We start from the raw sequence: 288,358 nt of genomic DNA, 5'->3' as shown, positions 1-288,358 counted from the left end.
TATTTGGCTCAGCAGAACTGAAATGCTTTTACACGCTCACTCACATAAGCTCAGCGATTCTCTGCGCGATCAACCTCTCACATGTTTAAGCTTGCTGCGGGAGATTTCACTTGTCATGTTTGCATAGTAAGCTAACGATTAATAAGACGATGTCAGAGGAATTGGTGCACAAATTATCATCACTCACAGATCAGTGCTGTCGCTCTATACACAGTTCGCACGATTGCAAAGTGAAAGCAAAAAAACAAGCGCAAATTCAAACGCGACTTCAATATGTCACATATTGACAGTGGCTCACCGATGCCAATGACATAATTACCCAGCTACATTTCTGAAAGAATGCAAAAGCATTGACATATATTTTTCCTACAATAGCCCGACGGGCAGGGAAGAGATAGATTTTGGTAGCCCGACTGAAAAAATCGCTAGCTCCGGGACGTCGGGCTAGCGATATTGCAAGCCCTGTATCTGATTGAGGAATCACTCATCTTTGGAAAAGAGAGTTTATTACAGAGAAATGGCTCTTTCCAAAATAAAAGCTATACTATCCGCTTCTTCTGGGCTATATTCTCAGCAGCATAAGGAGAATCATGTGCTAACAGCTGTCTAAATGACTCGGCTAAAGTTAGTAGCATGCTTGTTGTTTTTGTCTTTGCACTAGGATGATGTCGGCGTAAATGTGCAGTCATATTCGTTGTGTTCCCACTAGTGCTTTCAGGTTAATCTCGTTGAAATGACCTTAACGCCACAACACGGCAAATCTCCGTTAACGAGCTACCGCCGATCGCTCCGTGCATGGGGCTACACGGCAAACACGTTAACGAGCTAACTGCGCTAACACACTAGTTCACACCAATGTAATTGAGCATTGCATGGCACATCCAACATACTGTTTTACTTTAGTCCATGACTCGCTTACCTTCACGGTCATACGTCACATGAAAACCAAAATAATTCCAAACGCCAGATCTGAATGTTGCAAGTAGAGCTTAACTTCTGTCTCGCTAGCTTGCCCTGCGCTCTTCCTTCTGACTATGCTGTCTGTGTTGAGCGCTCAGTGGATCTGCGCTCGACAGTGCAGCCTAGGCGGAGTAGTCGAACACAGATTCACTGAGCGCTCAACACAGACAGCATCGTCAGAAGGAAAATTGATAAAATAAATTACAAATGTTGTATTGTTCGATACATATGCGTACCGAACCGAAAGCACTGTATCGAACGGTTCAATATCGATACGAATATCGTTGCACCCCTAATAAATATGTTGTTTTTCTTAAATAAATAAAAGAAAAGTTGTGCCAATCAGAGCATGTTGGTGTACATTGTGTGGCTCCAACCATGTAAAAACGACACAAGTTCTCAATCAATTGTCTCTGTATGCAACAAAAAAAAATAAGTCATGCATTTGGTTTCCTCTTTGCACAAATGGGATTAATATATATCGAGCTGCATATCTGAATGAACCACTATTGTCAATGAAAACCTTTATCAGCTTTCCATCCAACCAGTTTTAAGCCTGGGGAAAATAAAGGCAGTCTTTCAAACATAGTTGCTGGGTGTATCATTTCAATTAAGCTATATTTTTATTTACAGTTTAACAACGGTGATCTCAAAGGGATTCATGTTGTAGGTTAAATAACCAGTATTATTAGAAAGCCCCAGACAATCCATCATCCTCATGTGAGCAAGCACTTGGCAAAGGTGGGGGAGAAGTCCCAATTAAAAGGAAGACACCTCCACCAGACACAGGCTCAGAGAAGGGCAACCAACTGCTGTGACCAGTTGGGGAGTGGAGAGAACAGCAAGACGGTAAAGAGGAGCACAGGGAGACAGCTAATTACAGGACAACAAAACCAACTAGATGAAAGATTAAACAAAAAGTTAATGACATAGTGTGTCAACATTATCGTAGGGTCGTTACCTTACAAAATAAAGCACCTTGAGGCAGCTGTTGTTGTAATTTGGATTATATGAATAAAATTTAATAAAACTTAATTAAACTGACACAGAATAGTGGTGTTGGCAGCCACTAATGTATGTATGCAGTATGTATGAATCAATACAGTATTATATTGCACAGAATTATATACAATACTGTATAAATGGAGTATTGTGCTTAACAAATTAATGTAAGCTTTATCCCACAGCTGTGCTAAAGTAACAGCATTGGTCTCATAATGGATGATCCCCATTAATTAAAGCTTTTTAACTGAAGTTTTGTTTTGTTTTTTGCTAAAATAAAATTATTATTGTTACCCCTGACATTTCAAATTAAAATTTATAAAGCAAGTTATCATTATAAATTTTTCATTAGGTTGCAAAATGACAGTTATTTACTCCTGAATTGCATTCGTCAATTTATACAATGACAGGTGGTCTTATAAATTTGTTCAGCACTGTATGTGTGCAGTGACAATAAAAAAGGTTTTCTGTGTGGAGTCCTGAGAACACTTTCCTTTTCACATGACTGCATTATAAAGTGTCACAAAGTCTTAGACTGAGGCCACTGTTTTAACTCTGTTAATATTTGGTTGTGCAAGGATTTCCTCCGTCCTGAAGGACAGCAACACTGAGGATTAAAGTGGATATATTGACTGATATCTGTGAAGAAACCTCAAATCACATCAGCAGTGGAGGGCAGAGACCAAAACCAGAATGTGTTCAAAACCAGCTGCAGAAATGTGACATCTTTTGTTACTGTCACTCTTCACACAGATCTTTTCAATGTGTCTGTCAGTTCATATTGGTGTCAGATATTGGTTGGAGCCAGAAATAGATATAAAGAGAAATGTAATAGACAAAGAAAATCAGATATAAGGAGCAATTGAGAGCTAAACACTGAAGAGGCCTAGTTTACACCGCAAAAATGATGTTACTAACAACACTGATGCGATTATAATTCTTTACCTCTCAATGTTTGCGTCTACATCTAATCTGCAGTCAAATGCTACAGGATGTGGTCTCTATAGGCTGGTGAGCCTTTCATTATTGATTACCTACTGTAGGCGTCATCCCATAAATCCACCATCAAAACAGCAGGTTGGACTTGTTTTGCACAATGCTATGATTGCTCTGTCATTCACTACAGAACAATGAGATCTCCCTGTCTCTTATACACTACCAAAGACCTGCAGCATTTCAGGGCATTACTGCATGTATGCCATTGATCTTTCAAATACCCTGGGATGTGTATGCTAGCGTGCTGATCATTCCTTTGTAAATTATTGATCAGTGACACGTGGGTTTGTGTCTCATTATGTGCTGCCTGCACGTCATCTCGCTTGTACAAGACCTCTAAATGCACAGTGGTTCATATTTATCATTGATATTTCTTCCTATTTGGCTGTCCTAAACACAGTAGATGTGTGGATACTCTCTATAGTTATGCAAATTGATTCTAGTCCTGTATGTCTTTGAAATATGTAAATACCTTTTCCTGTCTTCTGTGGTCTCGGGGTGATAAACACAAACATACAGCACATTTGATCTGTGTAAATATGAGACTGATGATATATTTGGCAAGATAACACTGCACTGTACTGATGCAGTGTAATGCATGGCATTCGAAACAGGACTCGACAAGCTTTTGAAATATTTTAGTTTTGCTAATGCATGTTTAAAATCTCAATAACAGCATGATTATCAGAAATAATGAGTATAAATGATTTCCAAAAAGTCATTCTCAAAACTTGACACTTGGGTAAATTGGTTTTAATTGACAGTATTCCCGGCAGAGAGAAGGAAGCCACGTCTGAAAATGTCTGCCACTGAAAGCTGCTGGAAACCTTTCAGCTTTACTGCAGCGTTCGCCTCAGCCCCATGCTGCTGCCATCCCCTACTCTCACTGAGAGTCTTACAGATATGGAGATGGGCAGAATTTATCATGAAATGGTTTCAAATGGGCCTGTTCTAGAGAAGTTTCATTTTGTGTTCATTTTTCAAACAGATATAGCCTTGAAATGGGTATATTTCTCATCTCGTGACCACTGATTATTATGGTAACTTTGTGCTCCGCATCTATGAATTCAAAACTTTTACTTTGATCATTCAACTGAAAACCCCCCAAAAAGCCACTTCAGAGAGGAATATGCCGATACTATATTTCTGTGTGTCTACCTACCTTTTAATCTAAAAGCTTCTTAATTTTGTCGCAAGTTTACACAGGTTTTGGCAGTATTGTGGGATGACCGTGGTTCAGGGGGTTGGGAAACTCATCTTGTAACCGGAAGGTTGCCGGTTTGATCCCCCAGCTCTCTCTGTCCTGGTCGTTGTGTCCTTGGGCAAGACACTTCACCCTACCGCCTACTGGTGTTGGCCAGAGGGGCCGATGGCGCGATATGGCAGCCTCGCTTCTGTCAGTCTGCCCCAGGGCAGCTGTGGCTACAGCTGTGGTTTGCCTGCACCAGTGTGTGAATGCGAGAGTGAATGAATAGTGGAATTGTGAAGTGCTTTGGGTGGCTAGAAAAGCGCTATATAAATCCAATCCATTATTATTGTGTTCTCCAAAGGCAACCTGGGAACCCATTTGCTAGTCTGCTGAGTAAACCTCTGTCTGCGTTGGCGTTTTCAGGACCCTAAGTGGATATTCAGAAAGATTTCCATGTATCATCACTGCTTATAAATGTAGATACAGCTTTTAAAAAGCTATCCAGTGTTATGCAAATTTTAAAATACTGCGAATAATAATAATAGTAACTGTGCCACCACTGCTTGACCTCCTTTGGTCTTTAAGTTCTTCTTCTGGTTAAGGTTTCAGATTTGCTGCATAAATCTTTTTGTAAATCAGACAGTGTCTCTTAAGAGGGGATTTCAACATTTTCTTGGTCAGGGTGGAGTCATTTGATGTCATCTGATTCTCTCTGCTCTGTTCTCTGCACATAATTGGACGTATTTATCTATGCAAAGGATTTTAACTTGTTTTCTTGCGGCTTAAAGAGCACCACAGATCCTCTGAGACAGCCTCCTCTGACATGTATGTTTGCTGATTAGAGCTTTTGGTTCTTTATTTAGACAATTTAGTATTTGCGATAAAGCTCTCTCGCTCTCTCCCGCTCCCCCATCCCTCTCTTCTCTCAGTGAACAAATCTTCCGATGTTGTCCTCACTTTCGGTCTGCCTGATTGTGTTTTGGACACAACTGATAAAGCTTAAACAAAGGGTTTTAGAGTGTCATGCACCACCCACTTTGAAAACCTTCAGTCTAGATTCTGTGAAAACTCCTATTTTGCTTAAAATAACAATCTGACTTCTGACACTTCCACTTAGTTCTGATGCCAGGTTTCCTGCTATCACAGTGCTCCTTAGAAAGCAATGTTCTGTTGGAAATCAGAGGCACAGGTGGCCAATGGGTTCAAGTTGATTTACTTGAAACAAGCCTCTGATAAGTAGTAACAATTGGCCTGGCTGTTATCGTAATGCTGCTGCAACTGAAGGGATACTACTCAAGAAAACCAGACTTTGCACGAAGCAGCAAATATGGTCAATGCACAGATTTGCTTTGGGTTGGTTGCTAAACCAAAAAAAACATATCCTGAAATATTTTTTCATATTGGAGGTCATAAGTTCTTTTAAATGATTTAAACTTTTATATTTATGACAAGTTTTATATATATTTATCAGACTTTTTCGAGCACACCAGTCCTGTACACAGTGGACTGAGCCCTGCATGTGACTGAGCCACATGCAGGGCCGTACACTGTTATTCAATTCAGTTCAATTCAATTCATTTTTATTTATATAGCACCAACTCACAACAACAGTTGCCCCAAGACACTTTACATATCTCTGTATTATATATAAGAAACCTCCGACAGACCAGTTAGAGGTGATGGGAGGAAGACAGGACAAAAGAGAGCAAGAGATTACACAGTAAACCTGAGAGTGGAGTACACGCGCGCACACACACACACACACGCACACACACACACACACACACACACACACACACACACACACACACGCCCACATTTTACTATTGAATTGTATTATTTTATTACATTTTCTTGCTGAATTCTTTACTTTTGTTAAACAACAACAAAAAACCCAAACAGCTGCCTTATAAGATTACAACCTACATGCTGTATGTAGATATTATGGAACAGATGTACTAAACTTAAACTAATGAGCTTCTCGCCTCACTTCAGCAAATCTCTACTGCCACCTGTTTCTTATATTAGTGAGGGAGTTTTCACGAGAACAACCAACTTTTACACATAGTCTAGGTCAAAGTCAACGCTATATTCAAAGTATTCATTGTATAAGTGACACTTCTACTGTTCTACTGCTTATGAATTCAACTTTTCATATACAAAGAAAGAAAGCGTTGTTCCTTCTTTCAAAAGTTACATTGTCCTGATAATGATAGCAAAAACAAACAACTTCAGCTTGAGGCAATTTAGGACTGTGTCCCTGTTTTGCCCGTAATTTGTTGCCATTTCCCACAGCAACAAATATAAATCAGATACTGGAACACTACTGAGCAGCAGTTGTAATGCTTTCTTTACAGATCAAAAAAGCAAGCAACCAATTTGTAAAGAAACTGATATACTTCTAATGCGGAAAGAAATGCAACTCCTTTCTTCTTCTTTGTTTGCCGTATTTCTTCAGCTCCTCCACAGACAGCTGAAAGAGTTCAAATAACAAGCAAGTGTTGAACACTGAGTTCTTTCAGCACAAGGGTAATCGCATCCTTTTTTTTATTATAATATTTGCTATCCTCTTGAACCTGAAGTTTTTCAGGTTAAAATTTAATTCATCCTCTTTCTGGTTTCCTTCCGGTCGCTGTGGCCCAGAGTCCGGTACAGCGTCACAAAACAGGTCTATAATGACACCTCTGCAACTAAATTAACCACCTGCGTGAAAAATAATTTACATAGTACATGGCAGATAGTCATGTTTGTAATTTGGTTCATGAACGTTTCTTAAATTGTGGCTAACATTTAGACTGCTGCTGAATTGGTTAAGAGTCTGTATTATATTAGATGTGTGTGTGTTCAGCTTGTTTTGAATGTGCTGCACAGGGATGGATAAAACATTCTGCCCTGACTGCGACAAGGCTACACTGATACCTCTTCTGCACTGCTATCAATACAGCTTTCATTCCTTCATCTGTCAGCGGAGAGGCTATACTGCCTTAATCATCCCGTCCCAGCTTCGACTGCACACTTTTAATTACCAATCTGAGGATTGGCATTTGCGCTTTCTGTGAAGCAGTTGTCTTCAAAGATGCAATTACTGAGACAACCAGCTTCTTCAACATCATTAAGATGCATAGATGCTGCAGAGACAACTAAGCTTGTTAGCTCTATCACCAGACTCCCATTTGTTAACATTATAGACATGAAATGAACTTTGAAATGCTGGTTAGCAAACTTGTCAACAGTTCAAACAAAAGTAGCTGAAACTTTTTCTTTTTTTTTCCTAAAGAGGAATTGTGCAGTTATCCTGAAACTTCCCGTCCTCAGTATCTGACTCGTTTCTCCCGTTCTTCTTCAGCTCTGATGTGAGCTGGATTGTGGAGGGATTTATTTTCATTGCCGACTTTGTCTCAAGCGATCAGTCTGAAAACTGTGCTGACATCTGGACACTCAGCACTCTCTGTGTTTGCAGGAGACCACAGACAATATGTCTCTTTGCTGCATTTTGCTGGAGACTGAGTGTACATTGTCACAGATTACTGGCATTACATCCATTTTGCAGCATTTTCCAAAACTGCTGCAAGGCTGTGGAAAATGTAAACAAAGACATTTAAATGTTAAACTTAGTTGAAAATACTAACTGCACGACATTAACATATTGAAGCTTGGAAATATTGTGGAAAAACAGCATCCCTTTTTTTGTAATTCAAATCAGAAGCACATTTCACATGTTTACGACTATGTTGCATCACCTTTTCTTTTAAAAGCGAGGTGTTTTCGAGCTGAGGGCACCACTTTCGGCAGTTTTGCAAGTAAAAATGTTTTCTCATTTTTGACTTGCATCCTGATGTTGGATTTCAGAAGCTCAGCAATGTTTTCAATGTCTGGCCAGTCAGCCAGATTAGCAGCCAGACTCTTTTACTGTGGAAACATGTGGCTGTCATATGTGCAGAATAGAACTTGGCATTTTCTTGCTGAAAAGAGCAAGGCTTTCCCTGAAAAAGAAGCTGTCTGCATGGCCACATATATTGCTCCAAAACCTTTATTTACAATATATTCAAAAGTGTATTTGTGTACACCTGCTTCTCTTTGAATTCGTCTGTTTTCAGTCGCGACAGAGATGTATAAAATCAAACCAAATAAAACAGAGCCATGCAGTCTGCCTTTATGAATATTTGTTTTTTTTTTAAATGGGTCTTCTAAAGAGTTCACACAATAACAAGTTATTTTATAAAATTCCTTTTCTCCTAGATAAATCATTGCAAAGTGAAATCATCCAAGTGGCAGAACACCTACAGTTACAGAGTGAGGCTCAGCAAGTGCTCAGGCACATGCTGAGTTCAAGTTGACTCAATAATTGCAGACAAACCTCTTCTGGCATTAACATCAGTACAAAAACTGTACAACAGGAGCTTCATGGCATGGTTTTCCAACCAAGCAGCTGCTGAAAGCGTGATGTGCAGGTGACCCAGTACTTTTGGCCTCTCCTCTTTAAGGTAAAGAGATAGAGAGAATAAAGGAATTCCAATTCTGAATGGAAAACTGTCCTATGGTTTACCTCAAGCTATCTGAAATGACTCAGACCCCTGAGAAGGTGATGGCATCAGTTTTATTTTAGATCATATTTGATATGATCTCTTTATGCTACTGTAAATGAGTTTTACTTGCATGTTATAGTGTCCAAGCTTTTTGAGAAACAATGTTTAAAAGAGATACTTCATTATATCAAAAACAGACCTGCTCACAATGCCCAAAAAGTCACCTAAATAAGCCTTATTGAAAGTTTAGACTGGCTATTTGGGAGCTCTGTTGAAGGTAACCTCATTCCCAGGTCCCCACTGAAAAGTTGCACCAACCATATGGTGAATATAAACAAGCGAAATATCTTTTGTAATCATTGGGGAGCAAGCAGCTCATCCGAGCTACGTTCATTAGCCCCACATGACCCCTGAAGGTGAATTGGAACAGCGAGGAAGACACAAAGAGAAGGTGCAATTTGTGTGTTGCATTGTTGCATCCGTGATTATTACAGAATTGAATAATTGTTTCTCTAATTATAGACGTTGTGAAACCACAGTTAAGGCCACAGTCTGTTCCTCTCTCCTTGGAGAAAACGGAGTAATTGAGTGTAGCTCACAACAGATTAATGACATGGTGTTTGCAACTTGGCATCCAGTACTTATTATTATTGGCAAAGGAGGGCTGCTACGTATTGTGTGTAAACACAGATATGATTTGATGAAATGATCCCAGTTTTCCCACTTCACCGCTCAGTCTCTGGAGAAAAGTTGGCTCGTTTGAAACTGTTTCTTGCTTATCCTGTGGGCTAATCATCCTAAGAAAATTAAATTGATAAGGCAGGCTGTCCCACAGAAGTGACCCCAATTAACGTTGTCATCATCTGTGTCTGAAGAGTGCTCGACCTTTGGTGACCGCACACGTCCCAAAATCTGCCGCGTCTCCTGTTCTTTCTTCCTTCAAGGGACTGCCTCTGATTTACCTGCTACGGTCTTTCTGTCAGCGCTTCTGTCAGCTGTTCGTTGCATTGATATTTCAACTCATCTAGGACCATCCAGGTGAGCAGCCCAGACACGTTTATATATTTTCTGCTAAATAGACAGCTTAACTCACAGTTCTTTGTTTTTAGATCCGGCTGCCATTAATTAGCCTTGAAAAGCGCTCAGAAAAAATGGTGGTAGAATAAACTGCTGCTCCTCTAACACTCTGAGGAAGCCTGCCATCTTTGAACTGTCACTCCATCCTACACAAGATGTTTGTTTTTTGCCTTTTAGACTCCCCCACTCTTTTCAGGAGACATACACAGACACACACACACACACACACACACACACACACATAGGTGCCTGTATCTAGAATTAACGTTAACACTCTTTGCTCCTCTAGGAGACTTGTTTTCCCACATTGGCTCAGAGCTGTGTTTTTTAACAAGGTTCACACAGGAAACACATCTGTAACCAGCATGTGAAAATCTTTATTTGGATAACCGGAATGTCAGAGATAGACAGAAGTAATTGCACAGTAGTGACTAACCGTGAGTGTGCACTGTTTTCCAAGCATGCATGCATGCATGCACCCATCTCCAGTATGCTCTCATGCCTGCACAAGCATCAGGACAAGCCTTAGAGGCCACTGTATCAGATTCATGAGTTTCGTTTGGTTGATTGAAGATGGAAACGCAGCCCAGCTTCCACAAGCTCCTGATTGACAGATGTTCCTCTGAGGCATCTGTCTCCCGAGTGCTGCTGCTCAGTGGCCAGGGGAGCCCAGTGGCTTGACTTGATGATGATAGATGATGCCAGTGGGACACGCCCACCTCATGGATCAAACATAAAGGAATGTGACATTGAAAAATAGCCTGACTGAAAAGTTTCATTTGATCGAATGGTCCTGGATTAGTCTCATCATCTCTCTCACGGGGAGAAGGCCTGAGAATTTTTCTACATGACCGAGCTCGGCAGCTTCACAGAAAATAGCAAGGCAAAGATCTGGGATGCAAAAAGGCTGGAAATAACTCCTCGTGTCTTATTAACCTGAGGAGAGCGTCCACAGGCTATCATTTTTAGCTTAAGATTTCAGCGTTCTGAGTCCTATCTTGTTCATATTTGCCAGGGCTGGTGAAATAAATATGCTCCTCTCCCCGAGATATTTGTAATACTAACACAACTGAAGCCAGCTCACTGGTTTACAGTTAAAAGCAGCTCAGACTTGACTGTATTCCTCCAGGCTATAGGAGAGCAGCCATCTGCAAGGGTAGTAAATGCTATTGAAGCACCACTGAGCAAATACATCCATGTCGGGGCTATTTTATTCAAGGAAATAGAGTCCGTGCTCCACCGACTATCCACCGATATACATGGTGGATTTGTGAAAGCAAAACCAGATAAAGTAACAATGAAGTGTGCTTTGTTCATGCTGTTCTGTGTGTTTACTCTGAAATTTTAGTCAACTCTTTCAGATCTGTGACATTTCTGTTAGACTTGGTTATAATAATAGTGGTGCCTTTCAAAACATACAAGGTTGCTATATAACACAAAATTAACAACAAGATCAGGATTAATAGTACAACAGGTAGAAAATTTAAAATACAGGATTAAATAGAAAACATGAGGCTTATAAAACCAGTCTGATATAATCAGGTGGGTTTTGAGCTGCGATTTAAACCATGTATTAGAGTCTGGTTGACAGAGGTGAACTGGTAATGAGATCCAGAGATGAGGTAGAGAGCAGCTGAAAGTGTGACACCCGTGGCACCAAGTCTGAAACAAGGAGCTGTCAGGAAAGCGTGCACAGAGCATGAAGGAGATCTGAGAGATATAGGAGGGGGCAAGTCATGATTATGTTATATACTATATATACTAGGTAGCTGTGATCTTCTTGCCCTCGGGCAGCACTGCAATGCAAACAGGCATGATTCTGTCATGGAGATCACTGCGTGGTCTCAGGAGCAGTGTCTCTGAGCACAGCTCACCGTGCCATCCACAAACACAGGATGAAGTTTTATCATGCAAAGAAGCAGCAATAAATGAGCATTAAACACAGAAATACAGTATGGTATGGGAGTGCATCTGTGTCACAACTAGAATGTGCACAACTAGAAAAGGCAGTATCAATGCTGAAAGGTAAATACAGGTTTTAGAGCAACATGTGCTCCCATCCAGATACTGTCATTTTCAGGGAAGGCCTTGCATATTTCAACAAGACAGTGTTAAAACCAGGGGCGATTTTAGCCCATTTTTGGGGGGCTAAAAATGGGCTAAAATCAGCACCCCCAAAATGAATCAAAGCACCCCCAAAGATTTCTTACTTTTTTTGACAATATTTTCTTTTCGTGTGACACACTGCTAAAAATATAAAAAGCATACAGAACTTGGTTGAGACGTAACATTTTAACAACAAAAGTATAGATCCCCCCCCCTTCCCAAAATGGTTTGTTCCAGCTCGCCGTTCTCCTACTCTGGCTCTAGAGCCGTTGCTGCCAGAGCGATGGTGGCTGAGACGCAGCGGAGCGGAGGTGTTAGTGCCTGGCTTAAAACAGGACATGTTAGCTGCATTTAACCTTCAGTTACTCTTTATATAGTTAGGTAGGAGTCAGACCATGTTTCTTTTTTACTGAAAAACATTACACCAGGTAACCTGGGTGTAAAAAAACTTGTTTTCCGGCGATGTTTGCTACCCTACAATCCGTTCTACACTGTTGCCCTGTTGCTCCCATTGAAATGTATACAGCCTATTTAAAACTTAAAACTTAAAATTGTCCGTAGCCTATTGTTGTTACTACTGTCCTGTTTTAAATCAACCCGTTCTCACTCCCAAAGCGTAACATTTTACGCTAGGTGACAAACTGACCGAATGCCCAACTCCTGTTGTGTGTGTGTTTTGTACAGAGAGACAGCCAGGTTCATAATGGATATGAGGAAGTTTGTTTTGTTTTGTTTTGTTTTTTTTAAAAAGGAGCCACATTCAGGTAAAATTTGATTTTAAAAGTGTAAGAACAAATGATCCGTCAATCAAGAATAATGTTGGATCAGTGTTTCAATATTTATATATTTTATTAGATGTTCATGTGGTTTGGTTATTTGCCTTTTGGTTGAAAGTACACTGAGAGAGGACTTTTTTATTAGTGATCTTAATAATATATTTTCATATTAATGTAATTTTTCATCTAATTGAATACAATCTATTTGTGTATGATTGTCAGTCCAAAGAGGGAGAGAAGAAAGAGGGGAACGTGAGGAGAAAATACAAGGGCAGGAAGAACCAGGTAAGAAAACAGAGAGGGAACAGTGACAGGCACAACAGAACTGACAAAGAGAAAAAACCTGGAAGTTGTGTCCTCCCTATATTAAAGCTGCTGTACAGAATCTGCAAAACAAATTGGGTTGAAACATTTTTGACCCTCTTTAACAACATTTCAACATAACATTATAATTGATTGGGGAGATTAAAATTAATAATATATTTTTATGTGGTTCAGCCACAACTCTACTAAAACCTCAGCCAGTAATAGGTAGGCCAACTGTCTGCATGACTGCCGCAATGCATGCACCACATTTGCACACTATCAGAAAGAGCCAAACAGCCCTGGTGGAGTGAGGAGCTGTAAAGAGAAGCAGATGCTCTGTTTATATTCTAAAAATGTTTTAAGCTTGTTTCAAAGATTCTGTACTGCAGCTTTAAATGTTTTCCAAAAGCACACATACGCTTATCAGTGTTTCTCAAACTTTTTACAGTACACCTGAAAAAATGTCAAGCTCTCCCAAGTACCACTATGAAAGCATGAAACTCCTAAATCTTACAACACAAAATTAGTATCTGCAGTAAAGATTTTTATTTGTAATAATTTATTCTGTTTTGGGAGTTTTTTTTATGTATCTGTATTATATTATACATACACATTAAAAGTGAATCTCTGTCCAAAAAATGCACTCAGTTTACTTTTTACTATGAGCATCATTCATTATTAATAAACCAGTAATTAAGGTTAGGATATGTATTTTTTTTATTCCAATCCATTCTTCTTTTGCAGCATTTAAATAACCTTTATCAGATTTGATGGTTTTGTTACAGACTTTTCAAAAAAGTGTTTTGCTTTTCTTTCACAAATGTGGTATTAAATTGTGTTAAAATGTACAAAACGGTGATGTCATGTTTTGAGACGAGGACCCAGGCACAGAGAGACCTGATGAATTTAAGAATCATATGATTTATCTTGCCTGGCTGGGCAGCTCTCTGGGTGCTCAGCACCTCCAAAGCTCTAATCCTAGAATTGCCCCTGGTTAAAACACATATTGTATCTACTACAACAGCATTGTGGGGAAAAGTCCAGGTGCTGAACTTCTCCAGTACCAACATTTCACCAGTTAAAACATTTGGAGCATCATGAGATTAAAAAATACAACAAAGCAGACATTGTTGAGCAGCTAGAATCCACTATCAGGTGAGAACAGGGAACATTCCTGTCCCAAAAGTCCAGCAGCTGCTCTCCTCAGTTCCTTAGATGTATATGGCCTGTTGTTAAAAATAGAGGAGATGCTCAAGGTGGTAAACAAGAGCCTATCCCAATATTTTTTTTGAGATTTCTTGTTGCTATATTTTTCGTCTCAGTTTAAACAAGTGTTCTCTATGTTCTATGGTAGATATAATATGGGTTTGTCATATTTGCATATTATTGGATTCTGTTTTTTAATTCCATATAGTTTCCATCCATCCATCCATCAACAGTTTCCCAACATTTTTTGGTGTTGGGGCTCTACTTTTGCTGATCAGGTGCTTGCTTGCCTTTCAGTGTGACCAGCTTTGGTCATTGGTGAGCATAACAGGGCTGCGCCCTCCATTGTCCAGTTGAGTTTGAACAAACAGGTCAATGGGACAGAAGTGCAGCAACTCATACAACTTAAATTACTCCCACCACCAACTTCTCCTGAAAATGGCAGTTATAATGCTTTACTTATAACATTTATCTTACTAGTACATAAAATGTCTTACTTCATTGATAATTTAGTGAGCCTGTGGCTAGTTAGAATGATGTTACCAATATTATCCTGAAGAAACATGATGAAGACATTTACGTTGTGTTGTGTGTGACAGCTCCATGATAGCTATGTGCCTGACCTGAAGCTGAAACAATGGTAAATGAAGCTGGTAAAAGCAAAAGTGAGATGATGGACCAGAAGCTTGCAACACAGAACTCACACAAAGGTTGAACTGCTATTCCACCCCAAGTAGGAGGGAGCCCTTTAGCAATAAGTCCATCGTGCTTCAGAGGCTCAATAACTCCACACATGAACTCACTCATTGTGTAATGTCTCTTTCTAAACAACAACTATCAGTGAATTTACACCGGAATATTAACAGGAACGGTCATAAGAGTTACGTAGCCAAAACAAATGCAAATACACAGTTTAATCATCTTAATTGCCAACACATGTTCCCGAGGCATGATGGGAGATAACTAGCTGCTCCCAACACGCCACAATGTTTTGTATGTATGAGGGTTTTTTTCAATTTAAATTAATTTTTTCACTTCCATTCTTTCCACATCCAGAAAGTAAAGTCTTTGATTCTTCAGAGAATATACAGTGGGGCAAAAAAGTATTTAGTCAGCCACCGATTGTGCAAGTTCCCCCACTTAAAATGATGACAGAGGTCAGTAATTTGCACCAGAGGTACACTTCAACTGTGAGAGACAGAATGTGAAAAAAAATCCATGAATCCACATGGTAGGATTGTAAAGAATTTATTCGTAAATCAGGGGGAAAATAAGTATTTGGTCAATAACAAAAATACAGCTCAATACTTTGTAACATAACCTTTGTTGGCAATAACAGAGGTCAAACGTTTACTATAGGTCTTTACCAGGTTTGCACACACAGTAGCTGGTATTTTGGCCCATTCCTCCATGCAGATCTTCTCGAGAGCAGTGATGTTTTGGGGCTGTCGCCGAGCAACACGGACTTTCAACTCCCGCCACAGATTTTCTATGGGGTTGAGGTCTGGAGACTGGCTAGGCCACTCCAGGACTTTCAAATGCCACTCCTTTGTTGGTGTGTTTTGGATCATTGTCATGTTGGAAGACCCAGCCTCGTTTCATCTTCAAAGTTCTCACTGATGGAAGGAGGTTTTGGCTCAAAATCTCACGATACATGGCCCCATTCATTCTGTCCTTAACACGGATCAGTCGTCCTGTCCCCTTGGCAGAAAAACAGCCCCATAGCATGATGTTTCCACCCCCATGCTTCACAGTAGGTATGGTGTTCTTGGGATGCAACTCAGTATTCTTCTTCCTCCAAACACGACGAGTTGAGTTTATACCAAAAAGTTCTACTTTGGTTTCATCTGACCACATGACATTCTCCCAATCCTCTGCTGTATCATCCATGTGCTCTCTGGCAAACTTCAGACGGGCCTGGACATGCACTGGCTTCAGCAGCGGAACACGTCTGGCACTGCGGGATTTGATTCCCTGCCGTTGTAGTGTGTTACTGATGGTGACCTTTGTTACTTTGGTCCCAGCTCTCTGCAGCTCATTCACCAGGTCCCCCCGTGTGGTTCTGGGATCTTTGCTCACCGTTCTCATGATCATTTTGACCCCACGGGATGAGATCTTGCGTGGAGCCCCAGATCGAGGGAGATTATCAGTGGTCTTGTATGTCTTCCATTTTCTGATGATTGCTCCCACAGTTGATTTTTTTCACACCAAGCTGCTTGCCTATTGTAGATTCACTCTTCCCAGTCTGGTGCAGGTCTACAATACTTTTCCTGGTGTCCTTCGAAAGCTCTTTGGTCTTGGCCATGGCGGAGTTTGGAGTCTGACTGTTTGAGGCTGTGGACAGGTGTCTTTTATACAGATGATGAGTTCAAACAGGTGCCATTCATACAGGTAACGAGTGGGGGACAGAAAAGCTTCTTGCAGAAGACGTTACAGGTCTGTGAGAGCCAGAGATTTTCCTTGTTTGAGGTGACCAAATACTTATTTTCCACCCTGATTTACGAATAAATTCTTTACAAATCCTACCATGTGGATTCATGGATTTTTTTTTCACATTCTGTCTCTCACAGTTGAAAGTGTACCTCTGGTGCAAATTACTGACCTCTGTCATCAGTTTAAGTGGGGGAACTTGCACAATCGGTGGCTGACTAAATACTTTTTTGCCCCACTGTAACTATGAAAATTATGAAAATGCGGATTCGTTGTGTAAAGTGTAAATAAAACTCGAGATTATGATGGTATTAGCAATGATTGTTAAAGACACCTATCAATCCCATTGATTGATTACCTTACAATATAAAGCGTCTTGATGCAACTGTTGTCGTGATTTGGTGCCATATAAATAAAAGTGAATTGAGAAGTTATCGTGATTGTAGATTCTTATTGCTTTGTCTACTTTGTTTGTATGTTTTACTCCTTAACTGAGTTTGGCTCTGATAGAAATTTGATTTCCTAATCAAATAAAGGCAAAGAAGTAGGAATTTTATCTTTTCCTGTTCAGTATTTCTCTGTGAATAGCATTGTCTTAAAAAAGTAAATGTTGGAAATGCTAAAGCTTTAATGTAAATGCAATCTGAATGTGTCAGTGAATGTCAACCACCTTGTTACACAAAACTTCACACCGCAGTGCCGCTTAATCATAAGACTCTTTCATGTTGTCATCAACATTTTTCACACGTGTAAGGCAGCATATTTACTTTTAAAGCCTTCTCTTCAATTAGCTCTCTGTCCTGTTCAGACTTGGTTAGCACACAACAAATGAAGCTGTAACACTGAGAAACATCTCTTGCCTGCTGATTGAAACCCCCTAGTTTACTCACATCACCCCAAATGTAGCTTTTGAGCATAGACTCTGAAAGAAAAGGTTCTCATTGTAGAAGGATGCTCAGTGTTCCTGCACATCCAGCAGCAGAAACTGATGAAGTTCTGGTGACATTCGGAACATATCAAACTTTAGAATATTGGACAATAACTACATCAGCTTTACCTTTAACCATCTCTGTCTGTTGGGACACCTGGAGTGTGTTCAATGTCCTACCAAGCTGAGTTAATATCTATTTGCATGATATTTCAATGCATTTATACGCTTGTTTATTTATTCATTTATCCAATTTTGATCGTTAATCATGCACAAAATGCACCAACTTCCCTGTCAAGGTTTATGTTCTTCAAATGACTTGCCATGCTTAACTTCAGTATATTTTCAGAGACTCAAAAACATGTCTGGCAGTTGAGGCCAAAACAATTTATAGATGGCCCTTCAGTACAAGAACACTCAAGCTGCAATGGAGAAATGACACACTGATGTTGGTAGCATTATGTAAATGCTTCATGTTAAAACTAATGCCACCAATTGATTTTTAACTTTAAACACAAGTATGTTGTTTTGAATTTAATTAACAACACAATATTTCAATACAACAAAATGCAGTAAATTAAATCCAACGTAAAAAGTTCATTTAAAATGAAGAGCACTTTAATTTAAAGAGGATTGTCCTAATAGGCTCTCTGTACTTCTGAGTTTGCACATGTGCAGTGTGGAAGTTTGATCATCCGCCATTTTCAACTGAGACTTGCATATGCTTAGCATCCTGGATAGAATCCATCGCCATCTGAGGATTATTTGGTAAGTACAACAATTTAAGGATGACAAATTTGATTAATGTATACTAACTGATACACATCTGACACTTTCGGGAATACTTTTGCATTTTTTTAAACAAATGATGCCTGGCAAATTTTTTAACACTCTAGCTTGTATACCTCTCTCACATGTTAGAAGTATGAAAACATTTAACAAATATTATTGAACCTGCTTCGGTGTAATTTTCCAAAATCTTTTGCGATTCTTGTTAAGGTGAGACTTGCCTACTAAGACCAACAGTTTTAAAATTACTCCCAACATCTACCGCACCTGCTCCCTGACATCAGTAATGACCACTGGGAGCGCCAGCGATCCTGTAGTTTGAAGAATGAAATGAATGTGTAGTGTATTTTAGAAATGTGCATCAATTAAGTTGCTACATTGTTTGAAAGAATTCGACTCCATGTTGATTTCTGGTTTAGTGTCAAACGCAGGGATTTAAGCGATTAACACTTTGATTTGTAAAGTATAAGACATGCGTTCATCTGTTGTCATTGAAGTGCAGAATAATGTGTAATACTGTTATATATAATGCATTTAACTCCTTGTATCAGTTTCCATTGGTTATCATCGCTACCGAAGACAGGAAATCATCAAAGACATGCCATTCATTGCAGAGGTCAACAACAGTTGGCCTGCCCTGTTTTCAGAGACTGAGGTAATTCTAACTAACTTTGTTATTGCAAGTCATTTTCATAAGAACCTGTATTTGAAGAAGAACAAAGTACTGTAAATTGTTAATTTTAAAAGATACAAAATGTTTGACTGAAAGTTGTAACATTCTTGCATGTGGCCTCTAATAAAATTAATAGAGAATACTCTCTAGTTGTAATTTGTAATATGTTTCAGGTTGTTGCGAAGTTCACCCGCATCACCATGGTCCCTTTGTTGTCGACTTTCATGGCCAAGCTGGATCACTACGCTGACCACCTTCTTAGAGTGTTCAAAAAGAAGGGGGGAACAGCTAAACGCAATATCAACTTAATCATGGCAGCCATGGATGAGGTATGTATTTTAGTTGACCTTGATTGAGCTCTGAAATTATTTGAATGCTTCTTAAACTTCTGTCTGTCATTAATCAGAATTTTTTTTCAACTGAATATGTGTATATCTGAATATTTTGTAGATACATGTGAATCAGTGACATGCAGTCAAGTGAGGCACCTTAATGAGAAGTAAAATACTAACAAAAGAGAAATTCAATTTGTACACTAGATTTTAAATTTGCTTTCTGTGTGATTTCAATATTTTTATGGTCAAAATTGCTGTCATTGCGGATTTTCTGTTCAAATACAAGGTAAAACGCTGAGAGGAGGCAATGATGGTGCTGTGTCTCACCGCGGACACACACATGCGCAATCCCACTGCTGTTTCTCTAAATCGCCAACGTACATGTTTGATTACACATGTAATACAGATGATGACTTGATGTAGACTACCTAATTTATTTGACGAATGTGTGTTACATGTTTAATGTTATTGGTCATAAATGTACTGCAAAAATGCATGGAGTGAGGCTGATGGAGGGCAGTGCTGAACCCTAAAGGCAACACGTATAAGAGGTACACGTATATGGATTCACAGTGTAATCACATTACACTGAGAGCGCCATTGACACAGTGGATAAAGCAGTGCACTTATGGAACATCAGTAAATTTCACAAAGGACAAATTGACACCAAATCAGTCCTAAGCAATGAGACGCACCAGTTTTATTTCAATGCATCTCCTATTTATAAATTAATAAATTGATGTAAAATTAATGATTTTTCTATAATTGTTTCCAAGTCATTTGACCAATTTATTTACTACACACAAAAATGAGACACACCAAACCTAAATAAATTGTAATGCATCTTCTGTAGGGCTGGGCACTTATTGCATCGCTTATCAATATTGTGATAACACACATCCTATGTGATTAAAATGATAGACTGCTTTCAGACCTCTAAAAAGTTTATGATAATTTAGTTGAGACTATTACTTCCATTAATGTCAAACTTATCATCAGTTCAACAAGATAAATAACTGCTGGTTTGTCTAAATAGCACATTTGCTAAGTTTAATTTGCAGTATTTGTATTTGTGAGGCTGCATTAAAAGATTTATAGGCAAAAATACTATTATGATCTTTTATTGTAACTCTTATTGTTAAGAAGCTTGGAGAGAAAAGCGTCTGGACTTCTTTAAGTTGCTTGAAGACGTTTCATCTCTCATCCGAGAAGCTTCTTCACTGAAAAAGCTTCACTTCACTTTTCTTTCCAAGCTCCTTAAACTACGATGACCTGGATGACTGTGAACCTTCACAGACTTATTGTTATCCACAAAATGTCATGATAGGATTTTAAGTCCATATTGCCGAGTTCTAATCTTCTATTTAATTTTAATATTTTTAGGGGCACAATTATTAAATATATTGTTGAACAATCTAGAATTGATTAAAGCAAAAATGAAAGCTTTCACGTAATGTCAAAATTGAAAAGCTTAGATTTTTGAGTTCATATATTTGTTTATCTGACTCAGAGGAGTCAGTGCCTTACCAATCATGAACCTCACTGCACGTCACTGATGTGAGTTATGAAACATTGCTTAATCACTTATCTGGATTATGTGTTAATATTTTTGACTTTGGTTTGTAAAGAGGTTGAAAGGAACCAAAATAGGAAACTTCTCTCATATTGAGTTCTTATCTCCACCAGAATCCCAGCGTTGACGTTCGACGGGAATGCATTCTGAAAGCTGTCTGTGTCTACTTAAATGAAAAGCCAGATGACTTGTTCAAGGAATTCTTGGTAAGTTAAAAAAGGAAACGATCAGTTATTTTCCTTTTTTAAATTTGGGATTGGAAATGGAAGGTGGACTTACTTGTCCATATGTATATGTATGCAATTAACTTATCTTTTTCTTTTATTTTTATTTAAAGGATGTGGATCTTGGTGCAAGCAGAGAAACGGAGCAGCTGACTTTGGGAGTCTATGTTGTCAGACATGAAGGAGCAAACTCTGCAGATACACCTGAGGACATTGGTGTCATCATAGAAGGATGCACTGTGCTGCAAGCTCTTAGTGATGTTGCAAAGCCCTCCTGCTTGGACTAATCTATAATCTAAATCTGAGCTACCCAAAGCACCTGAAATACACATTTGAATTTCTTCAGAAGGTGCTGATGGAGTTGGATGGGAACAACCTATCCATGAAGGTGCAGGTTCTGAAAAACAAACTGCTTGAGTGAAACAGCCTGCACTGAACTATAGAGGACACTGAACTTTAAGGTTCTCGAACCCTTCTCCTTGCACTTCATAAACTGTTCAGTTTGAATTGCCACAAGAACTTCTGCAAGGCCTTTCACTTTTCTGCGTTCTTTGTTCTTGAACCTTTACCAACATCCAACTACACTGAAAAAGACTGCTCCTAACTTTGGACTTCAGTTTAAGTTTTGAAGCAAAGGTTATTTTTCTAAATATGGACAAAAATGACACAAAAGTAATTTCTACCTGCTGTTTGCAGGGCTGTATTGTGGGCTTTTCATTGTAGCCCAATCAAGTTTAAATTAAGTCATGTTAATGTTAAAAATGTTGGAATCACAACACTTTCCAGTTTTAATCATTTCAGTTTAACATGACATTCTGTATCTTGTCTTCCTGCACTTAAAATGCACTTGAATATATGTAAAGATTGTTTAGGGAAAAAGATCTAGAAGCATTTGAATTGCTCAAAGTGTGCTTCAACAAGTTTTACACAAAGTGTTATTAAAGTTAGGTTAACTGGATAAACTTGTGTTCGATTTATTTAATTTACAAACTTAAATAGAGTAAATTGCAATTCTGTTAAAGTGATTTAATCCTATAGTTTCAGTAGAGCGTGTTTTGGGTGAGTAGATTTATCAGATTTACTTAAAATTTCTTGTTCAAATTAAATATATCATACATTTTATATTTCACTAACCCAGTTGTGTGGAACCGGTTGACATAACTGGGTGGAGTAAATGCAACATGTTATTTCTCAAAGTAAGTACAGCTTGTTTTGGTTGAGTAGGTTTTATTTAGTCTTCTCAATTTAAATCAACAAGGTTAGTTATATCAACATTATGATATTCAGCTAATACAACATGATTCTTTTGATTTGCATTTAATTATCCAAATGTTATCAGATGTACTTAAAATTTTCATTTTCATGTTTATGTTTTTTAATTTTTTTGGGCTGTGATGTGTGTATTTGGGTTCGTGTGTGTGTGTGTGTGTGTGTGTGTGTGTGTGTGTGTGTGTGTGTGTGTAATGAAGGATGTAAATAGATTAAAACAACTGTAATAGTCAGTTAAGGTTACAAATATTAAAAATCCATAAACTGTTAAGTTTGAAGTCCCAAAAACAAATTTTATTGACCTGAAACTGACAATAAATAACAATTTCCATCTTTTTTATTCTTCCAGTTTAGGGTCCTGGTTGGGTTGGAACTTATCTCAGCTGTCATAGGGTGCGAGCTGGAGTTAACCCAGGATGGGACACCAATGTCACACAGAGTCAGTCAGCCATTTATACTTGCATCCACACCTACAGTCAACTTACAGTCTGCAGCGAACCTAACATCAATGTCTTTGGACTGTGGGAGGAAGCCACACAAACAGGTGCCAGTAGATCTGAACCCGGGACCTTTTTGGTGTTGGTGTGTGCCAACAGTACTAAGAACTGATTTATTTTAATATGTAAAAAAAAAAGTGTTAACCATGTTTGATATTGTGTTTTGGTTTTTTGCTTATATCATCTAGAGGTGCATTCACGGTTTCTACTTTCTGACAGAGTTTAGAAAATCTATGATAACTGATATTTAACTGAGTACACTCTTCAATATGACCGTTGTCCCTCTGCATGGTGGAAAAGCCAGACGATTCTGACTGATAAAACTTGGCTGTAAAACTATAAAATAGTATGGGACGAATAAAGTTCTATAAATCGGGGCCATGGAGGCTGCACTAATGTGAGTGCTCTACTTGAAAAAAATAAATAAACCCAATCAGATTAGTGACAAGTGCTTTAATTTCTGTGACCACTCAAACAAGTGCAAAGGCCTCTATAAAATAAATAAACAAATAAAATTAAAAGTAAGGATTTTTTACCTTTATTTTCCTCACGCATACATAACTGTAACATAAAACTTTCTTACAAACATGAATATCAGGATACACTCTTTGGCCAGATAAGACCAAGTTAAATGTGTTCTGTCCAGATGGGGTCCAGCAGAGTTATGTGAGCCTGTCCAGCTTGACCACAGTGAATTCATAGACCCCACACTGAAGCACACAGGTGGGAGTGTGATCATAAAGGGCTGTGTGATTGCAAAAGGAGTTGGGGAGATGACAGTTATAGATGGCACCATATATTCTATGATTACATTCCATAGCACACTGGTGAAGATTATTTAATATTTTCAACAACAAAAAAAAAGAAAAGAAAAGGGGAAAAAAGAAAGAAAAGAAAGAACAATAACTATGTTCTGGAAAAGTGTCACCTGACTTGAATCTAATAAAATAATTTGAGCCTATTTCAAAGAAAAAGGTGCACAAAAATACCTCAAGTAAAGAGCAACTGAAAAAAATGAATTTGGAAATATGAATGGCAGTGTGTCAACCACGCTGTTATTTTACACAAGTATTGCACCAACGGTAGTTGTTTTACATACAGCAGGGTTTACTGCCGATTCATGGTTGCGCCTGAAGTGTGACCCTGTTGCCCACAGTGTTTTACACCATTTCATGAAAACCTGTTGTTCAACCTGGAACTCATAGCAAAAACTCCTTAAAGCAGATTTCTGACTGAACGTGCCATACACCTGGTATGACAAAACACATGACTGGCCAACGTTTCCTTTGGAAGCAGATTAGGCTCCTGCATTGTTTTCTTTGAGGAGGTGCAGGGGTGCAACTCCATTTGAATCCACTGAACAATCAGGGTCCAAAGGTGCTTTCCACATGAATAACAAACCTGGTACCCCCATGCTTAAAGTTTATTTAAATATTACTATGCTACTTTCCATTTCTACCCGATAAAATTTATGATGAAGATATTACACTTTGTATTCAGCATCATTTATTTCAAAGGTTTTGCTTACTTTGCATATTTTTGAATCTAAATCTAATATTAAATGATGTCATTATATGAGGGCAATCCCAAAAGTAAGGCCTCCTATATGTTTAGAAATACAAACAACCGTTTCTTTTCTATAGTATTTGCATCACTTTAAAGGCACGAACTTCGCACTTGGCGGTAGCGTTCAACGGGAGCTCAATTTTCATAGGGCTGCCAAGCCAAGATTGAGCATCCCAGTGAAGCTGCACATACTTGTTTGGGAGTGGAGGAAGCACCAGTCACAACAATGTGGCCAACAGCTGTAAGAACAGTTTCCCTATGTCACCATAGATTTGGAGACCTTACTTTTGGGATCGCCCACGTAGATAAAGACAGAAACCCTAATGTATTTCATTAATGTAATAGCAACCATCCCCACCTGCAACATTGCAGTGATATACACATTAATGAATCAGTAAATATGATCCAGTAATAGGATCCTAATGAGAAACCTTACTTTAGTTACATTGAATAAATGTAAATGTAAGTAAAGGGTCAAAATAGTCAAACAAGCATTTCACTGCTTTGCAAAACAGTTTCTCAGAATAGAAACATGTTCAGATTTATCATGTGACGGCACGTAAGCCCAAAATTTGTGCTTTCTATGCAAATTTTCTACACTGTAGTTAATTCTGATCAAATATTCTGATTTCATAATAATATTCTGAAAAGTTGTTAATTTACATTTTATGTAATCAGTCAAGCCAGAACGGTATCACTCAGCCCAGCTTTCACTGATACTGGACAGGCTTTTAGTCACATTTGTTGGAAACTATATTGCTTAAATTAATTTACCTAAATCCATAACCTTAAACCTTAACTATTAGAACCATATTACTGCATGTGGTACATACACTGTACATAGAGCACTAAATAAAGAAAAAATACACCTCTGATAGTTACTTGGAAATTTGACTGAATTAGTCCAGAAGGGCTCCAACAAGAGAAAGATGTTGTTTGAACTTTGAAAATGATATGTCTTACATAATTAATATCTTCCCACCAACAATATTGCAGAAATATAGTTTAGAGTCTGGGCTGGTGGGTTATGTAGTGTTTCCCGACACTGACTCAGGAACACTTACGACTAATATGTTTGACATAGTTGAAATTTCACAATCTTGAGCCGAGGAGGGATAAAGTGCAGTAGTGATAATGCCACAAGAGCTTTTTCTTCAATAGCAATACTTAAGCTTGCAATATATCAAAGCAACCATTCTTAAGATGTAAGCCATCTAATCAGCTATTCACTTTTAATGTATTTGTTCAGTGACGTCTTATTTATTGCACAGCATATATCCGATGCAGAAGCAAACAGTGTGAAGGTTAAGCACGAGGAAAGAAAGGGAACTAACTTTGTACTAATTGAACTCACTCTGCTCTACTTTTGTTAGACTTACGGGGGTGACCGTGGTTCAAGTGGTTGGGAAGCTCATGTGTAACCGGAAGGTTGCTGGTTTGATCCCCCAGCTCTCTCTCTTCTGGTCATTGTGTCCTTGGGCAAGACACTTTACCCTACCGCCTACCAGAGATGGGCAGTAACGCGTTAGTGTAATCCGATTACTTTTTTTTGAAGTAACGAGTAAAGTAAGGGATTACTATTGCAAAAACGGTAATTACATTACCGTTACTTTCCCGTAAGAAAGCTGCGTTACTAAAACCGTGATTTTTTTTGCGAGAATGTCTCATGACAATGAATCAGTAATTAGTTACTGATTACTTTTTTCAAGTAACTTGAACAACACTGGTGTTGGCCAGAGAGGCCGATGGCGCGATATGGCAGCCTTGCTTCTGTCAGTCTGCCCCTGGGCAGCTGTGGCTACAACTGTGGTTTGCCTGCACCAGTGTGTGAATGTGAGAGTGAATGAATAGTGGAATTGTGAAGCGCTTTGGGTGCCTCGAAAAGCGCTATATAAATGCAATCCATTATTATTATTCTTGTACAGTCTTTCTGGTGACCTAGTTAGGGCAACTGAGGCTCATGCTTGCTTCCACATTAATGTCATGACATGGCAACCAACTTGAATTAGGACAAAACATAATGGATCACGTTACCGTTGGGTGTATTGACGTTAATGTGAGATTAAAATATACTTCATTTATACAAACTACTGTGTACACAGTTACTCCTGATATAGGAATTTAGAGGGTAAGGATGGTGCCTCTGATCAAGGGGGACTGATTAACTGATCATCCGCAAGCGTGGCTATAAAGGCACAAACGTTTTGATAGTTTGCAGGTCTGGAGTGTTCAGTGATTCAGTTGTTTGTTAACATGATACTATGAGGGGCCGTACAAGCCAAAATTCATTCTTTCACTCTCACACACATACATTCTTCTTTCACATACATATACTTTCACTCACACACATAGATTTATTTTAATTTTTATAGATACTTTTATTCTCATGTTTACACATATTTAACACACACATTGCAATATTGTGCTCTCTTATACATGTATTTTAATGTACATATTTACACATTTGCACTCTAACATATATGCATTTTCATTTATGCATTCCTACATTTTGCTCTCATTTACATGCATTCAATATGCATTTAATCTCACAAATAATATATGCATGTAAGAAGAGAATGCATACATGTCTGAAGAAAATATATGTATGCAAGAGAATAATATATGTGAATGAAAGAATATAGTGGAAACGGAAGGAGTTTAATGGAAACGGAAGGCTGGGTGTCTGTACCGCTGTGATTGGCTGAGAAGCACGCGCGGGTCACTTTCAAGGGTCTGATAGCATGAAGGGGGGAGAAGAAACTCGAGTTCTTCAGCAAGCTATCGGGGTGTTAAGAAATATTTTATCATCTCCTGAAACGGTCACATCGTTGTCCTCGTTACTTGATCGAGAAATAAACTCTCCGAAAACGTTAGAGCACTTATGGAAATATGTGATGTCTTGATGAATCGAGCAGGTACTAAAAGACGTCAGCATTGGAACAGACAGAAAAGTGCATCACACTTAGTGAAAGCCAAAGTGTATCAGCACAATATTAAGACATATCCGATGGAAGACTGTTGATTTGGGCTTATTTTGCAGCTACAGGACTTGGAGATCTTGCAGTGACTGAATAAACCAGGAACTTCTCTGTATACCGAAGTATACTACAGTCAAACATGAGGCCATTTGTCTGAGAGCTAAAGCTGGGCAGAAACTGTGCCATGCAACAGGACAAAGATCTGAAGAAAAACAGCAAAATCGAGGTATTTCAATGAGCCAGTCAAAGGCCTTTCTAGTGTGTTGGCACCTTAAACGAGGTATGCATAAAAAAAATCTCAATAAACTGGAACAACATTGTAAAGCAGTGTGGGGCTAAATTCCTCCAAGACTATGTGAGAGACTGATACAGTCATATAGAAAACTATCGCTTCAGATTATTGCTGCTACAGGTTTTTCTACAAGCTACTGAATCAAAGGGTGCACTTTACTTTTTATAGAACTGCACAGTCCACTATACTCTGCTGCCACTGTTATCATGCATGTTCTTGTTATACTTTCAGATGTAGACCGATTTATCCTAAGTTCTTAAGGCAGCATAAATCTTAAAGGTTTACCAAAAGAGAGAGAGAGATGGGCATCCTCCACCTGTCCATTTTTCATCGAGGCCTGTGGAAACATTATTATTAGACACAGAAAGAAGCAGCAAAACAACTTTGGTTGCAAAGGTATAAAAAAGCACCACTGAGAATAGCAGGGTTCATAAAAGTACAATTCACATTAGCCTAACAAGATCCTCTGTGATGACCACCTCTGTGCAATACATCTTTACTTCAGTCTCACACACTCGCATGGTTGCTGTTATTCTTCTCGCATAAAGTGAAACAGCAAATTAATAGGAAATGCATGCAACTGCCCTCATTATGTCATTAAAATCCCACACTCTGAGTGTTCCTCTGGCATTCTCCAGGGTATCTATCTGTTTTATGGGGGCTTCTCTCTATCTTGCCTTCCTGCACAGGGAACCATCACCGTGGTTTGTGAGTTACATAGTCTATTGTCTGACGTACACCCAGGGAGCCATCACGCCCTCCCAGCCTTGCCTCGTGCGGTATGAGAGGCAAATACTGGGCCGAGGGAGCAGGGGGGTAATCTCTGGAATGTGGATCTGGAAGAATTACACACTTCTAAAATCACAGGATGTAGCGAGACATTTTCATTCACCTTAACACCTCACAGAGCTTCGAAGCTCTATGTTGCTGAGGCATGTGTTTCTTTGCCCAGTGATTGCATTAAGTGCCGTCGTGAGCCGTGTTTACCCTTTGCCTTTGAGAACGCCTCGTAGGTGGTGTCTGCATCTCTCATGCCAATAGACGAGTGGTGGATGGAGGGTGTGGTAGAGCCTCTGCCTGAATGAAAGAACAAGCCAGGGAGGTTTATAAATAAAATTGACAGCAGGCACCTTAGCGAACCATGACTTGAATGTTTAAAAAGTGGCAGCATTTTTGTGAGAGGCTAGGGAAATCTCTCGCTCAAAAGCGCAGCAAAGTACACCTCGCTCTTCACTAGGTATAAATATGAAATAGGCTGCTCCCTTTGAAAGGGAACTCTGTGGAATTACGTGATGTTGCTGTAGTTTGTGCCAAAGGTGCAGTGGGTGCTGAAGGAAAAAGGTTGTGTACATTTGAAGGTAAACAAACTGCAGAAGATATGATGACTTTGAGATTAATTTCATTAGCTTAAATGACAAACAGAGCGTCAGCGGAGAGGCTCTCAGGAGAATAGTGGCTGCTGTGACTGAAAAAAAGGAGGAAACTGCATAAAAAAATCAAAGCTTAATGAATCCTCAGCTGCAGTGTTTTCTCCAGTCTTTTCAGCTTTCATTTTTTCTTCTGTGCCGTGATAGATCGCCTTATTTCAAACAGATAGCACCGATGTCAGAGACTTTTGATGCACAGTATGTAGGATGGCCTCAAATTACTCGTGTAAATCAATACTTATAAAATCCTGTTATCACCTCGAGACCCCGTGTGCAATGTTTGTGCGGACGTGCGCGTGTTTTATTAAAAGGCGGCGTGAGTCTGCTGCTGGGGCACATTGGAACACAGGGATTTATTTTGGAGATGACAGACCGGGCCGCTTCTTTTCATCACCAACAACGCCCGAGGTCACCGGGTGAGTGTGGCTGGGGGACCATCTTATAACCACAGATTTTTTAGAATTATGTTGAGAATTTCCAGGGTCGTTTTTATGTCAAACACGTGTGCTTCTGCCAGGCTGTGACACCTGCAAAGTAATAAAATCTCCTGCAGTGGAATGTTCCTCTCCGGAGACGGCTTAGCGTTAGGTGCTTAGATATGATTGCAGTTGGGAAAATTGTAGAGTAGGTGTAATACATAACAGATACTAGATCCTGGTCTATTAATTCACTTTATTGATTTTAGGAATAGTATAATTACATTTCACATCAAGATAAAAATTACTATTGTCAACTTTAAAAGTATTTATTGCAAAGTAATGCTTCTCTTATACCACTCCTAATCAGTGTTGTATATGGTTTTTCCACAGTCTTAATCTACAGTGTCTTGAAATTCTCAAATCCAGGTGTAAGTAGAATCATAAGAATGTAGTACAAGCTTATATATGCATACACAAAAATAGTGCAGTGATTAACACAGCCATGTCACAACAAAAAAGGTCCTTGGTACAAATCCGCTGGTCGGCTGAGGCCTTTGTTCCCCTTGTATCTGTGTGGCGTTCTCACCCTGTGCAGAGATAAGCATCTTTGGTTAATGGGTGATTCTTAATTGGCTATATGTGTGAATAGTTGTCTCTCACTATCCCACACCCCCAACCACAGATGTTGCACACCTTACCCACCTTCCCCGTGACCTTAACAGAAGAAAATGGGAGGATTGATACAGAGTGTATTATACTCTGTATATAGACTGTTCCGCACATATCCCAGTGTGAGAGAAAGGTACACTGGCTCAGGCTAATATCCATGGAAAATCCCCCTGGGTTTTTACATCTAGAATGATAACATCATATTATGTGAAGTAAAGTGCGTCAGATTTCACTCTTTAAAGAAACAATGTACAGAGTTTGTGTCCGAGCAAACTGTAGAATATTTATCTCTCGAATGCAGTAAAGTAAAAGTACACAGTTCCCAAAGTGAGGAAAATAAAAGAGCCTACGTTTGCATGTTGCAAACTGCCGTCTTATCTTCCAAGAATGTTCAAGTATAGCTGTGAATAATAGCTGTAAACAAAACAGCAAAGAAACAAAAAGAGGAAAAAGTCAGAAATACATTTTTTTTGTCTTAATCCTGCAGGGGCTAACTTATCAGCTATATACATTCCTCTGCATATAGCTGATAAGTTAAGTTAGCATTTGTGCTTTAAGGTAATAACTGAAGAAGTTTCTGATGAGCACAGTTTGAGTCATTCAGATCTTCGTCGTCTGAATGGTGATAGATGGACAGGCAGAGAAGAAAGTTTGCCGAGCAGTTGGAAGGAACATTAATCCCCTTTACTGTGATTGGGATCAAATAAAGAACTGATGAACGGATGATGTTAACACTGCAGGATGTGTACATTGATACCCTGGGAAAAAAAAGTTGACATTATGTACTATTGCTATTAGAGGCAAATTCTACGGTGTGTAGAATCCAAACCCACAGCAGAAATAAAAGCTTTACATTGAGAGTCATCCCCAAGTTTGTCGGCTATCAGGGTTCATTCAAATTCAAGCACTTTTTAAGCACTTTCAAGGTCCCTTTTCAAGCTTTTCCAGCACATGCGCCCCCCCCTAAAAAAAGAATGCATGTTTCAATTCGCATCACCTCAGTAAGACCATGTGAAAATTAAAACAAATCATCCTAGGTGAACTTAAACACCTTTGTTCACCTTTTGTTAAGAAATAGAAAAACGAACCACACAAAAATACTGCAAAAGGAAACGGTAGCCTTATATACATAGTGTATAAACTCACTTAAAAATTAAGATGTGACAATGTGAACAAATCAACCTGTTAGAGATATTCTTCTCCTGTTGACCCCCCCCCCCCCCCCAAAGAAAAAAAAAGAAATAAGTCTTCTCATCAGATATTGATACTTTATTCCTGTGTGACAAAAAATAGGAGACAGATGTTTGTTTGTTTTTTAAGTTAATTCCCAATAAAACTGTTTTATTGCTAACTACATTGCTGTCTTTATTATTGCTGAAATCCTAAATGATCACTTTTAAAGTGTTTGTGCTAATAACATCATGTACAGTCAGACTGCAGAACAGCACTGACTGGGAGGCTTTGAACAGATCACATAGTTCAATTCAACATATAAGACTAAGAATGCACAAGCATCTACTTAAAATCTATTGACTTTATCATCTGTGATATTATTATGTACAATTCCAATGTATTTTGTTCATCTCCCTTAAATAAACAGGCAGCCTTAAAGTGTGAAATATTCATATACAAACACACATATAAATGTGTGTACTGCTCCACAGGCCTCAGTGTGAGCTTGAAGACATTTATGAGTTTTGTTTTGTTTTTTGAGGTTTTTTTTAGAAGTTTATTTATTTATTTATGCGTTTTAAGTAGTTTAATGTGCAGGTGCTGACGATAAACACATTTTGAATGAAAGCCGGGGAACTTTGGTAGCACAGAAACAAGTGGCTATTCTTTGTGACCATATGGATCGCTCCCTCATATTACCATTATTTCAAATACTCCAAAAAGCTGGGGTCCAGGTTATAATTGGCCGTTTTTGGCTACTTTTGATTTGGCCTCTATATTTCACCTTTAAAAACTGTTTATCTTGCCAATCTGTTATTTTCTCATTTTGACAAACTGTATCAGCACAATTTATCTAAATTCAGACAAAATTTAAATCATGAGTAGAAAGTGATATTTTTGACTGTAAAAACCACAAGCATGTTTAACGAATCATTTTCATAACTTGAAATGCAAATAGAAATTGTACATTTTTAAAAATTCAAATTCAAATTTTATTTGTCACACACACACAACCATACACAGTATGACATGGGGGTGAAATGCTTGTAGCTTGAACCATGCTTGAACCAAGATGGCGCCGCGTATGGATGCCCTGGTGCTTCAGTGCGTCACTTTTGTTTTATTTTTGTGCATTTCTTCTGTGTCTGGGCACTCCTCTGGATACTCTTACACCAGAGAAGAGCTCCTTAACTGCAGGACTACAACGCCTGTGGATTTATTTCCAATATTTGTCGCATCTGCGGCAGATTTACTGCAGACTCTGATCAGGAAAGTGAGACGTCGAAAGAGAGGTAAGCGAGCCGGCGTACTCGTGCGTTTGAGGAGACGCGGACTGAGAACGGCTCTTCCTGGGATCTTCCTTTCTAATGTACGCTCACTCGGGAATAAGATAGACGAACTGGCCCTGATGAGAAGCATGAACAGAGACTTTGCCTCCTCCTGTGTCTTATGTTTTACGGAGTCGTGGCTCAGTGAGGACATCCCGGACTGCGCGCTCAAGCTGGAGGGCTTTCATCTGCTGCGCGCGGACCGGCAGGCCGCTCTCTCCGGTAAAACCAAAGGTGGAGGTGTCTGCTTCTACATCAATAGTGGCTGGTGCACAGATGTAACAGTGATTGCTCAGCACTGCTCTCCCTCTCTGGAATATCTTTTTATTCACTGCAAACCGTTTTATTCTCCGCGGGAGTTTGCTTCATTCATCCTGGCCGCTGTTTACATCCCGCCAGACGCGGATGCGCAGGCAGCTCAGTGCGCACTCGCAGAGCAGATTCTCCACATGGAGCGGACATTCCCGGACTCTCTCATCATTGCTCTTGGGGACTTTAACAAAGCCAATCTGAGCCATGAGCTTCCCAAATACAAGCAGTATATTAAATGCCCGACCAGAGAGGAGAGGACATTGGACCACTGCTACAGCACGATCAGCGGGGCCTATCGTGCGGTGCCGCGTGCTTCACTTGGACTTTCTGATCACGTCATGATCCACCTGATCCCCGCGTACAGACAGAGGCTGAAGCTCTCCAAACCTGTCGTGAGGACTAAAAAACTGTGGAGCAACGAGGCTGTGGAGGAGCTTCGCACGTGTTTGGAGACCACAGACTGGGACACAATGAAGGCTGCTTCTAACAGCTTGGACGAGTTTACGGACACTGTCACCTCCTATATCCACTTCTGTGAGGACAGCATTGTGCCATCACGCACCAGGGTGAGTTATAACAATGACAAACCCTGGTTTACTCCTAAACTCAAAAAGCTGTGGCTGGAAAAGAGAAAGGCGTTCAGAAGCGGAGACAGGGACTGCTACAGAGAGGCCAAGTACAGGTTCACTAAAGAAGTGGACATTGCTAAACACCAGCACTCTGAGAAGATGCAGCAGCAGATCTCAGAGAATGACTCGGCCTCTGTGTGGAAAGGTTTTAGGAATATCACCAACTACAAGCCTAAAACCCCCCACTCCACTGACGACTTGCTCTTAGCCAACACCCTAAACGACTTCTACTGTCGTTTTGACGAGCCATCAGGCAGCCTTCACACCTCCAACGACCCCAACAATAGAGACACTTTGGACACTCATTCCCCCACCTCTCCCCCCTCCATAGAACCATCACCACCTTCAAACTGTTCACCTGCAACACCCGCCTCCTCACCCCACACAAAAGAGGATCTCACACCACCTCCTCCGACCACAACTCTTCATATTCATGAAGCAGATGTGAGGAAGCAGTTTAAGAACCTGAATGCTCGGAAAGCTCCCGGCCCAGACGGTGTGTCTCCTGCCACCCTCAGACATTGTGCAAACGAGCTGGCCCCGGTGTTTTCTGGCATTTTCAACTCCTCACTGCAGGCATGTCATGTGCCTGCCTGCTTCAAGTCCTCCACCATAATCCCTATCCCCAAGAAACCTAGGATCACTGGACTAAATGACTACAGACCCGTGGCTCTGACATCTGTGGTCATGAAGTCATTTGAGCGCCTAGTTCTCTCCCATCTCAAGACCCTCACGGCCCCCCTCCTGGACCCCCTGCAGTTTGCATATAGAGCCAACAGGTCTGTAGACGACGCCATCAACATGGCCCTACACTTCATCCTGCAGCATCTGGACTCCCCAGGAACCTACGCCAGGATCCTGTTTGTGGACTTCAGCTCTGCCTTCAACACCATCCTTCCAGACCATCTCCGAGGCAAGCTTTCCCAGATGAATGTGCCTGATCCCATCTGCCGGTGGATCACCGACTTCCTGACGGACAGGAAGCAGCATGTGAGGCTGGGAAAGAATGTCTCGGACTCCCGGACCATCAGCACCGGCTCCCCTCAGGGCTGTGTTCTTTCTCCTCTGCTCTTCTCCCTGTACACCAACTGCTGCACCTCCACCCACCACTCTGTCAAGCTAATCAAGTTCGCAGATGACACCACCGTTATTGGGCTCATCTCGGACGGGGATGAGTCTGCCTATAGGAGGGAGGTTGAACGTCTGGTGACCTGGTGCAGCCACAACAACCTGGTGCTGAATGCCCAGAAGACAGTGGAGATTATTGTGGACTTCAGGAAGCACACAGCCCCACTCCCCCCCATCATCCTGACTGACACCCCCATCACCTCTGTGGACTCATTCCGCTTCCTGGGTACCACCATCACCCAGGACCTGAAGTGGGAGCCCACCATCACCTCCGTCATCAAGAAAGCCCAGCAGAGGATGTACTTCCTGAGGCAGCTGAAGAAATTCAACCTGCCAACACGGACGATGATGCAATTCTACACTGCAATCATCGAGTCCATCCTCACCTCCTCCATCACTGTGTGGTACGCTGGAGCCACTATCAGGGACAAACAGAGACTGCAGCGTGTTGTGCGCTCTGCTGAGAAGGTGATTGGCTGCAGACTCCCATCTCTGCAGGACCTGTACACCTCCAGGACACTGCGGCGTGCAGCTCGGATCTCAGCTGACCCTTCTCACCCTGGACACAGTCTGTTTGACCTGCTCCCCTCAGGCAGGAGGCTCCGGTCCATTCGCACCAGAACCTCTCGCCATAAGAACAGTTTCTTCCCCTCTGCTGTTGGACACATGAACAATAACCACATGACTGTCCCCGCCACTAACACATGACCCTACGCTGTGTCACTGCATCATTTCATGTTTGGCACCGATCACCACCTGCACTCATGTATATATCTTTCTACGTAGCACTCATAAGTCTTATTCTCATGTATATATCTCATGTATATCTCATGCACATATCTTTCTTTCTACATAGCACTTTAATTCTTATTGTTTGCACTGAAGCACCGCAGCAATTTCCTAATGTTGTAAACCTCAACATCTGGCAATAAACCCCATTCTGATTCTGATTCTGATTCTGATTCTAGCTGTACAATGCCCGACCATTAAATAACAGAAGAAAAGTTTTACAATATTTACAATTTACAGTTTACTACAAAATTTACAAATTAACTTAGGAATTTACAGTAAAGAATGTGCAAATAGCAGAAGAGATTATAAAGATTATAAAGATTAGAAATTATAGGAATATAAGATTATAGGAAATGTGTGGTGGTGACGTGTGTGAGAGTCCAGTCTTATAGTGACGTGTGTGGGAGAGTCCAGTCCTACACCTGGTTCAGGGCCCGAATAGCCTGGGGGAAGAAGCTCCTCCTCATTCTCTCTGTTTTGGCCTTAAGGGAGCGGAAGCGCTTCCCAGACCTCAACAGTGAGAAGAGTCCATTGTTGGGATGGGAGAGGTCCATCATAATCTTCCTAGCTTTGGACTTGCACCGCTTGGTGTAGATGGACAGCAGGTCAGGGAGCTCTGATTGAATGATGCATTCGGCTGAGCGCACCACTCTTTGCAGATCTCGTCTGTCCTGCTTGGTGCTGTTCCCAAACCAGGTGCAGATGTTTGCCGTCAGGACGCTCTCGATGGTGCAGGAGTAGAAGTTCTTGAGCACCTTCAGTGGCAGATGGAAGTCTCTAAGTCTTCTGAGGAAGAAGAGACGCTGACGGGCTTTCTTAACCAAAAATATGCACAAGTTTCGCAAACAACAAAGTTATATGGTACTATTTACCTAAAAATGCAGCCAAGGCTCAGACGTTTTTCATATAACCGTTTAAAACTATTTACAGAACAATCAGGTGCTCTGCATCAAATAAGAAGGCACAAAAATTATTTATGCAACTCCAAAATATAGTTTGTGTCACTATAACACAGATGAGAACAGTACAGGGATAAACCTGCAGGTCTGACAGCATCTGTGTCACTCAGCGTTTACACTGCAATCTGCCTTTGGTGGCTTTTTTGCAGCAACTGTCACATTCACTAGTAGAACTGACACACAACACAAAACAACGACTACACTACACACTAACTACACAAAACAACACACTAACTTCAGACTCCAAACACGGTAAACATCACAAATTTCTCATGCATCAAAACTGTCTCTCTCTCTCTTTCGCTCACTCCTAAAACTTCCCCCTCTTCCCAAACAACCAAATGCCACATGCTGCCATATCATTTTTTTGATTGGTCGACATGGCACATTTTTCCACCAATAGGGAAGGAGTGTTTTTTCTTTTTTCACCAATGACTGTTGTTTTTCACTCACAAGCACAGCGTGTTTGCTAGCGCTCTCCTTAGAAAACGCCGTTTTTGCCGTTTCTTCCCGGAGCAAACGCCACTGTTTTATTAAAAACAAAAAACACCGGTTTTACGTGGCCTATCAACACAATTTAAACACTGGTATATAGTTTGAAGTCCGCACGTTCGACCCAAGTTGAAATGGAGACTCTGGGTCCGTCGACCCCAGAGGGTTAACCAGAAAGCCTTAAGTTAGCTAGTTATGTATCGGGCTAATGTTTAAAGCTTTCACTTGAGTAAATTAACTCATATCACTGCTAAGTTCACAGCATATTCCATAATAGCGCTGCCATACTGCATCACACTCAGTGCATTTCAATCATTTCTCCAGCGAGTTTGATAGCTAGCAAAATAATAATCATAATTTTTTAAAAATAGCATGTGTAACGCAACGTACACGTACTGGAAAATTATTTACTAGGACTCACCTATAATGCGACTGGAGAGCGCAAACTCCGCCATTGTTGTTTCCCATCAAACACTCATTAAAACAGCAACCTACAGGTATGTTAGCGCACTCATCCCCGACTGTCCGAGGGAGGGGCGGGGTCACACGTTGAAACAGACAGAGGCGCAAGGCAGCCAGGCGGGGAAAATTTGCCTCTACATTTTGCGACTCATTTTATTTCTCTATCTGATAAGAAAACTGTTCAATCAGATAGTTATTTGTGGTGAATGAAATACAGTTACACTTTCAAGCATTTTTAAACACCACATCTGAAATTCAAGCATTTTTCAAACCTTGAAAAGACAACATTAAAATCCAAGCATTTTCAAGGATTTCAAGCACCCGTACGAACCCTGGACTGTGATTAAATAAAAAGTTTTGCATCACTGAAAAAAAATCAGGATAATTAAAATGAAAATAACTGAACAAGTGAAATAAATTCTCAGTCGAGCCGCTGCTTATTAGGTTAATACAGGACACTTATAATTACTTCTAAAAATAATTAGTTCAAGAGAAGCAACTTCAAACATGTACATGTTATTCTCTGAAGATATTAAATAATATAACATATATAAATGAAAACTCTTTGTGAGACTCTGTGTCTATACAAATCTGTACTGTGATATTTTATTTAATTATCAGGGATTTGAGAGCAACATTCAAAACTGACCTGACATGCAAAACTCTCACATTTCTCACTTCCAGAATGCAGAGGAGGAAGGAGGCTTAGAAATCCAGCCAGGCAATAGCAATGGTGTTCATTCTCTCTGTTGAAGACACTTCAGTATTACTCTCAGACTTACATCCCACTTGTTCTCCTCGGAAACCAGAGGTCAAAACAGTCTTCCATTTACATTTTTCTTCGCCTTTTGTTACCACCAAATGATTGGTACATAGTGTCTCAGCCCACTTAACATACTTCTAGCCAGAGGGACATGCTCCAATAATTTTTCAGTAGGAAATGGGTGAATCTTGTGCATTCCAGCCACCTCTGCTTTGCTTTTTTAGGGAGCCTTTCTGTGTTAAAAAAAAAAAAAGGGGGGGGACATTAGAAATGCGAGCTAAGTGCATCCACTTTGGGATTACACTTAAAGGCAATTGAAAACCTAAAAATGCGGGCGACTTTGGGTCATTTATTTGATTGACACGAAATAGCGACGTATGCCGTGTAGTCTTTCAGGAAAAATGAAATTCCATCCATGTTTGCAAGTTTGAGAATATAGTTTTAGGGGACGTAACAGCGGAAGAAAGCACTTCAGTTAAACAGAGTCAATAACTTGCACAACTGCTATGGCACCTTAGGGTAATATCACACCACCTGAAAAAACATAAGTGGATATTTATTGAGTAGCTGTCACCAGCTCCTATTTCCATTGAAAGTATAATGGAAAGCGCATTAAAAAAACATCAAAATACCCTGAAGATATTGTCCAAAACTGCCTGCCTGTTACAAATCAAAAGCTTCTACTGAACTTTAAAGTCACTTTTTTTGTAATGGATTTGACCTTAATGACTGAAAAAAATAAAAATCTGAATGTCATGCGCACAACAGCGTCATCTCCGCAGAAACCCGATCTCTCCGGGGAGGTGATTAGGTGAGAGTTGAGAGAAGAGTCGCTCACCTGGTTCCCAGTTGGAGGAAAACTTACACTGGCCATAATGAATAGAGCTGGACGGGATATTTGAATGTCATCTCTCCCTCCTGAGACACATCCAATTTGGCACTGCGTAATAATAATGTCAGGAAAGAGCCATGAACTTGGGCTGTGTTATCACAAGGAAAGCAGCACAGGGTTATTACACATCTCTGGAGCAAAAAAAAAGAACAGAAAAGAAAAGAACGAGTTAAAAGATGAAAGACTTTTTCTAACTGCCCAGAAAGCTGTTTCAAAAGCTGCAGTTTTTCCTCTTGTTTTCAACATTATCTTTAAATAATCACGTGGACCCTGTTTTGAGAGTCCATAAAAATGTGAGAAAACATCATTTCCTTGCAGGGAGGCACTTTGTGCACCTCTGTGGCTTCTTATTTGGCTCAGCTCACTGTCAGGCAGGGGCTCATTGGCAGTCAGGAATTCTGTTGTCAAAGATATCATTATGAATCCGCTTTTGAGTCCTGACAAGTCCTCCATTATGGATTGCAACCCCCTGCTGCTGAGAAGTATCTGGCCCTGTCACCTGAGGCCAATCTCCAATCCAGTTGACTTTCTGGTCTGTGTCGCAGTGAAGCTTTGACCTATTAGTGGCTTTTCTACACATATACCGCATGTACAGAATGAGGGAAGGCTCTCTAGCAATATGACAACTTGATGGAGGTTTTTTTCCCCGCTGAATACAAAAACACAATTATATGTGTCTGCTTCTGGATTTTGAACAAGAGGATTATACTGACTTTAAAAATACACTTATGATGTAAAGCTGTATCATCTGGGAGTAAATGCATTAAAAGCTCTAAAGCATGGACTTGAGATATGAAGCTGCACATGGATGAAGTTATTTCATCTTTTAACAAGCTGCAAAAAAGAGCGAGGGGGCAGCAGTGATTTCCTGAATCTCTTACTGTACATTTGTTGGGCTTGCTGGCAGGTCAGAGCAGCATGATCTATAGCCTGGCTGCCTCAAAGAGGGTGTTATTGCACTTATCCTGCAAAGGATCCTTTTTTCTAAAGGAAGAACTTAAATAATCAACCCCTCTGTTATGCTGTGAGGGTGATGAAGACCTGCAAATGAATTGTCAGATCATGTTCCTATGAGCAGGCACACAGTGTCTTATATAGCTGTCACTCTGGGACTTTAACACAGAGATCCGAGCCGATGCATTCACATTCACACTTGTCTTCCAACTGTGAAAATAATCTTGTCTTTTTTACAGATGTGTAGCAGTGTCAGCACCAGACCAGTGTAAATTAATACGCTGGATACACTCGAACAAATACAAATCTTTTCAAGTTCAAACTATAAACATTAAATATTATAGACGAAGAGTAATGTCAGAGATTCCTTGTTTTCTCTTTTGTTATGGATTCTTATTCTGGCAACCTACACACCAGTCAAATCAAATCTTTCTTCTATAACAGACTAAATGTGGAGGTTGCTTGCAAACAGTGTTGGGTAAGTTACTTTAAATTAGTAACTTAGTTACATTACTAGTTACTTCTATCAAAAGTAACTCAGTTACTTCAAGTTAATCGTTACTTTCAAAGTAGCAAGTTACTAGGGAAAGTAACTTTGGTTTTACTCAGAATTCTCTTGTTAATGTGTTGCTTCCATAACTTTGCCAGTCTTCTAGCTTGCTTACTTGTCACAAGTGCACTGTGCCACCTACCAATAGAAAGGAAAAGATATGTACACAAGAGAAATCCCACGCCTGGACCGTTGTTGACCACCGCCATGATTCTAGCCTACGTCACAGTGTGATGTGCGCTTTTTACATCCAACACGAAAACTGCAGTCGTGGTGCTTTTGATTGTACTCAGAACTCGGAAATTCTGCCTTCCGAATAGGAAAGATGTAGGTAACACCAGACTGCAGATGAGCTGCATACAGAGCTGGACTGGGACAAAAATTCGTCCCGGGCATTTTGACTAGAGACCAGCCCGCCATTATTGGAAAAATCATAAAGCCTTTGAATGAAAACAAACGCTGTTGTGACAGTGATGTACACCGTTTTCATATGTATCGATCTATCAATCGTTTGTTGTAAGCGAGACATTTTAAATGAGAAAGAAAAGTATTTCTTTGTGCCCCCCTCTCCCTGTTAATGCCCTACCTGGCAAAACTTTGCTAGACCCGCCCCTGCACAGTTACCAGCTGTCAGCTACGTTAAAAAAAAGGATCCTGGTGTTATTTGTCTCTCAGAAACAGTTCATAACTTCCCTTCAACTCATTCATGTCACCTAAAAGGTAAACCTGTTTCTCCATCACCTGTTCAGCTCTGATGATTCAGTAAGGACATCTCCTGGTTTCATCCTCATGTTTCCCTCTCACCACATATACAAACCGACATCATGACCAGCAGCTTTATAGCTGTGGCTCCAGCAAACATCAGCTGATACTAGAAATTAATATTAAATAAATTCTAACAACAGCTGATCAAGCTTAAACGTGCTGCTGTTGTTTAACGTGACCTCCACTGGTTTCTTCTTTCTGGCGCAAAGTGGGCGATAAACAAACGAGAGAGAAAAGCCGATCAGCTGATCATTGATCAGTTAAATGATTGAAGTAGCAACAGGAGAGGGAGGGGGGAGAATGAGAGGAGAAGAGACAGCTGTGCAGCAAAGACACAGAATAACTGGAGCTTTGTGTCGTTTCCATTCTAGCTGAAGTCCGGGACAAACTGTGTTCCTTTTCACCTCAGTACGAAACGAGTAATATTTTCTCTGAATACGGGACGATTCCGTTTTTTTTTTTTAAATAACCTTATGAACAAGATAAAGTTCAACATCAGTAACATCATGGCACCCACCCAGCTGTATAGAAACTCCGTCATGCTAGCTAGTACCCAGTACGAAAAAGTCAGCATAACGAAAAAAAACTCCAGCTAAACTTGGTTTATATCTGACCCAGAGAGACTGCAGGTCATAACTTCTTCCTGAAGTTCAGTTTACCTGACACTCGGACCGGCGGCCACCTCGGGTCTCTGCTCCTCCTGCCTCCCTTTTCCCTCATCCACCTGCTGGCCTCCACCACTTGCTAATGTTACTGGCATAATACCTAGTTACCGTGCTCGTTACCACAATAATAACGTAGTTACTGTAATGCGTTACTAAATAACGCATTATTCCCAACACTGCTTGCAAACAGTAGTGGATTAGTTTTGTTATGACTACCAACTGATCTATTCGTGCTGCAAATACATTTGGCTAATTGGACAAACATGTAGCAGCTTCAGGCCTCCGATTAGGCACTGGCTTTAAGCTTGAGTTTGCATTTCTCCCCCTGACATGTCAGCGCCACCCATATGGAAAAGAAATAGTAAAAACTTATATGATTTACTCATGAAAGTGGCCACTTTCTCATTACTTTCATATATTGTTTTAGTAAGTATCCAAAACATACAAGTTTCATTATATAATTTTTCAAGGGATCTTATACCTGTTTTCACTCTTGTATGCTTTTCATACAAGTTTAACACAAGACAGATACAAACTTGATAAGATTTATATATATCTTTTCCATATGGGCAATGCTGCCCTGCATCACTGCTTGCTGTTTCAGCCGCTCCATGACAGTGTATCTACCTCTGGATGCTCCATGTGGATGAATTAATTTTTGTGTAGCATATTTGTAGGGAGTGATGATCTTGTAGCCTACACGCCAAACTCTAACAGAATTCCGCTCCTATGATAAATTAATCGTTTCAAACTTGAAACATTTGAATTTCTGTAACCGTGTTTGCTTTTCTCAGTTAGCAAGCTCAGGCGAAAATAAAATTAATGTTTGTAGCTGGAATTTAATAGATAACCATGCTTTTGGAAATGGAGTATTGATAAAGCTTTAAACGTGACATAAAAACATACAACACTGATCCCATTGTATTTACAAAGGTGGTGATGGAGATGCTAATAAAAGTTTTGCATGTGTTCATGTTATCATTCTGTTTGTGGACATGATAGCTGGAAAAGTTTTGACTGAACCCTTGTAGGGATGTAGAGTGTGGTCATGTTAACGATCCATTACATTTTGGCTTACATTCACCAAGGTCTTCAAGGTCAACTTCATGAATAATCTATGGAAAATTGACAAAAAGCCTTATAACTTAAAAACTTTGAGTCCTGCAAGTGTAGTATGTATTATCATGCTACAGAAAGTACTGCATTCAAATATCATATCACATTTGACCTCTTACCCCATCTTTATCATCTCATCTGTCTTTCCTTAAAGTTGATCCCAAAATATGTTATATGTTTACATCTGCCTAGTTAGTTAGAGATGCAGTGGTCCCACGTTTATCCCGGGAGTTACGTTCTCAAAATAACCCCTCATAGGTGAAATCAGCAAAGTAGCCAGCTTTATTTTTTACAATTATTATAGATGTTTTAAGGCTGTAAAACCCCTCACTACACTTTATGCACTTTTCTCAGACAGGCATGAACATTTTCACACTTTTCTCTCTCTTTAAACGCTCTCTAAGTTCAAACCTTTGTAGAAAAATAAATATGGAATGAAACCAAAGATCAAACTCTGTTTTCAGGTCCAGAACATGGAAATAGAGCAGCTGCCAGAGAATTCAATATTAATGATTCAATGGTAAGGAAGTAGAGGAAGCAAGAAAAATGAGTTGAGTTATCTGACTGTTTTGTTTTGCTTAATGCGCCTGATAATCCAGAAAATATGGTAACTTCTACCGTCCTTTAGCATGTCCAGAAGTCCAACTTTTTGTGCCATGGTTAGCATCTTCCTCTGCCTTTTGGGTGCTACCGCAGGTGCCTTTGACGGTGCGAAATGTTTTGTTGACATAGTTGTGTTTGTTGGGGAGAAAACTTACAGACATACAGTAGAGCACTTCAGAGTCACACTGCTAGCGTTCAAAGATTTATGTAAATTTGAAAAGCTGGATGCATTCTGTACTGTACAGGAGACACGGCAGGAGATTGATTGACAATGGTCTACAGCCGATCAGGACGCAGAACACAATGCGCTGTTAAAAAAAAAAGAAAAAGAAAAAAAAAGACAGCTGTGCTAGGCAGTGAGAAAGGTGAACCGCGTTATAGCGAGGGACCACTGTATATCGGTTATTTGTAAGTCAATACTAATTATTCCTACATAATGTTCATGTAATCAAAGTAAACATCTGTCATGGTACCTTTTCAAACTTCTTTAACTACATTTGAAAAAAACAAAGAAAACAAAATGAATATCTAGGAAATACAGTGCTATTCCTTTAAAAGTAAACACTGCCTATGGCCCAAGCTGCCTTGACGAAGTTTTGCACACTTGGAGTGCTTCTTCTTCTTCTTTTGTTTTTTTTTTAACAGTCACTTTTTGGGCATTTTTATGTCATGTTATGCCATTGTTAGATAGTTGACCAGTGAAGACCAGAGATGGGCAGTAACTCAAAGTAAGGTCAGTACTTCCACGCTTTAAACGCTGCACGCTCATACTCTCTCCCGCAATCGATATGTGATCCATTGTTGATCTGCACACAGCTGTTGTCACGAACGTCGCACTCGCTTACGTCACTGTCATGAGACATTCTTGCAAAAAAATCACGGTTTTAGTAACACAGTAACGCAGCGTTCCTATGGGAAAGTAACGGTAATGTAATTACCGTTTTTGCAATAGTAATCCCTTACTTTACTCGTTACAGTAACGCGTTACTGCCCCTCTCTGTTTCCAACTGAATTCAACTCAATTTTGCCTCAGTCAGAAATATTATAATTATGATCATTTATCTTAGTTATCTACTGTCAAGGAACCCTCGAAACCTTGTAAATATTTAATTCCTAATTATTTGACTGTTGACTCTTGGCCTGGTCTATTGAACAGCAGAAATTAGGCTTTCTTGTCGGAGGTTATTTTCTTGTGGGAAACTGGTCTTGAAGTACACTGAGGAAGAGCTGTGCAGGAAATGTGATTTTATCGTGGTGGAAGCAAAACTGCCAAAGTAAGAGGGCACAGTTTTGACCATCTTTTGCTGCAGGTTCAGGTTCAATTATTTTTTAATTAATCGTTAAGATTCTTGTCCACCCTGCAACCCCACCATTGTTGCACCTTCATTTTTCAGCATGACAATGATCTCAAAGTATGGCTGTTTCATAGAGCTGGGCGATAGAACGATAACGATATGTATCGCGATATAACTTTTACTCGATAGAGAAATTAAGCTATCGCGATAGACCTCGCCGCTCTTGTCCTCTTAAAAAAAAAAAAAAAAAGGTCAGCCAATCCAAATTAAGTAGCGCAGAGCCGAACCAATCACAGCCGCAGCGTCACGTCGCGTGACTTGTTACGTACAGCACAAGTGCCAAGCCGCACGTGTGTTTGTTTGGGAAGCAGCCAGCAGGTAATGGAGGAAATGAGTGTGCCGACTAGAAAAATCAACCGAGCGTGACCGAAGAGAAAACAGATGATGGTTCCAATGCCGGAGAGATTGTCGAACGGAAGAGCCAAAGAAGTTCCATAGTGTGAAGGTATTTCGGCTATTTCAAGTCTGACAAAAACAGAGTAGCGTGCACTGTAAATTGTGCCGAAAGCAAGTCTGGAAATACAATGAACTGGTGCATGCGTCACACTGTGTGCCACGTTATTGTTTCGGTGAAATGAATTGCTACAATACTGTTACTGTTAATTCTACTCTCTGCAGTGTTTAAATGCTTACATATACTACACAGTCTGTCCCTCTGTCCCTCCACACATACGACTCGGTTCTGCTTCTATGCCCCAGCTTTGTTTACTTTTTCCCACCGAGGCTTCTAGACTTCTGATTGGCCAACATTTCTGCACGGTTAGGAATCTAGCGCCACCTGCTGCTTTGGCATGTTCATAGCAGCGTTTTCCTTCATTTCTGCCTTTATGTGTGGACGGGATTATTTTTTAAAACGGAAACGGAAAATCTCCGTTTTCAAAAATACCCGTGTACGTGTGGACGTAGCCTCAGTCTCTGACTGGAAGCGCTAATTCGTCATTCGGCTTTTGTCAGACTAAAGTAACTGTTAAAACTGTTTGAAAAGCTCAGCTATACAACAAGGAGAGATTGAGAATTTCCTTTTAGTTCTCAGTTTATTTGATATTGACAAAAGTTAGTCAGTTTTGTCTGTTCTTCTGTAAAACAAACTAAGATTTATTTTTAGAATTAATATTTTGTTTCTAAGTGGAATTGACAATTTAGTCTGTTTCGTTTGTTCTATTTTGAAACTTAAACGCTTTAGCGGCTGCCTTTTGTGTAGTTTGCAATATTTGGCTTTATTTATCTGAAAAAGTCTCATGTTCCTTAAGTACATCTATCCTGTTGAACTTATTATGGGAAATAAATATTTAAATAAAAACAAGCTGCTGATTTTTTCACATTTTACTTGTGAGCAACAGCACATTTAAATCTTACAAATATAGTTATTTGGCTTATATCGTGATAGATATCGTTATCGCCTGAAATGAAAAAAACATATCGTGATATGAAAAAATCTCATATCGCCCAGCTCTACTGTTTCATGATGATTTTTCCCAGTGAATCCTGAAAGACTTAAACAACACAGATTAATCCAGTAACCCTACATTGTCCATCCATCCGATTATTATTTTTTTTTTTGGAACGATATACACAATGAAAGGTGGCGGATTGGCCAGATGCCGGCCGATGTGTAAAAATAACTCAGTTGTTTGGTCGTGGCTATGGAGGAGCTTCCACAGAGGCAACAGGTGGATGAGGGAAAGGGGAGGCAGGAGGAGGAGAGACCCGAGTCGGACGCCGGTCCGAGTGTCAGGTGAACTGAACTTCAGGTGAGAAGTTATGATCTGCAGTCTATCTGAGTCAGACATAAACCAAGTTTAGGTGGAGTTTATTTTCGTTGTGCTACTCGTACTGTGTACTAGCTAGCTTGATGGAGTTTCTGTACAGCTGGGTGGGTGCAATGATGTTACTGATAGTGAACTTTATCTTATTCATAAGGTTAGTTAGTAGAGTTGCCAACCGTCCCGTAAAAAAGGGCATCGTCCCGCGTTCAGAGAAAATATTACGCGTTTCGTATTGAGCTGAAAAGAAACACAGTTTGTCCTGTACTTCAGTTAGAATGAAAAAAGACACAAAGCTCCAGTTATTCTGTGTCTTTACGCTGTCAGCTGTCACTTCTCCTCTCATTCTCTCCCCTCCCTCTCCTGTTGCTACTTCAATCATGAAACTGATCAATGATCAGCTGATCGGCTTTTCTCTCTGGTTTGTTTATCGCCCACTTTGCGCCAGAAAGAGGAAACCAGTGGAGGTCACGTTAAACAACAGCAGCACGTTTAAGCTTGATCAGCTGTTGTTAGAATTGATTTAATATTACTTTCTAGTATCAGCTGATGTTTGCTGGAGCCACAGCTGTAAAGCTGCTGGTCATGATGTCAGTTTGGTTATCTGGTGAGAGGGAAACATGAAGATGAAACCAGGAGATGTCCTTACTGAATCATCAGAGCTGAACAGGTGATGGAGAAACAGGTTTACCTTTTAGGTGACATGAATGAGTTGAAGGGAAGTTATGAACTGTTTCTGAGAGACAAATAACACCAGGATCCTTTTTTACGTAGCTGACAGCTGGTAACTGTGCAGGGGCGGATCTAGCAAAGTTTTGCCAGGGGGCCAGGTAGGGCATTAACAGGGAGAGGGGGGCACAAAGTACTTTTCTTTCTTATTCTCATTTAAAATATCTAGTTTTTATTAAATAATTATCTGAATCTTACAATTAAAGTTTTTATCTGACGTAAAATGTATAGAAATCATACATATACCAACAAGACAGCATACATCACTGTCACCACAGTGTTTGTTTTCATTCAAAGGCTTTATGGCTTTAATACCTGTTGGGCTGGTCTCTAGTCAAAATGCCCGGGCCGATTTTTTTGGCCCAGTCCAGCCCTGATGCCATCACATCGAATCCAGGTTACAGACCATACTACTCCCTGTCAACATATTCAATATATGATCAGATCTTTCCCCAACAGATACACAGGTAATTTAGCCTACAAGGAGGAATCTAAGAGGGATTTCTTATTTACTGGCTCATTGAAGTGGAAAAAATGTTGACTATGTGTTTATTCCTCCTTTCAATTTGGGCATATTCTGCATGTTTTCAAATATCTCCACAATAGTCAAAGCATCTATTAGTGGGACTTATCCAACACAGTCACAGCCTGACCTTAAGATATGCATTTACTCAGCACTGACTCACTGCTTTTAGTATTGCAATACTTTGAGGGAAGTGCAAATGAAAACCATGTAGGGTTCAACTGAACCCATTGTTTGGCTCTGTAAGCTTAAAATCATTGCAGCCTTTGTCTGATTGTAGCTTGTTTGATATCACACTTTCAGCAATGTGTTATAGGATTTAATGTATTACTGAGTAAATATACAGAATCATCATGCCAAAGCCTGAGTGTGAGGATGTAAACTTGGGCAAAAGTCACAGCAAATCACAAACACTAAATATTATAGAAAGATATTGACAATCATTCTGGTCTGTCATTAATTTGTAGTTGGTATAAGCTTTGACATATTTTCTTTGGGTTACGAGAAATTGTCTACTCTCAAAAGTAAAAACAGTACTTTATTCCAAGGCAAATCTGAGCTCACATCAATTGAAATACCTCACTGTGCAGATATACACATTAACATACATGAACATGAAAACAGTATGATAGGTAACAGTTAAAGCTGGATGTTAAGTTTGTTTGAATTTCAAGGTGGACAATAATTTTCCCTATTTTCACATTCAGAGAGGATATGATGATTAATTTGGTCAGTGCAATTTTTGTTCCAGAAAGAAATAATGACCAAGAGCACGACAAAAGACCAAATGGTCAACCCAGAGTCAGCAAATGTGAAAAAATACTCTGCAATCACTAAGCAACCACCGATGATTCCGGTCACGAGGAGGTCGCCATCCTACTTTTACAACAGTGTGACTGAACCATTAGGGAAAGGGAAATGTATTTAGGTGACAGCAGTGGAGATCAGGGGTACAGGAACTACACGTAGGGCATCAGTGGCTGCAACATAGGCTGGATCCATCCTCTCATGTTGTTTATGGCATGAGAGGATGGATGACATGGCACCTCATCAGTAGATGGGCACATTATCATAATAAAGGGATAGACATAATCAGAAACTATTGCCTACAGTATTTCATCACCAGCAGCAGCCAGACCCGTGGCTGCAACATAGGCTGGATCCATCCTCTCATGTTGTTTATGGCATGGAAGTTACTTCCTTCTTTGCACAACCAGCCTCTGCTAAACTGATGACACCTGTGCATCCCCTAAGCTGGCGGGCGGGCACATGCACAGATTAAAGTAGGATTTGGTAGAGAGGGGAAACCCTAAGGTCAGGTGTAGCGGTGCAGCATAGGAAAAAAGAATTACTCATAATCAGTGTTGGGCAAGTTACTTTGAAAAAGTAATTAATTATACATACTAGTTACTTCTTCAAAAAAATAACTGAGTTAGTAACTGAGTTACAAGATTCTAAAAGTAATTAGTTACTTGAAAAGTAACTATTGTGTGAAGTGTTTAACCCTCTGGGGTCCAGGTTATAATTGGCCATTTTTCACTACTTTTGATGTTTCCTCTACATTTAACCTTTAAAATCGATTTACTTTGCCTTGTTTGGTATCATCCTTTTCAGCACAACCTCACGTGCCTGAATTTGCAGTTATGTTTTCATTTTGACATACTGTATTAACACAATTCATCTAAAATCAGACAAAAAACATAAAATCCAAGTAGAAAAAGTTATTTCTGTAACAACCACAAACATGTTTATTGAATCATATTTCATAACTTTCATAACTTTAAATGCAGTTAAATGCAATTGTCAATTTTAAAATCCAATGCACAAGTTTTGCAAACAACAAAGTTATTTGCAGCCATTTACCTTTTACCCTTTTTTAAAATAACCATTTCAAACTATTTACATAACGAGCAGCTGTTCTGCATTCAATAAGATGCCACACAAATTATTTATGCCACTCCAAAAAAATAATTTCTGTCCACTATAAAGGAGAACATCACAGCCTGATACCTGCAGGTCTGACAGCAGCAGGTGTATCACTCCTGTTTCTACCTGGAGACAGCAGTCGCCTCATTGTTCTGACACACAACACAAAACTATCCACAACACTACACACTAACAACACAAGACAACACATTAACTACACACTCCAAACACGCTAAACGTCACAAATCTCTCACATCTCAAAACTTGCTCTCTCTGTTTTTCTGCTGTCTTTCTTTCTCTGTCTCTCTCGCTGTCATTCCTAAAACTTCCCCCTCTTCCTAAACAACCAAATGTCATGTTGCCATATCATTTTTGATTGGTCGACATGGTGCATTTTTCCACCAACATGAATGGGCTGTTTTTTGTTTGGCCATAAGCAGAGAGTGCTTGCTGCGCTGTCCTTAGACAGTAAACGTGACGAAAAACTGGTATATATCACATTGTTGCTTTGTCATCTTAAAGTGGTCATGTGATTGGCTTACCACAACCACTTTATTCTTCCTCAGCCAAACAGCAGCACTCATACGATTGTTTTGCCCCCTAGCTCCAGGTGTTGTGCCAAAAAGTGATTGCCATAAGGGGGCGCGCAGCTGCTAAAAGTTGTAGCGCCCAGATTACTTACAGCAACTGATATAAGATGCGGCTGAACACAGCTTCAACTGTCTGTTTGTTGAAAAATAGTAACGCGACCGCACCGCACTTTCTTGTTAGTGACGGTAACGGCCATTACTTGTAACGCCGTTATTCCCATCACTGCTCATAATAACTTGTTTTCTGAGCTCCAGAGAGTTAGCACTGTTGCCTCACAGCAAGAAGGTTCTGAGTTCACTTCCACCATCAGGCCGGGGTCTTTCTCTGTTTGTGCACCAATGTAAAATCATGTCTGCTGCCCTTGATGTAACGTTACAAGAAACAACAACCTCTTCTGCACTAATCCAACATAGTGCAGTACTGCAAACTTTAGCCTACTCTAAACAAAAAGTTAGTATATTTCAATTTGTTTAGCAAGAAAGTTTCACAATAAAAACACACAAGGATCAAATGTCTGATTTAAATTTTGAATTTAAAACTTTAAAATGAATCAGAACACTATGTAAGCTTTAGATTTCCAGTTTATGAATGTCGCTCGTTGAGAAGCCCTTACCTTTGAAAGTAATCTCACATTGTACACCTTTGTCTTGTCTTTCTGGCATCTTTTCCCATCTCTCAGAGCACGTTAACATTTTCTCTACATACAGCGCACCTACTTTAACTGGTAAACCAAACTGTGACAAACGGCTCAGAAACAGTTCTGTTATTTGTTGAGCCGTTTAAAAAGCAGAATTTGAAATGACCTGCCACTAAAAGCCTGACTTCACTCATGCTTTCCCCTCTTCTGTAGCGCTATGTAGATCCTTAAGTAAGACGACCTTGACTTTTACATCTGAAAATGTTACATGTGAACGCATCGCAGGGATGAGAAGAACAAGGATGTGTTGAGGCTGTAAGAATGCCATGGGGTGCACTTGTTTTCTTATTACTAAGCAGTTAACCTTGTGTTGTAACTCTAAGCAATGCTATGCTTCAGCACGTGAAAAAATGAAATCATGCAACACTAATTTGTATTAACCAGCCTATCAGATTTAATTACTCATCAACCAAATGTGCTGGAGCACTATTCCAGATCATTCCAGCCCTCTCTAACCCTTGGCTATGAGGTATGGATTTTATTAACAAAACTAAGTTAAGTTACTCTTTGTTTCTCATTTTTGAAACTTATTTTTGCCATATTTAACCCTTTTTCCAAGCTGAACCTTCTGCACTATAAAATTTTATAGAATAACCTGTTTGACTAACATCTGGTATCACCAGCAAATATTTTGACATGTAGGTATCTTTATAATTCTCACATTTTTTTACTTGTTTTTTTTAATGGAGCTTTGCTTCAAATCACAAGCATACTTTGTTTCTTCACTGTGATGCTTTTAATATCAGCAGTATATCATACACACTCACCGCACATTTGTTCGGTACACCCTGTTAATACAAGGTTGGACTTGAATTTAGAGCTTCTTTAGCTCTTCATGTCATAGATTCAGTAAGGTGTTGGAAACATTCCTTGCAGATTTTGTTGTCTGCACATGTGAATCTCTCATTTCACCACATCCCAAAGATGCTCTATTGAGCATCTGAGCTTTGTGACATGGCACCTCATCAGTAGATGGGCACATTATCATAATAAAGGGATGGACGTAATCAGAAACTATTCCCTACAGTATTTCATCACCAGCAGCAGCCAGACCCGTGGCTGCAACATAGGCTGGATCCATCCTCTCATGTTGTTTATGGCATGGTCTGGCCCTGTAATCTGAATGACTATCAGCCTTTAGTTGTCCAGTTTTAGCACGCCTGTGTGTCTTTCCTGTTCTTTGCCAGCAGCAGTGGCAGCCAGTGTGGTCTTCTGCTGTAGCCCATCTGCTTCACGGTTGAGTGTGCTGTGCATTAAGAGATACTCTTATGCTTAACGTGCTTGTAACAGGTTTATGGGGATACTGTTTCCATCCAATTAGATCAATGCAGTCTGACCATTCTCCTCTGACCTCTGGCATCAGCAGAGCACTTTTGCCCAAAGAACTGCTGTCACTGGATACGCTCTCTTTTTCAGACCATTCTCTGTAAACCCCAGAGATGGTTGTGCCTGAAAATCCCAGCAGATCAGCAGTTTCTCAGAAACAGACCAGTCCATCTAGCACAGATGCCATGTTCAGAATAACTTAAATCATCTTTTTATATCAGTAAATATTTGCATTAAGAAGCAGATAAACAGGTTGAAAACGATGTCAGTTGCTTGTTGTTTTCTATATTAAAAAAGAAAGTTAAAACCCACTACATACCACCAGAAATGGCTGCAGGGAGGTAAGGGTCTTGGTGATCAGCAGGGTGGAGATGTTAAATCATATGAAGGTTAATGTTAATCACAGTGTCATTGCTTTAATTGCAGCAATGTATAGAACAATGCAAGTTACGGCTTCCTTGAGCAACAGTGATTCAGTACTGCAAGGCCTGTAATAAGCTGATGTTTGAGATTCAGCTTCTATAATGTTGTTTCAGTATATATCGGCCTGCTCTATTTTACCTGCAGAAACTACTGTTTGTGGAGACTTTATCCCTGCAACCAAACTGAAAACTGGGGGGGGTCATTTGCACTGTGCAGCTTCTGTGGTCATTTGCACTGCGTTACCAACTTTCAACAAACATTTGAAACAGTGAAAGATCCAGAAAAACATTTACTTTGCCAGTCTGTGCCTCATCACTTCTTTTTATAAAGCTTTCCATTTGCCTTCAAGTTAAGTTCAGAGAGGAAGTTACCATAGTAACCTAGAGTCACCGAGCTTCCACACATTGCAATATTTGTTTCTGAAAGTTAAATTTGGCAGTGAAGTTAAGTTGCACTACAATGTGTGGACTTGTTTATCTGGCTAAAGTAATCATAACTTTTATCACCAGATTTCTCCTGCAGAACGTTTAAGGATTAATAGAATCGAGTTGCATTCCCTTTTTCTGCCTTAATTTTTTATGGCACAGATTCAAAAAGGCGCTGGAAACACTTTTCCGAAATTTCAGTCCATACTGACATGACAGCATCACACAGCTGCTGCAGATTTGTCAGCTGCACATGCATGATGCAAATCTCCCATTCCACCACATCCCAACGCTGCTCTAAGTGACATGTGCTCTATCCTGCTGGAAGTAGCCATGAGAAGACAAGTACACTGTAATCAAAGGGATAGACGTGATTGTTTTGTTTTCTGAATGTTTCGAACATGCCACAAGTTTTCCTTAAACTTATCTGATTAATTATAAAGGCAAGCTGCTTGGCCTTCTCAGCCTCAGAACTGAAAATAACAAAAGAAAGGGAGGGTTACCTAAATTCATACATATCTCATGAGCATAATAAATGCTAAAAACAAATAAATCCTAAAGAAAAATGCATCACATTAAGCTATTTTTTGTTTTAAGTATGTGGACAAATGGACAGAAATGGCGATACGTATTACATATTACATACATGTTGGCTTGTGTTATTTTTAGTTTAGCACAATTTGTGTACAGGTGACGTCCCCACAAATCATCAGGCACTCCTACAATTCCTGCTGGACCCTTTTGTTTTGACTTCTTTACTTTCTGCAAAAATAGAAAGGAAACCATAGCTCATATGCAGATTTTAGACCACAACAATCACATAAAATAAAAGAGACATTTTTGTCACAGGGGTACAGGAAGGTGCACATCTGTCCACATGTGTGAGGAAGCGCCATCATTCCTATCTTTTTTCTTTTTTTTTCCCGATCCCCTAAACAGAAACATGATAACTGCTATCACTGTGACATGCACATCACATGCGGCAATGTTAAAATGCCATCCGGGAGAAGGAGCTGAATTATGGCTTTAACAGCTTTCCATAAACAGCAGCTGCTTTAGTGCGTACACAAAGCCAGAAATCTAACAGAAATTGATTTTTATCTCAAATAACGTGCAGCTTATTCAGTGATCGTTGCAATCTTTCACTCATCTCCTCACAGTGCATATTTGGTTATTTCCACTCCACCATTTGTCAGCAATCTGCAATCTACTCGTGTTTATTAAAACTCAGTCGCTGGTGGTGTCTGTATTTAGACATCAAATGGTTGAGGATGCATCCTTGATGCTTTGTTGTTAAGTTGCTGCTGTTTGGAGTAAATGACAAACATGTTTTTATCACATTTGTATTATCTTTTCATCTTCATTTGTGCAGTGCTTTTATTGTATGCAATTGTTCTCTCTGCAAACTGTTTTAAAGCCTGTGCGTATTTTAGTATTTCTATTTTAGCATCAGTGAAGTTTAATTTTCTGTTTGTTGATGGCTCTGTCCTTCATGAAATCCAGGAAATTATTATCGTTTGTGCAGAATGGACTTTTTTTATTGCATCATTCATGTTGAAGTTCGGGGGTTTTTTTTGTCCTTTTGAATGTTCTTTGATAATTGAGTTACATGGTGCATGATGATTGTTAAGCTTTTGGCTTTTGCCAAAATTACTGACTGTGTCCCTGATAACTGCATACCACGTGCAAAAAACACAGCTCACATATACTGAACCCTCTACTCCATATGTTTGGTTTTCACTTGAGTTGTCTAATAATTGCAGGCTATCTAATAAAATAACTTTTTGAAAGGTTTTTCATTTTTCCAAATGCTCAGCTCAATCCAAAAGCATAAAGCTCCTCTGGGACGAAGTATTTGAAAATCTGCTTTTGTGCACAACTTTTGAATAAATCAATGCAATTCAATTCAATTCAGTTTTGTTTATATAGCACCAAATAACAACAACAGTCGCCTCAAGGCGCTTTATATTGTATGGTAGACCCTACGATGAAACCCAATAATCATATGACCCCATATTAGCAAGCACTTTGGCGACAGTGGGAAGGAAAAACTCCCTTTTAATAGGAAGAAACCTCCAGCAGAACCAATGCTAAGGAGCACAACAAAGAGACTAAGGTGTTAACCCAGCCTCCAAACTCCCCAGGTCCCAATCCAATCAAGCATCTACAGGATGCAGCATAACAAGGTTGATCCAACCTAGAGGAGCCAAACGCCCCCATCCCAGAAAACAGATGACACCAATACAGATCCTGTTGATGGTCCAATGGGGGGGTGGGATTATAATGCAACTTTTGTTTATAAATATAGCACTGTCTTAAAAACCAATATTTTCTGAAAGAGTAACTATATGCCAGCACTGGCATATAGTTACTCTTTCAGAAAATTTTTTTTTTTTTTAATACAAATACTAATAGAACTTTGGTTTTTAAAAAATATTTATAAAACACTATATAAACTAAATACAGCCAACCCACAACAAAGACACAGCACACTTGCAGTATGTGCTGCCCTGTTCTGCATACAGGATGATTGGGATATAGAAAACATGATAAAAAAAAATAATGATGATAATAAAACGTGATGGGACTGTGTGTATGTGTGTGAGAGAGAGGGTGTGTGAACCAGAGAAAAGCAGAAGTGAATAAATATTAAAAAGGGATGTAGGTGAACTGGTCCTTTCAGAGATGTGCAAAACTGTTGACACAACAGCAGAGTGCAGGTAATAAACAGACGGTGGTTTAATAACACAAAAATTCTTGCATGACTAAATTCAATTTTACTATATTTTCCATCACCGCCTAAGCAAAATGTGTCCCTTTTTTCACATGTTCCAAAGAACACAACATAAATAAATGAGCCGTCTGGTAAGTGACTGAGTGTAGAAAAGCTGCAGGGACTTGAAATTGTATAAATAAGAATGGGAAAGCACTTTGCGACATGTCATGTTGCCTTGACAATGCCAAAGCATGTTTTAGTAGCCCATGATTATGGGATTGGATAAATGCATTTCTGAATCCATCATCACACCCTCAGAAGACACTCAGCTCTGGCAATGATAAGTGATAAGTGACCTACAGATAGAATTACAGGTTCAAGGAAAGAAAACAAAGCGTCTCAGTGGAACAGGACGGCATTCTTGCAAAATATGTTTCCTTGTTTTGTGTTTTGATGATGGCAATGGAGAGTGCACAGGTATATGTTGTTTGAGGATGGTTCACATCATTTTTAGCTTCACCAACCTCAAACACACATTTTAATCTAGAACAAAGAACCACGCACAGGTTTTGGTTCGGGTACCTTAACGACCCGCATGTTGTATATGGCTGTTAGAGTTTGCTAATCTGAGTAGGCATTTGACAATGCAGAGCTCTGTAAGTTATCACCAAGATGTTGAAAAAAGGGAACTCCTGAGCGGTGCTGGGCAAGTTACTTTGAAAAAGTAAATAGTTATAGTTACTAGTTACTTATTCAAAAAGTAACTGTGTAATGTTATGTGCATGTTGAGAATTTTAGCATCTCCTAGTGGTCCTAGTGGTGAGACTGCGGGCAAGTGATTTTTTTCTGTGGTTTGACTTGTATTCCTTCCTATTGGATGTTTAGGGTCACATGAGTGGGGTAATACAGGAAGCTGTTTCCTATTGGATGATTAGAGTCACATGAGTGGGGTAATGCAGGAAGCCATTTTAGTATTGGGGATTTGCACAATGAGGTGTACCAGAAGTCTCCCTGTTTAATCCTTCAACATCCACCTGTGTTATGCCATGGAGAAGCTTTCTTTGTAAGTTTGAATTGTGTTTCATCTTTATGAGTAGTGAATGATGTATATTTTATTGATTTATGCATATTTGGAGAGATTTATATATAAATAACTAAATCTGTTCGCCATGTGAAGCAAATGCATAATTCTTCATTGAGCATATTTATTTTTTGTATTTTTGTAGTTTCACAAGTTCTGGGAAAGCACTGTAAGATGTACATTGATAAAGACAAACAAGTAAACAGCCCTCAACTTTACTTTCACGTCTGACTCATCATTCAACGCTTTCAGTGCCTACGGCATATGTTTAGCTATCTGTCACTTCGTGTACTAGAACCACGCACGCAGCGGACAGAATAGTGAAAAAACAGCATCACACCAGGGATAACACAGCAAGTCTGGATAGCAGAGACTGCTACCACCCATTAATCTACCCGCGTCGTTTAGTTGTACCTTACATGCCAAATAGTCAATATGGACAATAAGCCAGATACAGAAGATCAACAGAAGACTAGATCTCCAGGAACATCTGTGAAGTCATATGAGACCAGATCTGTTGTTAGTTCTTCTAACAGCTCCTGCAAGTCTTCAGCAAGCCTAGCTGCGGCTAAAGCACGCGCAAGAGCTGAAGCAGTGCGTGCTCGCTCCACCTTTGTCAAAAAAGAAACTGAACTCATGGTGGAAAAAGCCCAGTTTAGAGTAGAAGAGGCACGCATGGAGGCTGCTCTGGCCACACTGAAGCAAGAGAATGAAGTTGCAGCGGCTTTAGCTGAGGCAGAGGTTTTGGAATCAGCTGCAGCAGAACTCGGCTCTAAACAAGATCTCAGGGCAGTGGACATCATAGGAATTCCCCCTGACTCCACAGAAAAAAGAACAAATGATTATGTTGAGTGTCACTCCAGGATGCACTCTAGTCAGCTGTCGTTGCCCGGCCTTGAGTCCCACATCACTTCCAGTCGGCCACGCGATTTCTCTCATGCTCCACCACTCCAGGACAACAAACTGAATCCCATTCATACAGCTATTGATAGACTGAGCTCCACTCCAGCTCGTGTCGAGAGCCATACTACCTCTGAAGAAAATGGTATGAAAAATCCACCTGCCCAGAATTACCCTGGGATTTATCCATGTAGTGTCACCCCCCTGCAGGAACCTCAACCACACACACATCCTCTTAGAATGCAAGCAGCGCAGCCCTCTGCTCTGAACCATACCGGTATTAATGACTTTGCTGTCTACATGGCTCGCCGGGATGACAAAGTTTGATGATCGTCCAGAGAATTATTGGGGCTGGAAGTCTACCTTCATGAACATCATCGAGGGGCTGAAACTCACCTGCAATGAAGAGCTCGACCTTCTCACTAGATGGTTAGGTCCTCAATCATCTGAGCAAGTCAGGAGAATCAGAGCTGTTCATGTCAATGACCCCGCTGCAGGGCTCAGGATGGCATGGATGCGACTTGAAGAGAACTATGGGTCTCCTGAAATAATTGAGAAAGCTCTGCTGGACAAACTTGAGAGATTTCCTAAGATCAGCAACAGGGACCCTCTCAACCTGAGAGAGCTTGGTGACTTGTTAAGGGAGTTGGAGTCAGCAAAGTTAGAAGGTTGTTTGCCTGGGCTCACCTATCTGGATACTAGGGGTGCAACGATACACAAAATTCACGGTTCGGTTCGGTTCGATACTTTGGTGTCACGGTTCGATATTTTTTCGATACAAAGAAAAATGTTCATGCCTTTTTAATTTGTCATTTATTTAAATTATAAATATATATTTTAACTCAAAAGTACAGTTTTTAAATTTAATGTTGCTCAAACAAAAAAGTAATAAAAAAAATAAATATATCTCAGGGCTCGCAAAATTTCAAAATCCCTGGTAGCCCTTCGGGCAGGGACTCTTCAGTTTTTGGTAGCCCAAAATAAATGTAAGTAGCCCGAATAAAAAAGAGAGCAATTTTTTGATTGATGTTTTGTTTCCTGTTTTGTTTCCTTTACAATATTATACATTAAAGTATAATATTGTAAAGGAAACAAAACATTAATCAAAAAATTGTTGAAAAACAAATTACAACATTGTATAAAAATTACAATCATCAACTCAAATACTTGGTTCTAATTGAACAGAAATTTCTATGAACTTGTAAGAACTGTGTAGGACATGAATCAGTGTGTGTCAGAGCCTGAATTTGAAATTTCCACTGAAGTCACGGGTAAGAGGCAAGTGGAACCAAGATCTAGGCCATTTGCTTTTTGAAGTTTGCAAAGACTGCTAAATTTTGCCAGTGGTAGTTCACTCTTTGCAACATAGCACGCTGTTCTAAACAGATTTTTCAGGTTTATTTTTAGTATGTTATTTGCAATTGGTGTTTGTTCTGGGAAAGATATTGCAGACTGAGCAATAATGCATTTCTTGCATTTCTCATGGGTTCTAATGGGGGCCTTTCTTAAAATGACTGGTCCCAGTAACAAAGGCGCTTGTCAACTCAGAAATCGAGGGAAAACCAACAACACACCCGGCAGAACATTATGTTATTTACACGGGTGCACATAAGTGGTCCGCATTCGCTGTCAAAATAAAAGACGTGCACCAGATAAGAAGTTGCAACGCGCGTTTGCGTCCATATAAAAAGCAGTGTTTTTGTCCGCTGGATTGGGATTTTCACGGCACATTCTGCACCACCTATCTGTGCGTTCATGATTTGTTTGAAGCCAGCTCACCTCCTGCAACCACTTTTCCGAGAATACGTGCTTCTTTTGTGGTTCGGACTCCTTCTGACATTTGTTTGGAGGTGGAGGAACACCAAAGTAATTGCTTAAAGGAGCTTCTTCGACATCTTTAAGAGTTTTAAACAAATGTCTGTCCTCCTCCAGAAAATCTTATGTACGCAAACACGCGTTGCAACTTCATATCTTGTGCGCGTTTTTTTTTTTTTTTTTTGACAGCGAATGCGCACCTGCGGACCACTTATGTGCACCCCTGGTTATATAGCTCATCATAATGCAGCCACAGAAATTCTTTTGTCCATGAAACCATAAAGCTGCACTTTCTTTTTGCCTTATAGTCTGATTTGTCATAACTTTTCCGTTTTGTATTAAGCTTTTCTTTGGCTGTCACTTCTTCACCCTGACCTGTCTTATTTGGCTCAGCAGAACTAAAATATATATCCTGCTGCTTTTACACACGCACTCACATAACGCTCAGCGATTCTCTGCGCGATCAACCTCTCACATGTTTAAGCTTGCTGCAGGAGATTTCACTTGTCATGTTTGCATAGTAAGCTAACGATTGATAAGACGATGTCAGAGGAATTGGTGCGCAAATTATCATCACTCACCAATCAGTGCTGTCGCTCTCTATACACAGTTCGCGCGATTGCAAAGTGAAAGCAAAAAACAAGCGCAAATTCAAACACGATTTCAATATGTCACATATTGACAGTGGCTCACCGATGCCAATGACATAATTACCCAGCTACATTTCCGAAAGAATGCAAAAGCATTGACATCTATTTTTCCTTCCTACGATAGCCCGACGGGCAGGGCAGAGATAGATTTTGGTAGCCCGACTGGAAAAATCGCTAGCCCCGGGACGTCGGGCTAGCGATTTTGCGAGCCCTGTATCTGATTGAGGAATCACTCATCTTTGGAAAAGAGAGTTTATTACAGAGAAATGGCTCTTTCCAAAATAAAAGCTATACTATACGCTTCTTCTGGGCTATATTCTCAGCAGCATATTAAACACATCAGGTCCCCATAAGGAGAATCATGTGCTAACGGCTGTCTAAATGACTCGGGTAAAGTTTATAGCATGCGTGCTTGTTGTTTTTGTCTGCTTCCACTTGTCTTTGCACTAGGATGATGTCAGCGTAAATGTGCAGTCATATTCGTTGTGTTCCCACTAGTGCTGTCAGCGTAAATCTCGTTGAAATGACGTTAACGCCACAACACGGCAAATCTCCGTTAACGAGCTACCGCGGATCGCCCCGTGCGTGGGGCTGGACGGCCAACACGTTAACGAGCTAACTGCGCTAACACACTAGTTCCCACCCATGTAACTGAGCATTGCGTGGCACATCCAACATACTGTTTTACTTTAGTCCATGACGCGCTTACCTTCAGGGTCATACTTCACATGAAAACCAAAATAGTTCCAAACGCCACATCTGAATGAGGGTGGGGGAGGTTCAATTTGCCATGTTGCAAGGAGAGCTTAACTTCTGTCTCGCTAGCTTGCCCTGCGCTCAGTGAATCTGCGTTCGACTACTCCGCCTAGGCTGCACTGTTGAGCGCAGATCCACTGAGCGCTCAACACAGACAGCATCGTCAGAAGGAAAGTTGATAAAATAAATTAAAAATTTTGTATTGTTCGATACATATGCGTACCGAACCGAAAGCACTGTATCGAACGGTTCAATATCGATACGAGTATCGTTGCACCCCTACTGGATACCTCTCGTGACATTAACCCAATAGTGGAGAAACTGCCGTATGGCCTTCAAGAAAAATGAATGACACAAGGCAGTGCGTTCAAGCTGCAAAACCAAGGCCAGTTTCCACCATTCTCATTCTTCACTGACTTTGTCTGCAAAGAAGCCCGCACTCGTAATGATCCAAGTTTTGCATTTAGCTCATTTGGGATGACAACAGTGAAACCAGAAAACTCACCTAAAAGGTACACACATTTAAGGAGCCAGGTCTCATCCAAAAAAACAGAGATTACATCAACATCTGCCATCAAGCCCACAGAGTCAGCTAGCAGTAAGTTGGATGTGGACAGACAGTGTCCGATTCACAAAAACCCCACCCTCTCAAGCGGTGTAGGGGCTTCCGAGCTAAGACACTAGATGAACGCAAAACGTTTCTGCGAGATAGTAGAGTTTGTTTCAGATGCTGCTCCTCAACTGAACACGTTGCTAAAGACTGCAAAACAATCATTCACTGTAAAGAGTGTAACAGTGACAAGCACGTCACAGCGCTTTATCCAGGACCAGCTCCATGGGCTGTCAAAGACCCTAAGGATGAGCATGGCGGGGAGGAAAATGAAGCGGCTTCTCCAGGCATAATCTCCAAATGCACAGAAGTGTGTGGAATTGCCAATAACTCCCGCTGTTGCTCTAAAATCTGCCTCATAAAAGTGCATCCTAGAGGACAACCAGAAAGATCTATAAAAGTCTATGCCATACTTGATAACCAGAGCAATAGGTCTCTTGCTCGGTCCAAATTCTTTGACCTGTTTGGCCTCAAGGGTACTGGTTCTCCCTACACGCTGCGCACATGTGCTGGAGTCACTGAGTTATCTGGCCAAAGAGGAGTTGGATTTGTGGCTTAGCCATTGGATGGACATCTCAGCATTCCTCTTCCCACACTTACTGAGTGTAGTCATATCCAAGATGATAGATCGGAGATACCTACTCCTGATGTAGTCAACCACCACCCACACCTAAAGTCTATCACTCATCTCATCCCTGAACTTGATCCAAATGCACAAATTCTCCTTCTGCTGGGTCGGGATGTATTACGAGTCCATAAAGTGAGAGACAAACGCAACGGGCCCAATAATGCACCCTATGCCCAAAGGCTGGACCTTGGCTGGGTCGTAGTTGGAGACGTCTGTTTGGGTGCAGCTCACAAGCCGAAAGCAGTTAATGTCTACGGGACTAACGTTCTGGAGAATGGGTGTCACTCTCATTTCAGTCCATGTCCCAACCACCTAGTTGTGAAAGAGAAGCTTACAACAAGGACAGGCATAAGACCTCTCAACTCTCAAACCATGTCACACTTTCATCCTCTGGACAGTCTGTTTCAGAACTCTGATGATCATTCACTTGGCAACAAAATCTTTGAAAGAACAGAGAATGACAATGAAGTTGCCCCATCTATTGAGGACAAACGGTTCATTCAGTTGATGGATAATGAGATGTTCATAGATGATGCTAACAGTTGGGTAGCTCCCCTGCCCTTTCGGATGCCAAGACCACGGCTGCCTAACAACAGAGAACAAGCTCTGACTCGTTTCACCAGTCTCTCCAAAACTCTAGAAAGGAAGCCTGAGATGAGGAGACATTTTCTGGCTTTCATGCAGAATATCTTTGAGCGAGATCATGCTGAACCAGCTCCAGCACTCAACGATGGAGATAATTGCTGGTACCTTCCCAGTTTTGGCGTCTATCATCCACGCAAGCCTGGCCAGATCCGAGTTATGTTTGATTCAAGCGCTCCTTATCTTGACATCTCTTTGAACGATGTGCTGTTGACAGGGCCAGACTTAAATAATAGTCTGCTGGGAGTACTAATGCGGTTTAGGCATGAACAGGTAGCCATCACAGTAGATTTTGAGCAGATGTTTCACAGCTTTGTTGTCAGGGAAGACCACAGGAAGGTGGTTCGCTAACTGACTTTACCGGGGATTATATTTATTACGACGTTACTGTGTGGAAGTAATCGACAAGTATGCTTATGAAAGTGAGTGGTAGGTGTTAGTGGGACTTTACCCTTGATTAGTTTCCCCACTGGAAGAATGCGACGTGCTTGCCAGAACATTCCCAAATAATTGACCAGGTTTTTTAACAGATCAATTTTCTCCACAGTTTTAGGGTGAGCTAGAATAGATATATGGTTTCAGTAATACGAATAAGAGCGCTACAGCATCACCCAGTGTTGGGTCTGCGTTACAGCAGGCCCGCTAGTTCAGACTTAATCCCATGAAGAAAGCAAGGCAGAACAGCAATCGATGGGTTTTACTTGCTAGCAAGGGAAGGATCTCAGAGCAGCTCTTCCGCCCTCGATCAGACCACTGCGAAGAACCAACACCCCACTGCAGCCTACTAGTAGCATGTTCTCTATTTGGCCAAATGCCATCTCCAACATACACAAAGCCTAATTACACAATGGTTGCCTGAACCTATTCTTGTTAAATGATGAAAAACTCAAAGGCACGTTTCAGCAGTGGATGAAAATATGGGCTATTGATTCTAAAAACAGAAATCGCAAAAAGGTTCAACATTTACTAAAACCGCAATTCAATCATCTGAGAATCTTTACTCATTAAATTATAACAGTTAGATGAATTTATATGCAGTGATTTGCTGATCAATGATCAAAGGGAAGATTTATGCCACAAAGAAGATTGACATGAAAAGTAGGTGGCATTGGATCTCCTATAACCTGTTGAGCTAAGCTGTCTTTCCAGCTCCAAAGTTATTTGATTGCAAATGTATTTTGGAAATCTCGCCATACATTTTTCAATGTCAGCAGTGCGAAAACCTGCACTGATCTGACCTAATTTCTTCCTCATCCTGATTCCTGACCTTGGAAGGGAGAGAAAAATATTTTTGTTTTGTTTTTGTTTGTCTTCTTGTTTTATTTAATTCCTTGTAGGATATGGATCCAACAAGTAAAGTATGCATATTATGCACACACACAAACACACATGCAGCTATTACCCATTACTTGTATTCTTGAATAAAGCCATTGATCTGACACATTTAAAATGCAGCCAATTGTTTTTATTGTTATATTATTAAGAAAAAAGAAGGGGGGGGGGGGGGTTTGAAAGGAGTAAAGGGATAGAGGAGAGAAAACCCCAACAATCCCCTCTGAGCAAGCACTAGGCGACAGTGGATAGGAAAAACTCCCTTTAAAGGAAGAAACCTATGACAGAACCAGGCTCTAGAGGGGGCAGTCAACTGTCGGGACTGGTTGGGGTGAGTTTGAAAACGGAGAGAGAGGGGTGGGAGATGGGAGAGGTGTTAGGAGTTAAAGGGAGAGGGGGGAGGATTAAGCTGGAACAGAGGTGGGGGAAGAAGAGGTGACATTGGCAGTAGTGAAAGAAGGAGTGTTCTTCCTCCAGAAGAAGCGGAAGCGTTTTTTCTTTTTTTCCAGCTGCTTTTCCACAAGCACCTTTTTCTCGAGGATGAGGATTTTCAACTCCTCGATTGTCACTGTGTTTTGCTTCTCCAGCTTAATGCATTTTTTCTCCACTTCTTCTATTTCGGCTTGTTTTTCTTCCAACCTTTCTTTCAGCACTTTAGATGTTGCCTCCTGATTTTGCAGTTTTTCATTTTCTCCTTCCAGCTCAGATGCTTTGAACTTCATTTTGTTGTAAAGTTCTTGCAGATTTTGGTTTTTCTTCTCAAACTCCTGGAGAAGAAGTTTTTCTTCTCTCTGCTTAATGACCAGCTGCTCTTTCTCTTGGAGGATTTCTTTATTTCGTCGCATGGCTTCATCAAGCTTTCCTTGCAAGCTTTCATTTTGTTGCTTGATGCTCTGAAGATTGGAATCCATTTGTTTTTGTTTGATCTCTTGTTCCCTTTTCTCTTGGAGAAGCTTCTCATTTGCTTGCTCTGTGCGATCAAGCCTTTTTTTGTCAACACTGTACATGAGCTCCATGTCTCTGAGATTGCTGTGCAGCCCTCTCTTCTTCATGCCATCTTGTATCTTTTCTTGGACAAGTTTTTTATTTCGTCGCATGGCTTCATCAAGCTTTCCTTGCAAGCTTTCATTGTGTTGCTCGATGCTCTGAAGCTTGCGATCCATTTGTTTTTGTTTGAACTTTTGTTCCCTTTTCTCTTGAAGAAGCTTCTCATTTGCTTGCAGTGTGCAATCAAGCCTTTTTTTGTCAACACTGTACATGAGCTCCATGTCTCGGAGATTGCTCTGCAGCCCTCTCTTCTTCATGCCATCTTGTATCTTTTCTTGGACGAGTTTTTTATTTTGTCGCAGGGCTTCATCAAGCTTTCCTTGGAGCTCCTGGTTCTTTTTGTCCATGTCTTGGAGATCCTGTTGTTTCTCCTCAATAATAGCTTCCTTTTTTTGAAGCTGGTATGACAACTTTTTTTAGTTGAGCGCTCTTTCTCTCATTTTCCTCCATCAAGAATTTCATCTTCTCTGTGTTTGTGAGCGCTTCATCCTCCATTTCTTCCAAATGTTTTTCCTCTAGTTCTACTTGGTCACACCAAGGAAGAGAGGAAATGGAAGAGTCTAGTGGCTCATCCCAGGGAAGAGCGTAGGGGTCAACTTCTTGTCCCTTTGGATCTTTTGTTTGAGACATGTTGGGTCTGGATACAGTTACTGTTGCAAAGGATCCAAATATTTCAAAAGGCTTTTCTGGCGAACGGTTCAATGCTGCACACATCAATGCTGCGAGAAACGGACTAAAAGTCGTTGCTCTTCACCTCTATTTATAGGTTTTAAGGATCAAAGGATCAAAGGATCGGAATGGTGGTAAGATTCTACGTGTGTGACGTCATAATTCTGTAAGGCAATGAGGTTGTCACATGACATTTGTGGAGGAGGGCATTTTTCAGCTTGGACAAATTATCAGTAAAGTTTCAATCTCTTTTATTTTCCCCCAAAAACGTGTTGTCGCAATAATGTTTTCTACAGTCATTGGTGTCAACAGATCAGTTTAAAGTTGGGTGTTACTCTGCCCAGGCTGCTACCATAGAAGAAAAATGTGGACCAATAGTACTTTAATGATTTCCGCGGATCATTTCCGTGTAAATCTTAGCATTGCGCTAGCTGTCAAGCGAAAAGTTTAGCGCCGTACAGCCATATTAAAAAGGTTTAAACTGACTCAGATCATGGTGAGTATTTGAAAAAAACATTTATTTACTTTGAAACCTATGATGTGGAAAAGTTAGCAAGCGTAATTTTTCCCATTTTGTTATACACGTGTGCTTACATCCGGGAAATGTTAATCTTTTCTAAGATCCATGGGTTTATCCAACAAGCAGCTAAGTCACCATTATATCTCGGATTCTGTGCGCAACATCTTAATGCAAGAAAACCTAAAACAAAGCAAAGGAAACAAAAACAAAACAAAAAACACAGATGCACTTTTAAGCTCTCTCTGCGTTCACTGCCTCTCAAGTGTCATATTCTGACTTCGAGACTGAACGAGGCAGACTGTATTTCATAGATGGGTCAGATCAGAGACAGTACTCTCTGTTTTAGTTGCCAGTCAACCAGAAAAGCACCTTTCCCAACCAGCTAAGTGGAGGGTATACAAGATGACTAGCCTCTCTATAACAGGACATTATTGTACAGTAACAATACAAGCATTACTGCTGATGCTGTGAGAGGATAGTTTGATTTATCACAACAAAAAACAGCTAATGTGTAACTTAAAACAGTATTTATTCCTGTAATTAGTATCAATGTGTGACACATTGTTTCTATGTGGCCATATCATTTTCTCAAATTGATTTTTGTGTTTGTTTGTGTTACATATCATTTGAGTTTGGCCATGTAGTCAGTGTAATTATATTCTTGAGCTGAAGACTATACCATTGGGAGGAAGATGTGCGTGTACCTTTTTTCAAACTCGGATGTGTGTCGATGAGCCTATGCTGACGATCGACCGCAGACAGTTTTTCAGTCAGGCCAAATCCGGCAATATCGCTCACAGTTTTATACGTTTAATTTGGCCGTAAAGTCGCGCTGCTGACCAGCGAGTGCTCTTGTAGAAAGCTAAGATCTCTGCTGGGATTTAATAGTCTACATAGAGAGGAAATATGGAGCTATAAACGCCTGTCAGACTGTTTATAAACCCCATGTGGCCACTAAGATCATCACTGTTAGCACTGAGACCCACAGCCTGGCCGTGTAAAGGTTAACTGGGACATAAAGGGCAAAGGCATACACTCACAAAATCTTTATATGAAAATACAAGTTTCAGCTTGTGCTGGAGTTTGACAAAACATTCTTTCCTACACAAAGACAGTCTCAGTCAGTCTTGTGGTATAGCTCTTGGCTAGAGAGACATGAATTTTTGATTTGGAAGTTATTGACCTGGAATTTCTATATTATTGAGTACTTTTGGGCAGACTCACATTTTTTTTCCTGCTGCTCTGAAAGTCCTCTTGATATATAGAGACAGCTTGAATCCATGTTGATGTTCGGGCATCTATTAACTATGAATGTTGTTTTGATTGCTTTAAATCATCCTTGTTAATATTATTTTATTTGAATTAAGACTATCAATGAATAAATGCTGACAGAAATGCAAATACAGGTGTTATATTTAGGTATTATTTCTGAGCTGCTTCAAACATCTGTCCCCACTTCTCCATTATAAAACACATCAAATCAAAAGTGGCTGCTTTCCTGTTTCCATCATTGTGATCAAAGTGAGGGTACAGTAGGAGAACATTCTGTGATATGCAAATGATTAGTAGTACACCTAACCAAATGGGCTAGCTTAATATTGGTTTAGTAAACAAAGGCCTCTGCAAACACTGGCTAATGAGGCAGCGCTGTTTGTCCAAGGCTTGCCAATCCAGCCATTTACGGGTCTATTTTATTGTCTCTTCTTCCTCTTTCTTTTTCCTCTATACATTTCTATATTATGCACTTCAATAAATTGATTGGGATGTGGCAAGAGCTCAGGTCAATTCTATTTGCTCTTGGTTTCTGGCTTGTGCTTAATGGACCATGATAACAGTCACTCATCATCCTTAGCAGACACTCGTGTTATATTTAAAATAGGGATCCAATGATCTAGAGAGTTTGTGTCTTATGAAAAAGAATATTCAAGTAAAAACAAAGCGTCACTACTATTTGCTGTACCATTACTTTCATAAGTAAGTGTGGCATGTTTGGATGCTTTGTTCTGCTACATTTCAAAATTTTACATTGCATTTACAAAGCAGGAGAGGAAATATATATTCTTGTTAACATATGTGGAGAAAAAGAGATTTCCGAGACAATAAAAGAAATACAACAATAACGAAATAAAATGCATGCTTTGTGTAAAGGGGATGATTTAAAATCAAAAGCCACAGACATCAGTTCAACATTTTGGCGAGTAGGAAAATGTGGTTCAGTGTATTTACGAAAGTAGTGTGATCTAATAATAATTTTCAAGACAAAATTATTGGATAATTTTGGTGTTTGAAATTAATTTAACTGTATTATTTCAATTAGAATCCACGTTTATTAGAATCCTGATTACATGAAGTCATGCTTTACTTTTTATTTGTAACCTCTATCTAAGATAGTTTAGGATTGTCTGCCTTGCTTTTATCACATATCTGTATCGCAAACTCACTTTATTACTTAGAATGATGTCTGAGGCAGTTTGGTATAAGTATCTAAAATATTAAAACCAATGGTCTAAAAGAAAATAAACTGACTTACTTATCATATTAAAGCCAAACAAACAAACAAACAATTCAAGATTGCCAAAACTGATGATCCCCTGGGTAAAACTTGAGACTGCTCACAAAAGGTAGCCAATCACCACTGAGTACCATGTTAAAATAAACAACTATGCAGCATTAATATACATGTTTACACATGTGGAAAGTTTCCCACTTCATATAACAACAGTGGGGTGAATTCTTTTATAGCTCATCTATCTGGGCACCGGAGTTACGGGCAGTGCCCAAATGCATGGGGCATGGCTGCTTTGATTGGCAAATGTCCTGACACAGGCTGTTAGATCTGATCGGCATGTGCTAGGCCTCACCCTTGCTGCTGGAGCTCTTCACTCTGAGTGTGCTATTGGTGCCTTGTGAGCCACTTTATTGTTTGCTGTGAGAAACAGACTAACCAAGAAGTTTGCGGCTAAGTTGTGGTGAATGAAATGTTAGCATTCGATTAGTCTGTTGCCTTATCGCTAACTGGCAGATACATCATCCAACTATGGCTACTTCTGAATCCAACAAATAGCATGTTTGCTAACACTGAGGTTTCAAAGTGCAGCATCTGTTCCCCTCACATATTTGTTTTCTTTTTTTAAATACAATAGATACAATAGTACACACACCCAAACACATGCTTAAATAAAATTAAAAAAAAAAAAAAGAAAGAAAAAAAAAAAAAAGAAACCCCAAAAAAGCCAAAGCAAAACAACACAAAAACAAAAAAAGGGGGGGAAGGGATAAAGTTAATCAGCTGGTAAAATGTTTAATGACTTGCAATAGTTTACAAAACAGCCCCAGATATGATAAAACTCTCCATATTTGGCCTTTCCCGCTAGGCCTATCTTTTGCAATTTAAGAAATGACTTCACATCTTGAAACCAAAAATAAACTGAAGGTGGTCTTGAAGATTTCCAAAGGAGTAAAATACAACATCTAGCCAAAAGTGATTCAGAGGCTAATATTTTCAAGTGTGTAGGGTTAGTTAGACCAGTATTAACTGGAAGCCCGAAAATAGCTAAAAAAAAAAAGGGTCCATGCAGACCTGGGGTCCAAGAGCCAAGAAAAGATTACTCCTAACTCCCGCTCCCAAGCCCTCCCAATTTTAACCACTGAGTGGACATCTAAATCCATAAGTTATTTATATTAAAGATGTAATTGATTTCTTATTGGGTTTAAGGGACGTTTCCTCCCACGGTTGGACATTTGGAGGAAGAGGGTAGGAGGGAAGAGAGCAGAAGTGCAATGCCGTGCCTGAAAATAACGAAATAGATGGGTAGCAAGAAGATTTGCTTCTGAACAGAGGTCTGAAAAACTTAAGACAGTGCCATATTTATAAACAAAAGTTGCATTACAATCCCACCGCCCCCATTGGACCATCAACAGGATCTGTGTTGGTGTCATCTGTTTTCTGGGATGGGGGCGTTTGGCTCCTCTAGGTCAACCTTATTATGCTGCATCCTGTAGATGCTTGATTGGATTGGGACCTGGGGAGTTTGGAGGCTGGGTTAACACCTTAGTCTCTTTGTTGTGCTCCTTAGCAGTTTTTTTGCGGCATGGCAGCGTGTATTGTCTTGCGGTCATTGGGGACCGCCCTTGTGACGGGGCTGTGTGCTGGTCTGCAGGTAACATTAACAGGAACGCCAGGAACCAAGATTCCCTGGCACAGCAGTGTATTGCAGTGAGATGATCAATTTTCTTCACTTCACCAGTGGTTTTAATGTCAGTCATCGACCATAGCATATAAAGCTGGCTGAGGTGGGGGAGGTGTTTTCTTCAGATTTGACTTAAATCCATAAAACACTTGCAAGCACAGATGATAGCATCAGCACAAGTGTAAATGTATTTCCTAAAACAATTTTACACCCCACTGTACAATGGCTGATCTACGCTAAGCTGCTATATAAAAATGACTTTTTTTCTGCATCTCACATATCCATTTAAAGTCTCTTCCTTTAACTTCAGAGTGTGTAATTCTAAGAGACCTGCACTGTTTTATCAGTGTCAAATTTCATCTCTCTCAGCAAAGCCAACAAAGGGTTTCTCTTTTCCTTGTTATGTATTTCTGCGTCACTCATCTCTTCTCTTTCTACAGACTTGTGCAAACTCTTCACGGAGTTGAAAGGATAAAGTACTCAACGTAAAACTTTTTCCCTCTAACCCAGTTCCCATTAGACCTAGAGAGATATGGCATGAAATTTCTCATTAACACTTTCTTCCAAAAGGGATTTCTCTTGCCCAGGCCTGTAGGGGTGTGCCTCGAACATACTGAGTGAAGGTGCATAAAAGCCCAGTGATCAACCGTCACATAAGAAATTGATCTAGTTTTAGAGAACCAAATGGTAGAGCACTGAACTAGAAGGGTTGGATGTCGCTTACGGGATGAGATTGTTATTGTCTTCTTTAAATGGTGACTTGCAAGGGGTTATTATGTTCTGCACTTCACTGTGTCAAATCCAATCTTGACCCAAACGGACAAATATGCAAACTTAAGTAAAAATAATCTCTTTATTGCTGATTTGTTGAGTTAGCCTGTTAAGGATGCATAATTGCTAAGAAAATGTTCTATCCTCAGTGCCATGAAAAGTAAAAACATGACTACAGATTTAATACTGTTAGTTGGCAGTGTAAACACATGTGCAGGTCACATGTCCAAGGGTGCATTTCTCAATGCGAATAGGATCTCCGCATTCATCTACACTTCCCTTTGAGAAATTGAGACATTTGAGCTTAAAAAATAATAACAATAGCATAATTAATTAAAATTATTCATTATCAAGTAATTGAAAACTCAAACCATGGGCCACCTCCTCAGGCTATAAACCACTTAAAAGACAAGCAACCTGTTTTAAACTACATAACAAACATCATACATGCGCTCATGGAGAAATGCCACGGTGAGAGAAATGCACGTAATATCTGTATTTGTAGATAGCAAAAGGATGCTGCAGGTGCAGGATGTCCTCGACACAATTCCATTTGTTTAGCAATTTTAAATTGAGGTCATCCTTGAAAGCCAGCTGTATATTTTTTTAGTTCCAAAGAGACATCAGGGGTGTTTCTCAATACCTTATTTGCCTAACAGCTAAAAAATCATCAGGTTAAATGTTCTCCTGAGTCACATTGGTTACTTTTATTTTGTAAATGCACTAAGCTAACATTAGCGAAATCATTTGCATCATTAGTTTGATTGATACTGCCATGAATTATTGTTGATGTGGTTGTTTAACGCTTTCATTACCAAACTGTATGACTTAACTTTGCTTATTGTTGTAAAACTACAGACATAGTTAGCCTGAAGGAGCACAATGACCACAATGATCAGACAATCAGATGATTCCAGCATTAATTATTTTATGAACATTATGATATAATAATAACCCATAAACAACTTGGCTGTAGAAAGGTGTGATTTAATCAGTCAACGACAAATCACTGCAGACTTTTGACGAACTTTTGCAACTTTTGCCCTTAAAGTATAATTTAATTTTTTTTTTTTAAATGAAGCCTTTTTTCACAGTTTGTGCTTCCATTATCCATTTGACACTCTTCAGTCCAACATATGAAGAGGACAAAAATCAATACCCTTGAGGAGTGGTTGGAGGGCCTTTATCTTTTGCGGCGGATGATTTGGCTGTGTGAATTATTCATCAGCAGAAAGCTATGGCTTGTGCTGGTGAGCACAGAGGATAGGAATAACAGCTTTTCCTTATCACTCTTAATCTTAGAAGCTGCAGTAATGCAATTCCTAACATTTAGCACTTAATGGTGTGTCAGAGAGGGAACATGATCTAAGACCATTAGGGATGTTTTGTGCTGAGGTTCAAAACAGGCTTTTTGCCTCTTATCTCTTCCACTGAGCTGACTAACCATGAAAGGTGTGAGGAAAGTCAAGTTTTAGGATACCATCAGTCAATCAAACTGATTAGATTTCTCTGGCTTTTTCCCTTCACACTGCCTGCAATCCTCGCTTTCAACATTTCAATATGTTTTATATTATATAGACTTTTCTTACTCCTCCATAGTGTTTGAAACATGATTGTGTATAAGCTCTGTAAATACTCTTAATGCAGTTGTCAACATATCATTGACAGGTTTGATGGAGTTACTGAGGGACATCAAATTGATTAAATTGATTGGTTCTTTTGTCAAATGAAAATCTTTGACTAAATTCAACTTTGATGGTAAAATTGTTAACACGTGATTGCAGCCCCACACAGTCTGCCCCTCAGTGTGCATTGGAATGATGACAATACTTTTATCAGGATAATGAATGCACATTGAGATATCCACAATATGGATCGAGGTTTCTACAGAATGAGAAAAATGAAAATAACAAAAAGACATTTCTTACCAAACCATTAATGTTTTTTTTTTACTTTCAGAGCCTGCTTGTTTTACAGACTGAATGTCAAGATGAAATCCCCGACTCAGCCTTTCTGACATTATCGGTTCCTCAACAATAGAGGATGGTGCTACAAGTGTGCGACTGGCAAAGAGAAACATTTCATTGTCAGACAAAGAGAACAAAGGACAAAGATAAATCGTCTGAGTGTTCAACACAGTTCCCAACCCATATATACCGCTGTTGGGTCTCTCATTCAATTCGCTTAGCTTAATTGAATGTTTGCACTGCAGTGCATTTGTTGTGTATAGCAATATGTTTATTAGTATGCTAAAGGGTGTCTGAAGGTTTCCGTTCCTACAGCCGTTGACAGAAACACACATTAGAGAAGAATGAATAAGGATGCACTCCAAGAACTGCACATTGTGTGGCTACAAAAGATCTTTGTGCTCATATATGATTCATGTTGCTGAATATATCCCAGAACTGTCTTCTCCTGACCCTGTAAAGCCTGACACATCACACAAGGCGCAGGAATTGTATTTTTCCTGAAACTATTGTTAGCTGGACTTTTTCTTGTTGTACATACAACAAATACAACGAAAATAAAATTTCTAATGATTTACAAATATACTTTAGAAACACTTTGAAACCTTTGAAAACCTTTGAAACCTGTGTTTTGCCTCTCTCTCTCTCTCTCTCTCTCTCTCTCTCTCTCTCTCTCTCTCTATATATATATATATATATATATATATATATATATATATATATATATATATATATATATATATATATATATATATATAAATATAAAAAACACCCAGCACGCCCCTGTGGGCGGTTTATCCTTCAAGCTCGGGTCCTCTACCAGAGGCCTGGGTGCTTGAAGGTCCTGTGCAGTATCTTAGCTGTTCCCAGGACTGCGCTCTTCTTGACAGAGATCTCCGATGTTGTTCCCGGGATCTGCTGGAGCCACTCGCCTAGCTTGGGAGTCACCGCACCTAGTGCTCCGATTACCACGGGGACCACCGTTACCTTCACCCTCCACATCCTCTCGAGCTCTTCTCTGAGCCCTTGGTATTTCTCCAGCTTCTCGTGTTCCTTCTTCCTGATATTGCTGTCATTCGGAACCGCTACATCGATCACTACGGCCGTCTTCTTCTGTTTGTCTACCACCACTATGTCCGGTTGGTTAGCCACCACCATTTTGTCCGTCTGTATCTCGAAGTCCCACAGGATCTTAGCTCGGTCATTCTCCACCACCCTTGGGGGCATCTCCCATTTTGACCTCGGGACTTCCAGGTTATACTCAGCACAGATGTTCCTGTACACTATGCCGGCCACTTGGTTATGGCGTTCCATGTATGCCTTGCCTGCTAGCATCTTGCACCCTGCTGTTATGTGCTGGATTGTCTCTGGGGCATCTTTACACAGCCTGCACCTGGGGTCTTGCCTGGTGTGATAGACCCCAGCCTCTATGGATCTTGTACTCAGAGCTTGTTCTTGTGCTGCCATGATTAGTGCCTCTGTGCTGTCTTTCAGTCCAGCTTTGTCCAGCCACTGGTAGGATTTCTGGATATCAGCCACCTCCTCTATCTGCCGGTGGTACATACCGTGCAGGGGCCTGTCCTTCCATGATGGTTCCTCGTCTCCCTCCTCTTTCTTGGGTTTCTGCTGCCTGAGGTATTCACTGAGCACTCGGTCAGTTGGGGCCATCTTCCCAATGTATTCTTGGATGTTCGTTGTCTCATCCTGGACTGTGGTGCCGACACTCACCAGTCCCCGGCCCCCTTCCTTCCGCTTAGCGTACAGCCTCAGGGTGCTGGACTTGGGGTGAAACCCTCCATGCATGGTAAGGAGCTTTCTTGTCTTTATGTCAGTGGCTTCTATCTCCTCCTTTGGCCAGCCTATTACCCCAGCAGGGTACCTGATCACGGGCAGGGCATAGGTGTTGATGGCCCGGATCTTGTTCTTACCGTTCAGCTGACTCCTCAGGACTTGCCTGACCCTCTGCAGGTACTTGGTGGTTGCAGCCTTTCTAGCGGCCTCTTCATGGTTCCCATTCGCCTGCGGGATCCCCAGGTACTTGTAACTGTCCTCTATGTCTGCAATGTTGCCTTCTGGTAGTTCAATCCCCTCAGTTCTGACTACCTTCCCTCTCTTTGTTACCATCCGACTACACTTCTCCAGTCCGAACGACATTCCAATGTCATTGCTGTATAGCCTGGTAGTCTGCTACATATATATATATATATGTGTGTGTGTGTGTGTGTGTGTGTGTGTGTGTGTGTGTGTGTGTGTGTGTGTTTGGCGGGGGGTGCAGAGCCATTGACATTTTTATGAATAAAAAAAAGAATGGTTGGACACTGCTAGCATAATGAACAAGTTTTTGACAGGGCTTCGACACAAACTCAAAGCAGAAGATGAATCATAGCCAAATATGTTTCCAAGCCAACTTCCTTCCAAGCCAAAGACTAGAAAGTATGATATCTTGCCTTTGGCTTCACCTGCACAACGGTGGTGCCAAGGTAGGTATCCTCGACAGAATTTGTTTCCCCTGCATCGGGACCACGCGCTGGGCTGTCCAAATCACCGAAAAACAGTATCCCACAGTTGTTTTTGTTTTTAAACCCATTTTGCACAGAGAGGCATTTTTTGAAAAATGTCTTGATAGCAGTGTTGAATATTCCTACACAATAAAAACAAACAAACAAACAAACAAAAACAACTACATGTAAAACAATTACAGATGGTTTGTTTTTCTGTTATTTAGAAGAGGTAGTAGTTTATTTTAGCAAAAAAAGCTTGGGAACCACTGACATATATTATCTTTTAATACAGCCAAATTCCCAATTAAGCCATTCTTTGTTCATTTGTTTTGTCAGAAATTGGAACAACTGTGAAATAGAGACACAAATTCAGCACATTAAGACTAATGTAAAGCAGTCGTTACTTTTAAACCATTTTTCAACATAATAGTCTACACCCCTAAAGTCCTGAATCAATAGCAGCAAAGCTGTCTTAGAGAATCACCATACATTTAAAATAGAGACGACAACTGTGTTGCAGTTTCAGTGGTATTTACATGAACTGGTCCTTCAGAGAAAGAAAAAAAGTATTACAACAATTCCACATTTGTAGCAATGACAGCAGTAGCTGCAGCCGCTTTAGTGAATGTCTCATACTTAGCAGTGTCTAGAAACACAGGAATGTCAAGGAGATTCAAATAGACTTGTTAAAAGGATATTGGTAGTTTGTGTTAGCCTCGCTAGAATACAAAATAAAACCCCAGAAAAGGTTTAGTCGCTAAAAATGCTTACAAAAATTTTTTAATTAAAATTTAAGAAAAACACTTTTATTTCGGAATTTGCTAATCTACCTTTGCATGTCCTCCTTCTGAGGTCCTTCTCTTTCCTTCCCATCATATTCAACATCCTTTGTTTGGTATATCCACTTTGGCCACTACTCAAAGGTCAATTGTGAGCTTCCAGATTTAGTTTACCCAAACAATTAAATTCATTTTACGAGTGAGTTGCAGAAACCATGACAAATACATTACTCCATGTTTTATATAATATCAGTCTATGCTTTGGGAGGATAAAACAACACCAAGTATAAATGGCAAACTTGGCATTTACTAATATTATTGCACTCCATAAAGAGCTAAATCCTGATTTTGCGCAAAGAAAGATTGTTAAAAGAAGTTGGGTGTTGGTGGAGGTGTGAGAGTTGTGCGAGATCATCCATCGGTAACTTGCAGTGCCATGCCCTCCCAGGTAGTTTCACACCTCTAACTGATAACACTCACCCTGACATCAATGAAGACCCTATGATTTAAATCCAACTAAAGAGATTTCATTGCATTATTATTTCCCACCTGCCAAGTGAAGCGATCACGCCTCCTGAAGGAGCTGCCATGTGTCTCCAGGTCTAAAACGGCAAATCCAGTTGCTGTTGGCTTCACAGATGTCTACAGCTGTGAAAATAGAAGATGGTCTGAAATTGTATATCTCTATAAAACCACATTTTGTTCATCAACCTGTAAAAACCTGTTAATTACTTTCAAATGTATTATTTTTGTTTAACAGTGTGAATTATGTATAACTTTTGTAAATTAGACAGAAATGGGATTTAAAGTACTGATGTGGAAAATACATTTCTTATATTTCAACAATTATCAGCCAGTTGCTCTCATCTTTGTTTTAGAGATCAACACCAGTTTGCTACTGAGCAAACAGATGGTCAGATCGTGACCATAGCAGCTACATCACGATGCTCCTCATGCTCCTCAGCTCAGCATTTGATACCATCATTCTACATAAAATGACGAACAAACTTTATGCACCAGGACTGACCACCTTCAAACATGACTGTATACTGGATACTAGCTTTTCTCACCAACCACCTTCACTCAGGCTGGGCAAGCACATCCTCACTCTGAGCACGATAGTTCCCCAAGGCTGTGTGCTGACTCCCTTCCTGTGTGCTCTGTTCACATTTTACTCTCAATACACAACTCAAACGTCATTTTTAAGTTTGCAAATGACGCAACAGTCATCAGGCACATAACTGATAACAGTGAGGATGGATTCGGAGAGGATGTTCACAATCTGACATAGCAAACAATAACTCGATCCTAAACATCCCAAAGACCAAAGAGATCATTGTAGGCTTCAGGACTACAAAGAGAATCAAACAGTGCTACACACCAATACAGAGACTGGAGAGAGCTTCAGGCTTTCTATCAAGTACACCACCACAGAGCAACTTTCTAGGAGGAGAACAGTAGTTGTGGGTAAGGCATGACGGGGCCTTTCCTAAGGAGATGCACAATAGAAAGTATCCTCACAACCTGCAACACAGCCTGGTGTGGTAGCTGCATCAAAGCTGACAAATAAAGCCCACAATGTGCAGTGAAAACGGCACAAAACATTGTTGGCACCAGAGTTTTCAAAGTTTTCTATTATCTAATTGGTTTTTATTTTTATTTCCTTTTTGGTTAAAAGGAAAATTCCATTTCTGTTCATTTCCTGAGTGGGTTTGCTCATTTCAGTTTAGTTTTTACTGATTATAAATGTTTAGTTTTAGTGTCGTTTTGATAAGTTTCAGTCTGAGCTTATTCTTTTTAATTATTCCATTACTGAAGGAATACGGAGGCACAATTTAGGAAAACCAGTCCAGTTATTACAATAAAAACAGAACTATTTTTGAAAGCAGCTTACTCACACTCTTAAAGAAATACAAAAATCTCAATAAACATGTCCATCAAAGTTAAAAAAAAAAAAAAAAAGACCAAAGCTAAGGATAGTTAGTATTTCAAGTTCCCAAATTCATTTCAGTTAGTTTTCATGTTTTCTCAAGTCTATTTTTTTTTTACATCTAGTTTTATTTTTTACTTTAGTTTTAGTTAAGTATGGTTGGCACCGAGCTGCTGTCTCTGCTTCCTGGTTACACCACTCGCTGTGTGAACAGGCGAATCCACAAAGACTCCACAAACCCTGGACACCATTTGCTCAAGCTTCTGTCATGAGTCAGGTGATTCAGAGCTATGCCCTCATACACAAACAGACTCAAACAGCTTCTTCCTAAAAGCTGCTGAAGTCAGTTTTCTTCTGTTCAGTTCTACATGTTTACATATTCAGTTGTCATTTCAATCATATTTTGACATTCTTCAAATGCACACATATATTTATGCATATTTTGTCAACTTCTAAAAGTGCACATCATTTTACACTCTGTCCATTACCATACTACTGCTAACACTCTCCTTTTTAGTGATTTTATACTTGTTCTCTTATTCACTCTCATGCACTATGTGAGGTTAGTATAACTGTAATATGATTATGATTGCTTAAGGGAAATAAAGATTGTGACTCCTCACTCTTGAATCTGTTTTATTTATAGCTCAAAAAAAAGTTAATAATTTGAAAAAGTTACTTTTTCTTCATTTAATTCAAAAATGTAAGCTTTCATATAAAAAACATTTTTAAACCTTTTTTGCTTGTCTTAATTTTGATAATTAAGGCTTATAGCCTTATAGAAATCCAGTATCTCAAATTATTAGAACCTTTCATTTCAATTTTGAGTAAATAACTGCAGCCTAGCAGTCAAATATTCCAGGAGGGTGGTGTTTTACACAACACGGTATAACAAAGCAGATGGTATTATGCGTCCTTTATTGACCTACTAAAGCTTTTTTTTTCTCTAATGCAGTATAGTCAAGTAAATATAGTTGTAGAAGGATGTTTCGTGACACCAATATTACAGATTTTCCAATAGCCTCTGGAACTGGTCAGAAAGTGCAAAAGCCCAGCTTGCCAGTCAAGAGCCTGAGGTTCCTAATAATCCCTTTATAGGCCAAAACTAAGTTGAATATAAAATCCTTCTTCCCAAATAAATCCCTGAATGATCAGGCCCAATCAGATCTTAAATATCTTACCTTTTGGTATCATTGTAACAATCCTGCTCATAGGAGATCATCTGATTCTTTGTTTTTCCTCTCTCTAATGTTGTAGGGTTTTACCTTAACATAATAAACAATTTAAGCGACTGCTGTTGTGAAGTGGCTTGTGGTTAGACAAGAGGGTGGAGTAAGTTATCAGCTTAAACCAGTATGTTCTAACTCCCAATCACTGGTCCACTGAAAAGGCATAGACAGTTGCTAATTAGCTTAACAAGATAATCTGGATGGAATTAGAGAACAGGAAAGTTCACAAAGACCCATCAAAGATCCAAGCTGCTAATCATGTAAATTTTACAGTTTTAATCACTCTGTTCTTCTAATTAGATGTGTAGATCAAATAGTTTTTACTTTAAACATGCTTTCTGGTGTAAAGTTGACTGCTTTAATATAGAAGTGGCCCCACAGTGTAATGGTTTACACATTTGCCTAACGCATGATTTAATCCCCCAGTTTCAGACCAGGAAGAGACAAATTCCCATGGGGAATATATGATAAAGGGCATGCGGTTGGAAAATCTCCCATATATCAGATTTAGAGTCATCGATTGTGTGGATCAGGCAGCTGCCAAAAGAAACTTTAGTCAGTGGAAATGACTTTCTTTTAAATGGCTCGGACTTTGCCACTTGGATAAAATGAATAATTGGACAATATAGCTAACACTATATTTCATTCAGGAGTTAGTGGAGCCCAGAACAGAATTGGAGGGACTAATAATGTTGGACTTACCTTCATCACAGAATCAGAAATATAACAAATGTAAGATGTTGTTGTTCAACATCTGCTGAATGTGTCGAGGACAAATATGCCTATATTGAGTTTACAGCTTATTGTGTTATATTATATTACAAATAACATACTTATAGTAGTTATAGTTAACTTTTAACAGAATGGTTGCATTAAGTATTATCCATTCCTAGAGATTTGCTTTACTTTAAGCAGATCAAAAAGTTTGCTAAAATCATTTCAAACATAAAAGATAACAACTTTGTCTTTCTTCTCTGATGGCTTTTTTTCTCAGAAAATATATAATATTCAGTGCTTACTTGAAACAGCACATTACACAATAAAAAACTGTTTGCAGTACAGCAAGAATAGCAGTCTGTTTATATCTTTTATAAAATACCCATGCACATCGTCAGAAAATCACTGAAACGCTGTGGGTTAGTCAATCTAGAGCAACAGTACGCTATGGGTGACCTGTGCTGTATGTGACTGTGCTTAACTCGATCTTAAATCTAACTAGGACCTACATTATCACATGTCTGCACTGTGTGCTGTGAGAACAGAGTACCCTCCACATATCCTTGTTAGCATGTCCTCTAGGAGCTCAGCAGGCCCAGCTGACACCAGGGAATGGGGAAAAAAAAAAGGCTGCACCTGGAAAGGCATGATGAGATGAGATGTGGTACAGTGAGCAGGGAAATGAAGATCAGCACGTCACTAGTGGGTGACGGGATGGTATGCCTTAAAACACTACCCTTCTCCCACTGCCTTCTTACACTCGGCTTCTGTTTATGATCTTTTTCAGAATGGTAAGGAAAGGAAAGAAATCTCTATAGTCGCTGGAGAAACACAGTTGTACCTGGGGTATATGCTGCTGTCATTTTCTTCAGCTCTGCATTCAAAAGTGTTAATCTTAAGATCGTGTTTCTGTTTGCCTCGAAATAGCTAAGGAGAAAATTACGCAGCATGCATTGATTCCTTATGTGTGTACTTTCTTCTTTAACTTCCATTTGCATGTGACAGAAGTAATTAATCAACTGCACTTTGACCTGTGCTACCTCCGAATGAGTGCCTTTCTAATTGTGGGTAATATCTCTGCTCGTTCTCTCACTGTTCATTAACAGTCAATTAACAATGACCTGGGATTTCACAGGTGGTCATGTTCTCTCAATACTTAATACTTTTTTATTTTAAAGATAAAATGCTCTTTCATTTGGAAAAATACATGACACTGCACACAGATCTTGTTCCATCTGTGCCTTTTATTCTCCAAGACGTTAAATGGCTTTTACGTTTTTTTCTTACATGCAGCTCATGTTCAGTTTATGCAGCAAACTACAATAACTTTTACAGCTTGTTTTCCAGCAGTATTCTGCAGTTCCTGTTTTACCCAGGGGTGTCAGTACTTCTGAAGGTGTCATGTGTTCATTGACTTCATGTTTTCTTATTTTGACAAAACAGCTCCCTGTCTGGATCTTAAAGAGATATGCTGGCATTTTGAGTTTTTCAGGTAGCTTTTTTTTCTTGTTGCTGTTGTTGTTTTTTCTTATTGTTTTTCTTGCAGGAACATGCCTTCTGACAACAGGTTATTTTACTAGTGTGATCTAGAAAGTCACAATTTTTAATACTTCAAGAGGCAGAAACTCTAGAAATTAGTTTTATATCAGAAGCTACTTTAAAACACAATATTACAGGAAATAGACTATGAAGAGTAGAATACACATTAGCTTCTGACGTGTGCAGTTTAAAATATTTTTTGTGCCATTATATTCAGCTTGCATATTTATCAATTAATTGCATTTTGAAATCAGTCAGATAATTTCAATTTAAAATATTTTCATTAAAAGCAACTTTTACATTTTGAATGCAGTCCACCTGAAGTGCTTTATTTCTTAATGCAGCTTTAATTCAAATCTCCTATGATTAGGAGACATCATTTTTAACATCATTTTTTAAGAAGCACACTAACACATTTCATTATCATTAGTACTGTGATATGCTGACATTAGTCAGATCTTATCTCACATGTACATATAGGTTAAGCAATGACTCACTCTTCACAAGCATGAGAGAACCAGCTGGAGATTAGCTTCACAGGTTTTATTTTAGCATTGAGTAGAGCATCACTTGGCACACTTTTGTCTGTGCTCATACTGTGATACCTCTCAGCCAGAAACCCACTGCACCCATGGTGTCACTACCTCACTAACAAAAAAATAAATTAATTAAACAACCACCAGAGCAACTGCACAGTTAACATAGGGGAATAAAAATTATTCATTAGGAAATATTTTGTATGGTACTCTAACCAGGACGAAACAATGTTAATGCATTAACAGACAATGGCACACAAACTGGTGTTGATTGGCATTTATCCTTTTCATCCCACATTTATTGATCATAAAAAAGTCCCTCACCAGTCTCTTCGTTAGATACACTTGTAAAACTGCATGCTATAAGTCAATCACAAAGCAGCAATTTGTGTAGAATTGCACATAGACACGGTAAAGATGACCGCCTGATGTTCAAACCGAGTATCAGAATGGCGAAGAAAGGTGATTTGTTGCTGGTCTAAGTATTCTACATGACCATCTCTGGTGTTTACAGAGAAAGAGAAAATATCTGGTGAGCAGCCGTTCTGTGGATGAAAGTGATGCTAGAGGAGAATAGACAGCTTTGAGTTGATGGAAAGGTAACAGTAGGTCAAATAGTAGCTAACGTGCTACAATGAACTCACAAGTGTCGTTTACTTAATAAAAAAGGTAGTTTAGTTAACTAGAAAAGGAAGAAAAGATCACAGAAACTAAAACCTTGATATGCTCTTTATGCTATTCCTGTGTATTAGTGACACTGACCTGTTAGCATACTTGGTACTTTGTTAATGGTCCTATAATATTTATAATATTTATGTTTTATTTTCTGTCTTATGTGAAGCACTTTGGTATATTTGGTTTTTAAAGGTGCTCTATAAATAAAGTTGTATTGTATTGTAAAAAGGCTTAATAAATTTTAATTGTGGTGCAGCTAAATTATTTACTTAAATAAATAATTGTGTCCCATAAGTTATCAAAATATTATTTTTTGCTTTTGTTGTTATTATTGTTTTTCAACAATTCTCACTGAGTAGGTTTGTACTAATATACATTATTGTTAATAACAGTATTAATTGCATATTGGAAATCATTATCTTCTCTTACATATAGTGAACATACTGATGTCAGTATCAGCAGCTTCACTTCTACACGCTATCATTTCTGTAGTCTATAAAATCAATCTTTTCTCTTTTATGTACAATAGCAGCATATTTGTGTTTAACTACATGCTTACAGTAAATAATTTCACAGACCAGTGCCAAGCTAATTTACCATATGTCTGTAAGTATTTTCCACTCACAGCTTTCTTGTGTGTTCAAGTATATGACAAGAAAAACGCTTCTACAATGAAAAATGCACAGTACTGGTCACAAGAGGGCATGTCACCCTATAAAACAAGCAAGTTGCTAATGACTTTTTCAAGAACTAATTTTCTGCTTTGTGGCACAGCCCATAAAACAAGGTTATTCTGCACCATCAAGGGATGAATAGAGATTTAACTGTCTTTTCTGTTTATTGTCTCACAGCAACATTTACACGTTGCTTATGCCACAAATTGAAGAGAGAGTCTCTGGTGACTTTGTCACTTCTGTCTCATGCTTTTTTTTTTTTCTTTTTTTTTTCACATCCATTAAGAGCAAGGCCAAAAGTGCTGATCCATTTTGCATTTTACCGCAAGTACTCATACCATATAACAGGAACCTGTGTGTCCTATTGTTTTGCCTCCTCAGTTTTGCATGTATGCATGTTGTGTATATTAAACAGTCAAAACACAAGGCTGTAGACTCAGAAATCAACTTGACAGTAACGCTGAAATTAGCTTTAAAATGCTGAGCCCTCACTATAATAGAAGCCAACCCATGCACTCTAATTCTCCCACCTGCTAGCACTCCCATAACTCTGATGCAAACCCCTGGGGTTGGAGACATGATGACTCGGGTCTACCAGATGACAGCTTGATTTTAATATATGTGGAAGTTTTGTCAACATGTATGCCAGGGTTTCACAAATCACACAACCGTGTGTGACTATGCTAATACATATGCCTGCGTGTAGACTAGTCAATTAGCACCAAGTTCACTGACAAAGCATCATAAAAAAGACAAAGAGGCTCCAGTGATCTTGTAATTCTGCAAAATGCAATTGAGAAAAGCTTGCCACAAGGGTGTTTACAGCTTTCAGTCAAACTATTCGCTTACTGACGAATGACTGCGGCGCTATGACTTAATTATGACTGCACAGGAAATACTGTCCATCCCTAGTAATGACCCCTATGGCCATCGATAAAAAGGCCTGATAAACGCAGACTTCCTGAGCACGGATGGATAAATATGCCCTGAGTAATGAGACCCAGGCCGCCGAGGATGACAGCTCTGCTCTATATCATGTGCTGCTCTGTGGTTCTTGGGTGCCAGAGGAGGGAGGGGAGACATGGAGGGAGGTGTCTTTGAAACCTCTGTGTCAGTTCTCTCATTCACAGCTAGCTCTCACACACAATGGTTGTGTTCTCTGAGAGAAAATAACCTGAGATATCAGAGAGCCGGTAAAGAGAAATTCCATTTTCAGTCATCTGGTTCCATCTACGTGACTCTAGGCTGTCAAGTGAAAAGCAATTGCATCAATCTTAAGAATACAGCATAGTGGGATGAATCATTAGAGTGCGAGTCACAGTGTTCTTAAACATGCAAAGGAAAAAATAAAATTACAATATTTGTTTCACGTGAAGTCAATCATTCAGTACTGAAAAATAAGTGATTAATCCAATATTTGATTTTTGTTCTGAAGCTAACGGGCGTTTGATAAACTGGGCGTTTACATTGTGGGAGGAAAAAGTCCATTCATTATTGAGTAAACAAACGTGGCTTGGTTCAGAGGCTTTGCTGTCCTTTAGAGAGAAGACAGATCTTACAGAAGGGAAAAAAGCCGTCATTAGCAGGCTCGGCTAAGAGCTCAATCCAATACTGCCACAATGCCTCTTTTCTCCCAGCAAGGAAACAGTGTAAGACATTTTCTTAATAGCTCTTCTGCTTCGTGGCGCTCGCCGAAAAGGTGGAATAGGAGATGATGTGAAGCAAATATCCAGGGTAAGGTTCAAATCTGTGATGCTTTCAGGGCACAGTAGGAGGTGAGTTTTTAGTCTGCTGACCAACCAGAGTGTGAGTGGGTTTCATTCACTGCTTATTGACTTCAGCATGCTGGGAGATTTCTCTGGTTAAAACTGCATTTCTTTTCAACCACCAAATCAGCTCACTCTTTTCCTTACATTATTACCAATTACCACTGTTCCAGCACATGAATTGATTTTTTTAAAGAAGTATTTTCTTAAATCCCTCTTATTATAATTAAGGATTATAACAGGATATGAGAAATGGTGACTCAACAGCTGAATTAACTGTATCAGGTAATATAGACAGGTCAGAGTCTTCTTTCGGATAGACACAAGCTGCTTAAACGCGTGTATGCATTTTTTAATATCTATACATATATTAAAAAGTCTATATATTCCATTGTTTGCCACACACGGAGCCCTAAACTAAACATTTACATTTTTTTCTTGTCATTTTCCATACCATGTTGCTCCAATTAACATAGCATAATTTAAGTGTTTTCATATTTACAGACGCCAACATAACAAAAGCATAAAAACAGTAATTCTATAATTAAGACAGTCTTTTGCCAGTACAATTAACCCTGGGATATGGCACAGAGTGGCTCAGTCTTAATCAGTTATCTCCTCTCTCGTAATCTGATTAAAGCAGCTTCGTGCATTCTCAGATGGTATTATTGATGTCAAATATACGGTTATGAGAAAAGTTTTTTCACAGGACTCTATGATTACTGCTTCCAGAGGAATTTAAGAATTAGGGTTCATGAAAGAAGGCAATCAAATGCACTGATCATCAACATGAAGTCATTCAAGTATGTGTTAGCACAATGTGACAATTCCTTTACTTCCTTTACTAAGTTATAAAGGGCCAAAATTCCTCGAAAATGATGTGCGAGACTCATAAAGTTGTACAGAAAACAACAGATTTAGGTTATTCCTGCTAACGGTGGATCTACAAACCACTGAATCATTCTAAAATTCAAATGAGCAAATATTTAAATAGTTCAGTCTAATCATTCGTTCAGCACTTAAGTGTTAAAGAATAAGCACAGGAAATGCAGTCCTATCGATGCAACTGTACTAACGAAGCGTGAAAGGTAAATGGATCCTGGAGTGAAGGTCACGTTGGCCTCCCATGGGAAAACCATCATAGATCTGTGCACTGTTAAATACTTTAAGGATTACAAAATGCTGCACACATAGAGATTGCTAATATTGTATTGATTCATCAATATTTTTCCGTGTTGCAGGCTTCCAGCTTAGTGCAGCAGATAACTGTGAAAATCTGTCAAAAGTGTGTACAAGCAGCAGAATTTGTGTTTGTCCCTCTGGAGCCATTTATGTGAAAAATTCCATCAGCAATTGGAATTTTCTGTTTCTGTTTCTATATGTTTTTGACCACGAGGAAGTCAAATTTATATCTTAAAGACTTCTTCAAAGCCTTCATCATTGTGTTTAATGACTTGTAGTACAACAATGTATGATCACCAAAAGGACTCTGGCAACGAGTCAGCTCCTTTAACTCCATTAGTTTTGCCACTGCTCCAATAACTGGCTGTGGTGAAAGCTTCTCCTGGGAAAACACACAGATTAGTTTGGCAGGTTTGGTTATGCCAATAGGAAATAATTTTAATTGTGCAATCTCTGAAGTGGTTTACTGGAAGATTTGTGTTCAGATTCAGGTTAATTCAAACGCACAGTTTGATGAGTTTCTTAATGTTCCCTTTCTCATTTCCCAAATTGCTCTCCTTGCACTTTCGTTTGGCCCTCCCACTGGAGGCGAGGGAGAGGCACGAGGAAGAGTCGAGGCAAAAGATATTTAAACATCCTCGCATTTTACAATTATGTCAATTAAATATGACATTTGTCCCAGTCGCATCATAATTTGTTTCGTTTTAAACCAACTACTGCTGTGTTTTTGACACCAGATAATACAGAAATTGTTGTATTGTTGTTTTTTCCATATTTAGAGACACTTAATTCAATTCAGAACACAGCACAGTGCGGCAATATCAGCCTTTTTTTTATAAATTACACACGCAGTAATAGGGAAGGAGTTTAATCATCTCAAATAAGTGAAACAACATGTAAACAAAAAGTTATTTAATGTGTCATCTCCCCACCATGGTTTATGCATTCCAGCTGTGTCTCTTTTATATATTGCAGGTGATTAAAACTCCAACAAGCTCTCTCCTCTGTCTGCTGACCTTCAGATGCATTTTAGGAACCACACGATTGCTCAGTGCAGCATACCGGGTCACAGGCAGGATGCAGGACTCTAGGAGGCACAATTTAGAAAATTGGTATAATCCCTTGGTCAACACACTGGTTAACACTGTTGCCTCAGAGCACAATGATCCTGAGTTCAACCCCATCATTTGGCCTTTCTTTGTGCCGTTTGCACGGGTTCTCTCTAGGAACTCTGGTTTCTTCCCAAAGCTTCCCTCCCCCCCGATAAGGATAAGAGGATGGACAGAGAAAAGGCCTTGTGTGATTCTTGTTGAGATATTCAGACCAAAATATCCTAGTAACATGTGGCACCCAATCATAATTAAAGATGGAATGAATATCTATTCCTTGTTTACTAAATCAAAGTTAGTTGAGTCACATTGACTCTATGTTTTGTGTTGTGTTTCATTGCTGGTGATCAAACATCTTCTCTGCCAGGAGACTCCCCCTTTAATGCAGCCACCACTGGACCTTCTAACAGAACTTTAAATCCTATTAGAAAACAATTGTAATTCCAGAGATTTAGAATTGTGGGCAGAGAGCCTCACTGGCCTGTAGCCATGTGATTCAATAAATGGTCACACATTTTATCACTTTTGTGGAAACTAAGATATTTCTAGAATATAACAGCTGTTATGAATTGCCCTGAAACATGCGGAGCTACCCGCAGTGGTGAGCCTTTGTGAATGAGGGAGCAGCCGAAAGTAGCTTCTTTTATTTATGACATCCAGATCCTGAGTGAAATGTTTCAAAAAGGACTGATTCCAGTGAAAGTGTATTCATATTGCCGATCTCTTGCCCCAATCCTTGTTTGTCCAATAATTTGTTTTAAGACCAACAAAATAAAACACCTTTTTCCAACAGTTTAACTGCACTCAGTGCCTTGTGCTGGCTAGCAAATGTCGGCATGCTTAAACCCATGATGGGTGGATGAAGATGGGCGATTGACCTCTGTAATGAGCTCATTATGCACCAGGGAAGCTGGAGGGCAGAAAATAACCAACTTTTCTGGACGAGTGGTGAGAACCGCAAGTGCAGCGAGCCATTTTTCCCTAGTGGTCGCAAAGAATCTATTCCACACATATACGTTTTGGAAATATATATGTGTCTGACAAAGTCTTAAATACAAAAAAGAGGGTGGTAGGCATGAGCAACATCTTTCTGATCATGATACAAAGAGATTATGGATTGTTTTTTGTTTTATAATTTGTTTTTTGTCTTTGTTGCAGTGCCCTGCAGAGGGATGTCGTGCATTGCTTTCATTTTTTGTACATTTGCAAATCTTCTCGGATAAATGCACAATCTTTAAAACCCCAAACTGTTAGCAGAATGTGTTGTGGCACTATGTGGTGCCTAAAAACCCAGGGAGCCATAAATATATTTATTACGGGCCTAGTAAATGAGGAAGGAGAAATCGTTATAAATGCGCTTTCCTTGGGGAATAAATTATGGCACAGTGAGACAACGTCCCTACAAAGTCACACCTCTGAAATAAGCATGGAGCTGCCAGATGAGGTTTGTGTGGTTTTTTTATTGCTTTTTTTTTAGCTCATGTGCATTTGTAATTTTGTGCGTGGACTGTGTTGTGATGCATTTTGGGACCAGTTTAAACAACAACTTCTCTTGTATTATTTCTGTGCTGAGGGATGGTCAGAGCTTCACTCTGAACCACATTTAAGGCAGAAATGATGCGGTGTGGGACGACCTGTCAAAGATGCTGGGTATCATCCTTTAAAGCTTTTGACACATCTTAAGCTAAACCTCAGTGAGACTTTCCTTCAGCAACACTTAGATATCCTGCTGATACACTGCACTTCTTTAGCTCTGACAGGCTGTGTGATTATGTAAATGTCTGTGGTTCAGTTGGCACACACTGCACCTTTGTGACACTCTGTGTGTGTATAGAATAGAAATAGTGAATACCACCAGATTTACAGGTGTACATAGAACCAGTTTATTGATTAAGATGGGGAATGCAGAAGGGGTTATGGAACCACTTGACCTCGTACTCCCTGCACTGGTTATCAATATCAGTGGCAAATATTGATCATTTTCAGGCAATTCAGCTTAATTGAAGAAAGCTTTTTTTTTCCTTTTTCCTGTGAATTGTCAGAGGAAAACATAAATGATGGGGGAGGAATTTCTTGAGGGGGAGTAATAACTGATTGGCAGGGGGAATGTGTGAAAAAACTGCACTTCCTGTATGTTCTTCAATCACTGTAATGGGATCAGTGGGTGGTTTAAAGTTATTACTTTGCAGATTTATTGTACCTGTGGCACCTAAGATTGAGGTTATATCAGCCTCTTTATACTTTGTACAGTCATAATATATGATATATATATATATATGACAGCAACATCATGAAGAAGAAACACGAGAAGCTGGAGAAGTGCCAAGGGCTCAGAGAAGCGCTCAAAAATATGTGGAAGGTAAAGGCAACAGTGGTCCCAGTGGTAATCCCAAGCTAGCTATATATATAGATATATAGATATACATATATATGACAGACACTGTGTGTGTGTGTGTGTGTGTGTGTGTGTGTGTGTGTGTGTGTGTGTGTGTGTGTGTGTGTGTGTGTGTGTGTGTGTGTGAAAGGAATGGGTTCCCAGTAGTTAATTTCTCTGGAACTGCTGGTCTGCTTGCCTATTGATCCTGCTTATCAGTTCCACTTGCACTTCAGTCAGCTGACTTCAGTTCATGTGCTGGAGGAGGAAATTAGTGGCACAGTCTGCAGCATGGATATGGATAATTTTTTATTCTTATTCTCATGTGCAAATTGCATTCATGACAGAAACAACTGCATATGCTGCTAACACAACTGTAGCTCTTTGCAAGCATCTGCACAGACAGCATGCTAACGCCAACCTAAACAAGGACACAGACAGATTTTAATGCTCAGCAAATGCAAACCCAGCCCTGAAGCCACACTCTGATCTTCAACAGGTAACAAACAGCTGAGCAGTCAGGCTGCAGCCTCTGTCTCTACCTGTTAATGTTTTTAAAGTAGCTTTGCTTTGTGTTGTCAGCTTATTGTTTATAAATAAATACAAAGAGAAAGATCATATGTGCGTCCTCATTAGGATAGGGACTTGTGTTTATGTGGAATTGTAACCTATAGGTAGCTTGGTAGCACACTGTTTCACATTGATATTTCACAGCAAGAAGGTCCACAAAAGAAGATGGCCACAAATGACCATGTGCTAGGTGAATGCCTCAGGCAGCAAACACCTGAAAACAAAGAGCACTAAGAAGACAGGCCCCTGCACACCATGTCCACAGGCAGATAGAAGCTATGGCTGATATCTGCCCTACCAATGGCTGGACAAAGCTGGACTGACAGACTGCACATAGGCACTGGTCATGGCTGCACAGGAGCAAGCTCTAAGCACAAGATCAGCAGAGCCATAGCAGGCAAAATGCCCCTCAGAAAGCCCAACACATAAAAACAAGGAGCAAGATGCCAGCAGGCGGTCATACATGGAATGCCATAGCAATGCCCTAAGTGCTCCGATTACCACAGAGACCACTGTTGCCTTCACCCTCCACACCCTCTGGAGCACCTCTTTCATCCCTTCGTAATTCTTGAGCTGCTCGGGTTCCCTCTTCTGTCAAGGTCTGAGTGAACGGCTGAGGTGGAGTCCTGGCCGTCTCCACTCACTTGTCCGTCAGCTACCTATGGTGGTGACCAGGCCTCAAGCTCCTTGTGTACTCTCGGACTCGATTGCGTACTTCCCTCATTTCCTTTGCCAACACCTCTCACCATGTCACCATTCAACTTTGTGAGTCGTGTGTGTTTGTTTGTGTGTGTTTGTGTCTATATCTAATGTATCATCAAATGCATGAATTTGTGTAGGTCTGCCACTAAAAGCAGTTGTGTTCACGCATAGTTCTTGAGATCACAGTGAAAACTGTTGGGTCTGTGCATGGTAGTGAAATTCTAACAATTTGATTTAAGTTTAAGAAAATGTGTTTTTAAAGTTTATTAACATAAATAAATAGAACCAAAACAAACAACACTTTCAAACTATCAAACCAATTCAAAACATCAAAATGAAAAAATTAGCTGCTATTAAGACTTTGCACGTCTCATCTCCATCCAAGATCTGATTATTTTCAGGATGCTGTCCAAAGTCAATGTTGTCAGCCCTCACTTTTCTCTGTTCCTTAGCAATTTCACTTTGAACCCCACTGTGCAGGCTGTGAAATTCCTGCCACAGAAGCCACAGTATGTTGAAAAGAACCTGAAGTCAAAAATTGAAGAGTTGAAAGAAGTTTTGTTGTCGCTGGTATTGCGTGGCTCCTTTAGGTTGAAAGTTCCAAGTCATCTCCAAGTTCTCTAAAATCTCATGCCGTACCTTCACTATGCAGCAATAACTGCTGCAATATCAAGGCCAAAAATGAGACGTGCGTTGGTAGCAGTAAAGTGCCTATTGTGAATGTTAGTAAATCTGTTTGTGCGCTTGATTTAAATATTCCCCTCCCTATATTTCCCTATATTGAGAAAATACATTAATACCCCATTAGTTATTATTATTATTATCTCTGGCTCTTTTCCAGCGGGCAACAAGCTTTCCTCTCACTGAAGCCAGCAGTTATTCAAATGACCACTCAATAGAGTCGAGTTATACAGAAGAGCATCTCTGACTGCACCAGCAAAAACCACACTGATTGCCACTCATGTCAGCTAAGAACAAGCTCATCACATAAGCTCATCAAAATTAGAGGGCATGAAATGTTTCAAAGAATAGTGCGCTGTGTGTTCAGGGATGCTCTTCTGGATACTTTCGTTGGCTTCCTATCAAGTCTAGGCAGTCTGGCCTGACCTCTGGCATCAGCACACTTTCACCCAGATAACTGCTGTTCACTGGATATTTTCTCCTTTTCAGAACAGTCTCTGCAAACCCTAGAGATGTTTGTGCAAGAAATTCCGAGTAGATAAGCAGTTTCTGAAATACTCAGAGTTTGAATTTCAGCAGGTTTTCTTGAACATGTATAAATACCTAAATCGTTGTCCGGCTGTGTTTCAACTAATGAACAGCAAGTGTTCCTAATAAAGTGAACATTTCACAAGAAATTGTCCTAAAACTCTTACTAGTGATAGATGCTGAAGATTTGTGTGTAAAAGATCATGACTATAGTTCAGATTAAAGTCCATTATAGAGCATGATAGTATAATACATAATAATAATAATATGCTACATGGGTTATGAAGTCTTGGCTTCATTTTTGTGATTGATAAGACAGAATCAGGAAGCAAATGAGGTGGAATATGTTATCATTTCTTTCGTCATCAAGTCTGTGTTTCTGCTCTTTCAGACTAAAACACCATCCCGGATAGAATCTAAGCAGGCTCAGTAGTCTGGCCTCCCATAAAAGCAGTCAAATGCACATGTCTCAAGACAAAATTGTTTTAGTGTTGATCAGTGTGTTAGTGTTAGTCTAGCCTGAGTGACTCTAGACTGTGGGAAGATGTAATAATATGTTCTGGGTTTTTATTTTAAATATATAATGCAAAAAGCAATAAATCTCCATTTTCAGATGTATGTGGGAATGTATTTATTGAATTATTGTATTTATTGAATGTTGCAACATGGATGAGTAATGTCACTGCATGGTCATACACATGAACACTAATGTAACCTTTAACCTGAAAAAACGTCAATAAAGTCTGAAAAGATCACTTCTTTCACGCCATTACACCATTAGCTCTGTGCCATTGTTTTCCCTCAACCCTGCAGACTCAAATGACATCACTTGCAGCAAATGTAGGATTTAATGAGACCACCACACACGAACACACACCAAATAATAACATTTATGAACATTTAGACAATACTTTAAAGAAAGTTACAAAAACTTCGTGGTTTACTGCTTCTAACAAATATTACACGGGCTGTTTACCAGAGTATAACAAGCGATTAACAAACATCCCTTTTTGATGTATTTAGCCAGACTCCTTGGACATCCCAGCAGGAGGAAGAGAGCGGGAGAAGGTGAGGAAAAAGGTAGTAGTAGTAAGGGGAGGAGGAGGAAGAGGACGGTCGGTGTCTGTTCCACTTGAATGGCCGAAGCAGTGAGGAGGCTGGTCGGTAGGGGAGACAGACAAGACAGCGCTCTCTCTCTCCCTCTCTGTCTCCCTCTCTGTCTCTCTCTCTCTTTCCTCTTCCTTCTCTGGCTTTCCACTCCGCCGCGTGTGCGTGCGTCCCACTCCGCTCCGCTCCAGCACGGTTCGAGTACAGGCAGGGAGGGAGGGGAGACTTGACGCATCGGAGTGAGCGAGCAGCACACAGAGGCTTTCCACTTTCCAATATGCAACCCGCGAGACGCCACACCGTCACCTACTCGTGCTACTGACACTCAGAGACACAGGGAGACAGAGAGAGAGGGGCAGGGAGGCAGGGATGGAGACACAGTAGTGCCGCACAGACGAGAAGAGCGCAGTGATAACACAAAAGAAGGGAGCAGCGTCTTTTGCGCACAACTCAGGCGGGGAGGCTATCTATTTTTGGCCGGGAGCGTCGCCGAGACTTGACAGTGATGTGTGTACGCACAGTTTTGTTTAGTGACAAAATACGGATTAATCTGCGGCCGTGAATTATTGGAGATATCACTTCTGCGAGGAAAGGTAAGATGTGCGGTTAATAAGAGTGGGAGCAGTTGTAGTAGTAGTACAAGTAGTAGTGTGTTCTTTTTTACTTGGTTACTTCAGCATTTGTCAAGTTAAACCTCCAGCAGCCCAGCTGCTGAGCTCCCGAGCTGTGAGTGGGAGCTCAGAAACAAACAGATCCCGCTCCGCATCCCAACTTTTCCCAGATTACATTAAAGCCCTGACGCTGTGTTACGGGATGCGGCGGGGCGGGATTGCCTTCTCTGAATTTCACCCTCTGCTGATCTCATTTGCCTGTCTACTTTGTTGTGGGACTATCATGGTGGAAGCGAAAGTAATCTGCGCGCGCGTGTGTGTGAGCGTCTCTCTGATCGGTGCAGATGTTTAGTAATCCTCCAGCGTTGACCCGCCCTTCAATAATCCCTGCGGATTTGGGGCTGATTACGCCGCCGCCTCCGTTGCCGTTGCTGCTGCTGACCACCTACGGAGGCCCCCAGGAATCCGTCTAAGTCCTGTACACAGCAAAATTAAGGAAAAGGAGACGTTTTCTTAGAATCACCTTTGAATACCACAGGTATTTTAGGGGGCGGGAACACCCACTTTAATTTACGCACCTTTTGAGAATTTCCACTGAAGTGACCAGGAACAAAGATGTTTTCATTCTAGTCCCTGTCATGTGGCCACTTTGTTGTCTCATCATGTAGTGAATCAGCCTTTATGTCACTGTATCTCTAATGGTTTCAATCAGTGCATCTGCCAGTCACTACTTAAGCTGTATGTGGGCAGCCTGTGCAGGGCCTGGAGTCTACAATGGCCAGTAAATGCCATATAAACCCAGTTTAATATGTTTAATAGATGTGGACATCTGTGCGTTTTCAGCACATCTGACATGCCAAACCGAAACTGCTCTTCCAAATGATAACTGAACTGGATTCTGTTAGTTTTCCATCCTCAGAAAAAGAACCTGAAATTAATGCAGGCACCAGGAGGAGGAAATGTGTCAATATAATGTTAACACCAGGCAGGGCAAGACAATGTGCTGCACACGAGCATCAATCCGCTGGCGTACCTACCTACATTGTTCATTCAGCATTAGGTTTTTATGTCTGACTGAGCAGCTCCAGTGACTCTCTGTGTGTAATCTGTTGCACAGGCTTGTCATCCACCTTGACAAGCGCTGAACTTATTCTAAAGGTCAGCAGCGAGAAAAAGGAGAAATACTTCTCTTTCAAAAGGGTTGAGGACTGGGGATTATTCCTCAGCTCAGTCTTATTTCTTGAACAGCATTGCACGGTATCGCCTCGGAACCTCAAAACGGAGAACAGAGACTCTCCTGAGAATCCAAGCATAAATATTTAAGAGTGTTAAAAAAGATTGTGCGTGTAATTTAACTACCAAATGGCCTAAAACTTTTAATACAAAGACGCATAATTATACAGAGGCAAACTGAAGCACAATTAGCAGCCCGTTGGCTTCAGCTCATGACACACAAATGTTAATGATAATTGCTGCGCTTGACTGATATTTCCCTGCCTGCCTGATGCGGCCAAGGCGGTCCAGATGCAGGCCCGCACTGAAAAAAGAAAAAACAGCACTTTAATGGTTGGCGGCGGCATGAAAACCAACAAGCCTGTCAGAACTGCCAAGGCGCAGAAGTGACATTAAAAATACCCCGGGATAGGTGCATTTAGAGGCCTGGCATAAAAATTTCATTGCATGGTTTCCTCGGGAAAGTATCGCAGAAATGTGTCATCAAGGTCATTTTTATTTCATGCCTCTTCGGGAAAGCTAGCCGAAGGAACGGAACAGAAGATAAAGAGAATGCGTGAGTCTGAATGTGTGCAGATATGTCACAGGACATCCTGAAAGTACAAACATTACAGCTGTAGTCTCTGTGAGAGGCAGAAGCTGGGTGGGAGTTGGTGAGGCTGCGCATAATGAGACTTGTTGCTCGCTCCTACAGTTTGCTGTGTAATCTGCAGTGACGTATGGCTGTTAATGACCGTGAAGTTCTGCAGATGTATTTTCCAAGCCACTTCTTCTCCTGGCCACGGGATGCTTGCCTTCCTTTATGTTTCGAGGTGTTTGATGGGCTAAAACACAGAGAAGAGGGAGTTAGTTGTACCGTTATTATAGTTTTTTTAAGTTCTTGTTAGTTTTTATTTCATTTTGAATTTTTGTTGTTAATTTTTTGTCATTTCAGTTAATTTCCAGAGTTGGTTTGCTCGTTTCTGATTAGTTTTTATAGTTTTAGTTTAGTTTGTACAAGTTAAGTAAGTAAGTATTACTTATTATTACTTATTATTTAATTTATGGCAAATGTCAGAGGCAAGAGTTGGAAAATCAGTACAGATATTAAAACATTAACAGAACCTTTTTTAAGCAGTTGATTTACAAGTGCAATAAACACATCCATCAAACCCTCATCAGGCAGTTTTTGATAACTAATTTAACTCAATTAACAAATACCAAGGCTTCAGATATTTTCTTTATTATTTTATTTTAGCCTGTTTTCCAAGTTAATTTTTTCTCCAAGGTCCAGTTTTTATTTTTTATTTTGGTTCACTAAAATAAATCTAGTTTTACTATTTAGTTTAGCTTTAATTATGACAACTAATGGTAATTATTACCATATATATGTAAAAATGCAGAAAATTCTCAGTTTTCCACGTCTCCAGTGTGGAGAGTATACACTTTTATTTATTGCAAAGTCAGTTTAATTTGTTTGTATGTTTTTGTTTGTATTGCAGGTGTTGAATCATTTTTTTGAAGTAATATGAAAACAGACAAAAGGAAGGAAAAAAAAACGTCGCATTTTCAGGCTCAATCGGATATTTTTAGTTGTTTTGTTCTCCCAACAATCCAACGTGAAAATATAATCAATTTACTGAATATAAAAAAAGAAATCTAAGAAGTCGGAAATTCTGAATGATACAATTTTTTTTTTGCAATGACAAAAATTTGCTTCTGTTTCAGTTCTTTCTTACATTTCATAGAGTAGATTTTAATATATTTCCTAATTGTCAGCTGAAGCTGTAAACCTTACGGGGTCCTGACGTTTCCATATTGAGAATCATGGCTGTTTAGTATCTGCCGTTTGATCTCTCTTGTCCCTTTTTATAAGCTTTCTAATACATGCTGTAATATTTGTCATAGCTATTTGCACCCACCCCGCTGATCACACGTATGCTCAGTAACAAACAGTAAATAAAAACACGCCTGGTGTCAGTTGTTTAGCATGGCTGCTTTTCAGCTTCACTCTGCTGGATTTTCAAAGCAAACAGCACCGTGAGATTTTTTTCCACAGCACCATAATGGATGAGGAAGCTGCAGGCCCCTGATACTACTTTACCAGAGTGTGGTGCGGTTTTATGTATGCCATGCATTACTTGTTTGGAATAATAGAGTTGTTTGACAAAGGTGCTGCGAGTGTTGGGGAAAAATAATAATAAAAAATCTCGCCTGCCAAGCAGCATCCTGGAAAATTACATGTTTATTCCTCAGCCAAACTCTTAAAAAGGTACGATAGTTGTGATTAGGCTGTATTCCAGGAATGTCAGCGCACCATCGGGCAGATACTGAAAAGATGAATTCTGTTTTCAGTGTATGAAAGTGAAAGCGCTTTATGGAGTCAGCACAGAATGAAAGGGAAAGCGATGCAAGGACCTCACAGTGAGGCTAGCATACAGTTTTGTGCATTTTGTTCTCGCTGTTTGGAACAGCTGCTGAAAAATACAATTACTGCCAAAACAAAAAGGCACCTCAAAAGCAGCGTCTCCAAATGAGTTGCCTTCAGTTTGATGTTTTCCTGCACACCACAAGCTGGTTTCATTGAAACAAATCTTTCATCTGCATGGACTTACATATAAAATCATCCATCTGCTGCTGATAAAAAATTGTTGCATAATTTAGCCAAAGCAAGTTCATGAATAAGTCTGATTTACACAACAAAATACGTCCCCTTTGTACAACTGCGCGCACACTTCTGTGCATTGTCAGGACTAAGTACAATTGAGTATATAGCAGAGCTCTTCATTAACGTTAGGCATCCCGTCTCTGTGTTCACTTTCATTTTACAAAATCTTGAAAGAAGGCTAAGTGACACAGCTTATGCTCCAGCTCTATTTATTCGGTCTCATTGGTTCTGTAAAATGCCCTATTTGTAATCCAATCATATTAGAATAATTTCCCTGGTTTGGCTATGCTTTATGATGATCTGTCACTTCTAGGCCTCCGGTTTCAAGGCACCGCACTCCTCTGGGGTGACTCTTCACAGACTGTCTGCGCCAGCAATGTTTCCTAGTTCAAACATTGTTGCGCACTGCCTCTCCTTGGGAATGGCTTTAATTGAGTGCTTAATAAGAGCAACGCCACACAGCAACCAACTTCGGTGGGGGGGTGGGGGAGATCTGAGCGCTGGGAATGTTGCATTATTAAACATACTTATATAAGGCCCGCAAACATTTCCTTTCCAAGTATTCTTGGGATGAGGCCAGATTTGCGATTCTTCTTGATGCTACACCTCGTTTGAACGTGCGTGTGCTTTTCAGTAAAGAGCCGCACAAGCACATTCTCAGAGGTAATATTGTGCTCCTCTGGGTGTGGCTGTTGTGTGAGAGACAGCGGTGCTCGCTGATTTAGTATAAGCGCTTGATAAGAACTGTGCTCCCCACGGGGTGTTGTTATTTTGTTTGAATCGACATTAAAGGATTGAATAGAGCGGCTGGGACGACTCAAAAGAATGCAACAAATATACCCGAAACAATGTGTCCCTTTTTATCGATCGATTGATTTTTTTTCACAGTTTTGTGGACAGAAACACACTGACAGAAAACAAGTGGCATATCTTAAACTGCAGGACTTACATGTAGCGTTTTTGTAAACATTCTCATATTTTTTTTTTAACATCCCTTTAAAATTTATGCAAGGAAACCTGGTCTCTTAGCTCAATCTCTCCCCTGTGAAAAAGTGCATTTTCATGTGTTATTATACCACGGTTTGAGTTACACAAGATCTTTCAAATAGCAGTTATACACAGTAACATAAATTCATATAATTTACATAAAATGCCATATAAGACAAATAAGCCATTAGAATTGTTTATAATCTCCATTATAAACCATCACACTCTGCAACATCTCAGCATCTCTTGATTAAATCAAAAGAATAACAGCTTTTTGAGATAAAAATGGGATAAAAGTTGTTAATGAGAGAAAAATATCAAGGCTCTGTTATTCACTGTGAGTAAGGTGTTTTAGCTTGGAACTTCTCATTTATTTAAAATGATCTTTTATTTATTTATTTCTTATTTTTAAAAAAAAAACAGTAGCACAGAACACAGTGAAATTCTGAAATCCACAGCTTGGTTTGGAAATTCTGGCATCAAACTTCGACATTTTCACTAAATAGGTAAACATCTGTTGTGTATATTCAAACAGTCTGAAGGTTTGAGATGAAGCGTACAAATCTGACACAAACCTGACACAAAGCTGAGTTTTATTATTATGAGCCGTGCTGTTGTTGAGCACCGTTGCAGAATTTGGAGCTCTGGATTAACCTTGAATGGGTCTGAACTTGAGCTCAACACTTAAAATGGTTTAACAGACTCTATAACAAACTTTGGATGGAGTTTGATACCAGATGGAGATGGATACAGCTGGAGTTTATCATAAAGTCCTTTGTGTGTTTGCTGCGTGTCCATTTTGGAGACTAAACATCAGTCTTATCGTTTCTAGTCAGTTTTAACTATCATCTAACCTGCTACTGAATTTAAACTTCAGAAAGTGTAACAGGAAATTGCTTAAAGTATTTCATAATTTTGGTGGATTTTCACTCTTATTCTAGTTCAATGCTGGGAAACTAGTTTGAAACCAGGAGCAAAAGTGTGGAGGGTTATGTCCCCCCATTTGGACAATGCGAACTCACTGAGAATAAGAGAAGAAGTATAAATATATTTAAAATATATTAAGATATAGTGATAACATTGTTACGTTTGATTAAAGCCTTCCAAGCACCAGACATCAATGGACATTGTTTTCTAGGCTAAATCTGTTCGGGCCTTTAAAAACACGTCCTGTTATGGCCAAAAAGTTAAAAGTGAAAAAGCTTCTTTTAAGGATGTAACAAAGGCTTGAATTCAGCCTTATTTCAACCATTTACTAATTTCTGTTAATCCATTGAGAAGTTTTCTTTTGATTAGAGCTCTAAAAGATGTCTAAATGATGCCCAACCATCAAGGCTAGAATATGTTTGAATGTGGTTCCAAAGTAAAGCCAAGCCTTTGTGTGACAGTTTTTGGTTATGAATAGTTACCAGACGGCTGAATACTTATGAGATGTTTGGGAAGAACTGTGTCTTTTCTCTTCTTAACCTTAAAATTAGACACAAAGGACGCTTTAGACATCTTCTCAAGCACTCAAGTTGATGGCTTTTCACCTTCTACTTATTAACCAAATATCGATGCTGTTTATACGTCTGGTGAAGTCATCCTGTTTTCAATGTCTTTTCAATACCATGTTGCACAGTTGGAACAGCTTAATGATTCTCATACAGGTGCACTTATTAGTTGTGCCTTTCATATATTTCATATTGAGTTTTTTTAGTGGTCACATACTGTATACATACTATAACACAGTGGTCCCCAACCCCCGGGCCACGGACCGGTACCGGTCCACGAGTCGTTTAGTACCAGGCCGCAAGAGTTGAGGCTCGGGTGTGAAATTTATGGTTTTCAGGGTTCTTATGGTTATTTTTTATTTTTTGCGTTTTTATCGTTAACTCGGTTTCCCTGGGTCTTTTCCCATGAATAAATCTTCTTTTTTTCTTTGCACCAGTACTGGTTTTATTTTGTTGTATTTATCTGCGACACCTTAAAGGCCGGTCCGACATAAACTGGTCCGTGGTGCAAAAAAGGTTGGGGACCACTGCTATAACATACAATACTAACAGAAAATATAAATATGTATTGTGTGTCTGCTAGTAAGATAATACAACTTACTCCAAATACAAACCCAAGGACACCTTGCTTGTGTTATTCAGTTAAATGTTATTTATGTAGTGACAAATTACAACACAGTCATGTCAAGGCTCTTTGTATTGTAAGTTGAAGATCCTGGAAACATAATGGTGCCAAAAAGCTACTGAAGAATGCTTACAAAGAAAAACATTTTGGTGCCAGAATCCATTGTTTGTTTGGTTTGACATGAATAAAAATGTTTCTGAATTAACCTAATCAGTCAGGGTTTCATAACAACACTCTTTCACCCGCACGCACAGAGAAGTATTTCAATTTCTTGCAACAAAACAGATATTGAACATAATGTTAATGTGCCAACTATTTCATAGCTATAAGTTGAAGTTGGTCAGTGGATGTTTTCCAATTGTTAAATAATGAAACTGTGACGTGTCATCTTAATTCATTATCATCACTTTCATTTTGTGGCTCATTTAAGTTTCTTAAGTAATTTTCCAAACTTGTAAGAGGAAACAGTGTCCTAATGAGCACTCTCACTTCTAAGAAAAACAAAATGTCATTTTCGTTTGGAGCAGCTAAATTTGGAGAGAACTGCAGATGCTGCAAAGTGCAGGTATTCAAAATCTCATCTACCTCTCAAATGAAATAATTAGGCATTCCAGAAAAGCACTGTTTGTTTATCAGACCAGATGTCTGTGATTCAGATAAATTAGATTATTTAGTCACTGTATCAAAGTGCTATCAGCTGCGTCATTTATATATACCAAGGACATTAAGGGGGAAGAAAGACAAAGAAAGAAAGTAAGTAAGAAAAAGAATATTTTGATGTATTCATATTCTCTCTAAATTCTTTGAGACATGATTTTAGATATATCTTTCGCCCTAACCAGTCACATTGTTTTTTAGCTTTTGCTGCACTGTACAGATTAGAGTTGGCACTATATTCAGTGCTACTTTTGATACCACAGGCAGCGTGAGGCTTTTTTGCGCTTTTTTTTACAGGTCTGTTCAAATGTATTCTACTACAGCTCTATTTACTCTCCATGCTTCTCGAGGCTTGGCGCCCTTTGTAGCTGCTGGAACTTTTTATGTCTAGTTTACTTTTTTAGAAACAAAAAATTATGTTATCCTGAAAAGATGAACACTGTCTATAAACATTACAGATGGGCAGGACTGGTTACCTTTGCTGCCTAGCTTCAGTAATGTTATTGTTTTATTGTTAGCCATAGCTGCTAGCTGCTACGTTTAAGGAGAACGGATGACTAATGTGGGTAAATACTAATAGTGTTTTATATTTTAGTGTTATTGAAACAGAAGTGTTACTGACTTCTTCTAATTCTTCATGAAGACGGAGTGTGAGTCTTTAAAATGTTTCACCAAGTTTGTTCGGCTGCTAGTGAGGGGAGGGGCTGTGTGATGGCCTGTCTGCAGAGGTGCTGTGTGAGGATCTGTGTCAGCTGGAGGAGGTGGAGATCGTACTGTTGGTATCAGTACAGCTGCAAATCTAGTATTAATATATATTTTTAGCATCCATTAGTATATGAGTATTAATTCTTTTATAACCCTGCTTAATATCTTGTATGAAATACTATGAAAGCTATGATATATTAAAGCACAAATGTTACTAAGATCCATAATTTCCATGTTTTATTGGAGCTATACATTCAGTGAGATTGGATTTAGATCATATTAGAAAATGTGTTGTAGGCAACGTTGCTGTGTTCAGTAAGGAGTAACAGTGTGATTTTAATCTAAGCGGAAGGTTTTTATGTCGTTATTTCAGAGAACCTTTCACATATTTTGATGAGGGTTTTTTAGGTTTTTCGTTTTTTCTAATGTTGAGGATTTTTCCGATAATATGTCCAGAGGTTATCCTGAGTGAAAATGAAAAAATCAAATAAAATAATAGTTTTAGACATTTTATATATTTTATTTCACACTTCTTAAAATAAATGTTTCGTTTTCTCCTAGATGATTTCTCAATAGCGAGCGAGTAATTGGTCAGTTCCAAACTGTCCGAATTTACCACCCACACCAGCAGTGATGTGAATACACAGCAGCGAGCTGCTTTGTAGCGCTGTCACAGTTTAGCTTCATCACCACCAGACCTGCACCCAGACTTCACAGAACCACATCAAGCAAGTACTCTGTAAAAATTAGGACTCATCAAGCCTCTGGCATATGTACATTATTTCCACAACAAAGTTGCTGGTGCCCATTTTATGATTACTTTACAAGAACCTCTAAGACCTACTGTTAAGCCATGTCGGTGAGTTTGAATGCTTTGTTTGTTTATTTATTTATTTTCATTTTTGCCAAAGGAAAAAAGAAACAGGGAATCACACAGAACTGTTCGTCCTGCTGACGTACAGTACGGTGATCTAAACAAGAGCATCCTTCTGTGGTCTGTGTGCACAGCTGTTCACTTTATTAATTTACACTTTATATTATCCTGTCATACCATAACATTACCATAAAGACACTCAGACCCAATACTAAAACACTTTTCTTCAATTTTAACTCTACTTCTCAAATCATTCGAGCTGAGCAAATCTTTCAAAGCAATGACAAAAAACAGCCGGTGTAAAGAAATGCCACATCCGATGGTTAAAAGCTCTAAAACAGAAATGAAAAGTAAATGACAATTATCAGTGTAAACCAGCATCCTCTGAGCAAGCACATTACTATTCCTGTTCACTATTCCTGTTCACTCATATGGCCCTATTTTGGCACTCATTTGTCAAACACACTCATGTGCCTTTATTCCTCCTTTAATGAACTGCAAACCTTCTGCTTTTTGATTAAAACAATTTCAGTGAATGCATCATACATCCTGACATTGTGGCGGCTTTACTCTTCTTCGTTCTTGCTCGTTCACTGGTTTTCATTCAAACACATCCTTGTATGTTTTCCTTCGTGTTTTGTGGCTGAGTGCAGGAAAGAATCTGGGCTGCAATAACTTAAAAATGTCTAAATAAATGTGTCTCCTTTGGTGGTCAAGCACTAATATAGAAAACTGCTTATTTTCAAGAAATATGAAAAACATATGTGAATATATTTTTAAAAAACTGATTTATTAATGTAAATAAATCTGACGTGCTGTCTGTTTTTGTCATTCTGCCTTTCGGCAACTACATTCTCTATGAAAGCTTCAACTCAATAAATTTCCCAGTCTGATATCATTAAGTAAAAATTGAAATATTAGCTGAAAGAGTCACAATGTTTAGTTATTTATTGTTTTCCTGTTAGGTGTTAATGGGTGCTTTAAGCTACCTCTGGTAAAATGCATAAAATGATAACATTTATATTAATATTGTACATGATCCCATTTTAAATAAAATCCATTTAAAATCTAAAATAAAACTAATGAATTGCAGTTGGTCTGTGCATTATTAAGTAAAATTTGGGTGATGCTTCAACTTAAATATTAAATAGCTTCATTAATTTTGTACTATTTTGTTGAATTAATTTGCATTTTAGATATATTGTAACTAAATAAGCTATTTAAGATCTTTAAAGCTACCTCTAAAGATATAAGTAAAATATTAGTCATCTCTAAGAGCTTTACACATTTATGGAATCAACAGCCTTCCTTTCATGATGCTGCACTGTAGTCGGTGACAGTACAGTCTGTGTTTTCAGAAGAGGTCAAAACTCTCAATGCTTTGTGCTATTTGCACAGCATGCAAGCATGAGAAGACTTTTCATAAAAGCTTGTGTATCCTGTTTGACTTCAAAATAGCTTATATTTATGCTCTAGCTGTGTCGGGATTGTCACAAAAGCAGCATCCGCCTATTGCGTGCCACAACACATGAGCGCCTAATAAATGTTACAAACTGAGTTGTAGATAGACCTGTATTGGAGCAGAGCTGCTCCTTTGATCACCTCTGGTTCTGTTTGGCTCTCCGCCCTGATATCACTGGACGATGGATCTCCTGGGACCAGTGCAGTACATTAACCAAACGTGTTATCTCCTCCCAAAGCTAATTTAATCCAAGGTAGGATTCTGCACTGCCTGCACAAAGACATCAGTTGCCTTTTGGAAAAAGCATTTGCAGTAGACTGATTTTGGACTGCTCTCTACATCGCCAAACTTTGGAGTGGAAACCAGTGTGGTGAGGGGAAGAAGATTTAAAGATCTGTGCCCCTGCTGCACTCATACAGCCACAATAATAACTGAGTGGTACTCTGAGTGGACAGAGTCCAATCCAAAACAAATGTATCATTCATTTGCTTGCAGATTTCTAGCTGCAGGTTGCTAATGCCGTTTATAATTACTACTGTGTATTTGCGAAAAGGTGCTGGTGCAGGCTTACTATTATAAACAAACACCAGCGTGTCACGTTGTTACAAACACTTTGAATTTTAATACGCTGTTAACTCCATGAGGGGTGAAAATCTTTCAATTTTCTGGTCATTTGTTACTGACTGAATACATTGATTGTCTCCTCCTCTAATGCCCCAAAGCATCATCAGTCATTTCCCTTTATCAAAAGCAGCTGCAGTACATTACATCTATGAAATCTGATGCTTGAGTGGTTATAGAGCCCAACTGCAAATTATGGCAGGGAGTCAGGGAATATCAGCATTACCAAACGATTGATATATGCAAATTATAATTACTTTTTAATTCGTAGCACCCACAGTATTAGTAACAGGAGGAGTGGTAGCAGTAATGGTGACAGGAATCTTAGAGTAGATACTGGTAGCAGTCCTGTATTTGCTAATACAGTTGCCATTTTGGCTCAGGGAAGAAATGGATGGATTTAAAAAAACAATCTGTCAACCTTTTTCCATTTCCTTCCTCCATTATTGCTTTTGCTTGTTAGATGCTTTGAATTTAGAGCAAAAGACAGAGAGTCACATTTGTAATATGACAAGCACTGGTTAATCTCTGCAAGCCTAACCAGAGCCTTTGTTAATCACAGCTCAGTACGCTCTGTGTAGCCAGATCATTTATCAACTTCCTTTTCCTTGGTATCAAGAAACTAAATAGATTACAGCAACAATAGGCAGGGGCAAGTTTGTGAAGCGCTCAGTAGTGTTATCTTTAGCTGCTGGGGTGCTTTATCAGGTCGAGCTGAAAAGAGTGGAGAGAGCCAAACCTGCATGTAACAACAGCCTTTAATAAACTGGAGGAAAACTAAGTTACTGAGAGTAACGACAGCTCTGTGAGTACGAGTATGCTCTGTGAACTGCAACAGGACTTTTGAAGCACTCCACAAAGATGCACATCACGATAATCACTATCAAAAAGCAAACAAATTAAAAAAGACCTACAAATGAGTAAGGAGAAATACTCGAATTCCTTTCAAGCATACCGAAAGTGAGAAGTACAGGCTTGTGCAATAGGCTTGCTCCACCACTAACTTCTTTATATCTTGCTAGTAAAATGTGAAATAGGTGCATTCATTTATAGAAAAGTGCATTTATGGAAATACAGAATATAAGGGGGAAAAAAGTTTGTACAATTCTTACAATCTGGAAAGTTAACATTTGGTATGACAACATTTATCCTTCAACGCAGCCTCAACTCTTTCAGGCGAGCTTATCATTTCTTTAGTTAGTCTTGTTCATCAGGATTCATGAATGATATTACACAACTTTTTTTGTTTTGTTAATGTTGCGATCAGGCTTCAGAGAATTCCAGTCTGTAGCTCTATTTGTGTTTTTCAGTCAAAGCCTGACGGTACTTTTCTGTGTTTGTGACATGTTCGTCAATTTTGTCGAGATTCCCAGCACCACTGACCGAGTCCTTAACCATGGCTGAATCTCCACCATGTTTTGGTGTTGTTCCCAGATCATCATACTAAATGTTGTTCCAGGATCAACATTGCAAGTGACCAATCAGAACGTCATACTTTTGCAACTTCAGAAAAAACTGCCGTAAAACAAAAAACTGTACTTAAGCTGCGAGAAACCGCCTCTGTCCGCCAATCACGGACCCTGACCCTAACCCTAACTCTAACCCTTTAATAAACGGTAAGCAGAATTGATATTGTCCTTGCAACATTGGAATTTCATAAATGCACGAATGGCTTGGCGGCCAAAATAACGTCACAACAATGTGATTGGTCACTTGCAATGTTGAAATGCTCACTGTTGTAGCTCTCTCCTGATCCTTGCAAACATATTGATGAGAATTTGGTCCATAAAACCTGCTGTGTAATCTGGTGTACTTCAGCTTTTTTCTTCATGTTTCTCTTACTTAATGGCTTCTTGACAGCCACCTTTCCAATCAGGCTTTAGTGAATAGTAGATCGACTGAAGGACCATATATGTCATCATTATTTTATGTCTTCTACTGTAGATGATTTTTAGGGCAGCTACTTATCTAGTTTCCTCAAACTTTTAAAGGACACACTGGACAACATGCCGAGCTATTACAAGGTTGTGGCTGGTAGCTCCTTGGAAATCACTTTGTTGCACAAAGTACTGTTTATACCTGTCAAACATAATGGTATGTGTTTTTGTGACAGGTTGATATTAAAATGCCTAAACATCCAATGTAAATGTTGCTTTTCTACTACATAGATGAAATACTGGTTTATCCATTGAGTTGCGGCCTTTTTTCTTTTTCTTTTAATCACTTGTGCATGCTTAAAAGACCTTCTGATTTCTACATTTAGAAATCTGACATGTTCATTCTGTCATTCAGTATGTACAGGATGCAGTGTGTGTCCTGGATTTGTCTTTTTCCATATATTTTACATTCTTTGAGTCTCCTTTTGAGTGATTGGTCTGATATGTCTAAATTGTCGTTGTCTGCTGCCTAAGGCACAGTCTCAGACCAAACTACCAAGTATTAATGGGACAATGGAGGAAATATTGTATTAAATAAACCGGTAATACAGTTCCAAAGCCTTTATCTACTCAGCTAACTCCTAACACGTTATATAACACTGAGAGGGTCCAGGGCAGGTATCAGGTTATAACAAGTTGCAAGCAAAACTGGATTCTCACTGTGATGATAAACCTACAGGACACACTTCTACATCACTGTGTCTGGATTTAATCACACTGGAACACAACAACTGGTCCCATTTACCACTAGAAATAACAACAATGGCCTTTTTTCAGTTTTCATCCATCGTTCTGTAATTCATATCAGAACATTACCACGTGCCTGAATGCTTAACTGAAAAAAAAGAGACTGTGTGCCACAAACAACATTTAATGACCAACAAATTTTCAACAGAAAATATATTTTCACTGAAGCTATTTTTTTACCTTCACAATAAGCAAATGTTAGTAAATGTACTTTTTAGATCCAAACAATTTTTAGACTTGGGAAAAAACAGCTGATCGTAACCGAAGGGCTTCTAAACCACAGAGATGACCCAGCATGTGACTCTTTTGCACAGCCCTACATTTGTACACTGTCTCTCCTGCAGCTGTGGTTCTTCATCCGTTATAGCTGTTTATGATGCAGGAACACAACGCTGCAGTTGTCTGTTGTTCTTTAAAGTGACCTTAACACACACCCTTTACTGTTTGGTTGATTGTTGTAGTGTTCCCACGGCGTTCACCAGTGAAAGCTGCTGTTTGTTTAGTTGTGTTGCCGAACTGCACTTTTATATGTCGTCATGCTAAATGTTTTGCGCTTGCAAATTAACGCTGGTGTAAAACTTTTTGAGGAAAGCATCACCACAAATAAATGCATTAGCTTAATAGACACATGGCTTGGTGGTTTTATAAGAGAGCATATTAATATGCAAAAAAAATTTCTCTAGGATGAGGCACAGCCTTATACCACTGATGTACCCAAGACACATCCTGACAACCCTCTATATGATGTATGGAGATAAAAGACCTCTTTTCTGTAGGTGGAGACAGGAGACAGAGCTGGAAGGTAGAAAATCTGAGATTAATGAGAGCGTGGCCTACTCAAACAGTTTCCTGTGCCTGTTTTGGTTTTTTTAGTGGTTTTGTCTCACTTTTTCTGACTATGTTTTAAAACTTTGTGCTGTCTATATTGAATCACAGCAGGGGTGGCAAAACAGAGTTCTTCTGTGCTCCTTTGTAATGGCAAAATTACACAAATAGTTGTAATTTTGGAGAGGTTTGTGTCAAACATGCCTCAGTTCTAAATATATTTTACCCAGGAGACAAAAGATTAATGGCTTTTTTTTTTCCTGGAGGAGCTCTGCAAAAGGTAGATTTCACTTCTTAACCGGCTGTGTTGCTTTAATTCTTACAAAAGTAGAGCTTTTCCACAGGCAGCCTCTGACATTTCTTGCAAAACTTATTCTGTATTCTTTCCTCGGAGTTGCAAGCAAACAGGATAAATCTGTCTCCCTTCGCTGTGCCCTATTTACATTGTGCTTTATTCAACAACCCCTTTAAACCAAATGCCTATCATTTTGGCTGCAAAGTTTAAAAAGCATTTTAATGCGCAGCCCAGAAACAGAGAATTGTAGTTTGTAAAGCCGGCGGGCCTGAAAATCAGTGTTTTGAAGAACCTGTATTTTTTAATTGAAAAAATAAAAACAGCAATACATTTGTGTTTCATGTTCACTAGTGCAACAAGATGTGTCTGCATGCTATGAGCACACAGGTGCAGGATAGACATTGCTTGCAGCTTCAAAGGGTGTTAATGCATATTGGCAGGTTGAGGGTGCAGAAGCCAGGAAATTAGTGTGAACAAAGACTAACAACAAATTCTCCAACACAATCAATATACATTGCTTTGGTGAACAGTACTGTTTAAAGCCACTTTACCTAATGAATCCTGTCCTTTTGGGGTTTTTTTTTATTATTAATTTCCTTTTGACGAGCCCAAATTCATACAGCATTTATTGACTTGGTCCCCACGGGAAGTTATATTGTTACTACCTTCATAACCAACATATTTAGATGAATTTTATTTTTTAAGTACAGATTTCACTGTGAATCACACCAATTACAATGTTTTTTAAGATCCTTAAACGTTATTGTAAGGATGAAGGATGGGCATCACAAAACCCAACGAGGCAATAATACAGAGTAAAATTTATTTTACCTCCGTTCCATGAAGTGAATTCATTTAAAATAAATCAAGTTATTTATTTTAACTTACATTTAAGTTCTTTTGGACCCTAATCAGAAGCAGCATCATAGAGATAGTAACTGGACCCCCTGGAGTCTGTCAGAGTAAGCAGATGGTTGATGGAGATCTTGGCTGAGACACCCTGGATTAGGTGGAGGAGAGGGTGGTGGGGGGGAGCATGACAGACAGCCTGGAAGCCAGAAAATTAACAGAAAAGAATGATTTTTTTTAAAAAGCAGGTGCTACAATAGGTGCTGATTGGTTTAGAGGATGTGTGCAGGCAAGAAGGTAACAGGAAATTTTGAGGCATGTAAATGTTACATGATGGGAAAACAAAGGTGATAAATAAAATTAAGCATTACAAATCACACAAAGATAAGTGGAGATGAGAAAGCAGATATAGCTTATTCCTTACTAAATATACAACTTCATGATGTAAGTAAATGTGACATCGCTTGTCATAGCCATAGTAATGAGCTTACATCAAGAAAAATACTCTTCAGGATTTTGAAAGGAACAGCCATCTATCCACGTAGACCTCACTTTTCAGATTTGTTGCGTTCCCCTTTGCTCCCATCATTGTTACTATGGCTACCTAACAGCACAGTCACAGAAAACAGTGTTAGTTTAAAAACATCTGCCTTTTGTAGTAATTGTACTAAGTGTTAGTGCCCATCAGTGTCTTTTATTATAAGTAACAATGATACGCATGTGTATGCATACAAATGTTTTCTGCACAATGAAACTCTTTGAATATAGAGGCTGTAAACAGCAATCTTTACAATACATTCACATGCTAGAAGATTTTTAAAGTGTATTCAGTGAGAGACTGCTGCACAGTTATCAAAACAGCTCAGAATAGTTTCAGATTGGGTGTAACTTAGAGAAACAAAGTGATTTGTGCAGCAAAAGTCTTTAGTGACTTAAGCTAGCATAAGTAGTGACAGTGTTTTCATTCATAAATCTCGACCACCACCACCACTCCTTCACCATCACCACCACCACTTTACTGTGGTTTGAATTGCCGAGTGCTGTCTTGCTGACACTCTCCAAACGGTCCAGTTTTAATTCTCACTCCGGAGAGATATTGTCTCTGTTGAGGAAAAAGCACACAACTGTGAAATTCTTCAGCGTTTTCCAGCGTTTCAGCATTTTCTGTCTTTCGGCTCGGCACTGGGGTTTTTGAGCACGAAAGCTGTGCGGCTTCAAAGAAGAACAATACTATGAAAAGTTTTAGCGGTGGCTTTGCTTTTAAACTGACTTGGAAGTAGATGGCATGCTGGAGATACGGAAATACATACACAAGCGCGCGCACACACACCCTGAACTGAAAACTAGATGCTTTGTTTTTTTCTGCTGCTCAACTTCCATGAAATTTGAACCAGGAGTTTACTGTGAACTTTAAACACACAGTGAAAGATTTGGGTTTACTTGATAAACTATAACGTAGCTCATAATTAGTGTGTAATATGTTCTTTCAGTTGTACGTTCCTGCATGTATTTCCAAAACTTGTGAAATGAGTATGCTGAGTGGGGAAAGGCTACTTGCTAACGAAAACTTTACTTTCAACTAATCTCACCTATGCCTTCTTCTACAGATTGGAAAACCAGAAAGGTGCAAATCGGATTCCATACATTTGTGATTGGATGTGAGACTACTTTGACCCTACAAAATTGAAGATGATGTTGCTATGGAAACTGCTGCTGCTGCAGTCACTTATGGGGTGCCTTGCAGGTAAAGTATCTTATTAAGAACTTTTGATGCATGCCAAAGCTGCCTTTGTGAAGTCTGAGTCTTATTCATATGTATTTGGGGCAAGCGCCAGTATGAAAGCTGTAGTTTAGAAAGGAATAGCTTCAAGTAGATTAGCCATAAGCAAACATAATTTCTCTCACAGATCTAAAATAATATGTCTGTAGAATCCATTCAACGAGGACATTATTTTCAAGGTAAGCCCTGGTCCGCTAAAGACCTCCAATCACTGGCAATATTGCGTTTCAGCCTTTTCTCAGTATTGTATCTGGTACTCACAAAAGGTTAGCAATATCACGCTGAATTTGAATGAGTGGAGTGTACCGCATTAAAGTGGAAATGAAAATGTTCAGTTTAACTTAGCTTCACAGATCACAAAGAAGGGTGAAATTATCAAAAGTGTAAAACTGCCACAAATCTAAAGTTTTGCTAAACCCCCACCTCGAAACAGCCAATATAAAAAACATGTCAAGGCAAACAAATAAAGAAGCCATGCAGTGAGGAATATCTGATGTCAGCATAAGGCTTTCTAAATCTGTTCGATTATATCAGACCTCAGAATTTAATTATTGAATATTGTCGCTAAATTGCATAATTAATATAACTATATGCAAAAAAACAGACAGATAAACAAACATAAAGAACATTTAGCTGATAAATTCGAATTTTAAAAAAACTAACAAGGTTCAAGGTTCAAGGTTCTTTATTTGTCACATGCATAGTTATACAAGTATAACACACAGTGAAATGTAGCCTGACACGCTCCTCGACATGTGCAAAAATTGGGGGGGGGGGGGGGGGTAGAGGAAGAACATTTTATATATATATATATATATATATATATATATATATATATATATACATATAGTATATACACTGGGTGAATGTGCAGTAGTAGCAGCAAGCAGGTGAATTCTGTACATTAATATGAATAGACATCTGACTATTTTACAGGAGACAATATAAACATATTTAAAATTAAAGGAATTTGAAATGTACATTGTGCCTTGGTTTAGTGTCTGGAAGAGTCCTGTCTCAGTCAATTATAGATGATGTGAGAGGGCGGGTGTGTGTGTTTAGGGCACGGATGGCTTGGGGATAGAAGCTCCTCTTGAGTCTCTCTGTCCTTGCCCGGAAGATGCGGAACCTTCTACCAGATTGCAGAAGTTGGAACAGTTTGTTGCCAGGATGGGACGGGTCCTTCAGTATCTGCGCTGCTAGTCCGGCATCTCCTGGTGTAGGTGTCCTGAAGCGGGGGGAGAGCAATCCTGCAGCAGCGTTCTGCTGTACGGATCACTCTCTGGAGAGCTTTTTGGTCCTTCACACAGCTGTTCCCAAACCACGATGTCATGTTCTGTGTGAGGATGCTCTCCACAGCGCCTGTATAGAAAATCCTGAGGATCTTTGGAGAGACCCTGAACTTCCTCAGTTGTCGTAGGTGATACAGGCGCTGCCTAGCCTTTTTGGTCTGGACCTGAATGTGGGCAGCCCATGTCAGGTCTGAGGAGATGTGGACACCAAGATACTTGAAGGACTGCACCCTCTCCACTGGAGCTCCATTGATGATAATGGGCTTGTAGTCTCTGTGCTGACCCCTTCTGAAGTCCACCACCAGCTCCTTGGTCTTGCTGACGTTCAGCTGGAGGTGGTTGTCCTGGCACCACGATGCCAGATTCTTCACTTCATCCATGTAGGCCGCCTCATCGTTGTTGGAGATGGCACCCAACACCACTGTGTCGTCAGCAAACTTCACAATGGTGTTGGAGCCGTGGGTGGCCACACAGTCTGAAGTGTAGAGGGAGTAGAGCAGTGGCGAGAGGACACATCCCTGAGGTGCTCCTGTGTTGATGGTGATGCTGTTGGAGAAGCACCTGCCCACCCTCACCACCTGAGTTCTGCCAGTGATGAAGTCCAACACCCACTCACACAGACGGCTGTTAAGTCCCAGTTCCCTCAGCTTTGTGAACAGTCTGCAGGGCACTATTGTGTTAAACGCTGAACTGTAATCAACAAACAGCATTCGCACATAGTTACCCTGTTTCTTGTCCACGTGGCTGAGAGTGGTGTGTAGGACGTGGGCGATGGCATTCTCTGTGGATCTGTTGGATCTGTAGGCGAACTGCAGCGGATCTGTGGTGTCTGGGATGGAGGAGGAGATGATGTTCTTCAGCAGCCTCTCAAACACCTTCATTACTACTGAGGTCAGTGCAACTGGCCGGTAGTCGTTCAGGGATGAGGGTTTGCTGTTCTTGGGCACAGGGATGATGGTGGATCTTTTGAAGCATGTGGGGACCACAGACTTCGCCAGGGACTCGTTGAAGATGTAAGTGAACACACCTGCTAGCTGGTCAGCACAGCAGCGCAGCAGACGGCCGGTGATGCCGTCTGGCCCCGCCGCTTTCCTTGTGTTCACTCTCCTCAGTGCCGCTCGGACGTCATGCTCCGCGATGCTGGTCACCGGTGGAAGAGGTGGAAGAAACACCCTTCAACCGTGGTACAGTACGAGTGTTGATGTTGCATAGTTTGTCCACCAGTTTGTCCACCAGTGGACAGAAACACCGATGGACAAACTGGTGTTTCTGTTTGGAACACTACAAACACACAATAACACAACAAGGTTTTGACCACTAGTTGTGGAGCATCTGTTCTATGATATCTGCTGTAGTAAAAGAAACATTTACTAACACATTTCTATTTTATTTCATTATGAAATGAGATGCGAGCAGGATATTGCTTTTCCCAAACGCATAATTGTTCGTTTTCCAGTAGTAAAAAATAAAAGTCAAGTGTGAGATCTGTTTCAGTTAGCTTCTTATGATCTAATTTGCTTTGTCAAGTATTACAGAGTTACCCGGATTAATCTGAGAGCATGAAATTGATCTAACATTTTACAGTAATTCAGCACTCAATCACGAATTCAGTGAACAAGTGAATTAATCACGCAACACATATATATATAAAAAATCCTTGAAATGTTGTAGCACTAGTAATTATTTTGTAAAAGAAGTGCTGCGAAAGAATATTGAAATTAGGTTAATTTCTCATGTTGACATGTAAAAGAGGCTATGAGGAAATCCTTCCTCGGTACTCTCAGATGTCCATCACTCATTTAGAATGCACTAAAGTTGAGTTATAGCTTCATTACACCGTGGTGCCCATTTCACCCAAAGGCTCTCTGGCATTGATCACATTTTGATGGAGGACTTTAATTTGTCTCCTTTACAAATAGCAGGGGTCACCAGAGAGCACCAGAGGAATCACTCAGAGTGTTTAATCAACAGGTATTACAGGAATAAAGATGAAGAAAAGGCCCCAGTGATGAGGTCTGTGCTCTGTGAAACTCGCCTTCTCATTACTCAACACACATTAAGCCTGTTGTGAACTCCTTACCTTACACATGTGATTATCAGATTTGTGCAAAGGAACCTTGAGCTACATTGCATTTGCCCTTGCAGGGCTAACACGTGTCACTGCTCATCTTATTGTAGGTCTAACAACCCCGCATGATCTCGCTGCAGACAGCTGGTGATTACTGACAAGTGTGCAGCAGAATCCTCGAGGAGCTCATACCTCAAAGGCGCCCACATAACGTTATTTTGTTATGCACTTACAAGAATCAAATTTCCCCCATGAATCCCATCATAAAGTCCCACATGTGTTCCACAGGTCCTGTTAACCATACTGTCCTAACAGTTATAGTCTCATATAGCATATAGCAGAAACATACCGGTAAGATAAGCTGTAGCTCTGTCTACCTATGGACAAAGATACTAGACTGACAGAATAATCTTGTGTTCGTTGACATAAGTACCAGCACATAGTCATACTAGACCAAATTCCACTCATCACTGCATCATTTTTCCTTTCTTTGTGTCAAAGCTAAAGTGTGTCACAAAAGTTAGCACGCCCACAAAATGATATTCTGCTGCTAATCTTGGAGCTACTAATGGACTAATCTTCCATATGAACAACTCTGCCATTGTCTTTTTTTCTATTTCTTTTTTTCACAATAATTTGTCTGCATCTGCAGACTTATAATTAGTGTCGCTAACTCAATGAAGCTAGTGGGACTTCACCTTCCATCACTGCAGTTGCACAATGATTAACTGAATTAGCTGATATTAAAGGCTTTCCCAGCATGTTCCAACAAGTTGACGCCACACAGCCGACCTATGAACTCAAGCCTGTTTTTAGCACATTAACTAATGCCAGTAGATGTGAAATTCAACTTACTTCACATCAAACAGGAGTTATTGATGTAAACTGTGTGTTATAGAGCTATTCAACATTTAAATGTATTTCTCTGAGACACTGAGCAGTAATTCTAGGTCTGCATGAAAACTGTAGGGGTGTTACATCAGCTCAATTTTCTAGCTTTTTGAAACAGAAAAAAAACATTGCACTCTTCTACATCTGATTATTTGTCCTGTATTCAGATAATTTTGTTTGCATATTGTCTCAGTGGTTAGCACTGTTGCCTCGCAGCAGAACATGAGGCAGAACATGCAAACTCCACAGAGAAATGCCCCGGCAGGTAGTTTCAAACTCAAACACACACATTCATGTTAGGTTAACTGACGGCTCTAAATTGGCCATGAATGGGAGGTAAACTAAGTGCTTCAGGTGTAGAGAATAAAGCGTGCTAGGATCAGATGCAGCTTATAGCCTACAGTGCTTCAAGTGGTCAGTAGGACTACAAAAGTGCTATATAGCTACCAGTCCAACTGCATTCTGCAAGATCTCAGTTGAAGCTTTGCGCCATGGGAGAAGCAGTGTTAATGTGGTCCTAGCTTTAAAACTGTAGAGTGGGCTGTGGCGTGTAAGGACAAAACCCCCTCAGAGAATAGCTGTGAAAGAAGCACCCAGTGACTAAAACTGGTTTATCTTCTTTCCAAAATTCTCAAAAACTGAGACATTTGCTTTAATCAATCTTTCAGGGATACGCCAAGGAAGACCCCTGAGCAGTTAATATGTTTCCAGCTCTGCTGAAAAGCCTCAGAAAGCATTTTTTTAGAAGCCAAAGCTTGGACACAGCAACTCTCCTGGTTATCATTTTGGAACAAAACTCATGGAGGATAAGAATGATGCACAATATGCCGACCTAAAGACGCTGGCTTTCATGTGCTGCAGAGTGGATTTGTGAATAGAGAGAACCTCGTGGAGACTTGAGGAAAGAAATTATAAAGATGTTTATTGCAGCTTTAGGTACACTCCTCAGCCCGGGGAGTTACAAGTAGATTTGCTTTTCATGCACAAATGGATAAAAAGCTTGATAATAAGACACGCTATGTGCCAGTCGAAACTAAAAATCCAATTACGTTTTAAAATTAGTCACCTGCCTTTACGATGCAATAGCAGACAGCAGACTGGGTGTTGTTTTTATTCGTGCATAATGCTTCAGTGTTTTCTATCACATTTGTCCCATTATCACCATTGGTCATTGTCGCATTTTGCTCTCCACTTCTGTTGTAGGTATTTAGGAAAAGCAGCACAGCAGTGAGAAAAATGCAGATCAGGAAGGGTAAAGCAGACTTTCCTGAAATGTAATAACAAAAGAACACATTCCTGGTGAATGAGGCTGAACACATAACATGGACTGGAGAAGGTGTAGATTCACCACACTGGAGCAAATTCTTCTCCTAATAATATTTTCTATGACTGATAAAAATTCTCAGCGGACAGAAGGCATTATGCAAATCTGTTTTTGTGAGTTAGTAATGCCACCAAACACAGTCGTGCAGTAAAGTTATGTTACTGCAGGAGTTTGCGCTCAGCTGCTAATGCAGAAAATTTTGAAATATGCCTTAATGCGCAGTCCTCATTTTCTGCAAAGTCTTTCTCACAATGCTGGATTTTCAGATGGTCTCAGATGTTGAGCACACATTAGACATTAGTATTGGATTTGTGTTTATTTATCAAAGAGAATATCAAGAGGATTCACTTCTCTTTGATTCTGCCATAAATCAAAGTGATTTACTTATTTTTCACTTTGAAATTTCTGACTGTCGGTCCCGTCTTCCGCCTTAACTATGGGATGTATATACTTGCTGGACATTTTTTTAGGTATACATGTTCAGCTGCTCATTAAGGTAAATCTTGTCATCAATATTTTGTTGATATCAAAACTCACGGCAGCGTCATGGTCCGGGTGTGCGGCTGGAATTTCCCATCAGGCTCCTGAGTCTACCTGGTATCCGCCCCTGGGCAGGGCCTGCTTATCCTCCGCAGTTCCACATACCTGGAGCTGATTCCAGGCATTCAAGCCAGAGTGATTTAAGCCTCAGCCTTCAGCACCAGTTCATCATCAACTCACTTCCTGGACTCACCTTGACTTAAACCTCAAGCTTAAGCTTCTCTCTTGGATTCCGGATACCTTACCCCCATCTTGGAAATCACTCTGTGCCTCACCTGCCACCGCACAACATCAGGAACCTTTGGATCTCAGCCAATCCACATTCAGCTCACTGCTGATTCACGTCACCCCTTCCACACTGCTTACTCTCTCCAGCTGCAAGTTAGAAAAGTTATACAGCATACTCAACATCTACAGAGTTCCTCTCCACTACCTCCCTAACTCAGTTGTCCTCTCTCCTCGGTGTGACTGCTTAACTGCCACGTTCCATTCTGCATCACTGGCCCTCTCAATCAACATCCACCACATTAACTAGGCCTCACCACTTCACGTTCTATGATTTGTTGCCTTTGTCCTTATCACGCTTTGAGTCCAGTGCTTGTACCGACCTTTCGGTCTTGTGACAGGCAGAATGGCTAGAATGTTTGAAGCTGATAGCAAGGCAACTACGCATTACAAAGGTATGCAGAAGAAGATCTGAACACAAAACACATTGAACCTTGAAGCAGATGTGCTACAGCAGCAGATGACCACACTGTGTGCCCGTCCTGTCAGCTAAGAACTGGAAATTGAGGCTAAGTTTGCACAGGCTCATTTTCTTGAAACCTCAATTCCAACTGAGCATCGTTTAAACGCTGCAGCCTATCTGCATATTGTAGCTGACCATGGCTATGCCCTTTCTGACCAGTGCATCCATCTTCTAACGACTGATTTAAACAGGATGAAACCATGTCACAATATTTAAATAATCTTAGACTGGTTTCTTGAACAAGACGGTGACTTCACTGCACTCAAATGGCCTCCATCACCAGATCTCAGTCCAACAGATCTCAAACTGTTAGGGTTTGGTGGAGATTCGCATTCATGAAAGGGCATTCAACAAATCTGCAGCGCATGGTCAGATGTGGCCATCTCCCTGCTGCACTCATGGATCTTTGTTGTTTCATCCTGGATTGTAGTTCTGACACTCACTAGTCCTCAGCCTCTTTCCTTCCAATTAGCATACAGCATCAGGGTGCTGGACCTGGGACAAAGCCCTCGATGCATGGTAAAGAGCTTTGTCTTGAATAGGTGACTATTATTGGGCTTATCTTCAGACTCAAAAGCAGGTGTTTATGTTGTTAAACATCTTTGTTCCTGTTATTTTACTGAAACATGTTTATGTCCTGTCATGTAAGGCTGTATGAATAATCTAAACATAGTAGTGGTATTATTCTATTAGCAAGTCTGTGCTGCAAACGCCTGATACACTGCATCTTATTAACACACTGGTAAAGCAAACTGTTGCACTGGGTGGCTTTTTGTTTTTTTAAATTATAAACTTGGGCGCTGTGTTTTTGTTTATTTATTCTGAGAAACATACAGTGTAGTAAATGTTCACCAGAGAGCCAACTGTGGCTAATCCGTGGATGAAAATAGTCCCCACTAAATGCACTGTTTATTCCTGTTTGATTAATGTTTGCTAAAAGCTGTCGTCCACAGTTGGTTGGGGAAATTTTTTTTTTCCAAGTGAAATTTAATATTTGTGACCTAGCTGATTGTACAAATTTACAACTAACGGGACTGAAAAAGTGTGTGTGTGTATCTGATAGTGGGACTTATTATTCAGAAATTTGGTTAATATTAAAATGGCATGGCCTTTGCAAATAAAAGCATGAAATGGGGGATTTTAAATGTGATTGCAACGCTCTCTTTGTTTGCTTTAGAGTGATTGAAGAAGTGGGTTTGGCAAAGAACTGGATGTTATAAAACCTGAAGTATTTTATCTTTAAACTCCAAGAAGCCAATAACCGAATGCAGCTTTGTTTTTCTGTTGTTGGCCAACTTATTAAATCCACTGTGATAATGTGGAGTTTGTGTAAATGGAACAGGGATTGTGAGGGCTGTTACGATAGGAGGGTGTGTTTGGTGTATGTACACGTTGTTGGCTGTTCAGCTTGTTTTTCTCTGTTCGTCCCTGTTAGCGTCTGATTTCTCCCCACCGTAGTCCTGCTGCGCCGTGCATCCAGAATCTTAATTCTCTACTCGTTGCCTGAGCTTATTCTACCATGATGATAGCAGCAAGCGCCCTTTACTTCTGCACATGCACTCTTGCACATTTTTCATCAAGTTGCTTTTTTTGTGCATGTGTGATTTTGGGGTCCTGTTTCAGAAACACTTGATTTCTTCACCCTGAGAGTCGCTGCAGAGCAGATTAAAGGCACTGTCTTTCCAAGCAGGCTCAGTATTTTACACAGAGCGACACACATACCAATACATGCACACCCTTACGCATTTTGGACACAAGCCTATTTTTGCTTTGTGAGTGAAAGAGGCTTGTTTCCAGATACCTTTCTTCTTCTTTTTTTTCTTTTTAAATGGGCACAATGTTGTAAAATGCAAATATGGGCCTAATGCATGAAAAGCAAGAAATGTTTTCCTACAACAAAAAAGTGAAAGCAAATTGACACAGAAATAGCACCGGGAAGCTCCGGCTGATGCTCCGGCGTACCAAACCATAACAAGACGTTTTCGACTTTGAGTACTCAAAGTTTCCGAGTTTCCATAACCTCACCTTAATAGAGCAGTTCAACAGTTTGGAAAATAAAGTAATGTGAAAAACAAAACATATCCTATTATAATGCTAAGGTTGTGCCTATCACAATAAAAAAAATCACCTGTTTCCTAGCAGGTACTAAAATGTTTAAAATTCAGAATTCATAATGCCTTTGATGAACAACAAATGACATATTACAAGGTGTCATTCATTTAACAGAAACTAAGCCAACTAATGCAATGCATGTACTCCATGGTTCAACAACTTTTTAAAACACCTGTAACTGTTTTCTGTACGACTCCGTCTTGTGTGTTCTCACTGTAGTCTGATGGACTTGTTGCTTGGAAATGACCCCAAAACTCTCCCCAGACTAATAGGTAACAACAGAAACTTCTTTAAGATAATCGCTCATTGCCGGAACAGCATGATTGACCATCTTTTATAGAGGTGCTCACACTTGCTGATGATCAGTTAATCAAGTGTGTTTGATTAGCAGCACCAGGCTGCTCCTTGTACTCGTAATTCCAACGGAAGCAGCAACGGTGTGCTTGCTGTTTTACACGCTGCTTCTGCATTTTGTCTTTAGTGCTTCTTTATTAACTAATGATGCAGTGTCATATGTCCTGTATTACTGTTCATCTTAGCTTCCATTTACATTTTAAAACCTGGAAAGGAACAGATGACTTTTGTTATGGTTTTACATGTAAAACCTTAGAAATGTAAGGTGACTCTATGCTTATTAGCTTTGTCGCTGGAAGTCTCACTCAGATTGGGTTCAAATGTACGCTTTTATTTCCTGTTGTAAAAAGTTGTGAGACCCGGTTCAGTATTGCCATCATATGATGGTTGAGGATTGCCAATGGAGACCTTGTGTGTATTTCTAACGTGGCAGCGACTTTGACAAACCAGCAGTATTTGACCTCACGAACTCAAAGAGTTCTGGCATCTTCTAAATGTACTCTGCAATAATAACTTGTGACAGTCAGCGACTGAGACAAAGTAAAATTGCATCACTGAAGGAGCATGAGCTCAGTAAACATTTTCCTGATTAGTTTAAGGTCCCAATTCAGTCACTACTTTCAAATAATATTTGTAAACCATGGCCCACATTAGTGTTCAGAGGGACATAAAGCAGGATGCGCTTTACTGTGTTTCCTGTGAGCTCGCAGTGGATCTCAGTAAGATCCACCCTCACTGGTGATGTCTGCAGCCAAAATATTCAGTTTGAGGCAGTCGTCTATAATATGACTTAAGTTGCCAGTGCTTGATGTCATAGTGAACAAGTCCATCTTTTATGTACAGTCTGCAATTATAAGACTTTTGTTTGGTCTCAACTATTCATAGACGGTGCACGTCACCCACATCTTATTCAGTCGGTCAGTGTTAACCATAAAAGAAACACAGCACTGTTGTCAGCAGTGAGGCTTGCAGACTTTAGATTCATGGTGTCAAAGCAAAACAAGGCAAGACAGAAGTGAGCTGAAGGAAGCAACCCACGCAGCCTGTCACACATCCAGTTCTGCTGACCATCTTCATGGATTAATTGGATTTACTTGTGACAAAGACATGTACAGTAGATGCACTGAACCAAATGCACAGCATCAACTGTGCAATTGCATCGCACACATCCAAAGAAGTGAAGGATTTCTTCATTTCATATTTTAATTTTTTATTAATTTATCTTTTTTTGCAGGCCGATTGCATCTCTTCAATTTCTTTATTGTTTAAAATTATTTTAAAATGTAAAACATTACAAGTAATTACAGTATTTTTTAAATAGTCACTCATGAAAGGCAGTATAAATTTATTCATTCATATATATATATAAAGATCTGAAAAGGAGCCAGATGACAGCAGCAGCTGAGCACAGTAAAGGTTTTGTCCGTTTTGAGGTAAATTTCCTTAAAAAGAAAAAGAATGTTGTTTTAATTTGAAGGAGTAAACAATCCTATTTAATGATCACAATTACTGTGTGAATCACAATGTTTAGTCTGTGCATATTTACTAGAAATCCAAGTACACCAGTATCAACTTACAGACTCCTATATTCTCATAGTAATTAACCACCCTATATGTTACAGTGTAGTGCAATTGTGAAAATGTCTTGGAGAATTTGCCTCAGTTTGTTTGTGGATTTGTGCCGTCTAAGTGGCTTCTGTCTCTTCATGTAATCCCAGACTGAATCCATGATGTTGACTTCAGTAGCCTATGGGGTCTTTGCCATCTGCTGCAGGACTCCTTTAGTGCCTGATGACTCCAATGGTGGCTTTGAGTCACAGACTACTGTACTAAGACTGCACACAGGGTGAAATAAAATCCAGTCCACTCAATGAAAGCTGTTTATTTCTATTAGTAAATGACCATCAGGTTAGAGTGAAAATGCAAATCATGCAACTGATTAAAAACCAAAACACTTTATGTGTGATGCCTGTAATTTTTGCTTCCTTTGTATCTGAGGAGCACGATCTACATTACATAATAGGGAAAATATTTTCAACTGAAATGAGGAATGACCTCAGAAGCTGACAAGACATTGCTGTTTCCAACACGTCGGGCTATCTAAAGGACAACCTGTTGTGAATTCTTTCGGGTAGTTGGCCCGCTAATTCACTGTCATGGCTTTTTCTTTTCAGCTAAAAGCATGCCTGGCATCTCTAATCAGCAGCACAGGACTCATGTGTTGGCCTTGATACAGCTCCCCGGTGTATCCTTGTACTTCAGCTGACCCTTTTTAGCCACTGCAGTAGATTTTCTCCTACTTGAAATGATAAAGTGATAAAGTTTCGTTTTCTGCTTTGCCTAATTTTGGCTTAAACACTGAACATTTTGATGAGGTATGCTCTTAGACACTGGCCTGAAAAAAAAATCCCCGCAGCAGACGGCAGACAGAATGCAGTCGTAACCACAAGTGACACATTTGTTTTTTATATTCTTTATTTCATCTATTATTCACCACTGTACTGTCTGCACATTAATGTGTATGGCAAACAATGCTTTTGTCACCCTCTTGTAATCAACAGTATAGTGAGCTACTGTTTTCTTCCTCTATCAGATGTCTTTGTTCGGCCTGTGGGTTTCACAAAATGTAGGAAGCCTGTAAGACAAGAATGTGTCACCTCAATTTATAACTTTTGGCATCACGACCTTTGGAGAAAGCTGCCTGAGGACATTTGGGTGGATGATCGTTCTAATTTAAGCTTCAAAACTCTTGCTTTCTATATAATGTGCTTCACTTCCTGACCCAACTTTTTCATTGATTTTAGGGTGTTTTCACTACTGTTTGTTACTGTTATATCAATTTCAATATAAGCACCAAAAACAGTACGTGAGGAAATCTTATCTAGCATCTTGAAGACAATTTTCTCATGCAGCGATCACAATGGGCTGCTAATCATACTTGCATTGCTACCTTTACTTCTAGAATAAAAAGGTCATCCAAGGGAGGAGCAGACGTATCATCTGTCTTCCAGCCCACAGAGTTTGGAAATCATAAACTAAATTTGTCAGCTAAGTGGAAACAGGTCTGAAGTTTGCTCTTCTCTGGTGTCTTCTATTAAGGTTTTACATTTACAAGTTTTTCATTAAAATTATTCCTTGTGTTTTATTATTGGGTTGATCGGGAAATTACATCATACTGAGGTAAGAAGAATAACTATTTTGTCATCATTCATGTCTATTGTCATGTTATGTCAAGTATAATATAATAGTTTTCTAGTTTGTGTAATTTTGCACTGCGCTCGTTTGTCCTTCACCCTGTGAAGTGGTCCAAGCTGTCCATCTAGCCTAGTATTAGTGCTAAGCTAGCGTTAGTGCTCTTTCGATGACCTCTGTTTCTCACCTTGAAAATTGGCTTACCCCCCAAAAAATTCTCCCTTCTGTGTTTATTTAATTAGAAGTTAAAATAAGACTGTTTTTGTGTGTGTATTGTTATAGTGAAGGTTGATCAACAAACCTCATCCAGGATCATAATCTATTGTACGCAATCAAACCACATTATAACCTGTGATATACTTTCCTCTTCTGGCAAACCTGTGCCCGCTTGTTTTTTGTCTAGCAGACGCCAGAAATGTAAAGATCACATATACTTCCAGCTTATTTACTCATTTCCATGCTGCATGGATAATACATGGATATCCAACATATAATAAAGCATGTACCCACAGAAATGTGTACATTTTATTCAGTTTATAATATTTTGTTACACTCGAGAAAAAATTAGTAGTTGTTCAGCTGTTCAGGCATTAAATGTTAAGAATCAGACATAATTATACAAAGGTGTGAACAAATAGATGAGCTGGGCAGATCATATCTACATTAGTTACAATAAATGATTCACAGAGTCAGCCTCGTTAATATTTCATATGTAAAGATAACTGCCTCAAGCTAACTGCTGATGTGAATAACAGTGATAATCTAACAAAGCATCCTCTGTGTTATACTTTGGTAAATGTTTATTTGAATGTTATATTTATCTGAATCCACAATGAAGAGGATGATATAATGGTAGGGGCCTATATATCTTTTATTTTTTTCCACCTGAGGATTGATTGCTAAGTACTCTGTGATGTATACCCATACTCACACTCTCTCTAGGGAACAGCCCAGTATGATCAAATTTGTCCGTGCTGTTAGCCATTAAGCTGCTGCTTTGCTCGAGAGTAGCTGCTGAGGTTGGTGTGAATGTGTTTTTGTGGTTGTGTGTGCAGATTGAATCAGTTCAATCGTCTTACTTCCACTGAAGTGAAAGAGTATCTACTGATATACATCTTCTATCTGTGATATTCAGTGCTTCGCGAGCTTTGTTTTACAGCGCCCATGGAGAATATTGTAGCTGGAATCACAACAAAATAAATACTAGGCAGTCTTCCATACATCCAGTCCACCGAAAGAAAAGAAAGACATAAGAGACAGTTTATAAAAACACTTCGAATAGCAAATCAAATAGTAACAAGCATGTTGCTAAGAAGATTTAAAATCTTACAGATTTGGTTTTATTAAGTTTGAGAAAAAATAACAATAATAACAATAACTCTGTTTATAAAGTGCTTTCAAAAAGTGCTGAACAGCAATTTGAAGATAAAAAAGATTTTTTTTTAAAAATTAAAAGCAAAACAGTTTAAAAACTGCTGAAACAAAAGGGAACAACAATAAAAAACAGTAAAAACTTTAGGCTTAGAATTAAGACACACAGGATTGGGTGAACAAGTGGGTCTTTACCTGAGCTCCACAGAGCATGCCTGCCTAATATCTTGAGGGAGGTTGTTCCACAAAGATGGGGCATGAAAAGAAAAAGCATACTCCCCAATAGCTTTTCTGCTGTCTTTAGAAACTTTTAGAAGGCCAGTATTGTGAGTGTGGTGAGCACACGATGGAACATAGAGGTGCAAAAGCTCAGAGAGATGTGAAGACGCCAAACCGTTCAAAACTTTGTAGGTGAGCAACAGGACCTTGAAATCTGCTCAAACCTGACAAGGCAACCAGATAAGAGATTTCAGTTCTGGATCTTTGGTTAAAATGCAAGCAGCTGCATTTTGTACCATCTGTAAACCTCTAAAACCTTTCTTCGGTGACCCGGAAAGGACAGTGTTACAATAATCAGTGCGTGAAGACAAGAACCTCTGCAGTGTCAAGTGATTAAACCTGTCTGGTTTTAAGCTTTGAAGCATCTACCTCTAAAACTTCCACCAGGGTCAAATCATTTTTAAGCTTCAGGGTTTGCTTTTTTAATGTGTGGCTCACTTAGTGCTTTATTTGAAATTAAACATAGGTTTTAAAATTGTAGCCCATGTGCATGTTTGTGTGTTTTAATTAGGTTTATTTATATAGCACCAAATCACAACAGCAGTCAAATGATGCTCTATGAGCAAGCATGTAACCAAAGTGGAAAGAAAAAACTCCCTTTTAAGAGGAAGAAACTTCTGACAGAACCAGGCTCAGGGAGACGCAGGACTCTCCTGAACCATTAACTAATCTCTTTGTAATCAAAAGTTGTTGCCTAAAGGTTGAGAATGTTGCATGCTCAGCTTCTGGGTGATCAACTGGTTGCCTTGCAATCAGTCACCAAATGCAAAAAAATCTGTGCACCCACTAGGAGATTGCCATTACTCCGCTGTGCCTGAGGCATTAGTTAGTTAGCTTAATCCACACACCTCATCTTCAACTACTCACAGACAGGTCTGTGAATAGAAAGAAATGCATTTGTTTAGACTTCTGTTTTCCTCCATAGTATAGTCAGCTCCATACAGGGAGTGCAGAATTATTAGGCAAATGAGTATTTTGTCCACATCATCCTCTTCATGCATGTTGTCTTACTCCAAGCTGTATAGGCTCGAAAGCCTACTACCAATTAAGCATATTAGGTGATGTGCAACTTTGTAATGAGAAGGGGTGTGGTCTAATGACATCAACACCCTATATCAGGTGTGCATAATTATTAGGCAACTTCCTTTCCTTTGGCAAAATGGGTCAAAAGAAGGACTTGACAGGCTCAGAAAAGTCAAAAATAGTGAGATATCTTGCAGAGGGATGCAGCAGTCTCAAAATTGCAAAGCTTCTGAAGCGTGATCATCGAACAATCAAGCGTTTCATTCAAAATAGTCAACAGGGTCGCAAGAAGCGTGTGGAAAAACCAAGGCGCAAAATAACTGCCCATGAACTGAGAAAAGTCAAGCGTGCAGCTGCCAAGATGCCACTTGCCACCAGTTTGGCCATATTTCAGAGCTGCAACATCACTGGAGTGCCCAAAAGCACAAGGTGTGCAATACTCAGAGACATGGCCAAGGTAAGAAAGGCTGAAAGACGACCACCACTGAACAAGACACACAAGCTGAAATGTCAAGACTGGGCCAAGAAATATCTCAAGACTGGTTTTTCTAAGGTTTTATGGACTGATGAAATGAGAGTGAGTCTTGATGGGCCAGATGGATGGGCCCGTGGCTGGATTGGTAAAGGGCAGAGAGCTCCAGTCCGACTCAGACGCCAGCAAGGTGGAGATGGAGTACTGGTTTGGGCTGGTATCATCAAAGATGAGCTTGTGGGGCCTTTTCGGGTTGAGGATGGAGTCAAGCTCAACTCCCAGTCCTACTGTCAGTTTCTGGAAGACACCTTCTTCAAGCAGTGGTACAGGAAGAAGTCTGCATCCTTCAAGAAAAACATGATTTCCATGCAGGACAATGCTCCATCACACGCGTCCAAGTACTCCACAGCGTGGCTGGCAAGAAAGGGTATAAAAGAAGAAAAACTAATGGCATGGCCTCCTTGTTCACCTGATCTGAACCCCATTGAGAACCTGTGGTCCATCATCAAATGTGAGATTTACAAGGAGGGAAAACAGTACACCTCTCTGAACAGTGTCTGGGAGGCTGTGGTTGCTGCTGCACGCAATGTTGATGGTGAACAGATCAAAACACTGACAGAATCCATGGATGGCAGGCTTTTGAGTGTCCTTGCAAAGAAAGGTGGCTATATTGGTCGCTGATTTGTTTTTGTTTTGTTTTTGAATGTCAGAAATGTATATTTGTGAATGTGGAGATGTTATATTGGTTTCACTGGTAAAAATAAATAATTGAAATGGGTATATATTTGTTTTTTGTTAAGTTGCCTAATAATTATGCACAGTAATAGTCACCTGCACACACAGATATCCCCCTAAAATAGCTAAAACTAAAAACAAACTAAAAACTACTTCCAAAAACATTCAGCTTTGATATTAATGAGTTTTTTGGGTTCATTGAGAACATGGTTGTTGTTCAATAATAAAATTATTCCTCAAAAATACAACTTGCCTAATAATTCTGCACTCCCTGTAAGCATTCGGACAATATCAGTTAATTGTGAGTCTCTAAAGATGGAGATCTGTGTATATAAGCAGTTACAGTTCCTAAACAGTTAATACAATACTTTTGCTTGACACCTTGAATTAAACCTAAAACCTTGCACTCCGATTTCATCGTGAGTTAAAATCAACCGTGGTACCGTACAGTGAGAAAACTACAGAAATTGTCATCGTTCCAAATTCTTACAGAGCCGACTGTATGCAGCCGCAATCAGACAGAGAGCTCATAACAAACGGCATTTGATTTTTCTCTTTCTTTGCCTTTGTGAGTATCTGTAATCCTCCACCTGCCGCAGTCTCTGGTGGCTGTTTAGAAGAAAACTGTAAACACCAAATGACTCCAATCGATAGAAATTTGAATAATTCCATTATGTATAGCCCTAAGTGATGACATCAGTTTATACCATATGCCCCAGTGTGGCTCTGCAGAACAACAATCTGCTCACAGGTACCTGAAAAACAGAAAGAGCAAAGCAGATGACAATGTGCGTTTAATCAGAAGCCTTTGAGGAGTGCCTGAATAAGAAGGTGCATAAAACTGTTTACAGGAATTTTAATCCATTATAGTGATAAGCCAAAGTAGGTCAGGGAGACTGGCAATTAAAAAAATATTAACCATCACGCTGGAATGGAGATTATATTTATAACACGACATTTGCATATTAGACAGAAATTGTTGTTGGAGTGACAATGTTGACAGAAAGGTGGCAGAAAGAACAGCAATAACAGTACTGCTAATGACAAATATATCATCATCCTGTTAAAGTTTGGATTTCATTCAGTGCTTTACTAGCTCGGCGCGTGTGAAATGGAGTCTTTGCTGTTAAAACATATGCAATACATCAGTGTCCTGACTCTACAAAATGATTTTATCCAGCTCAGTGAGCTACTTATGCACTGTGACAGAGCTATCTATTCTAACAGTCACAGGGATGCATGAAAGATACATGCAGATATTCTTTAGTCTCGTCACTTTGAACCCACTTATGAAGTCTTTTGCATTCTCGCAGCCTTGCCCGGGCATTCAGCTCGGCACGCCCACCAGCAGAGAAAATATGCTTTCTTCAAGGTTGACGTGTCACAGCTGTATCTGTTCCATTTGCAGACCCTTGAGTATTATCTCGAACAATCACAGAGGACGCTATCTTTAATGAACTCCTCACAGAGGCTCTGTAAAAAAACACACACACACATGCGCACACATCTGCACAACATGTTTGATGTGCCTCTTCAGATGATGTGCTATCTTTTGCTCTGCGATTGAAGGCAGATTGTTAGAGTATTGGTGTGAGCCGATGAGAAGCTTATTTTACAAAGTGGACTCGCTTAGATGCTTCTAAACCCAGTTTTTAAAAATTTATTTATGCCACGCCATGGTCTATAAACTCATATACTGTTACTTGTCAGAATGGAAATTGGTCTTTGACAGAACAAAGCAATTCTACTGTGAATGGCAGTCAGAGATGAATAGGAGGCTGATATCCTCTTATTTGTAACCCCTGCCTGTCAGTTTAGCCACATGTATTATGACTGCATACGATTATTTTTAGCAGATTTCCTGACAAAACCACAAAAAAAACCAGATAACGATAACATAGTAATATATAGCAATCGACCTGATTTAACATCCTACACTGGGAGGTAAACGGTAAGAGTAGGGTTTTTAAACAGAAGGGTTTTTTGGGCTTTTCTTTTTTTTCTCCAGACATGAATATAGAGAAGAAACTGCAGTTTAAAGAGTGACAGTTTAATTACTGTCATCTCCCCACATACAAAGCAGACAGATCTAAAATTAAGAGCTAAATTGAGATCAAGTCGCTTATAAACTGTTTATCAGTCGCAGAGTGACCAGTATGTCGAACTTTGGAAAGCTTCGGAAAATGCGCAGCTTCAACAAAGGCACTGACTGAAACTCTGTCCCGAGACAAGAAAACATAAATAGCTTTGCTGCTATCAGCTCTGCGATCATTATGATTATGATCAAGATGAATTTGGTTATTGTTGTCATTAGCAGATCATCATCAAGGGGATGATTGAAGTGAAGTAGATGTGATAGCACCAAACAGTCAGAGTGGTTTGATGAAGTTCTGTTAATATATTATCCGGATAGTGTAGAAAGTACAATATAGAAGCATAGCTTCTTAATTGGCTTAATGTTAGTAGTTCTTTAACCCTCCAATTCTGTGCACCCCCACCCCCCTTACTTTAGTGTTCCAGTCAATATTGGCTGGTCAGTTTTAAGACATCACAAACATCAGTTCTGCACCAGCTCAATATGATTCTTCGCATTGTTCTCGTCCCTGTCAGCTCGTCAGCCGTGTTTCAGCATTTCACAGCATTTTGTGTCAGAAGTGCAACCAATGCAAGTCTTCATCAGAAACGCTCAGCGAGCACAGTCACAGACTGGGAGAGTGCTAATGCTGAGACAGACACATAGCTGGGGGAACTGTGCAGCCATTTAGCCATGTGTCACCTCAAGACTAGATTCACTGAGTGAGTCATAGCCCGCCCCGAGCAGGACACTGTATGTTCTTGACCACTGTGAGTCTACTGTCATCACAAACGGGGGGAAAATAGGACAAGTTGCTGAAGTCATGACAAAGGGCTGTGAATGCTGATGCTGAAAAACAAGGCTGACACAGTATTTTATTACCCTTGTTATGCTGAAAATAAACAAGAATCCTGCTCGTGCAATTCTGTTACCTGAAGACCGTTAATGCTTTTATCATGAAAATTATATAGGGAGCCCCATAGGTTTAGATTTATGGATTTAATTCTTTTCAGATAAAATGTATTTGTCCCCGAGAGCCACTTAAGAATTGCATAATGAAGAATCGGTACAATATAACAGAAAACATACTCCACAGAGCAAATGTACTGTGTATATATATAGGATGCAGTTGTACCACTTTATAGACTGTACTGTGATTTTATTTTATTTTTGCACACACATGCAGTTCAGCATAAAAAGTACAACTGTTCCACATAACCTATGACTGCCTATATTCATACATGGTGTGGTCTTGCATGCAAACACACATTAATTACAGAGCTATATTTAGTTTGCAGGGCTCCAAGCAGAAACCACAAACTGCTACAACACAGCAAGTTGATGTCACGTGTACAAATCTTTGCCCATAAGTCTGTTTAAGCAGCCTTGTTTACCAGAGCTGTCATAATAATAAACATTTGCAGTCCGTTACTCTCAGAAACGTGAGTGAACCTCCACAATTAAAGGACTAAATCAGGGCTGTTTCTCTTTTAGTGAAACTGGTGAAAAGGCTGAAGACTCTCAGGTCACGAGTATACTTGCGCATTTTCCCAAACTGACTCCATGCAGTTGCTCCAGAAGATTGCTATTGATGCTAATGGGAAAAATTGATATAGTGAGTTACCAGGACAGACCGACAGATGATTTGTAGGCCTAATTATGACATTTCATTAAAGAGATCCCAGTGGAGGTGTTATGGCAATTTTTGATCAAGCACGCAGTGCGAACGCTGCTTCATTTATCATGGAAGTAAATTATGAAGCATCTGCACATCCAATAAGATAAACTCCAGGGCTGAGTTATCGCACGGCACTGTGATTCCACTTTTGCCGTGTACCTGCAGAAGCGATAGCGATCTGACGCGATATCAAAAACGTGAAAGCAGAGGATCAGCAACAGGCGGCCGCTTCCTGTTTGTGTTGGCGAAGGGTTATGAGCAAGAGGGGGATCATTACCTGTACTTCAAAAACATACTTTGAAAGTAATGAAGTCAGATGGCACTATCTACTCAGTATATTAAGGTACTGATGGTAACAGATGGCGCTTTTTAGCATCTCAAAGAGTCCCTCCTCCACCAGTTTGCAGAGTTATTATTTGTGTTTGTATTGGCCATGAGATTTTCATTCAGCAGTAATGTCATCTGTGTAGAATTTACATTTCATCAGTGCTTCTTTAATTAATGGAAAGCTCTGCCTGATGTTGATGAAAAAGAAAGCAGAGTGGGTTGTTTTAATGGGAATCAGAATCAGTAAACCTTAATAATTCAAAAATGTAACGACAGACAATCCGACCTGCCACAGCAGGAGGAGCACAAGTGCAGTCGATACCATTAATAATGACTGCAGTGAGCATGCTGCAGCAATGACATGGTAGCAAGGATATTATAGTTATTATTAGGTGGCCGTTTAAAAAGGGCCAAAGGGGCAGAGATATCTTCTTGTGAAGTAAACTGTGCACAAAAAATATTTAAAATGTATTAACGTAGGAAACCCTGATTGACATTCCGTGCAGTGCCTTGGAACTGAATAGGATTACATTTTTAATTGCATTTGAGCTATTTGACACACACATGCAGTATTTAGGGGACTTGACTGGAGTGCTGCCGCCTCTTCTCAGTTGGCCAATAACGAATCAGCTTCCCTTAGCCAAATAGCCATGTGGCACTGTGCCTTGTTTCCTCAGCCAGTGATCTAGCACTATAATCCCCCTTTGATGAAAAAGTTAGTAACAGTATAGTATTGCTACCAGCTCTGGCCCCCAATGAGGATATGCATTTGTTTGTCGTGTTGCAACAGAAAGTCTTGGCAGGAGCAGAAGATTTTGCATCATAGCAAAAATATCATATAGTTGCCAATAAATTTAACTACGGCAAAGCTTGTAAAGTTTAGGTTTGCTTCAAATGTCAAATTATCAGGTATCGTGTAGGGGGGGGGGCAACCCAACTATATTCTTATTCTGTGCCCAATAAAGTGGACCCACAGTACAGTAAATGTATTTTATGATTGTGTCTTCTTATCTAAAACATGTACAACATTAAAGTAAATAATAAAGTATATAGAAATGTATCAATTCAATTCAATTTTATTTATATAGCACCAAATTACAACAACAGTCACCTCCATGCGCTCTTTATGTTGTAAAGTAAAGAGCCTACAATACTAGAGAGAAAACCCAACAATCAGCAAGCACTTGCTGACAGTGGCAAGGAAAACCTCCCTTTTAACAGGAAGAAACCTCAAGCAGAACCAGACTCAGGGAGGGGCAGGCATCTGCTGTGATTGGTTGGGAGTGGTGGGAGGAAGACAGGACAAAAGACACACAGTGGAAGAAAGCCAAAGATTGATGAGAACTAATGATGTGTATATAATATAATGAGTGAAGAAGAAGTGCTCAGGGCATCATGGGAAGCCCTCAGCAGCCTAGACTTATTGCAGCGTACAATTGAAGGAGGGTTTAAGGTCACCTAGCTAACTTAATAAAAACCGAAAGTTTTCAGCCTAATCTCAAAAATGGCTAAAACCAATCAGCTGCTAAGTACTCAATTAGGATCAAAGTGAATCCAATGAACTCTTCCTTAAGGTGAGGAAAATGTGGCTTCGTCTTTACGTGAGAACACTGTGGTGTCCCATGAGATTTAGTGCTAGCTGACTAAGTGAAGCTGACTCACCCTTAGCTCAGTGCTGGCAGCCAGAAACAATGTGACATTCACTATATTCTCCAGAGTCTTGGCAAACATTTCACAACAAATGCTACTTGGTTTTTACATTTCCCCATCTTTTTATGCTGCCTATAGTTTCTGTTATTTGATATAAATATGGTAAAACTTTAAAAAGGACTTCAGACAGGTGATCCATCACAGTGACAGTGTCAGCTTTTATCCCCTCCTGATTATTGTAGCGCCTTTAATGCTGTGAAGAATTTCCAAATTATTTGGCATTTACAGCCTCTCTACCACACGGTCATAATGTAACTGTGGCAGCAGCAGAAACTGATAAGATGTCTGCTGTGATGGATGGCATAGTGTATCGTAAGAAAGTTTAGATTTCACAAATTCAGTTTAACAAAGTAGTGAAATAAATAAAAAATACTACATGGAAAGTAGGAGTGCTTTTTTTTTAAATCCGCCAAAATTAAACTTAATTGAATTGTAACTTTTCCCATAAATTAAATATTATTTTACAGTAAGCTTTTCATTCTGATAAGGTCTAATATTGTTGACTAATTCAAAGACATGCAGTATCTGTCTAAGCAGCAGTGCTCCTGAATGGTACAATAAGTGCCACCCTGGATGATGCATTTGTGGTATGTCTCCATAATCATGGTCATTACCCATGAAGGGCATTTCTTAGGTTGACGTGCATGTCAGATGGCCTTTTAAGTCAAGGTCTCTTCTGGTAGTACTGCCCTGATCTCTTCAGGCCATTTTACAGTGACAGGATGAGCACTGACCTCTGTCATTCCACTGGGTGAGCAGCCTGCGGTGAGCCTGCTGGTGTCAGGCCAGCTGAGCCATGCTGCTAGGCAGACTACTCCATGGCCCTTTGCTCCTGGGTCTACATCCATGCTCACCTCCAAACCAGCCCAGCTGTCCCCACTTCATTATGTGCTGATTAGGAGTAGATTACTCTGTGAGGTGGGTATGATCAGCTAATTTGCAGCACCGCTAAAGAAGGGAAGTGCACCTCATCGAAACTTGTCACGTTTTAAGCAAATTTGTAGCCAGCCTCCTAACATGACCTCAGAACTCCACCATTTAAATGATTTCACTCACTTAGGTTCTCATCATTTTAAACACTGTTCTCTAACCTATTAAAGCTTTCATTAGGGCTGAGATCTGCTTGATGACAGTATTAGAGAGAGCTCAGCTGTAACCCACAAAACTGAAGCACTTGTCTAACTAACCTGGAGCAGGCGTTTCTAGGTACGCTCACCTGCTCGTCCTCAGGAGGAGCAATTATATTGAGAAGAAGGCAGCCGGGAAGGGGGGGGAGTCCCCAGATGGCCTCTGAGCCAAACCCTTGCTAATTGATGATGTTCGGCATTCAAAGCAGATTCGAGGGGAAGCACTTTCTTCTCCTCTCTCCACTGCCCCAACATCTTTGTTTTGTTTTGTTTTGCTTTGTCAACTCCCGCCGTTTGATATGCATATCAATACATGTTTTATTCATGGCCTTTTGGAGGGAAATCAGTCAAGATCACCTTGCCGTTGTCTGTAGGCACAAGAACTACTCGCCCTGTGTACATGTGCTCTGAGTTGCCATTTCAAGGCTAATTTTGCAGCACCACCTCACACTCAGGCAACCCAAAGAAATGAATGATTTATGGGATTGTCACTCAGAGGTTGCAAAACAACCAGAACTGTACATCCTGCATTGTTCTTTCAGTTTTTCGGCTGCTTGTAGGGTTTGTTGTAAAGACACAAGACAGCTATGCTGATGGACTGGCTCAAAATGAGCACTGATATGATGTTCCTGGCAGAGGCAAGACAGGGAGGCTGAGCTGGAAGGCTTTACTGCCCACATCCCACAGGACTCATATGAAGTACCTGCAACTTACTAAAAATATGAACTTTAATTAAAAAAATATTTCATTACAATAATGTCTGCAGTTATTAAATCTCAGGATCCCTCTGGATGCCATATCTGTGAAATGAGTGCATGTGTGTGACTATTACTGTGCATTATGCAAAGCAATTCAAAGTTTGCCTGATAATCTGATTATCAGATAGCACCACAAGCTGCTATCAGACTGAACACATTCGTCTGTTCCAGGCAGTCTAAGCAGAGACTCAAAAGGAAGGGAGCCTCATTAAGAAGTTCCGCCTACATCCGTAAAGCTAGAGTTACAGGGTACCGTCAATACACCAAAGGACACGGTCACTTATTGTATGAACACCACTGATGCCTGGCAGAAACTTGAAATTTTGCTTTAAAGTGCTGGCTAGCAAATATTAACAAAATTTTGCAAAGGAGCAGAAAAGGGAGAACATCTTGGATATTGGATGGATCTACGAAGCCCTAAACTATACCCTTGCTTTAGGAGACTGCTGTTTATTTCCAATTTCCTCCTTACAGTCTTTGTTAGTTCATATGTATATTAACCGTGAAGGCAAAGGTCTCCAAACTTTAAGCTAATAACTTGGCAATTAGAAAAACATCCTCTTGACCTATCTCTCTCCTATCACCAATGCACCACGGTTATCTTTACACATCTAATAGTTGGTGGTTGCCGTATTAATCTTTGAAGTGCAATTCACATATACAAGCCTACAAAAAAACAATAGACAAATGTAAGTTGAAACATCTGTATTTTACACAGAAGTACAAATGTCTTGCTGCACTCAATACTGCAGTTCAGCTACCTCAAAAGTTGAACGTTGGAACTTAGGAGTGACAACACGTGTGTTCCAAAAAAGCCAGGAAATATAGGAGTTGTTCTCAAGCTAGGTAGAGCTATTCATCTATCACTAGCAATGCGTGGGATTTTTGCACTTAATAAACACATTCGTGGATAGAGTCTGATCGGGGCACTGCATGTTGCTTATTTTAGTGAGTCACAAATACACAATAGCAGCAGTACAGATTAAAGGTTTACGGTTTTACTACTGTTTACATTTAATCGAACCATCTTGGGTTGTTAACTTAGGGTTGCTGAGACTGCTCCAACTTTCCAAGTGGGAACTCCAACTAGAAGGGGTAGAGGTTTCCTGATTCAAATTCCCACTGGGAACTCTGAAATTCCGACTTGTACAAAGGGATTCTGGTGCATTCTTGAGTGACTGCTAGCTTGGAAGAATAGATGCTATATTCATTAAACATTTCTACTGCTTCAATCAACAGTAATAGCAAAGATGGCTAATACACTGCCCGTTGCATTCTGTAACATTCTCTATAATATATCCTGAATGTGTTAATTACCAGGTAATGTTAACAAAAACCTGTATCCTAAAATCAAGATTGTCACTGCAATTCTACTGCTACAATACTTCAAGCCTGACTGTGCGTCATTGCTTTTTCACCTGTTAAAGTTCAGGGTTAGCATACACTCAGCTTTAGCATCACTCTGGGTTCTTTGCTAGCTTTGTGTTAGCATGCTATCTGTGCAGATGTTTGCAAAGACCCAGTTCTGTGTTTTCTGGATTCAGCTTCCACTTTAACAATAAAGTAAAATGAAAAATAATGTTCACATCTCCACTTCTCAAAAGTTGTAGACCGCTCCACGACCTCTTCTTTGCACACAAGCTAACAACCGCTAATTGTAGCACCAGAAGAGCCATGTGATTACTGAATTTAGTACAGTAATGTGTTACACTTCTGCATTATTTAAAAAATGTGATGTAATTACAGTATGTGTTACTTTGGAACATGTTTCCCACAACTGATGAATAGAGACACTATCTGAAGTCCAACTACTTTGTTTACTGCCCATATTACAGGACTCACACTCTGTAGGACACTTGCCCTGGGAATTGGATGCTGAGTATTTCTTTCGTGTTTCTTGTTAGGCTTTGCTGCCCAGAAAGGTGTTATATCAGACTAAGGGTTGTGTAACCATTTGTCACTTCACTGGGGAACTGAGTCTACCTGTCCGTATGTCTGTCTAAGACAGAAAAACAAACAAACAAACAAAAAAAACAGAGTCCACTGTTCAGCTCCATCATAATGGGAGAGTGATAGCATACAAAATATGATTAATTTTGTTTCACTTACCTCCTCATCTTGATTCTCATGTGTTTGCTCTGCAGAAGGTGCAGTAAGCTTTAAAACGGCCACATTAGAGTGCCATGCTGTTCACTAACCATGCACAATAAATTTACAGCATGCCTAATAGTGTTGGCAGATGCACAGTTATTGTGGGCAGCACAAACAAAAAGTCTTTTTAGAAGCAGTCATTTCATAGTGTACTGTGCTTCAAAGCAGAAACAGTACTTACACGGATTATGTAGGAATCCATGAGTCAGGAGTGTCTTCTGATTATAGTTGTCTATATTCAGCACAAATAACGTAGAGCATTCATCTTTTTTCTGTAATGCTAAATACATGTTTCTGAAGATAAATCGGGCCAATCAAAGTATACAAAGAAATTCACTGTGTTCTCTCTTTTGCCAAAACCTCAAGCTACTCAAAGCCGCTGACCAGATGTTTTGGGAGCGGATGTTTCTGTTGCTGCAAACAGAACAATAGTGAAGAACATAAATGCTGACTATTTCACATTTCACACACGACGAGCTCATTCCTGTAAGGAGTCTGTTGTGGCTAAAATGGTGGCAAAAGCTTTCCGAACAAGGTCAGAATCAGAACATAAAGACAGTTCAGGACAGATGAATCAGAATTGTCGTCAGGCCATTAATCTTCTCCTTTATGGACAGCTTAGGGGAGAGACAGCAGAGTCTGCTCAGAAATATCTCCCTTCCAGCTCTTAGAAGATTGCCATTGATACCACGTGAATAGCTGTTTGATTGTGGCTTTGTTGGATGACATTAAAACCTGCGAGCCCTCACTGGATTAGTTTCAAAGGACCAGTACAAACAATGCTGTTCAAAAAGCCCCCACTCAATTGCTTGCTGATACAGAGTGGCGATTATTGTGCAGGGCAGTATTTTTCACACAAACTGTTTTGATGGATATACCCACAGAAAAACATCTTCCAATAAAGGTTAAACTTCTTTTCTGTGTTTTGACATTCAGATTTATTTCGGTATTGATTGATTTGCATGTAGAACATGCTCTATGATCAAAATTAGTGCTGTAAAAAAGGTCTACGTGTTAACTTGAGGATAGGAAAATATAATCAGTGTAATTAATGCTGAATAATATTTTGTATTTGCTGTCGATCTTATGTTTTCTGTTTTTAGTAAATAAGTGTGCTTTTTTCGGATAAGTGAGCATATTATCATGTTCCATTTTTACTAATACAACCAGAAGTAATTCATGCAATATGCAAGTAAGCACATAACATTAAAAGTTTGGTATTTAAAGGCGCATAAAGTGAAGCAAAAGTTACTTGCACGTCAGTCACTTGCTTTATTGAAATAATTGGTATTTTTAAAAAGCCGCACAAAAAAATAGTACAAAAAGTTTTTAGCCACACCTCATTTCTATATACTTTGCTGGGAAAAATGGGAAATGCATTTGTTTATTGAAAAGTGCAAACATAGAGTCTGTACAATTTCGTGTAATTGCTTTAACTAGTCTTCAGGAATAGTTCTCCAAGTTTCTTGAAGGACTTTCAAAGCTCGTCTTTGGCTGTCATTCTGTAAAGATGATCTCACACCGATAAAGTCGAGGTCCAGGCTCTGGGATGGTCACTCCACCTAATAGTTCTCACTGTTGAACCTCTCTCCTGACCTCATCCTTACACACTGATGATGATTTGAAGCAAAAACTAAAAATTTAGTTAATCGCTTCTTATGACCTGTTGCCGCTGACAGCCATCCTTCCACCTGAGACCACTTCTAATGAAGCTTTGGCAAATAGTAGTATCAGGTTCTTGTGTCAGGTCTTTGCTCCAGTTTTTCCAATTTCTTTGGGACATGACTTTCAGATACTATTCATCTGTAGATTTGTAGGCCTACTACTATTTTGTGCCTGTGAAATTATGTTATCTTTGGCATTTTTATAGATTCAACTAAGCTAATAAGAACAAACAATGTGTTTTTGCAATAGACTGCTTATACAGCAACCAAAAGTACCTGAAGATATCATTTAAAATGAGCTCTTTGCTCATTTGTCTGATATGTGTAGACCCAACACTGCTTCAGCCTTTGAGTTTGGTGCCTTTTTAGGTTTGAATGATTCTTAGGTTAGTGCTAAATGGCTTAACAAAAGAACACCCAAAAATATTCCTTGAAAATGGACACGTATGAGTTTCTGTACTAAAAATGAGTGAAAAAACAGTCAAAGAAAAACTCTGAAGACCCTCAGAAAACCAAAGAAAGTGGAGAAGGCCACTTTAAATGACAACTCTGGTTCCTTGGAAGCAAAATATAATGAAATCAGGCTTTTTCACACTGTAGATCTAAAATGAAGTAGAAATAGTTGTACAGAAATACCAGAATTAACAGTTAACTTCAGAAGAACGCATCTCATTATCATTGCCTGTCAGCTTGCCATTTTCAAAATAGGGTCAAGGTTATCGGTTATTTTTTAGGCAATTAAAACAAAAATAACCCTAACCCTTCATACTGATGGCATGTGCTGTTTCACATTACTGATCTGATCAAGTATTTCCCACCCAAGTTTATTTATTTATAGTTTATTTAGTTTATTTATTTATTTTTTATTCTTCAAATCTTACATGTTTTATGTGTAACATGTTCATAGCTGATAAATGTTGAAGCATGCACATCTAGTGCGATGTAATTTCAATTGTTTTGGATTGTCATTGCCTTTGTTTTTGCAGACAAAGAAGCAATCAGATTGGATTCTTTCTGAGGTCAGAACCAGTCAGCTGAAACACCACAGAGATTTCAGTTCTTAATTAAACATTGTAAAGATTCTGTGACTGTTTGTTTGTTTATGTAAAGAATTTATTTGTGATCATAAAAATGCAGGGGTGACCTAATGTCACTTCATGGGTAACAACACAGCCCGAAAAAAAAGAGCTTTTTTTCTTCCCAAATGCATCTGCTGCTATTATCCTGCACTGTGGCATTGAACAGCATTTTGGAGCCTTTCAGAGTTTTAATGAGGACATATTTGATTTGAAATTGTTATGGAAACAAACATGTCAGCAGAAGGATAGAGTGTAGACAGTAGTGGATTTTCAAAATATCCTGCGATCTACTAAGCATGAATGACAGCAGTGAAAATACAACTACATAAATACATACAGAAGTTAACTGTAATCCGTGCAAACGGACGAAATAATCTGCAAACTGACAGAGAAAAACGTGGAAACAGCAAAGATCAAAGACTTTTTCTGCATCTGTACATATTTTTCGCTCCAGTTAGATGCGAAAATCTTTGAATGTCAGCGTAATGCAGGCAGCAGCCAATTTCCATAGTGCTGTAGGTAGTCCCTGTGGCAGTAACCTGGTGCTTTGGGCTGGAAGTTGCATGAATCATGTTGTAATACCGAGAAGAAGAACAGCCTGTCGCAGGTGTAACAGGGCTACTGGGATACATAGTAAAGTTAGCAGAGTGTTAGAGAAACACAGTTTTAGGACTTTCAGCTTGACCTACTTCTTTTTTTTCAGTGCGGTTTGATACACAGGAAAGCATGCTAAACAGCATCATCTACACCAGATAAGACAGTTTGATTAATGCATGGACAATTCAAGGCACTTCATTTTACAACACCCTCTGTTCATGCAGAGTGAATAATGTTGGAGTTAGCCTCTACTGTACACGCAGTGCTACTCTTTGTATTAGCAATGCAAACAGCAAAACACAAGCACAAGTAAAAGTCACTTACATTGTAGGCAGTTTGACTTCTTTACAACAAAGATGTTACTCGGTGTCTGTTCATCTCATCGCCTGTTTAAAGGATTTTTTTTTCCTTTTAGTTTTGTCACCGATGGCATCTTCCGCAAAATTAAGTCATGTTCTAGTAGTCCTCACTGCTCTTTGAATTATCCGCACTAAATATTCACACTAATGAATTACATAGGTTAATTTGTGGAATATGGAGTTATTTTTGTGCCGCTATTCTGATTGCACATTAAAAAATAATTGCAGGTGCAAGTGTTGCATTTTGAGGAGAAATTTATTTTGAGCGAAGAAAAGCTAAATTTGAGTGAAAAAAATTCATTGCTGCGTGCAAAAAATGTATTTCAGTGTTTGCTATTATCCACACACACACACACAACAGCAGCCCCTCTCGCTCAGTTTTTGCATTTGCGCTTGCTCGCAATGTGTTGCTCGCGCTCTCAACATTTCTGCCCGTGCGCGCTCAACTCTTTCTGTACACCGTTATATTTGTGCCACAAAACCAGCCAATCACAGACTTGGATGCAAAAAAATCTGGTCATAAAGGTCAGTAAGGTCAGTAAGGACAAAAAGTTAATATATTGTCCTTACTATTTAAATTTTGTATTACCCAGATGTTTTTATGAACTGCACAGGTAACTTGGACAACAGTTTTATGTACAAATATACTTGTGTGCATCACAGCATCAGCATCCAAGCAGTTACGCAGCAGCAGGAACAAAACTGAGCATATTGGCGGAGTGACGGCTGGATTAAGATAAATGCCTCTCATAACAAAAAGTCCAAAAAGAAAAGATTCCATATTTGCTAATGTTTACACGTCATATATTTGATCTGCCAAATAAACAGAAAAAACAGGTGGAAATGTCTGTGCAGATGGTTTCGGTGATATTTTTGCAGCAGTCTTATACGCGACAGTTCCACTAATTTATGAGTAATAGAGATATAAATCTTCTCAGGGAAGAAGAAAGTGATGACAAAAGTGCTGTGTTGGGGTTTTTTTGTAGTTCGTGGATTTACAGAATCTCTGTAGTCACTCGAGGACACTAAATCATTTTCACAGCTGCATTTTTTTAAGTGTTTATTTATTTATTCATTTTTGTGTTTTAGTGAGCTAGTTTGGATAAAACAGAGCGACATTCTGAGTGTGGCACTTTCATTTTCTATCTTTGCAAAAACTTGAAATTACTATTGTAACTGTTGCTGATAATGGAAACAGCACAAGCTCTGTTAAGTGCGTTCCAATTGGAAAGCCCTTAACTCACTAAAATTGCAGTCAAAAATTGGCTTTCGAATGCAACCATTAAAGCTTTTGTGGTATTGTCTGTATTATCTTTTTCTGCAAATGGTATGCAGCTGCCTGTTTTCAAATAAGCACATTGCTATTTCATTTTGTTCAAGAATTTATGAGGTGACAGTGGACAAACTAGGCTGTTTCTAACCAAAATGTAAAAAAAATTTGCCAGATGGGAATTGTTATGTCTTTGAATGACCTGAGTAATTACAAAAGAATGATCAGGAAACAACTAACTCGTGCTAGAAATAATTAGAAGCGAAACATGAGCATGCATGTGGCTGTATTGTTGTTTTAAATCCTGTTTTGGTGAGATGCTGGTTAACAGTTGAGAGGCATTTCTGAGCAGCTCTCTGCTCTCTCTTCACAGAGCAGTCGTAAGTCATGATTACAGTTTTTAAATAGGAATTCAAGGCCTATATATGTCCAAGCCCTGTGACAATGGCTCCGACAGCGTCGGTAGCAGTATCAACAACTGCAGGCTTCATTTCTTGGAGATTTTACTGGAAGCTTTCTCTGTAATGCCTCACTTTCCAGACTCTGACAGGGGGTGACACCTTTAAATGTTGCATTCAGTTTTGCATAAAGAAAGAATAGTCCGGCCCACACTAAAATTAGCATTATGTTTGAATGCTTCTGGGGAATTGGAAGCAGACTTTGATGCTGTGAAAAGGTGAGGTATGCAGAGAAACATTGTCATGAATTAGATTGCCTATCGAGCAGTTCTTTGAATTATGCATCGCCTGTGCATGCAGTCCCATACAGCTCTGTCATTATTTCTACAGCACAATGCTGAAGATTCCTGTTGCTTAAAAGTTTGCCACAAATTAAATAAGTTTGATCTGCATCGTGACAGTTACACATACAAAATTATTTTTTCTACTCGATTTTAGGTTTTTTGGAGGGTTTCCATCAGTATTTGTGGAGATGATAAAGCGAAAAATATGACATTTCTTCTACAGTCAAACTAATTTTCAAACCCTTGTTTGTGATATTTTTTATGTGCAGAGGTGATCGGCATTACAGCCTTAAACCAAAAAGCAAGGCAGAAAATGGAGCTGTAAAAGATCGGAGCTATGATAAACAAGTCAACCACTGTACCCGAACCTCCTCACAATGATTCTGCCTTCAGTAAGTGAACAATGAGGAAAAACAGCCTGGACTGTTTGGATCCACGGAGGCACCCCCTGTAACAAATCCTCTGTCATCAAGTTGTAACACCAGTGGCATTATGTGGTCCAAAGGCTTGGCTAAGCTGGTGTTCAGTCATAGTACAAACTAAATCGTTATGGATGACTGCTCTACGGGCAATCTGACAGCAGCGCTTTTAGAAAGGTCAAAGGCTGAAAATGATCGTTGGGATCTATTGTTCTGCTAAGTTTTAAAACAAAGTCAGCATAGCGTTAACAGCTGTAAAATTTGACTTTCGAACAATATTTGGACTCATAGGTGGCACGCAGTGTTCTGTGGATGGGAAAAAACATCTGTTAGCCTTGAATAACACATCGTCTCCACTTCACCTGGATCTCTACTGCTGTGCGTGGAAGAGCTGCCTGAGACACACCTGCAGTGAAAGAGTTATTTTGGTGTACACTCTTTTCTTCATCCTCCATCAGTCTTTACAGTTGTTGAATGTGGCGATGGAGCCCGTCCTAGCTGTTACCATCTACCTAGCTAACATAGTCTAACCTGATGTTCAGCTGTGAAGTTTTATAAATGTGCTGTTACTGGTGCTGGCCATATTTTATATTCCACAAATTATTATGTAAATTGTTATTATTATTCTGCCATGTGCCACCTGTTGAAGAGAGATAGTTCTGGATTAAAAATTTCATATTAATGCATATGAGTCATATGATTAGAACTATGACTGGAAAGGACACACTACCCCCGCATACACTTGCCAATCCTACTAGTAGCCAATAACATAACATAACAAGCCACTTGAAAAACTCTTCAGCAGTATTTAAAAAATTCTAATGATTTATAAAATTATGAATGCTGTATCTGTATCCCACCCACCACTAATGTCTAGTGCAGCCATTCCCAAAGTCAGTAGTGCTGCGATCCACTTCCCAAGGTGCCCACCCAGTCTTTCCTTTGCCCAAAAAGCAAAAGAAAGTCATGTATTTCCTTAAAAGTTGGTTTCAAATAACATAAACAGCACAGGCTATTGGCTCTAAATTGCTAATTCTACCCAGTCATATGAAAAGTGTTAAGGTCAATGTGTGACCAACCTGCCACTGGGACACAAACTTCAATACAAGAGCAACATAATATCCCAAACTAATCAACTCCTATTACCAGTATTAATTCACTGTTTATATAAGTACATTTATATACTGTAAATCGGTAGTTGTACATACTTGTAAGCAAACAGTTATCATTGCAGCCCACCTGCAGTACCTTCACACCCCACTAGGGGGTCCTGGCCAACACTTTGGGAGACACTGGTTTAGTGTTTGTAATTTTGCTTTAATAATATCTTTTCTTACTCTTTATTCTATCAGTGAGCCTCATGCCTCTGATTCCTGGTAAACTTCACTTCAGCAGTGTTTTGGCTCATTGTCCTGTTGCTGCTGCAGAATGATGTATTAGTCATGCTGGTTACCTGTTGCCTTGAATTGTGAAGAAAATGACAAAAGTGACTTTTGTAAATATTCCCCCACATCATTATAACGTATAACACTTCCAATATCCGTACTCCTTTTCTGCATCTCTTAAAAATGGAACCAAAAAGCTTTCATTCTTGTCACATATCAAACCATCACACCAAAGTCTTTGGACTAATCTAATTTCGATTCCCTCTTCTTCTTGGCCCAATCAGTTATCTTCCTTCTATACGTCTCCCTGAGCAGTCGTTTTGCTGCACCAATTCAACTGTGAATACCTGATTCACGTTTTCTCCTTTGAACAGTTGAAAAGTGGTGATGTGAGCTCTAATCCAAGCTGTTGTTGTGGTTTCTGAGGCTGTAATTCTAATGAACTTCTCCTCTGCAGGAGAGAAACCTCTTGGCCTTTCTTTTCTGGGCTGTACTCAAAAAAGCTTGTTTCATTACAGACAGGAGTATCACAATATTCTTTTAAAAGTGAAATATTGACATACATTTGAAGATAAGCTAGTGTTGTAAATAACTGTGTAATTGTGCCTAATACATGTATATGTCCAGTTTAAATGAAATGTTAGCAGTGGTCCAGTGTTACCTTAGTTCAATCTCCCACATCTCCCACAGCTTAAGTTCATTAGTGCGATAACTTCCTGGTCGGGGAAGGCTCCAATGATTCAGTATTCTGCTTCACTCGGACAGGCATGGAAACTCAATAAGGAAGTGGGAAGGGAAAAAAAAGATGTACTTGACTTCCTGATAATATATTAATGTCATCATCCAGCTCCAAGTCCCATACTTTTAGATGATGATTCAGCTGTATGCTGCAGTGTGTGTGAATGCTGTAGAGCTCATTATCCACAACTTACAGCAGAAGATGAGAAGTGTCTGCTGTCCTCACTGTGCTGAGACCTAATCTCTACCCCATGTCATTAAATAATGCTCGATTTCATGTGATTTCACTGTAACTGCTTAGACATATATTGAGTCTCCTCTTACACAGTAATTCTATGTCACAGGTTGTAAGTCGGAACATCTTTTCTAAATTTGTCATGCAATGGGCTACAGGAGTATCTGTCTGCCAGAGTTAAGGCACGTAACATAATCACTACTTATATTCAGATTTAAGGTCATGTTATAACATTTTTCTTTATGTCAGGGAAACTAAATCTTTGGTTGCCATCAGTATGTGTGCTGCTTTAAGCACACAGGAGGCCTAAAATATGGGCGGGTTCTTATAGAACACTGTTGTACTCTGCACTCACTTTATACAACATGCCTCATTCACACACCAGCCAGGGATCGAACCAGAGACGCATTTACTTTGTATTTAATGAAGGAGGTCAAGATGTACGGTAGATTCCTGCAGTGCAAGTTTGAAATGTTGTCACTGACCATTTCTTTCTATATTTATATTTGTTGTTGTTTTTTTATATATATATTATTTGAATAAAGTCAGGATTTGGTATGACCACCTTTATTCTTCAACAAAATTGTAAAGTCAAGTTTTCTTGCAAAAAGCTTTCCTGCCTGTCAAATTTCACTTTATATGCATTCAGCTGAATAGATGGGAACAAATTCAGCTAAAGAAATAGCAAGAAAGTGCCTAGGGATACCAATTATAATTAGTGTAAAAAAAAAAACTGGTGTAAAATGTGTAGACACACCTCTGGTTCATTCCTTTATTATGATTGAATAACTTGCAGGTCAGTGTTGGCTTAAGAACCAAACAAAACAACACTCCTCTGGAAACTTTTAGCCTGGAGACGTGTTGCTCAAGACCACAAATTACAGCAAAGTACCTTTGCAGAGTACTAGAAGTAATGTCAGATACTGTTCAACTCTTTGAATCTTCACCCTGCCTGTCTCATAAACTGTCATGGTTTGTGCTGTGGCAGGCAGGATGAAGGACCCAAATGCAGGATTCGTACACAGAAAGGTAAACTCAAAGCAGCAGCTTTATTTGCTGGGAAAATCTCTAACACAGAATACAAGAAAACAAAACTAGAAACCGGAAACGTGAAACTCAAACTAGAAAACTAACAGAGAACTAGGAATTAGTCAGGAGCACAGAGGACACGTGCAGTACTGACAGGGTAAATGATGGTTAATGACGCAACAACGGACCGAGGAAAACACAGGGCTTAAATACACAAGGGAGTAACAAGGGAATTAGAAACAGCAGGGAAACACAGCTGGGACTAATCTAACATAACGAGACCGGGAGGAAGCAAAACTGAATACAAAGGAAAAGGAAGTATCAAAATAAAACAGGAAGACACACAGACCGAAAACCAGACTCAAGACATGCAAGGTTAACACAGGGACACGGGAACAGAGACTAAACAAAGACTAAGATAAACACTGAGGGAGGGAGAACTGAGATCACTGAAAACGTAAGAAATAAAGATAACAAAAACCATGAATAACAATAAACAAAGATTATTAATTCAGAACCTGAAACACAAATACTGTGACATAAACTGTTGTTGGTCCCATTCAATCATACGTATAGCACCTGTCACCACCACTTTTACATTCTTCCCCCGCTAAGAGTTGCTGTGGAGATGTAATCGAGTCATCTTCTCTATCAACAAAACAGATAAAAGAACAATAGAAAAACGTTAGCTGTTGTAGACTGTGAAACTCAAGAGTGTCTGAATCACAGCACACATACACTACACAACACACAGACTGACTGACAGCTTTAAATCTGCCCCAAAATGCAACATGTTTGCTCTTAGCATGATTCATATTTCTTTGCTGATATCAAGACTTTAGTTAGATTGCCTGGATAATGATAGCTTAAACATTAAACTTAAACTAAGAACCTTCATGGACATTTAAAGTATTAAAAACATAAGCAGAGTATAAGTAATTTCCACTTTATGTTGACCTGTGCTTAGCTTCTCTTGTGGTTTCTGAAAGTAAAAGAAAAAGAAAGCAAGGTTCAAGGCGGCAGCTAACATGTTTCACTTAATGGTTCGTATTTCCTTCCATTTTTCAAATATTAAGAAAATGCTACGTTATGTAGATATCTGCAGTGAAGTGTGAATCATGCATCAGAAGTAGTAATAAGAAGACTTAAATATAGCCCATTTTTCAACAACACTGAGGACTGAGCTACAAAAGTGCACCCGCTGTGTTCTTCTGTTTTTCTTTCTTTCTTTTTTAAAACTCTGTAATGTAGCTGTTTGTTTCTGTAAACATAACCGCTGTTTGTCTGTCAAACCACTTTTATGCCTGAACTACCAAACTACATGATAAAACCAGGTAAAGAGGCGGAGCTTAGGCCAAGGAAGAACCAATCTGTGTGACAGAACATTGAGTATTAGCAGAAGCTCGTGATCTCAGTTTCTTCATCTGTTTAGGAAGGTTTGGTTTCGGGGGTTTTTCTACATGCTGAACCCACAGTGACATTTTGTCCTCCGTCCTTCCCCTTAGCCCCAACCAGTTGTGGCAGATGCCCCCCGAGCCTGGTTCTGCTCGATGTTTCTCCCTGTTAACCTGGAGTTTTTCGTTCCCACGTTCACCAAATCGCTTGCTTGTGCCTAATTTTGGGGGTTTTCTCAGTATTATTGGAGGGTCTTAACCTCACAATATAAAGGTTGAGGTGTCAGTTACTGTGATTTGGTGCTATATAAGTAAAACTGAACTGAATTGAAATCTCTTTTGTGAGTTGGAAGGATTAAACACAAGAGCAGATACAGGATACCTGCCATATAAATTATAAAAGTACCAAGCACAGCTTACTCTCCCATGTTATGTTCTGATGCAACAAATTCAAATTCAATTTTATTTGTCACGTACACAGTCATACACAGTACGATATGTAGTGAAATGCTTGGACAACTGCTCGTGACCTAAAGAAAACAAAAAAAAGGAAAAGGCTATGAATAAGATAGGAAATAAATATGAAAAATTAAAAAGGGTAAATTTAACTAGGAAGGAATAAAATATAGATTAAGGTTAAAAATGAAATAACTGTACAACACAAATTAGAATGAAGGGTAAATTTAACTGGGAGAATAAGATAAAATATATAAATTAAAGTTGAAAATAAAATAACTGTACAACAAAATACACAATATAGAACTATATAAGAATGTATGAAGAAATATAAATAAATATATACACAATAACAGCAGCGTGATTTAAGTAATGAAGTGAAAACAATGTCCAGAATGTCCAGTGTGTGTAAGAACTGTATGTGTGGGTCAGTACTGTGTGGTGGTGTGATTGAGAGACCGTATCGCCTGCGGGAAGAAGCTCCTCCTCAGTCTCTCTGTGTTGGTCTTCAGGGAGCGGAATCGCTTTCCTGACCTCAACAGAGAGAACAGTCCGTTGTTGGGATGGCTGAGGTCCTCACGATCTTCCTGGCCTTGGTCCAGCACCGCCTGCTGTAGATTGAGTGCAGGTCAGGGAGCTCGGAGCGGATGGTGCGCTCAGCTGACCGCACAACCCTCTGTAGAGCTCGTCTGTCCTGCATGGTGCTGTTCCCGAACCAGGTTAAGATGTTTCCCGTCAGGATGCTCTCTATGGTGCAGGAGTAAAAGTTCCTGAGCACCTTGGAGGGCAGTTGGAAGTCTCTCAAGCGTCTGAGGTGGTAGAGACGCTGACGGGCCTTTTTCACCACGGTGTTGATGTGACAGGACCATGACAGGTCCTGCGTGATGTGAACTCCGAGGTATTTGAAGCTGTCCACTCTCTCCACTGGGCACTCGTTGATGACAGGGGTCTGGTAGTTCCTCTCCTGCTTAGTGCTGAAGTCCACTATCAGCTCCTTTGTCTTACTGACGTTTAGAAGGAGGTTGTTCCTCTGGCACCAGTTCTCCAGATTCCTAATCTCCTTCAGGTAGGCCGTCTCGTTGTTATCAGAGATCAGGCCCACCACGACGGTGTCGTCAGCAAACTTGATGATGGTGGTGGAGCTGGTAGTGGCCACACAGTCATATGTGTACAAAGAGTACAGCAGGGGGCTCAGAACACACCCCTGGGGGGCTCCAGTGCTGAGAGTGGTGGAGGCTGAGACATGTCCGCCCATCCTTACTGCCTGTGGTCTGCCAGTTAGGAAGTTGGAGATCCACAGACACATAGATGAGCTGAGTCCCAGATGCTCCAGCTTGGTGGTGAGTGTGGAGGGAATTATGGTGTTAAATGCAGAGCTGTAGTCTATGAAGAGCATTTTAACATAATTCCCCCTTCTAGTGTCCAAGTGAGTGAGTGATGTGTGGAGGAGATGAGAGATGGCATCGTCTGTGAAACGATTTGGACGGTAAGCGAACTGTAGTGGGTCCAGTGTGTCTGGTAGTGAAGAAACTGATGAAGTCTCTGACCAGGCGTTCAAAGCACTTCATCACTACTGAGGTGAGGGCTACAGGGCGATAGTCATTGAGAGAAGCAGGGTGGGGTTTCTTCGGGACAGGAACAATGATGGACTCTTTGAAGCATGTGGGGATCACCGACTGAGATAAAGAGATGTTGAATATCTCAGTGAACACAGGAGCTAGCTGGTATGCGCAGTCTCTTAGGATACGACCTGGGATGCCGTCTGGTCCTGCTGCTTTCCTGGTGTTCACTCTCTTGAAGGCTCTCCTTACTTCATGCTCGGAGATGACAAGCACGTTTCCGGTGCTGGCAGTATCTTCCTGTCTGCAGCCGTTAGCGCCGCTAACACTAGCATCGTTGGAGTCCTTAGCTGCAGCCTCGAAGCGAGCATAGAAAGTGTTCAGCTCGTCTGCCAGAGTCACGGCCGCGTTCGTCATACCGGTTGTTGGTGCTTTATAGTCCGTTATTGTCCTTAGTCCCCGCCACAGGCTCCTAGAGTCACTCTGTTGGAGTTGTGACTCTAGTTTCCTCCCGTAGCGCTGCTTCGCCTCTTTCACCGCCCTCCGCACGTTATATGACGCGGCTTTGTACAGGTCCATGTCCCCCGTCTTGAGTCCCGTGTTGTAGGCAGCGGTGCGGGATCTCAGAGCGTCGCGGATGGTTTTATCCACCCACGGCTTCTGGTTGGGAAACGTTGTGATAGTCTTTGTCTCCACGGTATCATCCGCTAGTTTCCCGATGAATCCCGCAACCGCTTCCGTAAACACGTTGACATCATCATCGGAGCTGTTTCTGAACATGCCCCAGTCTGCGTCATCGAGTGCGTCCTGTAACGCGGCCACCGATTGATCCGTCCAGCGCGCGACCTTCCTCTGAACCGGAACTTCCTGTTTCAGCCTTTGTTTGTATTTTGGGATGAGGAAGATGGCGGCGTGATCAGATTTGCCAAAAGGAGGGCGGGATTGTGCCTTGTAGCCGTCCTTGACCGTAGTGTAGCAGTGGTCCAGTGTCCTTTCACCTCTGGTGGGGCAGGTGATGTGTTGATAAAAGTTCGGCGCTGCGCGTTTGAGGTTGGCGCTATTAAAGTCCCCCGTCACAATAAGCGCAGCGTCCCGGTGTTGTGTCTGGTGCTGTGTGAGTGCCTCATGCAGCTCGCATAAGGCGGTGACCGTGTCCGCTTGTGGTGGAATATAAACGGCACTTACAATGGCCGATGTAAATTCCCGAGGTAGATAAAAAGGACGACACATGATGGACAGTAGTTCCAGATTTGGTGTGCAGGAGCGTGTGAGAGGAACAACGTTCGCACTGTTGCACCAGTTGTTGTTCACCATTAAACACACGCCGCCTCCCCTTGACTTCCCCGAGTCCCGTCCATGCGGTGAACCGAGAAGAACTCGGCCGGCTGGATGGCGTGGTCCGGCACCGCTGGGTTCAGCCATGTCTCGGTGAAGCAGAGGAGATTGCAGTCCCGAATGTCTCTCTGGAACTTTACCCTGGCCCTGAGGTCGTCAAGCTTGTTCTCCAGTGACTGGACGTTGGCGAGCAGGATGCTAGGCAGAGGTGTGCGGTGTGCACGAGCTCTCAGCCTGTTCCTGACGCCGGCTCGCTTCCCTTTGTTCTCCCTCGAGATCTCACTCGGCCAGCTCGGGTCCGGAGTTAAAAACTTCGAATTGTGAGTACATTGTATACCAATAGAAACAAGAGTGTCACTGTCATACCTAATGTACCCAATGGTGGTGATTTTGCCGATTTAGAAACGCTGAAAACTAACTTAAAAAACAAAGAAAAAAACAAAGAAAACATAACATCAGAAACTGTATGTGTATTATAATGAAGCCTCTGGGCTGGACTGAGGGTCTTAGCAGGATGCTGGTCAGGGGGTCGCTTTAAAAACTGCAACCTCAAGACTCGCCTCGCTTCCAGCTCTTCACCAGTGTGAGGTTATGTTCCCTTCTCATTTATGTGAAACACTATATATCTGTTTCTTATTTGTCTTAACCTATTAATCGTGCATGCCTTTAAACACACACACATATATATATATATATGTACACTCCCAACAGCACATCAGATGTGAAAAACACCTCCATAATTTATCTCACAATTTTAGCCTTGTGTACCTTCATTGTAAATGTTTGATGTCACAAGCTGTTCTGCAGTCTGTCTTTTGTTTGGTTACAATATACAAATAAAAGAAAAGAAATTCCTTCAGCTACTCTACCAGCAACAGTCTTCAGGTTAAATGTTTTTAGCGGCTATGAGCCCAGACGTCTAAAGAGAGACAGGCTTATAAATTAAAAATGATTTTCTTTGCTTTTAGAGGGGTTTTTTTGTTTTGTTTTGGGGTTTTTTACTTTTTTACAGAACCATTATTCTTTGCAATTTGGCAAAACGTTCAATATAAAATAGCACCTCTCCATAAAAACCTGAGCTCACTGATATCAGATGGAACCGACTGATTCCGACTGACTTTGGTTGCGATTTGCAACAAAGAAATACGAATTGCTTTCCTCAAGCGGCCTTAACGGCTGCTTTAACGAAGTAACTAAGACTTCTTTTGTGCCATTTACAACAAAGAGAAACTGACTGATTGCACCTCTGCAGGGGTAAATGATCCTAACATCACTGGGCAAATAAATAAATTAACAAATAAAAATGAGTTGTCTGAAGCAAATGCAAACATTTTTCTCGATAATAGTCCAACATAAATCTATCCCTATACCCTATTACCACCTAAATAGAAGCTGAAGACACGTCTCACTTCAAATCAGTCTTCCCTGTGCTCGGTGCCGTGACAGGCAGTTCAAATTGATATGTTTTGCCTGCTTTGTGGTTTTGCCCTCTCAAAGACTTAAAGCAGCAATAACCTGTTTCTGCCGCTGACTAATTGGCTGCTTGGCAAACAGGCTGGTGGATAAGTTTTGTCTTTCCTTGCTGTCCCACAGAGAGCAGCGTCCTACAGAGCCCCGTCTTTACCAAGCAGCCTGGCAGCATCGTGTATCCTGTGGAGAATGTGGAGAAAAACCGAGAGGTGGTGTTCAGCTGCGAGGCCGAGGGAAGCCCACCTCCCATGTACCGGTGAGTGCGTGACTGCAGTCCTTTATCTCTCTCTTCCTCCTCTCCCTGTTGATGCTGCATGCTTTTATACAAGTGATAGTCTCAATATCTTTCAATTTTTTGACATCATGTCGCGGACAAATGTCTCCATTTTGTCTTCAGCAGTCCCCGTCGCATTTTGGCAGCTGAAAATGCCACTGAGAGAGGACTGTGGCAAAACTCGTACGCCCACAAATCCTGAAGCACACTTGCATTTCTGTACAGAACAGTCACCTGATTCTTCGCACTAAAAGGCAGTTTGCTTTTTGTTAACACCTGTTATCTCCATGTCTCCCCTCTTCGTAGAACGGTTATTTAGTCTGTGGACATTTGATCTTTTTCCCTGATAATAATATATTTTTTACAGAAAGTGCAATATATCCTTCTTCTTACTGCTTTGAATCAAAGCTGTTTGTTTCTGGGGTACAAAGATGTGATGTTCAGGGTAGGAACCCATAAATAAAAAGAGAAAAAGGTCTAATCTCATAATATTTTGTCAATTTGGCAGTGATAGTGACGTCTTTTAAAAGTACAAATATCACACGTGACAAATTCCAAAGGCTCAACTGATGAGTAAATCATTACATGAGACTTATCCTCACACATTATCCTCACTATCCTGTGAACCAGAAAGCAGCAAGTTTCTAATCAGCAAAGCCCGAAGTTGTTCCATTGACATTGAATTAGATTTGGCCATCGTGGATTCAGAACATGTTTAAACGCCTTACATGTTGAGCATATTCCTAATAGTTAAAAGAGGTGTGCATACCTTGTACAGGTGTACAGATGTGGAACTCCAGCTGCTGTCCACTGTGAATGTAACCGCTCTTAGGATTACTCTCCTGATGCATCAACAACATAGTCTTGGTTCTGGTTCTACTTGTTCATCCATGAAAAATCAAGTCTAAGCTGATCAGGATCATAGGCATATATTACATAAATTCTGTTTTACAGTGGATTTTTCCTTCTACCCCCTGCCGGAAACATGTGTTGCCAATCTGTAGTCTGTGAATGCATGCTAATCTCCGCTTGCTCTCCTCTCAGACGTCTTCTCTCTGCTGCAGAGTTCAAAGAGATCCCTGTTTTTATGTCTCTCTTTATTTCCTCCTCACCTCCACCATTAGTCTATTGAAAGGTTGTTTTGTTGTAAGTAAAAGTTGAAATCTATTGTATTTGCTGACTGAAATTACTGTAGAGCCATTTGGAAGCAGTAGTACATTTAATACTTGGGACTTAGCCAGCTTAGAGAATGACCTAATCAGCTGTTTCCTGTCAAGGTCGCTGTGTGGTCCTGTCAGAGCTGCCGCTGCCTCTTAGAGACGTGTTGCAACACACACACAGACAGGAACTAAATCATACTCAAAGTTCATTAATTGCGTGTCACACAGCTGTAAACTCTGACAGCTCGTGCCGCAGTGTTTACATGGAGCAGAGACATGTGCACAGTGTTGTCTGCAGCAAATCCAGATGAAGAGGAGAGGAAGATTGTAGCTAATAAATCGAATTTCAGGCACTCAAGCGTGTGGTTAAACATGCCGATAATAATAATAATACAGCAACACAGCATTAATAATTCGACACTTCTAGAAAATTTCTTCCTTGTAAGAGTTAGATGAGAAAATTGACACGTCACTCTGCACTCTGGGTTCTAAAAGTGATATTTAAAGTATGAAAGAATAACTGCAACCCCAGCTGATTGAAATTACTATTACATAGCATACTCGACAAAAAGACCTAAATCTTTATTAGTGATCCAGAAACTTAAACACTGCAAATAAATACAGCAGCTCCTTAACTTGGTGCATAAACACCGAAAATACAGCTAACCTGCTCTGTCTGACTCGAATGAAATACACCCATCATCAGCTGAGTCTATTGCACTAACTGCACCTACTCGTGCTGACAGACTGGTGCTTTTGCATGTACCTTATTACATTTGCAAGGTGAGTCTGCCCGTAAAAATAAATAAAAACCACCATACTTGATTTAGCTAATCTCCCTTCAAGGCTGTAACCTTGTGCACAGCTGGACCCCTTTTCAATCACTCCACTTAGGTCCAGCTCTCCCGTGATTTAAAAAGGGACCTGATCTCGTACGTAGAGCAGGCATTAACGTCTGTGCCAAACTGATCTGACTTAGATGTCAAGAATCATCACTGGCGATTACGGCTGGTTACAACCAGGAACATCTGTTTTAAGTCGAGGAACCAACACTGGCCAAGCCTGAAGCATTATAAAAATATGAAGAGTGCATGAAATGGTGCAGAACGGCACAAAAACTGACTTGACCAGATCAGCCACTTATAAATCAGTTGTGGCATTTTTTGTGTTTTTCTTTTTTCTTTGAAGAACTTTCTGATTGAATATTGCTCCAAAAGAAAACACTGACTGGTTCAGTTTTTGGTTACAAGAGCAGAAATAGTCGATGCCGATGCAAAAGGGTTTGTAATGGAAATCCATCCTAGTCAAGGTTAACTTCTTGGCCATCTCACAGCCACAGCAGTAATGATGCCCTAACATCAAATCACGAGTAGTTATGCCCTAATTATACTTGTTGTTTCCTTAAATATTATAACTCACAATTTTTACTTCTGATGGAGTTTTTTTTTTAATTCTTTCTATATTCATAGACCATGTTGCTAATCTGAACACTTCCCCATCACTTCAGCACAGTCACATACTATTTTAAAGGCATGTCTCATGTCTTTCTGGATACTCATCTCCCTTTAGCTCACAGCAGTCACGCCTGTAATCAAGTCAGACAACCACTGACAAAGTTTCAAAGTCCGCTGACGTGTTGGCTTTTCTTGCTCGCGTCTGTGTGAGCTATGAATGAGCTACGAGTGTCATTAAGACGACGTTACTCCAGATTTTTGGCACTTTTATCAGGCCACATGACGGTTTTAAGACTAAAGTGAGGAAAGAAATGTCAGGGTAGCAGTATACATCACAGGTTAAATAAAATAAAACTAGAAAATCAATCAGCTCTTTGTCTTCCTTTTATCGAACACATTGATTGGCCTTAATATGACTGACTAGACTGACTTTGCGTCGATACAGTGCAGGCTGTTTTTATAGTCTTACAATAAATCCCACCTACCCAGACATAAGTAGACGCCATATGCCTTGGTATACAAGACACTACACCTCTCATTGGAGCCATTTATATGACACAGCTGCCATCCTCCTTCTCACTGCCTGCAGAGACTCTGGGTTGCTGCCTAGCTTCAAAACACTGCTAAGCTATCTAACTAAAATCTTAACTTTTGGTAGAATGGGGCTTTTTTTCTAAATGTTATATTCGTATGGCCTAAATATTCAGAATACCTGTTATGGACTGAGGGAAAAAGACACTTGAGTATTCAGGTGCTATTCTTTAGAGCCTAAAAAGTGGAAAACTGGACTTCTTTAGATCTTTGAAGATTTTTTGCCACTCCTTCAGGAAGCTTCTTCAGTTCTAGAACAATTCAGTTTTATTTATAAAGCACCGAATCACAACAACAGTCACCTCAAGGGGATTTATATTGTAAGGTAGAGCCTACAATAATACATACAGAGAAAAACCCAACAATCATATGACCCCCCCTATGAGCAAGCACTTTGGCGACAGTGGGAAGGAAAAACTCCCTTTTAACAGGAAGAATCCTCCGACAGAACCTGGCTCAGGGAGGCTCAGGTTGGGAACCGGTTGTTTTTCAAGCTCTCGAGACAACCATGGCTCGGATGACTGAGAACCCACACAGAACATCCAGGTGCTGTAGCTTCCACCTCTAATATTCAAACTTTGGCCTCAATGCCTTCAAGTATATCACTGCTGGGCGCCCACGTAATTGTAGGCCAGCAGATAAGCGAGGTTCCCAGTGTCAATACCAAAGTGGTGTTCAGCTACAAACTCTCCTAGTCGTTCTGTGGTTTGACCTTTGCATAAACAGCCACAGGGGAATCAAATCTGGAGACTGCGTGGGCCGTGTTACAGTTCACCGAACAAAACAGAGAGCACCGTCCGATAAAGAACAGACTCACAACACCTTTTGAAAAAGCACATAATCTAGTCAGGAGGTATTTAAAGCTCTGGAGCTCTGAATCACACGCAGGCATGTTTTCCTGTCATTTTTTTAAACACCTGTAAATTATAGTTTACGCCACACCTCACATGACAAGGAGATATTCTTTTCATTTCTAATCCAAGAGTGTGTAATTTAAAACTTTATAGTGTCCCACGGTGGTGTGATGTTTGCATGGCCGTAACACAAAGTAGTAATTTTTAAGCACTTTTAAGCACCAGGCTTAAGAAAAAGAACAGACCGCCTAACATTAACAGCCTCATAAGCCAGATGGTGTGGTATTATGCCACTGTGTGCACGGCCTGTTGTTACATGATTGGATAAAGCATGTGCCTAACAAATGGAACTGCTGTTGTGGCCTGTTTGCCATCATAAATCACTGTAAATAGAATTATTAATTGAGTTCACATGTGTTTGATGTAATCTGTTGCTCTGCTTCCCGTGGAGGATACTCAGTGGCACCATGACGAGCGTCGTCTCTCCCGCCACGCTACCTTCTATCATGGTCCCCGCGCCGGCTTTATCTGGTGTTATACAGAAATATTTGAATATCTGCCACTTAAAGTTTAAAGTTCTAATTGGCTTAAAGTGACAAGAGCTGTCACAGGCCGTATAATTTGTCACAAAAGAACAACGGCGGCTTTGGGCGGGCAATTATCCTTAACTACTACTATGTTTAACGACCACACAACATGGCACATTTAGGAATACACAATGTCTTCCTCTGACTGGGTAAATTCTTCATTTTCAACAAGAGACATGATTACTCACTCAGATACATCAAAACATTTTCCGGGCTCAATTAGCTATCCAGGCTAATGTTTTCGAAAGGCCCAGATAAAGCGGCGAATCGACGGCTGGCAGGGAAAATCTTTTGCAGCGTTTGGTTTTTCAAGCTGTCACCGATTAAGCCGTTTGACTGCAAATACAATGCCGAGCCTCTCCGAGCAATTACGACTGTGAAAAGGCTGCTTTCATATTTGATGGGATGCCTTTTCAACCTCACAGGAAGCCGCTATCAGAGGGCGATATTGAGGTTTTTGCCGCGTCGCCTCACCCTGCCCATCCGTTCAGCTCCTGTTCCACTCGAAGGTGGGACTTAGCCGGGACATATTTATGTTGATTTTAGTTTGTTCCGCTTCAGCTGCAAATGAATCTCTGCTGTAGTCCTGTGAGACCGCAGCCGCCCCTCCTCAGGCTCTTCTCTATTGTGTGTAGTAATAAGGCTCTTGAGAGTGTGCACTTACTTATGAGTGAACTGGAGGAGTGCCATGAAAGACCATTGTGCTACACATTTGGTCTATTAAAAGAATAAAAGTCTGCAGACGCTCTTTGTGAGTGCAGCAATGCCCCAGCCAACAACTATTCTGCTGTGGCTGTGTGTGTGTGTGTGTGTGTGTGTGTGTGTGTGTAGGCGGCTAAGGAGCACAACCCGACACTGTTTCTCATGTAAACAGCTCCTACTTGTTTCATATGGAAGCTCTGTACCTACAGGTGTCTTTGTCCAGAGGACCACATAAGTTGGATTTCCCTGCCACTGAAGGCAAACGAGTGTATTCTATAAGCCACATTATGCTACAAAAGACATAATACAGCAAGAAAATTCCACAACGCCACTATCAGTGCTTTCTTAGAAAGGTTATTATGCCTCAAAGGCTCCAAATTGGCATAACAAGGAAAGTTAAGACAGTACCCCCAAACAGCTTTGTGCAACTTCTGTCTCTTGTACAAAAGGGGCTTTAGCAAAGCCCCTTTTTTCACATCAAAGCTGCTTTCTTTTTTCAGCGGAAAACAATGCTCTGCTTTTCCAGCTGAATGGGAAATCGTTCAGAGAAACTTTTTTTTTTTAAATCAAAGCAAAATAAATTTTAAAACTCCTCAAAGAAATAATCAGCTACAAAACCCCTCAAAGCCCAAATCAGATCCGGGTAGTCCATTATCCAATGCCATATTAAATCTTCTTTTCAGGCTTGTTTATCTGTGCTGTACCTTTTTACAGCTGAGATAGTTATACAACATCAATAACAAATGGCAATGTATGAGCTCATTTCTCTGTCTGTTTTAGGTTTTCTTGCCTTGGTTGAAGCGAGTTATGGCTTGAAGCCATTTTTCTGAAATGACTGATTTTTCTCCCACCTGTGTTTCTTTAATAAGGTGCATCTGTGTGGAGAGATTGGAGAGTCTGTTGCCATTTTAAGTGAATTATACCCTTCGTTGGTCCCGCCCAGTCACCCACTCCTAACACCAATGATAATCAAGTGGAAGGGTCTAGAATGTACGAGTGTGAAGGCGAGCTTGCAGGCATCGTTTTAATTGTTGTACCATAATGATTAAGCAGGATTTTTATGCGGTCTGACTGGGGTCTGGCAAGATGGATGGCCTGAAATGCTATCTATTCTCGGGGAGTCAAGTCCTTGGCACCATAGTGGTTCACTGCTGCTTAGATTAACACTAAGCTGGAGGGCATGATTTCTGGGTCCTCTCCACCTTTCATTTCTCTCGTGTTGAAAAACAAACAAATATACAAGTCACGTTCTGCTTCTTCTTCTTGTGCTCTGGCGTACTTCCATTGCCCCAGTCTACACTGAACAGTGTTTAATTTGTTAAATTTACATGTTCATTTTTCTCTCTCTTTTTTTTAGATGGAGACTGAACGGCACGGAAATAAATCCCAAAACTGGATCTCACTACAGCCTTTCTGGGGGCAACCTCAGAATCAGCCATCTGAACAAAGACCAAGATGCTGGAACGTATCAGTGCCTCGCCTCCAACTCTTTCGGGACCATCGTTAGCCGAGAGGCCAGTCTAACCTTCGCATGTGAGTTTATTTTTTTCTGTTTTCTTTAGGCGAGCATTTGAGCCTTCTTGGCTTCCATTGGAGAAATAAAAAAGTAAAAATAGAGGGAGAAAGAGAAAAACATGTCAGTCACAAACAAGGATAACATAGTGGGCTGCTCTTCATGACATGTTTAACATGGAGAAAGTTATCTCTGAGGTGCTATTTGTGTGTTGACTGGTGTTTACTCTATAAATGGCTGCACAGTAGGCAAACAGCAAGCGCTAAACTCACTGCAGTGGAGGAAAAAGATCAAGGTTTTCCTCTGAGGTGTCTTGGAGTACAGGCACGGTGATGAAGTGGAAGGTTCGGGTCTTGGTTGTACGTTCTGCAGACTCAACTAAACTTCTTAGCCAAGTTTGAGCATTAACATTGGTTTTATGCTAATGGCTTATTAGCTAAGTGACCATTCAATCTCTTTTAACCCTCTATAGCCCAACAACATTAGCATAAATGTTCTTATTTATTTATAATATTGTCAGAGTTAGTAATGTGGATCAGACATTAGACAACAGACCATCTCATACAAACCTAGATAACAGTACATAGTTGTTAGCTAAAAATTATGGCAGCTAATGCTACACTTGCTTGTCCTAGAAGTCACATTTACCCTCTGGTAAACAGTTCGTTAAACTTCATATGAGATTATTTACAAATTTCCTTAATCTGAAAAGGTTAGGTTTCTTCCACATCAAAGTAAAGTAAATTTCCAGTAAACTTCTAGCTAACATGAGCTAAGGAAAACAGTGGCAAAAACAGCTTAGCAACAGAAAAGTTCAGGATATGCTCACTCACTCACCTCAGTATCACTGTCATTGGTTAGATGTGAACTTCATCGAGTGATACTCAACTGTATCACAGGCCTGTCACAAAGTTTTATAGCCTCTTCGGAAACGCAGAGCAGCTGAAAGTAGCCATTAAGGAGCACCAAGGGTTAGCTGATGAAACTTTACTTTCCGTTACTTCAGAGAACAAAAACAGCACACCCACTCATGAAGAAATGCAAAGTCAGCACCATCACTTTTGCAGATTAATGTTTTTTAATGGCCCTATCATACTGATTTCCGACCAGGAGGACGACAGATTGTTTGATGGATCTTGATGAGTCTAACTGACAAGCCTCTGGACCTCATATTTCTAGCAGGACTGAGTCAATAAGTGCCTACTTTATGTGCCAGTTATTTGACAGGAGTAAATCATGACATTAAAGGCAAAAGAGTGATCACTAGCTCAGATTAGATTTTGAGGTTTGGTGTTTGGGGACAAGGCCACCAATGTGCCTCAGGCCATTTGTTTAGTTCCTTGGACCAGCAGGAGGTCAATCCTTGATCTGATTCTGCTGGTGAATTTCCACTATGATAGGATGACAGTTCCATCAATTGTCGGACTCTGACCTTACCAACCTGCAGTTGTTGTCACAGAGTCGGCGTGTGCGTGTATGACCGAATGTCATCTATCTTCTTTATTACTCTTGGTATAGCTTAATTAACTCCACTGCATGATTGAATGGTAAAGGTTCAAGCGAATAATTTAAAGGGCAACTGGTATTACTTTAGAGTGTCATGCAATTCTTTATAGAAATTCAAGGGAAGTAAAGGATATGAGTGAGGTCCTCCTGCAGACTCCTAGTCAGATGCACACAGTGCAGGTATAAGTTGTGTTTCAGCACCTAACAGCAATATTTTTTCCTCCAGTAAAGGTCATGACCTTTTGATGGTAATTAGTTTTACGCATAATTTGACTGTGATTTTGACACAAGACAGGGTCTGAACTGACTCTCTCCTCTAATAAGCCCAGTGCTAATTGCACCCGTCAGAGCCAAAATGAGCGTAATCATTTGGAGCCATATAAATACACATCTGCTACAATCAAAAAGGTCAAAAGTCAAGAGATTTAAAGTTTGCCCCATCTTCAGTGTAATCGTGCACTGTCATGAAAACATGTCCTTACTATAATTGATTTCCTGTGGAAAAAGATGGAGCATAACTAGAGTGTATACCGTAGAAAGAGGATGAAACTGTGAAGGAAACTTCAGCGCTGGGGACATGAAGGTAAAGGGAAGGAGTCCTATTGTTACTTACAGAAACAATAATAAAAACAATGTACTATAACACAAGTTTGTCCAATTTTTAAACCACATCTAAAAGCAATAAAATCCAGGAACACTAGGCAGGCACACAAAGACTGAAAGAAACCATGCATGTATCAAGGTACAGGTGAAGTCAATCGTGACAATAACAAGGTTGAACAAAGAAAGGATGTAAAAAAGAAAGAGAAAGCCACAAGAGGAACTAACCTTCAAAATAAAGCAGGAATCAAATGAAATGAAAGACTACACTGAAAGAAAGAACTAGATTTGACACAGAGCAGTGAGAGACAGACCGGGGCAACGCAAGGCACAAAGAAAATGAAACAGCATGAGAAAAAAATTAGGATTGGAACAGAAACTATGTATAATTGCGAACAGCTAGTCATCCTGTTCATAACTGGAGGAACTTTCATTACATGCATAACTGTAGAAGTAACTCAACAAAATATGTCATTTGAGGATTGGATGATATGCTGCATTTTTCATGTTAACAAACCTCACAAAAAGACCAAACAACTGATCCCACTAAAGGAAATGCTATCTTAAATGCTAGAGACCTTTTGTTTTTGCCACAGAGCATTCATTGTTTTGCACAGACTATTAAAAATACATCACTGAGTCACACAATTGCACATGGTGACACTTCTGTCATTACCACACACATACACGCTGTACAGTCGATACCACAGACACAGTAAATGCTCATTAGCGCACAGAATGCACATCAATTTAAACCTGGAAATATTCCACAACAACCACCCGGCACGTTTGTTTGAGTGAAGTTTAAATCTGCACTGACCAGCCTGTTAGAGAAATCACAGATGTACCAAAAATATCACGCATGTGGAATTTGTGCATTTTCTGTAGAAATCAGTGGGGTTAAAGGTAAGAGCCACAGAGATGGCGGACAAACACTTTGCTGGTGTTTTGTGTTTTCATGGGAGTTACAGAGAAGTGAAATCTAAAATTTTTACTTAAAGTACATGATAATGTGAATCAAAAATGTTTTTCATTGTAACCTAATTTTAGCGAACTACTGCAGAAATGGGAAATCTAAATATAAAAATAATTCAGGTAACGTGTGAGTGTCTGTAGCACGTAGTTTTTTCTGTGACCGAACCCAACCACATGACTGGCACAACTTTTACTTTGAAGGGAAACCATTCTCCAGTCTCCATTTGCAGGTTGCATTGCACCAGCAACCCTGAGGAACCGCTGTCAACCAGTTGGGGAATACACTTGTCACCCTAGCAACAGGTGACTGTGTTACTCCCAGTGTGGGAGACAAATCTCAGGCAATGTGCGCTTGACGTCACGTGAGAAACATCAATAGTTTACTCATGTGGCTCCATGCTGTAGTGGCTAACACATTTGACTTATGCACAGAAGGCCTCCTGTTTGGGATCAGAAGGAGGCGCAAACTCATTCTTAGCGGTAGTGGACCCCTAATGTGGGTCCCCAAGCCCAGGTGAATGGGAGGGTTGTATGGGGAAAGACCATTCAGCATAGTTTGTCATATTCTAAATACTACACAAACATTTTAGCAAAAGCAAAATCTGCTTCTCAAAAAACAAATTAAGAGAACATTTAATTTATTTTTGGTGTGGGTTTGAATCCAGGCTTCAAAGGGAGTTTGGTTTCCACTGATCGCTGTCCCATCATTTCATGATCTAAAAAAGTAAAAATGACAGTGCACGCCAGGAAAGATTTTCAACTTGAATATTTCACCCATCAAGATCTGATGTGTGATGTAAGTATTCCCTTAATGTTTCTGAGCAGTGTTTCTACCCCAAGGTCTACTTGAAGCGTGTGCTTTTTTTCTTCTTCTTCTTTTTTGTGGAGCATTTATACATCACGGCCTCTCTCAGAGGATAGATGTTCAGCACTGTGCTTAAAACGCATTTTACATTTCAGCGTTCATGACCAACAGCAGGAAGTGAAACACAGGATAGAACAGGGTGTTAGGGTTTTGTTCGGTGCTACCGGTAACCATAGCGCTTTCACCGGCAGCAATGTCTTTTGCCTGCCCAGTGCTTTTCAACCACACATCACAAAAGAAGCTCATTTTTGTGTGCTTTTCTGCTTTGCGCTTATGAAAGAAGTATTTTGCTCCCTCCATTTGAACGATTGTATTTACCTCAGCATCTTGTTTTATCAGTCGATGGTAGTTCTCCTTCTGCTGTCTTGTCTTGTAAATGTCGGTCGACCAAACAAATGTAAACCAAAGTCACACTCACAGTTGCAAACACGTCAAACACTTTTTGTGTTATTGATCAATTACTAATCAACTGCTGCATATCTTTGTGGACTACAGTGATTTTTTTTTTATTCCATGCAAACGGTCAAGGAATGGGAACTTTTCCATTTCCATTTTACTTTTCAGACTAGACCAGTTAATTAGGACATTTGTTGAAGACTGACAAAAGCGCGGGTCTGCCGGTACAGATATTTGGTGATGGGAGCCTCAATAAGCTGCTAGTTTCTCACAAAATCAAATAAATCAGTGCCATAGTTAATTGTTTTGACTCAGCGTGAAGGTCAAAAGATATTTAATTTTGAGCCGGGTCTTAGAATTGATAATGAAATCCTGATAGTGAGTCGTTGTGAGCACAGGAAAGCGTTGTTGTTCGGTGAACATGCTCTGCCTTCTAATTCAGTCATTTATCTCCGGGTGTGAGGGATTTTTGCCTTTTCTTTAATTAAATAGGTATTAGTGGTGTCTTAATCTTGTTCCAGGTGAGTAATCTTTCTAAAAATCCATTATTGGTCTTGTTGAATTTAGATTGCATTGACACTTAAGACCTGTTTATAGGTCTGAACTTAAATCATACATTTCCATTTAAATTGTAATTCAAAAGTCGGGATTTGTATTTGCTAAAGTGTTATCTCCTTCCAGAGGTTGAGCATAGCATATATTGTGTAGAACAAGAGTAAACTATACAGTGAGACTTGCTCAGCTGAATGGTATTAATCAGTTAACATTTGTTAGTTTGCACGCTCCGTGACGCCTTCAAGGTTGTTCTTTGGAATTGGCGGAGCTCCAGATACTTCAGGATTCGTTTCCGTGTCACAAACTTTTGATGGATGATGGTAACCCTCGCAAGGGTTGTGGCTGTCTACCTCCCGAGGCAAGGATAACTGATGGCTAGTGGGCGCTCCCACTCAATATTTGCTGCCCTTGATTAGTATGTCTATTGATTCTGTATTGCTGATTATGTAAAAGATGTACACACAGAATTCACACTGATGAACAGGCCGCATATTCAATAACAGAATGATAGTGTGGGCTTCTTATATGGGTGGCACTCTGAGGGCTGTGCGTTGAATGCAGTGACGAGCTCATTCACTGCTGAAGTTTCCGCGACCAGAGATGTCAAGAAGGTTGAGCTTTCAAGAAGAAAATAAAGTGTTGTATACTGAACTTTCCTTGAAACGCTATATATCCCATTTTGAGTAGGAGTGGATATTCACTTACTTATAAAGTATCTCATCAGAGTCAGAAAAGCTCATATTTTGCCAAGGACATAGGAGGGGTGGGAAATTCCTGATGTCACCGGAGTAGGCTTTAAATCCTTAAGGGGAAATATGAATACCTAATTTAAATGCAAATAAATCCTTTGGACTCCTCTCAGCTGAGTGATAATGTGGTGTGAGTATATTGACTTAGTTAATGAGGTGTAAATAGCTAATGGGTATGATCTAGCTTTTATGTTTTTTTATCCGCAGTACACTATCAACATATCACACTTGGGAACCTGCTATAAAGTGGAATAACTCACTCAGCATTTAATGTTTACCTCTTTAGCTGTCCAGCCTTTGAAATGGGGAAAACTTTTTTGATGATACGTGCAGGGAATTGGCGGGGGGAGGGTCCTCAGCAAAGTCAGTGCCGCCCCTAACCCTTTTAGAGCACATTACATTTTTGCTTTTTTACATTCCTAAATAATTGTTAAAGTGAAAGTACACCAGTACATACTGTAGATCACAGGTTTCAAAATGTACATATGATATAAAAAATGTACATGTTTAATATCGTAATTGTGTACTATCCCATATCCTGTCATGGTCCTGGGTCTTTGACCCAGTGTTTTGAGTTTATTGTTATTATTTTCCAGTTTCTGCTGTTTTGTATTTGTTCTTAGGGTTTTGAGTTGGGTGTCTTTCCTCTGTGTCCTGTTCATGTCCCCGAGTTGGTATTGTGAAACAGTCTGTGAGTTTCCTGTTTTACTTTGTAGGTTTGTGTCTCGTTATGCCCATTAGTTCCAGCTGTTTCCCCTCCTGTCTGCCAATTCCTGATTACCTGGTGTGTGTATTTATACTGCGTGTCTGCCTGTGCTCCTCGTCGCGTCGTCTGTGTTTCTCTGTGAATCTTCTGTGTACTTAGCATTATTCCGTGTTTCACCGTGTCTCTCTGCTCCCCGCCCCGTGTCCTCCTTTTGTGTTAGTTTTCCCAGTTTAGGTTTATGTTCAGTTCTGCCCTCACCTCTGTTATTGTTCACTGTATATAAATCTCACTTGCACCTCCGCCACTGTCTGCTATTTTGATCCTCCTCGCCTCCACACGACTGCTGCCCCAGTCGTGACATATCCCAACAATGCAATGCTGTGTAAGAGGTCTTAATCGCAATAGTATGTATTAAACTAATGTTTAAATTGAGAAAATGTAAGAAAAAAAACGTGTCCAAAAAGCTGGAACATTTGCCTCTGTGTAGCAGCTTTGCTTCTTTTTGCCACAGTCTGTAAATATTTGGGAGCTGCAGAGAACATTTGTTGGACTTTTTGGAGAGGAATGTTGTCCCATTGTTGTCTGATACAGTCCTCAATCTGCTCTGTTCTTTTTTTTATTTAATGATGCTCCAAATGTTTTCAGTTGGAGAATCGTCTCTATTGCAGGCCATTTAAGCACCTTGGCTCTTTTACTATGGTGCTTGTATAATAGATGAATTATGCAGTTTAGCATTGTTTTTGCTGAAATATTCAAGGCCCTCCCTCAAAAATACGTCATGTAGACGGGAGCATCTGCTGCTCTAAAACCTTTCAGCATTGCTGGTGCCTTTCCAGATATGCAACCTCCACCAGGGATGCACGCTTTTGAACTGAGTGATGATACAAAGCCCGATGCCCCCCTGTCCTCTTTAGACCAGAGGTTTTTAAAAAGAATTTCAGTTCATTTCAGTTCAACAGACCCCAGAACAGTTTTCCACTTTGCCGACAGAATTTTTTAAAAAACTTTTTCTGTGAGAAGTCACAACAGTATTGTCATTATGAAGTGTCTGAAAAATAACTGTCAGGTAATATAGTGACAATCCCAGTACACATCCAAAAATGTGTATTAGTAATAAACAGCACTACTTAGTTACCCTGTGGCTTGAGAAAAACTCCTTGAAAGAACATGATATGAATACATCGATGATACTGATGTACTTGAAGCCATTGTCATTGTGGCTTTGTTGGGATCCAGCATTCATGATGGCCTCTGAATGTGTGTTAGTTTGAGTTGAGCTGGCATTTCATTGCCCTAATGTACTAATGTACAGGGAGTCACTGCCTAATAAAAGCTAATATTAACACTAACCAATCAGCAGTCAGTTTAAACTTAAATGCAATAAATGTACAACGAGATGCACAGTGTTGGTTTGTGTTTGGTATCAATTGTTAATGAACTGATGCAGCTAATGTCTAATGTGGGCTGTTTAAGTGCAAGGCTAGCAGGGAATGGAATAATGTGTGAACTTTACCACGTCAAATAAGCAGGGTGAATGTGGAAAAATGGCTTCCAGCTACTTCGCTTAAAAAGTAGGATTCAGTGTTTTTTGAACAGAGGACTGGGTAATCTTACTGTTTGCAACATGACTTTATTTTATCTGCATATGTTAGAATGTTGCAAATTTCATGGAAGTGCAGCATCAAAATATATGCACTTTAGTCTCAGTTCTAAAAAATACTACTCCATGCAACTCTATACTTATCTGAAGGGCTACCCAGAGACTGTATATAAATGAAGGCAGATGTAACAGAGCCTTACAGCAGACTGGCTGTTTTTACTATCACTGCCTTGGTGTTTTGGGGGATAGGGACTCTAACCACTCTATGATCTCAGAAACCAAGGCTAGCGTTGTGTCAGTCACATGGTAAAGGAAAATAAAACCCCAATTTATCCTCCTCCTTGGCTCGAATCTTCTGTAAAACTTGAAACAAGTGTCTGAGCTCATAGAGTCACCCAAAAAGTGGTGTTTTTAACAAAAAAGAGCTCAATGTCATGTTGCTATCGACTTTGGTACAACTGAACAACTTTGTAGAAGTCGCCCCCTGCTGGCATTAGCAAGAAGCAAGTTTAAGACACTGACTTGTCTTCTCATAATGTTCTTTTAGCTGCCAACCACAGTGCTTTTAGACTCAAGGTGGACCAGCTGAGGACCAGAGTCGAGGCAGGAGAATTAAAGATGCTTTTAAAGATTTTTTTTTTTTTCTTTCCATGCATTGTCTAGTGACAGACAGGCTGATAAAAATCACTGAATACACACCTCTGTGCTGGCTCCCACCTTTGCGCAGGCACAGACAGTACAAACATAGATATGATGTCCTCATACACACACAGACACATTATATCCACCTTCCACTTGAAGACAAAGAGCATCCTCAAGGGGGGTAGCAGGTTGTGATGGATCTAATGTTCACGGTTGGACGGGCTTGTTGAAGTATGATAAGTTGTGCTGGCATTTGGAAAGCTCATATGTCTGGGATGTGATCATCAGCTTAATCTGGATCATTGTTTGTAATGCCAGCCCAGGTTTGCAATAATTGATGCTAATGGATCTAGATGGGACATCAGGTTTACTTATTCCGAGGCTATTAATCATTGTTAGCCACTTCCCGTTTTGAACATTACTCTGAAGGTTTTGTGCGGAAAACATTAGCTCAGTTCTATAATATTTTAATGAAATTTCGAAGGGACTTGCGCTCGCCACTGTTCCTTTCAGTGACAAATTTAATGGATATGCTATTTGAGATATCCTTTGCAGGCAAAGTCTGTGCTTTCATGCTTCCTTTTGAACATGTGCACAGCTGCGTGCGCTTTTAAAAAAAAACAAAAAACAGGCTTTTGGTCAAGCCTCCCACCACAATGCACCCCAAGCCCCCCCCCCACACACACACACCCCCGCATCTGAAGGCATCGGCCGTACCATATTGTAAATTATGCTTTTTACGACTTTCCCAAAGTACCTTTCACAACAATGCTTCTTTTGGTCTTTTTTGGCTGCTGAGAGTGGATGACTGAAGGTGGAGGTTGGTTTTTGGGGAGGGTGGGGGGGTGGATTTTGCCACTATTGCTGCATGCTTTCAGCATGGGCGAGGCCATGCCTGTCGCTGTGAACAGGCACAATCAGTACCTTTAGTGAAGTAGACATCACCACTTCATAAATCCTAACAGCTTTCATCTCAGCCAAAAATAATGCCAAAGACTTTTTTTGGGGGGGAACAAATTCAGTACCTTAGATGTCTCTGGCTTTTGTTGACTTTGTTCTATAGGATCATATTTTGGGAAGGCTCGGATGCTTTTATCTAACCTTCTATCGTGTTTTTAGATGAAAGTAAATGGGGGGTTAATCCAAAAAAAAGAAGAAAAAAGATTCAGCTTTCACCATTTTTGAGCAGCCGTGAAATTTTGTATTATGCCCAATAATGCAAGCAGTGTTTAGGAGAAAACCGCGCGTCTATTTGCAGCTTTTTATTGTACCACCATTAATAAAAAAGACGCCTGTAGAAGCAAAATAATTAATTTCACAGAAGAGGCAAAGGGGAGAAAAAAAGCAGTGCAGATATTGCAGCTTTCATCAGTGATCTCTGATGAGCCACACCAGTCTGAGATAAAGCCCATTGGGAAGAAGGAAGTCGATTAGCCTTGCTACAACATTAATCACCTTTGAGTGACAGTTAAGAGATAACTAGGCAGTCAGTGTTCCTTTAAAAAACTGAAAAAAAGCAATAAAATAAATCACCTAATTTAAGCTTTGAGTCCTGATTGAATTCTACACACATCATAAACCTCCAAGAAAGCGTCTTATATGGACATCTGCAGACATATTTGCCCTGCGTGCCTTTTTAAGCGCTTTTGGTCACCAACCAGCCAAAACCGGGTGCCGGCTTTTCACAGTGTAGAAAAACTACGGGAATTTAGGAGGACAGTGATTTGCTGTGTAAAAATGATTGTAGACAGCAACTTTGTCATCCCATTTGTGGATGGCCGCACTGATGTTCACTTATCCATTTGTGTGGCAGATGTGTTTTTTACAGTAAAGAGCAGGACAAACAAGTGCATTAATCAAATAGGTGGATTTCTGTGCAAGTTCTTTAGGATTAAACTAATGTACAGCCACGAGCATAATAAAATATTTTATTATAAGATTTCTAAAATAATTGAGATGCTGGGCGCAGAAACCCAACCTCCAACAATATGAATGGTTTCATACAGTGCAAAGTATAAAGGAGTGGTGGTAAATGGCCTGTATTTATATAGTGCTTTACTAGTCCCTAAGGACCCCAAAGCGCTTTACATATCCAGTCATCCACCCATTCACACACTGGTGATGGCAGCTACGTTGTAGCCACAGCCACCCTGGGGTGCACTGACAGAGGCGAGGCTGCCGGACACTGGCGCCACCGGGCCCTCTGACCACCACCAGTAGGCAACGGGTGAAGTGTCTTGCCCAAGGACACAACGACCGAGGCTGTCCAAGTCGGGGCTCGAACCGGCAACCTTCCGATTACAAGGCGAACTCCCAACTCTTGAGCCACAATCGCAGATTATCTCTGAGGCTATATTATAATCACACTTTAAAATATAAAATTCTAATTCTAAATTTAATTATTAAGAATGTGTATGTGTAAAATTCGTGATTTTATGATGTAAAATCACAAATTTTTATTTTTAACTGGTTTAATTTATTGAGATATGTTGCAAGCTTGTGTTTTGTGTAGCATCTACCTTCTTAATATCTGTAGCCAGAACAAAATGAAGCATAATAATAATAATAATAATAACAATGTTGCACTCTGAAATGTTGTCAATTTGAGATTCAGTAAGACTATATTGGAGTTGATTACTTTCCTGCACTACTCTGTGGTAGTTTAAGCCCTGCCTGCATTATAATAGTGCAGCTGAGTGTGGTGGTTCTAAAACTGTGGGGCTCGCTCTACTCGGGGGGTATAGAGCTATTTCACGGAGGAGCGCATGACCAGGATGAAAAAATGTGGAGTGGATTTTAGAAGTTGAATAAAACTGTTTCATGTGGGAACAATAAACTAACAGGAGTGCTTTGAGACTTGCAGCGCTGTCAAGCTTCAGGGTGCAAAATTACAAAAGACAGTGGAGAGTTTTCTGACAGGTAAGAAAGGGAAATAACAGACGATGCATATAACCACCACATCGATCAAAATAGAAGGCAAGGAAGTATGATGGATATCTCTATCTCAAGTTCAGTAAACAATAAGTCATTCTTTTATGTTTTAAACTTCGTCATAATGTTATTTCATTAAAATAACATTTTCCAATGAGTGGTAAATGTCGCTTTTTTTTTCTGGCGCCATGATGCGTAGCAGCCTGTTGTTGTTGTTGTTGTTGTTGTTTCTTTTTTTGTGACTTTATCGTCTGATAAAGTTTGTTTTTCTTGCTCAGTGTGACTTATGTGTCTGTCTCATGGAGCGTTGCAGAGAGACGTTGCCAAACTCCCGGTGTTCCTCAGTCTGACTGTGCTAGATGGCCGGAATTTTCAGGAGGGTAGAGACGTTAATCTGAGCAAGAAGAAATGTGCATGGGATGCACTAGTCGTCATTAAAAAGTGGTGTAATCCCACACGTTACTGTGAAGGAACATTTGTGTGGCATGAATAAGAAAAAACAAAGCTTGGAGGATCAGCTGACACAGAGGATATGGCTAATTAATAGATCCCAACAACCCTGTGAACCACTTACTGCTCTTGCTAACTTTGCTGCTGCAAGGACAAAAGCAGAAAGTCTTCATACCACCTGCTGTCCTGTCAGATTGTTTGTTTTTTGGTGTAACCGAGCTCTTTCTTTAGTTTAAGCTTTTATGATATTATATTTATGTATTGAGCTGTTGTTTTGGGTGTTGTAACAGGAACTAAGAACGTTTGAAAAAAAAAAAACTTCATATTGTTACTGTGATTATTAGAGGTGGAGAAAAATCTGGGTGGATTATAGAAGGAGAGGTATGACAGAGACAAATCATGCACCGCTACCCTTCACAAGTAGCCGGCGTCTCTTACTCCATCAGTGAGTTTGTCTCCTAAAGTTCAGTGTCCTTCACAGTCACACACTTGTGCTCCCCTCTACACAATCACAAACAGTCCCTGATAAAACAAACTGCAGCACCATGACTCAGTTCCTGCTGCAGCCGGTGGGCAGCAAGCGCTACGAGTGAGTCCTGCGGGCTCAACACAGCTAGTTGTGCCGGCACCCCGGCCACGGCAGAGGCAGCGTGAACGTCAGCCTCACTTTGTTATGCTTTCTCAGCAGCCGTCCAAGTCTACTGGACAGCATGTTTTTAAATGTGAAGTAATCCATAGTGTCCTCTGCATGTGTACACCAGGAAGCCCAAGATGCTTTTTCTCAGCTCCTCGACCTCACTGAGCTCAGGTACAAGTGCCCCAGAGGCACAGACAGGAAAACAAAAACAAAGTCCTGCTCTGGTTTTTGTTTTTTGCTCTCCACCAACACCACAGTGCAACTTTGCTTTAGCAGTTGTAGCCAAGAACAATGAGAAGACACTATATTAGATGTTGCATGTGTATTATTCAGGCAGAAACTGGTGTTGTTCTTTAAAATTGTAGCACTCTGCCAAATTATTCTGAATGACTTTACCCCATGTATTGATTCAGGTGTTTTCTTTTTCTGTCTCTCTAGTTTTAGGCAAGAATGCTGACTTTGGTTTTACATCCTTGAGGGAGACACAGCCAATTTGACACTTAAAGGTCCAATCTGGCATTAATCTTTAGAAAAATATTAGGAATTGCTCTTTTAATAGGGCTTAAGACTCTCAGATCGCTATTAGTTAAAGCGTACTCTTGGGTTAAGAAGAGATTTATGTTTAAAGAAATAATTAAAGCCAGCCTCTTAATTGACTTGTTCTGTGGCCAATATGACATATATTAACTGACCTTATAGTCCTCTTCATAAATCACTGAGCCCGATAATTTTACATTTAGATCACTTGGAGCTGAACTAATCAGTAATCTCATTTGAGTGGATTGTTTGCAGTTTTGAGACGAGCAGGTCTGCAAAGACAGCGCTCGTGTCCGCGCCACCGCTCGAACTGACTTGACAATATTCTGCATATTGCAAGGTTAATTAAGGTTAATTAATCCAATTTGGAGAATATGTATGGATAAATCTGAGACAGTATATCAAGCCTCTTAATGTATTAATTCGCTGTCTGTCTTTTATTCGGTTCGGTAGCTAAAATCACATTTATGAATGATCTCTGACCTCAAACTGAATATTAAAAAAAAACAAGAAGTGGAATAAAGGAAGCCAGAAGAAGCTGTTTAATTTAATTATGCTGCCAATTAACCTCTAAATATACGAGTAGATCCATGTTTTCTTTGTACTTATTACAAGTATCTGTATTTAAATAGTTCCCTTAGGAATATATGTAGCACTCTTCAAACTGAGTTACCAGTGCAGACACTTAGTCTCTATGCAACGTGTGAATTACATTTACTGAGCTCTGTACATCATTAATGGAGCCAATTTGAAATGAACTGGTTCTTCTATAGCGCTTTTCTACTCTGTGTGAGCGCTCATTCATGCAAGCACTTCTCTATCTAACAGTCATACTCCGATGTAGCAGCTTGGGGTTCGTATCCTGCCCAGAATGGAGGGACTGAACCACCAACCTTCCGATTAGCAGATGATTTGCTCTGCATAAATCATCAGCAAATGTCAGATGTGGTTCTGACCTGCTATTGTTTCCATCAGCTGTCAAAGGAAAATACTTCAGTTTAACAGTACTTGTGGTGTCAAAGCCCCACTAGGAATAGCTTTGTGTGGTTCGGTGGTGGTAGGTTTGATGAATGAAAGGTAACCTGATTACCACCAGAGCTATTAAAATCCCTCATGTGTGACCTGCCACGGCAACCCTCTCTGCTTAGCAGCGAGGCTTCAGATTGCTGTCTGGCTCATATTAGTGTGGGTGTGTGTCTTTATTGATTTCAGTGCTCAGTTATAGTTTTTTTTTTTTTTTTCATCATGTATTCAGCTCAAGCTTAACTTACATTCATTATTCGCAACATACAATTACCAGTGCAGGTTACAGGGAGCAATAACAGGCCTCATTCTTTTCATTTCCCCCTTATCTTAAGTGTGTCCCCTCAAGTATGCAAAAGAAATAAATCCAGCAAAAAGAAATTAAGCAACAGACACACACACACACACACACACACACACACACACACACACACACACACACACACACACACACACACACACACACACACACACACACACACACACGAGTGAGTGCTTCCTTCCATCGACCTATCTTTGTGTGTTTAACAGGGGTGTGTCAAAAGAAGTGACACAAGGTGGCCCTCACCCCCCTTACCCACCGTCACCCCCATCCACACACACACTCACAAAAGCAGCCAAATAACTGAATGCAGCTCCCTTCCTTTGAGCAAAGGCACAATCTCTTCTGAACGTTTAAAGCAAACATATATTTAAAACTATTCTGCCTTTCCGATACTTTCTGTCCTTGTTAGTTTTTTAAAACAGTCCTAAGATTTTTGAGTTTGCATCCAAAACGTGTTCATAGTGCTGCAAACTTTGTCCGCTGTACTCACAAGACAATGCTTTTACCCAGTTGAAGGGGAGGCGTTGGAAAGTAATGCTAATGCTCAGTCCCCGAACGGTTTTTCTTCTAAAATTCATCACAGTTTTTCATCCAGATTCTACTTTTTAATTCTTATTTCTAATTAATCACGGAGGGAGTTTGTCAGGTTTTTAACAATAATAAATGAGAAATTTAATTCATTTGTCCTTTTAGTCATATCAAAGCATTTACACTTCCTATGACGACTTTGTATGATGTATAATAGTCAGGTACAACTTATCTGTCCTGTACTGATTTACGCTACCTGTGCTTTTTTTAAATCACTCATTGCTGTCTTCCTCCACCAAAACCCCCGTACTTGTGGCACCATCTCCGTGAATTTGGATATCGGCAGCACAGGCGCACGTGGGGGGGGGATTTGGCTTGAGGCAAAGCCAAAGGCTGTTTACTGCCAAAAATGTTCAGTTTGTTGCTGCTGAAGGTTCAGGCAGTCTTTAAAGGTTTTTTCTGACTTACTCAAAATGTTCCGTACGTCATGTTTTTGTATATCATTTGCTTGGCACGGGGCTTCAGGTTTTTTGCAACAGCGTCTGACAGCGTGAGTTTGAACTCTGGCCCTCAGAGTTTACAAGCACTGTATTTGACAGGATAAAGCATCAGTTTCTTCCCACAGTCTGAAGAAATATAGGCCATGAACTTTCTGGCGCTACGTGAGTGTGTGCTGTGTTTATGTCTGCGAGCTCTGTAATAAACAGGCAACCTGTTGTGAGCGTTTTCCCCACCTGCTGCTTTACGTTGCGCACAATGTGACCTTGAAAAGAAGTAAGAAAAACAGTAATTTGTTCATGACAGCACCTTCATGTGTATGCTAATAAAATGTAACAGCCTCCAGCTTGTGGAATATTTTACTTACTCCTGTTTTCTTGTTTTGTTTTTTCTATTTTGCAGACTTGGAAAACTTCAAGACTCAGAGAAGAAGCTCTGTTTCAGTGCGTGAAGGTCAAGGAGTGGTTCTGCTCTGCGGCCCTCCTCCTCATTCTGGAGGTAAAAATAATAAGTTCTCTTGATTTTTCTTTTTCTTTCAGTTGACTAGCAAGCATGTGTCTGTTTCACACTGAAAATTGGAAGTTATCTCACTGTGCAAAGTAACGATGACTGAAGCGCTTTCAGACGGAGCTCTTTGAGATGTACCTGTTTAACAGCGGCTTTCGCTAGGTAATCAACACCTTAAACCTGACGCTGTGGGGATGGAAAAATTTCCAAGCGATTCGTGCCTCGTGTAGGTGTGATCACTCTCGGCTGGGTCATGGGAAGTGGGACAGCCTCTCTGTTAGGAGCCTAAAGCTGAATGCGCTTTGATGAGAGGGTTATTTTTTGACTTCATTTCCATGGCAGTTAAAATAAACTATTGTGCAGCTCTATTTATTCAGCGACGTTTGCTCTCAAGCTCAAGGCAACGATACTCTGAATTTTATACGGTGTGAGAAGGTAGCATACAAATGATTTTGCTTGCTTGCTGAAAGCCAGATGAGAAGACCGTGCCAGACCGTGCAGTAGGTAAGCTTAGGCTGCCTTCTGAATTCAGGTGGGTTCGTTTAGATGTACTGATCTTGCTCAAGCAGCGACAAGATCATTCATATGGTTAGTTCAAACTGAGAGAAGAGTGTCATGAATTACATGCACTATTCAGACATTTGAAAAGCTGTCCTTTTTCATCACAGAGCAGGCTGTGACCAGAGGAACTGATTACAATCCGGGGGTCAAAAGTGAAGGAAATTGTGACCTCACAAATCACATTATTGGCCATCAGCCTAGATAACTCGGGAATGTGATACTTTATCCTTGAAGGAATTTCTTAGAATTTGGCTGATGCAAGCAATTCAACTACAAAATGTGGAAATATTTCACAAAAAATAACTTTTTTTTAAAAATATATGTCCAAAAGTTAAAGGTCAACTTCACTGTATTTTTATGAGGCCATTCAAAATTGAAACTAAATCTGAGTTTGAGAAATTTCTCACTGCGGCTACAATAATAATAATAATAATAATAATAATAATAACAATAATAATAACAATAATAATAATAATAATAATAATAATAATAAGCCTCGGTTATTTATATCATTTGTATTTGGACAATTTTATTAAAACACCAAAAGATAATTGAGGTAAACTCCTCAGTTAAAAATCAAGTTTTAAGCCAAGCTCTTCATTCCATTCGTCTAATTGCAGCAGATGTGTCCTTGTGCAGCTTCTTCAATTCGCTTATTAGAAGTGCTAAATGCAACAGCTGCTTGGATTACATTCTCCCAGCTGACAGCTACCTAACAAATATCACTGATTCATACACTGGTCTGCTTAGTAAAAATGCTGCTCGCATTGAATTGATTGTAATTGTTTGCAGCTTGTATCCTTTTGGGGTTTTAACCGGTGAAAGCTTGGCAAGCTGTGGAGTAATTTGGAATTTTAGATTTACTTTCAAATAGCCGAGCTGACATGCCCGTGTTTGATTGTTCTCTATACTGTGAATAGTTGCTTCGCTGATTCTCTTCATATCTGCCGATTTGTGCTGAAGTAATCCAATTAGGTTGTGTTTTTTAAGACCAACAGGCACATGAAAAGCCCCCTCAAGACACTTGTCTCCTCACTAATATACAGAGCCAATACAAGGTGTCAGTTAGAAGTCCATTTTAGTAAATTACATCTCTCTGTTGGAATAGAAGCTACCGCCGCTCTGTCATTCAGTTGGATAAACAGCCTTAATCATTTGTTGTTGCTGTGGTTCTTCTAACATTAAACATTTACGAGGACAAAACGTCTTCGGTTTATACCCTCTCATCTTGCCCCAGAGCCCCCGCACGTTTGAAACCTGCACGAGCGTGTTGGTTTGCATGACCTTTAAGAGAAATTCACTGCGATTATCTTCACCTGCCAGTCCGTACTGAGTGTTAGCTCACAAAATTATTTTCAAGGCATTTTTCAAATCCCTCACTCAGACAAAAATATCAGACAGCAGACACTAAATCGGGATTCAACAGGCTTCCCCACAAATCCTGGCCGGGCTATTGGCTCTAAACACACACACACGATTACATGTTCTGCCAAGCTGCCCATCAGAGGAACAGCATATTCAAACTGGCAACAATGAAAAGCAATCAATCAGCAGGCAAAGAGCTAAGTGTTTTGCCAGTAGTGCTTTTCTTTGTTGACCCGATACGCTGCTTTGTTGCATCTGAAACGGCACGCTGCACGGCGGGTGACAGGGCGCACCGCTGCTACTCTGGCGCTTCGGCGTCATGCTAGGGTCAGAGTGAACATGCACGATAGGGCATCCTTTGACATAAAGCCTTGCAATTAGGCAGCAAAATGTATCCTCTGAATGAATTCAAATTTAATTTGCCTGAAAGGAAGTGAGTGGCATAAAACATACTGAATTAAAATTAGTGAGCGCTCACCCTGAGAAATGACTAAATCTGTGCTTTGTTTAATGCTTGTGTGATTGTAATGCTTTGCTTGCTTGTTTGTAATTTGACAATTTTATTATTTATTTGTTTGTTTGTTTCTTGCCCTGTTTCCCTTTCTTTGCTTCACTTTAGTAGTTCCAGTTATTTTTACACCATTATAAAAAGGAGCGTACAAATACGCTTTAGCTCCTGGTGGTGTTCTTTTGTCTCTGCTCTTGTCATCAGAATCTAAAGCTAACAATTTATTCATCCTAAGATCTGGGAACTTTGTTTCTATCGCTTATTCGTTTCTCGCTATCTGTTAGTTTACTGAGTCACAAACCACATACACCAGCCTGATGATTTATTTCCACAGCAGAGCGCATGATGTGTATTAATACACTTCTGAAAATAGGACCCAATAAATACCATAAATAAATACTTTGTTTATTCCTTAAAACTGCAAGTCGCTTTACTTTTCCACAAAGCTTCTGGAACAGTGAAACTATGAATTTAAGACTGGTTTTAAGGCGCTTTTTGTTTTTTCACTAGTAACCAAGCCAGGGGACGGAGAAGACAAATCACAGGGGCCCTATACTTTTCACACACACAGATATGCACACATTTGTGTATTGTACAAATTCTACATGAAATAGTTTTGCCATTTTTTCCACTTTTAGCTGGTTTAAACATACAGTATGCAACTTTATTCACAATAGCGAATGGAGACATGAACTATTTGGACAAATGTCTTTATTTTTTAATTCAGGTGTTTTCACATGCAGTTTCACAGGTGTGTAAAATCAAGGAGCCAGCCATGCAGTCTGACTTTACAAACATTTGTGAAAGAAGGGGTTGTTCAAAAGCAGCGGTCCCCAACCTTTTTTGCCTTTAAGGTGTCGCTGATAAATACAACAAAATAAAACCAGTACTGGTACCAAAAAAACACGAAGATTTATTCATAACACACGGGAAAAGACCCAGGGAAACCGAGTTAACGATAAAAATGATTTAAAAAAGTAACGATTAAAAACCCTGATAACCTTAATTTCACACCTGAGCCTCAACTCTCGCGGCCCGGTACCAAACGACTCACGGACCGGTACCGGGGTTGGAGGCCGCTGTTCTAAAGAACTGACTGAATCTGAGTGTGGTACTGTAAGAGGATGCCACTGTTGTAACAAGTGAGTGTGTGAATTTTCTTCCCTTCTAGAGTATTTTAAGTGTTATTGCAAAATCGAAATCCCAACAACTCAGCCACCAAGTAACAGATCACATAAAGTTAAAGAGTTCCAGACCTCCTCTGGCATTAACATCAGCACAAAATCTGTGTGCTGGGAGCTTCATGGCATGGGTGGTACTCCCATAGGTGAAGGCAGCTTGTTTCCATATCATTTAACTTGAAAAAAATGAGACAAACAACAACTAAAAGCCTGTGGCTTGTCATCTTTATGAATAAGAATTGAAATCTGAGTGTCTGTAGTCGGCTCTGAGCTTCAACAGAGAGCTAACGTTAGCTTAAGTTTGCTTCATTTACAAAGGTGTCACTAACAAAAATGGGTTCTCTGAGGGTACACAGAGCGTAATAAGTATAATTAAATAAACAATTAATTTCAAAAGATGTGTGAAATGTTGCCAAGCTGTTAAAACATAGCAAGTATTCAGAACTCATTAAACAAACCATGCACTATGTTGCCTAAATACAATCCTCCAGTTCATGTGAGGGAATGTTTTGATGAATACCACTGCTCGTGTGATTAGAAACACTATGCTGGACAACAGTAAAAAGCTGCAGAGCCTCGGTTGAAAAGCTTTTACATGCTCTACTAGAGACATGAATTCAGGAAGCAGCTCAGTCATCAATCTCAGTTGTGTCCTTGTTTTATTGCAAATCTGTTTGGCGTGTCAAAAGATACGCAATGGTGTGTGTTTTCTCATAAATTCACAGAAACAAGATGACTAATGAGGAAAAGGCCATGCATCCAGGATGTGAAGACATTTTTTTTAATCTGCAGGCAGCCTGAAAGGAGACTCAGAATGATAACAACAGAACACAGGTTTATATTCAGGAAACAGTATTTTTCTCTTTTCTGAGGGTGTAAGAGAGGCCGCTAACCTGGCAGTTTTCAATCGGTCAAAGTACATTTTTCTAAATCTGTGTTGTGTTTGTTTCTGAATGCGACACCAGGCTGACATCTTGTAAGCTTGACAACATTTCAAGGTTTGTTTGAAAGCAATCCTTCTGAATAGAAAAAATATTAGACAGTTTCATCCAGTTGCTTTCAGCAACGAGCTAACCCTGTCCCAAACCCCGAAGAGTTATATGAAAAGTTGATAATGACACACATTCTCTGCTTGTTGTGGTGCACTGTTAGACTGGGGGGGGAATCATTTTCAGTCGTGTGCAGTCAAGTTTTATGATGCTCCTTTGGCACAGAGAGGATGAATCACAATGTGGCATCGGTAGAGTGACAGTCAATAACAGGACAATAATGACTGTCGAGCCACCTAAGCCACCTTCCTTCCCTGACAAGGACCTCATTGCATTTTAATCAAATTCTGCATGTGGGTGGTACTTGCAAGGAAAACCTCTGCACATCCCTATTCAGTGCCATATGTTTGCAGATCTTCCCATGGAGTTAGGACCCTCTGTGTAAGCCCAAGGCTCTGGTGGGTTTCCACCTGCCAGAGGGGGTTCTCAGAGGGCACATTATGTGTGGCAGACAGCTGTCCTGCCCGCTGTAAGCAGCATGGAGTCACCCATGCAGAAAGATGCGTTCGGACACAAGAAGTAGATGGGGATGGTGATAGAGAGAATGATTTCAAAGGAACAGAAAATTAAGGGAATGTGCTGGAAGGGAAGCACATATCTGCTGTATGTAAACCAGGATTAGATAGGATGTGTGCATGTGTATCTTTAGGGGGGGGTTGGTCAGCACATCTCTTTGTGCTATATCTACAGTAAACAGACACATAACTGTGTGGTGATAACAGCAACATGTGTGTTTGTGATAAGCATGACGTGTAACCTGCATATTATGGAAGCAAATATCATAAGCAGCATGCACAGCAGCTGCCTAGATTAATTACTGGTGACAATACAAACTATGATTAATGACACCGTAATGACAGATAAACAGGGATTGCGTCACTAACTATAATACAGATGACAAGGTAATATTAGGACTTACTAAAATCTATTAGATAAGGGTGTAACTATTCTGCAACCTTGCTCAGGTGATGATACAGTTGTGTATATTATCATGTGGTGATTTTGTCTTCCCTTATTGTGTTATCCTAGTTTATGCTAGTCGTGATGTAGGCGGTGTCCAGATTCATGGGCTGCATCCTCCTGAGGCCGCATTTGTAGACTGATTACGTCACAACGACGCAACGAAGGCTGTCCAAATTCGTAGACTCCGACAAATGCGTCCTCCTTTTCCCCGAATATGAAGGATGGGTCGGGTGTGTCCTTCGTGGCCTACCATACCCCAGAATTCATGGCGTGGCCCAGCCAATTCCAATTTCCAACAATGGCGGCCGCTACTAAGTTTTAATATTACTTTTATTGTTCTTTCTGGGTCACAAAGTAAACTTTTAAGATATTTTCAGGCGAGAATGTAGCTGTGTAAACGTCAAATATCTGCTCGGTTTATCAAGACATCGCATGTCTGGAAAAGTGCTTCGACGTTTTCGGAGACGTCTGTTACCCACCAGCTCGATAGCTAGCCGGGGCGATGACAGCGAACTCCCCGTACATCGTTTTCACATCACATCCCCCGTACATCTGGCCTTCGGAGGACCCGGCCCACTTAGACCGCGAAGGCCGGGTCCTCAGGAGGATGCAGCCATGAATTTGAACACACCTGTAAGGAGTTATTGTCTGGTCATTCAGGTGAGGAGAGCTGGAAATATATGAAAATACTGAAGTTTATTTTTCATTTATGATCAAATTATGATTGAGTGAGCATTTAGTTTTTTTCTGACCATACTATTCTACTTTCTTTTAACCTATTCTACAGAAAATATTATTATTACTGACATTAAAACATCACAGATATTAAACTGCTCAGCCAAGAAAAACATAAAGATTTATAAACTTAAATAAGATTAAAGTACGTCACATGAAATTAACATAGCATGTCCAATGATAGCTGCCTGAAGTTGTCAACCTGTTTTAGGTTTTCTGTTGGTATATTGATCAGTCGCCTGGCAACAGTATTCAAATAGCAGCTCAACTATCCTTCTGCTTGTCAAAAATAAGATATTTAAATTCCTTCTGAAGGCGCACTTTGATAAAGGCTATATGAAGTTTTAATCTCTTCATGCAGCATGAGGAGCGACATGTTTATTTCGTGGTATTTGTTGACTCATACTTAGTAGTTTCTCTTTTTTTCCCATCAGGGATTATTCTGCTCTTAATCTGATTAGCAGCTGACACATTTCAATCTCCATGAGTAATCTCCTTTCACAATCCTGTATTCAATCATATTTCTCCCTCTTCATCTGTCTGGAAACTTCAGCTCTCTGAAATAATATCGCATGTCACTGTCACACCGTCCATGGCTGAGCCAACAGAGCCTCTTCTGCAAACCCTTCTGGTTTTGATATAATCTAGCAGTTACCTCATGCCGAAGAAGAAACTTTGCAGACAAGCAACCAACAACATGACAGCGGCATGAAATGGGATATTTTTCTGAGAGTGACACTCGGGAGTTGATTGGAGTTTCAAATCACGTATGAAAAGGTCACAGAGGAGTCTGAACAGAGATCGCACACATTTCCCAAAAGACATGTGTGAGTGACATGTTTCCTCAATCTCCTTTAAGCTTCTTAAAGTTTACACTAGTTGTTGTTATTGTTGTGTTTGGAGTGCACGCACGCCTGTGTGTGCGGTATAAAAGCATTAAAAAGAGGGTAATTCACGGCCTCACACAAATATACGTTCATGTCATTCCATGTATAAAGACCATTTCCTTTTTCCTTTTCTTTATGGGTTTTTTTTTTTAATGGCGTGTAAGCGACTGCGTCCCCTCTGCCAGGCTGCAGTCACATGGCATGTCCTTGGGCTCCACTGTGCTGCCACATAAACACAAATCCCTCAGTGCCTGTGGGGATTTCATCCCAGAAGAAATGCGCTGTCACCTGCTGTGCAAGGGGAAAATAACAATTGTCGAAAACATGACAGCTCCGTCCACACACCTAGCTTGCCTAGCAGAGCATTGGACAGCAGTTGTAAGTTGAATTCATAGCACTTTTATAGCTGGCTTGCCATCACAGGCCTTTAACTGCTTCTGGTGCTGCGTAGAATTCAGCTCACTTAGTGGGATTGTGCACAGATCTGTGCACACTCAGTTAAGTCATACCCTAGAAAATCCTCTCATGTGTTGAAAGAGTTCAAGTTATAGAAGACCTGGTTACCATCTTTAGTTCAAAGATAAGACTAATTCATTATTTTCTTGAATGCATTTCAAAGTGTGATTATCAACTTTTACCAAACCATACATTAATAAAGATTTTTGATTCACAGTGATATAAATCAGAGAAACTTACCCGACGATTCACATTCGAGAAATGAAAAAATATTTTCTCAGTGGTTCACTGGCATGACAAATAGTACAGAAACGGCCCTTTAGTAACAGCATCAAAGTGGAAACAAAACTACAATACAGACTTCAGCTCTGTAAAGTTTGCCTGCTGACCGATGTGGGGGAGTCGTACTGCATTTGCGAAGCATTTTGTGACTCCAGAGGGAGCCTCGCAAAGCCTGAAATAATGCCTCAAATGATGCTGGCCAACCCAGAAGAAGACAAGACTGAAAATGAAAGAACAGCGAGAGCAAACCAGACCTCCGCAGCCCACTCTTTGAGGCTTGCTGCTTTGGCAACTTTCAGTATAACAAACCTGCATCTTAAACTGGCCTGTCAGGGGTTGAGTTGTATTGTAGGAAATGTAGGCATTATATCTTTGCATAAAAGAAGAATGAATGGAACAAGTATATTTGCTGCATCAATTCTGATTTTTTTGAGACTTTACATCGTGACACAATGCTAAAAGAATGCAAAGCTGCGTCAGTGGTGGACACTCAGGGGGAGGTTTGCTGTGGCTCTTGGGCAAATATTTTTTACACATTATTTTCCTCACGGTAAAGGGCCGGCTTCATCTGTGGCAACAGAGAGTGTCTCACGAGTGCAGGACTACTGGGGATTTATTGTGTCCCGTACGTCCCGCTGTGATCTCTTTTTACCTGTTGAAAGAATGATGCAAGCTGACGCCTGTGCTAACGCAGCATCGGGTAGATGTTGCGTGGATGTTGCAATCTTGTTCATCTCCTTCAGGGAACAGAGGTTATAGTCAAAACAGATTTCTCAGAGGCACACGTCTCCTTTTGTTTTCGTGCATTTCAAAGTCAGTTACAGGTGGAGCTGGGTATCAAAGGTTAAACTGCTGGTGATGTTGTTCTTAGACACATCGATGATCTTTGCTCCAGCTTGCCGCTGCTGCACTTTGCGCGGTTTACATGTTCAAGGTGATGTAATTAGAAAAGACATTCAGTTTAGACTGTATCACACTGTGTAGATTTTAATTATATTCATGCAAGATTTCAATGTTTCCTCACATCATTGTGTTTGCTTAATTTTTTCCTGTTCTTATATTCATGTTACATCACAAACACGGCACTGCAGGCATCGTGAAGTGTCTCACAATTTACGAGCAATGTGACATTTCACAGATTAGAGAGAAATATTAATGCCAGGATGACAAACTCCACTGTGAGTGTCTGAGAATAGAAAGTAAAGCAGGTAGGTCACATGTTATGATGCCCAATAAAAATTACATGGAAAAAAGACGGGGGTCACATGTTTTCTGCACATGTGCACATGCTGTTTAATCACTACACTTGTAGTCGTCCTTTATGTAGTCAACAGTAGGTGAGAAAAGCAAAACAGAGGGAAAAGGAAATGCATATCCAACACATTAGAGCAACACATACATAGAATCCATCTAATTATCAGTTTGTGTCATGCAATGTATACACAGCCGGCGTTGATGGGAATTTTGACCCCTATGTAAAATCCTTCCAAACACTGTGCTACTTGTGCACATCAGAAAGAGCATTTCTCGTTCTTTGTTAGCATTTTCAGATGTTTTAGGAAATTTGGACAAATGACTACAACCGTTTACAATTTGCAAGTTATCACATGCAGAGTAGTCTGCCTTGTTGCAAAACAGCAAGCAGGCAAAAGTCCACAGCTGTAAGTCCTGAGTTTGAGTATTGTAAAACATATTTATAGATCTTGAGCACAGCAGCGTTGCAGCAATTTGCGAGCATGGAGGAACCTGCTCAAATAAACATTTTACGGGTGCGGCAACCCCCCCGTGGAAGAGGAAGGGGAGTGAGAATGTATGGCAGTGAAGCAAAGAGAAGAGAAGAAAGAAACGAAACATGAACATGGAGGATGTGGCGTGCACGCCTGTTCTTCTGTTCTCAGCTTGTAAGAGAGAGCATCAGGTGTGAAGCTAATGAGAGTCTGTGGCAGCAGAATGTCCAGTGATTCCCAGCAACACTTGGTTGCCGTAGTACACATACAGTACTGTGCAGACAGCAGGGCTAAGGTCCGGGTGTAAATGATCAAGCCACCTCTTGTTTCTTTATATTTTGCGAGGATCATGGGATATGGGTGGAGTGAGGAAACCTGAACATGATAGAAGACAAAAACATTCAAATTAGTTTGAAAGTGCATATTTGGTATGACCACCTTTATTCTTCAACACAGCCTGAGCTCTCTTAGACAAGCTTTGATGTGTGTGTTTTTTTTTTAAGGATCCTTCTTCAAGGACACTCAAAGCTCTTCTTTGGATGTTGGGTGCTTTTTGTTGCGTTCTCTCTCAAGATGATCCCACACAATAATGCTTCAATAATGTTGAGGTCTGGGCTCTCGGGATGCCGATCAATGACTGAAAGTGTTCTGTTGAGTGTTTTCCTATCCAGGTATGCTTTTACTGCATTAGCAGGCTGTTTGGGATCATTGTCGCACTTAAAAATGAAGCCGTCGCCAAATAGACACTTTCCAGATGGTACGGCAGGATGGGTCAAAATCTGTTTACAGTTTTTCTGTGTTCATAACTAAAGATCACTTTAAAGAATAACCAGAAATTCTGGCTTCTTGGAATCAAAATATAAAGAAATGAGTGCAGAGCTGTAGGATTTCAGTTTCCACAGTTTCTGTCTGTGTAATGTGACCATTGGTTCAAACTTCAGCTGGTTGTCTTGACTGTTCTGCCAACATGTGATTTGCATTTACCAGCAGTCAAACCTGTGTACCTAACAAAGTGGCCAGTGAGTGAACATTCAAGATACTTTATGTAACCGGAGCATGTTATAGCAGCCGGCCGTCAGCTACAAAGTGATGCAACAACAAGCAAATCTCATTATATGTTAAATGAATAGATGCACATTGAATAAACTATTAAAGGTTTAGTGGATCTTAACTTGAGTCATAGTATTTTTTTTCCAACTAAATGAAAAATAATTAAATTTAGGTTGAGGAAAATGTGATGACTGTAGGACTCGTGATATATGAACTATGAGTGTCTTGAATCTGTAATACGAGAAGACCTGGCTTCCAAAACCACATCAGACAACAAGGACTTGAGCAGGAGCCGCGATTGTTTTCCGCTGCGTGTCTTCCAACGTGACCACTGTCATCAAACATGCTACCTGCACTTACAATCAGCCATAGGAAGACAGGGAAATGGGGGCTGAGTGCAGAATCAGGCACGACACACCCTGCCAGACCAGACTGCAGCACAAAGGCAGAGTGAGGTGCTGCCTCCACACTGCATCCACACGTTTGCTCCCCAGCTGACAGGCCAGTGTCAGAGCATGGCAGGAATCTATGGTAATTGCTTTCTGCAGAGTTCAAGGAAGGAGAATGGATTAACACAACCTGGTTACAGCGCCGGCTTCTTTTTAGACCGAGCCGCCGCTGCGATGTTTGTTTCTCCCAAATGTGCAGTCCGGTTCCCCTTCGGTCTGTCAGTGTGGATCAGAGGAAACAAGAAGGGCTGCGAGGCTGTCTGTCTTTTTCAAAGCAGACCGCATTAATGGGCTGCCAGTGTGACCCAACCGCGCTCTTTGTACTGCACGACTACTGTGTTTAGTCGTGGACTTAATGCTGCTGACCTCTATTTTCTAATGGGGGGAGACCTTTAAGGGGCACTCAAGACTGAAATCACTTGTGTCTATTCCAAGAGTAGTTGTGTCTGTGTGTGTGTGTGTGTCTTTTGTCCTGTTTTTCCTCCCACCCGAGGCTTCGAGAGCGCTGAGCATGTGCATCCTGTCCGGTCCTGTAAAGGAAACAGTGGATCAGAGGATTCTCGGAGCCCGGAGCAGAGATGGGAGTACTGCACTCAGTTACACAACGTGGGATGACAGTAGTCTAACAGTGGAAGGCGTCTCTCGAGTTTCTTTTATTTTTGCTTGTCTGTGTGCTGAAGATGCTCTCCTAAATCACTGAGCGCGTAGATTCTAACAGGAATAAATTGTACGTTTGTTTTCGGGGGCTTTCCTCGTGTGGATTGTGTAGCCGTGTTGTTTTGCTGCATGCGCCCTCCTCTCATCAGCTCATGAAGTACTTTAGAAAAAAATTAGATCATGTTGTACTAGCTCAGTGTGTGTTTTTTGTTTTTTTTTACCCAGTTTGACACATACCCAGCAACCCCTCCTACTCAGTATGTAATACCGTGTGCGTGACGCTTGTAATCAGAGAATTATTCATCCTGGAAAAGGACAACTGTGTGCTGTTTTGTTGTAAATTTTTGCCTTCTTTTTTTTGCAGTATGCTCACATCCCACAGCTTTGTAATTGGGCAATTAAAAATGCATCTTGTTGTCACAGCGTGCCCTTACATCTATTATTGATATGAAGTGATGAGGCTACTGGTGCTGATCATACATTATGATGCCAAACCATACTGATGTAACAGTAAAACTCCTTAAGTCTTTCTTTATTGACAGATGGGTGCTTTGTTTTCTGGCAAAAAAAAAAGAGCGAGATCTTTGGTCGTTCGTGCTTGTTGCAAATATTGTCGTCTGTGTTCAAATTAATATGAATTGCTTTTAGCGGATAAGCACACAACACTCCCGCCTCCACCCCCACCCCCAGGGACAGTGTCAGTGCAGGCTTGGGGCAACAGCAGGAGGATGAGAAGCAGGCCGGGGCCTGTGTTGTGGAGAAATTAATCACATTACACGAAACCAAAAACATGACTACCTTTTCTTTTTTTTTAGCGACTGGCTGACGTCACTGAATTTAACAGCCGTTGCATTTATTTATTTTTATAAATTTATTTATAAATTTATTTACTCCTCTGCAAATTTGTTCAGTTTTCATTTGCTGCATGTCCTTTTTCTACCTCAAATCAGCTGTTAGCACAAGTGCACATGCCTTTCATTTCACTGGAGTTTCACTGGACAAAGCCTTAATAGAAAACTGAATGCATTTCTAATGACTTGGTTTGAAGCATAGCTGTGAGTGGCAGAATTCATTATGCATACATCTTTTGATGGCTGTGTTTTTTTCACTGTATATGGAAACTAAAGGGCTGCTGCAATAAAGACCCAGACGCAGACTCGTTGAATAAGAAGCACTTGAACTCAATCTCTGGGCAGTATTTACTTTTAAAGGAGTAGTATTGCATTTTCTATATTTTATTTTTTTTATCATAAGTTTATTTTGTTTGCCTAAAAGGATATTATACCTTTCTGGGAACACTGTATATGTATCCAAATTATTATGTATTCAAATGGCTATAGCCTTTTATATACATAACAATTTTACAATTACTGTAATGTGCATATAGTCAATAAATATTATTAATAATACAATTAATAAGGTGTTATTTAGAATTCTCAAATGCTTATATGGTCACTTTGACCTTCAAATCAAGCTCGTGACCTTGAAGCACAGGTCAAAGGTCAAATGTAACATGATATTTTAAATCCTTATACCATACTTTCTGCGTGTTGTATATGACAATACACACTATATAGGAATCATAGTTTCTAAGTTACAAGGCTTAGAAACCTGACAAATTTTAGTGAAATTTTATTTGATTACTAACACGACCCCACGCTACATCCCTACACAATTTTAACAGAATTCATAAACTAGTTTTTGAGCTATCATGTTTGAATGACATGCTCGCGCATACACGCTACCAAAACCTAACCTTGGTAGATATAATTAAAACAACTGGGAAAAAAAACTTTATTCAGGCAAGTAGAAAATTCAAAAATCCAAACCAAACCAGAAGACATGTGAGGGAAGACAGCAGTACAGTGTGACAAACAAATGCAAACATAATGATTAGGAAGATGGCAAATGTGTGTTACATTGTAACCTTGGTTCTCTGATTGAGAGACTATCTCACCACTACATACAGTGGGGCAAAAAAGTATTTAGTCAGCCACCGATTGTGCAAGTTCCCCCACCTAAAATGATGACAGAGGTCAGTAATTTGCACCAGAGGTACACTTCAACTGTGAGAGACAGAATGTGAAAAAAAAATCCATGAATCCACATGGTAGGATTTGTAAAGAATTTATTCGTAAATCAGGGTGGAAAATAAGTATTTGGTCACCTCAAACAAGGAAAATCTCTGGCTCTCACAGACCTGTAACGTCTTCTGTAAGAAGCTTTTCTGTCCCCCACTCGTTACCTGTATGAATGGCACCTGTTTGAACTCATCATCTGTATAAAAGACACCTGTCCACAGCCTCAAACAGTCAGACTCCAAACTCCGCCATGGCCAAGACCAAAGAGCTTTCGAAGGACACCAGGAAAAGTATTGTAGACCTGCACCAGACTGGGAAGAGTGAATCGACAATAGGCAAGCAGCTTGGTGTGAAAAAATCAACTGTGGGAGCAATCATCAGAAAATGGAAGACATACAAGACCACTGATAATCTCCCTCGATCTGGGGCTCCACGCAAGATCTCATCCCGTGGGGTCAAAATGATCATGAGAACGGTGAGCAAAGATCCCAGAACCACACGGGGGGACCTGGTGAATGACCTGCAGAGAGCTGGGACCAAAGTAACAAAGGTCACCATCAGTAACACACTACAACGGCAGGGAATCAAATCCCGCAGTGCCAGACGTGTTCCGCTGCTGAAGCCAGTGCATGTCCAGGCCCATGTCCATGTCTTTACAAATCCTACCATGTGGATTCATGGATTTTTTTTTCACATTCTGTCTCTCACAGTTGAAGTGTACCTCTGGTGCAAATTACTGACCTCTGTCATCATTTTAAGTGGGGGAACTTGCACAATCGGTGGCTGACTAAATACTTTTTTGCCCCACTGTACATATGGAATACGTAATGTAGTGGAGAGCTACAATAGAACACCAACTATGAGACACAAGATGACGAGACAGAGGAACAAGAGAAAAGAAACAGGAGCTACCAAAATAAGACAGGAAGTAACAAAATGAGGGAACATGGAGGTGTAGGCTTAACAACACAGTGAACAGACGAGAGCAGGAAAACTGAAACTCGTGAAATTAAGTCTAAGTTTTATTACAAGTTACAAAAGGAGACGCAAAAATGAAGTTGAGAATAAAACATGGAAAACAAACAGGAGGAAGAAGCTAAGATTTCAAGGTAGCTGCGTATCTTAGAGGGCAAATATGTGTATGTTTCCAAGCAGTGAAAGTACATCTTTGCATAGTTGTTGTACTGCAGATGCTTTGTGTTTCACTTGATACAGAATGACATTATGTAAACTATTAACCATATGCTTTTTAAGGGTTTTTCTTCTTTTCGTTTATTTAGGCCAAATGAAAAAAGTGCTGTCATCATCAAAGTTTTTACCCAGTCAAATGAGTTTATATGACACATGAAGTCATTTCATGTTACAGAAACAGTTGCTGTTGATTTAATGCAAATTAAATTAAATTAAATCTGCAGTATCATTTCTCAAAATAAAGATGCTGAAAAAAGGATTGTAGTGTTCCAAGTGTCATGGACTCCTGGACTATGATTTGTGACAGAAAGATTCTCCATCAAGATGTTAAGTTAGTGGCGCTGGCTGTTGTGCATGTGCAGTGTGTTTTTATATCTGAGCAGTAAGTTTAGCTAGCAACCGGCCACCATGACTGAGGCTGCTGTGGCACGAGAGACATCTGGCCAGTGTTCCTGTTCAAGTTACTCTGTCAGTGCTAAATGAAGCAGTGATCCTGAAGCTATATGGTGCTTGACACACAGTTCCTACTAAGAACTGAGTTTGGCTGCTTAATTACACTCAACATCTTTTGACTGACACAGGACCACAGTGACTCCCTAAAATCCCTCAAGTTAATTTATATGGCACCAAATCACAATAACAGTTGCATCAAGGCATCCTGCAGTACATGGGAAAGATAAAGACCTACAGTAATACAGAGAAATCCCCAACAATTTGCGCACCCCCTATGAGCACGTACTTGGCGATAGTAGGAAGGAAAAACACCTTTTAACAGGAAGAAACCTCCAGCAGAATCAGTCAGTGTAGATGACAACAGCTACTACTTCATTAAATCTCTTAATCACAATTGAATAGAAAATGCACTTTTAGTATTGTTGATATATTTATGCTGCATTCTGGTGCAGAATTTTTAGAGCATTTGCATTTTATGTGCTTATCTTTATGAAACCACCTTCTCTGAAGCATATCTGCTGAGATACTCACACAGCGCAGTCTAACTGTCCATCCATAATGCCACAACTTGATGAAGTAGTTTTCTTTCAGCTCATCATAAAGAATGATAGACCTGCTGGGTGATTACTGCCCACCGTCTTTGTCTTCGTGCTCCGTCTTTCCATAATAGCAAATCTGTGCAAAGAGACGGGCATGTTTGACGTCCTCGTCTTGTTCGCTCTTTGAATATTCAGTGAGGCCTGTCCTTTGAAGCTGCTCCTGGATCTCTTTGTGTGAGCGAAGCAGCTTTATTCATTGTGACTCATGCAAAGTGATCTTTAACCCAGAGGGGAACCACAAAAAACTCTTTTGGGACTTCTGCAATCCCCTGTCCGTGGATCATGTTTGGGAAGTTAAATTTAGTTTCTTTTTTCTTTGACATACCAAACTGAGCTCTTGTAGAAATCTTTTTTTTTCACCATTAAACTTTCTTAATGATTCAGCTTTTAAATAGTGTTTTCAACATCACTTTTCAAATTGAAATCTAAAACAAGTCAGTTCTTGTGTAAAAGCTGCAGTCTGAATATTTTTAGCATGGCAGTAATAGCAATTCTGCAGAGCAGCTGAATTTCTTCAACAATTTGTCTTGAAGATGTCCTGTTTTTATATCAGTGTTGTGTAACCCATAAAATCAATGCCCTGGATGATTGTGTGAGGACCGTTCGGCCAGCTGTGTGAGACATCTCATTATGTCTGTGCTCTCTGCGGTATTTTCCGGCTCATGTTGTGCCATGTAGTCATATGGGTTTTAAACATAGAGCGAGAGCAGGTGCAGCCATAGTCCAAAAGCACTGGAGAGGAAACAAACACAAACAACATGCCTTATCCTGCCTTGAAGTGTCCCTCGTCCCCACGGATCTCCGCTGTGTCATCGGTCTGTGCTCGGCTCTGCGTGCACACAGCGGCCAGAGCCCAAGCCTCAAATGGCACTGATCGGTACAGTACCTGCTCCTTACAGCCCGCAGGAGTATGCAGACCTGCTGTGATAAATTGCCAAGCAGCTAGAGGAGGTGAAGGGAAGGGTTCCTCTAAGGGTGTTTTGCTTAATTGCCAGTCCGTTAACAAGTGGTGGAGTTTGATTAAGCGCAGCAGGAGAATAGTTCATGGCTGTCAGTAATGCTGACTGCAGAACGCCACAATAGCAGATTATGTCACAACATTCAGATTTGATGAGCTGACATCAATAAAGTGACTAAAGTTGTAAAGTGATCACCTCACCCACTGATACCGATAGATTCTATATTCATTCAAATCGGCTGCTGAAAGATGAATAGAGGCTTTGGGAAACGCTGTTTGTGACAAACTGCTCGCGTATGGGGTACGTTTACTGCTCGGGCTCATCTTAGATGCCATAGCAACACTCCGTGTTCATTTCTAATTGCGTGTCTGGTTTCTCTGTGAAACCAGCAGTAGAGATGATGTCAGTGGATGAATTACGGTCCCAGTAGGAGTGACCACAGTGTATATGCTGGGTTTTGTTCCTAAAATGCTTGTTGTTTACATGTTTTCTGCTGAGCATTTGTCTCAATTTAAGCACCGTTTCGCACTAAATTAGATTATTGACCAGGTTGCTGGAGTCTCACAATTACTTAATTTAATCTACTGTGACATCCAGCCATTAATTATTATTAGGAGTAATTATTATCATTTTTAATAACTCCTCAACACTTGTCTAGACCATTGCTTTTTCTAATATTTCTCTTTCTTTAAAACTTCCCATAATGTCAAATCAGAGGCCTAATGAAGCAGATAAGTGCCTGAAGTAAAGTCCTTTGTCTTGATCTGGCTTTTTAACGGTAAGATAAGTCTCATTAAAGTGAGCTTCAGTTTCACCCCTTTCTCAGAGGCTGCTCAAAAGGTTGTGTAGAAACAAGCAGCTTTGATGTCTGTGAATTTAAGGCTGGCTCGTATGAATGGACTCAAAGCTAACTACTCAAAGTAATCCTTGGTATTGTTATAAGCAATTATTTGCTGGCAAACTCTTGGATCTCATGACCTGGAAATGTGTGCCTCACTTATCTTCAAAACCTCCAGCATGGCGTTGCAGGGAGCAGCTGACACCTACATGCTTATAGGTGTGTATTACAGCAGCCTGCCAGGTGCTTTCCCAGGATGACATAGCAACGATGACTCCTGCATCAATTTAAAACCTTTTGCATCATAGTTGTGTTTGTAACACAGTGTCTGTGCTGACAAAGTCTTTGTTTGCTTGGAACAAAGAGAAGTGAAATGTTGCTGACTGAATCAATATGGTTTGAGTTGGGGTTTAAGATGATTGCAGTGTTTTGATTCTTGGTTAGCTTTGTGATTTTGTGACCCGGGTGTAAGCTCTTACCATGAGGTACTGCTGCACTTGACTGGCTCCCACATGTATGCAGTGTGTGTGTGTGTGTGCGTGTGTGCGTGTGTGTGTATGTGTGTGTGTGTGTGTATATTCAATTCAATTCAATTCAATTTTATTTATATAGCGCCAAATCACAACATAAGTCGCCTCAAGGCGCTTCATAGATACAGAGAAAAACCCAACAATCATATGACCCCCTATGAGCAAAGCAAACACTTTGGCAACAGTGGGAAGGAAAAACTCCCTTTTAACAGGAAGAAACCTCCGGCAGAACCAGGCTCAGGGAGGGGTGGGGCCATCTGCTGCGACCGGTTGGGGTGAGAGAAGGAAGACAGGATAAAAGACATGCTGTGGAAGAGAGACAGAGGTTAATAACAGATATGATTCAATGCAGAGAGGTCTATTAATACATAGTGAGTGAGAAAGGTGACTGGAAAGGAAAAACTCAATGCATCATGGGAATCCCCCGGCAGCCTATGTCTATTGCAGCATAACTAAGGGAGGATTCAGGGTCACCTGGTCCAGCCCTAACTATATGCTTTAGCAAAAAGGAAAGTTTTAAGCCTAATCTTGAAAGTAGAGATAGTGTCTGTCTCCTGAATCCAAACTGGAAGCTGGTTCCACAGAAGAGGGGCCTGAAAACTGAAGGCTCTCCCTCCCATTCTACTTTTAAATACTCTAGGAACAACAAGTAGGCCTGCAGTAGCGAGAGCGAAGTGCTCTAATAGGGGTGATATGGTACTACAAGGTCATTAAGATAAGATGGGGCCTGATTATTTAAGACCTTGTATGTGAGGAGCAGGATTTTGAATTCAATTCTGGATTTAACAGGAAGCCAATGAAGGGAGGCCAAAACAGGAGAAATCTGCTCTCTCTTTCTAGTCCCTGTCAGGACTCTTGCTGCAGCATTTTGGATTAGCTGAAGGCTTTTCAGTGAGTTTTTTGGACATCCTGATAATAATGAATTACAGTAGTCCAGCCTGGAAGTAATAAATGCATGAACTAGTTTTTCAGCGTCACTCTGAGACAGGATATTTCTAATTTTAGAGATGTTGCGCAAATGGAAGAACGCAGTCTTACATATTTGTTTAATATGTGCATTGAAGGACATGTCCTGGTCAAAAATGACTCCAAGGTTCCTCACAGTGTTACTGGAGGCCAAGGTAATGCCATCCAGAGTAAGAATCTGGTTAGATACCATATTTCTAGGCTTTTCAGGGCCGAGTACAATAACCTCAGTTTGATCTGAATTAAGAAGCAGAAAGTTAGCGGCCATCCAGGTCTTTATGTCTTTAAGACATTCCTGCAGTTTAACTAATTGGTGTGTGTTATCTGGCTTCATGGACAGATAGAGCTGGGTGTCATCTGCATAGCAGTGAAAATGTATGCTATGTCTTCTAATGATGCTGCCTAAGGGAAGCATGTATAATGTAAACAGAATTGGTCCTAGCACTGAACCCTGTGGAACTCCATAATTAACCTCAGTGTGTGAAGAGGACTCTCCATTTACATGAACAAACTTGGAGTCTATTAGATAGATATGATATAAACCACTGCAGTGCAGTACCTGTAATACCTACAGCATGTTCTAATCGCTCTAATAGGATATTATGGTCAACAGTATCGAACGCTGCACTAAGGTCTAGCAGGACAAGCACAGAGATGAGTCCACTTTCAGAGGCCATAAGAAGATCATTTGTAACCTTCACTAAAGCTGTTTCTGTGCTGTGATGAGCTCTGAAACTCTTCAAATAAACCATTCCTCTGCAGATGATCTGTTAGCTGTTTGACAACTACTCTTTCAAGGATTTTTGATATGAAAGGAAGGTTGGAGATTGGCCTATAATTAGCTAAGACTGCTGGGTCTAGAGATGCTTTTTGAGTAAAGGTTTAACTACAGCCAGCTTGAAGGCCTGTGGTACATAGCCGATTATTAGAGATAGGTTGATCATATTTAAGATCGAAGAATTAATTAATGGCAGGACTTCTTTGAGCAGTTTTGTAGGAATGGGGTCTAAAAGACATGTTGATGGTTTGGAGGAAGTAATTATTGAAGTTAACTCAGAAAGATCAATTAGAGAAAAAGAGTCTAACTTAACATCAATGGTACTAAGAGTAGCTGTAGATAATATTACATCTGTGGGATGATTACTGGTAATTTTTTCTCTAATGATAAAGATTTTATTTGTGAAGAAGTTCATGAAGTCATTACTAGTTAACGTTAAAGGGATTGTTGGCTCAAAAGAGCTCTGACTTTTTGTCAGCCTGGCTACAGTGCTGAAGAGAAACCTGGGGTTGTTCTTATTTTCTTCAATCAGTGATGAATAGTAAGATGTTCTGGCTTTGCGGAGGGCTTTCTTATAAAGCAGCAAACTATTTCTCCAGGCTAAATGATGATCCTCTAGATTTGTGACACGCCATTTCCTCTCCAGATTACGAGTCATCTGCTTTAGGGCACGTGTTTGAGAATTATACCACGGAGTCAGGTACTTCTGATTAGAGACCTTAGTTTTCACAGGAGCTACAGTATCCAGAGTCGTACGTAGTGAGAAGGTGAAATTATTAACAAGATAATCGACCTCTGTTGGAGTAGCGTTCAGATAGCTGCTCTGCTCTGTGTTGGTACAGGGCATTGAAGATGATAACAGTGGGTGGATTATATTCTTAAACTTAGTTACAGCACTTTCAGAAAGACATCTACTGTGATAAAGTCTACTCTCCACCGCTGTGTAATCAATTATTGTAAATGTAAATGTTAACAGGAAATGATCAGACAGGAGAGGGTTTTCAGGAAACACTGTTAAATGTTCAGTTTCTATGCCATATGTTAAAACAAGATCTAGAGTGTGATTAAAGTGGTGGGTGGGTTCTTTTACATTTTGAGAGAAACCAATTGAGTCTAATAACAGATTAAATGCCATGTTGAGGCTGTCATTCTTAGCATCTACGTGGATGTTAAAATCACCCACAATAATTATTTTATCTGAGCTCAGAACTAAATTAGATATAAAGTCTGAGAAATCAGACAGAAACTCTGTGTAAGGCCCAGGTGGACGATAGATGATAACAAGTAAGACTGGTTTCTGAGTTTCACAGCTGGGGTGGACAATGTTAAGCATCAGGCTTTCAAATGAATTAAAAGTCTGTCTTGGTCTTTCATTAATTAATAGGCTGGTGTGAAAAATTGCTGCCACACCGCTCCCTCGGCCTGTGCTTCGAGATTTCTGGTAGTTAGAATGACTCGGGGGTGTTGATTCATTTAAACTAACCCAATCATCCTGCTGCAACCAGGTTTCTGTAAGGCAGAGTAAATCGATTTGTTGATCAATTATTAAGTCATGTACTAACAGAGACTTGGAGGAGAGAGACCTAATATTTAATAATCCACATTTCACTGTTTTACTCTTTGGTTCAGATGTGGATACTGTATTGTTCTTTCTTTGTAATTGTTTATGTTTAAGTTGTTTGTTGCTGGTTTTTAGTTTGTTTTTTGTCTGTTTGGGAGCTGACACAGTCTCTATGGAGATGGGTTTTTGGGGGGGTAGCAGGAGGAGAGAAGCTGCAGAGAGGCGTGTAAGACTGCAACTCTGCTTCCTGGTCCCAACTCTGGATAGTCATATTTTGGGGGGTTTAATAAATTTGTCCATATTTCTAGAAATGAGAGCTGCTCCATCCAAAGTGGGATGGATGCCGTCTCCCCTAACAAGACCAGGTTTCCTCCAGAAGGTTTGCCAATTATCTATGAAGCCCACATCATTTCTGGGACACCACTCAGACAGCCAGCAATTTAAGGAGAACATGCGGCTAAACATGTCACTCCTGGTCTGATTGGGGAGGGGACCAGAGAAAACTACAGAGTCCGACATTGTTTTGGCAAAGTTGCACACCGATTCAATATTGATTTTAGTGACCTCCGATTGGCGTAACTGGGTGTCATTACTGCCGACGTGAATTATGATCTTACTGAATTTACGTTTACCCTTAGCCAGCAGTTTTAAATTTCCTTCAATGTCGCCTGCTCTGGCCCCTGGAAGACAATTGACTATGGTTGCCGGTGTCTCTAGCTTCACATGTCTGAGAACAGAATCACCAATTACCAGAGTTTGACCCCCGGCGGGTGCGTCGCCGAGTGGGGAAAAACGGTTAGACACATGAACGGGTTGGTGGTGTACCTGGGGCTTCTGTTTAGGACTATGCTTCCTCCTCACTGTGACCCAGCCGCCCTCTTTCCCCAGCTGCTTGGGGTCTGCCGGGGAACAGCTAGCGGGGCCTAAGCTATCTTCGGCTGCACCAGCTACAGGGGCCTGGCTAGCTATGGGTGAATGAAGGGTGCGAAGCAGAGTCTCCAATTCAGTAATCCTGGCCTCCAGAGCTGCAAATATGCTACATTTGTTACAGATATCATTACTGCTAAAGGAGGCCGAGGAGTAACTAAACATCTGACACAATGAGCAAGAAAGTGCAGGAGGGACAGGTGAAGTAGCCATGGTGCTAACGAGTCGGCTACGAGCTAAGCTAAGCTAAGCTAGCGAAACAGTACAGAGACAGTGAGTGAATACGTTGGCTATAAATTAGGTAGTGAGTACACAGAAAGTGTGCTTCGGATGAAGCACGTGAAGATTATACTATGAAAAAGAATGTATTTAAAAGTTGTTAATTAAATTGCTAAGCAAATAAGCTACTCAGAAACACCACTGTGTTTGAGCAGGAACAGGAAGTAATACTCTACCGCAGAGCGAGCGAACACCAAGTGACACACACACACACAGACACAGACAGATGTGTCTGTGTGTGTGTGTACCTGTTTAGGCATCCTTGTGAGGACCAGAAATTGGCATTCTACTGTACTTGTGGGGACACACATCACGAGTTTGAAGGAATTTTTGAGGCTCAAAATGTGGTTTTAATGTCAGGGTTATAATGGTTAGGGTAAGCAGCTAGAGAAAGCGTTATGCCAATTAGATGTCCTCACTAAGATAGCAAAATGAGAATGTGTGTGTATATATAAATAGAAAGAGAAGCGTGTTGCTTTAAGGGTTTTTTGAAGGAGACAAAAGCCTATAATCGATTCATTTTGATCTTGAAATGTGTTTAGCAGTTAGCACTGCTGCTAACACTAAATGTGATTAAAGTAGTAGTTTAACTATTTTTAGCTTGCACTTCCTTTACTAAAGGAAAACTTGATCATCACAGTATAACACAAACTGGTCGAAATGGTTTCTCACTGTTCAATCACAGGCATTGTCATTTATGGATACACTTCCTGGAAGTGATAATAACTGGAATTTCTAAACTTATGTTTAGAGAAATTGTTGAATGCTAAATGCAAAGTTTCCTGGCTTTCAGAGTATTTCTTCTTGGTACAATCCTTCCAGTTGGACTGAAGTTTCTTGAAGGCAGTTGCCTGGTTTATCTGGACTAAAGAGTTTTGGGTTTTTTTTTACCTTTTTTTGTTTGTTTGGGTTTTTATTTTGTTTTTTGTTTTTTATAATTTCTTTTCATTTTCTGCTTATTATTGTCCCTATCTACTTTTTTGCCATCTTTGTTGGAAACTCCTTTGTGAATTCTAGTAGGGTGCCTAGGGAGCAGTAATTATTCATGACAACACAAACCCCAGCTCCCAAATCCCTATTTGCATATTCAGACCTAATCAACATGAAAAATGGTCATTAAAGTGAATCCGGATAATTACATTTGTTTTCAACCTCTCACGGATCCTGATATCAATTTTCACCTTAGCATGATACAACTTAGTCACCGTTCTCACTCCCCAGAGGTGGTCTCAAGCTTATTTCACACCGCAGCCACATCACCCATAAAAATCTCAGTTCCCTTTACCCTTTTCATGAGCCCTTCCTGCATTTAAATATATTTTTTTATATCCTTATCCACAGATCTGGTATTTTCCTGGATCTTCAATGAGTACCCGACATTTGTGAAGCAGGATACACGTCGCTTCATCTCCCAGGAGACAGGGAATCTGTACATTGCTAAAGTGGAGCCCTCAGATGTTGGCAACTACACTTGTGTGGTGACCAACACCGTCACCAAGACCCGTGTCCAGGGCCCGCCCACTCCACTTGTGCTCCGCAGTGATGGTGAGCTCACACTTATGCCAGTTAACAGCATATAAGAACACTGGTTAGTGCGACAAAAAGGTTTTACTGTTTTGTGATAGAATTTATAGACTGTTGGGGTACACTCAAAAATGATTCTTCACCCTCAAACATCAGAACAGTCATTTGAGTAAAATGTAACTAAAATATATATAAAATTAAAGGTTTATTTATGCATGGAATGTTTTGGAAAAATTACATATAATTAAATTAGTTAAAGGCAATATTGGGCAGTATGTAGTCACTGATTTACTTCATTTCCTAAAGTATGTGCTGTGTGCTTCATCATTCTGCTGGGTCTCAGTCTATTACTCAACCTTTGGAGCAAAGCAGGGTTTATTTCAATGCTGACAAATTATTGCAGTTTAACACTACATCCCCCAAAACTGTGATTTTGCAGTGTTGCATGCATATGCATATTAAGTGCACATTTTAAATGCAATAGGAAATAATCATTTCTATTTCTGTGCTCCTTTGTTATAAAAACAAAACAAAACTGCAGTTTCTTTGATACAACAGGAAAGCCAGAATCACTTGGCTGATTTAGTGCAGCGCTCTTTAGAATTTGTACAGGTCTTACCCATAGCAGCAAGCCAACATGGCTGCTGTTGGTACCTCCCAAAAAACTTTGTTTCAAAGAACACGAATGAAATTCAAAGGTTAATTATCTCCTCCTCTGCTAATTTCAGCCTGTCCTTTTACATGTGGACCTAATGCTTAAGGCTGGCCTTATCAAGCCACTTCAGATGAAAGGTCATTCTCAGCAAGTAATCTAATTGTAGGCTTCTATCCCAGAAGCATGTTCCATATTCTTAAGTAATGCTGAAAAATATGAGAATGTCATAAAGGACATTTAATATAATCTTCCCAATAATGATAGATGATTTGATGTAATAAAAAAAACGACATTTAAGTAGGCAGAATCACTTCTAATCACAACGCACACTTTAAGCTTTTTTTACATGACTTACATGCTATACTAGCTTTAATGTTAATGTTTAACTCAGTTATAATAACCTATGATTAGAAATAAAGGCTTGCTTTGATTTACATTAATGACCACTGGTCATGAATATTAATATGTGTTAATATTAATATTGTTTTAAGTTTATGTTTGAAACTTAGTTTCAGATTGTTTCTAAGGTCGATTTCCAATATTTCGATTTTGTTTTAATCATTTGAAAAAATGCTTAGTTTAAGTGTTAATTTATTTTTAGCATGAGGTGCCAAAAAGAACCAAAATCAAACTCTTGACACAGAACTTCATGAATAAAAACCAAACCTTTATTCAGGCTCTGTATGAAGTCAAAGTATCTTAAACGATTGCATATTAGGAATAGCAAACAGAGAAAACAGCACAGGTTTAGTACACAGAGAACTTGACAAACGACAAAGGAAGACAGCAACTATATATATGACTGTGGCAGAGCGGAGACACCTGGGAAACTAGACACAGCTGAACTAAATTAGATAATAATTAATGAGGAAGTAAAACTGAAATGACCATCAACATTAAACAGGACATAACATGAGATAGAGATGAAGCTTCACAAAAAATTACAACGAGACATTTGGGAGGCTAGGCTAAACTAAATGAATGATGCAGCTGGTATGAAATCTACACTGGGGGAAAAAACAGGATAGAATGTAACAACAATGTAACAACAACTAAAAACCAAAAACTCAATGAGACGATGAACTGGATATAAAATGAAATAATAAATAGAAGCCAAGACAAAGGAAAAATAAAGCTAAATATGAAACTGACAGTTACAGAAGTAAAGAAACTCTAAACAGCAAACGCTAGGAAAACATCATCAAACAGAGAATTTAATAATAACCCTGAATTCAAAGTCTAAAACATAGGGTTCAAAACGACAGGACCATAACTTTTTTATATAACATGAAGTATTTATTGCATTAAGATGTAATATGTTTATAGTAAGTTCACAATGTAGACACAAGGCTTCATGCCGTGCAGACGTCCCAGTCTCCAGGAACAGAAACAGCCTTTCCAAACCGGAACTGACAAGTTCAACCAAACTAACAAAGACTGAAAGCAAAGACATACTCGCTTTATTTTTGTTTCATTGAAGGACATTGTATTTCAGTTAGTTTTCATCTTTTTTTTTAACTAAAATGTTTTCCTCACCTAGTTTGAGTTTTTCAGTTTTTAATTAACTGTTATAACCTTGATGGTTTTAAGTAGAATTTTCTATGAATAAGTCCAGTATATCAGTGTATTGAGTTTGAAAACATTTAAAGGGAATAATGTTTTTATACATAAACAAACACAAATAAACTCAAAAGATAAACATTTTGAATGATTTAATAAAGACATTTCCCCGAAGATGCAATTTTTACATTCATAAATATAAAATTACTTTTACCTGCAATTTTGCTATTTTATCCAGTGTTTGTGAGTATACACACTAATTTAATAGAAGTTGCATATAAACACAAAATGTTTTTTTTACGTATTATCTTGCTTACAGTCATCTGTCGGACTAAAAAAAGTTGATGAAACTAAATCTAATATCAAGAAGACGGCTAAGCTAGTTGGTCAGTGGTGAGTCCAGCAGAGATTCCAAAGCACTTTCATTCTCTGCTTCTGCACTTTTTTCATTACAACATTAGTTCAGCACAGCAGCAACACCAACATATCAGGAGTCAGCTCGACCTCATCGTCATGAAGTGGAGCTCAGGTAGGGGATGCGGGTGCGGGTGGGGTGTGGGGGGGGTTCAGGTTGGCACATTAAATATGTGTCCCCTACAAAAGGTTATGGTATGAGACAATTACCCGTCCACTTCCTCCTGTCTGCTTTAATATGGGTGATAGTGCTGTGGTTAAGTTTCAGTGACAGTTGTGATAAGGATCTGAATGAGCTTTCACAGTCACTCAGGGAGCCATCCTGATAACACATGCCTCACCAAATCAACGAGATGAAATTGGCCTGTTTCCTCCATCTCTAGAGCTATTTGTGCAACACAGCCCTGAATTGCAGCAAAGGGGGAAAAACCTGTTGTTACATTGGTGGATGACAGTACCTTAGAAACGGCATTTCGTGCACCCGTGCTGAGCGCTGGCAGAGCTGAGAGAAATGACAGCACGCCAAGTAGCAAATTCATTGATGTAATTTGCCTCAGTGTCGTTTTAAGGGAAACGAATAAAATTCACAGGTGCTTTTCTTTCCTATGGATGTAAGACACGAGTCTCAAATACATCTATACCAAAGCTAGAACAGCAGAAAATCCACATTCTGTCTTCTTCTCTGCCTATCCAGAGATTTTTAGCATGCACAGCAGCAATATTATAATCCACCAGAGCTGCTTCACCAACAGGAAGCTTTGTAGACACAGTGGCAGCACCCAGGGGGATTTTATGGGCCCATTTTCTGGTTCATAGCTGTTAGCGCTACAACCAGATGAAACTCATCTGGATGTAAAAGCTCAAACCGTCTATGAATTCTCAGTCTGTTTGTTGTTGTTTTTTTCTTTTTGGGGTTTTGTCAGTTGAACATCAGCGTGTCGCATGTCCACATGGAGAGAATATGTTTTTTGCTTTTTCTTCTCATTACTTTCAACGGGAGGGCATCCTGTGACAATGCTGAGAGCAGTGCTGGTGTCTGCTGCTCAGCACGGAAGTAAAAAAAAATAATGCTGCACACAGAAAGGTTTTCAGCTTTTGGGTAGCAACAGAAGAAACCACAACGCTGTATTTTTTAACTTCTTTTGCCTGACTTGTTAAACTTGAATAAAAAAAATCTTTCTTTGCACTAACACTCATTTGCATTTCTCTTTCAGGTGTTATGGGTGAATACGAGCCAAAGATTGAAGTTCAGTTTCCAGAGCTTGTTCATGTTGCCAAAGGATCCACTGTAAAACTTGAATGCTTCGCCCTGGGAAAGTAAGCTCACTTTTAGTACAGGCTCAGCATGCTCACGACCATTTAAAAGAAATATGTTGTGAGAAAATGTTACGTTTTCGTAACGTGTGCTTTGCCATTTCACTACAATCCTGGTATGTTTCAAGCCTGGCTGCACATCTGACAAATTCGAGAGTGTTGTGGTGTAAGGATCTTCAGCTAAAATATACAGCTTTGTAACACAGTGTACTGAAGCACAAAACACACGGCTAAAGTAAAAAAAGTGCTGAACAGTTACACTAAACTCTGTGGTGCTAGGTTATTTTTGCAGCTTCACATCCACAGAGAATGAAATCCCCACATTAAACTTTCATTCAGAATCACCATTAATTGCCATATTTGTTGTTGTTTTTTTGTCTCCAGTTTTGCCTCTTTATCCACCACAGTAGATTTCAGTTCAAACAGTCAAGATGTTGATTAACTTTTTAACTTTAATTCAAATTATTTGCATTCACTGCTTATGAATTACAGCATTTTTTATTCACAGTCCCCCACTTTCAGTTCAGTATTTACACAGTTGACTGATAGTGACTGATGTTGAGGGACGCCATTATTAGGCTGAAAAAAATCAAATCAAATCAAATCAAATCAAACCAACCTATCAGACAGGTTTTCAAAATTTTAGAAGTAGCCAAATTAACAAAGTAGAATCAGTGTTATAGTATTAGCATGTATGGCTGCCAATAGAACTGGGTCTCTAGTTTGGATTGGTGTAACAAACAAAGTAGCTGGATGAATTATGAAGTGTACAAGGCTATACTCTGCTCAGCCAAATAGTGGGCATAGTTTGGGGATGGTCCCTTCCTGTTCCAACACGACTTTGCACCAGTGCACAAAGCAAGGTCCATAAAGAGATGGATTAGTGAATTTGGTGTGGAAGATCTTGACTGGCCTGCACAGAGTCCTGACCTCAACCCAATAGAACACCTTTGGCATGTATTAGAGTGGAGACTGCAAGCCAGGCCTTCTTGTCCAACATTACCGTCCTACCTCACAAATGTGCTTCTGAATAATGTTCAAATATTCCCATAAACACACTCGTAAACCTCGTGGAAAGCCTTCCCAGAAGGGTTGAAGCGGTTATAGCTGCAGAGGGTGGGTTGATATCGTATTAAACCCTATGGATTAGGAATAGGATGTCACCAAGTTCATATGCATGTGAAGGCAAACGAGCAAGACTATGAAGACGTTTCTGCAAGAAACAGTAGACTAGAGTAGATGCAGTTTCTATATTCAAATTGATATTTTTTGTACCATAGAATATAACAAAGGCATCAAGGTTACATTTTATTTAGTTCATTCACCTAATGCACTTATTTTATCTCAGCGTAGGAGTCTTTGCCATTTATCATCAGCAAAGCTTCCCTGCTCTCGGTTTTATTGTGTGCATCTCCTCACATACATGGAGTGGACCAGAAGAGCTCGTCTGCAATAAAAGTTTCTCAGCAACTGTTAAATCATAAAGAGTGCGAGAAAGGAGAGGGAGAGGACGACGGTGACTCATCATCAAACGTTTTAGTCGTCATCTTTTGCAAACAAACGTAGCTTTGGTGCGGCACCTTCAAACAGCGCAATCAGCGCACTACTGCTGATGCCTGGTGTATTCACAGAACAACACACAATTTAAGTTTGTCAGTATCCAGTATCACATCAATTTACAATCCAAATATCAGATCAGTGCAAACCTAATGCTTCATGTATACAAGATACCTTTCCACATAACAGATACTAATATATGCAATCTGCTTAGCTAGATGATTTGAACGCCATCATGTTTTTTATGAAAATTATGGTGCAGGACATTTACAGGGTAAGCCATCTGAATTTGATCCATAGTTCGCAGAGTCTCCTCTTGAAGCTTGGATCTTATAGATTTCAATTCAGGGTTAATTCGAGCACAACATCCACCGGTCTTGAAAATTACTGAAAGAGTGAAGTATGACTCAGTGATGGTTTTACTTATAAAAAGAATATTTTTTAAAAATTTTCTTGCAGATAATTGGTATACACGCTTTCTACATTCTGGCAGTTCATACTCTAATTCTGCTTTATCATTTCCAATAAAGGTAAATGCATATAAACATTTTTGTCTCTTGTGTCACCCTACCAGCTTCAAAAACACATTTACCTCTCTTCACAGCCCAGCACCTTCTATAAGCTGGAGGAGAGTCGACAATGTGCCATTCCCTAGGAAAGTGGACATGAGAAAGGCCAGCGGCGTGCTGGAAATCCCATATTTCCAGCAGGAGGATGCCGGCACGTACGAGTGTGTGGCTGAAAACTCCAGGGGAATGAACACAGTGAAAGGAAAGCTCTCTTTCTACGGTAGGTGATCCAGTCGTGCATGAATATTTGACCACCGTGCACCACATCTGTCAGACCTGCTCAGACTGAAAGGCAGCAAAAGCAGACACAACTTTTTCTCGCAAAGCCGGCTGCGGCGATCAGCAGAGGCTCGGCGTGGCATGCGCGAGGAAAGAGGTTTGTTTTAACGGCACATCAAAATGATTAAAGGCCATCAGCCATGATGCCTCTAATATTTTGATCCAGATTAAAGGGTGATGTGGATGAGGCTGAGCCCTTGGATACGACCTTGTTGGTGAGCCTCGTATTGGGTTTCCACCAGATGGCATCGTGATTCACGTCCAACTTGACGGGAGATCAAAGCTGTTAAATGTACTATACATAGACCAGTGGCACATATGTCAGGGCCTTAATCTGCACAGCAGCATCTGGATCAACGGGAAGGGGGGTTAGGAGATTTCAGTCATTGTTGCTGACAGTGTCACAGTTGATGCCACACCCACTGAGTTCAGATAGTAGAAGTAGAGATTACCAAAGACTATTTAATTCCAAAATTAAACACCCACTGTGAGAAACACTATCTGCAAGTAACACACACATCTCAACATTTTAAAGGTTTTTTGCTGCTTTTTATTTTATTTTTTTTTGGCAAAATGATAAATGTGGAGATCTTGATTTATTATTTTGGCGCATATTTGTCACTCTTACATGTTTCAGATCACTGAGTAAAAGAACAGATGAGAAACAAAGACTGTTGTTTCAGTCTGGAAAGGTTTCCAAAGCCATTTTTAAGGCTTTGGAACTTCAGTGAACCACAGCGAGAGCCATTATCCACAAATCGAGAAAACCTTCAACAGGATTGACCGACCAACCAAAATTACCCCAAGAGCTCATTGACGACTCATCCAGGAGGTGTCAAGGCGAAACCACCGCTGACCCAAAAGAACACAAAGTCTTGCCTCAGATTTGCCAAAAACATCTCGATGATCCTGAAAGGTTTTCGCAAATTACACCTGGTGTAAAACTACCACAGCGTTTCATAAAAAGAACATCATACCAAAAGTCAAATATGGTGGTGGTAGAGTCTTTGGTGCTTCAGGACCTGGAAGACTAGCTGTAATTAATGGAACCATGAATTCTGCTCTCTACCAGAGAATCAATTCATTTCCTGAAGCTCAAAAGCACTTGGGTTATTTAGCAGGACAATGACCTGAAACACACCAGCAAGTTGAATGCAAGTTGAACCTCTGAATGCCTTTAAAAAAAACAACCTAAATGAAGACTAGAGTGGCCTAGTCAAAGTCCAGACTTAAATCTGATTGAGATCTTTTGGGATTAACTGAAACAGTCAATTTCTGCTCAAAAACCTTTCTTCGGTGGCTGAATTAAAGTGGTTTTACAAAGAAGACGGGGCCAAAAGACTTATTGTGAGTCATCACAAAAGTTGCACAGTCAGTTATTGGATTTAGAGGGTAATTAATTTTTCACACAGGACCAGGTAGGTTTGGGCAGCTTTTTTCCCTTAATGAATGAAAACATCATTTAAAAACTTTTATATTTACTCCGATTATTTTGACTGAAATTAAAGTTTGTTTGCTGATCGGAAACATGTAAGTGTGACAAATATCCCCCCCCAACCCCCAAAAAAAGAAAAGAAAAAAAGTATGGAAAGGGGAAAGCTTTTACAGCACATAACCCCAAAGGATTTATAGAATATATATCCATCTTTCTGTATGCTTAATCATGCTTTTGTCCTTTTTCCCCTCAAACTTCTCTGAAGTTATCAAAGAGGGACTGAAACTTAGGGAGAGAGGAAAGAAAGAAAGAAAGAAAGAAAGAAAGAAAGAAAGAAAGAAAGAAAGAATTTAGAGTATTATTTGTATAGCCACACTGTTAGATAAAAGAATTCTAGTAAAAGTCAATTTATGTTCCTACAGGAAGAATGTGTGTCCAGGTGCCTATGTGTACCTTTTGAGAGGTCAAAAAGGTAAATACATTTTCTGAAAGAGTAAAGGGTACATATTTGCACTGTTTCTCTTAGATTTTATGGTACAGTATCCAAAGACAGTCCGTGTTCTGCCAAATACAAAAAGAAATAAGGTTAAAAATAATTTTACTCTTAGGTTTTAAGGCTATACTGAATATTTAAGTCAGATGAAAAGCATGTAATCCATTCTGACAAGTTTCATTCTGTATCCATCATGTGTATCAGCTGCGCGGTGGTTTTTCTCCTTGTGCGCCGCATTATTCCTGCAGTCTGAAGACGTGTGTTAGAAGTGCATGAATAAGTAAATATAAAAGATCTAAATTTTAAATGAAGGGGAACCCTGTACCCAATTTCTGACTTTTTTTTAAAGTTCTGGTTTTATACCGTTACATAAATTGTTACCAGAGGTTAAACATTGGTCTCTGCAATTCTATGAAAAATAAGTATCCCAGTGCTCCAATAGTTTGTAGCAGCATGACTTTGTCAGGCTCTCACACCGTTTAGAGGAATTTTGGTCCACTCTTCTTTACAAAATGACATCAGTTCATTGACCTTTGCAGGTATTTGTTTAAACATAGCTCTCTGAGAGCATTTTCACACCTTTTGTTGGTCTACTTTTCACACAGATGAAAATCCAAGTGAGCAAAAATGCGTCATTACAAGCCACGCGAGAATGTTCAGTCAGCTTACTGGGTAGATGTGTCCTGGGCTGGAGCAACAAAAGCAATTAGGAGAACATGGAGAATTTACATTCATTTCATGGCTAGTTGCTGGCCAAGAGAGACCTCTGGACAGCTATAGTAATTTAATTCAATTCAATTTTATTTATACAGCGCCAAATCACAACGACAGTCGCCTCAAGGCGCTTTATATTGTAAGGTAGACATTATAATAATACATACAGAGAAAAACCCAACAATCACCCCCTATGAGCAAGCACTTTGGCGACAGTGGGAAGGAAAAAACTCCCTTTGAACAGGAAGAAACCTCTGACAGAACCAGGCTCAGGGAGGGGCGGGGCCATCTGCCGTGACCGGTTGGCGTGAAATATAGTACATTGCCACATCCTAGCATGCGAAGCATACATGGCTATGGGAAGTTTTTTTTAGCTCAAACTTGCAATGCACATCTGGTACTTTTTCATTCATTCTGCTGTTTGCTTCTGTCCTTGGGACCATTGCCCTGTTGCATGACCCAGTTTTAACCACACTTGTGTTGAACAGATAGTCTCACTTTTGACTATATCGAGTTTATGGTCAACTCAAAGACGGTAAGATGCCTGGGTGCTGCAGCTGCAAAACAAGCCCAAATCATCACCCCTCCACCACCATCCCTGCTATGCTATCTTTAGCAACATTGGCCAAGAAAAAGAGATTTTCCCCTGGCAACGTTTCCAAACAAGCCATATGTTTTCTAATTGTACTGTCGTGAACTTTAACATGCTAACTGAGGCCTGTAGCTCAAAACCACTCGAGCGTTTTTTCCTGTTTCTCTGAACGTTGCGTGGCCTGGCTTTTTGGTGAATTCCTATGAAAGCATTAGGGGTGTACTTAGTTTTTCGAATGACTTTATCTTCAAATTGTATGTGTAAATTATCTTGGTAACTGTTCGAAACAGCTGCTAATGCAGTTTTGAATAACCAGATCAAACTGTGCTGTTACATTCATGTTTGCAGCAACATTTGAACCAGGATATTTCATTTCCACCAAGGTCTTTGAGACTGTTTACTTGTGCTTTTCACATTCTGTGGCGTTTCCTCCCACCTCGACATCTCTCTGTTTTCTTCCTTCTTATTTTCTCCCCTTCCAGTCCTGCTGTGTCAGCCGTCACAAATAACTCATTTGAGGCATTAAACAATTTGCCGTTATTTATAACAGCCCTGGAAGCACTTAGCCTCGCTCACTCTAACGGGCCAGGAGCACGCTGTGATCCGCCAATGCTTGATTCGTCCCTCTGAGCCACCTCTCCTCTCTCAGTTTTGATGGCTTTTGTCAGCCTCTCCCTCTCTCTCACCCCTGCTGTCTGCAGCCAGGTGATAAAAATCAGTAATCTTATTTTGAACTCCCTTTGAATTAAGCCTTTGAGACATTCGTCAGCAGTGTAAGCCAATGGGGGGATCGATAAGGGTATCTCTTGTACATCTAAGCAAGCTACAGTGAAAGGCGAGCATGGCTTTTGTGTTAGACAGGAAGGAATGAAGGGGTTACTTTATGGAGGCACATCGGTCACACTTTTAATACCACTCTTGATGTACTAAGAGACAGAAGCACTGCTTTGTTTTTCTCTCTAATACACAGAAAATGTGAAGGAGCTATGTTTGTATTACAACAGCATTTTTACAGGAGGTTTCCATCTCTTCTTTCCTGTCTTCATGTATTTTAATAAATAAACGATTTAGCTTGAGGCCAAAGCAGATTTACAAAATCAGCTACACCTTGTGATCATATTGTTTTTTCTCCTTATTAGTCATAATTCTGTACTGGATGAAGTTCCTAACAGCAAATCCAAGCCATAGACAAAAAGGTTTGTTAAATTTCCCCTGTGAAGAAAACGCTTTGAAAAGAAATGGGCTTTTGCTCACTTGCTGATGTCGATATTACTCAGAGGGGAAGTAAATGCAGAACTGTGACAGGTTAGTTTCCCTGTTGTGTTCCCATTTGTGTTTTTGCTGGCTTACCGCTGCATTATCTCGTAGTGATTCCACCGATAAGGCAAATTCCCATCTTTCCTCTGCTTTAGCCTCTTGACGTCGCACCTGATTGTTTGTGTGCTTAGCCCCAGTGCAGGCTGGGACGGGCTGCCGGCTTTCATTTGGCAAGCGTTTTCTGAGGGTCGATGCGCCCGCAGCATGTGAGGGATAGAGCGAAGGATGCTGACAGCGACGGGGGGCAAAGAACAACGATGACAATGCGGCTCAGAAAAATGTGGCGGGTGGGGGCAGCCCAGTCAGACTCTGATGGAGAGCTGGTGTAGCATGAATGGATGTTAGGCTAAATAAGTGGTGATGGTAACGTTTATAGAAAGTCTAGTTTCACATCTTTTCCATTTGTTGCAGCAAATGTATACAGGCACATATGGTGCAGCTGACTGAATGCCTACAAAGCTTGCACTCATGTACAGCATCAATATGAATTTAGTGATTTTGTGTTTACTGCATATAGAAAACACCTCAAGCAAAGAATTTAAAAAATGGTCAATTTTATTGACATATAGTGATAACACTGAGAGGAAACCAGGGGCGATGGGTTTAATCTCCAGGCCCTGAAAATCAGGCACAATTCTGTGGTGGAAATCACTCCATGGACTCAGGAACAAGTCTTTGTTTGCTCACAAGTTTTCACGTCCCCCCTGTGTGTGAGTGGGTTTGAGTCCACTGTCCAGAGACAGGCTTGTTAAATAAACTGGTGATTCTAGATTGGCTGTAGGTGCACATGAGTGTGAATTATTGTCTGTGTGTCTGTGTGTGTTAGCTCTGCAGCACACCGGTGACCTGTGCGGGGTGTACCCCACCTCTCACCCAATCTCAGCTGGAACAGGTTGTAATGCATGCAGGAGCAACATAATGTAGTCGATGTCTTTTTCCAGGTCTCTGTCATTTCAGCAACAATTCCAAACTATGTTCTGCACACATTCCAACAGCAGGAGCTAAACTGGCATGCCTTGACTTCAAACCTGTCACCCACTGAAAACGTTTGGAGCATTTTGAAGCGATGAAGATATCCGCCGAGGCCCAAACTGTTGAGCAGAAACATTCATATTTAGCAAGAATATGAAAACATTTCACTTTCAAAATTAAATCACTACATCTCCTCTTTTCCCAAATGCTTACAGAGGCTGGTTGAAAGCATTTGGTGTTATAGCAGCGGGCATGTAAATGCAACATTAAAACGAAACAAAACAGGAAAAACAGTTAGATCCATCCATCCATCTTCTGTGAGTTGAGTCTTACGGGCTGGAGCCTATCCTAGCTTTAATATGACGAGAGGCAGGAAGAAGCTGAAGTACCTCGATGGAACATGCAAGCTCATACATACATCTGACACGAGCCCAGGACCTTTTTGCTGTGAGGTGACAGTGCAAACCGCTGCACCACCGTGCTGCTGTTGAAAATAATAGTCCAGTATAATATATGCTCATACTGCATGAATGCATACAACCCAATAGGGTAACATTTTATACAAGGAAAGCCCATTCCATTTAAGCTTTCACAGTTTGGAAGGTAGATGATACGGTGTATGTCTGTGTTCTCAGTCATCCAGGCCATTGTAGTCTAAGGAGCTTGGAAAGAAAAGCGTCTGGACTTCTTTAAGTTGCTTGAAGACGTTCTCTCAACCGAGAAGATTCTTCAGTTCTAGGGTCAAATGGTGGAGAGATCCCTTCCCAGACGCCTTAACGCCAACACACACCCTGGGCCTTTTGACCCTTAGGCAATAACATGATAGGGTGGGGCTAGTATTCACAGCGGGTTCACCCGAAACCTTGGCTGAGGTTACGTCTACGCTAATTCGTCTACAAATGCTCCGCATCCACACTGTCGTTTTCAGTCGTTTTCGAAAAGAAACGACTGAAAACGCTTATGTTCTGCACAGCGAATGCGTGAAACGTAAGACGATTCGACCTACGTCATTTCCGTCTTCTGTTTATTTAGTTTCCGGCTCTTTAAAATGTCGCAGCAAACTGTCGAGGAAAAGCACCGGGTTTTTTTAAATGGACTGACAATGAGATGGAGTTGTTGCTGTGAGTAACACAAGAGTACAACGTTGCAAAAGCGAGCAAGAATAAAGACTACAATGCCATCCGCCATCTTAGTTGAATTGGTCACATGACTGCATCATATAAGTAAAATGCGTCATCGTTTTCAAAAGACGTTTTTCATCGCCTTTGGAGAACATTTTCAAAAAGCTCCGTGTTCCTTGACCAAAAACGCCGTCTCAGTGTGGACAGAAGGCCAAAACGGAGAGAAAAAGATGCGTTTTCAAACAAAAACATATTAGCGTGGACATGGCCTGATTGTGACCTACACCCATTTTCAAACCCTGGCTATATAGAGTAACAACAGGGGGTCCATGTCCTTCTTGCAGGACACTCCCATTGGGCTTAAATCTGGGACTCTCCACCATTTGACCTTAGACCTGAAGACGCTTCTCGGATGAGAGGTGAAATGTCTTCAAGCAACTTACAGAAGTCCAGACGCTTTTCTTTGCAAGCTCCTTAGACTATGATAGAGTGCACAAAGGAACGTTGGAATCTGTTGAGTTAGCAGAGCTCAGCGGTAAATCTGCCCAGTTTCTTTGAAATGTGTTAGTGGCTTCAAAATAAAAGTGAACATATACATTCAGAAAGCAGTGTTTTTTTTGGAAATTTAATATTTGAATTGTTTTACTGCTTTACAATTAAATATAGAGTTTAAACAACGGACAGCTCAGAGTGTGTATGTTTGTGTGTTCCTTCACATAATTAGCCCTGTTGTCCAAGCTTAAATTTAAAGCAACTTCACATTTTTTCTTTAAATCACTGACATTTGGCCTCACTGTTGTGATAATGTATCGCAAGACGAATCAAAACGTTAGCGAATCGATATTTTGCCCCGGACCTATTTGAGAATAACGTGTCTTCTCTGTGGCAGGATAAATAACTGAAGATTCATCTTCCAGCAGCTTTTAGTTTAAAAGAAATTCATCACTTTTCCCCCCTCAGCTGCACTGACAACAACAACAATGGCTCCATACGAGTTAGATGTTAATGATCTCAACCAACTTCGTACATGATTTTAGCGGCACATGATCCACAAACACAAATCGCTCTTTCATACTGGCCGGATTTTGATGTCGTATCAGTGCAAGACTCCAGCATAGCTAAACAAAACTACACAAATACCCCCTCTGGTTGCCTCATCTACCTCTTTTTATCAGACTTTTTTGTCTCTCTCTTTCCCAACACACACACGGGCCCACGCGCGCACACTTTGACTACATGCTGAATGTGTAATGCACAGATAGTGGGATTTGCAGCCACTGAATTTCTCCGTGTTCTCCTGTGTATCACGCTTTACTTGAAGGCAAAATACTATATAGCGAAGCCAATTAGAGCAGGATTTGTACTGTAAGTGAAAAGGTCAGTCCTTGACGGTGACATTAGGTGAGATCTGTGGAATGGAAAAGTGTGGTCAGCTATTCCTCTTGTCCTGCTACTGGCCTTGTGTGATATAGGATGATAGTGGCTGGACCTACATATCAAGAGGAACGTACAGAACATTACACACAGGGAGAGCTTTAAAGATCTAGTTTTATGTACCTCTTTACCAGCTTAGTCATTAACCAGCCCTGAGTTACTTGCATGACACAGCAAGAATCAATTCTCCCTCCGTATAATTATACCATTATTTACCGAGACTGTATTGAATGGAGCGTTTTTATGGTGCCGGTGCCCACCCTAATGAATATGGATCTGGTTTTCATCCTTTTTGTTCAGATATAAGAACACTTGGAAAGTAAAAGAAAGCATAAAAGGAGTTCAGTGATCTTTTTACATTTTTTTTAGCTCCAGTCAAAGGCAGTAGATGCGTAATTCAGGGTTTGTTACTGCACTTCAATGAAGACAAATGTTATCATTCACTTGTTGGTTAATTAATGCAGACGTGTGGAGAGAGAGTGTGGACCCAAGTGCAGACACAGACGGTGAGAGACTTAAAGTGAAAGCGAGCCTTTATTACAGCGAGGCAAAGGAGAGAATGACAAAACTGGGAAAAACCTTAAAACAAATATAAGGAAATTAAAGACCGAATACAAAAACCTGAGACAAGGAACAATGAACCTGGAACATGGAGAAATGCAGCGGGGGATACACAGTTGATCCGGCGACGAACAGAGGAAGACAAAAGGCTTAAATACACAGAGGGTTAACGAGGGAATGAGACACAGGAGGAGACGCACACAACTGGGAGAAATCACACGCAACGAGACCGGGAGAAGCAAAACTAGAAAAGCCTGACATAGCGCAGGAGACTGTCAAAGTAAAACAGGAAACACGAGACAGTGAAAAGCACAGACATGAAACCATAACTTGACTAGATGTGACACAAGGAACAAAGGGGAAGTACGGAGACAGAGATCAAGAGACTAGAAACTAAATAACAACGACATGAAAGACTATTAATAATTCAAAAACACAAAACGCCGGCTCACAGACCCAGGCCCATGACACTCACGTCACTACACCTCAAATGTATGCACATATACAAATCTGTGTGTGTATATATATATATGTACACGCATATATAATGCACATGCTCACTGGCCACTTCATTGGGTACAGCTGTTCAAGTACTCATTGATGAGTCGGTCACATGGCAGCAGCTCACTGCATTATGGCATGTAGAGATGGAAGAAAGGAGATTTTTTTGAGTGAACATGGTGTGCTTGTTGGTGCCAGGCAGGTTGGTCTGACTATATCTGGTGGTCTACTGGGCAGAAGGTTTTCATAAGACCCTGTGCAGTTCTGTGAAAAGCCTGATTGAAACTTTGCGTTTGGACCTTAAGAGAGCCGTGCATATGTGAATGCCCACAAACCTCGATGAGCTGAAGCAACTTTGTAAAGACGAGCCAAAAGTGCAAATATGTGAGAGACTGATAAAGTAAAGGATTACTTCATGTTAGTGCTGATAAATGTGCTTCTGCACGCTGCAGAATGACGAGGATGTTAGTTTTTCACAGGACTGCTTAGAGTCCTGTGAAATCTTTCTTATTCACAGGATCGTGTGAAATTCAAAATACAAGTGTTGCTACAAGTGGGAAGAAAATTTGTAACTAGAATTGAATAAAAGCACACAACAACTACACTACTAAACCACTCCTTTTACTGGATTTAACAGCTTATTAACAACCTTTGGTTTCTGACATAAATGCATGTTCTATTTGTTTTTATAATAAATGACTGAACTGATTCATTATTCAGTTTTAAAATGATGAGCACTGTCATTCACTGCACTTTGTGATTGATGTTCTGCAGTCTATTACACAGTTCCAGTATAAATAATGCAAATAACAACTGGGTTAAAGGGTCTGCAGTCTTCCTCGAAAGCTGCATTATGCCCCCAAACAGCAGAGAGAGAGTGCAACCTTTTCTTGCCTCCATATATTACAGTTCAATTTTCAGTCGTTAGAATATGACGTCCTTCAAGAGTTTACTTCTGCACATTAGAAAGATCATTTCTCATTCGTTCTTAGCATTTACAAATGTGTTAGAAAATTAGGGCAAATAACAAAGTGCGGCTGTCTGCACTTTGGACAAAGATTGGTTGTATGTGTCTGCGCAATCAAAACAGATAAACTTAAAGAGTTCTGCTCATTATGCTTGCATTATTTAATTGTGTAAATCACTGCACTTGTAATAATGCTTCTAATTGTGAAAATCTCCCACGCCCTTATGTGTGGGTCATGGATATAGAAGATGCAGAGGAGAAAAGAGGATGGATGGTATGATGGTTGTCTACTGTAGTTCTTCCCCTGTTGTGTTGGAAGAAGGGTGTGAGGCTGATGAGTGTATTTGACTAAATGTCAGACTAATCAGAAGGTTGGTGGTTCAATCCCTGTCTTCTCGAGTCTGTATGCCACAGCATCCTTGGACAAGATACTGAACGCTGAGTTGCCCCTGGTTCTTTGGAGCATGAATGTGTGTGAATGTTAGGTGCAATAGCATGCACTTAAATGCAGAAAAATAGGTGCTTGTGTGAATGAGACATGTTGTGTACAGTGCTTTGAGTACTTCTATAGGAAAGTCCTATAGAAGACCAGTCCAGTGAAAGTGTAGTACTACACATGCATGTTTATTTCAGGTACTGTGTAAATTTCCTCATCAGCAGGCATTCACTGTCAGTGACAAGGAAATGACAAGATAAGTGTAACACTTCAGGAATCCACAAAACATCCAAACATGTTGACGGCTTTGGATCACGCTGTCTGAAAGAAACGTTTTATTTCGGTAGCACCAACTTAAGCACTGATATGACATCTTTTGTGCACGGTACTTTTGTGGGTTAACCATAGTGTTTTGCTGCATGTATGAGGTGTTTTGAGAACATCAGATTTGTGAATTGAAAAAAAAGTGTTCACTCTAATTGCCTCGTATTTCCGCTCTTTCCAGCTCCTCCTCACCTCATCGAGACGCCCCAAGATGTCCAGAAGCTCATCGACGACTCGCTGGCGTGGGAGTGCAAAGCCACCGGGAAGCCCAAGCCTTCATACAGGTGGATGAAGAACGGGGAAAACCTGGAGTCTACCGAGGTGAGAGCTCCCGGCGACCCGCGTGGTTTTAGAACTGAAGAAAAGGGCTAGACCTTCTTCGGCAGCTTCGCGACAGATGTTTCTTACACACTCCGCGCTGCCGAATGAAGGATTGGAGCAGCCATGTACTGTACTTTCAGAGCTTTATTGCGCTGCTTGTTCAAGCTTTACTGACTAATTACCTTGCATTATATTCTTCTTCATTACAACACAGTGCCTCCTGTTCAGTTTATGTTACTCACTTCTGCAAAACAGCATTTATTTCAAAGGAATTAAACTGTGTCTGCTGTGCTGAGAGACGAAACTGTAAGCAGGCCAAGTACAGTGATGTAAGAGCCACCCTAATCTTCTGCTAAATCTCTCCACGCCGAGCGCGGTTATTAATCCTGTGCCACCAAAGAAGAAAAATACAAGATCCTCTATACAAACATTGTATATCCTACTTTCATTTTAGCTCACCGCCCCCCTCCGAGTCCCCATTATGAGTCCGGTGATGAGAGATGAGTCTATTAGGACCAGCCTACTTCCACACCTAACTTTAACTGAACTCTGCTGTTGGCATTTGCAAAAATATGATCCCCTGTATTTGTTATTTATGTTGGATTATGATATCAGATCATTTAGTCAGGTTGTTTGGAAAATAACGATTGGACATTCAGGCACAGCGTGCACCTGATAAATAAACAGGCATTATGTTAATTTGCTTCATTATGCAAGAAAGGCGCCAAACACACCAGAGGATATCGATCAGTACTTGAATGTTATACATGTGGTTGAAATGAACTCTGTGTGTTGTTATTACTGGAGGCAGTACTCCACACAGCACAGGCTTTTTCATATAAAAAAACTGATTTGGCTTGCCATCAGGGGAGAGTAATCAACAACCTGTTTAGCCAATGGCAAACGCTTTTATCAGCACCTCTTATGAGGTAAGGCTCTTGTGTTTTCGGTGTGTGAGAGTAATCATGTTATTGTTTTTCTTATTTGGCAGTTTCTTAAAAATAGTAAACAACAAAGCATTTGATTGATCCCGTTTGACTCCCTGTGACCTTACTGCTTCTTTCTCTGTTTACTGGAGGTGCAATGACAATTCCAACAAATGTAAATAAACCCATATTTTGTTCACAATGAGCAACTAAGGCTTGATAATATTATTGGGCATAGACAGAGTTTTTTGCTCAAGTAAAGATGAGCAGAGGTTCAGCAATCTGCAAAATTGTAAAACTGTTTGAATATCTTATTATTTACAGTACATAATATCATCAAAAGATTGTGAGAGTCTGGAGAACAAGGTACAAAGCAGAAACTCAATATTCAAGGCCCATAATCTTCTCCCGTGGCGTTGCATCAAAAACATGCACGATCCTGGCATGGAGATCACCGCACAGACTCCGAAACACTTCCAGAAATCACTGTCTGTGACCACAGTTTACAGTGCCATCCTCGAATGCAGGTTAATCTGCTCTATCAAGCAAAAAAGACGCTACAAAATCAGGAATGTTGCAGTCTTCTCTTTCTCTAAACTTACTGAATCCAGGAATGAAGCTAGGAAACACGGTTTGAACACAAGAAAAGTGGAAAACTGTTCCGTGGTGGGACAAATCAAAGAGAACATTTCTGGAAACGTGGACGCCACATCCTCTGGACTAAAGAAGAGTTCAAAAGCATCTCTGATGGTATGGGTGCATCCGTGTTTTTGGAATTGGCAACTTGCACAACTGAAAAGGCAACATATGCTCAAATCCACATGATGTGTTTTTCAGCAGAGGCCTTGCATAATTCGGCAAGACGATGCTAAACTACATACTCCATCTATTCAGAAAGCAAAGTAGAAGGATCTGTGTGCCGAAGTGGCCTGCCGTCCAGACCTTTCACTAACTGAAAACATGAAAAAACTAAAGAAACAAAGACGACACGAGGCTGCCGAGCAGCTAGACTCCTATAAAAGACAAGTGCAGGAAAACATTTCTGCCTCAAAAGTCCAGCAACTAGTCTCCTCAGTTGTTAGATGTGTGCGAACTGTTGCTACAGGAAGAGGGGAAGCTACACAGTGATAAACACGATGTCACTAATATGACCTTATTTTTTAATTAAAATGCTAAACATTTGATTTATATTTTATATTCCACTGTCAATAAAACAGATTTGTGAGATTTGCACATTTTACACAGTGTGCTTACTTTTTAAGAATTTGGGTTATAGATTAAATTTCTAAAGATCGCTTCAAAAACAGAGGAAAAACTACACGCACAGTTCATCACCCTCTGGATACGGGGCAGTAAGTGCATGATTAAAGGTTAGAGTGATGGCACTGATGTTTGTGCTGCACAATTCTTCTTAACATACACATAATTAATGGATACATTCCAAACGCATGGGTGAATGGATTAATCAGCAAAGGTGTTGCATTGTTTGAAATGCCACCATTAACCGCAGTGGCTTAATGAGTGGAAGAGGGAAAGGTCAGTGATGTAAGAAGCGGTGGGGAGAGGAGCCGCCGTTTGTTGTTATTTATTAACGATGAATCAATTGCGGCTCTTCTGACTGAGCAGTTCACTGAAAGTAACTTCTGATGAACTTTGAGCATAAAAAAGAGCAACGTAAAAGTCATTTTTTGACTATGTCGGTTCCTGGAGGGGTCAAATAGTCAATTATATGTGCGCTACATTTACTTGTTAAATGATGACATATGGACCGTCCACTAAGCTCACATGCTTTCAGTGTACTGCAGTGCTGTGCCCCTGTTTTAATACACACAAACAATCATTCAGCTGCCATTCTAGCCCTCTCCAGCTTTAGCATTAGCACGTTCTTGGATGAAGTAGGAACAGTTTCTGGAGTCTTCCTCATACCTTAGGTGGTCCTTTTCTCAACTCAGCACTTGACTTTTATTTAAAAAAGCAAACTTACCCTCTCCTAAAAACTAAAGACTAGCATAATCATAGTTTTGTAGGCGGCTGTGGAGTGGCAGATAATGATGTCATTAACCTTCCAAAAACAGACTAGTATTGGGTTTTTTTACCTTCATTTATCATCAGAGTCATAGCAGGACTGTACTTCATGTGTTTTTGTTTAAAGAAAAAAACTTTATCCAGAACATTCTATATTATTTCTTTGGATTTCAGCAGGTTTATAGTTAAATTGTTACTCTTCTCATGAATCCCTTTTCTCCATGAATGTTGGACACTGGACTTAATTATACCTCCTTGGACAACACAGTACTGTGCAAAGGTTCTAGGCAGGTGAGAAAAAATGCTGTAAACAAAGAATGCTTTCACAAATGGAAGTGTTAATAATTGATTTTCATCAATCAACAAAATGCAGTGAATGAACAAAAGATAAAAAATAAAAACAGTATTTGGTGTGACCACCCTTTGCCTTCTTCTTGGTACACTTGCACACAGTTTTTGAAGGACCTCGGCTGGTAGGTTGTTCCAAACATCTTGAAGAACTAAGTAGGCTTCCTCACAGCCTTCTGTCTCTTCATGTAATCCCAGACGCACTCGATGATGTTGACATTAGGGCTCCGTGGGGGCCGTACCATCACTTCCAGTACTTCCAGTTCTTCTTTGCGCTTTGGCTGTGTGTTTGGGGTCGTTGTCCTGCTGCAGAATACATTCGGGGCCAATAAACAATCATTTATATTTGTGAAAGCGTTTTTTGCTGACAGCATTTTTCTACACCTGCCTAAAACATTTGCACAGTACTGTAAATTTGCATTATAAAAGTTGAAAGAATTTTTTTATAACTTTTTATTTTGTACTTTTTCCAAATTTATAGTACATGCAAACAAAAATATGAAAAGGAGCACAAAAGAAACAAAGTAAAAGGAATAAAGGACACTTAATCTGTGGAAGAGAAAAAAAAAAAAATTAAAAATAAAATAAACAACGAGGAGAGGTCCCTGCCTTATGGGGCTGAGTCTTATAGGCTATCCATTTTGTCCACTGTTTTCGGTGTTTGTCAGATTTCAGTCTCAAAGTGTAGGTCATTTTCTCCATTATATATATCAGTCCATTCTTCCAATTTTAAAGGGTCACTTTTCAGCCTGTTTTTTGTTATTACCTTTTTGCTTGACAACAACATAATTTTAAACAAGTAATGGTCCTCCTTTCTTACATTTTCCCATATTCCAAAATATATTACTCGTGCCTCACACGGGACGTCATACCCCAGCACTTTCTTCATTGTTACTGCAATGCTTTCCCAGTAAGGTTTGATATTTTCACACTTCCAAAACACATGAGAATGATTGGCGTCCCAGTCTCCACATAATCTCCAGCATCATTTGTGTATAATTTTCTGAAACATCCGTGGACAAATAAGTGCGAAATTCATTCCTGGAACCAGAGCCGTTGAAAAAGAGGACGTCATTGCTGAGTTCTGTAGCGACGCTTTAATGAGTTTTTACATATTTTTGAGATTTTTTGTTATGGACCCACAGCGAACAAGCTTTTGTGTTCAGTTTTTCTCAGGATTGCTTTTATTACCTGTGTCAGAAAAGCTATGTTTCTTTTCTTGTGGCATTTTCATCTGAAGGACCTCACTCTCTGCTGCTTTATTGACAATGGCTGCAGGATTAAGTAGCGCTGCAATTAAAAGGAAACTCCACCGTGAAACAGGATTTAGTCCATTTAAAGGACCACCGTACTCATAGCTTACTGCTCTGCACTTGAATTTAGGTTTCCCTGCTCTCTTAGGGACTCTTATCCAAAAGGCTTCAAATAATGTTGCTTTAAGTGTGGTTTAATACTTAAAAAGGATCAGAGAGATGGTTGAAATTCCTTGTTTTCCATGTTCGTTCAAGCTCAAGTGGAGCAAACAGGCTTCGCCTCAAGTTTTGTTCTTGTTATTATAAAGCCACTGTTGAGCTTAGTTCACGTCTGCTACTTCTGTCCTGCTCAGGCACATTAAATTAATCAAACATCTATGAGTAGAATGAGCAGATATCTTTAACATTTCTCCTCCAGTGAGCACTAATAATTTCTTTTTGTTTGAACCCTTTTTCTTAGTCAACAACAGTGTTGGTCAAGTTACTTGAAAAAAGTAATCAGTAACTAATTACTGATTACTTCCCAAAAAAGTAATCCTGTTACTTTACTGATTACTTATTTTCAAAATTAATTAATTACTTAGTTACTTTTAAAAAACACGATTTACAACCTGAATAGGTGATAAAGTGATAGATCTTTCAGCCCAATTCTACTTTTTCTGCATAATCCATCATACAAAATGTAATCAAATGGAAAAGTCTCTTTTTAAAACTTGTTTTATTAGTTTTAATCTTCTTTTTTTTTATGCATCAAGCAAAAATTTAATTATATGCAACATTCACTGACTGGAAGAAATTTGTTTAACATTTAAACCTATTTTCTGCACATTCCAGCACATAAAATAAATATTTTTTGTCTTTCAAATAGATGCAGGTAAAACACAGCAGAAAATAAATAAAATCAAAGACTAGCGGTCCTGTTGCTCTATTTTCACCTGTAAAGCAGGAGTGGGGTAGGCGGAGGTTTGCCCTGGTGCAGGTGTGCCGCAGCGATCAGTTGAACAAGTAACGCGCTACTGCTCATCTCTGGTCAACAAAGATCAAACTTGAAAGATTAGAGTATAAGAGAATGAAAGACCCCCCACCCTTTTGTTCTGGAATGCAAATGAGTAGATTGAAGTTGTGATAATATCATATGAAATGTAGCCTGTGCAAGTGTTACAGGCATTTTGCGTCATTCTTACAAAGACTAGTAATAGTAATCCTAACCCCCCCCCCAGAAAAGCTCACTTTTTCAATTTATTCATATTTTTTGAGTTTTTGTTTTGTTTTGTTTGTTTGTTTTATCACGTAAATCACACCAGAGTTGTTGGCAAATGACATTGCCAATCATTTTCATTCAGCATAAGGCGTACAGATGGTCCCCCCCAGGTCCCTGCATGAAAAACTGCTGATTTGAGAGGAATGTCATGGTTAATTAATAGCTGCCATAAATGGGAATGCTTTCCATGCACAGACTGATACACGCCAGCATTCGCCTCCTTCGCCAGCAGGGATGTTCGCCCCTGCACATCCGGAGGTGCCTGAGCGGTATGGAAATTCAGGCGCAACCTGCTCAAACACAGGATTAGTTTGTGATCTTTCGACGAGGACGGTCTCTCTTTTCATGTCACAGTACCTTAATCCCCGGCAACTGGAGCACAGGCCGCTCCAAAAAAAAAAAAAAAAAACCCTATGGAAATAGGCTCTGATGACATTATGGGTGAAGCCGGAGGAGAACGCAGCAGACGTAGGGACACGGGGGAGGCGAAAAACCTGACACAGCTGCATAGAGATGTATGAAAACTGCTCAAGGATTTAATACTGTAGTGAAGGAGCGGTGCGAAAACTCGAGTTCAGGGAGATAAATGTATACTGGGGATTAAATGTCCGACTGATTCACTGATCCAGCCGAGTTTTTAGTTCATCGGGCCTAGCCGTCCTTAAATAGATTTTAATTTGATGGCTCAGTGACGAGCAAGATTTTCCCCCCGTAGGCGGGCAAATAGTCCAAACAGATGAAGCGGTGGTACAGCGTGACCATGTACACAGCACTTAGTATGTACAGGGCATACCTATCTGGAAAGCAATTTTCACAGCGCTGTATACCTCAGATGTCTCGATACTCCTTCCCCTCTTATCCCCTCTTTCTGCTGAAGGGGAAACGGGCCCTGTGGTGCAGTCAGAGATATAAATAGAGCATGGTTTTATTTCACTCTCATAAACATGTAGATTGATTAGGGTCATTTTCCGCTAGCCTGCCTCCATCCACCCAAGCCTTTGCCTCCATTAGTGATGAAAACCTAGATTTATAGCCACGTCTGTCACTTCCAGACCATAATTCACTGGGCCGCTGGCTGCCTGTTTTTATGTAGATGAGCCATGGGAGTAAAGCATATTAAAGGCACATGTCTGTTTGTCCGTAGGAACGCATACAGGTCGCCAGCGGGGTGTTGTCAATCAGTCGCCTGACCCTGACTGACACCGGCATGTATCAGTGTGTGGCCGGCAATAAGCACGGGGAGGTCTACTCCAATGCAGAGCTGCGAGTTATAGGTAAGACCCCGCCCCGGTTTACAGAGTGTGCAGGGATGCACACACCCACTCTGGCATGTGCGCATCCCTGCTTGAGATGTGTGCGCAAGAGTGTTTGTTTTCAAGTTTGCTCCCTCTTCAGATGACCTCTGGCCTCCCTCTTATTGGCCACTAATTGAAAAGCATTAATTATAAGATGAATGCGTCCTGCTGACAGTGATGTATGCTCGGAGCTGCTTTGTTCACCAGCCTCGCCCATCTGCGCTGTCAAGCCCGTCACTCTTCGCTCTTTGTCGGCAGCCGCCCTCATTCACCATTCAACCTCCGGCGCGTCTCATCCTGATTGTGTAGCCGATTGGGCTCGGGCTCAATACACCTGATTTTACTGGTCAATGGGGAGAAAAAAAGAGGATGTCGGGGAGGTTATCGGACAGCACACGATTTTTTTAAAGCGAGTTTTAGCGCAGGCGAGTTGTTATGAGAGTGATCAGACAGCACATGCAAGCCTGTTATCAATCTCTTCAACCCATCAGCTGTGGGCATTACTATTCAGCGTTCTGATTACTAATTATTCGCATTATAAAGATCTGTAATCCACTGTCATTGATTTACCCGCAGCAATAATTCAATGTATTTGTAATGTAATGGTGAAAAACTGTTGAGCCCCACATTTAAAATGAAATAAACGATCAGAGATAAATTGTAGGAAGGAGAAGAAAGTGTGAGGCTTTTACAAATACTGGCTTTAACATGCTGCTCTTGTCTCAGCTGTTGCCCCAGATTTTTCTCACAATCAACTGCGGAGCCAGACGCTGGTGAAGGTAGGAGGAGACGCGCTCGTCGAGTGCAAGCCCAAGATGTCTCCTTGGGGTGTGATCTCTTGGCGGAAGGGCAGCGAACCACTGCGAGAGACCGACAGGTAGCGCAATATTTGCTTTTACCACAACATGAGAACTGCTGTGCTTTTTGCATGTGCTCTTATTGCTCTGAGACACAAAGACAGACACGTCTAAACAACACTCGCCCCCTTCCACACCTCTCATCTGGTTCTCATTTAAGCATATCGCTGTAAAAGCCTCCAACAGCAGTGTGTTGTGCAGCTGGTTGCCGTGAATGACGAGATGCACACATTTTAATAACAGAAAATGTAAATCACTGGCGCATTAGCACATTTTAAATGCCTGTTTGACTTGGCAAAGGCAACTTCCTGTGTACTATTTAACCAATAACCATAAAGTTCGATTCAATTCAATTTTATTCATACACCGCCTAATCACAACAGTCACCTCGGGCACTTTATATTTATATATTTGTAAGGTAAACACGCAGCATCACCTGATTCAGACAGAACTCTAAACTTCAAATCTAATTAACTCAACAGTAAGATTACTTTAACAGTACCTGCCCACTATGTGTCAATAACATAGTTTTTCCCGTCTTTGTGATTAGCCACAGAAATCTGTTGATATTTCATGATTTCTGATTGTCTCGTCACTGATAGCCACTTCCTATATGTGCACTTGTAAACTGTTTGGCCACCATCACTGATGACTGCCAAGACTTGGAGAACACCTTAAAAGAAAACCGAAAATTACTTATTCTGGTAGCAAAGGGTTAGAGTTAGGGATAAAGGTAAGATCATCACTGATGACCTAGTTCTCCTGCTTGCATTTATATATGTAAAACATCAAAGATATGTTGACAAATCAATCACAGCACTGACCAACTAAAGATGCAGGAAACCTTAAAGTGACCACTATACTGTGCTTTATCAGACCTGTCATGAGGATGAATGAGTATACCGTTTGGCTTGCATACTGTAACGTAGTTTTAAATTAGCGCATGTTTTGTATGTCTGTCTAGGCCTGAAATCACAAAAGAAACTGATTTATTTGTTTTTTTAGGAATTCAAAAGAACAGTGTCAGTGTGCACCACAACGCTTCAATCTCTGAGGCTTGGAGAGATTTTGATGCACTCCTCAGATGTGGCTAAGAATAAAAACAGCTTGAAGCTGAGCTGAGTAATGGTTAATGGGGTTTGCCGTGTTTTATCTCCAGCTTTTTAGTGGCGGCCGAACAGACCGGCTGCTGAGTAAATTTCAACGTGCTAATCAAGTACTTTTCACCTCAGCGGGACGAGAACGGCTCCAGAAATCAAATCATTCGAGTTCTGTCGGGTTTCTGAGCAATGAGGAACGATCTCAGAGTCCAGCCACGTTTGACCCCTGAAATGTCACGCGTGCCACACGTGGTAACTCTGTCGGTCTTGTGCACGTCTGTCTGAGTCCAGCGTGAAGTCTGGCCCAGTAACCTCGCTCGGAGACAGGGGTCGCCCATTGGGTGTCACCGTTCTAGCATGACCCGGCTCTGACAGCAGGGCTGTGTGCAGAGTGTCTTGCCAGGCTTTGCATATATACAAAGCAGTGTTGTTGCTTGTCAAACAAAGTGGCGGGGAATTTGCATAGTGGTTTCGCTGCTGGTGCCCTTCACTTGCCCTGTGCCACTTCCATAACAAACTTCAACCTCACAGCACACTTTGATCCTGTTGTTTGGAAATCATACTTTGGATTGTTTGACATGAATCGACGCTGCTGCGAATGAAGCGACGAATAAAGCGGCAGAGCTCAAAGTTAAATAGATGCTTTGCGATTCTTTGTTTCCCTGAAGTTCCATCACTGCACGCACTTGCCCTTCACTCTTCTCACTTACTGCCGACTGCACTCACTCGGTGACCAACTGCTGAGATAAATAACAAATGACTCGAGATTTGAATCATTCAAATATAATCACACAACAACTCCTGAATAATTGAAATTAGAAGTTTGTTGTGGGCGAAGCTGCAGCAGAAAGATAGATTTACTTTAGTTCTTCAGTGCAGCAGCGAGTATTAGACTAATGGACATTTAGTAGATGGATTTCTTTAACGCTGTCTTTGTTCTGGTAGTTTGAAAGTCTGTTTGATGCTCGCTAATGTGTTTTAATGCTTTTACTCGCACTAAATAAATGATATTTGGCTGAGACCACCTGTGCCGCTGTTCCAGAATGAAACGGAAAAGAAGCACAGATTTGAAATTAAAATTGAGACAGTCCCAGCTGTATTACATTAAAAGGAATCTTTTTAGATTGTAATTTTTTTTGCCACGATAGCAGACTTTAAAGACAACTAGGAAGTAGAGTAACTGTTTGTGGAGCATGACAACACACACCAGACTCTCATCTGTGACTGCAACACACGCGCACACGTAACCACACACTTCTGCGTTACAGGGCACACAGTATAAAATGTTAAGCATCTGCTGTGGCAGTCGTCGGAGAAGTTGCCTTTTTAAGCGGCTGCGCGCTTATAGCCTCTCTGCCTGTAGGTCGACTACAGTATTTATTCTTATCGTGCTGCTTGTTGTGAAAATGATGCGACTTTGATGAAAGCCGATCGCATCCTGATATCACACATCAGTTGTGTGATAAGCACGACTGCTATGCTGCTTCCTTTTACACACACACCCCACCCCACCCCTTTATGTTACACACCTATACAGAAACATGCAAAATCATGAGAGGTAGCCGTGAACCCCTTTTGTTGAAGATTAATTGCTTTAATTGCGTTAGTGCTCCACAGTGGCTTCAGCAGAAAGGGAACTAGTGTCACCAGCTGGGCAATCCATCTTCATAGCAGCAGCCCCGTTTTTTTTGTATGTGTGTGTGTTTTTTTTTTTGTGGGAGACCAGTGGAGAGGGAGGGAATGTCTTATCTACCCCAGACAACCCTGCAGGGACGAGGTTTAGATGACATCAGCTGGAACAAAGCAGCTGAGAGCGCAGAGTGGGGCAGGTCTTGCTGATGAGTGTGTAAGTGGGCCGTGTCAGGCGCGGAGAGCAGCCTGCAAAACACGCCATTTCAATTTGTCACCAGCAGGAAGAAATCAAGTTTGTTAGGCCACTCGCAGCAGATGCGCTCAATCAAGTGTCCTCTCACGAGGCGTCGCAAGATGTGCTGACGTCCCGACGTCCCGACGCTGCTCCCTCTTGCATTAAGCGCCATCTTTTAAAGACCTTGAGTATTTATCTCTATCGGCTTTAGAAGCCATGCAAATGTTTGAGGAGGTGTTTAAATCCCGAGGGAGGCATTAAAGAGCTTTGGGTGTGGCGGGTTTGATGCTGTCGCTTCTGCGTCTTTGCTTTGTTGCAAAAAAAGAACAGACAATGCTGGACTTCACATGCATGTAAAATCAATATGCATTTTTTACTCTTTAACAATCATTATAGCCACCTTCCACCTTTCTGTAACACAGTGATGGACAGTCAGTATTTCAGCTTCTGTTTTTACTGAGCACAGTCCAAAAGGTTACATGCCTTTAAAAGGTCTAAGATGAGGCAATGTTATGCAAATGTTTTATGCTAAAATTAGATTTCCCTTTATTGTAATATATGTTTTTTCCCCTCACAAAAGATATCCAGAGAGGGGGAAACAATACAGAACCTGCTGGTGGCTGGATTCCTGGGGAAGCAGTATTCAGTCCTTTGTGTGTATTATAATCAGTGAGGGGAGATGGCACTCCATGAACAAAATGCACCCGGCAAACTGCTGCCAAGTCAAAATGCCAGCTGGGCTCCTGTTGTGTCTGTATGTGCAGAACACAGATAATATACAATATGTATAAAAATATGTATTGGTTTGTTGATTAGAAAGCCTGAATATTGAAACCAAACTAAAATAACTGTTAAATACTGATTTGTTGACATTGATTTGGGGATTTTAAATAGATTAAATTATGAAACCAAATTTAAATCATTTAGATTTTATTATATTAAAACAAATAATATCTATACAGTAGTTTTATTTATTGACAGATTTACTTTTTTGTGAATTTTATTTATTATAGTTAGCCAAGTTATTTTGTATGTTTTGGCTCCTGCAACATAGGAATGAATAAAATAATGTATATCTTAGATTAGCTTAGCTTAGCTTAGTTTAGTGTAGCTTAGCATAGCTTAGCTTATCTTTGAGAATTGCTACTTGAATTCAAATTGTTTTTGATTTCTGAAGTCATCCACATAGACTAAAAAAATGCCAACAATTATTTTTTAAATAACTGTTCAAAAAACACCAGCTCGGTCACGTTTACCTGACAAAGCAAGTTAACTGAACTGGTGAGTTAACGGAAAGTCAGGGAGACGATTAGGACTGATGCTCCCAACCCAAAGAAAAAAGAAAAAGCAAATTGGCGACAGCAGGGCTGCACAATTATGGCCAAAATGATTCTCATTTATTTTAATCAATAACATCGCAATTATTTACAATAGTTATTCATTGATTTTAGTGACAAAATGTAAATAATAACCCTGCCTTTACATCCATATACCTATTCATATACACATCTTTGAAGCAAAACAAAGTTGGCCCTTTTTATTTATCTAATTCACTGCAGCTCTTTTATAAAAAATCTGAATGAAAAATTGTCAAATTTGAACACAAAATTAAATCAACATTTAAAGCCTTTATGCTAAATTCCGGGCAAATAAAACATCTTTGCAGGCAAATATGAATTTATCTGCTGGAAGTGCATCTCTTAAAGCAAGATATAAGCTCTTTCACTCCATTTATTGTACGTGCGTGATGGATGTGAATAAAGCTCGAAGCAAGTGAGATCCATCTCTTTTCCTCGTGTGACATTTTGCAGAACCCAGAACCCACTTTTGTCCAATAAATTGACAATTTTCTTGAAGTCTTCATTACTCACTGTGTTTAGTGGACAGATGTCTTTGGTCGAATTGAATGCACTTTGTGAGTTAGATAGATGCACTGCTGTGCTGCTGTGCTTTTATGGCTGTCTGCGTTTCACACTAGTAACCACTGCATCGTTTCAGGGTTTTCAGGTGGTTAAATAAGTCAGTTGTGTTGCTTTGCAGTACAGACACACAGCTGTCTTTGCCTTCTTCTTCGTTAACATCAGTTGTGCTGGATCCAGAGTATTTGTAAACAGTGGTTTATGATCAGCTTCAAAGAAATAAGCTGTTTGCCTTCTGCTGTGACAGATATTTGAATTTTGTTGTATATCTGGCTTTTAACGAATCCTGGAAACCGCACGCTGCACAGTTCAAGGAACAGCTGTGATTGGCACATTCAGAAATGTGGTCAGTTGCTGATTTGGGGAGCGCTTAATTTGCTTTTGCCATGTATTCTGCTGGTGGAGCATGCATTTTTCAATATCATTTGATCAGCTTAATTCAATTGTGGGAAGCCAAAATCGTGATCAACATTAATATTGGATTATATGTGACAGTCGGTGTCCTCCAGTCCAGGTTTAACAATCTAAACATAATACCTACTCTGCCCTGTCTTATAGGATAAAAGTCCTCATTCTGACAAACAAACATTTTTTTAATTATATTTTTTTCCTTTCTGTGAAAAACAGACTTTGGGTTTGTGTCTTGGTTTCTCATCGATGACGCCTTAGAGCTAACAGAGCTTGTGATTTCACAAACCAAGTGGGACCTGATAGTGGGTATGTCTAACGTTTATGTGCAATTAATGGTTAACTGTAGCAAGCAACCATTCGAGTGACATCTTTAAACAAAGACAGAAGGCTTGTTTCCAAGGGAACATCTGCTTACAGTTTTGCTAAAAGTTAACTCCCTTTTTCTCACATTAGTAGGTTTAAACTGTTCCAGTGTTAAGTCGCATGACATGCAGGAGAAAACATAAAGAATGCGACTGCGGACTAAGTTGGAGATGGTGTAAAATGTCATGTTTTAGACTTTGACCTTATCTGTGTCAGTATGTTTTTATAGAACTGAGCTCTTATTCTTTCTATTATAGTTTATTATCATTATTATTATTATTAAATAGATAAGGTTAGGTTGTGATGAATTCAGTTGGGGAAAAAAACATGTTGCTGCCAAGAAATTGTCTTAGTTTTGCACTTAGCCATTGATCAAAAAATAGCTTTATTGGTCTAGACAGGAAATGCTAAGACAGACCATTAATCTTGCTAGAAACTCCTCTGTCTTCAATGGTTTAAGGCAGCTAAATCAACACTGCTTTATTCTGTAAGTGTACTCTTGGTGTCAGTATCTGCGTCTTCATCAATACTGGTTGTAGCTTAACAGTTACTTAGATACCTTGTCTGTGGAACCAGGTTGATTAGGAAAAGTCAGAACTAAATTTTCTTAGTGCTGATAAACAATGGATGTAGCCACAATGATTTCACCTACGAGTTGATCACGTTCTGTGAAGCCTCAAGCTGTCTGTTTTTGCTGTGGTCACCTTGGTCTCTTGAATCTGGACATGACAAGCGAGGGGTGGAGAACAGATCTGAGACACACTGAGGGACACTGCACACTTACAGAGAAGCAGCTCGCTTATCACACAGCATACCCGCCCAAAAGCATAACCTGCTTAATTGTCCTTATTTACTCTAATGAGGACTATAATTTGCAACGTGAACATCATGTTGTAATTAATAAATGTTGATCGTGACTAGCAATTCAGACCATAAACTCATCTGATAAGCGTTTACTGGGGTCAAAGAGCAAGCAGGAACACCGCCATTTTCCCATAGACTTTTACACACTTTAAACACAGGAGTCACCCCCTGAGTGGAAAAATTCATCACTCCAAAGAACACATCTCCACTGCTCTAAAATCCAGTGGTAGCATCCTTTACAACACTGCATCTGACACTTTGCATTGTGCTTAGTGATGTAAGGCTTGGATTCATCTGCTTGGCTATGAAAACCCATCCTGTGAAACTCTCTGCACACCGTTCTTGAGCTAATGCGAAGGCCACGCGAAGTTTGCAGGTCTGTAGCGATTGACTCTGCAGAATGTTGTGGACTTCTGCGGAGTACGCACCTCGGCTCCTTACCATGTATGGAGGGTTTCACCCCAAGTCCAGCACCCTGAGGCTGTACGCTAAGCGGAGGGGACTGGTGAGTGCCGGGGACTGGTGAGTGTCAGCACCACAGTCCAGGATGAGACAACAAACATCCAAGAATACATTGGGAAGATGACCCCAACTGACCGAGTGCTCAGTGAATACCTCAGGCAGCAGAAACCCAAGAAAGAGGAGGGAGACGAGGAACCATCATGGAAGGACAGGCCCCTGCACGGTATGTACCACCGGCAGATAGAGGAGGTGGCTGATATCCAGAAATCCTACCAGTGGCTGGACAAAGCTGGACTGAAAGACAGCACAGAGGCACTAATCATGGCAGCACAAGAACAAGCTCTGAGTACAAGATCCATAGAGGCTGGGGTCTATCACACCAGGCAAGACCCCAGGTGCAGGCTGTGTAAAGATGCCCCAGAGACAATCCAGCACATAACAGCAGGGTGCAAGATGCTAGCAGGCAAGGCATACATGGAACGCCATAACCAAGTGGCCGGCATAGTGTACAGGAACATCTGTGCTGAGTATAACCTGGAAGTCCCGAGGTCAAAATGGGAGATGCCCCCAAGGGTGGTGGAGAATGACCGAGCTAAGATCCTGTGGGACTTCCAGATACAGACGGACAAAATGGTGGTGGCTAACCAACCGGACATAGTGGTGGTAGACAAACAGAAGAAGACGGCCGTAGTGATCGATGTAGCGGTTCCGAATGACAGCAATATCAGGAAGAAGGAACACGAGAAGCTGGAGAAATACCAAGGGCTCAGAGAAGAGCTCGAGAGGATGTGGAGGGTGAAGGTAACGGTGGTCCCCGTGGTAATCGGAGCACTAGGTGCGGTGACTCCCAAGCTAGACGAGTGGCTCCAGCAGATCCCGGGAATAACATCGGAGATCTCTGTCCAGAAGAGCGCAGTCCTGGGAACAGCTAAGATACTGCACAGGACCCTCAAGCTCCCAGGCCTCTGGTAGAGGACCCGAGCTTGAAGGATAAACCGCCCGCAGGGGCGTGCTGGGTGTTTTATATAAGCAGAGTAAATAAATGCAGATTACTAAAAATACTGTAGCATCTGTAGTGTAGAGGTGATGATATATAGATGTACTGTGTGTGCAGTAATTGTGAAAAATAAACTGTCTAATATTTCAGCAGTTCAGCAGCCTGATGGCTTGTGGGTACAGACTGTGCCTGGATCTGCTAGTGCGGGAGTGGATGCTCCTGTACCTCCTGACTGATGGCAGGAGGTACAGGTCATCAAACAATTTTTAATATTAGACAGTAATAACCCAAGTAAATGAAAAATTGTTGATCTTTGGATTTCATTTATTAGTTAAGGGTAACTAGTTATCTAAACCTAACTGGTCCTATGTGGAAAAAATGGTTGCCCCTAAAACATAATAACTGGTTGTGTCATCCTTGGCAGCAGGAAGTGCAATATAGGGCTGGGCGATATATCGAGTTTTTTAAAAAATATCGATATATTTTTATACGAGATATAAGATGTGACAATATCTTTTATATCGATATAGTCTATGTTACGTTATAATTATAGTTGTGGAGCCACAAGTTTGCCTCTCTTTTGTCCGCTTTTGTCTTTACGCAACGTTACTCGGCCTCGCCTCTCCTTCACTGAACACAACTCCCCCTCCTCCCCCATCGCTTCACCTGCAAGCAGCGACAAGATGGACACGGCAAATGAGTTACTGCGCATCGCCCCGTGCGTGGGGCTGGATGGCGTCAACGTGTTAACGAGCTAACCACGCTAACGAGCTAACCACGGTAACGCCATTCACGGCCTGAAATCCTTTCATTTTCTCAAAAATCGGCAGTGCGCCTTATGTATGAATTCTGGTTGTGCTTGATGACCGCGAAACGATTTTATGTGGAACACGGCGCTCAGCAATCTGTCAAAAAATGTTTTAGTACGACTTTGGTAAGCTACAGAGCTGCACCAGCTTGATGGATTATCGGAGCATTACGGCTACCGAGGAGCCTCGCGGAGTGATACGTACAGTGCTTCAACGTAATATTACCGTATTGTGTGTGTATAAGGACCATAAACCTGTTAAGAGACACGGTTATGAAGCGGATTTCAAACTCCAGGCTGTCAGTCACGAACTTGGAAAGAGAGCAGCTGTGAAATCTGTCTTTGTTATTGTGCTCAGCGTCTTTTAGTTTACATTTTGACTGCGCAATTGTGAGCTCTTTGTTATGCACAAAAACAACATACTTTTCTTTTATTTATGGAGCTTTATTATTTAATAAATGCTCATAATTTATTTTTGAGTAGTTTTTTTCATGTAGATCTATGCTGTATGTTAATAAAAGTGCCTGTGTGACATCAGGGACACAGCTTTGACTAAGAACTCTCTTTTTGTTCTTACCTTATGGCTTTAAAAAAATATCGAGATATATATCTTATATCGCCATCCAGCTAAAAAATATCGAGATATGAATTTTGGGTCATATCACCCAGCCCTAGTGCAATAACTAGGAAATGTTTCACATCACTCTGGTGGCCTTTCTTTCTTTCTATTTTTTTTTTTTTTTACAGAGTTGTCGTGGTTTTCAAGCATCATCAATGAACATTGCAAACTGATTTAAATCTGGACTTTGACTAGGCCACTGCAAAATCCTTTAAACGTCAGGACACAAACTGATTTCCAGACGTTCTCCTTCAGGCTTTCGGGTAGAGATCGTGGTTCTATAAATTACACCTGAAGCACCTGAGCAAGCCCAGACTGTCACGCTACCACCATGTTTGACTGTTACTGTTAAGTAGTTTTACAGGACTGAAACCTTCCAAAAACCTTCCAACTTTTCCTAAAGGTTTTGGGAATTATCAAGAGGTTTTTGTCCAAATGTGACATAAGCCTCCATCGATTTTCTCCAGCATATCCAGTTCAACAGAAATCAGAGTTGTGGGGGAGCAGGCCATCAGTCTGCACACCTACAGTCAATCACCGGGCTTGAAAGACACCTCTTCTGTCCACGTTTGGTGAAGAGTCCGAATAAAAACAGCCATTATTCTTTGAGTTGTGTGTCTCATGGCGCAGTAATTTGTGTTTAACATGTCCAAATTACACTCACCCTTGTCATACTGACAAAGGAAATGCTTATCAAATCTCAAAGTGGCCACATCCGAGCAGCTTGACACATTAATGCACCAGCGGTTTCAAAGTCAGGCCAATTTACTTTGAGAAATCAAATGCTGTTGGGAAATTGGCTCAAATGTCAGCTGCTGCTTCCTCTCACATTTCTTTTTTTATAACAGGTTGCAAACCGAGCTCAGATGTACACTTCAGACGCTCTTTAATTCCGCTTTCTACTTTTGCCAAAGTATTGACACACGCATCGAAGAGCAAGCGTGAAACATGAATCAGTGAGAGTGAGAAATTACTATTGCAGGATGTTCTGTGATTCATTTCATGCCTGGAGCAGAATTGAAATCATCTGCTAGGTATGTTTAGAGAGCTTTAAGTGGCATCTGTGAGTGTCTGAGCGTGTAGGTGAGGGGCCTAGCGCGACACGTCGGAGAGTTAAAAGTGAGACGACGTCGAAGACTTTCCATATGGCCTGGATGTTGATTGGTCCATTAGTCTGCAGGAAGAGAAGCACTTGCTTTAGCTTGATTGGCCAGATTTTATCTGTAGTCATGACCCGCTGCCACTCTGTCCGTCCTGCATATTATATATATCCCTCCTACGCTGGCACAGCAAATAAGCATGGCTGTCACGTAAATGAAGAGATGTCTCGCAGAGTGATCTCCATTTATAGACCCATCTGTTCAGCCAGACGCACTCCAGAAAGGATCAGTGTCAGGAGAACACCAAAACTGCGGAAGAGGCATAGAAGTGAACTTTGCATTAATTTGCTTATCACACATCTTTCCATAATGCGTTTTTTTCCACCCCATCTTTTCAAGGATGTTTTAATAAGACACTCATCAAATGTCTCAGGGCTTACGTTTATGAAGACTTGGAATTAATAAGCGCCGCGTGGAAAACAGGTGTATTAATAAAAGTGCTGATTAAATGATCTGTGTGAACGGACAGCCCTCTACTTCTATTTCCGTCTCCTCTTTCTCACGCTGTATGCTGTTATACTTATTAAAAACATTGTTTATCATGTTTAAATGTCACTTCACATTTTTACTCATTAGATCTGTAATTTCCTCATTTGGCTCTAATGGAACATCTGCTTGTAAAGTGGAGTTCTGACTCTCCGTGGTGGTTAGCGGCGTGAGCGAGACCTGAATGCTGAGAGTTTATGCACCCAGAAGGACTCGTTTCATTACTCTGGCTTCAGGAAAGGTTTACTACCTGACACGGCTGCAGCGGACAGCTGACTGGTGCTTTTCATTTTGCCTTTGCCTACACCTCTCCACCTTGTCTGCAGCTTATAAAAGTCACGCAAAAGAGTGTGGTCCCACTCACATGAGAATGGGAGCAATCCAAGGATTAGTGCTGTGCTGATCCTGGCAGCTGCAGACAACACCCAACACTGTTCAGAGGTGTGTGTGTGTGCCGTGTGACACACACACACACATCCGCATAGCAGATTAAATGTTTTATTTATCCAAACATGTCTCAGAGTTGGAGCTGCTCAGGAGGTGGAAATAATCTCATTGGTTGCTTTAAACCTCAGTGGGCAGAATCCTACATTTCCTTTAGAGGCAGTGTCAGGTAAATGTTGAATCAGTAGTTAGAGACATTTACTAACTCAACTGTTTTAATGGTGAATATCATCTTTTTCTTATTATGAAAAAATACATAAAGAGGCTACTATAATATCAAGCCCACACATATGCCGTAATAATAGTTTTCTAACCGTTAGTTACAACATTTCAAGAATCAGTGAATGTTTCTTCTGCCTTGTCTTTCTTCATGATGTCTGTAAACCTTTTCTACTCACTGTCCAGGAAGTCACTTCACTGCAGATGACTGTGAATCATTAGTTTGACACATTTATGGCTCTAAGCAGGAGGTGACTGCACCATGTTGGACATGCTGTGATCACGTGCTGAATTTGAACTAGATGAGCATGATTGGCGCATTGGTCATTGTGCTCTTAGCACGTGTGGATTATAGGCATGTTGCTATGTTAGCAAATGTTCCTATATGTTGTGCACTGTGAGGTTGGCATTTTTATAATACAATGTAATTGTTTAGACACTGTACATTAATTTGATTGAAAGTGTAATGGTCTTTAGGTCAAAAAATTTAAAACAATTATCCAATAAAACCATAGAGCAGTGAGTGTAAGTAGGGACAGGGGGCTTGTTGAGCTATGTTGTGTATGGGACTTTAGTGATAGTATCACACCCCCAGGAGCAGCGCTTGGCTGTGTGGCCAAAGTAGATTACTAGTGTAATATATTCAACAACTCTGTGACAAACTGTATGACGAGAAATGAAGCCAACACAAAAGTGCCATAAATAAATAAATAAATAAACTAGACTTCCCACTTGAACCTAGCTCAAAAAACTACTATAGAGTCTTGTGTTAAAATGAGAAGAAATCAACAAGTTTACAGGCTGTTTAAAACCAGCAGTTTGCTCGTCCCTGAATCGATCCTCTCAACCATCTCTATGTGGTTGCTTTTAGCCTTTGTGACTAGTGTATAGCTTGTGTGAGGCCTAAAGTCAGCCGAGTTTAGCATAAGTTATGCAGATGGTTGGCATTTACATGTTCAGCATTTAACTAAACTCCAAGGAAGAAGGAAGGATGTTTTTCTTATAAAAAAATTTGCTCACTAGCCAAAATTAGCGAAAACCCATAGGCGCTAACCAAGTTAGCTAGTCAGCACTAGTGTTAGCTAACATGTGCCCAAGACTATCATCCAAAAAAGTCATTTATGATTCAAGGAAGTAATATATGAGTCAACCTAAATACACAGCAAAGAATATAAGCATTAGTGACACACTGCACACTGCATGGTTATATTCTTCTTTTTACTATTTAAAAAAAATTTTCATTTTTAGAGTCACTGTGTCTCTTTAAACACTGAAATAAAATATCACTCTGCTGTTACTGCAGTTTACTGCAACTTTAGCATGTGTGCACGTTTCACGCTTTAGAAAGACAAAGAATAAAATGGACACGGTGGACGAGTGTGTCTATTATACGTTTTCTATGATACTGGGTTGCATCAGCAGCCCAAACACAGTGACTCTACAAATAAACATTTGTTTTAAATAATAAAAGAAGAATTTAACCGTGCAGCGTGTCACTGTTTGCATATTATATGAGCCTCAAATTGTGGCAATTATGTAACAATAATAATAATAATGTACCCGCTTTTATAGAGATTTTTTTTAGTCTCATTAAATATTTGCTTTAGACAACAAGTCACATTTTAACCATACATTCATACAGTGCTTTATTCTGTTTATATACACTTTATTTACTTTATATCTACAGCCAATTTAAAATTGTTAACCTAACATGCATGTCTTTGGACTGGTGGAGGAAGCTGAAGCACTAAAAACGAAACCTGCGCAGATTCAAGGAGAACATGTACTCTGCATAAAAAGACCTCAGGTAACCAGAGAACATGAAATCTTGTTAATGAGGTATGATGATCGCGTACTAACCTACCACCATGCTGCCTAAGATTACAGCATTAGCTGCTCTACTACGCATAAGAACTCGACCGAGAATCAGGTCATTTACAGGTTCTCCACGAACATACGTGTGAGGCTGACAAAGGCCGACAGTTTTTCATCTGTCCCCCAGTACAGTCACAAACTGTACTCTTTCACGAGTCACACCAGACCGACCAAATATCCACAGCGCTACAGTATCACTGTGTCTGGATTCTGACTTGGAGGCGTTCGGTCACAGCTTTGCATCACTGGCTCCTCAGCCAGGCACATACACCAAATGTCTGTAGTACAATAAAGATTTTCCGGTAACCATGCGCGTTCTCCACTGTTGTTTGCCAAACACTTCAAACAGTATTAACCCTAACTCTAATTCTAAAAGACCTTTTTTTTATCTTTAACAGCAAAAAAGCACAAAGGGATCCTCTGCCTTTCTTTTATCAAAGTAAAGTTGTTTTATAATCAAATAAAACCAGTCAGTTTTCTTGTACGTTCCCTATATTTTATATAACACTAGCACTGTCGGCCTACGCTCAAATATAAGAACAAGTCTCTGCATTTCATGGATCATGGATTTGTGATAACGCTTCTTTCTCCCTGGGGACATGTTGGCTTTAGTCGCACAATCTTTTGTATGCAACCATCAAACATCAACATCAACAAACGGAGGATGTGAAAACCATGTCTACGCCACTGTCATTGTTAACTGCACGATGGCAGGGGACAGGGGTGAGTGTGTGGTATCTGTATATATTTTTGTTATTCTTGTATCAAAGATGCACAAAAAGCAGTCTGTGCTTCCTGTCCTAAAATAATTCACTGAGACATTTCTTTAAAATGATATGTCTTCATCTTTTTCTTTTTTTTTTTTAGCATCAATAGCAATCTTAAGAGTTGCTAAGTGTAGCGGCAAGTCTTTATGCGTGCTGGTGTGTCTAAATTTCCAGGAATGATGCTTCGGAAGGATTTTGCCAACTTAACTTTTACTGAACTACTGAGCATTACGATATAATGTACGACTGCATTACCATATGTCCGTCATTGTGTGCAGAGAACAAGAACGGAGTTTGGGAGGAAGAAGAGCGATAAAAAGCCAGAGGAGAGGAATTTAACATGCCTCTGATGCCTCTTTGACTCCCTGTAAAGGTGATCGGTGTTGAAGGGCGCTGACTTAATGTTCTTCGGCCCTCGCTTGTCAGTCATGATCACAGGCATTAATTGATTTTGCTGTTGTATTTGGAGACCATCAAAATGATTTGTAGATCAATTTGCCTTGCCGCTATTGTGGAGCTACCTCTCACGGCCCACAGCATCACTCACAGGCAGAATATATCCTTTAAGTTGTCACTATTTCCCATCACGCAGTGCCATACATTGTCAGTCATCTATCAGTCTGACTCAACATTTGCTTAATTAGCACTTTTTGCTCTTCAGAGCAGGAGGGGGAGGGTTATAAAAGCCGTGCCTGACAAGAATCCCGCTTTTCACTAAACTCAAATAACACTCTGAAGTGCGATAAAGTGAATTTCGAGATGTTTGCCGAGATTAGGTCAGAGCCCCTTTTTACCCGTCTGCATCCCATGTACTGCTCGCCGGGATTATTTTTATCTGGAAGACAGTGGCTGATATCATTTTTCAAAGTGAGAATCCGCCAGCGCAGCATGAGTAATCCATCTTGGTTCCTCTGACAATTTCCTGTGGAACATGTGTGTGCTCTTTATTCCTGAAGAGATCCCTCAGCACACGAGTGGAGATGAATATCTCTGGAAGGGGAATAAACCATCGGAGCACTTTGCGATTAAAGGAATCCTCTGGAAGCGCGTACACAACGCCCACCGTGCGGCCCATGCAGATAAACTCCCTCGCCTCGCAGTGCAATTACCAGCACAATCACATCATGTTCCACTGGCGGGAATTAAGATGTTCTCAATCAGGTTGCTTCATTAAGACACCTTCCTATAAAAAACGCGCACTTATACACAACATTTATTCTGAGAGGATTCATTTGCACCAATTTCCTCAGACACTACAGTGTTGTGTGTGTGTGTGTGTGTATGCGCATAAAGTATGTTTAAGCTGGGAGGTTTTAGTTAGTTTTTAAGGTTTTTTTTAGCACTGATAGTTTAACAGCATTTTCATGGCTCGGATGCTTGGGATTATACGTACCTTTTCTCTTTACTGCTGAACTGCATCCATATTTGATTTTTACTCGTTACTTGGGAAATAGACCCAACAAGCACTTCCCAGGGACAAAACATCCAGTATTCAAATGGCTCAACAAACTTTAGCTAGAACTACTTTATAATGTTGAAAACAGAAGTATAATTCCTGTGCCTGTCAAAAAAAAGCTACACACACAGAAATAAAAAGGAAATAAAAGAAGGATCCATCCTTGCTGTTGAAGCTATGTGGAAAAAAACTTGGCATTTCCCTGCTTACATTATGGTAATTCACATTGGAGCTGTAGCAGTAGTGTGCATTTCATAGAGTAAGAGATTAATACTTGCACTGCAGCTCAGCACCCCTTTGTCCCCTGGCCACGTTTTTATAAAGCTACAATATTGCCAAAGAAGCTTTAATTCTAACCGGTGCCCTGGAGACAAGTGTCAATACACAGTGAACCAAAAGGAAAGTCTTTCAAGTACTGTCTGCAACTTACTCCACTGGTAATGGAGCTAAATAGGAAAAAAATATATACGATCAGCACATAACCCTGCCTCGGGTTGCATAGTGTCTTTGTTGAGACTTGGAGAGCGAGTGCTTATTTTGTGTCCATCATTCTTAATCATTTGCTCTGTCTTAAAGCAAGAGCTCCCTGCAAAGAGCGGTCACAAAGGCGCTTGTTATATTGTTGCTGAGCTTTGAGTGACACCTTCAAAAGATCTCCTGTCAGGCGGGTGTTTTCTACACGACTGATGGTAATTTTGTGGAAGGTACCGTTTTTGGTGTTTTTTTTGTTTGTTTATATAGTTTAAAGACTTGTAGGGTAAACTGGTTGGGTAATTGAGCTGCTTAATAACGTCTAACACACACAGAGAGTGATTTGTGCTTTTTGGCAACCTAGCGTTTTATTACGATGAGGCTCAGCTCTGACTCAGCAGCACATTTAAGGCACAGCTAACAGGTATATTTCTCTGCTTTCACTCTAGTTTTGTGTGTGTCATTTTTAATGGTGAACAGCATGAAAAGCATGTTACATTTAACACATTGGTTCCTCATTATGCAGCACTGTAGTAAGAAGTCATGTTTGTGGTACGGCAGTTAATCGTTTAGTACTCTATGTTAGGCCTTTGGTCACTGGATTATTGAGCTGAATCTAAACTTAAATAATCACGATACATTCATTTTTCCTGCTTTTTTAGAGGAATTGGACCTTTCTCTCTAACTGTGCACAAATGTGTTCATTTTTCATTCATTTCTGGAAGATGTTGCATACATATATATTTGGCAGCTGTCTTAGGTTTTGGATATTTTTCTTTTTCACTGCTCCAATAACTTTTGTGTTTTATTGTAGCTGACAGGCCCGTTGCTTCCACCTTCTGACAACAGTCACAGGTTACATTCAAAGCACAACCTCTGGGACTGAAAAATGAAGCCACATGTAATTGCCAAAAAGTACTCTTCTTCTAATGACCTCTGGTTTCAAACATGAGTCAGTCCTGATTGCCTCCCATGTCAAAATGCTTAACTTTATATGCATTGAAAAGCATGTTTACAGCCTCAATTTCCCAATTTTACAACTTTATGATGTGTTAAAATTCATCTTTCTGGATACTGAAGAAAAACCTCAACAGTGAAGGTGTCATATGACCTGGAGCCAGGTCGTCACGGAAACTCTGAGAAGTCAGCCGTGAGACGAGTGTACAGGAAGTGCAACTACAAAATTATTTTGCTTAAACGGTCTCATCAAATGTCTCCTTCCTAGCGGTTCATGTCCCGCTCGATGCACGGTCCACTGTTTTGCACTCCTTCCTCCACTTCATCTTCCAGAGCATCTTCCAGTGTGACGTTTGCAGCCTTCATGTCATTTTTGATTCATCCAGTGCTGTTTTGGTCTTCGCCGTGTCCTGTTGCCACCCAGGTCGTGTCATGTGAGACCCAGCGGCCACCTTAGCATCTTCATCTCCATTGTGTGAAGAACTTGCTTATGCTTGGTAGTCGCTAGCTAGGACGCTGACCTGTAGAATGCCACTGGGAGCACAATCGACTTGTAGACTTTCGCCTTGAGGTAGATTGGCATCCTCTTGTCGCACAGGACTCCAGTGACCTGACGCCACTTCATCCACGCTGCGTTCACACAGGCTCTGGCGTCTGGTAGGGTTTTGCAGTCCGAGGTGATGAGGGACCCGAGATATTTGAATTGGGTGACTTTGATCAGTGGCTCGCCATCAATGGTGATGGCACCGTCGGTCTGGGGGACGCTTTCGAGAGTGTCTCATCAAATATATTGCACCAAAATGTATTCACCCATCACCAGTCCCCAAAATTGTGTTTGAAGTCCTGTGGTTGGAAATTATAGCACAGCCATTATTTTGTTGTTACCTTTAAAGGGATTGCTTCAATGATAAAACACCATTAAAACGTTAATAAGGCAGCTTGGACTGCTATCAGTCTGTTTCCATTTTGCAAACGAATAGGATCAAGCTGGAAATTACATGGAGTCTGTTTGTGATAATATAGCAGTTAATTGTGGTAAGTCTGCAGAAATTGCATGTACATACATAGATATTCATATTAACAACTTCCTTTCAAGTTCAGAGAGATGTCTAGAACCGCACAGATCGGGAACAGAATTTAAATAATTCCTCCAGGAACAATGAGGCAGTTTAACAGCGGAGTGAAATGGGTCCTCAGCAACCTGCTTTTATATGCCAATGTAACTGGAATACAACCAGCTGACAGACAGTTACGTCTGGCCCCCTACTGCAAAGGCATGCATTGCAAATGAGCTTCACTCATCAGTGCAGACTTCACTCACACTGATTCGAACATGTTGGTAATTTTTCTGCATTTAGAAATTTGACTGTAGTTATTTTCAGACCTTCACCAATCTGTCTGTAAGTGGTTGTAGTCGGTCTGAGTCACACGGAAACTGCTTGGAGACAAGTTGCATCCCACCAGGTGACCTGAGCAATCATCTTGATTGATCGACAGTTGTCGCTGCATTGAAACTAAAGCAGTGATTTCTTTTTGGTTATTCTACACCAGCCTGTTTTGGATATAGACTTTTTTAACCTAAACATCAACTGGTACTGGTGTGGTGTATTTACTGGATATCACTATTTCACTGATATTCATCCAACAGCTTCTAATGGGCTCTTACTCAGTCAGTTGCCACGGGCCTTATGGCTTATGTAGCTAAAGAAAAGATAGAAAAACAAAGGTCGAGGTTGAGTAGTCATAGACAAACTGCTGCTATTTCATCAAAGTTTGTCTGACACCGTGTTTGGCACTTTTGTTGACGCTATTTATGTGGGCACAGCTTCACATTTTAAAGCTGTGCCCACCACAAAGTTAATCATCTTCTGTCCATCTGCTAATGCTTTGATCATTTGCTGCAGCTAATGATCCATGCGACAAGGTGAGAGTCAGTGGTACAGGTCTGACTAGGGGAAAAAATCAATATCAATTACACCTATATCGGAGAATTGTCAAAACTAAATGCCCAGGTGTCCCTGTCTCACCAGTGTCTGCCAATAGCTTTGACTGGAAAAAAATTTTTTTTTTAAAAGCGCATACCTGCTTTATCTCTAATTGACCGTTAACCTTGATGCATGCAGCGTCACGAGAAAATAGAAGGCATGTTTGATTAGTCACGATGCTGCATGAAGCATCTGAGAAGGCTTTTTTCTGCAGTCGCACCGCATTCGGTGAGTTTTAGCATCCAGGGTCTGCGCTCCACAGCTGGGCTTGATTTATGCCACTGACAAGGCCGTTTCTCTCCAGCACAGCACACTGTGGGGAAGCTCAAGAGAGACAGCCTTTCAATTTATCTCAGACGGCCCCTCCCCCGGCCCGCACTTCAGGGTTTTTAAAGCAGTCGAGAGCATAGATCAACACCTGAAGTTAGGTCCCACCCCCTTATCCCAGCTCAGAGGATACGGTGACCTCGCCTCCTTCTTGGCACCCTCACCACATTACAGCTTCTGGCCTCCAGCGCTGTTAGTGATGCTGACGCTTTGATATAATTATGATTAGAAACGCTTCCTGCAGGTAGGTCGACGATGGCCGGCGCAGGTCGGAAATAGTAACACGAGAACACCTCACCTTATCTGTGAGTTTACAACGGAAGGCAAACACAATATCAAACACATCCCCCGCAGTACTGTTTTTTTTACCCCTCCACACTTTCCACATTGAGTTAACTGGTATTTGGAAGTGAATGGCTGGCGAGGTAGTGAGTTGAGCACGCTGTTTGTGCTCTCAGGCAGTAATCTTTGTGTACAAAAGGCTTTAGCTGAGACTAATTATTTGGTGAAATCACCGTAAGCTCGCGACGATCTCTCTCTTCCTGTGGTCTCATGGCTGAGTAATTCCACTGATAGAATCTTAACCCCTATTTTCACAAGCCGGCTTTATTTACCCTGTTAATTAAGCAGAGAGGCACGCCTCCGTCCTGCAGCCGCACCGCCAATCAGCCGCAGCATCTCGGAATCACCGAGCATTCAAGAACGTTCCTGTTTGGAACTCTCGAATCAGATCTGATCTGTGATTACGCATATTGTTTGCATGTTGAATTCTGATGAGTGCGCTCCTCTTCTTCGACGGCGACTTAGCGAGTTAGCGTGTTTATGTAGAGGGCAACTTAATATGATTCCTCTGTTTGAGGCGCCCACCGTTACAAACTCGTTCCAGGCTTGGTTCAAAGCTGTTCCACTCAACACGCAATTTCCTTCCCTTTTTTTTTTTATTACAGATTCATTATTTGGATTGTGACAGTTTCCTCTCAACATCCAGAATTTATCAAACAGATCAAAGACAAAAATATGTCTGAATGAAACATCAAAACAAGGCTTTCAAGTGTTTGTTTTTTTATGGTAAGGAAGCTTGCAAAAAGGCAAAGTGTGCATCTGTCTAACATCGTCTCAAAGAGAACGTAAGGAAATCACAAATACAAAAAACACAAAACATAAGGCTTTCAATTTGGACCGGGCTCTTCTCCTGCGATTTTCACTTCACAGCGCCTCGTGATAGCTGCTCTGTGACTGATGTTATTTGTCTCTTTCATCTTGGTGGAGAGCAGGGAGGATCAACGCTGTACAGCCCCTGTCCTCTGAGGCTTGATCTCCCCCCCAAAAAATACACACCTGTGTTTTTTGGGATTACACGAGTGCATTCGGACATCTCGCCGTGTTCAAAATAATCGCCTCCTTTTGGAGAGAATTACAGCCGTGTCCATTAAACCGTGTGAGGCAGGGATGAAAGGAGTGGCACTTGTGTTCATCTCACCTGTGAATTATTGATACCTGCCCCCCACCCCCCATCCTCTGGATTCTCCCGGGACCAGGGTGGAAAATGTCTCCTTGCATAATGGGCACATCGCGCAGACATGTTGTCTGGGCTGCAGCGGAGGAGAGAGAAGACAGGGAGCAAAACAGAAATGTGTTAATAGTGTGCCTCCATCTCTTATTCAGCACTCCTGCGCCTCGGCTGACTTCTACTGTATTTGACCTCATCTTTTCTTCCATTAGCTTCAGACTGAAATGACGAACTCTTATGCAGACATCCAGTCTGCTCCTTTTCTCTGTGATGTCAGTGAAAGGAAAGTTCCTCCCCGGTCTTTACATGAATCTACAGAGAAAAGTACACGATACGGTGAATGGCCGAGAATAGTCTTGGCTCTCTCTCCTTTGGGCTTGCACCACTTGTTCACGCTCTTACAAGACGCGCCATCACATGATGGCTTTTTCGTCCCTGAGGGTAATGGGATGGGGGATATACAGAGCACCGCGCACAAACGTGGGTATTTAGTTATGTTGAGGAATTACTGTGAGCACCGTGCTGCAGGTAGACTTGATCTGGGTCAAAGCTTGTTCTAGTTAAAGCAGCATGCCTTTGCGTGTGTTTACGCTCGTGCTTAATTGATGCGCACCCTTAAATTTCCTTTAAATACCACGAGTCATCACAGCAGCTCGGCTATAAACACGGGAGCGGCAATGCAATGCAATTCAATTAATGTACAGCAGTTGTTTTAATTGTGCTTACTCGGCTCCGTGTTACGGCCACTTGTAGGGCTGCAGTGCCATTTAATGGGCTGCTTTCCTCATAAATATCAGCCTGCAGGTTTGACGCCATTAACTGTGCGCCAGCCCACATTGCGATATGCCCCTGTGTAACTGATGGTCATTGTTGGCTACTCTGCATTCAGCACTTTTCTCTCAGCCTGATATAAACCCAGAAGTATCCACTCAGCAGCACCATGTGGTTTTAGAAGTAGATTCACTTACACTAACTACCTCTGCACTTTCTTATCACATCCACCACTTGAAAAGAAAAACCCAACAAAGAGGTGGGGTGGAGGGGGAAAGACAGTGTGCCACACTGTATCAGCCACATTTCAGCTAAATGCTCCCAGTTAAATGCAAACAACCGTTCTCACGTAACGGTGATGAAAGCTGATGAACTCGGACTGCGCCAGCAAATATTTGTAACAGTCAAATAGCTGTTTGGAATAGGTTTTTAAACCTGGTTGGACTGTTAATTACTGCAGTAGTAGGTATTTGGATACAGTGCTGACAGATAGTTTTAATTGGTGCTTTATAGAGCAGCAGCTATTAAGGGTCAGAGGAACAGCCCGGCTGATTCAGATATTACATTTCAATAACTTTTACTTTCTAGCGTGATTACAAAAACAGAAAACTAATTTTAAACAGGATTTTCTGGAAATCTTAAAATCACCATACTTTTAATTGGACTCTCTTTCAGCTGCTTTTTTCTGGCCCAGAGCCTCACTTTTTAGATTGTCTCTCATCATATCATCTTATCCACAGTGTATTTTTCAGCCAACAGGGGTCTGTTTTCAAGAAAATATGTCCATGCTTTTGTACAGTACACTACCTGCCCAGCTCTAACAGCAGCAAGATAAAGCAAAAAATGAGCTGGTGAACACGGAGGCACATTATCCAGAGATATTACAGAGAGAGAGATAGCACTCAAAGACTCCTGAGTTGAATTCTCTCTGTGGGGGATAAAAGGGAAAAAAGCTTTTTAAAACCTTATGTTGGGTCAGAGTCAGTCGCATTTGACTGGAGACTCTATACATGTAGCGTTTTTATCCTGGTGACCATTAAAATTAAAGTTCATTTAAATAATTGTGCACAGTAAGTGCCCAGAGCCTTTGATTTAACAGCTGTAGACACACGTGTTTCTAAGAGTCAGATAGAGAAACACAGATAAAGGAAGATTTTGTGCACACACCTCATTACTTTTGGTTCCCACAAGTCAGATTTCAGTGTTATTGGGAAATAGTTCTCCAGGCTTTCTGACATTGGCTGCTTTTTCACTTATTTTCAGTTCAGTCTTTGTACCTGATCATTTTCAGAGGAATGATATGTCAGCATGTTGTGTGCCGTTAAAATCTGAGGAAACTAGACAAGTAGTGGAGAAAATAAGAAGTGGCAGACCACCTAAAAATATCCAATGTCCTTAATAAATAGAAGAAAATCCAGCAAAGACCTGACACAGGACCTAAGTGAGGCACCTTTATTTAATCCATTTACTATCTACTCATGACTCATCAGGATTACAGTGGAACTCAATGGAACATTATTGAGCTCAACATTGCTAACAGCGTGGGATTATCCTGACGGAGAAGGGACGAAAAGGCAGCGAGCATCCAAAGAAGAGTTTTGGATGTCCATCAAGAAGACTGGAGAACTATTCCTGAAGAGTCTGCTTAAACCTATTACAAGAAAGCTTGTTTGAGTTCCATACGAAACAATGACTTTTAACCTCATTAAAACTCTGTTTTTGCTCATTACACCGTATTTCTATTTTTGTTTGCATGTTTCAATAAAGTTTTACAAAGAAATGACATGTGGCTCAAGACTTTTACACATATTCACCAAGTGACCAAAAATATAACTCCAGATGTTGCTTATTCGAAAGAACATTTTAAAAACAACTTTTGAAAGCAGCGCTCTTACTGTAATTCTGATATTGTGACGATGGTTCATAAGGACAAACTGAAAAAAGCTTTGAAGTTTACTAATCTGACATCCACTCCTCAGTTTTGCATTTCATGACCCTGAAAGATGACTCTGATTAAATGCCATGTAAATCTTCAGGGAACAATATGCTAATGTTGCATTCACAGCTTTATGAGCCTCCGCTGAAGTGGCTCGCGCACACTTCTTCATTTCTGTTTTTATATGTTACTTCCTGTTTGGAAGTTAATGACTAACTGATATTTACCTGCCTTTTATCTCTGTTATACTCTTCGTCCTGATAAAACCTGCTTTTTAGCTCCTAATTGCTACACACTCTTCACCAGCTAATTGTTGCCTGATGACTTGCCTTTGAGAAGGTGGCGTCCTGTGGGTCTATCAGATTCTGTTGCCACTGAAAAGGACACCGGTTATAGCAGCTAGCATTTGTTTTGTTTCTTTAATGTAGAGTAAGTGGTTATTGCAGATTTAGGTGTTCGTATGGACTAGCAGAAGGTCTTCACCCTCACTGCAGGCCTCTATTCGCTTTGACTGTTTTCACAGGTGAACGGGGCAGTTTAGCTGCCACACATCATGTTCCCCTCTCACAATCAGGCTGACGCCATTATACAGTTTGCCGAATCAGCAGAGCGTTTCAGATAATTAAAATTCAGTGCACTTTGATGAGGTGGTCCACCCTTGATTTCCCCCAACACTTTGCTTTCAAGGGCACAATTTCCATTTTTCCTCGTTATTTACAGAATGTCAACTTTTGTTAAGGCCTTTTGACCTTTTTTGAAGCACTTGTGGCTGTTGTGTAAAGGGCACGGAGCCACTATTGTCCTAGATATCTCCAAGTCATGTGTTGAATTAATCAGCCCTGAAAATACACTCCTATTTCTCATTGTTGTCATCTGCAAAGAAGCAGAACCTAATTAGAGACAGTGAGAAATTTTCTTTTCTGCGTATTCGTCACTTATCTTTTGTGCTATGTCAGCCATGCCACGTAGTTAAAATTTCACGATGCATGCACAGCAACATTTGTTCTTCTTACAAAAATCTGTTGCTTTGACAGTCACATAAATTATTTCCTTTTTTTTTTGTAACCACAGAATCTCCATTCTGGACAACGGTAGTCTGCGGATATGGAATGTGACCAAATCTGATGCAGGCCTCTACACGTGTGTGGCAAGAAACCAGTTTGGTGTGGCAAGCAGCACAGGAAGCATCATAGTTAAAGGTATTTCCTGTTCAGCCTTTACGATTCACCACTTTTGCTTTTGCAGGTTTTTCCATCCCATATTGGTCATCTCTGTAGTTATAAAGAGAAAGGGATTGTTCTCCAACAACACGATGTCAATAATGAGATATGTAGATAGCTGGCTGACTGCTTGAATAGTAAAAGGAAACATGAGTAGTGTTCCTGTACTCATCTTTGTGGATTATACAAGGCCATTTTGTCAGCCTGGAACCTTTGTATTTTGTGCAGTGTTTTCAGTTCTTTTATTGTTTTGGTTGATCATGTCTAAACCTCTAAATCACTCAAAACTACCTGGTTAGACTGAGGCCCGAGTCACACAGGCCTAGAGATGGTGGACAACCATTTGGTCATGAGAGGAAAATGATTGCTGGACTTTGCTGGGGCTTGATTTGAAATCAGTCATTAAAACCCCAGTTATGCACACGTAGAGAATGGTCAGTGACTCACCGGTGGCTAGTGAAAAGCGTGGTTGTTGGAGGTCGCTTGCTCCTAGTAGAGTTGGTTGCAAAGTCCAACTTTTCCTAAGCTGCAGGGAAACTGTGAAAATTTTGACATAAACTGGAAATGCAGATTGTTTGCCTTCAAAAGTTGCAGCTTGTAAAATGTAAAGGTAGCAGAAGTAAGTCACAACTTTTACTTTGAAGGATGACAAGTGACAAGTGCTGGCAGACAAGTCTGCATCTTTCATGCAAACTACAGGTGACGGTGGAGTCTCAAGGAGGACTCAAAGCATTTAACTTTATCTGAGGAATCTAAGTCTACCTTGTTTACACTGAGTATTGCTCAAATCTTACTGAAGCTGAATGCTGCTCTTTCACCCGCCTCCAGTGGCTCCCTGCAGCTATCAATATGGGAATGAAAATTTCATGTATCATTGCTTTAAGTTATATCCACCAAATCTAAAAACACGTAGCTTACACTGAATCAAAGAAAAAGGCTTTAATATGTGCATCGAGCTCCACATCCTGAATCTTGCTGAACCTCAGTAGTGGAGGTGGTTAGCGTGGATGCAGACACATAAATGGCTCGTTTTTGTAAAGATTTCAAATACAAAAAAAGAAAAATGTATTAGTGCATGATCTGATTTGTTTGCTTTCACCAAAAGCATTACTGTTTTCATAGTATGCCTGATCTGTCGCTCTACTGCTTTGTTTTTTACTTCTGCTAATTTTAAAACTGTTCATCTGCTTTATGTTTTATTTATGATCAAAGTAAGCTACATTTAAGCTGATAATTTTCACAAATACCAGCAATGTTCAAAGTGGTATGCAGAGCTTTAGAACTACTCAGTTTAAAAGTAAGCCTGTTCAAGCTAATAGGCATTTTTTGCTCCCACTTCACCGTCGGAGTGCTGTGTTAGTGACTGAATTAAGTAAACAATAGAAAAACAATAAATTTTAGTTTTATAGCTTCATCAATTAAATAAAAACACAGTATTATTGCAGAGTAGTCACAAAGATTTTAATTATATACTGAATGGAAATATTGATAAGCTAATTAATACTTAATAGGCTTAATTATAAGGTACAAATATGTTTTGCTCCTCTGTACAGAAATTTTTGCCTATAAAAGCTTGCTGATGCTTTTTTGCCAGTCCCTTGTTACAGTAGGTTTCACCACTAAAAGCTACTTGAATAGATGAAATTACGGAAAATTTATTTGATGCTTAAATTTATTTAAGCATCATTTTTCAGATTTTTGCATCCAGATCACCCAGGAATTTGACAGGTGAAGTGTTGACTGGATATATTAAAGTTGTGACAATAATAGTTATTTAACATTTTCTTGCTCTTTTAATATACTTCTTATATATCCTGGTGTTTTAAGAAATTTGCAATATCCTAAATCTTACTGAATAAGAGTCCTCCGACCCATTCTGTGGACAAACATCAATCTGTCTGCCTCACACATTCTTCAACTGCCCAAATATTATAAACTTTTTGTGTAAGATGTTTCAGACTTTCTGTAGAACAGATTCGGTTTCTGGATTCAGTTCTGGAATAGCTCTATTTGGGGTGAAAGCAGCCACCCTGGAATCATCGAATAACCAACAATCAATCACACATTGGTTTGTTTTGTGTTATTGCTCACACAAAGACTCATTTTGCTGACTGGAAACAAAAGAAACCACCTTGTTGATGAAATATTAATATTAGAAAAAGATCAAATTCACACTGAGAGAAAATGGGAATTAATTTTATACATTATGACAGCCTGTAATTTAATTTCAACTCACCAGAGACTATTTGCAGTAATGCTGATGACATCCCCTTTTTTTCATTTCATTACTGTACCTAAAAATCCCAATAAAGACAGTTGGAGGGAAAAATTTGTAACAGCTCCTCTAAACATTGACCAGTGACGACTTGGGAGTGATGGATCAATTTCTATAAGTAGCGCTTTTCACAGGCTTAAAAGTCACAAACCGCTGTGCAACAATTAAAACACAATTAATATCAGTCTGTAAAGTAAGACATGACAGCGGCTTTGGTTAAACAGCATGTATCAGTGCCCCAGGAATGAAACCAGGCTGCTTCATCATGGAGACGAAGCTCTGGAATGAGAAACACATACAGCAGCTGCAGTGGACAGGAGCCCACACTGTTCCACTTACCTTTAACATTACTCCTGAGTGACAGTGCAACGCCTTTACCTATAGTAGCACCTACAGACTACCAACCTACTGCTGCTGGATACCTGTTTTATTTGCCTTAAAATAAAATAGCCACAAGTGTTTAATTTTCATTCATAAAAAATGGCCGACACAGAAAAGGGGCACATTTTATGAAGCATCCAAGCATCCCCCAATCTCCATCTTCTGATAAGTCCCACAAAAAGCAGTTTTTCCCCCCTCTCTCTCTGTGCTGTCATTACTAGACAGAGACACCTCAGCTGCTATGTCTGTTTGCAGAGATGTTGAAATCATTCGGCTCACTGCCTCGCTGTGCCCCCCAGTACCAGCAGAAGGATATACTGCGAGAAAAAAATAGTCTTCGTGTTGTTGGATCATCTGGGTTGGGGATTGCATTTCTGCTCCGGTGCTGTGACTTATTATACTTCATTAAAAATAAATGTGAGCTGGGTATAAAGTGCTGTGCATTCTGCAGCGGCTTTATGCTGTGCACACCGCAGCTTTTCTGTCCCATTTCCACAGGGGATAGTGTTCTCACCTCGTCAGGCTCCCGGAGGATTTGCTGACATATTCAGTGAACTATACCCTCACTGTGACCTCCTTTTCACAGGGGTTCCTGGGCTCATTTGTGCTATTGTTACATGTTCTGTTTTGACCTTCCTCTTTGAGCAGCTTCTTTTACATTTATAGAGTTATTGATTTTCAGTATATTGCCCTCAGGGAGAAAAGTTCACGCCTCATATTTCAAAAGGTTTTTCATATAAAGGTTTTCTATATAGATTTGCATGTACTCTGTAGTTCAGGAATTTTCACACGACACATACAAGTGCAGTTCTCGCAGCTACGACTGCATTTCTTCGGCTTCACCAGAAGCAGAATATTCCGAGACGCCGAGGTAAACCCCGTGGGTCAGAGCATGCTGGAAATTCGCTCACACCTTCTACTCACCGCCTAAGAGAGTACGATTCACTGTAACCTCATATGAACATGCAGAATACATTGATCATTCGTCTGCGCTGTTATTAAATACCCGTGGGGGGAAAGAACTACACAGGTCAAAAAAAAAAAGAAAATCTAATAAAATCGTGCCCAAATCCTTCCAATACCCTGTGTGAGAAATACTGCAGCTAAAATCATTTTTCATAAAGTCTCGAAGACAGAGCTGCTTCTTCTTTGTGTGTAGTTTATAGTTTTTGCTCAGAGGTTCAATCCATTAAATTGTCCTTCTTCTACAAGTTAGCAGTCTGTAAAATCCTTTGAAATGCAGTGTCAACAGAACAGTCTGCTACCATATCAGGGTTTTTTTCTCCAATTATCCAAGTAGTTGCCATAGAAACATGGATTAATTGACTTGCTCAGCCCCTGCAGGCTAGTGTTTGATTGAATACTTTAAAAAAAAACATTGATTAATGTCAATGAGAATAACAGCGAGAAGAAAATCCTGTTATTGTATCTATATGTTCATTCTCCTTTTTAGCCAAAAACACGTCACATAATGGAATTTTAAATAACTCTGTTGCAGCTCTGTCTTCTGTAAATCACTATCAAGGCGTGTTTCCTTTTTCTGTTGAATTATAAAAGACAGATTTCATATATTATGAATGCCTGAAAGTCAGCAACAGTCAAGGATGTGGGGAGAGCTTAGAGTGCACCTTGCCGCTGATTTATGCTGATGCCTCGCTCTGGCTCCCATTGACGACTCTGCCGCTCTACCAAATGCAGTACGCCTTGCATAATAGAAGTGAGAGAAATTAAAGGATCACGTAACCTCAGAAATTCATTGGTGACACCTGCAGCCGTTACGTGAATTGCAGTTATTATTCTGTTTCTCTGGGTTTGCAATGGCTTTTGCACGACTTATCCTACTCAGGTCTTTATTTGTCTGTATGAGATATCTTGCGTCTGCGCTAGCAGGCACGCTAGCACTAGGTAAAATTTAAAAAGACCAACTGAGATCAATCAAAATTGATCCTAAAAAAAACAAACAATGCCTTGATTAAGCAAATACTCCACCCACGTTGACTGCAGTTTTTCACTCATGGTTAAATTTCAATATGGCCAAACAGACTTCCAGACTTTTAAATCAAAACTGGTTAATGTTACCTATAGATAACATAGATATCAGAAAATGGACAAATTACGTAATATCTAACCACAGATGGTTTAAAACATGTGTATAGCATCCAGGTTGGGAAAATTAAACCAATGGCAAACCAGTGCCTTAAATCTAGATTCTGTGTATAGGTAAATGGTCTGTATTTGTGTAGCGCTTTACTTGGTCCTAAGGACCCCAAAGCGCTTTACACTATACACAATCATCCACCCATTCACACACTGGTGATGGCAAGCTACATTGTAGCCACAGCCGCCCTGGGGCGCACTGACAGAGGGGAGGCTGCCGGACACTGGCGCCACCGGGCCCTCTGACCACCACCAGTAGGCAACGGGTGAAGTGTCTTGCCCAACGACAGAGACTGTCGGAGCCGGGGCTCAAACCAGCAACCTTCTTACAAGACCCCGAGCCACATCGCCCCGTAGACACCAGATCTTTCGCATTACCATGCACAAGACATTGAAGGGGGAGAGGAGGATGTTATCGTCAGGAGGACGCTTGAAGTTACAACATTACAGTGAATTGCAATTATTATATATTACAGAATACCGTTTTTGTCTTGGTCTTATTTAATTTGTTTATTTATCCCAAACCTTAAACTGGTCCGTGAAAATATTGTCTGACGTTAAACCGGTCCGTGGCGCAAAAACGGTTGGGGACCGCTGGTCTACGGAACAACAGCTTTCCGACTGTATCTGTACAAATACTGTCCTGCTGAGTTTTTAGGGCATATTAAATGAATGTTTTAAAAGATTTAGTCATCCCAGATCTGGCTTCAAAGCGGGATTTCAGAAACCAAACGATAATGTGTCGCTAAATCCATCTTTTACACTATGTATCTATCATGGCATTTAGCTCACTAACTTAATCTTGCTTAACTTGTTTGCTAATGCTAAAGCACAGTACTGTTGATATAGCAAACAGAAAACAGGCCTCTCTTATGGCAATGCCCTCGGGAGCAAGCATAACCATCGCATCCTTTGGATTTTTGCAGAAAATATGTCCTCACAGAGAAATTATGCTTTAGGCTGTGAGAGCCAATGAGAGAGTTGTGGCATGTTATTTTATTTATTTCATTAAAATTTATTCAGACATTTCCATAAAGTGTTTTTTGGGGGGTTGTTTTTCAAACATTTAATGATGATTAATGTATTTGTCTCTTGCAAATGTTAATTTCTGGGATATTTTAAGTGCAACTATAAAACCTGATTAAAAAGTACAGCATTGCTGTACCATCCTGCACCAGTTCCACTCTCTCTTTCCCATTTATCAGACACTGTGAAATGAAAATGGTAGAGAACACCCCCACCCGCCCCCAGCCAATCAGTGGGAGTAAGAAGGGGGGCAGTGGAACCTGCTGCTCTCCCTGTAGGTTCAGGTTGATGGCCTATATGTGGTTTTCCAATCAGGCTGCAAAGAAACACAACCATGTCTGTCTTCTCAGCATAAACAGACACCGCTGTTATCCACTCATTATTCTTGTGAAAAGGAATATGGGTTTTATTTGACACCCTCACACACTCGCTTCCTTCCCATCATAATATGTTAAAGCTGTTTTCTGTGGCTGATGTACAAATGTTCCTGTATATGAACGTGTGCCTTTCTGTCACAAGTGATATTGTTTGCAAAATGGGATGGGGTAATTTACATGCACTACTTCATTGAGGATTGGAAACCTGTTTAGCGGGGAGAAATTTGTGTTGCGGGATCAGCCCTTATGGGAGATGACAGTAGTTTATTCAAATTGACTTTGGTGATATGAATACTGAAAAATACCTGTCAAACAGCATTCTGTATCTCCCGCTGTGAATAAGCCACCTAGCACACAGCAGAGGAGCAGTCACAACAGATGAGCCCTGTTAATGTCCCCATTATTCCAACACTGGGGGGATATTAGCAGATTAATTGCACTTGATTATAGACGTGCTCTCGGAATTTTGATTACACTGGAGATGAGCCGTTGCAATTAGGGTTGCCGCCGATCATTACGGATGGTCAGTGAACTCAAAACTTCAGAGATCCTACAGTGTTCACGTCAGTTTGGCTCTCTCAAGCAATTCATCTTTTCGGCGCTGCGTCCCACTGTAGCAGCCATTTGTTTTGGAGACATTTCAAAAGTAGACGAGGAATATTCTGTCATTGTGGGCGACATCTAGAGAGATCTTTTTCGTAGATAGGTAGTTTCCCTCTGTCTGCACCACAAGGTGCACATGCGTGGATCTTAAAGACTGAAAGAAAGATGAAACTAAAGATGTTCACCGCGGGATGAATTTTCAATTTGGTGATCCCGTAACACACGGGTGGGCAACTCCAGGCCTTGAGGGCCGGTGTCCTGCAGGTTTTAGAGCTTACCCTGGGTCAACACCCCTGAATCAAATGATTAGTTCATTACCAGTGTTCGGGAGAACTTCAAGATATGTTGCGGAGGTAATTTAGCCATTTGAATCAGCTGTGTTGGATCAAGGACACATCTAAAACCTGCAGGACACCGGCACTCGAGGCCTGGAGTTGCCTACCCCTGCTGTAACATTTTGTCAGCTCCTTAACCAGGACAAAAATCTCACTGTATTCACTCATGAAGAGTCACCTAGAAAAATCACAACATGATTGAAAATAAGCATACTATACTACGAGTATGTTACGTCATCTATCCATTTTGCACCACTTATCTGGTTCACAGCAGCAGTCTGAGCAAAGAAGTCCAGACTTCCCTTACCCTGGCCCGGGGGACACCAAGTTGTTCCCAAGCCAGCTGAGTCCTGGGTCTGGCCTCAGGACCTCCTCCCAGTAGAACATGCCTGAAATATCTCACCGAGCAGATATCTGAACCACCTCAATTTGGTTCTGTGGATGAATGATGTGGATGAGCGATCCAAGTAGCTCTCAAATGACCATTCTCCTCACCCTGCCTCTAAGGGAGAACTCAGTCACACTTCATAGCTCTTTAACCTTGCTTGTAAAATTGCATGTTTGCACAATTTCCAACTAGTGCTAGATTGGTACAGTAAATGGATTGGTACAAGCACTTTCATGCAAAAACTTTGATTTTTTTTTTTTCAATCACCCACCTTAATCTGGCTCTCAGGGCACTTGCACTACCAGCACAGTCATCATGTTAACATTGTCTGGATGAACATCTAAGCATACTTTGTTAGCTGCTGAAGACTCCACGACAGAAGACAAATAATCTGTTTCACTTTACACCCTAGACTTAAATGTGGTTACCAGTTCTCTGCTGAATTCCTATAGTTGCTTTTCCAAGCGAGCCATGTCATCCAAGTTGGATGGCAGCAACGATGTGAAATAAATGCGACGTGTGATTCCTGACAGCCATATAGAAAAATAATGAGCTGCCATCTGTCAGTAATCACCAGCAGGTTGCTACAGATGTGCCACCACACAGCATACAGTACCGAGAGGATCTTGTATCTATCTGTTGAGCAATGGAGACAAGGTTTTCCTTGCCATTCAAGTTTGTCCTTGAGGAACCTTTGATAGGTCCTTCAGAAAATAAGTGGAGCACAAAAAAACTGCATCGGAGGATTTTCTGGCGTGCTGATGAATCTGTTGATTTGAAAAGGAAGAGGAGGTAAAATTGCAAGTGAAATGATTGCTTTTTAAAACGGTAACCACATTTTTTTGTTCTTAAACGACCTGCTAGGAAACTCTGAGGATTCGCCAAGGTGATGCACGATGCTACGCTGATTCACTTTGAAAAACCTTAGCCTGACATGCTTCGTCACAGTTTAGATCCTTTGTGAAGACGTCTTTTCTTACCTGCCAGTGAAAGAAAACATTTCCTTTTCAGGTTTGTGTTTGTCTTGAACCCTGACGAGTCCGGATCTTCTGCGTGGGTCTCAGTTTAAAGATGATTATAAATTTGTTTTCCAAATACTCTAAATCATGCGGCCTGTGTCTCGTCCCTGTGCTCCACTATTCAAGCTCGCATTGCTCACCTTTAGAGGAAACTTACTGAGTATATATATATATATATATATATGTGCACTGAGGGAGACTGCACACTTCGCATTACGGCTTTAGATCATTAAAGACAGAGGATTCTCCACAGCAGGAGGGGAAATGTGTGGGCATTATTCATAATGTTGGAAGGAAGACTGGTGAAACTGGCCTTGTGAGGCATGTCAGTGTGCCTCAGAAAGGAGCTCAGGGTCATTTGGTAACTGTAAGCTAGCTCTGTTTTCTGGTCAACCATATGTTATTGTTATACAGCTTCTCTGAGTGTTCCCACTGTGTGCCGGTGGTCTGTATATCATTTGTTTGGCTTCATTAGCTGTCTGTGCGTCCTAGGCTTCCTTCAGCTGCTTTGCCTTAGAATAGAATGCCATGCTGATTGCTGTTGGTGTTTTTATTTTGCAAATCAACTCCAAAATTGCATCTGATATTTTCTTCTCTGTTTCTTTCATCATTACCATCTGTTGTGAATCTTGTGCCCTTTATATACACAGAAATTCACATTAACTACTTATATTCAGATTCCAGCCAGAAACTCATAGACATTTAGAAATAAAGACGTAGTTGCTGCTGGTGGCGATTTATCAAAAAATGATGTAGGTGGTTGGCAACCTTGCTTTCATAGAGGAAGAAAACCAGAGTACAAGCAGTTGGTAACCAGCTGACTCGAGTCTCCTATTCAGAGAGACATGTCGCAGAGTAGTTTGACTCATTGACGCAGACTAACTCAGACGGGTTAACAATCTGTCTGCATTTATAAATTAGACAGTAGTTATTTGCCGACCTCTCTGAGAGTGCAGTCTATCCCCAATCACCTTGCAATGTTAATATATTTTTTCTTATCAATCACTTCACTTTTCTACTCTGTCAGAGCACTGAAAGCGCTTTACACAACCTGCGTCATTGCCCTTGCTTCATGCCACAAGCACTTTCTATGTAAGTGCCTTCTATCTAACGTTCACACTCCGATGAATGCATCAGAGAGCAACTTGGGGTTAGTATCACGCCCGAGGATGTTTACCACAAACCACCAGCCTTTCACCTGAGCTACAGCCAGGTGAAAGAGCAGAGGTTTAGAGTGTTGCATAACCAACTGGTCACCACAACTACTTGCAATTAGTTTCTGACAACAAGAAAATTTAATACAACCACTAATTAGTTTTTCTTAAAGGTCTGGTGTAAGTGAGCCATTAAAAAAGCACACAGTTAGATCATGTTTTACTCGTTAATTAGTTTCGTTCTATGACCAAAACATTGAATTTCTCATGTGGTATATCATTCCAGATCAAGTCATGAATGCAAACAATGGAGGATGTTCTTTTAGAAAAACATGGTATCAGATTTGACACCCAAGTCATTTCAAGTTGATTCAATATACTAATTATATAGTAAGTAACAATATAGTGTTAAATACACAAATTTGTCTGGGAAGAATTACCAAAAATCCAACTCACGATAGCAGCTATTTTTTTGGACATGGATATTCAAGGCTCTTCACCTCCTGCACAGGTAATTCAGCAGTGAGCAAGAGATGTGTGTAATTTTTAAAACAGATTTTTGGAGGAAAGCATGAATCGTAGTGTTGACTTGGAGGTTTCAGAAGCCCGTGGTGCTAGTTTTAATAGTTTAAACAAGGTGTTTGCAAAAACAACAAAAAAGAACTTACATAGTAGTACAAGTTAAAAAAGTATGATTTTGTCAAACCTGATTGCATTTAGTAAAGTCGGGGTTGCTCATGTCTAAATGCTTTGAATTATTTGAATTATTAACTGTGCAACAGCTCATATTACATGTATCACATGTAAAATATGTTCAGATGCTTGAATGTAAGTTTTACGTTGGTATGACATGTTTATTATATAAGACATGGTTTGCATGGTAATATTTAGTTAAACAATGATGTAGATAACTGAATGAGCCAAAGTGGCACTTTGCACTTCTGTCAGAGCGATAAGCGAGCAGCATGGTGGGGAGAGAGCGCAGTGGTTTTAATAGGCTTGGTTAAGTGGTGAGATGACGTTGACAGACAGATGGTTGAGCTGTGCTAGAAAACCTGTGATCATACGTCAGTATCTTAGCTGCTCCTTGGATGAGCTAGGTCAGCTGAGCACTGATCAGGTGTTGTAGTACATCTGCTCATTTGACCCTGTTTGATTACACTGGTTAACAATGTTTCAGACATCCTCAGCTTCATCACATAATATGTGCTATTTCTGTTTGATTTTGAAATCCAGATGTGACAATTAAAATAGCTGAGTAACATTTCCAAGATGGTTCATTTCTTTATATTTTGCTGCTATTGTACATTGATTTGAAGAGTTTGAATCATAAATTGTAAGTTTACTTTATGGTCACTTCACACTATAATATTTCACCTTTAATATTATGTAAGAATTAAAAACATCAGAAAAAAGGTCTATATAGCCCAGACTTGAGTGAAACAACATTTTACAACTAATAGCAGATTTATTTCACCTCAAACACCGAAAAACTGTTTAACAGCTTATTGTGAAAGAAGAAGAAGAATTACAGATTTCCTGCTACTACAAAGGTCATGTCGAGCGTCTGAGTACAATGGATGCGGGACACGACCATGGAGATAAGATTTGGAATTTGACATTTCATACTTGGCACATTTCTATGAATCTGACCTGATGAAAAGCAGATTAATAGTTTAGATAGTGACCATCTAATAATTACTATAGTTTCCCCCCATTCTGCCCATTTTCGCCAAATCTTAAAGGTTAAAATGTATTTCAGTGATTTCTGGCTTCAATTAAAATTTTGGGTCTTAGATCTGACCAAGTAGATTATCATGAAAACTAGAATCAATCAGCAATTTTAAGCAACAAGTTCCGTTTCAGTGACTAAAATTTCATTAGTTAATGGAACTTTTACAGTCGTGCACTGCTACCAGGGCACTTGGACATCTGAGACGTTCAAAAACAGAGACAAGAAACCTTTTCAGAGACAACCTGCCTTTTCACATAACAGCTTTCCAGTCTCTCAGTCATTTAAAAACACTGTTAAAAATCAACTCTTCTCACTGACTTTCAGGTCTACCTCAGCAAGTTATCCTGGCTTTTTATCATGCGAGCAGTCTTATTCAGTCTATTACTGTTTTATGTGATTACATTTTTACTGAATTTGTTATTTTACTGGTTGTTAAGTATGAGTTCTGTTTGCATTGCCTGTACAACAGATTCTTTTTAATCATAACTTGACTTGGGATCTACAGTAACATTGCTGTAAGCAAGTCCTATCAGACTCTGCTTGATTATTTATACAGAGTATACAAAACAAGTGAAGGAGGGCCTTCACCTGTCGGATTTTTCTCCCACAATCACTGTTAGAAAACCGTCATAGCATCAGTATTTAATGGCTTGCTTTCATAAGCTCACTTTAATTTACATTTTTGATTAAACTGAGGCCGTGGGTTTCTTCAGCCGAGGATGGGCGACAGAGTTAGACTCTTGTCCACAGAGCCCGAGGTTTTTCTTCTTACTGATGCTGACTGTTCCTTAAGGTGGATATTTCAAATGATGGCCTGGGGCCTGAAAAAGTTCCCAGGTCCCTCCCAGCCTGTCTCAGCACATGGGCTCGCTCTCTGTCTTGTCTCGGACTGACCCTGCTAAGTGAGCGTTACTGTCCTCCCCGTTTACAGTGGCAGTTGGTAACAAGGCATTATACAAGATAGAAATCAATCAAATTATGCTCAAGAGTCCAGTGTGTGGTTGTGTAACCAACCTTGGTTGTCCGTATAATCTGTCACAAATCATGACAGAGGAGGGTAATAAGGCAGCATACCCCCCCCCCCCATCATTGTCACTGTGAAACCCCCGGAGGCAGTAAGACACCAGGCAGCACACAACCACATGGACGACAGAACACACCAGTCCTGCTGTAGAAATAAGGAAGAGAAAAATTGTTTATTCCATGTTACAGGTAACACGAACAGAGTGAGTTTTCTTGACTGTGGATCTCTGTGGGTATTTCCTCTGTAGATCCTTCCCAAGCCTTTTTTCCCCCACCACACATTTCCTTCTTTCTCCTCACATGATTTGGAGTAACCATCTCTCCAAGAACACCACTGCAGAGCACACCTGACACTTTTTTTTTCAGAGAAATGTGTTTCTTAAGCTTTATATTTTTTAGCTTTTCTGTTCCTTCCTGCACTTGTTCTACAAGGTGTAGCCAGCCTGCAGAAGCAGACCGAGCACACACAGAGACTTGAATACCTCCTGTGTGTTATTATGGGGTTTTTTTTCTTTACTGCACCGCCATCGTTCACCATTTAGCCCCTGCAATAGAGGACTGGGCTTCTCAGACACACTTTCATTGTGTATATGACAAAACCCAGCAGCTGATAGCATTCTGGCCTGAAATCAGAAAACGACTAGATAAATCACATTGGGAGCGTGCGGTAGCATCTGTGTGTGTGTGTGTGTGTGTGTGTGTGAGAGAGAGAGAGAGAGGGGGAGCCAATACAATGAAGGTATCGAATTCACTGTGGATGAAGACTGCACTGCCGGCACTTTCTACATGAATCTATGCCTGTCCAGGGATCATTTGCCATGGTTAATTTAGTCCATGTGCTCAGAGTGGCTATTTCAACCAAGTAATCACAGCACCCCCAAGAGGGAGACAGGTGCTGCACACTCTGAGTATAAAGCCTCTCCCTCCCTCACGTCCTTCCACCTTCCCCCTCCATCGCTAACATACGAGTGCAGATAAGGGACGCTCGTCTTATTCCCATGTGCAGCCACTGTAATGCACTGCAGGAGAGAAAAGAGAGCACTGACGACTGGAAGAAGTCCTGTTTGCTGTTTTCCTAGCAGTTCGATTTGGGAATTGCAGCCAGATCGAGGGGAGTTCCAGTCTGCAGGCTGAGATGACAGTGACACATGGAGGCTTCGCGGGCTGCAGGAGAGACACGTCTCCTCCGAGTCCCCACAGAGACAAGCTCAGGCCGAAACTAATACCAGTTATTGTAGCTGTGCACCCTAGTTTGCTATGTGCTCCGTCCCGTATATCCTTCTATTAACTCAGTCTGACATATCCATAAGGATGATGGAAGGGCTCTGCTTTTTGCAAAGCCATTTCCTGTGCTGAATTATAATGCCTGGAAAGAGTAGAGGCGTGCAGCGTGCTTGATCAGACGTGCGTGAATATGAATGTGTGTTTTTTCAGAGCCTACCGTCATCACCACGCTGGCCTCCACGCTGGACGTCACCGTCGGGGAGAGCGTGGTCCTGCCCTGCCAAGTGAGCCATGACCCGTCTCTGGAACTCAAGTTCACCTGGTTCTTCAACGAGCAGCTCATCCACTTCGGGAGCCACGGTGGATTCTTTGAAAAAGTGGGAGGCGTAAGTCAATATTTCATCATTCATGGTTTCTGACAGCCCGCGAGACTAACAGGCCTCTGGTTTTAAAACAAGCTGTCATGTTGTGAGAGGTGTGCAGACAGGATGCCTTCCTGCATCAGTCCGGGAAGCCTTTTTGCTATGAGCGCTTATATAGTATTTGGACATTTTATCCCCAAGAAAACAAAATATGCCTAAAAACAACAAAACTTGAAATGGGGGTACATTAAATGTGCATTTCTATCCCAGTAGCTATTATCGAAAAACATTTACCCCCTAGAATTAAATAAGGCAGTAACTATGTGTATGTGTTTGAGGATTTTAGCCACACTTTATTTTCTTTTTAAAGTATATTTTTCAGCCAAATGAAAAGAGAAATCAGGTAAAATCTTAGTTTTACTCTCTAATTCTATCTAATTTCTTATCTGCTTGAGCAGTAAGGACAAATCACCAGGCTAACACATAAAGACAGACAATCAAACACTCTCACATCCATACCTACGCCCAATTTAGATTCACAGATTAACCTAAAATATATGTCTTTGGACAGACACAGAGAGAACATGAAAAGAAGGCTTCCCGGCTCTGTGGTTTGAACCTTCCCTTGGTTTCGTTCTCCCTGTGCTGATGACTTTCTTAGGTTTTCTGCTTCATCTGTTACAGATGGGAGACAGATAAAGCTTTGAGTGGCCAGTGAGGCTAGAAAAGTGCTATTCTATGCCACTGACAAGTGTATGATTTAATAATAATGTTATATCAGATTCCCTCATTATGGTACCAAATTATCGGTAGCAAAACAGCGTACTCAAAAGGTGCAACGTGGTGCTTTCAGAGTGCATCACCTAGCAATATATATATATATATATATATATATATATATATATATATATATATATATATATATATATATATATATATATATATATATATATATATATACATACATACATATATATATATATGCTCAAGAGTTGGGAGTTCGCCTTGTAATCGGAAGGTTGCCGGTTCGAGCCCCGGCTTGGACAGTCTCGGTCGTTGTGTCCTTGGGCAAGACACTTCACCCGTAGCCTACTGGTGGTGGTCAGAGGGCCCGGTGGCGCCAGTGTCCGGCAGCCTCGCCTCTGTCAGTGCGCCCCAGGGTGGCTGTGGCTACAATGTAGCTTGCCATCACCAGTGTGTGAATGGGTGGATGACTGGATATGTAAAGCGCTTTGGGGTCCTTAGGGGCTAGTAAAAGCGCTATATAAATACAGGCTATATACCATTTACCATATATACTCATTTCTGCTGTTTGTTACAATTTGTTGTGTCTCCTGCTGTTTTTCCATCAAAAGATTTTATTCTAGATATAAAATACATTATTACATAACAGCAGTTTACTCACCACCTGTTTCAAAACACAGTTTAATATTTCCTTATCCACCATGGGGATGATAATTAGTGATCATATGTCTAGATTTATGTTATTTTCTTGTTTTTTTTTAAACATATTACATTTTTAACATCTGAGACTCATATTAAAGTAAACACTGCTAGAGCCGGACTGTGGATTTTTTCATACCTAACTAATTATCAATATTTGATGACTGAAAAATCCAACATATCATCGGATTGTTTTTTTTTTCAGACACTAAACATGAACAAATTTCTCTTTCATTTTTTATGTGTTACTATTTATGAGTCCTTGCTAAGATAATACGACAATGCAGTTTAAAAATAATCTTGTTTTGTGGTCACATGTTTGTGGCATTTCAACTTGGTGTTGGCCAAATTATTCAGCATCAATGCTCCTAAAATGGTTGAAGGGTGTTTCTCCCAAGTCTGCTATTATATTGTTTAAATACCAATAAATTGGCAAATAGCTAATATCGGCCTCTAAACACACCAACGGTGTAGGCTTTATCCCTGGAGCACAAGCTGACGTTATCCCCCATTGTCTTCCCCCCAAAAAACGATCACGATATGATGGCAATAACCGCAGCGTAAATGGCCAGATACTGATGTTTCCACATGCAGTCAGACCCCCTAATTTTAGTTTTATATTTGTATTAATGCAACAAAAAATTGAATGAAAATAGAGTACCAGATAGATGTCAGTTAATTACATCTATCAGCAATATAAACACAGAAGACTAAAGGTTCATCCACACAGGAAGTGATTCATGCAGCACCCTCTAGCTGATAGTTAGTTGCTAGCAGACATCCCAGGTTTATCTTTGTAACTGTTGAATGTATTGTCATTAAACAGCACATTTCACTTTCATTGGTAGTCGAGTTGAACAAAGTTTTGTGTTCCCAGCAGTTATTTCACTCACTGTAACTTTAAGACTCTGTATGTCATCGGCTTTCTGTTATATCTGGTCACCAAGTAGCTTCCTGTGTGGACAGTTGCTAAAAAATTGCTCTTTTGGTGAGACAACAAACTAACCAAACAACAAGTGAGAACAGAAATAGAACTTGTCCACAAATAGTTCCGGATGACATCCAAACTGGAGTGTTCAGCTGTGTTTGTGCCCACCTCGCCAAAACACTGTTGTGTGTAATTTCAGGAATGCTAATATTTGCTAATGTGCTAGCATGCTAACGGCCAATGGCATAGCTTAGCTGTAGGGTTTCTCCCACGAGAGAGCATCATTTCAAATTCTGTTTATTGTCACACTCCAGCTTTGATAACATATATTCCACATAAGCTGAGGCGCATAATGTATAATTAAAACTCAAACCTTGTTGAGCTTCATGGAGGAATCCTCATTTTATTAGCACCACTGCTACATAAAAGACATTGATTTATTGCCCAACCCCCTTCAGAGATTTCATTGTATAAAAGGTCCAGATGTGACTCTGAAGATTAATTGGTACATCAATATTATACTTCTTCTCTTAGCGGGGTCATAATAAATTCAGCCGCAGTGCAGAGGGAATGTTTGTATCAAGTGTATAATTTATGGGCAGAAAAAATTTGCTGCCTGTGGTTTATTTTAAAAAGAAATTTACATACATGCAACCAGTCTCAGTGAGCTCCTGTATACTTTATAAAGTCCGCAGCTTATACCTCAGCATGCCATGCACTGTTTTGAGTTGGAGGGTTTTTTTTCTCTTTTAGCTAAAAAATGCAAGGCTCCTTTAAAAACTGCAGGCAGTACAGAGGGAAAAAAATCCAATGCAGAGGCGTTTTTTTTTTTCTTTCTGTTTCCTTTATGATTTAGGTGTTTCTAGGATCGTGATTTACAGTCTCCCCTCCTTAATAAATTGCTGTTCGTCTACACTTATATTGATTAAGCTACCAGCCACTCCATAGAATTCTTACTGCCACTGTGCCACATATTTCCGCCATGTCCAATTTATCACAGAACCTGAGCTCTGCCTGGGTGAAATGATAATGTAGGAGAGGGAATTGCAATTAGAGATGGAATGAAAGGCCCTCTTAAAGAACTAACTATTAGACTAGCCATTAGGCTGCGCTGTATAACTGAAGCGGCTCCATACTGCAATTCAAATCAAGCCATTAGAGCAAGTTCATTTCTGTAATCACAGGGATAAAACAAATGCACGGTGCGCACATGGTATAGAGAGGTATTTCTTTGTGCTCCTTTAGAATATAGATGGAAAGTGGGAGTGTGGAAATATGAATTCATTTTTGAAGATATGAGAATAAGCTTTCTGTTTGGCTTCGTTTGTTCCCGCGTGGCTACAGAAAAAGTGAGCGTTGAATTGGAATCACAATAGCAGGTTGCTTACGAAACTCCTTTGCTTGTTTGTGTGTTTGCGGGTGATTGTGCATGCGTTGAATGACAGCAGCATTCGGCGGGAGACATTATGATTCGGAACGTCCAGCTGAGGCATGCCGGGAAGTACACGTGCGCCGTGCAAACCAAGGTGGACAGCATTTCCGTGGCTGTTGACTTGGTCATCAGAGGTGAGTCACCATAATAACTGTGATTTAAATAATTCACGATCTACCTGAAGAAGACTGGCTTTGTCAGTGATGCATGTTTACTGTGACTGGTTGCACTTCACTGACGAAGGAATAAAGGGAGAGAAAATTGAGGCGAGTGGAAATTTCTCTCTGGAAGGTTTAAAGGAAATTTACTGTCTAATTAGACCCAATAGCTCCCAAAGGTTTCACACTGAACTGACGTCGCTGCAGTAGCCTCAGGTGCTAAAACCACCGCCACACTCTCTACCATCTTTCCATCTTTTCCTGATTTACATTCCCTCCCTCCCCTACCTTCTTCCTCCATCTGTCTCTCTATCTTTCTGTTCTCTTTCCTGCCTTGGCTATGCCATCTATCAGGTCCCCCAGGGCCCCCCACCAGCATCCATGTAGAAGGAATCACTGATACCACAGCCTCTCTGTCCTGGAGGCCCGGTCCTGATAATCACAGTCCAATTACGGCATACACCATCCAAGCCAGGACACCATTTTCCCTCGGGTGGCAAGCTGTCACCACAGGTAAGCGCTCTCCAACCAGCTGTGGCCTCCTCCAGTCACCTGGAGGGGGCCACTCTTCATCATGCCTCGGCTGTGAAAATATTGAAGATGTAATTTTTACCCCAGCATCAATTGTAGTGGGACCATTGACTCCCATTTTATCGCTCTCTTGGGAATCCTGAAACATGGATCTCGTCCCGATGATGAAGCTTGTTTGCCACAGCCGTAATTTGATAGTGCAGTTAAGTAATGGGATCGGTGTAATCTTTGCCCACATCCTTTATGGCACCCTTAACATTTACGCATGATTGGCGTAATATGCTTTTATCTCGTTCTATTGATATTTTTGTGAATTAGGACACTTTTATCAAAGATGGTTTTACTAGCTTCATTGATTTGCCAAGCAAGGGTCATAGATTTGTAACAGAAATATAATGTGACCTTGTAGGGGCTCAGAACCCAGAGGAAGATAATTAGTTTTTGCCTTTTTAACTGGAATCATTTTTATTATTTTTGTTTTCAATATTCAGTCCCTTACAGCGATTCTGGTGTTTTGCTTGTTTCAGCTGACTTAACAACTACACAGTGCCATGCATGCATTATTAAAGAATTCAATAAAGATCACCAAATTGGTAATGTAATGGTTAATGTATGTGTTTATGTGCATTTTTTTTAAATCCTTATGCGTCCTTGTGTGGTATTGGAAGTGTGCTGTGTAACTACCATGTCTGTTAGCCTGGAGGATAGCATGCTACTGATGCTTTAGCTGAGACACTCCAAGAACACACAGCCACACACATTCATGTGTTGAAACTGAAGAGGGCACTGTGTGTTTTCTGCCAGTTCCTGAGGTGGTACGGGGCACCCGGCTGACAGCTACAGTAATAGACCTGAGCCCTTGGGTAGAGTATGAGTTTCGAGTCCTTGCGAGCAACTCCATCGGGACTGGCGAGCCCAGCAAGCCATCCAAACAAGCAAGGACAAAAGGAACATGTACGTACTGAATCTGTTTTAAAAACTGACCAGTATACATATCATTTACCCAACTTTCTGAATACTTTTTTTGGAAATACTGTTCCCAAAATGTTTATTAATGCTGGAGGAAGGGAAACCGTTAGTAGCCTTGCTCTGTCCATACATAAGTGAAGTTATCAGCTAACACTAGCAAGCTTGGTTGCATGAGAAACTCAAGGGGAGAATCACTCCACGTCATGCGGCATTCCTGAGGAACGCAAAAGGTGACCTTCCGTGTTCTTATGGTAGCACCGGGTTATGGATAAAATCTAGTAGAATGATGCTCCCGTGGTAATACACGTTCCAGCCATGTATTCCAGCCCTAACCTGAACCAGCACTTTAATGGTAAATGGCCTGCATTTGTATAGCGCTTTACTCAGTCCCTAAGGACCCCAAAGTGCTTTACACTACATTCAGCCATTCACCCATTCACACACACATTCACACACTGGCAATGGCAAGCTATGTTGTAGCCACAGCTGCCCTGGGGTGCACTGACAGAGGCGAGGCTGCCGGACACAGGCGCCACCGGGCCCTCTGACCACCACCAGTAGGCAAACATGGGGTTAGTATCTTGCCCAAGGATATTTGGCATGCAGCCAGGATGCAGCGTGGGATCGAACCACTGATCTTCTGATTAGTGGCTGACCTGCTCTGCCACCTGAGCTACAGCCACCCCACTTTAATGACATTAAATAGTGTTTTCCAAAGCAATTTTAATAAAATGAACGAACATGTGTAGATTGATTCCAAACCGTTCTCATATTTCCTCATTTTTCCGATCTCGTCATTTAGGGATGTGTTGGGTGCCCAGAAGCGTAATATGTTGATGATTTGTCACCTAGCGTAAAATATTACGCCTCGAGAGTGAGAATGTGTTGGTGTCACAGCACCTGTCAAAGTGGCCACACCCCAACTCCAGTTTCCAGATGGGTGATAAGCCGCCATAAATTTGTTATGAAACTATCCATAGATGAGTTGCTTTTTAACACTGTTAAGTTGGGCATTTCAACATGGGAGTCAATGGGGATGAGCACGCTTTTGGAGCCAGGCTCAAGTGGCCATGAGAGGAACTGCAGTTCTTGCTGCTTGTAGTATGTTGGCGTCAATGTTCAGCCTTGGTTCCTGCTTATTTCCACCACGTAATTCCCACCCGAAATGGACTTTTTGTTTTCAGTCAAGCATATGTTCATTAGTCAGCTTGACTGGTTCTGTTAGATCTTCTTACATCTGCACAGAGTTTTTTCACAACTTCTGTCTTTAGTTCAGTTTTTTTTCCGTTTTTGGGATTAATTTTTTCAAGTAACCTTTGACAAGTAAAGGGTATAAGCATATTTTGTAAAATGTCAACCAATAGGCTGTCCTGATAGGTGGAGCGCATACCAAAAAATGCTCCCAGGAGCTCCCAGTTTGAGTCCCAATAGGCAAGACATTTGCTCCGTGTCGTTCCCTCTACACACTTCTCTCTACACACGTGTCCAATAAATTTAGAAATGCTGATAAATATCTTAGGAAAATAAAATACAAAAACCTTGAATATACAGTCAGTGTGCTGGATATCATTACTGCCTCAAAAGAAAATGAAAGTCTCATTCAAATTGCAAAACATCTCTAAAAGCTTCTTTTAGCAGTTTAACAAGTTTAGATTCTTTACGTGTTCCCTTTTCGACTCGGAGATGGGAAGTTTGCTGATGTATCTGAATGCTGAAGTTCAGGCTTGTCACACACTTACCTCTCTTAGCAATTTAGGATTTGCTGGAAGGAGCATTATTACATGTGCCTTTGCAGTGTCATCTGAAGTCAACCCAGCTAAGCTGATCTGTCTTCTTCCTTTAGCTCCGAAGGTCACACCAGCTAATGTGAGCGGAGGCGGTGGCAGTCGCTCCGAATTAGTCATCACATGGGAGGTAAGCAAGCTTGCTCAAGACCCCCTCACCCATGGAGGAGGCAGCCAGACGTCATTATTCTCTGTGGATGTAGGCCTCTGTTTCATTAATAACAGCTGAACTGCTTAATGTATGGCATTTCATTTTTAAGAACAGAAAGGCAATAACTGCTGCTATCACCCTGGGGGAAAGAAAAATGCTTTTGAGGTTTCAATAAGATAATTAAACTCAGTTGTTCCTTCGAAGTTTTTTCTGTGATTATTTTCTCACTTTTCTCCTCTTTTCTTTATTTTTCCTTTTTCGTTCTCTTTCTTTTCTTATTTCTACAAAGCCCCCCGCATATCAGCCCGGCTCCAAAAACGTATATTTGTTCAAGCTGCTGCTCAGAATCATCAGCTCCTGCTGTGAACCATTTCACTGTTGATGTTTCAGTATGCACAAGTGTGGTTAAAAGGTAACTTCTGCTAAGCGAAGCCCCTGTTTTGCCTCAGCCCCTGAAGTTCTTTATGCCGTTGTGTTTTCACACAAAAGCAGGGGCAGCAGGTTGTTCATAACTATTCCTTTAAGAAATTAAGAAAAGGCGTCTCTCCCCCAGGGTAACAGCAGACATTTCTATTCGCATGGCTGCAACCCGGGGCCTAGAATACAGCTCAAGATATGAATGAAGGTCTGCGTCAATGACACACACAACTCTATATTGGTCAGCCAACATAGTCAGCCAAGAGTTTAGTTTACTTTAGTATGAAACAGAAGACTTTGAATGATTTCTTTGGACTGTTGTTTTTTCCAGGGTGGAACGCAGCATGTATTACTAATGATTTTTACAAAATAAGAATTGGATGCTCACGTTTGAATTTCTCTTGGATTTTCTCTAAACTATGCAGAGTCAAAAGTATACATACGGCTTCAGATATATACATAGACCCCACATATATTTGCTTAAATGTTTCAGTTGGACCTTGACCAGATGTTTTTGGTAGCCAATTTAGTTCATTTCAGATAGAGCTCGACTTATTTCTTAGTGAGCAACCTCTCAGTCCATAGCGATGTAAAACTTAGTTCACAATGGACAGTGACACTTTCAGCAGGTTCTAGCTCATGGCAGGCTTGAGCTTTGGTTGTTTCTGGCTTGTTTCTGAACATCTTAACTAACTTCCTCTCATCTGAGGGTCACAGTTGGGTCTTCATCCAAACCTTGGCAAACTGGTGAAATAATTAGATAAATAAATAGGGTTTTTTTTTTTTCAACTCTCATGTATTTATTTTGAATTAAAAGACAAAACATTACCCTAGGATTGATACTTTTCACCTCATAAATGTACAAATGCTTAGGCAATATCAGTAGCAAACGCTGTGTACAGAATAGGCTTTAAAGTTTTTTTTCATATCTGCTACAGCTGACCCCGAACCCACCATTAGTTACGATGCCAAACTCACTAAACCCGAATTAAATTCTAAAAGGTTTTTCACATTTTTTATAAGTAAGAAAAACTGCATAATATAAAAACCATTTGTTGTATTTAGAGGTTACCTCTAATAACTGCAGAGAAAAATCAGCAAACATGAGAGAAGATGCAGTTTTGCTATGATAATAGTAAAATAATAACAAAAAGTTGAAAACAAAGAGTGCTCAAGAATAAATCCCTGAGGGACACCACAGCGTATTCAAGTGTGTTTGTTTCTGTCTGATTAGTACTGTTTTTTTGTTTTTTTCAAGAACCTTTAAAAGCTTTGGGTGGTCATTCTGAATGTCTGGAGACCATAAACACTTATTCTAGCAGTTTTAACAAGTTTTATCAAAACAGTAGACCCCACTTCTCTCCAGACAAAAAAAAAAAAGATGTGCTCTATGTATCTTTTAGTAGACCAGAGTGAAGAGGTTTGGTTTATTCACTAGAATAATGGAGCTATAAATATCTGAAGCATGACCACGGCTACGGCTATGTTATCATGCTGAGTGCTTTGTACTGTGTAATGGATGTGTCTACTTATAGTTTTTGTGTGTTCAGCATGTTTTATTTGAAGACAAGCATTGCCTAAAAAACTGAAAGCCTCGTGTCTGACCATATTTCGTCGCATCCTCACATGGCAACTGTAGTTAAAAAATAAAATATAAAGGCAGAGTTGCAGTGTGTTTATTTCCCTTTCTTTTGCAAGTGCTCACACAGTGTTGTTTTCCTGCAGCCTGTTCCGGAAGAGCTGCAGAACGGACCGGGCTTTGGCTATGTGGTGGCTTTTCGACCCCACGGCGCCACAGGCTGGATGCAGGCAGCCGTACCCTCCGCTGAAGCATCCAGATACGTCTTTAAAAATGAGAGCATTCAGCCCTTCTCCCCTTTCCAAGTCAAGGTTGGGGTTTACAACAACCTGGGAGAAGGGCCATTTGGACCTGTTACCACTATCTACTCTGCTGAGGAAGGTGTGTATGATTTGGAGTAGATCTGCATGTCTAGCTAGCAGTGATTCATCACTAAAAGACTGAGTCAGTCCTCCTTTCTTTAAATGGCAGCAGCAATCTCGCAGGCAGCCTTCTTCTATCAGCACTCGCAGGCGTCTTCAGCATACTTTCCTCCCTCTGTTGTTCTAATAAAAAGAAGCCGCTTTGAAACTTTTTTGATGTTCTCTCTTTGAGGGGTCATCAAAGCGCAGTACAACTTCTAAAACCAGTCTTTACACATTAACTCCAGAGCCTGGCCGAGCGCCCACCAGGGTCCGCACCAAGAGCCTCTCTGCATCTGAGATTGAAGTTTCGTGGAAAGCTCTGCCCTGGAACGCCAACAAGAAGAGAGTGCTGGGCTACGAGGTGAGCTCTGATGAAATACCTTGTTTGTGTGAGTTTTCCCCTGGATGCATTTCCTGTTTGTATGCGTGTGTGCGCACACATGCCAGCTAATGCTGTACAATCTTGTTGTCTTCTATTATTGATGAGTGTTCGAGACTTATGCACCTTGGGCGTACGAGATAATAGCTCGCTGCCTGCATAATGGTCCAGCCGAGTCCCAGGCCTGTGGGTTTGGTTGTGTTTCTCTTGTTGCTTACCTAAGTACTGTAACCACCCTGATTAGCGTGCTGATGCAATACTCCAAGGGATAGAATGCTTAGCTTCTAATCCACACAACATAGCAAGCAGTGGCTCTGCAGACTTTCTCCGTCAGTTCTTGTCATTTTAATTCTGCTCACTGTTGAAATCCAAGATGTGGACGAAGACGTTTTCGTCGTCGGACTGCGTAAAATGCCAGAATTATAAATTGTTGACCACTCAAAAGCAACAGAGGAGCAGGCCCTCAGCAAACCATTCCTGTGAGGAAAGGCAAATTATATTTGTGCTGTCAAGCATGCCCGCTGTTTCAGCCCTGACAAGCAGGGTGACAAAGAAAATCTGTTATCAGTGGACATTGATGGCAGGGGATTTTTATGGATTCTTTCACTTTTTTTTATTTATTTATTTTTTTGTTTCCCCACTTTTGCATATTTGACCTCAATCTGTACAAACAAAACTTAAACAGAACACACATCTGCCCGGCACAACTGAGGAACACAGTTCACAAGGCGCACAAGGTGGCATGCTGCTAAAGCTTGTTTTCAGACCGCTCACAGCTTCCATCCAGTTGAGTTCACATCTCCCTGTTTCCAGTTTGCACCTCACTGACAGGGTGTAACAGAAAGCTTTTAAGGTGTCCATCGTGTTTTCTGCATTCACGTCTGCGGTTCTACCTTGTTGCTTTTCAGCTGAGGTACTGGAGTAGAAGTGAAAGGGAAGACACGGCCAGCGTGCAAAGGACTGTAGGAAATCAAACATCTACTATTATCCACGGGGTGAAAGGCAGCACCGCATATTACGTCTCAGTGAGGGCGTATAACACTGCAGGAACGGGGCCTCCCAGCACCACCGTCAACGTTACCACCAAAAAGCCACGTAAGTATGGGATCAAATTAGAGCCTGCAAGAGATTAATGGCTGGCTGAGTTATATTGGGACTAAACTCAGATAAAAGGTGGCCTATTTTAACCTGAATAGATCTCTATAGTAACTTTCACTGATCATATAGGCCAGTCCAGAGTAGATTATCTTCAGAGTTTCAGTTAAATATCAGCTAGAATCAGCACATTAGGCTCTTTTAGGGATATACAGATTATTTCAACTGGTTACCACTGAGCAATTTTCTGCTGATTAGAGGTCTAAATATGCATCAAAATGATACACAGCCATAAAATTGGGATCATGTTGGCTCAGACGTGAAAGTCTGGTAGATGTCTATATCACCCTCGACATTATTTCAACAAACAAACACATTTGTTTGTGTTTTTTTTCCATGTCACATTTGATTGTTTTACAAAATGATCGTGAAGAGACCCCAGGTACACAAAGGACACTGATTTAGTATTACCAATATGAAATCAGTATTTTCTTCTTTATTGAAAAAATTGTTCATTCCATGCATGCATCAGTTATGCAACTGCTTACTGCAGTTCATGGTTGCCAGGGGGTTTGAGCTTGTTCCAGCTGTCATAGAGTGTATGCATATGTACAAAAGACGGCAGAGTTATTAGTTAGTTTCATCTCATCTGAGAAAAAGATGTGCTTCCAGTATGCATCATCGTTTTCCATGTTTTCCTCATCATACTTCTGTCTGGTTTAAAGTTGCAGAAGAGTTTTTCTCGATCTCCAACCTCGAGTGCATTCCTGTGCAGAGCTCTAGTGATTGTCATCTTCTTACTTGGCAAAGTCATTCACTGCTGTTTTGGCAGTTATTCTATGGTCTTTAGACACATCGCTCACTAATTTCCTTTCTAGAATCTTTTAAATCTTTTAGAATTTCTTGATGATACTTCTCCCTCTGGCTTTACGAGCGTCAACAAGTCTAAATGGATTTCTTTTGTTTTTGCCATGATGCTTTCTCAAGTGACAGCTCAGACTCTTGAAGAAGTTTTATACTCTGTGTAAATTGGAAGATAACCCTCAGTTTGAACGTAATTTTACAAGCTTTGAGAATTACAAAGTTAAAGCACATCTTTGTGCACATTGCACAGCAGTGGTTTGTGCTATGGATAGAAACAATATGGAAATATTTTATCCTTTCTAAAGAACCTGTGGCTCCGACATGCCAAATTGCCTTTTTTTGAATGTGAACAGTTTCCGATGAGTGTGAAATAGAATGATTATTTTCTTTGTTCTCTTATTTCCAAAGCTTGAGAGGACAATTTTGTTTTTTCAAAAAAAAAAAAAACCAATATGACTTTTCTTACTGCCTAGGATTAGACATACTTAGTTGGTTGGGGTCATCAACAATGCTTACCTCAGAGAGTTAACCAAATCTTCATTTTGTTTTGAAGTCATCTTCAACACCTTTTTATGACTATTTGCTGGCTGGGTCACCTTTTTTATAAGCACAGAGCGTGATGCAGACAGCGTGGGTTCTAATCCCATTCTGTCTGTCTGGTTTGAAGTTGCAGAAGAGTTTTTCTCAATCTCCAACCTCGCAGTACATTCCTGTGTAGAGTGCGAATCCCATTAACTCTTTACTGGGATTTTAGGTTTTATAGAACCAGCTAGCACAAACAAAGGCTGGCTATGTTACAGTTGCTTCACAGTACACCCATCTGATCAGTGTGCCACTGCTCAGCTATCATTTTAAGGTAATTGATGTGTTTTTGCTCTCCCAGCACCCAGTCAGCCACCGGGTAAAGTGGTGTGGAACACGTCGAACTCCAAGATTATACTGAACTGGGAGCAGGTCAAAGCCCTGGAGAACGAGTCAGAGGTCACTGGTTACAAAGTAAGCACCCAGATGCCTTGTTTTGTTAGAAAATTCTGTCCCGTGCCACGCTGCCATAATTCGATCTCGTCTTCTTCAGGTGCTGTACAAGAAGAATCGACACAGTCGCCCCAGCGTCATGGAAACAAACACCACCTCTGTAGAGCTGGCGCTTCCTACTGACGAGGATTATATTATCCAGATAAAGCCATTTGGTGAGGGAGGGGAAGGCAGCAGTAGCAGGCAGATCACCATCCCAAGGATACCAGGTCAGTGGAGAGCTAGTTAGTGTCTCCCTCGTGGCTGAGCTGAATAATCCCCTCCCCTGCTGCTGTCTTGGCAGAACAGATTAGCTGCTCCAAAGCGACAGAGACTGGGGAAATAATGTTCTGCATTTGACATTTGTGTAATTACAGTTTCTACGTGACACCAAAAAGTATGTAAAGTAAAGTACTCTATTTAGAGTCCTTTCTGTGCCTCACTCTGCTGCTCAAGGAGTAAGATGAGAACATATTTTAGATATTTTTATCAGCTCTTAATTGCTAAAGCAGGTTGAAGGTTGAAGGTTCTTTAATAAGAAAAAGGTGGGGAAAAAACTTATTTCTCTCATAGACTAACAGCCTTGTTCTTTTCAACACCTTTTCCAGGCCCCAACGCAGTCGGCTCAGCATCCAAGGTCTCCACTCTATCAGCACTCAGCACAATAGCACTGTCTTTCACAGCGCGGACATCTTTATGACAAACGTCTCGCAGCAGGCGTTGCATCTGATGTGAAGACGGCGCTCCGGCAGAACGCAAACAAAGCCCACTCCGGTGTAACTAAATCCATTCATTTAGATTTTAGAAGCAAAAGGAAGACGCCGAAGGAAAAAACAACAAAAAAAGACAAAAAAAACCGCCATTGAGATAACAGGGAAGGGGTCCCCTTCAGCGCCCAGGCTAAGTAAGGGAGATTGACCGATGTCGTGACTATGTTGTTACCAAAGCAGCTTTCATAAGAAAAAAATAATCAGAAAAAAATGTCTTATATGCATTTTTTTGTATGACACGTTGAGCTTTTATAGATTTTCTTTTCTTAAATAAATTTAAAGTCTGTCTGGGCGTATTGGGTCAGAACATCTGCATGACAAGCAACATCATCAAATTTTCCAGTCTGGAGGTGAAGAATGTGATTTGACAGATCACCCTTTGTCTTCTAAAATAAGATACTACTTGTGACTTTGGTTCCAGCAGACCAAAGTGAGGTTTTTTTTCTTCATTTCTGTTTCTGCACTATTTAAAAAAAAAAAAAAAAAGCTTGTCTCAAAGGACTGCATCGACAGCTTTGGCATATGCTGCTATTAATCCCAGTTTGTAAAGAGACAACTAGCATTAGACTTTACATGTTAATGCTTTATCATTCTAGGAAAGTGGCTGTGGGTCATCTTGATATATCAGATAATCCTAATAGGCACTAAGCTTGGAAAGTTTTGTCAAAGCAGTCACATGAAATGTGAACACTAAAAGCGTTATGAGTTGCAATCATTCCTCCTGTCCAAAGATGGCATAGCTCAACTGCAGCCTCATGTTAGCTTAATCGACACTTGTGCTAAAGTCCAACATGAGGTTCTGGTCTTGGTTGTACCGTGCTCAGACCGCACAACTATTTTAATAAACATGCTCAGTGTGTCACGTTAAAAGATTCCAACGTCAGATGTTCTTATATGTTGTTTTTTTTTCTGAGTCAGAACATATTTGGAGGGCTAAATTATCAGCAAAAGCTAGCTTGATTAGCAAGCAAACCTAAAGTGTACAAGTATAACGCCCCTAAAACTGACCAAATTTAAACTATAACTACTTGGACAAGCTGTAACTCACAGCAAGTAAGTTATAGCTTGTATCCCAACTGTATCCTTTTTTTTATGATAATCCTACTCAGAATTCTCTCAAAACCCACCAACACCTCAAACATGGTTGAGGAATTCAGTTCAGTGACTGAATTAGCGAAGGTGAAGGCTAACTGGCTGCTTGGCCAGGCCACATCCCTAACTTTAATCCAGAAACAAAATCCAGACATGTAAGCTATGAAAACAGTTTGCCCCAAATACAATTTTTATAAACTGTATTAACCAAGCTTTTTAAATAGCAGCTGTAAAGAAGTTAATTGAATCACTCTAGTTGAGCATTTTAACACAAAAGTCTATTAGAACGTACTGTCTTTTGGAATCAGCCTCAAATGGCCATTGAAGGATTTGCATGTTGGTTGTAAGCTATCCAATATGCAGCAATAGTTTTTTGTCAGCTCTCATTCACTCAACATGCCTCATAACCTTGCTGCATCTTTCTGGCCATGGTACTTTCACGCTAATATCCTATAGTCTTAACCTAGCACTGACTAAATGTTTTTTTGATGTGCCAGTTCCCCTGTTTGTGTCGCCCTTGCTGCGCTGCAGCAGTTTTACTGCTATGAAGACAGAACAAACCTCCTCGCTAATAGCTGGACTTCGCTAACTGTAGAATGCTAAAATGTTTCTGCTGAACTCTAGAATTCAGTCTCGGACCACAGATCATACTGCAATTGCACTTGGAAGAGATTTTAAACAGCCGGTACGGACAGAAGGAATGATCACAGGGAGCAATAACTGGTTTATTTGTATAGCGTGAGTCTAAATCCCATCATCCTCGATGCTAAAGCATTAGCATATTAGCATGCCACGTTTTTGGTGCCAGTCCCTTGAGGGGTCGGGTTACCCAACAGCTCCCAAAATGTCGATGAAGTACTTAAAGCCATCCATGTGATAATTACCGACTTTGTAACCAGATGTAACATCGAGCTATCGTTGAGAGCTTCTCCCCTGGGTTCCTCTATCATGGCCGTTTAACAGCAATGGGAACCGGGCCCTTGTGGCTGTCTCATGCTCCTCATTCTTTAAGTTAGCCCTGTGTCTAGAGCTATTCTTTGCCTTCTGTGTGCCTCATCATATGTTCAAAATCCTCAGGTCCTTAAAGAGCCTTAACTTATCATATGTATATCAAAAACATTAGAAACATAGGACTATGAAGCAGCCGTGGTGATGTTTACATGCAGCTTTGTGGATAGAAAACTGTATGTAGTGAGGGGGGCCAGCATCCTTTTCCTGATGTTACAGAGGTGAATTGAATGGCATTCTGCTGTTTCGCATGGGATATTGGCAATATATGAGGCCTGGTGCATTTTTATAGGTGTGTATTCTTAATAAAAAAGACAATGCTGCTGATCTTTTCCTTTTTCCCATCGTCTCCTGATGCCATGTGGGGCTGCTGTGCTACGCAGAGTACAGTGCAGTCTGTATGTAGCTTGTAATCCAGTTAAGTAGTTTGTAGTACGTTGAAGGGAAGTGTACTGTAGGCTACTGGGTCTTGCTCAGAATCATGCATTGAGAAATGTGTAATATACTGTTTTGTACACTTCAGATCATTTATATAAAAGAACCTTTCTAAAGAGATGATTTACTTGGTTTTTATGTATCAACTCTGTTTCATACTGTAGCTAACTGTTGCTCAGCATGACTGTAATTTGTCCTCTCTTACGTCCATTTGCAAAACTGACTGAATGGCTTAAGGACCGTACAAGGTTCGTGCATCTGATAAGTTTGTGTATACTGTGCGTGTACCATGAAAACTGAACCACGATCAGCCCAATGTCTATGCTTCTGTCTCAGTCAGCTCCTCTGAGATGTGCTGGGTCTTCTGCTCATATACGCGCCACAGGAGAGTTTCTTCTGTTGCTGTTTGTTGTTTATACTGTGTTAATAAAGATTACCGATTTATAGAACAATGCTGAGCGCTGCTGGTGCATCAATATGATATCGGCCTGCATGACATATTGCAAGAAAGTGCCCCTCTTGAACTCTCTTCTGTGATACACCTGCACCATTTCATAGGTTTTATTACAACGTGCCCTGAAGGCAGATAAAATACTAGGAGGACTTCATTCAGTGTAGTGCAGTCAGACTCGGGACATCTTCACACTACAACTATGACAGAATGTGCCAATAGCACTCATCATTAATACTAATAGTCTGGAGAAGAAGCACAGGAATTTTAGATCTCCATATTTAGCAATCAGTCTCTCTTTTCAGATATTCCTTAGCTCAGAATGTGTTTTTATCTCTGTCGATTTTCTCTTGAGAAGTGCCTTCTCCCATGCAAATAGCTGCATTTTTATCTTTAAGCAGATTTTTTTTTGTTTGGCCTGAATATTCTCAGATCTCTATCTGCCTCTTCATCCCTGCCCAGACTAATTTTTAAAACTCTGGATTGTAACAGAAATATTACCGATTGACTTTGTCTTTCCATTAATCTGAACAGGGTAACTTCAACCCAAGTTGCAATTTTTCCTCCAGGACGTCTTTTTTTGATTCTCTTTATTAATCTATTATTCTTAATTTATTTATTTATTTTAGCTTATTTGCAAGTCTTGGGCCTGAGTTTGCATGCTCTACTTTTTTTACTTTTTTTCCCTCTGGTTTCCTCCCACAAGCTAAAGACGTGGATGTCAGGTGATGGCTCAGTCACTCTAGAGTAAGAACAGGACTGCAACCTCCTCACAACTATGTAAAATCAGTGGCTGTCCAGTGATTGCACTGAATTCTTTTCCAGTCGGAAACCAATTGCGAGTACCTGCAGTAACCGACTGGTTGACCAGAGGTTGACCGTGCAACACCCTCATCCTATGGGTGACCACTTTGAAGCAACTGCACAGATCACCTGGTGGGAGGCAACCTGTCTCCAAACAGTTGTAGTCTGACTCAGACCGACTCCAACTGCTACATGTCTCTTTGCAATGGGGCTTAATTCAACTGGTTGTGTTCCAGTTTTATATGAAAGCAAGGTTGCAGTTAAGCCTTTGTCCTGCAGCAACCATTTGTGAATGAATTTCTGTTATAAATCCATGAGGTTCTGGATGCACTTTTTCTCTTTTTGGGGGCGGGGTAATAATTTAGAATTAATTTTTACAAGACAGTAGAAGAGACTGGAAAGGAGGGAGGAGGTGTGTGCACATTCAAATCTGCAGTAATCTTTTGGCAAATGGGTCAATCACTCAACCCACTGAGATATATGGGCACCCAGACCTGCAATTTTTGATGATTTAATCACAGTTAATCATCATATTATCACAAATCGATCTAAATGCACGTTATTGACAACTTGACACCAGTCAGTCATCCTATTGTCATCACCGTCTTTACGTAGCAAAGTTGCTTTGAAGACAGCAGCTGACTGCAAGTGTCCATGGCACAGCAGTAATTTTAGCCTTGCCATGGTCTCCAACCACTGTTTTCCCTAGTGTGACTGTAGCTTAACTGGTGACTGTGATAAGGCTGAATGTGTAGCCATGAGTGAATGTGTAACTGTGATAGCCCTGTAATGGGCTGTTAACCAGTCTAGGTAGGAGGGGAAGAAGAAAGAAATGTAGGTTTTTGCTAAATAACAAAAACAATTTCACAAATGACAAATCTGCAGCACTTGTGTGATGCTGTCAGGATGGAGCAAAATTTCTGAGGAATGTTTCCAGCAACTTGTTGTTCAAAGAATTAAGACAGTTCTAAAGGCAAAACGGGATCTAACTCGATACTAGCAAGTGTAACTAATAAAGTGTCCAGAGATCGTGCATATGCGTGTTTATATATCCTCGGACAAACAGTCTAAAAACAAGAATGATGAAGGAATTCTGCCATCCAAACCCTCTTCTCTTTATATCTCCTCATATCTCATGTGGAGAAATAACCAGAAACACAAACTGTAGACTGTATGTGTGAATTGGGCCCTGGCCCTTTAAATACTATAATATACAAAATTGTTCAACTGAACGATTGCAGCACATTAAATCTGGGTGTTTTAGATGTCAGCCTATCCAAACAGGATTTTGCTGGTCTTCCTGAGAAGGTGAGTGCACGCAAACCTAAATTAGCAACATTTTTCCAGATATTGTCCCATATGTCACATGAATTTTTGAGATTTATAAATAAGTACTCCAGTATTCATATTCATCAACTATCTGGTTTGTGCATAGTGAAGGATTTCAAACATGTCCGATATCTAGCTTTGGTGCATTAATATACAGTATCTCAAAACTGGAGACATCAAAGACAAAGTTAATATGCAAAGAGATCGGGGAAAAAACTTTCAGTGGATTAAATATTAGAATATTGTGTAAATGTTTCATGGATGGAAATCCAAAGTTGGGATTTTTCAGCGTCCGGTCTTGTTCGTTTACAGAGATGTGTCAACAACAGATCCATCAAAGGTCCAGTGTGCATTCTTCCGTATATTGTCTGTATCTGTGATGAATACAAAGGTATCACTGCCTTAGATCATACCAGATTTTAGGGCTTTTATTCCAGTAATGGAGGGTGAGTAAGACCCCCATTCTGTCTTATGTTAGTTTCAGGCCGCCCTGGAAGGACCAGCAGCTGTGAAAATAGCTGGATAGATGAATGTACTGAATCATGCTGGAAATATTTTATTTTTTCCTCCTAGTTCAAATATTTTTATATCAGTGTTGCACAGTTGCCAAGGCTGTGCCTTCTGCTGTTTTGTGTTACCCACTTTATAAGACATATCACTAATAGGAATAGCAATTACTTTATTTGTGAAATTCTTTCAGGTATTATCAAACACTATCAATCCATTACCTCTAGCTGCTTATCCAATATTAAGGATGCCAGCTCAGAAACATCACAAACAACATCAGTGCATTGCAGGGCTAACAGAGAGAGACAGCCAACCACACAATCACACACTCTTATATCCACACATATGGACAGAATCATCACTTAACCTGACTTTGGACTGTAGGAGGAAGCCAGAGTCCCCAAAGGCACCAGGTGACCTTGACTGTTGAGCCTTCCTGCTAACCACTGCACCAATCAAATACCAGTGACAAATAAATATGTATTTTGTAGACGACTCCATAATAGTTATTCTTGACATACTTTACATGGACAAATTGATTTCACCTTCTAGCAGCGCTGACATAGCTCTAAGCGGTATCCATTATTCATTCGTTATTTATTTTGAGTAAACCGTGCAGACCTAGATCCTTCAATTCCCATCATCTAACATGTTATTGTCGCTTCAATTCCAATTCTAATTATATTAGCCCTTAATAACAAAAAAGTCTCCTCAAATTGCTTTATATTAAATCCATCCATCCATCCGCTTCCGCTTATCTTTTTCAGGGTCGCGGGGGGCGCTGGAGCCTATCCCAGCTGTCATAGGGCGAAAGGCGGGGTACACCCTGGACAGGTCGCCAGTCTGTCGCAGGGCTAACACACAGGGACAGACAACCATTCACACCTAGTGACAATTTGGATTAATCAATTAACCTATCCCCACAAACTGCATGTCTTTGGACGGTGGGAGGAAGCCAGAGTAAACACGGGGAGAACATGCAAACTCCACACAGAAAGACCCCGGCCTGATGGTGGAATTGAACTCAGGACCTTCTTGCTGTGCGGCAACAGTGCTAACCACCGTGCCACCGTGCTGCCCTATTTATATTAAATATTGAAGGTAAATACCCTCCAATAATACAGTGAAAACCCCAACGATCAAACAGCGGTAATGCGTGAGCACTTGATGAAAGTGGGAAAGAAAAATTCCCTTTTAACAGGAAACCTCCAGCAGAGGGGCGGCCATCTGTTGTGACCAGCTGGGCGTTAGGGGAGGAAGACAGGATAAAGACACGCTGTAGAAAAGAGCCAGAGACTAATAATAACTAATAATTAAATGCAGAGTCGTGTATAAAAACCACTGAAAGATGGAGGGTCCACCTCCCATCCTACTTTTAAATACCATAGGAGCCACCGATAATCTGACAGCAACGTGCTCTATTGGGGTGATACGGTACTGATTAATCAAGACCTGCAATGGAAACTTATTATAAATGTGCAAATGCCAGCTGGTGATATAAATCTAAATTAAAGCTGGTAAAAAAAAATCAAGGGGGTGAATTAAGACATAAGTGGATTTCTGTAGCAGCAGTGACAGACTCTGGTATGGGAAAAGCCAGAGCAAAATAAATAAATAAATGATAAAACTGGGACACAGCCATAGTTATCTACCCATCATGGGCAATTAGAAAAAAACAATCTGTGCAATGAGACTGTATGTGGGGAAAAGAAAAAAGAAGAATTTTGACTTAATTGGCTTTCCGTACCAGCAAAGGCGAAACTATTGTGACTTGTAAACAATGTGAA

At 40.4% G+C, this 288,358-nt stretch overlaps 3 protein-coding genes across 4 annotated transcripts; 2 read left to right on the top strand and 1 right to left on the bottom strand.

Moving 5' to 3' along the window:
* The first annotated feature begins 57,107 nt into the window (after window positions 1-57,107).
* Window positions 57,108-59,002, top strand: LOC120715797. Its single transcript, XM_040002957.1, has 2 exons — window positions 57,108-57,170; window positions 57,265-59,002. Exon 2 carries the CDS (start codon window positions 57,787-57,789, stop codon window positions 58,576-58,578), a length of 792 nt encoding a protein of 263 aa, XP_039858891.1. The 5' UTR covers window positions 57,108-57,170; window positions 57,265-57,786; the 3' UTR covers window positions 58,579-59,002.
* A 5,882-nt stretch (window positions 59,003-64,884) lies between these two features.
* LOC120715995 (trichohyalin-like) lies at window positions 64,885-67,193 on the bottom strand. The gene has a single exon (XM_040003334.1). It carries the CDS (start codon window positions 66,076-66,078, stop codon window positions 65,089-65,091), a length of 990 nt encoding a protein of 329 aa, XP_039859268.1. The 5' UTR covers window positions 66,079-67,193; the 3' UTR covers window positions 64,885-65,088.
* A 27,324-nt stretch (window positions 67,194-94,517) lies between these two features.
* On the top strand, window positions 94,518-286,119 carry cntn4 (contactin 4). Of its 2 annotated transcripts, none has more exons than XM_040002982.1 (23): window positions 94,518-95,040; window positions 112,623-112,759; window positions 154,876-155,008; window positions 161,732-161,907; window positions 177,813-177,908; window positions 202,291-202,494; window positions 206,317-206,419; window positions 208,578-208,762; window positions 219,870-220,009; window positions 226,967-227,096; window positions 227,844-227,994; window positions 252,820-252,947; window positions 266,876-267,051; window positions 270,847-270,964; window positions 271,343-271,501; window positions 272,324-272,473; window positions 274,332-274,402; window positions 276,566-276,800; window positions 277,069-277,184; window positions 278,111-278,297; window positions 280,045-280,157; window positions 280,237-280,405; window positions 280,784-286,119. In XM_040002982.1, the coding sequence occupies exons 2-23, from the start codon at window positions 112,705-112,707 to the stop codon at window positions 280,873-280,875; spliced, it is 3,087 nt and encodes a 1,028-aa protein (XP_039858916.1). In that variant the 5' UTR covers window positions 94,518-95,040; window positions 112,623-112,704; the 3' UTR covers window positions 280,876-286,119. The 2 variants fall into 2 exon arrangements, with proteins under 2 accessions (XP_039858916.1, XP_039858915.1); XM_040002981.1 differs by having other exon boundaries at window positions 270,844-270,964.
* Window positions 286,120-288,358: the final 2,239 nt, after the last annotated feature.

The sequence above is a fragment of the Simochromis diagramma genome, unplaced genomic scaffold, assembly GCF_900408965.1.
Source record: "Simochromis diagramma unplaced genomic scaffold, fSimDia1.1 OVJJ01000646.1, whole genome shotgun sequence".
Lineage (NCBI taxonomy): Eukaryota > Metazoa > Chordata > Actinopteri > Cichliformes > Cichlidae > Simochromis > Simochromis diagramma.
This window is presented reverse-complemented; position numbering and strand designations above follow the sequence as displayed.

Excerpts from the sequence above, each read along its gene's own strand:
- LOC120715797 (XM_040002957.1), top strand. The coding sequence starts at position 57,787 with ATGGACAATAAGCCAGATACAGAAGATCAACAGAAGACTAGATCTCCA.
- LOC120715995 (XM_040003334.1), bottom strand. The coding sequence starts at position 66,078 with ATGGACAAAAAGAACCAGGAGCTCCAAGGAAAGCTTGATGAAGCCCTG.
- cntn4 (XM_040002981.1), top strand. The coding sequence starts at position 112,705 with ATGATGTTGCTATGGAAACTGCTGCTGCTGCAGTCACTTATGGGGTGC. Across the intron at positions 208,763-219,869 it reads AGGAAAGCTCTCTTTCTACG|CTCCTCCTCACCTCATCGAG; the intron begins GTAGGTGATCCA and ends CGCTCTTTCCAG. Across the intron at positions 227,995-252,819 it reads CCACTGCGAGAGACCGACAG|AATCTCCATTCTGGACAACG; the intron begins GTAGCGCAATAT and ends TTGTAACCACAG.